The sequence below is a fragment of the Mya arenaria genome, chromosome 14 (assembly GCF_026914265.1).
Source record: "Mya arenaria isolate MELC-2E11 chromosome 14, ASM2691426v1".
Taxonomy (NCBI): Eukaryota; Metazoa; Mollusca; class Bivalvia; order Myida; family Myidae; genus Mya; species Mya arenaria.
The window spans coordinates 18,754,098-18,986,724 of NC_069135.1; the positions used below are offsets into that span (position 1 = coordinate 18,754,098).

The window sequence follows — 232,627 nt, forward strand, 5'->3', positions numbered from 1 at the left end:
ACGGAACTACCGGCGGCGAAGGCGGAACTGGAACAGGCGGTGGAAACGGAACCACCGGCGGCGGAACTGGAACAGGCGGTGGAAACGGAACTACCGGCGGCGGAGGCGGGACTGGAACAGGCGGTGGAAACGGAACTACCGGCGACGGAGGCGGAACTGGCACAGGCGGTGGAAACGGAACTACCGACGGCGGAGGCGGAACTGGAACAGGCGGTGGAAACGGAACAGGTACTGGCGGAGGAGGTGGAACTGGTTTCAGTGATCCAAGTGGAAAAGGAACAAATTATATAAGAACATGTACACTTTATGGTTCACTGAGTGTTATTTCTTTCGAGAGCATTGGATATGCTATCGGATTAGGCAATGAATTTTATATCCTGAAGCCATTGACTGAAGCTTTCCCTGACATCAGAATGCAGTCAGTCAAGTGCGGTGTAAGCATTTGCCTCAAATCAATTTATATCAAATTTAAAACAGAAACCATAGTGATTGATGGATCGTCCCTTGTAATCAAGAAACGTATTGAAGTCAATGGAGGCTATGATTTATCAGCATTGGAGTATTTCTCTTACACCCAAACATCAACGAACTCCTTTACACTATCAAGAGTGAAAGGAAGAGTAAATGATATGGTGACCATGCAGACATCGTTTTCGCCAAAAGGATATATTAGTAATTTTGTATTAAAAACTAATTGCACAGAGTGCTCTGACTACACAGTATGCAAAACCAAATCTGACTTTAAATCAACGTATAATGTAAAAGACTCGAACACTTTCTCCGATTTAATTGTTGAGACGGATCAACAAACCCTGGAAGATGACCCTATTGAACCGACAACTGAATCAAAGTATTCATTCTCATTTGGCACTTCAGAGCCAACGTTAGGCCCCGGTGGCAAGGTGACCTCGACGTTGACATCCCCATCTGGTACAGGAAATGGTACAGGTGGTGGCGATGTCACAGATGTACCTGCAATTGAACCCGTTGTTTGCTCAGGAGATCCCCATACACAAGTTGTGTCGTCTATAATAAATGATGTGTTTGATCCAGCAAAGGAAACTAAATTGGCTGTCAGCATCAAACCCGAAGGTAATAGCACAGGAGGAATTTTCCAATACGTTGGCCAAACAACCTTTACGACGTTCATGAAAGATAATGAAATAATGGTTCAAGCTGATAAAGATGTGATAAATACCGGTATTTCTTGTGTGTCTGATGAATGGTGTGATGTTTCATTCACTACTGATCCAGACACAGAAAAAATGACGATGACTGTCGTAAGCCCGTCTACTGGTCATACAGGTTCTAATCCGCCACCAGAATCAGTGAAAACCACTAGCTTTATTGTACCAAATGAATGCTTTGAAGACGGTGGAAGAATAGTCCTGGGCGGTCCAACAGGTGCGTTTGATCCAACAGTTGGTGTTGCAACCACTGGCTCATTTTCAGGCGTCATTGAAGACTTTTCTGTACATATTGATCGTAATTCAGAACCAACTGTGAAATATTCATTTGATGAGGGCGACGGTACATCAATTACAGATGTTTCTGGAAACGGCTTTAATCTTACTGTGTCGGATCCATATGGACTTGGTAAGTCAGGTTTTGCAACTTCATCTCTGCCAGCACCTGAACTTGAAACTGAATTGACAACCGAGTTCACAGATGAATCTTCACAACAGGAAGCGTTCATTCTATGTTCTGGATTATTCGACAATTCTCATATAGAATCAACTTGCAGTGATTTAGGATATTCTGTAAAGTACATTTTCATAAGTTCCTGCCAGGATCTTGTTGCAAAGTTTGGCAAAGAAAGTGCAATCAACTCTGTAGACTCTTTCACACAACTTTGCTATTTTCAACTGATCGAAAATGAAAATGACCAAACAACACAGACACCGGATCAGAATCCAACTAGATTCATATGCCATGATGACCCTAAAATGTCTGGTTTTGTAGGTGAAAATTGTGATATATTGTGCATCAATCCTGATCTCTCTGACACTAAGAAATGCGTATGTGCCAATGGTTATTATGGAACAAAATGTGACCAAACATGTCCAGGAGGAGTGGATCATCCTTGTAGCGGCCATGGTGTATGTGACGCGGTTTGGGGGAAATGCTACTGTAGTATAAGCTATGCAGGTCCAGAATGTTCAGTTTGTGCAGAAGGATATTTTGGAGCTGATTGTTCAGTTGCAGTGAAGGGGGGCACAAGCTCCAATAAACTCTTATCTACTGCTTACCTTAGCAGTAACAGTTACCTGAAGACACCTGATGGAGCCTATTTGCAAGTAAACAACAAAGATTATCCAACTGAACTGTACAACGATGGCACTATTAAGATTGAGGCACAAAAAGGGCCTACAGATAAATATCAAAGTGGTGTAAAAGCTGTGGGTATATCGGTTGGTGGGCAAAACCTAACAATTTATCCAACTAACTCTGGTACTGTGAAGGTAAATGGTCAAACCGAACCACTTGGAAGTATTGAAATGACGGACGGATATACAGTCTACAAAACTTCAAAAGAAACAATAACTGTGTCTGGACCTGATAATTTTGAAATGAAAATACCTATCAGTGAAGACAGTTTAAATGTTCAACTGGAGGTTTCAAAGAGTGCATGTAAAACTGCATCTGGGCTTTTTGGATGCAAAACTACAGGGGTTGTCTCAAGTTGTCCCCAGAACGACATCTCTTGTATAATTGAAGCCGTCGGTATAGCCAAAGCAGCAAAAAATCATAACATATCAGAAGACGATATAAATAAGTACTTCTTAAACTCAAGTAAATTATATGATGAATCCATATTTGCTGGCGCTGGTGAAACTCAAGTCACTGCAGGAACTGCACTGAAGATAGGAGGCGGTGGCTCAGTGACTCTCCCAACAATCGACGATGGCATGCTTGATTCAACTGATACTAAAGATTTTTCACTAGAGTCACGTATTAAATTTGAAACCAAATCAGATGGCACAGTTTTAAGCATAGCTAACGATAATGCAACTCTTGGTATTATTTTGAAAAATAATTATTATTCCGTGAAATACGGCGAACATGAATATCCAACAAATGTTCCGGTTGTCACAGATGAATGGACAAATGTTGGCCTTTCTTTTGACCAAGAAACAGGCGAAGCAATATTCCACGAAATACACGAAGGCGGTAATACAATCTACAAGCAAATTAATATGTCTGAAGCCATAACGGAATATGGTCCTCCAATTGAAGAAGGCAGTTCACCTGTTGTAGGAAAGTGGCAAACCTCAAACCTGACGCAGACAAATCCGACAGACCCGCCAGAGGGTGAAAATCCCCCTATATTTGCAGTTGACAGATTGTTGGTTTGGCCAAAATATAACAACATAACTGATTATGAAAATAACTTTAAATCCAATATTGACAACTCTACATTTACTAAACTTCCAGGCCCAAGAACATTGTCGTCTTCTTATGTCTTTAGTTCAAATACTACAGGGACGACGAACGACACCATCAATGGAGCAGGGTCCGATAGTACTAAAAATGAGTCTTCTTCGACTGGTTCTGATGAATTGGTGAAGCCAATTATTGGTTTCAACTTTGACGAAGGATTTGGTACGGCTATAACTGATTTCTGCGGTGGCCTTCCCGGCATGCTTGGTTTCGATGGTGAATATGAATACATTGACAGCGATCCACCCATTTCAACAAAAGGTGTCCCTGAGCAAAGATCAAATGATATTATTCCAGCTGCGGTTGATCTGACTGTAAACGAAACATGTAACATGATGACAGAAGCTTTGGAAGCAGTATGTGACAAAACTTTGGTTGAAACTATGTACAAAAGCTGTTTGAATGATGCGACAATGAGCGGATCACCAGACAACAGCATCGATTCAGTGATCACAGCTGCAAGTCTTTGTCAAGCCGAGGAGGGACTTTCCGATTTCTGTAATAGTTTTGGTGCAATATATGCGTATAATGGTGTCAATGAATGTGATATGGAGTGTCCTTTCGGCAACATCGAGTCAGGTATTTGTATTTGCCTTGATGGTTATTGGGGAATCACATGCCAAAATGAATGCCCAGGAGGTCATACCAACCCTTGTCATGGCCACGGAGATTGTAACGTCACAACTGGTCTATGTCAATGTGAGCAAGAATGGAATGGCGATCCTAAATGTAGTTCATGCTCCGAATACTTTTCCGGATCCGACTGTGATATGTTCGATTCAGATCCTACAGTTGGCGAGCTTACCACTACCCTCAAACCAGCCTTTACCACTGAAGCGGGAGGCAACAACAGTACTGGCGGTGAAGGCGGTACAGCTGGCGATGGCACAGGTGGTGATGGTAGTACAGGTGGCGGCGGCACAGGCGGTGACGGTGGCACGGGTGGTACTGGAGACAATCGTAATGTGACAACTGTTTCACCTGGTAATTCCACAGACGGAAACTCAGGAACAGGCGGAAACTCAGGAGCAGGCGGCAGTGGGGGCTCGGGGGGCAATAGTAATAATAATGGTGATGGCTCAACTACTTCGCTACCTGTTGGCGAAAGGGGCGTTTGTTCATTGAAAGGAAAGGGTGGCCAGATAAAGATGTTTAACACAAAGGGAAAAAAGATAACATCAACATATGACAAAGCGATCCTACTTGAAATGAACAATTTCAAAATATTGGTAAGTGCTATTTGCTAATGTATTAATGATATGCAACTTACTTTGTAAATTTACTTTAAATACACGTATCTGTTTATTGTATACACGACGTATGTGTTTTAAATGCCAATAACATACTAAAGGGTTAATATTAAACTAGGAGTATTTTAGGTCTCATGAAAACTATTCGCGTGAAACTTTGTAAGGGTTTGTTGAAAGGACATATACGTATTAGTACGAGTCTGTATTAGCAATAACATTAAAGTCTGTTATTTTTACTTTTTAAGATAAGGCAAAATAAACTGAAGAAGAAGAAAAAGACCCTTCTTGCAATAGATAAAATTTTCATCACTTACAAAGATAAAATAGTAAATTTTGAACTGGAGCAAGGGACATCGAAACGTGGCAAAAAGAGCAAAAAGCCGCAGTCAAAGATCAGCGTTGGAGAAAAGTCGTTGGGGGTTTGGAAGAAGAAAACGAAAGTGGACGAATCTTTGGGAGACATTGTTATGAAGACAATAAATGCAAAGACTATTAGCGTCGAGGTTGACATGCTTGGTTTTAAGTTGGAAGTAACACGTGGATCGATATTCTTTAAACTTAAGCTGATTATTGACAACAAACTTCGCGATCATAGTGGATTGTGTAAGTGGGTACCTTCCAGCATTACAGACATACCGTACGGAGAATATGAATCGTATTCACTACCAGAACCCTTGTCAGACGCACAATCAGGAACAGATGTAAGACTTCTTAAATTATATAGACCTGTGAATTTGACTTGTATTGTAGTTAAGTCGGATAAGGTTAGTAAAAGAAGTACACATCCCTTCAATGCTGAGTTTTATTATGTTTCAGACGGAAGTTGGAAAGGATTTCAGCAGTTCAGACTACTTCGATATTTCCAACGTGGCTGGAAAAGAGTCTGGTTATGCACTGTGCTGCAGTGATGCAAGTAAGAAAAATGGGGCTATCCTAGCGAATCAATTTTTATATGATAATTTTTCGAATCGATATTTCTGAGTAGTGACAATATCGATTTTTGTGTAATAATTGTACTGGAAAGTTAATGCATTTTTGCAGGTTGAACTTCCAGCTTAATGTGTGACGTTCATTTAATTAAAGTTCATAATCTTAGGCGACACCAAATTGATGTTCCGTTCCGTGGATTCGCCGCTCCTAATTTTTTGGGAATGTAAAAAAAATAGAATTTGTTTTGTGCGCCCGCACCTATATTTTGTTCGCCAACCAAACTTTTTGTGAAAATAGAATTTTCAAACTAAAAAAAAATCTATTATAATTTCCCTACGCTATCTTTAGTGTTTTTTTTAAAGGTGAGTTACCGATTCGTTGCATCTTTTACTGTATATTGATCGATTTAGCATTGATACCAATTAATTCAATCAAACTGGCTGCTTCCGGTATAAACGCTATGGCTCAAATTTTGAAAATTTTATTTTATTTTTGACAGTACATGTGTTTTGACCATACAAGTATTTGTTCATCGTCCTGTGCACTTTAGGATCATTAATTATATTAACATTTGTATCCGATACTGATAGCTATACTATTGCGTTATTAGTGATTTTTTTTTTTGGATTGAAATCAGAATCATGAATGAATGAGTGAATGACTCAATTAAGTAATATTTGTTTCAAGTCATGAAACACGTGACCAGAATTCGACCTCATGATGTTGATGCTGAAGATGACAGCTTAACTTAACCGAAACATGTTCCATTGTTTGGTCCAAATTGGTGTATCAAAGTCATTTTTGACCAAATTCTGACAAAACAACAGTTTCGAACAAATATCTTTTCACAAATAGCGATATTTACACTGGCTCCGACGTAAACCTACGTTAGCCTAATTTTATTTTATTTTTACCATAATTTATGTTTTCCTTTACAGCATAATCTGAAAACAATAATTTATGAAAACAACTCCCTGACCATAAAAGTACTCTGAACACACCCTTGTACTTTTCATTTCGAATAGCACATGCCATTGCATTTACTGTGATAATTAAAAAAAAAATCAAGAAATGTATATTGTGTCTGATGTTTGATACTGCCTGTGTAAAACATCATTTTTTAACATCCGAAATCAACCCTAATAAATGTCTAAATACAGTTGCAAATGATGTTAAATTGATTCAAGAAAATTTGATTTTTGGAAGTTGTTTCAAACTTTTTCCTAAATCTAGGGTTATTTTTATCATGAATGCACGCCATACTTAAAATATGTTTTAATTATTTTAGAAATTTGGTTTATCCATTTAATGCGTTTACTAAAAACAGATTAATAAATAGTATGCATTCGAACATTTTTCCATTGTCCAGTATAGGTTCAGTTCAAGATTGCATTCAAATGTGTTGAGGTCAACTATATTGAACAAACTTTCCTATTTATACTGATTAAAAAAATAATAATTTTCGCTCATCGCTTGCTTCGGCTTTTATGAAAACTGACAAAATTGTATTTTTTTCGCTTGCACCCTCCAATTTATTTTAGCAAAAATCCGAGGAACACGACATTAATTTGGTGCGGCCTTACAATATTCGGCTTTCGTGCGTTCATAAGATGAACCAAGATGAAAATAATATAACATCTTCCTATGGAACCACACATTAGTACCCATTATATATGACTAGTTTAAATACAATATCTCGAAAACAAATTAATCTATTAATGAATATTGTGGCTATGTTTGGCCAACCTTAACCACCGTCAACCATACTTACCAAATTATCTGCCTATTTGTATAGCTTACGTTCTCTTATGTATACTCTTATTTTCTGTAGGTGTCAATGCGAAACAGTTCCAACTTTTCAATGATGACGAACTGACAGTTTCATTTTACCTGAAGTCTTGCCCAGATTGTTATGGAGTCGTTTTTTCTTACAAAGCTAACAATGAAGTTCCTATAAGTCTGGATAACATGAAAAACGGTCTAGAAATATCTTACGGCAAGAAAAAGACATACAGATCAGACATCCAGTTGGAGAAGAACGTGTGGCATTTTATAGCATTAACTTGGTCCAAGCGGCTGAAAGAGATTAACCTCTATGTTATTGCTGAAAATAAACCATCAAACCCGAAAACATTCAAGATCGAAAAATTCGTTGGAAAACCATTTTTAAAGGGTGGAGCTCTGTCCCTTGGAAAATTCCAGATAAGTGGTCAGGAAAAGAAATGGAAAAAGCCAAATGAATTCGTCGGGTGTTATGACTCGCTTGGGTTCGCCTACATGTATGTATTTTAGTTTAACTCGACATTAGACAATGGTTTTGTTTGCTTCCTTGAAAACAATAAAGTATTTCATTTTCGTAGATATTTATATATTATATATTATCCTAATGTTTGTTTTTAGAGCTCTCACTTTAACGCAAGTCCAGAGTTTATATTCGAAGTCACCCAGCAGTGTGAAAAGCTATCTGGGATCATCAAACTTCTACTACTACGATTTTGATGAGGATCCTTATGAATGTAAGTGTTTTGAATTAATAGATATCACTATAGATTTTCCTTATTTCAATGACCTAAATATGCCAAAATGCATGTGTGTGCCTATTTCCATTAAGTTACTAAAAAGTTATTTACTCATTCTTTGTGGCGTTTTTCGTTACAGCAAATGGGTATCTTGAAAACGATTTGTCCGATGGAGAAATAGAAGGGCTTTTCAAAGGCATGGCTTCCCAGTTCAAAATTGAGAACAAAAAACCACTGAACAACTGTTATCAGAGGACTTCCGATGCCCCAATTACGGATTCTAGTATTGAGCAAACGTACAATGTAAAGAGCGCGAGACGACGTAGATCTTTACAACTGGATGACCGAGAGATTACTCACGTGCTTAGATTCGCAGCAAATAAAATGGATAGGGTCAGACGAGCAACAGTTACATACGATTACAACGCTTTGTGTGATAGAGTATTTACGTCCACCTCTTCTAGCTCATTAGCAAGGTATGTATTTTGAATTAATATAACTACTAAAATAATTCACTGGTAGGGTGCTATTTTAAACATCCTAGTAATAAACCTAAACAAAATGCAATTAATTACAATGTTAACAGATTGTTTTATTGCATTAATACATCGGTTAACCGAATTGGTAATGTTGGTCACGGGCGATATGATCTTTGTTTTCTATGAATAAACAAAAGAAACATATTTAGAACTATCTTTACCGTTTATTTACAGTACATGCAGTGAAACCGTAATGTTGCCGACCCGCAGCGTAGCTCTTTGGGAATGCTACGACGCCAATGGCGATGGAGACGACATAGCCGATGCCATTGGAGGATTTGCAAGCGATTGCGAAACAACTCTCGGCCTCAATTACTTTCCAGCTACTGAGACATGTCGCGAATTCGAGGACGATTTTAATTTATACCCATACATGGGCGAAGTATGCTCTCCAAATTGTTCCTTTGGTGGAATTGAGTCATCCTCGAGCCAGTGCAAATGTGATGATGGTTACTGGGACTCGTCCTGCAGCTCCGTCTGTCCTGGGGGTGCTACAAACCCATGTAACGGATTTGATACCTGTGACCAGGTTACTGGAGAATGCAGATGCCCAATTAACATGCAAGGAAGTGACAACTGCACTATCTGCAGTCCTGGATGGTATGGGGACGATTGTGAAATTACAGATAATGAGGCAGAGAGTGGTCTCAACACTTCATTAGCACTCCTTGGACAGCTTGGAAACGTGTACACCCTTGACGGTTTAACATACCCTATCAAGACACAAGGCGAGTTGTTGCTGCTTGCTATTTCAGACAATATTGTAATTCAAGGCAAATTCATTACTTGCTACACAAACTACTCATGCACTCCATTTATTTCTGCAAGAATTGGTGATAGTTCAAATGGGTTTGCAACTATTACGGTGCAGTCGTCAATTTATTACAATGAAAAACCTTATGTGTATATAAATGAAGTACAGACGGTTCTTGATACCGCGGCGTTCTTCCGTGGCTTTAAAATTTATCGATCGAATTTCTTTGAAGTAACAATTGATGTGAAAGATATTATTTTGTTTACCGTTAGAACTGTTGGTCAGTACCTGCACCTTAGCACCAAAATGGACAACTTAATTGTGTCAAAGACATCCGGACTCTTGAGCGGTGGCTTACATACCGACACAGTGGCCAAAATGGACCATTTATATAACAGCTCATACACAGAGTTTGCTATTTGTAATGATACCGCTTTATCTCAGTCTGTATTAGGAAGTGAGAGTTCAAATGTCCTGGCACTGACGTCTTACACACAAGCGTTTGGAAATGATCTTACATTTAGTACAACACGATTCGAAGTAACCGAATGTGATTGCGTCATCTATTATCCGGAAGCAGGCTTTAAAAACCAAACAGTTGGTGGATACAGCTTATCATTCAGCAAATCAAGCATTCATCACGAGAACTTTGAAATCGACACATCGCTTTATTCAGAACTTACCTTTGAAATACAAGTGAAAACCGATACAGGCAATGACAGTGGTGTGCTTTTTGCTTTTACCAGTGACATGGGATTTGCAATGATCAGTGGGTCAACGTCGTTAGAGATACATACATTTATTGATAACAATCATACAATACACGATACAGAGTTAAGCATGGATGCCAGTGATTGGAACAAAATTGTCTTTACATACGACACAGCAACTGGAGAGTCATACGTATATGTCATATATGGAAATGGCGCAACATCTTCTACCGGGTCATTTGAATTACCAAGTACAATATTCAATTCACCTGGAACTCTTTCCGTGGGGCAGTGGCAAGCTCCATCAAGCGCTTCTCAGTATCTATTTCAAAACGGATTTGAAGGAGATTTGGAGAATTTCATGATTTGGTCACTGATAATTGAGGAAAGTCAAATTTCACAGCTTCATCAGATGAATCCTGCATTGGCATCTGCAATGTTGATATATTCACTACAGTTTAATGAAGGCAATGGGGACACAACTATGGATAGTATCTCTAGTTCAAACTTAAAACTTCCTACCTACCCATGGAAAGCTCCAGAGTGGAAAGTTTCAGATTTGGTTTATACAAGTGATGATTTATCGTACCTTGCATTTTCTTTCTTCACGGACAAAACCTTGCAAAGTGAAGCCAACGACCTATGTGGAAATGCATTATTTGACACTAACTGCGTTGGAATGAGCAATGCCACACTTGAAGTATTTTACATAGAATGCATGCAGGCCATATCTGCAACGAAGGATTTAACATCAGGTTACAATGCTGTGTTAGATGCATACACGATATGCGAATCGCAAAATACATTCAGTTCTTCTGAAATTGTCACATTTTGTGCATCTTTAGATGATGAAGATAGAAATGGAACATCTTGTACCACATCATGTCCATTTGGTACTGTCTTCGCAAATGGAACGTGCTCTTGTTTTAATGGATATTATGGAACACAATGTGACAGTGTATGCCCAGGTAGTTCTGACTCCCCATGCAACGACCACGGTGAATGCCAGACGGATGGTGCGTGCGACTGTTGGTGGAATTGGAATGGGGATTCTTCATGTTCTAGTTGCTCTTCAGATTCTAACGGCGATATGACTGGACCAGACTGCATTATTCTAGAAACAACATCATTGTCCTCTTCTTCAAGCAAAATTGGAGCAGTATCTAGCAACGGATACTTCATGACATTCGACGGTCAACAGATATCATTCGTTGGAGAAACTGGAGCATTTATACTGTTCAGTTCATCAACTCTTGGTGTTGACATACATGTTTACCAGGTCGGATGTAGCTACGGTTCTTGTGTGGCCGCTCTTTCGCTTGAATCAGCAACAACAAGTGTCGTAATTGCACCTCCGGGTAGTGGATATGCGCCAATTGTATATAAAAATGGTGAACAAATCACTCTAGATGATACTACTGTAAGCATAGACAACTACATTACCGTTTCACAAGACTCTTTAACAGACATAAGTGTTTCTATTACAACTCTTGGAACAATCACCGTTAAAGTCGTTGTACAGGAGGAATTCTTGCAAGCATCAGTATACACAGCACCAACGGTATGTCAATCAGCCACCGGTATTCTCGGAGCTTGTGGCTCAGGCACCGACTATAAAACCATGACAGAAGCCGAAATCGTTGAATACATAGTAGATAATTTCCGCCTTTCAAGCAGTGTTATATTTGATGCATTGAACGCCCCTGTTGGGAACGGAACAACGATAACAGGATACGCAATTAAGTTCAACAAGAACTCCGTCATGACAAAACCACTGGCGTACCCATCCGGATTTTCACTGAATGAATTAGATTTTAGTTTATCTTTGTATTGGAAACCATCTTCGTATGGAGGGTTTATAGTGTCATATGGCAAGGATATTGCTTTTACTATCATAAACACTTCCCCGCTGAAACTTCAGTGTCAGGAAACGGTGCTTGAAACAGCTGTTATCCCTGAGTTGGACGTTTGGAATCAGCTAGTTTTGACCTTTAGACAACAAAATGGTACAATAGACTTGTTCCACTTTGGAGCAGATTCAAAGATAACAAATGAAGTATTGACCTTCGAATGCATGGGTCTTTTTGAAGAGGGGGGTACTGTTATGCTTGGAGAATACATGCCAGCGACGGAATCGGCCTACACATATAACACAGATTTTTTCGTTGGTGTCATTGATGAAGTGTCTGTTTGGAAGAATCCTATACCGAATACATTGATATATCAGGCACATTTGTTATCCACAAAGGTTTCGGGATTCACCTCCGAACTATCACAGCTGATTTCTTTTACAGAGGGTGTAGGAACTGTTGCATATGATGAAATAAATGGCAATAACCTCATTCTACCAAATTCACCATGGCAATCGCCCGAATGGTTTGTGTCTGACCTGGGTCTTCAGGATCTCAGAAGTATTGACAGCTCACGATATTCGACTAATAACATTGATTCCGAGGTAGAAGCGTTATGCTCAGTATTCTTCGACGATAGTGCAGTGACCTCAGATTGCAGTCGCGTATCTAGTTTCATTGTTTGGTGGTACAAACAGAATTGCATGATTACAGCTACCCTATCAGGTAATGTGACTGATGTCACAATGTCAATGGTTGATTATACGTCTGTATGCGAAGTAACAGGAGGCTCAACAGACAGTTTATATGACATTATTTGCAATCTGGGTATTATAACACAAGGTTGGCTCAATCAGAAATGTTCTGGCTGCTTATTTGGTTATAAAGAAGACGGTAATTGCATATGTTACCATGGATACTACGGTACAACATGTGAATCTGTATGTCCTGGGGGTGCAGCAACTCCTTGCAGTGGTAACGGTGTTTGTGACAATAGTGGCGCGTGCCAGTGCTCCGGACGTTTCGATGGTACTGAATGCAACACGTGTCTAACAGGATGGACTGGAGACGAATGTACGATTATGAAGCAAGCAGGGTTCGATCCAATGAACAGCGTCAATACAACTATTCTGGTTGCTCAGGTTAACCTACTGGGTCAGCTTGCAATGTTTGATGGTGCTGTTGTAGACATGCCGCTTAGTGGCTATTATGAGCTCATGGCATTGGCTAGCCTAGACATTTCTCTGCAGGGCCGATTCGCCGTGTGTGAGTCAGCAAGCATTCTACTTAGCTGCATGATCGGTGTTGTTATAGAACATAAAGGGATTGAGTATTACATCAGTCACGAAGCCTACGACCAAGTTTCGTCGGTAGAAATTATGACAGCTGTTTCAACATTGACTCTTTACGATAGCCTTGAGTTAGGTGACATTTTCATGAAGCTTGAATCAAAGGCAACGATTAAAATCACTATGGCAGGCACTGACTTAGCTATTAAGTTATCATCAATCTCGGATCGACTATTATCGACAATAGCTCTTCCAAAAACAGAATGGGAGACATTCAAGCATGATCTATCTGGTATAGTCACGGCATGCGATACCGAAATTGCGATAACAGCAGTCAACTGCAGTGACGTTGTGAGACAAGACCTTTGCAACAGTTCCTTCACAATTCCAACTGAATGTGAAATTCCACAGACAAAGGATTCCCTCTCAGAATTCATTTCACAGCAATCGTATAGCAACACTGGTTTCATGGACTTTGTGGAACAGAAATACCTTTCTCCGCTAGAGCCGAATTGTCTTAAGTACAGCGGTGGCAATGGAATGACAGCAAGCAACGTCAGCCTTCCATCATCTGATTTTGCTTTAGAAATGCATGTTAAGCCGAATCAAACAGGTGGTATTCTGATGACATTTGATACAAATGGTGACTACGTTGTACTGCTGAACCATGATTTGACAGACCAACTCGTTTTGCATACCGCAGCAAAGAACTATTTTACCGGATTACAGTTGACTGTGGATGATTGGAACCAGATCAGCTTAGCATGGCGAGATGCTTCCGGAGTTATGGAGATTTACCTGGCTGATGCAGAAGGTAAGATTGTTTGTATTGCTATAGAGATGTGAATCTATAAGTTGAGTTTATTGACAAAAAAGGAATAATTATTTGAAATATGTTTAACTTCTTTAGATTAGTTTTCTGCATTTGTTCTTTTGATTTAATATTGCTATTCTTTTAGGTGTATTCACCGTATACGCTGCTGAGATACCTGATGTCTTTGGTGGACCAGGTACTCTTACTCTAGGTCAGGTAACTCCTGGGTTGTCAGCCAGTATTTCTGCCGGCGACTTCAACGGCTTTATTGATGAAGTTCGAGTATGGTCGAGACGACATAACCCATCTGTTATCACAGAAAACTTCCGAATTACTGTGACCGATACAACGAGTGATGTCTCGCATAGCTGGAACTTTAATGAAGGTACAGGAATGAGTGCCTATGAACACTTTTCTGGCAGCGCCATGGTTCCGGTGTCAGTAGCTGAAGCCCCAAAATGGGTAAAATCAACACTCGATCTTTCACAGAAGCAAGAGTTTGATATCCCACAAATGACATCAAGTGACACACAAAACGCTGAAGCTTTGGCTGCTGCAGTAGATACATGCAGCAACCTTATCGGTGAATTTTCACTGAACGCTGTTTCTTCGGATATGGACACATTAATGAGTGTATACGAAGCACTCTGTGTACAAGAAATTGTTAACTCAAATGATACTGAACAAGCGGCTGCAATAATGGCGAGCATGGCTGACCTTTACACAAGCTTGACCAACAGTACCGATAGTCCTATACAGGGTCTATGTAATGTCATTGAATCGCTCTCAAGTTACATTGGAGCTGGCGGCGCAAATTGCACTAGCTGTAATTTTGGTAACTTTAATGAAGACGGAGTGTGTGTGTGTCTGGATTCTCACTGGGGAAATTCATGTGACACTATCTGCCCAGTGACTGACAACGGAGCATGCAACTCTCACGGCGTGTGTGATACGGTATCGGGAGAATGTAACTGCCATCCAAGACATTATTCAGGTGAAAGCACGGTTGAAGATTACTGGAAAAAGTTCATAAGCGGTGAAAGTTTAAGCGTAGATGCAGAGTACGCCTGTGGTATTTGCTCAGGCGACTGGGTAGGAAAGGAATGTGCATTTGCAAAGGCTACGTCTACTGCTACCGAATTGCTCACAGGCATGGCTTACGGCTCGTATTTGACTACCTTTGGCGGAATGTCTTTCGTCCATGTCAGTCCAGGTACATACACATTGCTAAAAACAGATACAGTAGAAGTTCAAGCATTATTCATACCATGTATAGGGGACAATGCATGCAGGACAATGACAGAGTTAGCAATGACTTCTGGCACGGATTCTGTGCATGTTCAGCACAGTGCTGACGGAGGTAATATTACCGTTATCGTTAAAGAAGATGGTGATATTGAATATTTGTCATACCCGACTGAGGAATCCTTTGGATCAATACAAGTGAAATGGACAGAGCATCTTTACATTGAATTGAAAAGTCAGGGATCGTCATTCGTGGCTTATGATTCACCTCTTGGACTTATAACAAACGCACAGGTGCCGTCAGGACAGGTCAGTTCAAATAATGGACTCCTTGGCAATTTAGGCGATGACTGGGTATCGGATATTAAATGTCCGAACGACAATGACGACCTCACTGAAGAGGATGTTACAGTTGCGTATGCTGGTGAGTGCATTAGGAAAAAATACATGCCGGGAAATAGCTTTATTGATCACGAGTATGGAAGTCAAAGGCTTACATCAGGGGGCTACAGTTTACGTCTATCGAATAATACTGGATTTGCAGTTGAAAACCTTACTGTCGACACAGGAATATCTGATATATCATTTGGATTCTGGGCTAAGGCTGAGTCTTCTTCGAATAAGCGATCGACAAGCTCATTTACGGTTTTGACTGTAGACGCTGGCATTGCTGACATTGTTTTCCGAGTAGATTCAGGATATCTAGTTTTGGATTGGGGATCAACCTATGAAACTGGCATCGTTTTCACTCCAAATACATGGCAATATTTGGCTTTAACTTGGGCTAACGACGGTCTTGCTGCTGTGTATGTTATCACAGAAGACACAGTACAATCCAAAGATCCGCTAGATGGCTTATTGCATGTCGGTTCAACCGTTGATGTACAGAGCCTATATATGACAGCACCTACAGCGGACATGGTTACAGTTGACTGTATCAGAAGCTGGAAAGAAAGAAAATCTCTAAGCGAAAGCGACACTGACAGTAAATCGTACTGTGGACCAACAAGCCAGACGGATAAGACTCTTATGCTTGCTGTACCATTTGATGAGGGTAACGGAACGGACATTAGCGTTCTAATCTACGATACTGACGCGAATGCAGCCACCGGCACCGTAAAAGCAACATTGAATGGACTTGTTGTTTTAGGTTCGTTGTAGCATTGTGTATCTGTAAATACATGTAATAAGGATTTAGGTTCATTGATTACCAAAATAATTTATCTACCTTCTATTTTATATTGGAATATGTCGTTCTTTTAAAAGACGTAATGTGTACATGGCCAATCAGTAATTCGACCTCGAAAACACAATTAAGAATGCCTAACTCAAACTGTTGTTAGTATTAAAGTATATTAACTATAATATTGCATTGTAAGTTATTCATTAAATACGGCTGATCTGGATTATGATGTTTGTTATTTCAGCTCCAAACGCATCGGACACTGACACTGTGGTCTGGATACCGTCCACGGTGCCCGTTGATAACATCAATTCACCCGATGTATTAACAGCCTACAGCCGATCACCAGCCACGAATTATACTGGTGCGGCTTCTGGTTGTTTGCAAATATTAGATGCTGAAAACATCACGGAGTATTGCGAAACACTGCCAAGCGGAATTCGAGATCATTTCCTCCAGATGTGTATACGGGAGTATGGCCATATTGGAGCTGATGCTTCGCAGGACGTTATGCTTAAGTCGCTTGTGTTCTATTGTGCTACTGCCATGAAAGTGGATGAATGCAACTTTGATGGGCATTTCTATTTCTGTGATGAGGTTGAGGAAGAAGACAGCGGTTTCCCGATATGGGTTGTAGGTGCAGCTGCCGGCGGTCTGCTTCTGCTGATACTCCTGGTGATTCTTATTATCATGAAGAAAAAGAAAAACCAAAAGGAAGACAAGGAATTTGAAGAACAAGATGAGCAAATCAGACAGCAATACAACTTGTTGCATAGCAAGAATACAAACACTCGCTTTAACAAATCGCGGCTCAGTTATTACGACAAAGAAACATCTTTCATCGATGGAAGACAAAGCACTAGCAGCCAGCGCCCGTCCGCATGGCTAGATGGACGCGATTCGGCAATGTCTGGACGCGCCTCACAGGCCACAATCAGTTCTCAATTCTTTGAATCACCGATGATGTTTATGGACGAAGACAGGCCGGCCAGTCGATCAAAGTCTCCGATGAGCTTGTTTGGAAAAAACAAGGTTGTGTCTTCAACTCCGAAAAGCATCACAGTCGGGCCACCATCAAAAGTTCCTGATAAGTTCAAGAACAAACAAGACTTCACTGGTGTCAAGTCAGAGGGGAAGAACACATTCTCTGCTGTTTCTAAGCTAATTAACAAGGCGCGTATGGAGCTTCCGCCAGAGTCTCCCCACCCTAACCCTTCTTCCGGTAGTGTTGGTGGTGCGGCTGCAGCGTACAATCAGGGCCCACTGTTCACAAAGAGGGATTCATTTTCGGGATCTAACACGACAAGTCCACCCATGAGCCCCACAACGCCTCTAAGCCCTTCCGGTACGTCTCCTGGTGCTTTAAGAGTTTACTATTTCGTTCCCTTGTTTACGACAAAATATGCTTTGAACTCAAATTTATTTCTATTTGATTAGCTTCATTATATAATTCGTTAAAGATAAAGTAATAAAAACTATTGTGGAATTAATACGTATCAATTTTCTTAGAATATTAGCCATTTGTTTCACTTTTCAGACGTCAACGGACAGTTCACCAATCCTTTTGGTAGCCGAGGAAGCTCAAGCAGCTTATTTGGAGGAACATCCGGTGTGACTCCAAAACCGTCCTTTGGTGCTGATTTTCCAACATCCCTCAGCGGCGCTACTCCACAGCCCAAGTTTGGTTCTTCCGATGAAGCCGCGGACGTGCCTATGCCGCTAAGGCGACCACCCCCTATACCGAGAGCCCCGCGGCCTTCAATGGGTGGAAGGCGGGAGTCAAAAGTTGACGACCTAGACACAATGTAAAACCAAACTGTGAACAATCGAACTTTCTTAAGAACATAAACGTCTAATGCATATTGTGAAATATGGTTAACCCAAACATTTTTGAACGGTATAAATATTTTTTTTCAATGATTTTTTTTGTAAATATCTCCGGCCAATGAACTTACCATAAATATTCTTCACAAAATATGTAAATGCTTTCAGTTATACGAAACTTATTATTCTTAACAAATTTAAATGTTCTGATATTGATGAAAATGTGTTGAATGCATTGCAAGGTACTGCTTTTTGAATACGGAATCCCAGTTTTTCTAAACATATTTTTTATTATATTTTATTTGCAATATTACATAAATTTTACACTAAAATAACACAAATAATGTGTTTGTAACGATTATTCAGAAAGCAATGTTTTGTGAAACTATTTTGTATTGTTTTTTTTTTCTTTTCTAAAATAAATCTAAATATTATTGTTGTTGTGTTAAATGTTTAAATCCAGTTGAAAATAATAAAAATAAATCGGTTAAAAGTGATACTGATGACGACAAACTATGCATGGTATATGCATCCTCTAAAAATCCGGATGTGCGTTAAAGGGATTCGTTCTTATAATTAATGTTCCAACAAAGTTCAGTAAATCTCAGCTTAAATTCGTTATATTTTCAATAGATTTTCTAACGCTTTCAGCCAAATAGGGCATTTTCTGTCATTTATTAAATGCAATGTTTACAATTAAGATTATTTAAACTGGTCAAGATATTTTAGTTTTGTTAAATCTCTTTTTGTTCACATTTTGCATTAAATTATTGTTCGTTTACTGACATAAAAAAACGTGAACTAGTCGATGTATTTATTCCTTAAAAAGTTGCATGAAAAAAATATCATATAAAAGCTTTGAAAACACAAATATCACCAATTGGAACACCTCGGATATTTTTTATCTCAAGCAAACTCATTTACTATGTCAGGATATCTATTAATACAAAGTACATGTTAAAACACAGCAATTAATTAATTTCAACATTTATAATTTTACGGAATTCTTCTACCAGTGCAGCGGCATGCAATAAACATCCGAGGCTGTTTTCGGTGAAAAATGACCAAGGTGCTCCGATTGAAATACAACGTCACTGAACATCTCACAGCACTGATATCTGCAGTCTGATACCTAGCGAAGCGTCATTTCCTAAAATCACTAAGGCATTTTTTGATAATCCCGATCGGAAGATCCGGAATAAGGACTACGTAAAATTATATGACAAACCGGTCCCTGTAAATGTGTCAAAGTTCTTGTGGGGCTTTCAGTTTTATTGATAAAACAGTCGGTTTTTTTTCGTTTCGACAACCAAGTGGTTTACAAAAAAATGGGAAAATGTGGTTGTTGCATCTAATTCATGTAATCTATAAGCTGCTGCATTGCCATATATTGTACAAGTCTGTCAATTTCACACGCGTCAGAAGATGGAGTCAACTCCGGCATGTGTTAATAGAGTGTTTACATAAAGTGTCGTCAAATAATGTGTATTAACGACATTAAACATTCACAAATCCTGTTCTGAGATTATTTGAAACGAAAAATAGTTCTTCGTAAGATTCATAATTTGAACATACTTTTTTCCCATTGCACATACCGTTGCTGTTCTTGGTGTTGTTTTTAATAAACTCAATAACAGATAGTCATAAAAAAATGACATAGGCTGAAAACCCGGTACAACGTATATGGAGATTTGGTGTGACAGAGTTAATTAGCTCATACTGTTCAAGAGAAACATTCAAATAGTATTAAAACATACCTCGACAATTATCATTGTCTGTCCGTATGACTTGCTTTAAATCGTGACAAGCTTCAAGTTTTATTTTCATCATACAACATGCATATGATATCAAAAAACAATGAAACATATATTAATTAACATTCCAAGAAATTTAGAATCAATTGTATGGCAAGAATATTTGGTCGTACTGAAAAATGGCATAAGAAATGACATGTATTGGCAATTGACATTCATGGTAATCTAAATAATAACTTGTCATTTTCGAGAATCTTCATGTCTATGTAACTTTTGAAACTTGAAAGAAAACGAAAAAATGAGAAAAGCCTTGCTATAGGTATCAGGATGATCTATATACATGACTTAGTCATTGTATTTACAGAATTAAAGTTCGATTTCGGCTATTTGTTAGTTTGTGATTATTTTTACAGAGCTACAACTTAAATGTAGTATTTCTACAAGTGCTGTCTGCAGCATACTGAGCATTCGGAACTCCTCGGCAATTTTTATCAAAAACCACCTCGGATGAATGCCGGAACATCAGCAAAAGTAGTTCGTAAAAAAAACTGAATTATATTAATGTACTGATTAAACGTAATTTTTTGGCTTGTATTTGTAGATTTAAGTTTAAATTGATTGCCAGTGTATTATTGCAAACATAATTAAGATTCCCAAGAGTTAATTCATTAAGTTGAAATTAAGTCGAAATTACTATGCGATCTACTTGCAGCGTAGTTAAAGTACCGATTTCTGACATTGTAAACCGTCCATATATATCCCAGGTTGTGGTCGATAAAAATGGCCCAGGATTTCCGAATGCATACTGAGAAATTAAGATTAAACATCACATTATTTTTTGTATTTGGATTATAAATAGTTATTTGTGGCAATATCTTCATTTGGAATGCAATTATCAATACATAGAGTAAATTACACATCAGAGGAATGTAATTTAGTTTTCAGGATTCGCCGGCTTCATATTTAACAAATTTTGAAGAGCTCTGACAACCAAATTATATCTCAATAATTTTCTGAATGTTGGATTTCTAATAATTTCGTTTTCTGAATGTATTTGATCATATTGTGCTACCCCCTACTTTACCAACTTTCGCCTTCCTTTTTTACAAATTCGATACGTCCGTGGTGAAAAGATTGGATGAAAAATTGACTGCGAAAACATGAAATATGGACACATTTGGTTATTACTGCACCATTAATGTATCATCCAGGAGAAAATCATGCTTAGCCCTGAAGGAGTCTGCTGGTCTTTATATATACAGTAAATTCTCAATCCACACACAACCCAGGATTTGCTAATTTGCATATTACCAACCAAGTTAACATACGTACTATGAAGGTACTTCCGTCTATAACGGAATGTTATACTATGAACGCACATCCGCCGCCTAAAGCGGACCGTTACAATATATTGGCCACAATAATCTTTGTGGCATAAAACGTCATTTAAATACCATCTAGTATGTTCTTAGATTATTGACAATGTTCCAAATGAATACGCTAATAATTTTTTGACTTGACTTGTGAGTCTAATGATAAAGATGTGACTTAACAGCTCTCGCGTATGCACAGCTACTGTATTGGTATTGTGAAAAAACTGCATTAAATGGTTATTACAGCTGTTTTAAAAGAATTGTAGTTACTCTCTGACGGTTTTGGTAGTTATACAACTATACCACCAGCAGAGCTATTGAAAAGTGTCTTCTTACGGTTGTAAGCGGACCGTGCACGACAATTTCGAGTAATCCCGCTAGCCGACACATTGTATTTAGAAAGATCGTGAAAAATATTTATATGTATATATGTATCTATTTATGAATCTTACTTTTTAATGCATATATCTGCTAACTAATATATGCAATACACTTATCATCGTATAATGCACCAGTCAATTTTAAACATGGCCCACCAGGTCCGGGGGTATACCGGGGATAGCCGGGGAAATGGGCTGTGTTCTTAACTTCCAGGTGGTCCCGCAATGTGAATGCGATGGTTTTGTCTTCACGCCAAAAATAGCGGGGAATTGGCCTTATGTAGGGTCCCTGGGGTGCGTGGGCATTTGACGTGGATTTTACCAGCAGTTCGCCCCACAGGACGGGAATTATCCGGGCTTGACTGGTTACTCGTTTTTTTCTTCCAAAGTTTCCTCTTACAGACGTCCCTCTGGTTACCGTATGATTTATGCAATAAACAGACAATAATATATATGTAAACATATTTAATAGTCAGAAACAAGGCTTCATAATGTGTTAGCTTATTATTCAGTGTTTGAATCCATTTTGATACGGAATTTTATGTCAAAGAAATATCAATTATTCAATCTTGAATGGAAAGGATTTATTCATAAGCGTGGGTATTTCCGTTAATATGCACACATTTAAACCAGGTGGTAACTCACGCGATATAAACGCGACATATGGTTTGCTATTTTGTTTCATCCCACCTGAGAGTGATATACAACATTGGATGTTAAGCACATATAAATTCAAACGTTGACATTAAACATACACGATATATACTTTATTTACATACAGTAAAATTGAACTAGAACAGGGTTAGGGTTAGGATTGTGCAGGGAAACACAGTAAAACTGACCAGTCAGTGTGTAAGACTCTTCTCGAATAATCAATGTGTAAGACTCTTCTCGACCAGTCAATGTGTAAGACTCACTTATTTTTTGATAATCCCGATCGAAAGATCCGGAATAAGGACTACGTAAAATTATATGACAAAACGGTCCCTGTAAATGTGTCAAAGTTCTTGTGGGGCTTTCAGTTTTATTGATAAAACAGTCGGGGTTTTTTTTCGTTTCGACAACCAAGTGGTTTACAAAAAAATGGGAAAATGTGGTTCATCTCGAATAATCAATGTATAACACTCATCTCGACCAGTCAATGTATAACACTCATCTCGACCAGTCAATGTATAACACTCATCTCGACCAGTCAATGTATAACACTCATCTCGACCAGTCAATGTATAACACTCATCTCGACCAGTCAATGTATAACACTCATCTCGACCAGTCAATGTGTAAGATTCATCTCGACCAGTCAATGTGTAAGACTCATCTCGACCAGTCAATGTGTAAGACTCTTCTCGAATAATCAATGTGTAAGACTCTTCTCGACCAGTCAATGTATAAGACTCATCTCGAATAATCAATGTATAACACTCATCTCGACCAGTCAATGTGTAAGACTCATCTCGAACAATCAATGTGTAACACTCATCTCGACCAGTCAATGTATAACACTCATCTCGACCAGTCAATGTATAACACTCATCTCGACCAGTCAATGTGTAAGATTCATCTCGACCAGTCAATGTGTAAGACTCATCTCGACCAGTCAGTGTGTAAGACTCTTCTCGAATAATCAATGTATAACACTCATCTCGACCAGTCAGTGTGTAAGACTCTTCTCGAACAATCAATGTGTAACACTAATCTCGACCAGTCAATGTATAACACTCATCTCGACCAGTCAATGTGTAACACTCATCTCGACCAGTCAATGTGTAACACTCATCTCGACCAGTCAATGTATAACACTCATCTCGACCAGTCAATGTATAACACTCATCTCGACCAGTCAATGTATAACACTCATCTCGACCAGTCAATGTGTAACACTCATCTCGACCAGTCAATGTGTAACTCTCATTTGGACCAGTCAATGTGTAACACTCATCTCGACCAGCCAATGTGTAACACTCATCTCGACCAGTCAATATATAACACTCATCTCGACCAGTCAATGTGTAACACTCATCTCGACCAGTCAATGTATAACACTCATCTCGACCAGTCAATGTGTAAGATTCATCTTGACCAGTGAATGTGTAAGATTCATCCCGACCAGTCAATGTGTAAGATTCATCTTGACCAGTCAATGTGTAAGACTCATCTCGACCAGTCAATGTGTAAGACTCATCTTGACCAGTCAATGTGTAAGACTCATCCCGACCAGTCAATGTGTAAGACTCATCTCGACCAGTCAATGTGTAAGACTCATCTCGACCAGTCAGTGTGTAAGACTCTTCTCGAATAATCAATGTGTAAGACTCTTCTCGACCAGTCAATGTGTAAGACTCATCTCGAATAATCAATGTATAACACTCATCTCGACCAGTCAGTGTGTAAGACTCTTCTCGAACAATCAATGTGTAACACTCATCTCGACCAGTCAATGTATAACACTCATCTCGACCAGTCAATGTATAACACTCATCTCGACCAGTCAATGTGTAAGATTAATCTCGACCAGTCAATGTGTAAGACTCATCTCGACCAGTCAGTGTGTAAGACTCTTCTCGAATAATCAATGTATAACACTCATCTCGACCAGTCAGTGTGTAAGACTCTTCTCGAACAATCAATGTGTAACACTAATCTCGACCAGTCAATGTATAACACTCATCTCGACCAGTCAATGTATAACACTCATCTCGATTAGACAATGTGTAAGACTCATCTCGACCAGTCAATGTATAACACTCATCTCGACCAGTCAATGTATAAGACTCATCTCGACCAGTCAATGTATAACACTCATCTCGACCAGTCAATGTGTAACACTCATCTCGACCAGTCAATGTGTAACTCTCATTTGGACCAGTCAATGTGTAAGACTCATCTCGACCAGTCAATGTGTAACACTCATCTCGACCAGTCAATGTATAACACTCATCTCGACCAGTCAATGTATAACACTCATCTCGACCAGTCAATGTATAACACTCATCTCGACCAGTCAATGTGTAAGATTCATCTTGACCAGTGAATGTGTAAGATTCATCCCGACCAGTCAATGTGTAAGATTCATCTTGACCAGTCAATGTGTAAGACTCATCTCGACCAGTCAATGTGTAAGATTCATCTTGACCAGTCAATGTGTAAGACTCATCCCGACCAGTCAATGTGTAAGATTCATCTTGACCAGTCAATGTGTAAGACTCATCTCGACCAGTCAATATATAAGACTCATCTTGACCAGTCAATGTGTACGACTCATCTCGACCAGTCAATGTGTAAGACTCATCCCGACCAGTCAATGTGTAAGATTCATCTTGACCAGTCAATGTGTAAGACTCATCCCGACCAGTCAATGTGTAAGACTCATCTTGACCAGTCAATGTGTAAGATTCATCCCGACCAGTCAATGTGTAAGACTCATCCCGACCAGTCAATGTGTAAGATTCATCTTGACCAGTCAATGTGTAAGACTCATCCCGACCAGTCAATGTGTAAGATTCATCTTGACCAGTCAATGTGTAAGACTCATCTTGACCAGTCAATGTGTAAGACTCATCTTGACCAGTCAATGTGTAAGACTCATCTTGACCAGTCAATGTATTAGACTCATCTCGACCAGTCAATGTATAAGACTCATCTTGACCAGTCAATGTGTACGACTCATCTCGGTCAGTCAATGTATAAGACTCATCTTGACCAGTCAATGTATTAGACTCATCTCGACCAGTCAATGTGTAAGACTCATCTCGACCAGTCAATGTATAAGACTCATCCCGACCAGTCAATGTGTAAGACTCATCTTGACCAGTCAATGTGTAAGACTCATCTTGACCAGTCAATGTATTAGACTCATCTTGACCAGTCAATGTATAAGACTCATCTTGACCAGTCAATGTATAAGACTCATCTCGACCACTCAATGTGTATGAATCATGTTGACCAGTAAGTCTTACATCGTTACAATCTTGTTATCAGTAATTACTTTATTCCATAAATGCATTTATTGTTTAAGGTTAATTACTCAAAATTTATGCTTTTATACATGTGTGATGTATTGATTTTGAATAAGAGTGACACTTAAATAGCTGAAAATATTAAATGATTGGTGATTGCTAGCAGATCTACTGTGATCTATTATTGTCTCATAATGAAGAAATACTTATTTAAACTCGATATCCTTCATAAGAACCATTGTTTTCGACATTTATTCATTCTTTTTTGTATATTAAAACAATTGTATTAATTGTGGTAAATCTTATTTGGGAGTAAGAGTGCATCTTTAGGAAAGAACAGCCATTGCTTATGAACACAACCATCATCATTTCGAGGGTTCAAAGGTAAAAGGTGCCAACATCAATTTTGGTCAAATATGACATTTTGTGTTTTTTCAAACATACAAGGTACCTTTTATATGTGGGTAAATTTTCTAATTCAAGTTCATTCCTTATATGGACAAAATTGATAGAATTATATTGAGCTAACTACTTTCAGGGAAAATTTGTTCAGGTAAAAGGTTCCAAGTACAGTTGGTACCTTCTTGCCAACAAAATGTAAACTTTTTACAGTGGAAAAAGGTGCTAACTTCACTTGTCACCGTTTACCAATAAAACTCGGCTGTATTTATTCAACAACAGAGATGCTAAAATCAGTTATCTCCTTTTTCCAGGAACTTTTCTGGCTAATTGTTTATGTTACCGGTCAAGCTGGGGTTAACTTCTAGAAAATGAATGATAATTATCATTAAAATTGTCTTGATGTTTATGAATGTTGGGATGCTTGATTTGAATACAAAGGTGAACAAATATTTTTGTGTTATGGTATTAACTTAGTTAATATTCAAACGTCTATTTTATTTAACTTTTCTATGTTACTAGAACGAATGTTGTAGTGGGCTCATATTTTATAATCATGATACTAATTAATATCGCAATAGCATTTAAAGTTATTAGATTTTGGGTATCGTTTATATATAATACAAATGCAAAAAAGGCTGCTAGATACATTAAAATAAAATAAAAAATGAAGTTTTACTACAGGGTTAAAATTGTTCTTTACTTGCATTGATCGTTAATTATCTCGATTGTTTTGTTATCGTTTTCCTCTAATATTCTAAGGCAATAATAATTTATATAAAGTTATACCAGTACTTATAAATGTGTTTATTGGCATTCTACTGATCTTTGATTATTTGATAAGAATTGTTTTATCATTCTTCGTTGACTAGTTATTATATACTTATTGGTCTCATCATAATATATTTTGTGTTGTCTTAAAACTATGTTCTTAACAGTGCATGTCTCTTAACAATTTTCAAAACAAATCAAATATCTTTAGGTGGTAGAGAATGAGTGGTCTGACTGGTCGGTCAGTACTGAAGAATAAGTTGACACGTATGTCATAACTCATCGTTACGTAACAGCAATGCTCTTTAATTCAATATGGCAATAAACATATTGAAATAATCGTTAAGTGTTTTATGCTATAAACATATCGTAATAATTTATGAACGGTCGTGAAAGAAAAAAACGTCCATTGATTCTGAAACGAGTACCAGAACTGGCGAATAATATAATAGTGCCTTCGAGCGGGTTTTTTATTTTATAACATTAAGAAATTAATCGATTAAGAGGTGTTCTATGCAAATTTGATTGAAGGTGTTACAAAATCAAAGACGAAACGCCGACAGGGGTTTAAAGCATCAAATTAACACAGATATGGACTAGGTTACAGGGTCAAAGTTTCGATGACCTTAACGATAAGCCATTAGTAGAATGAATCGATGAAATTGTGAGGGCAATGTATTAAATGTTTTTATTTTTATTGAGGAACAGAATAGTTCTGAAACAAGAGAGCTGTTACATTGGTCAATGGAATGTAGGTGTGCAAATGTAAGTTACATCAGGTACAAGGGATGGAAAGAACGAGGAAAACATATTAAGAGATCATGAGTAGTTGATATGAAACCGACAAAAAAGGAGAGGTGAACATTGCGAAATGCTGGAGAAAAAGCATATTCTATGCAATGGAAATTATTTATTGGGAAACAGCATATCTGTTGAATTGTGTACATCATTATTACTGTATGATATACACAAGTTCATTGTCTAACAAAAGATACGAGACATAGGTAATGTTTTGATTACCAATGCATATCCAGTTTTGCTTACTATCTGATATTAAGTCATGAATTTTTCAATATTTAAGTTTATCTGCGTACCATGTAGAACTTCAAGTTTAACAGACACTTCAAAGAAAAATGAAAAAGACTTAACTGTTAAAGTTTACCTCATTTCTTATTGTGTTGCAAAATGCATTAATCGTCTAAATAAAGGGACCGCATGAATATATTGGTTGTTATTTTATCTTAAGATACATGTATAATAAAAGAAATTATGAGCATTACAGTTATTTACCTGGTTTTCCTGAATTGTTTAAAGGGTTTAACTGCATTTTGCCCCTTTCGCTTCTAGAAATACTCAAACTTGATGAAATATTATAGCGGTAAAAGGTGCTATCTGCACTTGGCACCTTTTACTTCTTGAAGAAATGAACTTGAACAGTGCCAACTACATTTAGCACCTTTTACCCCTACACAATTATATCAAAAGGCATTTGTCTCTTTACAAAAATGCAAATATAATGTGTTTTACTGTATACATTGTTTTCTAACATTCACAACATGACAAGCAATAGTCATTCTAGTTAGACTAGGCAAAATAAGACCATAGACTTAACGGAAAACGGAGGAATTTCAATATTTTCGTTTTTTCCGTTTTTCTCCAAATGTTGAAATTGGAAGTTGGCACCTTTTACCTTTGAACCCTCGATTTAATAGACCTCGAACTGAAATTAGCAATGCGGCATTTTCAGCCTGCTGAAAAGTCCATGTAGTCATAACAAAAAGCGGCATTTGAGCATTATTTTATTTTACTTTCATGGTGGCAGCGAGAAAATGAAATGGCACTTAATTGTTCATGTTTAAAGGGAATGAAGAAACACTCAAATTGGTTTACATTACTATATGCGAGTGGGAACAAAATAGAGATCAATTATTTAGAACTGTATAGGTTACGGTAGGGTTTTCCCTGTCTTTGTTTATACTGTTATTCAAATATAAGCAACTCACAAACACATGCAAACCTATTTAATTTCCCTACATCAATACAAACCATACAATGCTGTAGCAACTTGTAAGCTACGTGTAACAAATATTTTACGTATCAACTTTCTTGTACACATACACGCCATTAGACCGGTTTTGTTTGTGCCCACAAATTGGCTCAAAAGTCCAACGTAAAATCGTTAAGTCCCAAACAATGTGTACATGAAGTGTTCCTATGCGTTAATCTGTACTGTACTTTAACTTCGCCACCTGCCATTTTGATGTTTTAACAGTAAAATTCTAGGACATTAGTGTCGAACAAATTTTTCCTGTTCATGATACATCTTTAAGACTACTCTGATATTCCATTTTTTCATGTACTTCGCTTTTAAAATGTATATGTACATGTATAAAGTGAATGTTCAGTTCGCTCTCTTAAACAAGGAAATGTACTCAATAGAATGTTTGCCATCTAAATATACTATTGAGAAAACGAGATAATTTTATGGCTGTATGTTTATGTAAAGTATCATGCTAGGACTCATATCTAGTTCCTAAACAGTGGAATTTAACTGTTAATACCTCAAAAAACTAAGGTTGTCATTTTCTCCAGAGGTAGACTAAACCACCATACGTTTTTTATGTCATGATACAATAGATGTTGTTACGGAATATAAATATTTAGGAGTTATTCTTACTAAAAGTGGCTCGTTTTGTAAAACAAAGGACTATATTGCAAAACAGGCAACAAAGGCAATGTTCTGTTTGCTTAAAAAGTCAAAATATTTATGTTTATCTATTGATTTACAAATAGATTTGTACAACAAAATTATTAAACCTACATTACTATACGGTTGTGAATGTTGGGGTTTTGGTAACAATTACATACTCGAAAAGGTTCAATTGAAATTTTTAAAATAAATATTAAATGTTAAAGTAGTACGCCAACATGCATGATATATGGTGAAACGGGTGTTAAGCCTTTACAAATAGATATAGATTCACGTATGGTCAATTACTGGTCCAACTTGATCGTTCCATCTTGTCATAAACTCTCCATCTCAGTATACAACGTCACATTGAGTAAATTCCTGTATTCTGCAAATGTTAGAGCTAATGACTTCAAATGGATTAAACATGTTAAGAATATCTTCATCAAATGTGGTCTTATTAATGTTTGGCAAAGCCACGAATTTCCAAATAAAAAATGGTTACAAAAGAGTGTTAAGCAGAAACTGTCTGATTTGTTTTTAAACGAATGGTACACAACTGTGAACTCTTCAAGTAAATGTGTAAATTATAGATTGTTTAAAGAACGTTTTGAATTTGAAAACTATCTTGTTAAAACACCGCCAAAATTATTGAACTATGTTATACGATTTAGAACAAGAAACAATCATTTTCCTATTGAAGTAGGTAGTTGGAGGAATATTAACATAAATGACAGAAATTGCCACCTTTGTGATTCAAATCGTATTGGTGATGAATTTCATTATTTGTTAGAGTGTAGTTTTTTCACTTACGAAAGGCGACGTTTCATTGATAACTGTAATTTTAGAACTCCGAATATATTGTCATTTAAACGTGTTATGAAATTAAACCCAGAATGTATTATGTTTTCAAAATTGTGTAAATTTATGAAATGTATCATTAAAAAGGTTAATTATAGAATATAATGTACTCCTCTTTATACCATGTTGTTTATTATTATATTATGATTGATGTGTAACTCTTTATGTGTAACTGTATAATATGTTCATTGCAATTCTCATTTTGTCATGCATGTATGACATGAGTTTACTGAATAAACTTAAAACTTGAAACTAAACAACATAATTAGCGAAACCCAAATGGTCTGATGAGTAACCTACTGCTTTAATACGCATAGTTCAACCAATTTAGATTGCTTCAGTTTTCAAAGCAAAGCAATGCGCATTGTTTAATGGACCACATAATTGCAAAAGCCATGTTTACTGCTCTTCATAATGTATCATAAATGTAAATGACCAGGAGGGTCACTGAAGCTGCTAATGACCAATGCAGTGACGTCACACTCTACCCCAAGCTGTGAATACACTACACATACATCGCTTTGATTTGACCATGTTGTTTCCTGACCACATGATTCGGCTAATTTTGTATTGTTTGGTATACGCGTTGAAATTTACATCATTCAATGCGGAGGCAGATTTGATTCGTGTTGTTATATGCGAGTTAAACATTTCAATGCAATCTTTGTCTGCAAATAGTGAATACGTAATCTTTAAATAAGCTTCTTATAAATGGTGCACATATGTGTTTAGATTAACTGGTTTAGATCTGCTGTTGAAATGGACGCAAGGGATGTCAAACTGCCTAAACAGCCGGAGGTTATCCGAGGCAACCAAACATTCATCATTTTGCACAGTCTTGTTAAGTATAACATTCGCTTGCCATTTTCTGGTGATGACGAAGTCCAACGTTTTTCCCGTTGGTTGGAAGGTTTTTTGCGCGACTTGGATGACTATTAAACCATTCTTGATTAGAAATTCGTTAAGCAGATTCGCTGTTCACACCCTCTATAGAAAATAAATCGTACAAGCCTTGCATATGTTCTAGACATTAGATGTAACTGTCATTTCCGTCGTTTACGGGTGGCTATTTGTATAAAGCGATTATTGGAATTGTCTTAGAATACATTTTGAGGCAACAGCTGCAAGAGCAAATTTGTATTTCGTCGTATCGGTTAAGCTGAAGCGATATACATATCTTTTTAAACACTTGCAGCATTCTGTGTTTGAATCTAGTTCTTTATTACAACTGTATTGAGATTATGCAAACGCGCTTTAGCGTTAGAGTGTAATTTCAATCACAAGGGTTGCGTATGATGTTTATGTTTTGTACCATGTGATCAAGGACAGCGTTCAATGAATAACGTGCAGTATGTGTAAACAACGTTGTAAGTTATCCGCACGTTATTTATAAAACAGTTACGCCAATTGTTCCGATATGTGAGTTGATGTGTAGACGAAACCAACTAAAACACCCTTAAACATGGTACAAACGGAGCTATTTACTTTACCCTCAAACACAGTACAATACAGCGCTATTTACTTTACCCTCAAACACGGTACAATACGGGGATATTTCCTTTACCCTCAACCATGGTACAATACGGGATATTTCCTTTACCCTCAAACATGGTACAATACAGCGCTATTTACTTTACCCTCAAACACGGTACAATACGGGGATATTTCCTTTACCCTCAACCATGGTACAATACGGGATATTTCCTTTACCCTCAACCATGGTACAATACAGCGCTATTTACTTTACCCTCAAACACGGTACAATACGGGGATATTTCCTTTACCCTCAACCATGGTACAATACAGCGCTATTTACTTTACCCTCAAACACAGTACAATACAGCGCTATTTACTTTACCCTCAAACACGGTACAATACGGGGATATTTCCTTTACCCTCAACCATGGTACAATACGGGATATTTCCTTTACCCTCAAACATGGTACAATACAGCGCTATTTACTTTACCCTCAAACACGGTACAATACGGGGATATTTCCTTTACCCTCAAACATGATACAATACAGGATATTTCCTTTACCCTCAAACATGGTACAATACAGCGCTATTTACTTTACCCTCAAACATGGTACAATACAGCGCTATTTACTTTACCCTCAAACATGGTACAATACAGGGTTATTTACTTTACCCTCAAACACGGTACAATACGGGATATTTCCTTTACCCTCAAACACGGTACAATACGGGGATATTTCCTTTACCCTCAACCATGGTACAAACAGGGCTGTCTACGTTATTACACTGAAATTTCCAAGTTATAGGGAAGCAAAATGGATACATTTACATTCACAAATACTTTATTCAAGCAGTACATAATGACAATGAACACAATTGAAATCAACAAGGTGTGTGACAATGCTGATACTTTATAAAATAATTACAATAAGAAGAAATCAAGTATAGGATAAAAGTCAAAATGAAAATAATAGCAGTGAGTAGTTGTCTATTGATGTAATATTCGTTCCAGGGCCTGTTTTATGCTTACGCGGTGAGTTACGTCCAGGTTATCTAGGAAAACATTGGCCTCCGACACCAATGATGGCTTTTTCAGCGACCAAAGCGATTTTCGACGGAACACCTTCAACTGTAGGGCCATAAGGTGCAAGTTATCGAACGTTACTTTCTTAAGTTTGACTGTTTTGTTGAACGAAACGAGATCTTTCCCACCAACGGTGCTTGTTCGCCAGCAATGTTTCCTCGTTGCAGGGATGGCGTAAGCTTTAACAAAGTATCTATGATTATTGTTAGGTGAGCCATCTCTGCCTAAAATCTCGAGTGATTTTACATGGATATAAAGGTTCTCATTCATAAAGTCATACTCAACTGAAAGGTTTAAATTGCCGAACAAGTTCTGTGCATCTAAAACTTTGTCATGTTTGCTGCATAGCGACTTTAGGTGGTCGTACTCTAGTGCTTGTGCACAAGCCACTTCTTGTGAAGTTTGAAATTTTCTCTTCAAATGGGGCGACCTTTTGAAATATTCCTCGCTCTCAATAAAAACATTGTATTCGTCTGATTTAAGCTTCCATCCTTTACCTGGGCAGTGTATAAACATAGGTTTACTAGACAAGACTGTCGGATTGCTTTCCGCGGTCTCTTTTGTATATGGTTCAGACTCTACTCCAAGTTCATCTTTTAAAACTTTGTTCTGGTCACAATTGTTAATTGGTGAGTTTTGTTTCAGTTGTATCTTCTTATCAGGGTCCGGTTGTGTCTCGCTTTGATCCAATATATTAGAACCATTTTCACCACTACATCTGATACCGCATTTGGATTCTGATGACAGATCGTCATCTACAGAAATTGATTTCTCGTCGCCGATTGCTGCACACTTATGTTGATTCATTGATGTCTCCTTGACCTTGCTTTTAGGCAGAAACTTTGCCGGGTCGGTGTCCAACTGAAGCGGAATGATACCTGGGATACTACTAAGATCGTAGCCAGCAAGCCTGTGGCTCACATCGGAATAATTACGTAGGAGCAACACAGGCATGGGCTTCGTTGTCGATTCAGATTTCGAACGTTGAAACCTCTCTTTTTTATTTCGATTTTGTTTCGGAGAATGCGGCTCAGTGTGTGGTTTGTTTTTCTCTTCGTTCGTTGATTCTGTGTTACAAAATGTAGCTGATTGGCTTCGAAGAAATGGCGGTTGGCTTGATTTTTTGGCCAAGGTCGGTGCTAAGTTTGATTTGGATCGCCTGTATACCGACTGATTTAGGTTTTCATGCTTCTGGTGGGCTAAATTGTGGTTAGCATTTGTATAGTCCGTATTTTCTTCAGAAACTGGAGCGATTCCTTGAGTGCTACTATTTCGTCTTTGAGGCGTAGAGTAATACTTTCGAAGGTTGTTTCGTCTTTCTGACACTTGCCTTTGTTTTTCTGTTTCTCCGTATATGAAGTTGGTTATTGTATCCCGAATGCTGTCAGTTGTTCCCGATATTGTCATTCTTCGTGCATGTGTAATTAACTCCTCTGTATTGCTACATATGGATTGCCTTGCACGACCGAGGTACGATTGCAGAGTATTATCCGTTTCTTCAACATTTTCTTTAGATTGAACCCACCGCTTTAACTCGCCAGTCAGGGAACGTTTCATGTTTAAAAGATTGTTTTCGGATCTTTTCAACCTCTCTGAAATATCTTCATACACACAAGTACTCTTTCGACGCATTGTTATGATGTGAGGAACCGTTTGTGTTCTGACGGAAGAATGAACGACTGCCTTCTTATATAAATCACTTAATGAAGGTGATAATGTTAGGAAGGTTTGTTTAACTATGCCATTAGCACGGTATAATCCCATATTTGATATTGTTCTGTAATAGTAAGACATGACAAGACATCAAATAGCACCAGTTTCTGACAGTAAATACCAGGGAATGTAGGGAAAATGCTGGACATTCAATCGTTTTAGTATGGCAGACCATTTACTAAGTAATGTGTAAACTGTCCATTTCCCTTATATAAATGCATTTGCAATTGACTCCGTCATATATAAAACAAGCTAAAAGGTTTGATTTTAACATCGTTGCTTCTTCGCCCATGGTCTTCGATAGCGTGGCGTGATGTTCACCATTACATCAGGTTACCGGGTGATTTATCCATTCTAAAGGTTTCACGATGCGAGTAAGTGTACATGTGTATCTTTGTTTTGGCTATCTGGAATTTGGTCCGGGTCTATAAACAACGCGATGTCCGTAGATATTTTTATATACTAGTAGAATATATAGTTTTACCTTTGACAACTAATTGCTATATATGACATATGGATTCTGTTGGAATATATATATATTGTAATTGTAACTGGCAGTTACTTGGGCGAGGCCAGTTGCGATAGCCACATTGTACAGGAACTTATGGGGTGGGGCCTGTTTGCAATGGGCAGACAGTAAAGGCAGTTATTGGGGTGAGCTCAGTTTGCAATGACCACACAGTACAAGCAGAACTTGGGAGTGAGGCTAGTTTGCTTTGATCAAACTGTACAGGCAGTTATGAGACCGATTGTGGAAGGCCACACTGTAAGTAAGAAATAGAAATGAGGACAGTTTGACAGGCAGAAGAAAATGGGATAAAGACAGTTTTCGATTGTCATACTGTACAGCCAGCTATCTAGGAGATGCCATTTTGTGATTGCCACACTGTAAAGCAGGTATTGGATTGGGACCAGTGTGTCACACTGTACAGTAAGTGATTGGCGTGAGGCCAGTTTGTGATGGTTACACTGTAGTGGCAGTTATTGAGTCGAGACAAGTATAAGATGGTCACCCTGTACAATCAGTTATTAGTGTAAGGCCAGTTTGCAATGGTCACACGGTATAGGTAGTTATTGGGTTGAGACAAGTTTGCGACGGCCACACTGTACAGGCAGTTATTGGGGTGATGCTAGCTTGCGATAACCACACTGTATATGTAGCTTTTGGGATAAAGTAGGTTTAAGGTTAGTCACATTGAATTAGCGGAAATTGTGCTTTGGCTAGTCTGCGATGGTCACACTGTACAAGTAATTACAGGGATGAGGCCAGTTTGCGAGTATATAATTAAAAGGGCGTTATAAGCTTGGTCAGTTTGCTATGGTCACACTGTACATTCAGTTTTGCGGGACAGTCCAGTTTGCGATAGCTACATTGTAAGGCAGTTATTGGGATGGGGCCTGTTTGCAAATGCCACACTGTACAGGCATTTGTTGGTGTAAGGCCATCTTGCGATGGTCAAACTCTTGGGTTGACCCCAGTCTACGGTGAACACACTGCACGGGCAGTTACTTGGGTAATGCCAGTTTGCGATAGTTATACTGTACATAATGTAATTGGTGTAGGTCCAGTTTGCAATGATCAAACTCTACAGGCAACTATTGAGCTGACCCCAGTTTGCGGTGTTCATACTGTACGGGCAGTTGTTGTGATGAGGCTAGTTGGCGATGGTCACACTAGAAAGGCAATTATTGGGATGAGGCTAGTTGGCGACGGTCATACTAGAAAGCCAATTATTTGGACGAGGCCAGTTCGCGAATGTCACAGTTTACAGACAGTCATTGGAAGGAGCCAGGTTCGATGGTCATACTGTACATGCAGAAATTGGAGGGTAAGGCCAGTTCAAGATGGTCACACTGTGCATACAGATATTTGTGCATGGCCAGTTTGCGATGGTCACACTTTACAGGCACTTATTTGATTGAGGCCAGTTTGTTAACTTTTAATACTGTATATTAAACTTGTACATGCATGTAAATGGGTGAGGCTAGTGTTTGTGATGGTTAGACAGTGCAAGCAGTTTTTTGGGTTTAGGCCAGTTTGCGATAGTCACACTTTACAGGTGTAAGGCTTGATGGTGACCCTGTACAGAAGGAATTGGGGAAAAGCCCCTTTGCGATTGTCACACTTAAAAGACTGTAGAGGCATTATTTGGCTAAGGCCAGTTTGTAATGGTCACACTGTACACGCTATTATAGTGGTAATGGTCACACTGTACTGGCAACTATAGGGGTTGGGCTAATTGCAATAGACACCTTATTAGGCAGTTAAAGGAGTGAGGCCAGTTCGCGATGTTCAGACTGTACAGACTAGGATGGGGTCGATTCGAGTTGGCGATGATCACACTGAAGACGCTATGAAAGGGTCGAATCGAGTTGGCGATGATCGCACTGAAGACGCTATGAAAGGGTCGATTCGAGTTGGCGATGACCACACTATACAGGCTATGATAGGGTCGATTCGAGTTGGCGATGATCACACTCTACAGGCTGTGATAGGGTCGATTCGAGTTGGCGATGATCACACTCTACAGGCTGTGATAGGGTCGATTCAAGTTGACAATGATCACACTGTACAGGCTGTGATAGGGTGATTCGAGTTGGCGATGATCACACTGTACAAGCTATGGTAGGGCGATTCGAGTTGGTGATGATCACACTGTACAGGCTGTGATAGGGCCGATTCGAGTTGGCGATGATCACACTGTACAGGCAGTGATATGGTCGGTTCGAGATGGCGATGATCACACTATACAGGCTAAGATAGGGTCGATTCGAGTTGGCGATGATCACACTGTTTAGGCTGTGATAGGGTCGGTTCGAGTCAGCGATGACCAAACTGTACGTAAAGGCTATGATAGAATCGATTCGAGTTGGCGATTATTACACTGTTCAGGCTGTGATATGGTCGATTCGAGTTGGCGTTGATCACACTATAAGGGCCGTGCTAGGGTCGGTTTAAGTTGGCGATGATCACACTGTACAGGCTGTGATAGGGTCGGTTCGAGTTGGCGATAATCACTCTATACAGGCTATGATAGGGTCGATTCTGGTTAACGATGATCACACTGTAAAGGCTGTGAAAGGGTGATTCGAGTTGGCGATGATCACACTATATGTAAAGGCTAAGATAGGTTCGATTCGAGTTGACGATGATCACACTATACAGGCTATGATAGGGTTGATTCTGGTTAACGATGATCACACTGTAAAGGCTGTGAAAGGGTGATTCGAGTTGGCGATGATCACACTATATGTAAAGGCTAAGATAGGGTCGATTCGAGTTGACGATGATCACACTATACGTAAAGGCTAAGATAGGGTTGGTTCGAGTTGGCGTTGATCACACTGCTCAGGCGTATATCGAGGCTTGTATTGATCCTGAACAACTGTGTGAAGTATTAAGTGAATCGAATGAATGGTATATAAGTTCTTAATAAAAATCCCAACTTGCCCTATAACTTCAACCTGCCCCCCCCCCCCCCCCCTCAAAAAAAAGAAGTTAAATGGAAGTTTGTCAATCAGGGACCATTATTTGCATATAAAAGGATAATATGGAGTTTTCTCCCACCTCAGATAAGTAGATCCAATAATTTAACCATGCTAGAAATTCTTATCTTGCCCACGGGCGAAGATAAAATGCCCGTATGGAACTCCTTTTTAATGGTCACCACATTTAAGTTACCTCCCTTGTTGTAGACAGTCGTCTATAGCATCATAGAAACCTTGTCTTGTGGCAATATTTAGAATGCTAATTAACTATTTCTCGCTTCAAATGTCACCATAAAAAAGTTTTCACGCACCTTTCAATAAATAATGCTCCACTCTCATCAGAACTATTTAAAGACCGATTTGACTATTAACATAATCTGAATCAATGCGCGCATTTCCATGACAACCAACGAATGATCAAATATCCATACGCATTATTTTTACTACGCACTAAAGAGTTCCAGCAAAAATACATTTTTACTTAATTTTGTTTAACTGCGGTTGGAGAAAAAGCATCTACCACAGCCGCTCGTGTAAATAAATATATAATATATATATTTTGTTTGGTTTTAATTCCAGAAAATCATACACAAATTTTATCAAGCTGCTCATAATTTGGATTGATGGCCATCAGGGTATTACAACCTTAATTTAGATAACTCTACATTTCCAGAGTTAGACCAACCTATTTCTATTATTGAAGTACGTAGCGCAATAAAGCATTTAAAACGTAATAAATCGGCTGGTAGCGACTGTATATTAAATGAGTACTTTATTGAATGCGTTGACATATTAACAAGCCAGTTTTGTGATGTTTTTAATAGCATTTTAGCGTCTAGTTTTTTTTCAGAAAAGTGGACAGAAGGTGTCATTATTCCTCTCCATAAAAAGGTTCTGTTAATGATGTTAATAATTACAGAGGAATTACACGTGTAAGTTGTTTTTCAAAAGTATTTACAACCATTTTAAGTGCATCGAGTCATTTTGTGAAGCTAATGCCACTATTTCGGATGCACAATTCGGATTTCGAAAAGGTTGCTCAACGGTTGACGCAATTTATATTTTTATATTTTAATGTCTATTGTGCAAAAATATATCAATGATAATAAAATATTATGTGTTATTTATGTCGACATGATGAAGTGTTTTAATAGTATTTATAGCAACGCTCTTATGGCTTACATTGTATAAATCTGGTATAAAAGGTTTATTACTTAAAATAGTGAAAGATATGTATGACAATGTTAAATCTTGTGTGAAATCATGTACATCTTACTCTGAATACTTTAGTTATGCCGTTGGCCTGCGCCAGGGGGAGGTTATGTCCCCGATTCCTTTTTCCCTGTTTGTAGAGGACTTAGAACTATATATGCAAGATAGCATCACTTCCGGTTTAAGTATTGATGACATTGTATTAATTATGTTGCTATTTGCTGACGATATGGCCATTTTAGGGAAATCGCGCGAGGAAGTCCAAAACCATTTAAACACTCTTTACTCGTATTGCAAAGCATGGGGATTAAATGTAAATATATCAAAGACAAAAATAATGGTTTTCCGTAAACGGGTTGGAATACGTCGTAATGAGCATTGGACATATAATGGCCATACTATCGATGTTGTTGATAACTTTAATTATTTAGGTACTGTGATAAATTACACTGGACGTTTTACATTGAATCAAGAGCATTTGGTTGGAAAAGCCATGAATACTTTATTATATATATGCAAAGAATACGACCTTAAACCTAAAATATTTTGTCAACTATTTGATTCTTTTGTTGGCTCAATATTGAATTATGCCTGTGAAATTTGGGGTTTTAGTTAGTGTTGGGAATCGGACAGAAAAAATACTATCGATAATCGGTTTATGAAACCGATCAATGGTCGATTATTAATCGATTTAATTATTATTTAATTATTTTTGGTCATTATATTTAAGGCATACAGATACAGTGCATGCACCAGTTTTAGGCACCAATGTTCCATTACATTATTGTTTGTAGATTTCTTTGTATAAATTACATTATTTATTCAGAAAGCGACTATCAGGTTAGTGTTTACAAGTTACTGTTACAGAACATGAGACCACAGGCTCTTAGTTTTGTCTTACATTTAGTATTGTATACATGTGTAAAATAAACACAAAGAAGGATATCAATTTTTTTTTATAATCAGTCTGTAACGAGTACAACAAGCAGTTCTATATGTTTTACAAGAACAGTTTTTCTTTTACAATAACAGTTTCTTTCAGAAAACTGAGAAAACTAAAGTCTTACATGGTTAGAAGTAAACGATAACATGTTTTAAAAATCACTTTTAAACCACAAACATGAGAAGTTAAGAACCAATCCTTTAGCAGATGAATCACAAAGCCAACTTGTTATAAGGTACTGTAGTGCGTTATTGACTATATAAGAATATGAGTACATACTATACTTAACATAGTAACACCTTAACAGTTCAACATTTACAAGCATAAACAAGAAAACAATAGTCGGTAGCGGATACGTCCCTTGGTTCTATAATCGATTGTTCAAATTTCATTATCGATTGTCGCCGACGTAGGCCTTTCCGATCAATTGTCGATTATAATCGATCATCGGCACAACACTAGTTTTAGTTAGTCAAAAGAAATAGAACGTTTACATTTAAAATTTTGTTAGCGATTATTACATGTTAAAATAAACACATGTAATGCTATTACAGTGTATGGAGAACGAGGTAGATATCCTTTATACATTAATAGATATGTTAGAATTATAAGATACTGGTTTAAGATTTGCAACAGTAATAACATTATAATAAAGTCCGTGTATAAACAGGCCATTAATGACTGTCTTAAGGGTTGTATAAACTGGGTTTCTAAGGTAAAACAACTGTTAAATGATTATGGTTTTGCATACGTATTTGATAACCCAAATATAGTGCATGTTAATGTATTTATAAACGAATTTAAATGTAGAATTATAGATACATTTAAACAAGAATTGTATGGTAATATTAGTAACAGTTTTGTTTTGTATAATGTATAGAATTTAAAAAACTTCTTTTCATTATGAAATATATTTAGATTTAGTTCCAAAGAATTTACGTTTATACTTTGTTAGATTGAGAGTTTCTGTACACCCGTTAAGAATACAAACAGGACGTTATGCACGTAATAATATACCTCGTAACGAAAAATATTGTTTATGTTGTAATAGTAGGGACATAGAGGATGAATATCACCTCATATGTATTTGTCCATGTTATCGTCAGATACGTGGAACTTATATAAAACGATGCTATAATGTTAATCAATCTGTATTCAAATTCCATCAATTATTGGTATCATGTGATAAAAAGGAAGTTATGAATGTTTGTAAATATATTAAAGTAGCATTTGTTATACGCAACTCACTTATAAATAATTAAACTTGATATAGTAGTTATGAAACATTCCCTCACTGCCAGAGTTAACATAATCATTATTTGGTATTCAATTTACATAATATTTTTGCTTATATTCTAATTTATAATATTATGTTTGTAAGTTTAGATACGTTACATGTTTATATGAATAACTATATGTATTACGACGATGTACACTTGTATAAGTCGAATAAACTGTCTGTTCTGTTCTCTGTTCTTAGTTAACTGTCACTTTCAAGTTAATATAACCTAAATTCAAGGTGTTATGAAGCCCATTAATCCCTTAGGAATTTATGACCATGTCACACATGTTGCCCATTAACGGATGTGCGACCTTCATTCCATTCTTTAATTTGCATTTATGAAAAGACAATACAATGTTAATAGCGTTTTTTTTTTCATATATACCACTTTATAATAGAGTGTCCTGATTTTTTTAATCTGAGAAATAAAAAACATTTATAAAATCTTATGTTACACTTATGTAACATTTTATCAACACATTTTAAAAGCATTAAGCACTAAGATAAAAAAAAAAAACAACGTTTATTCTCATTCCGAGATTTTTGATAATTGACATACTGTTGTTTATTTTCTGTGTTAAAATGTTTCATATTGGCTTGACATATTAAATTATAATTCTATGTTATTCTATTCGTAATTTGAAAGCATTTGAAACTCGATCAATCTATAATATATTTCTAACAACTTTGAACGGAATGTATACTTTTATAGTTCTTAAACTTCGTCTGCTAAATCACGATATTTTGAAATATTATGAAGAATTTTGAAGAAGTTCAACTCATTTTATTGTCATTTTTAATGATGACAAAATGTATAAAAAAAGTCACGGTTTAACAAAACTAAAAGAAAAACAAATGTTGTTTCAATTAATTTAGGGAGCAGTACCATGCACATGATATATTGTGTGAGGATTTCCTCAGGAAGATAGGGAAGATTTATGGCTAAGCGACTAAATAGCTAAATGGACAGTCGAGCATTTTTTTTTATTTATTTCAACGTAAACATTTAATGAATTATTGTACTATCAAGTGTTTCAAGTATGTATATTTTGCATGTATTAAATATTTTCTGTCTGTTATATTTATAGTATTAATATTTTCTTGATTTTTAAAAGAAATTATTTACTGTTGTAGTTATTTTCTTAAAAATGTGAGAAATTAAGGGGTTGAAATTAGTCTTCGTTTATTAGGGGTTGAAAAGTCTTTGTTTTAGGTGGGGTTGAAAAGTCTTAGCACTTTTATGGGTTGAAATGACAAAGGGGTTGAAAAGACTTGGATTTCACAAATGACAAAGGGGTTGAAAAGTCTGACAGCCATTCGCGGCATTTTCCTCTACACGTTAAACAAATGCATAAATAGTTTACACATACGTATAACACATTAAAACACAATGTTTGTATATTTTATATCCTTTTGTTACATATAGAGCAAATACGATTGCCAAATAGTTAAACAAACATAGGTAATACAATGCGTTGCCTCTGGGAATTATGAGACCGGATTTTACGAAGAGAGACCGGGAAATAGTATCGCCCAGAAAAGTGTTATCCTTCAGCGATTAAAGATACCTTCATTACCATTTATAAGATACGTATACGGAAAGTAATATTAAAAAGTGCTCGCCGAACGGGTATTATCCGATGGCGAGAGTAAATAAGCTCCCCCCCCATAATATAAAAATAAAACATTTATTAGGGCGTGCTGATAATCTTGGCGTATGTAGATTTCCTGTTAATTATTCGGTTACCGGCGACCGTAAAATAACTTCTGATAGAAACTCTCTAAATATTTTATCAACGGTGTTAAATAAATTTAATCACTTTATATCTAGTAACAATGAAATCATGTAAATAATTGCAAAAGCAAACGATTCGTACGTAATTAGAAAACATTAACAAATACTTGAATGACTCACTCCATGTGGTTTAGAGATTAAATCCGGAAAAATTTCAATATGGCTGGTGTACAGAAAAAACCCGACGAATGGTAAACATAATCTGTTTTATATTCATGCCTGTGCATTTTTATGAATCGAAACCATTACTTTATCTGCAAAAAGCAATAAAATTAAATACTCTTTAACATTTTTGTTTTAGTTCTAGATAATGTTGTTCCTCGTAATTGTTTTACTATGACAAGTAAGACTTAACTGTCTTAAGTGCCTGAATAGTGAACTTGGTTGGTCGAGTGGTTTTTACTAAAGTAACCATCGGAAAATGGTGTGACTGATTGGGGCTTGAACCCTCAACAGCCATAACACTAGCACGTTGTTTTAACAGACACACACTACATCAGTAGTCCAAATAATTGGTTGACGGATCTTTTTAACGAATTTTGATATGGCAAATCCTTCATGTACAAATTGTTTTGTACCAGTAGTGGGTAGTTATTCCGATCAGGATTCCAGGTTTATCTATCTATCTATCTTCCTGTACTGTCAAACCCTTTACAGGGACGTAGACGTTTAAGTTTATTGCGTCAATAAAATATCATAAAAACAAGAAATATTACCAGATAATCAGCGCTTCCATTAAGAATTAGAATCTGGAAGTATGAACTTCCACAGTTACTTGGTATTTGGACAGCATTTTTGGCCAGTCGAGCTACCTGATTCGAGCAATTTGGTCCCAAGGGTGATCTCTTGGACTGAGAATCCTAAAACATGTGTTTTATTACTCTATGATACACATAATAAACAAATAATCCACTTTTGGTAGTTTATTTTTACATATTAAATATTTTAAAATTTCATACAATCTTTATCATTCATAAGTTATGAAGGTTAGCAGATTTTGGATTGAGACATATATGTATGGAAACGAGCTCAGATCTACAAGATTTTTTCGATAAAAAAACTGTATATGTCGCATGCATGTTCAAAAGGAAGTTATCTCCAAGGTGCGATCGCTCAACAAGCACAAACTAGTAGCGTTTTCGCAATTTTTTTTAATAACTCTGCTGAGAATACTGTTTATTTACCGACTCACAGATCGTCGCCAGTAATTTTGACCATGCACACCGGCCGGACCCGGCATGCACTTTTCAACTTTACACGCGAACGGGAACCGAGGATATGTTTACCTCGTGACTGGTACCCGTCCGCGCATAGAGCCAAAAAACGCAAGCCACGTTCAGCATTTGTGCATACTCAAAAGTACTGGCGAAGAGCATGTATACTTTATAAAGGCCCTCTGAGCTGTACGGGATTTGCCAATCTGTTTTTTTTTTATCCACAACTCTGCGCTGTATGGTTGGCTGATATTGTGATAGTTCACTATATGATAATCTCTGAATGGAAATGCAAAAAAAGGCAATCATGAACAGAACAGACACTTTATTTGACTTTATATACAAGTGTACATCATAGAAATACATATATCATGACACAATCAGTATTAACTTGTACATCAGGCCTAAAAAAAAAATTGTTTGGTTAGGGTTACATTCTTTTCAAAAATAGGTAGGGTAGGTAGGCTTTTTATTATGCCCCCGAAGGTGGGCATATTAAAATCGCACCGTCTGTCCGTCCGGCTCTGTAACTTTCCCTTGTATGGACAGATTTTAAAATACAGTACACTCCACGCGGAACTACCACTTTCCTTTTTCCTCGGCGGATTTTGGTCATCGCGGACACGACATCCAATTGATCATAATCCTCTTTCCTCGGCGTTTTTACTCGTTCACCCACCAATGCTGATCAGTGGACCGTATAATTACAATCGCCGCGTTACTCGGAGGTAAAAACACCGCGAAACTCGGAGGAAAACCGATAAGAATCTCCCACTGTATCTAATTTTGGTTAATTTAGTTGATAATTTTTGCTACACCCGTAATTGTTTATAAAAATAATTTATTTCGCGTACCTAATTTTCGGACACCCACAGGACATCAATCGTAACTTTCACACTTACCAAGTTTCACAGACGAAGATTATTGATTTTCATCTTTTATCCTGGCTAGATTACCTAACCGTATAATACACCACTGTGACAAGTTAATTAGTAAATACCCATCTTAAACGATGTATTGCATGTAGAAAGAGAAAGTGTGAAATATTTATTGGAGGATTAAATAAACAACAAGGGCAATCAAGGGATTAAGAAAACAAAGACAGGACATTTTTGTAAAACAATCTGCCAATAAACTTTAAAACTTATACCACACATATAGACTGAATGAAGCAATTATGTAAAGTTATACTTATTGAATCATCAATAAAAGTCAACACATTCAATGATATACATGTAGGTAACTAATTAATGTGATGAATTAAAGTTGGAAATACAATACTCCAGTTACATTCGAAAACACCACTCAGACACATTAATCCTGCATAACAATATACATGCTCTCCATGAGATCCTCGTGGGTAAAACTGAGTTATGTGACGTCACACAGAGTGACTGTTTAATCTAAAGCCGATATAATGTGTTATTCATTTCAATGCATGTATAAAATGGGATTTTAATTAACTTGATGAAGGATTTACACTTATATGCGTTATAAATAAGTTTAGAACCATTGATAAGTACGGATAAATTAATAAGTCAGGTAAAATTAGGAAAAAAGACCGAAAAATATTCACACTTACAAAGTTCTCAACACCTTCATTACTCCAATCTGATTTAAGTTCTCAACACCTTAATATAGTAAGAGAAAGATGACAATAACAGAACACAAACGCACGCTATGGTATATCTTTCAATTGCATAATGTGAAAAACAACAGTTGTTAGACGATGCTGATGAAAATTGATATGGAAATTTTCGATAATTGTTTTTAAAAAGAAACTTACTGTACTTTGAAAAATTAATTATCTTATTATTCAATACTGTTTTAACAGAAGCAATGTACTGTAGTAGCTATGCACTAAACGCGGAGTTCCGCGATAAGGTCAATAAATCGATTCGATCACCGGCGCTACTGGCAATAAAACCCTCCATAGAAAACGATTAACTCGGTGCAACTCGGCGAAATTTAGCGAGGAAAAAGGTTGCGTACTCGGCGGAAATCCGCGATAAATTAAAAACTCCTCCGAGTCACCGAGGAAAGTGGTAGTTCCGCGTGGAGTGTACTGTAACTTGCCACATGTGTTCCACATACCAAGACAACGTGTCCAGGGTTCGAATTTAGACTCGCATACTCCCAAAATGCGAGCGACATTTGGAAATTGCGAGTGACTTTTATTCAAGCTCGCAAAATTCTGCGAGTGGCTTTTTCTAGACCACAAAATGTTAAAAGGAAAGTAGAATAAACATGAACTTAATTCCGCTATGTAGTCGAGTGTAAACAGCATATAAGTGGCATGTTTACACTACCGGTATAAAGAAGACAGTACGGAGTCACGCTCTAGTAGGTTTTCAAAAATAGAACAAATACGGAAAATGCCGAGTTTTATCTCGAATCTTTCCGGGATGCTCCGAGGCGTGCATAATACAAAGTAAATACGAATGACGTAATCACCTGGCTCAATCATTGGCTAAATTTAGCGCTTTTGCGCACTATATGTAAACCCCATCATCCTTTGAATATATTTCCGCCCAACTGTCAAAATGAATAGACTTCGTTGATCGATATATTCCATGGTCCAAAGTATCCACGCTACATTTACTGTTGCTTTTTTATTTTAAATTTATTATTTTATTGTTTTTAATACTTATAGACTTAATGAAATCTGTAGCGTGCTTGTCGAATGGGTATTAAATTACCCAATGGCGAGGGTAAATATACAAAGTGAACAATGTCAAATTATTGGACAGCTTTGTTATCAAAAAGCTGCCAGCATCAGACGAGTCTTTCCATACCCCCCAAATAGAATAAGCCATCAACAAGTTCTAGTAGTCGAGTCACTCAAGATTGATACTTTTCAATATTCATAATATGTCTTAGGTGTTAATTTCTACTTTAATTAGACAATATTATAAGGGAATAAAGCAAATAATAAAATTGCAAGTTGATTTGTCATTTTGCGAGTTGCCTCAAAATGCACTCGCAAAATTTTGCGAGTGCTCCTCAAAGTTAAATTCGAACTCTGGTGTCCCGTGCAAGACCCGTGTCCCTACCTCAAAGATCAAGGTCACACTTAGTGTTTATTCACAATGGAGTGCTGCATATAAGTGACATAGAGTATAGGTTGTCGTGTCAGGGCTGTTACTTTCCCTTGTATGGACAGATTTTAAAATCACTTGCTACATGTGTTCCACATACGAAGACGACGTGTCGTGTGCAAGACCCATGTCCCTACCTCTAAGGTGAAAGATACACTAAGTGTTTATTCACAAGGGAATTCTGAATATAAGGACATAACAGTGTAGGTTGTCAAGTATGGGTGGTATTTTTTTATGTTCAGAGGCAATTTAAAATAACTTGCCATATGTATTTGACATGTAAAGGCAAGATCAACTTTTCATGTACTGACCTTGTTCGTAGGTCAATGTCACATTCGGGGGCATTCGTCACATACTGTGATAGCTCTTGTGTTTTTTATTTGTTTTTTTATTAGGCTTTATATAAGAATATCATTTTCATCATTGGAGAATGGTGTTAAAGCTATCTTCTGTATAAGCATTTAAGGTTTAAACTACATATTGAAAAGCAATTAAAAAAAAATTATTTTTTTTTTTAGATTTTTTTATATTTTTTTTAGTTTTTCATTTTTTTTTTCAAACTGACTATAAAAATGGTAGGGTCGGCGCCTATTCCGTAGGTAGGGTCGGGTAACCCGAACCAAATGTATTTTTTTTTTAGGCCTCATAAGTTTATACATTGTTCTTATAACCAAATGCAAAAGCAGCTGGTATTAATAACAAAAATAAGCTGATAATTGTTCAGATGGTTGACTTCTAAGAAGACAATATAACATAAAACTTATTGCAGGTAGAAGAGGCAGACGCAGGCAGCAGTATGTCGGCATTGGCCATCCTGTCATGCCGTCAGAACTCGCATCCCTTTCAGGAGCGACATATGGCCCTAATCGAGCCAATCAAGATTGGTCGCTCCGTAGCCCGGGCAAGGCCTGCCCCAAACAATGGCATCTTCGATTGTAAGGTTCTGTCCAGGAACCATGCCATGTTCTGGTACGAGAATGGAACTGTAAGTATCAAAGAAGTTCATGCTCTATTCAGTTATGTTACATGTATAGCACTAGTTAGACATTTCCTTTCAAATTTATTTTAAAATGATGTATACTTCTGCTTTAACATTTTGAACATTTGTTACAGCCTTAAAGCAAGTATGTTTTCTTTGCCTAGTCTTACCATTGTGCATGATATGGTTTGTTTATAGTGCAAAAGCTTTGCAATTTAATCATAAAATGACATTTGTTGTTGTTTAGGTTGGCTGCTGGGTGGGCGGCGTCAAACTCACCTTTGAAACAGAATATCTTGAGTTAGGGTTGATTTATCTTGACTTAAACTTGGTATTTATGAAGAGTTTATGGAGACCTTTCATGGGATTGCTTATGGGGCCCCTGGGGTCAAGGTCACTGTTACTAAAAATAGAAAAATGGTGGATACTATATAACTTGATTGGTTAGGGTTGACATATCTGGAATCAACTTGGTATTTAGATAGAGTTTATGTAGACCTTTCATGGCATAATGTTTGGGGCCCCTAGGGTCAAGGTAACTGTTACTAAAAATAGGAAAACAGTTGATACTGAATAACTTATGTTAGGGATGCATCACAACTTGACATGACATATCTTGACTAAACTTGTTATGTAGGAAAAGTTATGTTGACCTTTTATTGGATTGCATTTTTGGCCGCTGGGGTAAGGTCAAGGTCACTGTCACTAAAAATAGAAAATCTGAATCACACTGCGAAGACTGGAGTTGAATTATTGAAGTCCATATCTATAGATGTCTATTGGAAATGATATGCAGCCAGCTTGGAACTTTAACAGAAGCCCCTGTGTGTACAGTGATAAAATGCCTTTTGCTACAGCAAGTATCATGGCTTGGCCTACAGAAAATACAATTACACTGCTATGGCCTTGATAAAATGCCTTGGGTACATTTTATACAATCTTGGTGATGCAAAATGCCTTATTCAATGTTTAATCATTGTTTTTGAATCACTGGAACTGACATAAAAAGCTAAGGTGAAAAACAGTACTGTTGTCACAATTATGTTGATTTTTATGTATGCAGTGTTTGCTTGTACTACAAAAGATATATTATATAAATATTGACTGACTTGAGAGTGACAGTGCATAGTGTCTACATGAAGTAAATACTGTCAACCAAGGCGAAAGTATTCGATTAAAATTCACATGTAAATTAAAAAAAAAAAATCTTGTAATTAAACCTACCCAAAAAAGAGACAAAGTTGTCGGTTAAACTCCCTTTTTAAGAAGTTTTTAAATTCTTTTTCCTCACCGAGATATTCCCGAAATAGGGCAACAATCCTATGTATATTCCTCCATGTATTATTTGAATTTTTTGATGTTTCTAATGTCAATAAATTATTTTCACTGACAGCTGCGAATATTGCTGACAATTGTCAGCTGGTAAACAAAGTACTCAGGAGATACAGACTCTAAGTAAATCCGGTATTCGAAGCATATTGCCAATTTCAAATGTTTTATAGAAGTGAGCTATAATAATTAGTGTCTTTTAAGGTTGCAATGCCAGTTTAATTAATCATAATTTTCACATAAAAGTCCAACATGGCGACGTATTTGTAGCGTATTGTCAATTACATGACAGCAGTTGGTAACAGTCCGGCAGAGGCTGATAATGCAAGGTGACAGACGAAAATATTGCCCTGGCATTTTAACTAAATGTTATATAGTTGTGAGGTATAATAAACATTATTAATGGTTGGTCAGTTTTAATGTCAGTTTAACTCTAGCAACCATGGTAGGGTCCTTCAGAAATATTCTATGATGTACTTGAAACAAGCGTAGCATTTGCCATCCTTCAGCTGTTTATGTTTTGATGTATTTCGGAATTTGTTTTGATTCGTTGATAAAAATATGGGTACTGATTTGTAGTTAGATTTAATAATGGTTTTCAATGCATTTCATAAATTTGATGTTCAGTAAATGTGTAAGAAAGGTTTGGCTCTGGAGGTTGTTTTGAAATTCACATAAGTATAAAACTACTCTTCATAATCTGGAATATTGAGCAGTACAGTCTTTCCTCAACATACACTGTAGAATTTCCAATCATTATTATCCCCATTAAGCTTGTTGTAATGTAGGCCACCTGGAGGTTTGTACAATGTATGTTGTGAGGCATTTTCCAGGTAAACTGTGCCATGTGGCAGTTCCAAACTTCCTGTACAGGTAGTAGATTATTCCCACCTGGGTGCCTGCTCAGGCCTCTGACTCTCGGTTGCCTCTTGATCTTCAGTGTCCATGTAATAGTCCATCTTTGAGCTAGAATTATGAAAATCATATTTTATAATATTCTCTTTGCCATTTCACAGTATTAAAAGTACAAAAAAATTAGTTGAACAGTTTTAGGCTTTTGAGACTATGGTCAAACATTCTCACCATTTTTGGCAACATGGCCTCCCAGGTCAACTTGAGGGATTGTATTTGAAAGGGAATTTCAATGGTAGCAATATATATGATTGGCTTGACAGTGTCAAGGGTTGTTAAGTTACCTTTTGGTAAAATGGCTTTTGATTTACATTTTGGTGTGTCTGTTGAGGGCCTATCTGTAGTTTTACTAAATTTCAATCGATAAGCCTTATAAAATTAATCATGTCAGTATCTCATTTTGTCTTGATGTCTGCTAAATAAGTGGAAGTTAGAATGTCTGAGACAAAACAAGTGTATGAGCCAGACGACTCTTCAATGTTTCTGTATCCGGCTGACTCTCTGATTCAAAGACAAACGGAAAAAAACGAAATGGTGAATTGACTTTCTATATTATGGGTTAATAACACTCAACGTTTTAGACTCACTTTTCTTGCTCACTCTGAGGGTTTAAAGCTGATGTCATGATCAGGGGTTTCCTCATAGGGTTAAACTGTTTCCCTCGTAGAATTTACCGTCTGAGTTCCTCTGCACAATGCCAACCTTGAATATTGAAGTTGAATATGAACGGAAGCGACAGAAATAGTCTGATATTATGACCCTGCGGCGGAACTATGCATCTGGTGAGATAAGCAAGAAAAAAACATTTTTTGTTGAGAAGTTAAACGTCTTTATCCCTATGTACATTGTTAGTTGCATTAAGTTCTTACCAGTTTGTATATGTGTGTGTAAAGGCCTAGTTAATGTTGTCTTGACTTGTTAATGGTAAACAATAGGGCTGTGTATCGTCACTCAACTCACGATACGATGCGTATCACGAGTACGCGATTCACGATATATCACGATACGCTTATATATATATATATATATATATATTTATGTAGGACTTTAATGTTTGCCTATTTTGTAAATTGTTGAGCATATCCTTACCAAAACTATATTTTTAATGTTTTTATCATTTTGTAAATTGTTTGCTTTTTTTATTAAATGAAAATTGTTCATTTAATTTTGCCTCTTTGTTAAATGTTAATTGTTGAGCTTATTATTGTTATTAAATGAGTATTATTTATTTGTCCCTTGTTTACCTTTTGCATTGGTGTTTTCCTTTGGTATCAAAGTACAAAATGTTTGTTTTGACACACTCAGTCACTGTTTGATCTATTTGATGGTGGCGGCGAAGATGAGTGGTCATGATTGTATTGTTTCCATTATATTTTTAATTCGGCCAGACACAATTTACAAAAAACTAGTTTATTGTCTGACTTTGCAAAACCAAATTTCTCCCAAGCTTTGGACTTATATTTTGCCGGTGCATTTCTCTAGGGTTTCTCTTTACTACTGGTGGTATTTTCTGCCGCCATTCTTGACTTTGCAGACGGCTGAAAACTGTTAAAACTGCGAAAGTCACTTCAGCCGCATTTTCGCATATAATACCGCGTTTTTTTATATGATATTTATTATTGGTTGCAAAAATAGCTAGTGACGTTTTGGGGCATTTTCCACAGAAAACCTGGCAAAATGGCATTAACCAGCACGGTGCCTTAGAATACGTGTTTGACGCCAGTCACTCTCAATAAAGATTATCAGAAAATCTCTAAATAGTAACATGGCTAGTTTCGGGTGTGAAGTATTAACCAATGTTTATGCTATATCAAAATAAAATGCCATTATTCAGTCATGATATAATCAAACATTGTCTACTAGAGCAACTGTAATGTTCTGAAATGCCTTGGCAAATATACGACTGCATTTCTTGTGGTAAGCTAATTTAATGCAAAACATAATGTTTAAAAGTTTATCATGTACTTTCTCGGAAGTGGATCTGAAAAAAGTAGATTAAAATGCTGAGGTAAATAACAGTTATTTACTGAAGCCATCAAAATCAATTGAAATTTTTATTCAAACATTTAATTTTAGCTTAGATTCTTATCAAATAGTCACAGTTTTTGCGGAATTAACCACATCGAGGAATGTTGCGTTCATAATTATTCAGTGGATTGATCACTCTCAGAAGGCCTAGAATCGAAACAATCCGGAGAACGCAGACATTTGATAAATTCATTGTGTTTGTCATGATAGTGAAAATCTTCGGAGGGAAACTGAAAGTTGGTCTAACTTGCTGAGTGTACTGTATGTAAGTGTTCAATTATAATGCTATGCAGTAAATGGAGGTGGAGACTAAGAAAATAGTCATTTGGGCTTGTGTTCTATAAAAATAAATGGCTGGTTTTCACAGGATTTGTTCTACTGAATGAATCCTTAACTGTCATAAATGGGAACACCAAATTAGAGAATACCAGATTTAATTATTCCTACTACAAAAAACAATTATATTCAATAAGAAACCTTCATGTGGCATATTTAAATGTTGTTGCCTTCTGATTACTTTTATTATTCCTAGAAAATGTAAGATGAGGGATAGGATGAGAATATTTTCCTCATTCCTGATTGAACTGGTACCCTAAATGTTATTCTTGACAGGATATTATTTATATAAGAAATCGGGTACTTAGGCTATAATAACCCTCCCAGACTGGCTAAAATTCATAAGGAAGGCAGTCATTGTAAATGCTCATATACAAGCCATTGCATATAGTGCTCCTGACAAACATATGCTAATGATATATAGTGCTTTTGGTGTTCATTACTGCTGATGTGCAGGTGTTTCTGACATGTACATGTGCTTTTGACATTTAACGGTGCTTCTGATGTACAGGTGATGTACAGTGCTTCTGATGTACAGGTGCTTCTGATGTACAGGTGATGTACAGGTGCTTCTGATGTACAGTTGATGTACAGGTGCTTCTGATGTACAGGTGATGTACAGGTGCTTCTGATGTACAGGTGCTTCTGATGTACAGGTGATGTACAGTGTTTCTGATGAACAGTGCTTCTGACATGTAAAGGTGCTTCTGATGTAAAGGTGCTTCTGATGTACAGGTGCTTCTGATGTACAGGTGATGTACAGGTGCTTCTGATGTACAGGTGATGTACAGGTGCTTCTGATGTACAGGTGATGTACAGTGTTTCTGATGAACAGTGCTTCTGACATGTAAAGGTGCTTCTGATGTAAAGGTGCTTCTGATGTACAGGTGATGAACAGTGCTTCTGATGTACAGGTGCTTCTGATGTACAGGTGCTTCTGATGTACAGGTGATGTACAGGTGCTTCTGATGTACAGGTGATGTACAATGTTTCTGATGAACAGTGCTTCTGACATGTAAAGGTGCTTCTGATGTACAGGTGATGTACAGTGCTTCCATTGAACACTGCTCTTCTGATTTACAGTGATTCGGATGTAATGTAAGGTTTAATATGAACATATCAGATGTTTTGTCAACTGTTTTAGTCTTTCTTAGTGATGTGTTAAAAGTTGTGCTTTTTACTTTTAAAAGTTACAACAAGTGTCTATTCTAGAAATCCAAAAATAGGTGAATTTGCAAAAATATGTGAGGATCAAATTCAAACATGTTTTGAATAAATGTACATGTTTTAATAGTATCAGACAATTTACACGTAATTGTTTATTTGTTTACATGGTGATACATAATCGAAATGCTTTAAACGAAAATAATCCTGTTTTTCTAACTGGTGTTCATGTAAACAAATATGCTGGCTTGAAATACAAGTGTTTTGAGTTTATGGATTTGTATGCAGGATTTTCACACAGCTGTTGCAAAAATATGCGCTATCTTAGAAAAAAATAGGGTGAATCCTGCGAAAATGCTCTGTCATTGATTGCTCAAAAACCAATTTCTGTAAAATTAACAGACAACAACAATAAACAAACTGAATTTTCATTTTACATCCTGTTAATTTAATGGAGAGATTTAGGATTGCAGATTTCCTGTAACACTTATCTGCTGATGTAACAGATCATTGTAATAGATACATGTTAGCTATTAAAGGAAAATCCTGTATGCTGACTGTGAAAACATTACTTTTACCCTTGATCAGATCTCATTCTTACTTTGTTCAAAACATTTCCTTACAACATCCAGCATGTTTACATGTGTGTTGATGATATCTCAAAAGAAAGACCTTCCTTGAACACATCATTAATGTTCATGAATTAAATTTGTCTTAAACAAGTTTAATGATTTTGAGCAGCAGCCTTTTTTTAATCAGTGTACATGTATACTTCATATATATGTGATTATAATATTAATGTTACATTTAGCATTATGCCATATTTGTACAATTAAGATGCCGTCTGATTTATCTCTTAACCCCAAACTCATTATTTGAGACAATTATCACTAAACATGTACAGTTGAATATACTATTATATTTAACATAGCACAATGATCCTATTTCTTTGCTAAATACAGACTACCTGTTAACTTGATGTCTTCACTAAATTACACTAGCAGGATCAAAATGGATTTAACATACAAACAAGATATACCAGAAGAAACTATTTTTTTCTGAGATATCTAAATACCTCATTATACAAGATGATGCAAATGTGAGCCAGAGTTTTGTGATAACCCCTTTGATATGAGAGCAAGATGGGGAATAACTAGTTTTGACATGATGCAGACCTCATAATAAAGTGATTAACACTGCTATGCCCGAAAGGATACTTGTTGACGATTGTAGTAACAGATTGGATACTGTCCTAGAGGTAATGATTAAATATATGTCTTCTTGTAAACATACTTTATTTGAAACTCTTGTATAATGGTTTAATGGAGGCTTTCTGGTATTTTTAACACATGCCATCGAGTTCATGAATGAGTATCTTCCCATTCCCCCATTCTTTCAGAGATGAGGGCATATAGATTTGCCCTTGTCTGTCAATTCACCACATAATCTTGTCAATTGTATCTCCAAAAGTATATTGAAATTTAAAAGGGATATTAAGCAGCATTTTTTGTTGTTCACTTGCAGAGGCCCATATTTTGAAAGGATTTTAGTTGTAAATGCAAATATCTTTAATTTGTATAAAACAAAACAAATGACAACAAATTGACCATATGGTTGGGTGGCTGGTCACTCACTCCGTCGGTTGGTCAGTGAGTTGGTCAGTATGACATTTTAAAGGAGCTGCACCAGCTTAAATATTGCAACTGTTTATGGTAAGCCTTCGTAGCACCATGGATACAACACTGGATTTTGGTGACACCAGTTCGAAGCCGATCTCTGAACATATTTTTTTTTTACATTTTTAAAAAAAAAATTACAATTATGATATCAAAGAGTAAAACATTTTATTAAATAATTGTCCTGAGATTCGTAACAGAAACAATTTTTTTTTGGTGTATAGTCACTTTAAGAGGTATTCACTCTGATACTTGATACACATCACCACTATTGTGGGTATTAGTGCCTGGTATGTTTCATGGCATTTTGGCCATTTTGTCTTAAGCACTTAAATATGATTTTCACACTTTGGACAATAGCAACTCAGTTTGAAGGGGGCAATAATTGGAGTCACCCTGTAGTTGGTAGGTTGGAGGGTCAGTCTATTTCAATTAGTTCTTGAATAACTTGAGAATTTCTATATAGAATTTTATTAAACACTTTTCTGCCCTGGAATTCAATTGAAAACAATGCCTGTGTTCTATATATAGTATAGGACTTTTCTGGCTAAATTAGCTTTAATAGAGAAAAAAACAAAAGAAAAGGTGTGTGTTTACATTTTTAAGGGACATTACTCTCATTGATAGATGAATGTAGTTATATCGGCAGTGCAAAATTGGGTTTGTTTAGTATCACTCAGATAAGTACAAGTAAATGCAGCTTATTGTTAAATATTTTTTGATATTGGATTTTGAAACTCCCTCTGTCTTTCTATATTAGCATTCCAACAGAACAAACTGTTGTAATGGCTGAGTTGTTCCACACATTATTCCACTTGTTTGTAAAACTTAGCTGAAGGTGTCCACATGTTGATAACATAATATATGGCTGTTGCTTTTATAATTGTGCTGATTGGGAGCGGTCTTTTGGGATTGTTGTTATTGTTATTTTATTATTATGCCCCCCTTTGAAGAAGAGGGGTATATTGCTTTGCACATGTCAGTCGGTAGGTTGGTCTGTCCGTCCGTCGGTAGACCAAAGCTTGTCCGAGTGATAACTCAACAATTTCAGGACGTATGGTCATTAAACTTGACATAAAGATTAGGCCTGACCAGTAGATGACCCCTATTGATTAAAGGGGTCATCAGGTCAAAGCTCAAGGTCACAGTGACCTTTAATTGTAAAAGGATTATAAAGCTTGTCTGAGTGATAACTCAACAATGTCTTGACATTTGGTCATCAAACTTGACATTGAGGCCGGTCCTGACCAGTAGATGCCCCTGTTTATTTAAGTCAATGGTCAAGGTCACAGTCACCTTGAATGATAAAAGGTTGTCCAAGTGATAACTGGACAATGCCTGCCCCCATGGCTCTCAAACTGGACTTGGAGGTTGGGCCTGACCAGTAGATGATCGCTATCGATTTTGGGGGTCATCAGGCCAAAGGTCAAGGTCACAGTGAACTTAAATGATAAAGGGTTGTGCAAGTGATAACTCGACAATGCCTGCACCCATGGCCCTCAAACTGGACTTGGAGGTTTGGCGTGGCTAGTAGATGATGGGTCAATGGGTAAAAGGTAAAGGTCACAGTGACCTTGAAGGCAATCTCCACAATGCCTAGACCTATGGTCATCAAACTTTACATAAAGGTTGGGCCTGACCAGTAGATGAGCCCTATTGATTTTGGGGATCATCGGGTCAAAGGTCAGGTGAACAAGACTTCTTATTATCTTAAGCAACATTTGTACCTAGTTGTATCTAAATATTTTGGATGAACAGTTTTTGTGTTATGGCAGGTATTAGGTTAACAAATATCCCCACTGAAAACAACAACGCCAAAAGTATCACAATAACAGAAAAAATAAACAAGCTATTTATGTTCTATAATTTAAAAATCTTGCACTTTCATTTCAGTTCTACCTCCAAGACACAAAGAGCAGCAATGGTACATTTGTCAATGACCAACGTCTGTGTAAGGGAGGAGAGGAGAGCCCCCCGCGGGAAATCTACTCTGGTGACCTTATACAGTTTGGTGTCAACGTCATGGAAAACAACAGACGAGGCGAGAAAAGTAGGCACTAAGGTTTTTACTTTTGGAACAACTTCTGTTAAAGAAGTTTCTGAGTATTTGTATATCAGAAAATATTTCTAGCTAATACAAGAGTCTGAATACACTTACAGTTAACCATGAGAACATTGGTTATTTAGCAGGCTGTACAGTTCCACTCACATTTCTGTATTTATAAACATTGAGGACTGATTGCTTGTAATGACAGAATTACTTTAAAAGTCACCCTAGCAACATAGACATTGTAATATATATTTGACATTGTTAACATCAAACATTTTTCGATGGTATTATAACCTTGCAATATTTTTGAATTATAATTTCGGGCAAAATATGTTTGATTGCATTTCTGCTTGAGGCACATTCATAACAAGTAATGATTGTATTCACTAGACAAGGAAGATGAATATCATTTGATACAATACCAGTCTTCATATAATCAACACAAGCAAATGGTGACATTCGAAAAAGTAAGTTTGAATAATACAAAATATTCTCTTCATTTTGGCTTAAATAGTTGAAGAATAATGCTCCTTGTTTAAACAAAGAAGATTCATGCCCCCATAATAAGGAGAAGCAAGGGACATATAGATTTGCTGTTGTTTTAAGAATCAATCCAGAAACCCTGTCTATTGTTTCAGTCACCCACGGGTGTATAATAGCCACAGTGACACTCTTTCATCCGGATGGCAGGGAGGCAAAACCAGTGTAAGTGATTCTTTACATACCTATCTGTTTAAGCTTGATTGTGACAAAAGCTGATAGCAGCAGTATATAAATAACGGCTATGTCCTTTTCTTTGGTAAAAACTGGTATTACATCCATAGTGAGAGCCTTCGGAAAGCTTCTTTCCAAGGGATCAAATATAGGACCTCTAGGGTGTGGAGGGTGCCTTGACCACTTGTTCAGCCCTTTTCAGTTATAAATGTGGCATTTGTTTATCACTGCTCCTCAGAAGTTAAATTATGTTTCTATTCTGTTCTCAGTTAATTCTTGTCTTCTCCATTTTATTTTCGAATCAAATAAAAAACAATAGACTCCTGAGTATGACTGTTATTAAGAAAAGTGACACGAATAAAAGTGACAGAAGCAAAGGTTGTTAGTGGGTTTATTAACCAGGTTTTCACAACAGACACAGGCTGAAGTTCTTCTGTCAATCATTAAAAACCTGGTTTCGTTGCATTGCGATGTTTCTTGTGTTTTCTTTGAATGCAATAGTGCTATAGTGCATGAGCTATTCCCTGTGCTATTAACTTTCGGTGCTTCTGTACTTCTGTAATGAACAATATTTCTTACATTTGAAATTTATGGTTGCAAGCTGTATTAATATTCTCGGTAATCTAAGAAGTTACAAGAAATTCTTAAGAGAAGTGTACAGAATAATTTTTACCATTTACCGTTTCGATTATTTTGCGAAAATGATTGTTCAAAGCACGAGTTCATAGCAGGAGTGTGGCAATTTGTGAACAAAATTTGTTACGAGAGAGGCACTGCAATTTTGTATAATTAGTAAAAATTACTGTGAACAAATAATTGACATTACTTTCATCTTGCTGTTTGTGTGTGATGGCGGGGTTGCAACTAAATGCTATTTCGAATGAGTTTCTCCTGTATATGGATGTTTTTGTATTATGGGTTGTTTGATTTCGGTCTTTAAAGACTGGTAAGTAGTAAACATTGATGCTATTTTTTGTCTTTATTTAAGTCCTTGCTTTATTTATTGTTAAGCTAAGTTTTTAATTGCATTAACAGTGATTGTTTTTGAAATATTTTCACCGCCTGTTCTTTCCAAATTGGGAATTTTTTTCAACTTTGGGAAAAATACAAAATCATGCTAAAATAGCAAATATACATGTTTTAACTTGTTTATCCATACATTATGCTGGAAAAGAGCTAGTCTTGTCAACATTGAGTGTATTTTTTAATAGATTCATTGCTTTTTTATTAATTTACTGGACCTGTATTCAATTAATTGGGAAAATATCAGGAATTTTTGGGAGAAATGAACACTTTCGCTAGGGGAAACAGCCTTTAGAAGGCAGTAAATTGCGACAACAAAAAATCACTGATTAATCATGTATTCACTATACTTATGAAATCCAGGTCTGAAAATTCCGTTTTGTCCATACCACCCTGTCATCTGTCTCCTTTCATCAGTTGGGGACTTTGTACATATTCCCCTGTCATCTTTTGGGGGAGTTTGTCCATATTTTTCAGTGGTTGAGATGTTTTTTCCATACTCCCCTGTCAGTGGTTGGGATAGATTGTCCATACTCCCCTGTCATTGGTTGGGATAGATTGTCCATACACCCCTGTCATTGGTTGGGATAGATTGTCCATACTCCCCTGTCATTGGTTGGGATAGTTTGTCCATACTCCCCTGTCATTGGTTGGTATAGTTTGTCCATACTCCCCTGTCATTGTTTGGGATAGTTTGTCCATACTCCCTTGTCATTGGTTGAGATAGTTTCTCCATACTTTCCTGTCATCGGTTGGGATAGTTTGTCCATACCCCCCTGTCATTGGTCGGGATAGTTTGTCCATACTCCCCTGTCATTGGTTGGGATAGATTGTCCATACTCCCCTGTCATTGGTTGGGATAGATTGTCTATACTCCCCTGTCATTGGTTGAAATTGTTTGTCCATACTCCCCTGTCATTGGTTGGTATAGTTTGTCCAAACTCCCCTGTCATTGGTTGAGATTGTTTGTCCATACTCCCCCGTCATTGGTGGGTATAGTTTGTCCAAACTCCCCTGTCATTGGTTGAGATTGTTTGTCCATACTCCCCTGTCATTGGTTGGGATAGTTTGTCCATACTTTCCTGTCATTGGTTAAGATAGTTTGTCCAAACTCCCCTGTCATTGGTTGGGATAGATTGTCCATACTCCCCCGTCATTGGTTGGGATAGTTTGTCCATACTCCCCTGTCATTGGTTGGGATAGTTTGTCCATACTCCCCCGTCATTGGTGGGTATAGTTTGTCCAAACTCCCCTGTCATTGGTTGGGATAGTTTGTCCATACTCCCCTGTCATTGGTTGGGATAGTTTGTCCATACTTTCCTGTCATTGGTGGGTATAGTTTGTCCAAACTCTCCTGTCATTGGTTGGGATAGATTGTCCATACTCCCCCGTCATGGGTGGGATAGTTTGTCCATACTTTCCTGTCATTGGTGGGTATGGTTTGTCCAAACTCCCCTGTCATTGGTTGGGATAGATTGTCCATACTCCCCTGTCATTGGTTGAGATAGTTTGTACATATTCCCCTGTCATTGGTTGAGATAGTTTGTCCATACTCCCCTGTCATTGGTTGGGATAGTTTGTACATCCTCTGTCATTGGTTGGGATTGTTTGTACATACTCCCCTGTCATTGGTTGGGATAGATTGTCCATACTCCCCTGTCATTGGTTGGGATAGTTTGTCCATACTCCCCTGTCATTGGTTGGGATAGTTTGTCCATACTCCCCTGTCATTGGTTGGGATAGATTGTCCATACTCCCCTGTCATTGGTTGGGATAGTTTGTCCATACTCCCCTGTCATTGGTTGGGATAGTTTGTCCATACTCCCCTGTCATTGGTTGGGATAGTTTGTCCATATTCCCCTGTCATTGGTTGGGATAGTTTCTCCATACTCCCCTGTCATTGGTTGAGATAGTTTCTCCATACTTTCCTGTCATTGATTGGGATGGTTGTCCAAATCCCCCTGTCATTGGTTGAGATCATTTGTCCATACCCCCCCCCCCCCCCCCCTTCATCAGTTGGGGAGTTTGCCCATACTTTCCTACTTTCCTGTCATCAGAATGGGAATTTTGTCCATACTCCCCTGTCATTGGTTGGGATAGACTGTCCATACTTTCCTGTCATTGGTTGGGATAGTTTGTCCATACTCCCCTGTCATTGGTTGGGATAGTTTGTCCATACTCCCCTGTCATTGGTTTGGGATAGTTTGTCCATACTCCCCTGTCATTGGTTGGGATAGATTGTCCATACTCCCCTGTCATTGGTTTGGATAGTTTGTCCATACTCCCCTGTCATTGGTTGGGATAGATTGTCCATACTCCCCTGTCATTGGTTGGGATAGACTGTCCATACTCCCCTGTCATTGGTTGGGATAGTTTGTCCATACTCCCCTGTCATTGGTTGGGATAGATTGTCCACACTCCCCTGTCATTGGTTGGGATAGTTTGTCCATACTCTCCTGTCATTGGTTTGGATAGTTTGTCCATACTCCCCTGTCATTGGTTGGGATAGTTTGTCCATACTACCCTGTCATCGGTTGGGATAGTTTGTCCATACCCCCCTGTCATTGGTTGGGATAGTTTGTCCATACTCCCCTGTCATCGGTTGGGATAGTTTGTCCATACCCCCCTGTCATTGGTTGGGATAGTTTGTCCATACTCCCCTGTCATTGGTTTGGGATAGTTTGCCCATACTCCCCTGTCATTGGTTGGGATAGATTGTCCATACTCCCCTGTCATTGGTTGGGATAGTTTGTCCATACTCCCCTGTCATTGGTTGGGAAAGTTTGTCCATACACCCCTGTCATTGGTTGGGATAGTTTGTCCATACTCTCCTGTCATTGGCTGGGATAGATAGTCCATACTCCCCTGTCATTGGTTGGGAAAGTTTGTCCATACCCCCCTGTCATTGGTTGGGATAGTTTGTCTATACCCCCCCCCCCCCCCTTTCATCAGTTGGGGAGTTTGTCCATACTTTCCTATCATCAGAAGGGGGATTTCGTCCATACTTCCCTGTCATTGGTTGGAGTTTTTTCCTTATCACGTGTTATTGGTTGGGGGGGGATTTCGTCCATACTCTTTTGGCATAGATTTTTGGAGTTTGTCCATGCCTTCTTGTCAGTGTTTGGGGATTTTGTCCGTACTCTCCTGTCATTGGTTGGAAAATTTTCTCCATACTCCCCTGACATTGGTTGGGAGAATTGTCCATACTCTCCTGTCATCAATTAGGGGTTTTGTCCATACTCATTGACATTGGTGGGAGTTTAGTTCAGGGTATTTCGTCCATCCCCCCTGACTTTGATGGGGGATATCGTCTTGGGATTTTGTCCATCACCAATGTTTTTTGTAGGGTAGATTTTGTCAGGAGGATTTTTTCCATTGATTTCTCACAAGGTCCAGATCTTCAGCTTCTCAAAATGTTGTCTTGTTCAAAGTCACCAAGATTATAAGACAAACTCAGCACAAACAAGAACACTAACAGATCACATTGGAGTAACTTATTTCACACATACAGTTAACAATGGAATTATTACTTTCACCCTTACAGTTAACATTGGAGATACTTGTTTCACCCTTACAGTTAACATTGGAGTTACTTGTTTCACCCTTACTGTTTACATTGGATTTGCTAGTTTCACACTTACAGTTAACATTGGAGTTACTACTTTTCATCTTACAGTTAACATCGGAGTTACTAGTCGCACCCTCACTGTTTACATTGGAGTTACTAGTTTAACCTTTACTGTTAACAGTGGTGTAACAAGTTTCACACAGTACTATCACTTGACTGTACTACTTGCAGCCTTTTCAATGCCCCCACGCCAGGGATCACCATACAGTCCCAGGAGCTGTACAAGCTGGCCCAGTATCTTCAGGAGGCTCTCCACAGGGAGAAGATGCTGGAACAGAAGCTGTCCACTCTCCAGGAGCTTGTACAAAATACTCAGGAATCCTCCGAGGGGGGCTGGCAGGTAGGAGGGTAGTGGACTAGATTTCATAGCTGTCCTAACTGCTGCTAGTTTATTGCAGTGTTGCATTTAATTCTTTTTGAGGCTTTATTAACCTGATTTACATGTAGTATGGGCAGATATGAGAATTTTTGGTAATCCCAACTGCAATGATATAAAAACATGCGGAAGGAAGCAGTGATAAGCATTACAATGCCATCAAATACAATGATCCTGTCTATAGCTTATAGCTTTGCTGTTATCTGGTTCAATGTTAACCAAAACTTAATTTCTAGATGAAAAGGAACAAAAAAACCTAGCGACCGACTTCCTGCTAAAATCTGGATTGTTCCACTGCAAACAACATTTTTTTAAGAATTGTTCAACTGATAATTTGAATATTAGAACAGAGTTAGATAAAACACTCATAACAGAATATTGTTGTTTGCATAATATTATTTTCACTATTATCAACTCAATGATATTGATGAAAACTGTGAGATTATAAATGCTTAAAAAACTTGATAATTCTGGAAACATTGATACAATGTGACTGCTATGTTTATTTCAGGCCTTGATAGATGAGGACCGGCTGTTGTCCAGGCTGGAAGTCCTAGAAAACCAGCTCCATGCTTACTCTAAAGTCAGTATTCCCCTACTTAAACTTTAGTTCATTCTAATGTATAAACAAGCTTGTAACCGAAGCTTTTGGCTTCCTGGGTAGACACCAAAATGTGTTCATATGAGAGGCCTTATGATAGAGTTGGGGACTGATACCTGTAGGTTAACAATATAAACTGATGTAGACTTTTCTTACAAGATGAGATATCTTTTTCATCTTTAAATTTAGGCATTCTGTTTTCAGACATCATCTTATTTTTCGAATGATGACAGTTTGTGACAACATAGTGTTTTTTTTTTAATTTTACTACTCAGACACCTTATGACAATGAACATGTGTAGATGGTCTGTTTATATACTTGCAATTTCAATAGTCTTAGTGAGGGTTACGAACATTTTTTTTCAAACAGACACAATATGTCAGTAAAAAGTTGAATGATATGGAAAAAACAACACTTAAACAATTATTGTGTTGACAATATATGAATTTTACTAACCTATACTAGCTGGGTTGTATAACATTATAATGTTGTGGACACATGCTTGTATGTCTAATAAAACATGTGGATTTGTTTGCATATTGTAACTCCTTGTATTTTTTTGCTTTATAATATTTTGAAAGGGTGCAGTAAAAGGCGTCTTTTTTTTTCTTTAAAATACATTCCAAAGTGAGAATAAAAGGGACAGTAATAATTATTTGGACCTTTCCAAACAGTCAACAGCAGAATAAAAAGGGGAGTAGTAGTTGTCATTTTTTGTTATGAAAATTTTATATTTCATCTCTTTGATCATCGATTGCAGAATCACACAGAAGACACATTGAGGCAAGAGCTGGTCACTCTACAGGAGGAAAAACTCAACTATGAAACTACAGCAAAAGTGAGTGTGTGTTCTACGTTTCAATATCTGAATAGTTGAATGATGAAATGGTTGGAATTGTTCCTCAGTGTATAATCAGTTGCTGCTGAACATGAAATCTTGCCTTACTCAACATTGTGATATACCCTTGTTAGAACAAGCTATTATTTGTGCTCAACTTGCTCAACTTATATGACTTTTGTCAACTTTCACAAGTCATTGAATAAAACCCAATATCATATGCATCATCTTCACCTGTTTGTGTATAGGAGTGATTAATCAATCATACAAGTCATCACTGTGTTTTAGAAATCATTAATTGCCCATTGATACTTACACCAAAGTTGAGGAGTGCTTGCTAATTGCTATACATGATATCATTTACCCCAATTTAGGAGTCGTTGATGAAGGTCCTACAGGAGAAGATTGAGGCTGTCACAAAGCTAGCAGACCTTGAGCGGTCCCTAACGAGGTCGGAGGATGAGTGTGGCCACATGAAGGACATGTGTGAACACTTGCAAATAGAGCTGCAACTCCTTGCGGAGAAATATCAGGACCAGCTCAAGGCTGTACAGGATATACAGATACAGCTCAGTGTAAGATATTATTAATGGGTTGGTTTCTTTTCTCGATTCAAGGTTGTGTTCTAAGGCTTTGATTCATAAATAGAACAGGGATGAGATCATCTTGGTACCTGGTTTGGTGTATATATAGGGATCCAACTTAGTTTTTGAATAAAGAATATGGAGTTAATTTTTTTTTAAAGATAAGTCTTTACACCAAGAAACTAGTAAAGAAACTGACCTCAAGGCTATTAAAAGCATCATTAGTAAGCAGGTTTAACCTGAATTTGATACATATAAGTTATATAAAATCAGTCATGAATTTAGAATGTTGAAAAAAGTAATAATGAGAACACTGATGATGGCCCACAGTCATAGCGAAATGAGTTATTGACCCTCCAATACTACAGTAATACAGGTAAATGTTTCTTTTATTGCCAGGACGCGGAAACAAAGCACCTTGAGGAAGTAGAGAAGGTGGAGAAGGAGAAACTAGACCTCAGTGATAAACTCAACAACATGATCAAGGAAGAGGACACTCTCAGGGCTAAGGTTAGATTATACCAATGTAGTGTGCTCTCCTTTGCTTTATATGCTAAATATATATGCAATAGAAACCACAGGTAATTACTGAACCCAGTTAATTTTAGGAGTGAGACAGACACTTGTTCTGTTAAAACACCTCAACGTCAGACGTAGGTTGACAGAGTATGGTCTTGGTTGTGGAGGAGACCAGATTACCCGGAGAAGACCCGTTTGTCCAGCTTGGTGACCACAAACCAAACTCACATGCGCCGGGGATCGAACCCGGGTCGCCTAGGTGCGAAGCGAGTACGCTGACCATTGCGCTAACGGGACAACCAAAATGTATGATTGATCTTAACTGAGTTGACCACTGTAATTGGTTTGAAACTAAGATGAAAATGAAGTCAATTTAGGCTTACATATTGTTACTGGGTTAAAGATGATCCTCTATATATTTCTGTTTAACTTTAATTACACATCATTTACCAAAAAAGAAAAGTTTTGTCAAGAAGACACAACAAAAGGAAGTTGCTTAAAAATTTTAAATAAAATGTATGCAAAGATGGGAAATTGATCATTTTGGAATGTTTTTAAAGTGCATGTAACCAAGGGCAACTTAGATATTGGTGAAAACATGTTGATCATTGAAGTATAACAGCTGTAGAAGGGAATGTAACTTCATATGCGATAAAAAAATGTCTTTATATTTATTCATGTTATAAAAACAAGGTCATATTATTTGTCCAGACTCTTCATTTTTTCATGAAGAAATGAATCAATATGTTTTGAAGCAACACACCTATTCTGACTAGAAAAGTGCATCAAGCTGTGACTTCTGCAAATTTCTTCTGAAATAATATAAAAACTAAATATTTTGTAAGTTTCATAACCAATTACATAATGTATCTACTATCATAAAAAGTTTTCACCATAGTAATATTATAAATTTTAAGGAAAGTACTGTCTTAAGTTCTAAGGATAGTACTGTAATAAGTATTAAGGATAGAAATGTGATAAATTTCGAGGACATTAATATGGGAAATTAGATTGCGCCTTGTCACACATGTACAATTGCTTGACAAGAAAATAACTGGGTGGCTTTTTAAGCCTCCTTTTTTATTTCCCGACCAATATGTATAAGGGCGACACAGGAATGCGCTCTGTTGTAGCGTGTTCATAACTCGTCTGTAACATTTTTAGCTCACCTGTCACTTTGTGACAAGGTGAGCTTTTGTGATCGCCTTTTGTCCGGCGTCCGGCGTGCGTCGTCCGTCAACAATTTACTTAAAAGACATCTCCTCCTTAACCGCTGGGCCAATATTAATAAAACTTCATAGGGGTGTTCCTTGGGTGGTCTTCTATCAAAGTTGTTCAAAGAATTCAATTCCATGCAGAACTCTGGTTTCCATGGCAACCAAAAGGAAAAGCTTTAAAAATCTTCTTCTCCCAAACCACAAGGCTTAGGCCGTTGATATATGGTAGGTAGGATCACCAAATGGTCCTCTACCAAGATTGTTCAAATTATGGCCCTTGGGTCAAAATTGGCCCCGCCCCGGGGGGTCATGGGTTTTCTCTATATGTTTATAGTGAAAACTTAAAAAATCTTCTCCTCTGAACTTACTTGGCCTAGAGCTTAGATATTTGTCATGATTCATCGTCTAGTGGACCTATACAAAGTTTGTTCAAATTAAGGCCTTGGGGTCTAAATTTGCCCCGCCATGGGGGGGTCATGGGTATACTTGATATGTTTATAGTTAAAACTTCAAAAATCTTCTCCTCTTAACTTACTTGGACTAGAGCATAGATATTTGGCATGATTCATCGTCTAGTGGACCTTTACAAAGATTGTTCAAATTATGGCCTTGGGGGTCAAAATTGGTCCCGCCCCGGGGGGTCATGGGTTTTCTCTATATGTTTATAGTGAAAACTTCAAAAATTTTCTCCTCTGAACTTACTTGGCCTAGAGCTTAGATATTTGGCATGATTGATCGTCTAGTGGACCTCTACAAAGTTTGTTCAAATTATGGCCCTGGGGTCAAAATTGGCCCCGCCCGGGGGGGGGGGGGGGGTCATGGGTATTCTCTATATGTTTATAGTTAAAACTTCAAAAATCTTCTCCTCTGAACTTACTTGGACTAGAGCTTAGATATTTGGCATGATTCATCGTCTAGTGGACCTTTACAAAGATTGTTCAAATTATGGCCTTGGGGTCAAAATTGGCCCCGCCCCGGGGGGGTCATGGGTTTTCTCTATATGTTTATAGTGAAAACTTCAAAAAATCTTCTCCTTTGAACTTACTTGGACTAGAGCTTAGATATTTGGCATGATTCATTGTCTAGTGGACCTCTATAAAGATTGTTCAAATTATGGCCTTGGGGTCAAAATTGGCCCCGCCCCCTTGGGGGGTCATGGGTTTTCTCTATATGTTTATAGTGAAAACTTCAAAAATCATCTCCTCTGAACTTACGTGGCTTAGAGCTTAGATATTTGGCAAGATTCATCGTCTAGTGGACCTCTACAAAATTTGTTCAAATTATGGCCCTGGGGTCAAAATTGGCCACACCCCTGGGCTGATGGGTTTTCTCTATATGTGTTATAGTGAAAACTTAAAAAATCTTCTCCGAACTCACAAAGACAAGTAACGTCTTAATTTAAACTGGATAACATATTTAGTACACATACCAATTTTCAATATGGGCCACATACAACAATTAATAACAAATATACATATATAGATACACACGTAAAATCAAGTAGTGACAAGAGCTTAGATATTTGGCATGATATATCATCTAGTTGACTTGTACCAATATTGTTCAATCTTTGGCCCTGGGGTCAAAAAATGGCCCCACCCGTGGGGTCATGGGTTTCCTTATATATGTATATGATGAAAACTTAAAAAATCTTCTTCTCCGAAACCAAAAGGCGAAGGCCTTAGATATTTGGTATGAAGCATCGTTTATTGGACCACTATTAAGATTGTTCAAACTTTAGCCCTGGGGTCAAAATTGGCCATGCCCCGTGTTCATAGGCTTAGGTTTTCAATATTTGTATATAATAGAAGCATAAAAAAAATTTTTTCTCCGAATTCACAAGGACTAGAGCTATTTGGCATAATACATCATTAAGTGGACCTCTACCTTTATTGTCCAAACTTTGGCATTGGGGTAAAAAGCCTTAACTACTTTGAACCATCCAGATTTCTTATCAAACCAATGTGCAATATATGACAGGTGAGCGATTCAGGGCCATTTGGCCCTCTTGTTTTGTCTGTTTTGCAATTTTGATTATGGCAGCCTTGGTGTTGTCATTGACATAAAAAAGCTTTAACCTTGGCCATAAGATTAAAAATTGGTCAAGTTATACAAATGCTACATGGTTCTACATTTTGCCAAAGGCAATACACACATGGGTTGTAAAGCTACGATTGTTCACTCCACTGTGCCCTGGTTGTGCCAGTTCCATATCATCTGTTTTCTTAAATGTTTTCTTTTAAGGATATTTATGAAACTAGGTTGTCCTGTTTCAGTCATGTTGATAAATTAAAAAAGTACTGACTTCATTTAATGGCAAAAATTAGTTATTGAATGATAAGATAATTGTAGTAATATTTTGCACTATGAAAAAAGGCCTCTTCTTTTGTCCAAAAATACCTGTTATGCCACCCAGTGTGTAAGTATACATCTTTTAAGAGATTATTACAGTACTTATTAATCATTCCTTCGTATGTAACTAGATTGAATCATTGGAGGCAGACAAGGACATCTCTAACAAACAGCTCTCGGTGATGAAGTCCAAGCTAAGTGTGGTCAGCGACGACCAGAATGAGGATGACATCAAAAACAACCTCAAATCTCTCGAATCTGGCTCTGAAATTGATGGTTAGTGAAATTTCCTTGTTATTTCTTAGTTATGATATTTTCATAGCCTAAGCTCCATAGGTTGTAACCTGAAAGACGTTCCTGTCAAATGTATTTCATTTTGGACAGTTTTTGCGATTGATGAAAATCAGAGGTGAAAATGTTTAAAGCGTAGGAAGGTTCGCTCATTGAAAGGTATAATGATAAAGACAATCAAATTGAACAGCAAAAAATTAGTCTGTTCAGTGTTGGTACCCCCTGCATATATCTCTTAAAAAGTAGGCTATTAGCAACCTCAGTGACCAATTAAGAAGTCTTAAGTGAAACTGTTACAACACTATTTAAGACACATTTTGAACGCATTCTAGAGCATGCAAAAGGCTCATCTGCAAGGAGCTTCAGTGTCTTCACCCTCAAGGATTCTACTCCCACCAGGGCTTTGCCCTAGAACCATGGAGGGGCCCCTTTGACTTTTAGCCTGACTTTCAGCTGATTTTGATACTTCTGATATACAGCCCTGGTTGAGAAACAAAAAAAACAATTCTTAGCGATAGCTTAATTGATGTATTTTGGCCATTGTTGGTGGTTGCTGGTTTGATGCCCTAGTAATATGTATACACTGTCTGATATCAGGGAACCTAGTTCAAAAGTTGACTACTATGAATAAGTAAATTTTTATTGAAATAAAATAATGTATGAGCATTAAATGACTGACCATATGATTTTTCCTACAGTGTTGTCGTCTGTGATAATCCCGACCACAGGGGAATCTGTGGACAAAGATGAGAAGGACGCAACTCCAGAGGACATTGAGGGGAAACTGCGTGACACTCAGCTGCAGATACAAGAGTACAAGTGTATGTATCACATTAGAGGAACCACATTGTGAGTGGATTGGATTTTAAGAACCAATGTATTGTTATAGCTTAGGTTTGACCACTGGCTGCAGAAGAATTGTAGTTAAAGACTTTAACTCTGAATTAATTAGAGATTTTTTTAAGCATTTCGTTCACATATAAACAAACCTGAGAATATCAATGTAGAACCACAGGCAATTAGTATTGGTGAACAATGACTTTTCTTTTACCTCGAATGTGTATTTTCTAGGGATGCAAACGAATATTCGAATATTCGAATATTCGATCAAACGTTTGGTATTCGAATGTCAAAATCGGTATTCGAATATTCGGAAAAAGAGTAATGATACTAATTCTCAATAAAGAAAGTTTGTTTGTTTTGTTTTTACAACGACTGGCCCCTAATGCCAGAGGTGTAAATGTGATGACAATACACTAAACACGTGTCATATGTCATTAAGGGACATATCGTCGGGTACTGTAAAAAGTCCCCTTACTTTTACAATAACTGACTACGAATTGGCTTTAACGTTTAAACACCAATGTTTTGTCCTGGCTGCAAATTAAGCTGGGCAACATAGCTCAAATCGCCGTGATGATATGAATGACATGTGCTACAGTATTAAATGTTGTTACATATATGTGCTTTAAATTGTATTCCATGTTTCGATACAACGTTCGCGCTTTAAAATGTAAATGTATAGTATAGCGTTTTATGATATATTTCCTCCATTGTTGAACACTGAATGAGTCAAATCCAGATATGTTTTCGTTTTATAATTTTACTAGTTCCCGAGTTGGTTTGGGTTTTCCATAGTTACAATTAGTCAATTTAAAGATCAATCTCAGAACGAGGCTGCTTGTCCTATGGAAAGACCCTCTGTTGGCGCAAAACGCTATTTGACTAGGACTCCAGCTAATTTCACATTGTTTACACATATAAAGGCAGCGGAATTGAAATTATTTGATTGTGTTGTTTGTCTGTTTATAAGGTATTCTTTTTTCTTCCTGAAAATTGCGAATTTCAAAGGCATATTTGGATAAAATCGGGGTCTGCCGCTACGACAAATACGGTCAAATTGCCCCGGCTATTACTTAAGCGAATAATAATAGTAGTTTACTACATCTTCCAAAATATTGATTTCGGTAAACGAATATTCGAATATTCGATCGAAAGAATTACCGAATATTCGAATATCAATTTTGCCATTCGTTTGCATCCCTAGTATTTTCAAAGAAGAAAGAAAGTCATTGTTGGCAGTGATATTGTCAAACCTTCAGTGCCTTTTTTGTTTTATGGAGGTCAACTGTGGACAATATCAATAACTCATCAGGACAAATAGTCAACTGCATTATTTTTTAACATTGTAGCATTAGTCCACCCTTGTGAACAGGTCCAGATATTATTTGTGTTTCAGTGAAATTGGAGGACTCTGAGAAACAGCTGCAGGGAAGTGCAGAGAAGGTCGCTGAGCTACAGAGTGAGTTGGGATTTGTTTTTGGAGAGAGAGAGATGTCAAAATGCTAAGTGATGTACCTGTCACCTTTATTTGATATGTTGTAAGGGGAAGGTTTGATTTTGGGTTAAAAGTTCAGAACATTTGCACACTCGTAAAACAGAAAGTTTAGGAGAAAAAATGCCTTCAAACCAATGCATACACATGTTTACATTACATTTTGTAAACTTTGGTTTTCATAAAGATGAGTAAACCTTTAAGTACACATGACTGTAAACATATTTGGCAAATTTGTCAATCAATTTGTTTACCAGTTTAATATAAATGGTGTTTGCAATACAACAGTTGTGGCTGTTTAGCGAAGTTTTTCACTTTATTCCTTTGGTAGTGCAACCATGTCACTTATTCATTTACAAAATTTGACTTAACAAAATATGACTTTGTAATTGTTGAAGTGATTGTTTATTTGACTACTGGTTGCTGGTCAGGTCATCTAATTGTTTGTTTGACAACTGGTTGCTGGTCAGGTCATCTGATTGTTTGTTTGACAACTGGTTGCTGGTCAGGTCATCTGATTGTTTATTTGACAACTGGTTGCTGGTCAGGTCATCTGATTGTTTGTTTGACTTCCAGGAGAGTTGGAGGAGTCCAAGCTGGATTCACTGCAGTACGCTGCCAAAATAGCTGCATTGGAAGGTAACTCAGCCCCTGCATGTTGATCTATAGCGGTGATGTTGTTTCAAATAGTAGTCATTAAGTCTGTTTTCATAGCCTCATAGAATCTTATAGATTAAAAGTAGCTTACTATTCAGATGAAATGAAAGCCCCAATTTTTGTAGCATAAACATAAATTCACAGTCAAAATTGATATACAAACATAAAGAATCATAAACGCTTATCTCCTTTGCATGATTTTATGTGTGTGTGAAACTGGCTTACCTTTGTATTTTAAAATGTAACCAGAGTTACTGTGCATTACACATATTGTAGAACCAAGATTTTTTGTGATAACAATTGTTATTTAACAGGTTTTGAACTAAAACCAGGTTATTAGAATGAAGATATCACTGGGCAGGCGATGGTCAGACGGGCGTGTGGGCATCAAACATTGGTTTCCGATCTATAACATCAGTTAAGAGTGATGCCTATTGATGAAACTTGGTTCGAAGGTAGCTTATGTGAAGAAGTAACTTTGGATTTCTTGGGGGGTCGTTAAGGTCAAGGTTACTAAAAATATGCAATAACATTAGTTAGAATGGATGGATAGATAGTGATGAAACTTGTTGTGTAGGTCACTTATGTGAAGAGCTATCATGGGATTTCTTTTTCGGGGCGGGGTCAAGGTCACTGTAACTTAAAATAGAAAAATGGTTTCCCTCTAATAAATTTAGTTAGAATTGATGGATAGTGATAAAACTTGGTAAGTAGGTAGCTTAGGTGAAGAGCTGGCTTGAGATTTGATTGAAAAGATATTTGCAATAAAGCAGAAATTCATTAAAACCTTGGTTCTGTAGTATATGCTTGGTTCTACAGTAATGGGAAATGCGCTGTATACTTCAGTTTCAAGGGCATTTCACCTTTTACAAGGTTTATTTGTTTAGACATACACACTAGCGGATCCAGGGGGAAGCGGGAGGGCCCCCCCCCCATAAAGTCGTCTAAATGTACTTAAAATACAAAGTAATTAAATACACCCAAAATAACACCATTTCTGACTAGAAATTGTTAAAAAAATTCTTTGGGGATTATCAAAGAACCCCCCTGACAACACTTTAAATCAAATTCACTTCTGTGGTAGGGATGCAAGGTTATGCCCCTAACCCTGAAGTTACACCCCCTCTAAATGCAAATCCTGGGTCCGCCCGTGGTACTTTGTATATTATTAGGGTGTTTTTAAAGTCTTAATTTTAAGCAACCTTATTTTTACAGACACTTTATAATTCTTTCATCATATATGCTGTTGTGTGTGTTGCTTGTTATTGTTGTTTCTGTTGACCAGATCATTGCTTATTTTATGCTATTATTATGTTGTTTTGTTTGCACAGATAAGTTAAAGCTGTCGGACTTACATATGAACCAAATGTTGGAAAACACAATGGATGACTTAAAATGTAAGTTTCATCAACCAGTTCCAACTATATTCAGGACACATTTATCAAACTGTAGGATTTTGTGATCTTGTGCAATAGGCTAATCCTTTTGTTTGATATTTTTTAAATTAATAAGAACAACGTTTTTTTTTCAAAAGGCTTTACAATGTAGAAAAAGTTTATTTGTTTGCATGACGTGAATGCTAAGACATGATTCATTTATTGTTGTGTTTCAAGTGTGGATTGCTATTTATATTAATCTGATATCAAACCTGACATGCATTTTCTTTTATGTTTAACTTTTTATGTAAGAAACATTTATATATCCAACTAACAATATTTATTTGGTACTATTTTATTTCAATGTCCAAGTTCTTTATTGAATTGCTCATGTAGGCTGGTGAGAAAGTGTAAGGCCCTGTATTTGTTATTCAGACAGGCTGCAGTATTTTAAATGTCTTGATGCTCATTTTGAAACCGATCCTTGGCAAGCAGGTCACTAAATTGCACATGTTCAAGTACCATACCCAGTTTTTATTAGTGAGAGGTTCCCTTCCTATCTCATCATAGTAGTCTGTCTTCCATGTAGGTCAACTTTTTATAAAATTACTAAATGTCACAGGAAGGGGGTTAGATATATACTTGTATAAAGGTCATTATTATCGATAATGATATTCTATTGACATTTTGTGTTAGACATTCCCTTAATGTTCGATAATGAAAAAGAAATTAGCAACTGGAATAGAAGATATTAACACATTTCTAGTTGTTAAGTAGAATGGTTTGTTAAAATGGTAGAAAAATGTTAGATCAAGCATGTCATTGTCAAATTCTGATCCATTAATACCTGATTGTGTTTGCGCTTTGGCCATATTATTGAAACAATCACCTTGTTTTTGAGTATGAATTGTTTTCACTTGCGTTTTATGAAATTTAAGCTTTAACAATCGGAGCACCTCGGCCATTTCCCTATCGAAAATAGAGGCAAATGTAAATGGACGGTTAACAATGTCAGAATTCTTACATTTAACTATGCTGGAAGTAGACCCCGTATGATTTTTCAATTTAGCAGTTAGATATTAGGACTTAACACTGAGGAATCTTAATTATTTATGCAATATAACACATCATTGGGAATCCATTTTGGCTTAGTAGTACAACTTACATGTTAAAATACTACAATTTATTAATATCATAATTATTAATTTTTGCCAACTTCTTTTACTAATGCACAATCATAGTTGGAGGTGTTCTGATTGAAGCTTTAAATGATGTAGTAGACTTATTATAAGTCATCACATTAAAGTCATACCATACATACATGTATTTGCAGCTCAAATAACAGAGAGTTCAAAACAGCATACCAACAGTAGTGATCTGATAGCCAATCTCAAAAGTAAGTCAATTATCTTCAGATCAGTGCTCATCTTAATGGACTTAAAATATGAATTAAGTGAAAACATTTTTACTTGCTGTACTAAGTGAGAAGTAAAAAAGACCATGAATGTAATAACACATCTCTCATCATGCAGACTTCAACTAGTTTGTGTTTTTTGCGCTATGAAGTCCTCACAACCCGCTGCATTGGCTTCTCCTTGTGTAGTATGTATTTGTGTCATTCCTTAGTTTAAACATTATATATTTTACAACCATTGTGAGGAAAGTGATGATACACTTATATTAAGTCATTCTCGTTGGCACGATGTTGCGCGAGAGTGTGGTCTTATGTGGTGGGCAACACCGGAGAAAACACGCTTGTCTTTTCTTGTAAGTCAAGAAAAATGTTACATAAAAATTACTTTGCCTCATATCAAATATAGCTTTAGAGAGCAATTTAGGAATATTTATGACTTACTGTATTATATGAGGAAGAATTCACTGTCCAGCTTGTTATGTTACATCACAAATTGCTTGGTGTCCACATAAAAAAAAAATATCAATAGTTTAGTGAGTTCTTTTACATGCTACTGCATTTGTTTTTGTCACTTCTAAAATACCTTAGAAGATTTAAATAAAGCACTTCACACAAAAAAAAGTAATGAGCCTTCAATTTATTTAAAAAATTGGTGATGTAACGATGACATTCCACTATAAATGGAACCCTTTCTTGTTGTAAACATTTGCTTTATTATAATTTGTAATGCTTTGTCACATAAATAGTTGTTTTTTATGCAGAAAAACAAAGCAAACCATGGCGAGTTTTGAAGCATACAATCGGTTTTAGGACTTTACATCCAGATGTAACTGGACACAAAGGCACACATCAAAGAGTAAAGTTATATACTTTTGTGGCAGTAATATGAGCTATTTGAGGCTTATTTCTCGTATATGTCTCTTGATTATTGCGTAACACAGGTACATAACATGTTTATACATTCTTTCTTACTAGCACTAGAGACTTAAAATGCTTTTCAAAATTATTTGGATGTAACTTGGGACTCTTTTACCCAAATGTCAAAATCGGTAATGAATGGTGTCGCTGTTACGTATTCGTGTAATAAGAGCTGTGTGACAACAGGCATTTTTTAAGAAATTCCCAATTATCTGGTTAAAATTTACTCAGTTTATATGCAAAATTGCGAATTATGACTGCTTAAAATACAGCGTGTACCGATTTAAACACAATGACTTCGTAGACGTAACATAAGACACCGTAGATGTAACATAAGACACCAAAATACCAGCTTTGGATCAATCTTTACAACACATTTGAACTGAACGCGCGTAAAATCGAATGTTTTAAACCTCAAGACAATTGAGACAAATCATTAGTTTGTGCACCCGTACAGGCGAAATATACAAGCTGCATCAATTAATGTCATGAAACTGAATGAAATAAGCCCACCTCGAATCTGTTAGGACGTAACTTCCACGACAACACTTACCCATGCTTTGCTTGTTCCGCCATCTTGGATATACTACACAGTATCAATGCGCGCGTTCGGTGCTACTTTTCTGTCGCGGTATTAGCTATGTGCCACACAGTTAAAGTTTGTCGAAATACACAAAGGGCTGTGTACATGAACAAAATCTGAATAATTTGTGACGTAACATTTGAGACACGACTTTAGACGAAATATTTCGGTCGATCAATACACGTTTTGTACGTATTTATGGGAACTATTGTTTTCATCAAATGAACACCTGACCTCGGTAAAATTAAAAACAGGTCACTAAAGTGAATTATACATGTCTGTTGTTGTCAAAAAACCAAGCGATTCGAAACGTAACATATTTGACACAAAATGTTACGTCATGTTTTCTTCAGATTAAATCGGGATTTATATGTTTTCAACTCTTCCAAATGCTTATTTGGCAAATGGAGGTTGGGTTATATACATTTCTATAAAGATAAATCGTCTTAAGCGACCAAAAGTCCAAAGTGCTGAAGGAGGCAATATCAGTTTTCTGAATCCACGGTAAAAATGTTCATCAAATGTCAAACAAAACTGACCAAATTTTATAAAAAAATAACTAGTTCCTGTATTTTTAAAAAATATTATTATACACATATAAAATTCCATCAATGTTTCTTTCTAATGATTACAACACTGGAAGCATAGAAAAAACGCGAACTACAACTAAATCCAATTATTTGAGATGTAACTGAAAATGCAGGACAGTGAATTCTTCCTCATATTTGAATTAAACAGTATTGTTTTCTGCGAGAAAGGGATATTCCTTGATTGTCAGTGTTATTTTTTTGATACTTAATTAACTTGTATGCGCGGAAATGTTGTAAATGTTAGGAATTCATTTGAATGGTAAACAAAAATGATCAAAAGTTAGATATTCACAGTTTAAATAGTTTAATTTACCTTAATTTCTTGAAAAGGAATTCTGAAATCACGGCAGTATAGAGAAGGAATGCACTGATGGTAGTGGTTTGCAGAACTGGTACATATTGATAATAGAGAAGTTCCCTGCCATGGGGTTCCCAGGTGCTGCAGGACTGGTACATACTGATAATAGAGAAGTTCCCAGCCATGGGGTACCCAGGTGCTGCAGGACTGGTACATACTGATAATAGAGAAGTTCCCAGCCATGGGGTACCCAGGTGCTGCAGGACTGGTACATACTGATAATAGAGAAGTTCCCAGCCATGGGGTTCCCAGGTGCTGCAGGACTGGTACATACTGATAATAGAGAAGTTCCCAGCCATGGGGTACACAGGTGCTGCAGGACTGGTACATACTGATAATAGAGAAGTTCCCTGCCATGGGGTACCCAGGTGCTGCAGGACTGGTACATACTGATAATAGAGAAGTTCCCTGCCATGGGGTTCCCAGGTGCTGCAGGACTGGTACATACTGATAATAGAGAAGTTCCCAGCCATGGGGTACCCAGGTGCTGCAGGACTGGTACATACTGATAATAGAGAAGTTCCCTGCCATGGGGTACCCAGGTGCTGCAGGACTGGTACATACTGATAATAGAGAAGTTCCCAGCCATGGGATCCCCAGGTGCTGCAGGACTGGTACATACTGATAATAGAGAAGTTCCCAGCCATGGGGTCCACAGGTGCTGCAGGACTGGTACATACTGATAATAGAGAAGTTCCCAGCCATGGGGTACCCAGGTGCTGCAGGACTGGTACATACTGATAATAGAGAAGTTCCCAGCCATGGGGTCCACAGGTGCTGCAGGACTGGTACATACTGATAATAGAGTTCCCAGCCATGGGGTTCCCAGGTGCTGCAGGACTGGTACATACTGATAATAGAGAAATTTCCAGCCATGGGGTACCCAGGTGCTGCAGGACTGGTACATACTGATAATAGAGAAGTTTCCAGCCATGGGGTACCAAGGTGTTGCAGGACTGGTACATACTGATAATAGAGAAGTTCCCAGCCATGGGGTCCACAGGTGCTGCAGGACTGGTACATACTGATAATAGAGAAGTTTCCAGCCATGGGGTACCCAGGTGCTGCAGGACTGGTACATACTGATAATAGAGAAGTTCCCAGCCATGGGGTACCCAGGTGCTGCAGGACTGGTACATACTGATAATAGAGAAGTTTCCAGCCATGGGGTACCCAGGTGCTGCAGGACTGGTACATACTGATAATAGAGAAGTTTCCAGCCATGGGGTACCCAGGTGCTGCAGGACTAGTACATATTGATAATAGATAAGTTCCCAGCCATGGGGTCCCCAGGTGCTGCAGGACTGGTACATATAGAGCATAGAGAAGTTTCCAGACATAGGTCCCCAGGTACTTGACATTTACTGACACAGTATGAGTGCCCATGTACTTGTATTCCTTTTTTATAATCTCCGAAGTATGAATGCACCAATGGTTATGCATGCAGCCATGTGACCATGTGACATTTTTACTTGTAGCATTTTACTCTTTTTTTTTGAGATGCCATGCAGGCTTGTATTGATTTTTTCTGACAGTGTCTATTGAAGAATAAGGAACAATACTCATAGGTTTAAATACAAATGAAACCATTCAGTATGAATATTGAATGGATTACAGGTCAGATTTTTGATCTGGAGGGCCAGATGGTGGTCAACAATATCTCTCAGCCCGAGAGACTAGACACCACCCTCGTATCTTCCTCCCTTGACACCATCGACTCCGGCACACTCCGCTACAAACCTAGCCTTGAGGACTCCGAACTCGAAAGTCAGTCAATATTTCGATCAAATACTTTTCAAGTCATTGATTTTTTTGCTCTAGGTTTCATGTTTTAAACTTGATATTGAAAGACTTGTAATATTATTCACTATTTTATACACTATTTTGTATTCTTTCACGTGTTTGTTAGCACAAACTAAGAACATATTCAAGTCATGATCTTGATATTTATAATGATGGGTATTGTTAAATTACTTGTATATGAAATAATACATTTGATTTGTTAAATGTTCATGTTTGCTCCCTGATTTACAGAGCTTCTTCAAGATGCCAGGGAGGTATTGTACAAAACAGAAATAGATCTGGCAAAGACCAAAGGTAAGAAAAAAAGTATTAGGTAATTGCTTCTTCTAGTAAACAATTTGGTTTTCTTTAAAACTCACTGTTAATTGTATTATCCAGCTGTTGCCATGTAGTTGTTCACTGGGCCTTAACAGCACTGCTAATCGTTTGCTCTAGAAATAGAGTGTTTGTTGGAACAACAATGCATCTTAAGACCATAGGCAACAACACCTGAATTAGGTAAACAACAATATCAAAATATGCTAGAGATGTCAACAGGTTATTTATGTCTTATTTTGTTCCTATTATAACCTTGCATGTGGACATAATGATATTTAACTTTTTTTTTTAAACCATGAAACATGTGGTTGTTTTGTAACCATGAGATATAAGGTTGTTTTGTAACCATGAAACACCTGGACTTGGTTGTTTTGTAACCATAAAACATGTGATTGTTTTGTAACCATAAACATGTGGTTATTTTGTAACCATGAAACACCTGGACTTGGTTGTTTTGTAACCATGAAACATGTGGTTGTTTTGTAACCATGAAACACCTGGACTTGGTTGTTTTGTAACCATAAACATGTGGTTGTTTTGTAACCATGAAACACCTGGACTTGGTTGTTTTGTAACCATAAACATGTGGTTGTTTTGTAACCATGAAACACCTGGACTTGGTTGTTTTGTAACCATAAACATGTGGTTGTTTTGTAACCATGAAACACCTGGACTTGGTTGTTTTGTAACCATGAAACATGTGGTTGTTTTGTAACCATGAAACACCTGGACTTGGTTGTTTTGTAACCATAAACATGTGGTTGTTTTGTAACCATGAAACACCTGGACTTGGTTGTTTTGTAACCATAAACATGTGGTTGTTTTGTAACCATGAAACACCTGGACTTTGTTGTTTTGTAACCATGAGACATGTGATTGTTTTGTAACCATGAAACACCTGGACTTGGTTGTTTTGTAACCATGAGACATGTGGTTGTTTTGTAACCATGAAACACCTGGACTTGGTTGTTTTGTAACCATGAGACATGTGATTGTTTTGTAACCACGAGACACATGTGATTGTTTTTTACCCACGAGACACATGTGATTGTTTTTTACCCACGAGACACATGTGATTGTTTTTTACCCACGAGACACGTGTGATTGTTTTTTACCCACGAGACACATGTGATTGTTTTTTACCCACGAGACACATGTGATTGTTTTGTAACCATGAAACACGTGGTTGTGATTGTAACAGCTCTACTTATTAATTGCATTAATCTTGGCCAATGTAAGTACACAGAAAGCATGTCTGTATATTAAGCGTGTATATTACAGTCATTGCTATTTTAACATCTTTCTCATCTTACACTAGAGGTTTTGTTTCATGATAACATTTTTTTCAAGTTAGCAATTATGTTTTCACCCCAATTAGCTGTCAAACATTGGCCAAAACGTTTAAGATACTCGCATGAAATATTGTACACTTATTACCAGTGACAATGTGCTCATGTGTAACATGGCACATAACTCTAGATAAAAATAATTTTCAAGTTAGGCCCCATTTCACTGAATAATCAACAACAAACTAGTATTAGCGTTACTATCACCCGTCAACCATGTGGTGTATGAAAGTATGGTTGATATGTCTTAGTTAGCCCAAAGATTGAGCTCCACTTTGACATGTGTTATCCCAAACATTCAATAGTATTTAATATACCGTAATGTTATTAAAAGTTGTTGCACAATCTTTTTTCAATAAATCAGATTGAAGAAAAACATTTGATAATTTTTCTCTACAGATGAGCTAGAGGCCAGCAAGGGGCAGGCGGGACAGTTAACGGAGGAAAACAGTGCCTTGAAGCTAGACCTGTCGTCTACCCAGGCCAGTCTGGCACAGCAGTCAGAGGCGGTTGTCAATCTACAGGGTAGGATGGTCATATATGTTGATAATTTTCTACATTACCACATGCTAACATTCTGGGATGAAATTGCTTTTTTTTTCAATGTTGATGTGAACTGACAAAGGAAGATCACATGTGGTTGAGTGTGTTTCATTAACATTGGCAAAACAAGCCTGATGCTTACAAACACTTTTTTTTAAATAAAAGATTGTTTTCCATATATTCTTTATTGCTGTGAATATCATAAAAGTGCAAACATTTGTTGAATAATAAAGTATAAATATAATGCAATAAGAACATGTACAAAACCATAAGCATATATACAATACAATACAATACAATAAGTATATGTACAATACAATAAGCATATATACAGTACAATACAATACAATAAGTATATGTACAATACAATAAGCATATATACAGTACAATACAATACAATAAGTATATGTACAATACAATAAGCATATATACAGTACAATACAATACAATAAGTATATGTACAATACAATAAGTATTGGTAACTGCTAGCAAAATGAAAACAATTTAAAAAAAAAAAGGTTTTCAGGGCAAGGGTCGTATTTTGCATTGACTATATTGAAACAATAAAAACCTTTTAATACACGGTCAGAAATGGGAACAGTTACACTACCACATGTGTCATTTGAACACTGTCTTATGTTATATTTAAGTTAGAAATGCCATGCTCTATTTAGTTTACATCTATTTATCTGTCCTTTGGTTTCAGAACAATTGCAACAGGCTGAAAACACAACGAAAGATGTAAAGGACCAAATAAGCCGGCTTCATGGTAAGCTGATCTTATTTGTTAACATTATACCTTCATATATTCCATAATATTCAACCATACTGTATTTACATGTGAAAGTTGATAGAAGCCATTGGCTTCCTCCTCAATCCTACACTTGTTAAAGCCCACTTCACAAAGTGAAGTTGGGGCCAATTCGGAATGACACGCGTCATACTGACTGTCAGTCTATCATCCCGTTTTTGTTCAGTCCGTATCTTTCTAATTCATGGATGGATATTAAAATAATTGGACAGAAGTGACCATCATAGTATGAGGATGTGTGGTACACAAGACCTATGTCCCTACCTTTAAGGTCAAGGTCTCATCACCCTTCTGAACTAATTACTTTAAGCTATATAGCCTTCCTGGTGATAGTTTGCATACGGTCCAAACTTTTGTCATTCATGGTTGGATTTGGAAATGATATGGCCTTAGCTACATTCATAGGATGAGGAAGTGTCGGTCTGTCTGTCAAATCTGGTTTTTTTTGCATTTTGATTTTGTGTTTAAATGCCGGTATACCCAAAGGTCTCTTGACATAATGTCCATCAGTATAGATTTTAATGCATTAGGTAAAACTTCATTTCATTCTGTGACACGTTTACATTCAGTGAAAAATGTTCCACATGTTTCGATATTGAAGAATGCCTTTTATGTCTTTAATAAAATACCATTAAACCTACAGTTTAAAGTTCATATTGATTGTGACAAAAATTGTGTCACTTGTTCTTGTCATGAACATGCAACAGCTAATTGCACTCGTTTCTTGCCATGAATGTGAACGATTCTGACAAGTTTGATGACTACTAAAAGAAATAGTACTGGTATAAGATATTGACAGTGTGATTGCTTTGGAGAATTTCTTGGATCTGTTTTTGCCACTATTTTCATAAGCTTTTTCCACTTCAGGAGAACTTGAAGGGGAAAAGAAACTTTCAGCCGGGAAACAGGAGGAAATCTCCAGTTTGAAAGGTAGAAATAATATTATGATGATTTTATAACCCCTTCCTTCAGTTATACAATTGTAGATAGGAGTGTTTAACTGTTCTGTCCAATTTCTTGTTTCATACTGAAGTGCTGTTCACGTGGTACACACTGTAAAGCAACTATCATGTGTCTAGAAGGGCTGTCAAATATTACTTCAGAATATCAACAGTATGTTGAATTTTAGGGATATCAGTAACAGTTGTTTCACACAAACTTTGAACAATTATGAGGTAAATAAAAGTTTAACTTTCTCTTTTTTTCTAGCCAATCTAGACCAAGAGCAGACAAAGCTTAAATCCACGTTGGAAAGCCTTGAAAAGGTTAAAAGTAAGTAAAATGTTTACATGGAATTTAAACAGAGTTTTCTGTAACCAGGTTATTAAATTGGGAATGTTGTAGTGCAGACGGGCAGGCAGTTGGGATGGCGTCAACTATTTGTGTCGGGACTTCAACTTCACCTTGCGTAGACAGATTTTGAAATAACAAAATAATTAAATGTTCTTTAACACTGCTGGCCTTAGATTGATATCAATGTGATTATTTGTCCTGTACATTCAGGTGACCTGGAAGAAGAGAGGAGCCAGCATAAAGCAACCAGGACCACACTCACTGAGGCCAAGAGTAAGAATATCGAGTCTCTTGGTTTTAGATTGTTGGGTTAAGCTTGTCAGGGCTTGTGTGACATATTTTAAAGATCATGGTAACATTCAAGATAATTATGTTTATGTTGTTTTTCATCGGCCTGCTGCCAATTTCTGCTTCAAGCTTGTTGGGGTTTGCAAGTTTTATGTACAAAGTTTCCTTTTTGAATACATTTCACAAGTCATGGTCAAGATTATCTCTAAAAATGTGACATTATCTTGTACAATGCTTTTGACATCCAGGCCATCATGAATGTGCAACCATTATATAAATTACATTTTGATTTGTGATTACCGGTAATTGTGTGTCCAATATTGAAGAAAACTGGTTTCCTTATGACTTTCATATCATTTTTGGAAAGACTGTGTTTACTTTCTACAAAACAATTACATGACTTTTGATTCTGTATGATAACAGTCTAAAGGATTGCCAAGGTTGATTAGCATGGACATTAGCAAGCTTAATAAAGACATACTAGAAAACCTGCGACTTTGTCACTGAACACCTGTATTACCGGTACAAAACAATCCCTGACTTTTAATGACAGTCTTAAGGATGGCAAAGGTTGTTTTTATATAGAATATTCAACAAGGATAAGCATGGTAATAAAACAGAAGTAGGTCATTGATGGATAATGCTTTGTCACTGAACACCTGTATTCCAAAACGAAACAATCCCTGACTTTTAATGACAGTCTTAAGGATGGCAAAGGTTGTTTTTATCTTAAAATATTCAACAAGGATAAGCATGGTAATAAAACAGAAATAGGTCATTGATGGATAGTGCTTTGTCACCGAACAACCTGTTCTAAAGTCTTAGCAACCAATAAACATCCAATGTAGACATACCAGAGATCTTTGTAAAATTATTTTGCAAGGATATTTGGGCTTGTGACTAGAGATAGTTTGAAACAAAATAAATAGCTTGAAATATTATACTATGTCTTCTTTTGAATTTGCAAGTTAAAATTTCAGTTTGATTTCTGACACTCAAAGTTTAATAATATATTACCATCAACTCAATAACCCAACCACACATGAGATATTTCTCTTGCAGTCTTGGAAGTTCTGTATTTAAATGTCTTTTTTTTTCAGAAACACTGTCAGCATCTCAGCATGATGCAAAAGAAGCAAAGAATGAAGCCAAAAAGCTGGAAAGTAAGATTTGGAAATGTTTTCATTTTTTTTGTTGTTTTTGTTTACAGGCTAATGTTTATTTTCTTTTGTGACAAATGAGTCTCAATTTTAATATTTTTCTTGGACAAGGACTTATGGCTATAGAACTTAAATTTCGTGGTAGATAGTATACAAGTCTAGAAGGCCATTTTGCAGCTATTTACAATTACAGGAACGCTCCATACATTATTCTGTTGAGTTAAAAATCTGTTTTCATTCAATACTATTTTGAGTGCATTTATGAAAACTGTGTTGAGCATAATGTCACTCTGTGGTGGTGTAGCATTGGCATTAAATTACATTTAACTTACTATTATGATAACTATCTGACTTAAAAAACCTCTGTCAATAAGAAAAGGATAAAGCATGTTAAATGATTGAGGTGTTTTTGAGTTCACTGCATTAAATATTGATAAAAGTCTGATTAGTTTTTAAGACTAAAATGACCATGTTTGTGTATGCAACAGTCATAACTGAGCCAATCAGCTACACCCCTTACTGCCGGTATCTGATATTTTGTCTTACATATTTCAATTGCACTTATCTATTTCACTTTATATATAGATAAATACCTCGTTTTGGTGCATGTGTTAACATTATTGGAAATGAAATGCAGCTGATTGCATGTTCTTGGTACTTCCCCTGCTGTTTGCCCTAATCTATGTCCCACTCATTTAGAGAAAGTCAAATGCAAGCTAATCCAGAATAATGCCTTTTGTTCTATTTCTTGTTTGGATCCATTGGCAGCTTTAATAAGCATTTCTGTATAAAATTTCATTTCTATCTTCAAAATTGCCCAATATGGTATCAATCAATTATGCATAGGGAAGCATCGTTCATGTACACATTTCTAGGTTCAATGGATGGGAACTGATATATTGTCCTCTGTTTTTCTTATTGTTTGTGCATGTTATTTCAGTTGAATTATTTTTCATTGTGTTTGTTTTGTTTTGTTTAATTTTTTCTGGCTTGTTACGTTTGATTTTCTTTAGAATGTTGGCATCGCAGTTTTGTTTCCATGAACTTGAGTTGCTTGCCTGAAGTCTCAAAGTTTGATAGAAGCTTTTTTGGCATGTGTATTGGCATGGACTAGTGTACTAGAGAGGATTTCTTTAGAGATTGGGTGTCTTTTACTGTTCGTTTCTCTGCCGCATGTGTTGTGCACGGTTGTATAGAGATAGCTAGAACCTCACCAGTGATTATCGTGCTCATGTTTCTGTTTCACATCGTTGTTCCGTTATCTTCACCTAGATAAACTTGACAAGCTAAGGCATCGAGGTTCACCCGACATAGATAAACTGAAACGTGGACTCTCACCAGACATAGATAAACTAAAGCACCGGGGATCGCCAGAAATAGTTGATGTCCGCAAGCGTGACTCCCCGGACCGGCGCTTGGTGGGCGCTCATAGTAGATACTCATTTCATGTAGGCGATACAACCCCTTCCAGGCTTCCTATCAGTAAACGGCAAGGTAACTCCCACATTACTTCATCAGTCTTATGCTTCTAGCCGGTACAGTAAAAGCCTTGTTTTGTCAGCTTTTGCTTTGCCATTCAATTCGAACAAGGATTGTTTTTATTTCTGAAAGTGTATTCACAATATGTTTTTTGCTTTTTTTTCCTATAAATATATGACAAGTGTTTTTCTTGCATAAAAGACATGCATTTCCAGGGGTTCTAGAGTCCAGGAATTATCCTGAAATCAGGATTGAGAACCGTTAACTGCAGACTATTCTATAGTACTTGCCTGGACATTTGCATAAAACAATAGGAAGTACCTTGAAGTGAATATAAATGACTTTGGAAACAATTTCACAAGAGGTCTAGCCTGCTTTGAGCATGATTCCCTCATTCTCAAACAGACTCCCAAATACTTTTCATTATTGACATTAATTAGCTGTTAGAACCCCTGATTCCATGTTTTTACAACACCTCGAAACCTCTGTCCACCCCACCCAAGGTAAAACAACCCCCCAGCAATGATGTGCCACATGAGAATTATATTTTGATGGATACTTTTATGCAACTAAAAGTGTGGTGTTTTAAAGCGCACAGCCAAGATAAGATTTTTTTAACAAGGTTATTTTAGAACCTTAAAAGGCACTGCTTCATGTGAACTATTTGACACTGACTTTTAATTACTGCTCATCATGATGGTAATTAAGTAAACAACTACCTATACTTATCCCTTTTTTGGTGAAATATATAAAAAAACACATTTATAACGTCAAATTTTATTAAGATAAAAAGTTAAAGGTATGCAAGAAAGAGTTTCATTCACCTGTATGTGGAACGGATTGAAATATCAGACCATCTTGCATATTGTGTGGACAGTAACTGCTCATGCCCTTGGATGGGACACTTCGATCTGCCCAACATACTTGTGTAAGAAATTTGTACCACTATATTTCAAAGTAAAGGATTGAGGCTTGAGGGCAGCAGAACTTCAGATGACATGTACTAGTGTGACATAGCGAAATGTCATTTGCAGGCTTGTTTCAGTTGCTATGTTGTTATGGCACCCATATTATCATACTTCTTATTTTGAAGTAAGTGTTCATTAGTTGCGGATTTCATATCAGTGATCGGTTGTTGTGGTCTCCATGGTTTCTTTCTCTATTTCATGCCTACATCATTTTTAGTTCAGTATGTGTTGTCTCTTAGTTTGTTCATACACATTTTAATATACATTGTACTGTAGATGATTTATATGTGTTTTTCATGTGTTACAATGTTGTTGTTATCTCCTACTGTATGGTGTACCGGTAGTTACGATCCTTATCACCATGCATTTGCAAGTATTCAATTTCATTTTAAGTATTTAGTTATCAACCAATTCACAATCACCATGGATGCATCTTATATAGAAATATGCACACATCACAAAGCATGGTATTTTTACCCATTATTAAGGTTGACAGTTTGTTTGAATTATTATTTACTAACTTGTTTAAGTCTATTTTATTGTTGGGTTCCAGTGTTTCCACTTTTGAGGAATGATTCCTTTTTAGTATATTATATATATTGTGATATATTTTATTTTTATTTATTTGTTCTTTATATTGAATGATGTTGAAACGGATTTTGATGACTCATATGAAATGAATATGAACCTTTGTTTGTAGCCAATGAGTTTCTTGCTTTGAAAGATGAGTGCTCCGGCCTCAAGAAACGTATTCAAGCCATTGAAGCTGAAATGAAAATGTAAGTAATGAGGAAAGATTTAAGAAGTGGTTTTATTATTTCTTACTTAAAGGTAAGTAGAGTCTTAATTTAAAGTTATAATGATTTTTGTCAGTAAAAAAGTATAAGTCTTTATAAGATTTTTCAGTATTCTAAGCTTATAGATTTTATAACAACTCTTGTGTGATGTAAAAAAGTTAGTTATTTGAACTTTTATTTGGCATAATAAAGTAAACACTCTTGTGTGATGTAAAAAAGTTAGTTATTTGAACTTTTATTTGGCATAATAAAGTAAAGAATCCAATGATGTTGTAGAAATATTGTAAAAGTAATGAAAGGGAAGTAATATATAAGAATTCTTTCAAAGAGGTTAGTAGAGTAATTGCCCTTGTCCACGTAGCAGAGTCTTTGGCTGTTAGTAGAGTTGCTATTATTTTATACTTACTATGTATACATAATCAGCTGTTACACCTTGCCATACAGGTCTTGTAAAGTGACTCTTCAGCTGTTTACGGAGAATAACTTGCCATGGCAGTTACTATGTATACATAATCAACTGTTACACTTTGCCTCCCATACAGGTCTTGTAAAGTGAGCCTTCAGCTGTTTACGGAGAATAACTTGCCATGGCAGTTACTATGTATACATAATCAGCTGTTACACTTTGCCTCCCATACAGGTCTGGTAAAGTGAGCCTTCAGCTGTTTACGGAGAAAACTTGCCATGGCAGTTACTATGTATACATAATTAGCTGTTACTTTTTGCCCCCCATACAGGTCTGGTAATGAGCACCTGCTTCGGTCTGTTGAATACAATCACTATATAGTCAGTGATACCTCTTGTCTGTTTTTGTTTTTCTTTTAAGGACAACCTGCAGATTTACACAGAGTTCAACAACTTTCATTCACTCACATTAGATTATTCCATATGATCAGTAATAACATAGTTGTAAATCTTTTCCTCGTTTACAGGTCTCGTAAGGAGAACTTGCAGCTGTCTGCAGAGTACAACAAGCTGCAGGAGTCGTATAACAAGCTGGAGGCCATGAAGGAACGACTGCAGGACAAGGAGGAAACCTGGATGTCCAACCTGACGGACTCACAGAAGGAGACGGAGACCAGCATGTCCGAGGTGAGGTTTCTCCCCTCCTCTTCCTCGGCCAACAACGCTACAGATGACTTTTACAGGCAGCAGGTATATATCGGGCTGTTTGATTTGTGTGTGGGAACCACCCCAACCCGATGCACGCTGCGTACATGTATACACACTGCTGAAATGTTTGTGGGATGTTGTTTGTACATTTTTATTTTATTATGGATTTATTTTACGGTTACAATTTATTTAAACATATATTTGTTTTAAATAACAAAATATACATTAATATATCAAAGCTGATTAACTGTTGAGTGGTATGATAGGCATCTTAATTATCACCCTTTTTTAAGTCAATACATATATGGTGTAGTTCGCCAATTTACTTTAATGGCATTATTATTATTTGCATTTTAAATATATATTTACTAAATATTGAATTAATTGCATACCTACATTTCCTTCTTAAATTTTGCATGATTTAAAACAAGATATTGGCGCCTGGAAAGAATTTCCATATTACATTCTAACTGCACATGTTCAATTCTATGTCCCAATATTACATAAATTACATAAAAGATATCAGTTGATTGTAAGTCAAATTTTAAATACTTAATAAGGCATAAAAATAAAAGAAATACATTTTGAGATGGTTGATCTGTACGGTTGTATCACTTCATGTTGTTTGCATAAAGATACATGGCTCTTGAACTGTGTTCTCGTACAATATCGACTTAACACAAGTAACTCAAAATGGTACATTTCCACTGATCACTTACATATTATTTGATATGTAAAACTATTCAGTTATATTTTGATTTGCATGATTATTTAGTGTATATTTTATATTGATTGCACTATTGTATATGGCTTATTTCCTTATTTCCATTTATCCCCTGGTTTAGAGTGTAAGTTAAAAACAACAACATTTTGATCAGTACGTTGCGTTAAAGTACTAGGATAAGGTAACATGTTGACATCTTCAATACAATATTATCATTATATTTGAATAAATATTTGGAATTTAAAAGAACTACAGAAAATTAATTGATTTCCAATGATCATATTAGTTTGTACAAATAATCAATGCAAGAAATATATTCCGTTGTTTTGTGGCTTTTGATAAAAGGATTTGAGTCTATTCAGTAGATTTATACAATAATTTAATCAAGTACATAACAAAATGAACACAATTAATCATCGTCTCACAGTCCAGTAATAAACAACAATTCCTTTTCCTTCCCAATGCAGCTTTCCCGGGCACAGGAAGAAATTTCCCGGCTGAAAAAGCGGTGCGAGGATTGTGACCGGGAAATTACTAATCTGAAGGGTGAACTTAAGCGGGTCACAGGGAACTATCAGCGTATAGCAACCCGGAGCAAACTGGTGAGTAACGCAGGTGTTTGTTTTCTAATAGGTCAGTTGCGGACCGGAAATCTGTAAACATATAGAGTATTCGATTGAATTTTTTTTTTGTTGACTATCATTGTCAGTATATATATATAAATTATTGTCAAGTGTGAGGTGTTGATTTTCCTTTCATCTTTGGTTACATTTAATTGTGTATTATACATCTATAGTTGTATTTGAGCCATTGTCATTTTTATGTATTAACCATGTTTAGCCAAGGAGAACATAGTATTAAATGGGTAAATAACAGTCTGAATGCATTCTACTGAGCATACAACACTCTGAATGCATTCTACTGATAATACAATGATTGTAATGCATTCTAGTGATCATCCTACATTCTGAATAAGTTCTATTAATCATACAATGGTTTGAATGCATTCTACTGGTCATAATGATTATGATGATTTGAATGCATTCTACTGATTTTAACACAAACTTAAATTCTACTATTCATCCAATGCATTGAATGCATTCTACTGATCATGATAATTATTATGATTTGAATGCATTCATAATGATTTGAATGCATTCTACTGGTTATTCAAAAATCTTAAACTCATTCTACTGGCTATGCAATGATTTGAATCAGTTTATGGATCATGTCAAACTTCTTGTACATGCTAATATATTCGTCCTTTAGTCTTCTTCATTTGAATAGCATGTAAACAGATAATTCCAGGTTGTAAAATAGATATATCCCTGCCATCTTTTTTTTGTAATTTTTCATCTCCATCTTTTCTCCTTTTCTCATCAAGTCAATAACATGCCCCTCTGACATATATTGTTATTTCGAGACGTAGATCTGGTTGATTTCTCACCTCATGCATATATAGCTTAAATTTATTGCGTTTAGCTTAACTCAGATTGCAAGCCAAGCCCTAAGCATGGAACGGTTTGAACCTGATTCATGCTAGTTTTACCTTGTAAATCAACTGTCGTGATTACAGTGTTTTTGCAAGCCTGTTATAAGTAAATGAACCACATATTTCAAAATTTATTATTTCTTAACATGTCATTCAAAATGGTCCAATAACAACAGTTATCATTGAAATAAATCATTATTATAAAACAATGTTAAGAAATATCATAAGTTAGTGAGGGTATGTATATTGAATACAAAACTTTATGTGTATGATTTCAGATATCCTTTGCGTCGAGTATACCTCTGTTGATGTTGCTGTTTGCTGTATTACTGGCCATCTACCCAAGCCTAGTGTCACTGACAGGGGCGGCCACCTAATGTTGACCCCGGGGATGGGGACTAGGTGTGACCCTGAGAGTGTCAGGAATATAACTGTATGTGCATACCATATACCGTATGGTCATGTGATTTGTGTCGGGTACTGATCGCGATGGGTGCTGTCTACATGCTGAGGTTATACGTATACAAGCGTTCACTCTCTTCTCACAGTGACTGTTTGAAAATGATGTTTTTGAAATCTTTTTGGAAGAAAAATGTATGTCAAGTCATTTTCAGAACAGTTATTTACAGGTGTTAAGTAATAAATGCCATAACTGGCAAGCATGTACTGGTTTATACATGTGTATATCTCTGTAAGTCTGGTAAGGACCAGTAGTGCAGCATTGTTAAGTTTCGTTTTGTTATATTGTACTGGCTGTTTTGTAAGTCATTGCTTTATGAATGGTTTGAAGCCACAATTTAAATTACCTTGACAAGTGTGAGTTATAATGTGGACCTTGTCCCCACAAGTTTTGTTTCTTTAACATTTTGTTCGTTTTACTTACCTGGAATCTGCATGAATGGTAGATATATTTAATTTGTATTACTGCAGTGTAATCATATTTTCTGAGTCCATTTGTGGAGTTGAATTTGCCAAACTTTGTCATAAAATTCCCATTGCCATTGGTAAACATTAAGGTTTTCGTTGTCGGGGCTGTCTTTTGCTGTTTGGGAATGAGCAAGGTGCCTTTCTAAAGGGGAATATTTTCAGTTGAAGAGAATATTGAATAAAAGCAATAATACTTACTCCATAATAAAATCACTTATCTCAGATGTATTTTTGTGTCATATAATAAAGAATCATACAATTGAATTCTATCTAGGGACAGCATATTGCAGAAGAAAATGCCCCTTTATATATCTTGGTTATTTTTTGCCAGGTTATGGTCATCTGTTTTTATACTCCTGTCCATAAAACGTGAGATAGTATAGTTTTACCTGTAGTATACGGGCAGTGTCCTTAATGTTGTCTGATCAATCACTGTGTCACCAAATTCGGTCAGAGTGTACATGGGCATAATACCTTGGGACAAGTTTATAACCAGCCATATTGTTCGAATAACTCAAAGAGTTATCTTCCTTTAATTACAATTTTTGACCAGACAGCATCTACAATTTTCTCTCTCTAAATTTGGTAAACATTCAACCAATTAGCACCAAACTTGGTGTTCTTAAAATAGGTCAGGGGTATTTTGCAACAGTTGGCATTCCTGTTCTTCATCATAAGGCAAATTATGGGGAAAATATATACTTTTAAGGTGGGATTCTTGTACCAAAAATCACTAGAAAGACAGCCCTCATTGTTAATGCTATTTATTTCCATTTGGTTTGGTCATGTATCACTGTGGGACATGAATTTTTCAAGCTATGTACAAAGTTCATTCAGTTCTTCACCATTGTTACAGTGCTTTCGTATTGTGTTATGTAGTTGCTTTATACCTTGTTTATGTTCTGAACAATTGCTGATGTTTGAAAGATATGGTATCGAATTCAAATTTATAAAGAAATGATGTTAATTGATATTATACAATACAGAATTGGAAACAATTAATTTTGAAGACTACATTATGTACACATACAAGGGTTTTATGGTGTTACCCTTTTGTTTTGTTAAGAAATGGAAAACGGAAAGATTATCTGAAATGCCTAGTAATAGTTACTGCTTTATAATGTTCATATTTTCAAGACACCTTAGTTTTATAAGGTATACTACACCATGTGTATTCCTGTGTTGTATTTAGAAAGAAGCAATTTAGTCCTGAAACTTTGCATGGCTATCTGAGGTCTTTTACATTAATCTATCATTTATTTCCCTACCCAGAGTTGGCTCAAGTGTCTTTTAGTTAATCTTCTGTAATAGGGAAGGCTATGCTTTGGTTGAGCTTCTCTGTAAGACTTTTAGTATGAAATCTTCAGACAGTTGTGTGTGTGTGTGTGTGTGTGTGTGTTTAACTAAGATGAACAAAAGTGTAAATGATTGCAGTAAAAACTAAGCCAAAAAGTCTAATCAACCTTTATCCTGCTTACCGAACTATTTTTTCCTGGTCATTTAACCAGTGACAGAGATGTGGATCCCCATGGAAGTCATGCACAATTATGTGCCAACTTGGTAACTTTTTGTGAAATGTAGAGAGTGCATTTTAACTTCACTTTTCTACAATTTGAATGTTACACAAGAAAGATGATCAATCATGTGCTTTTCTCACGGATCAGTAAGCCTTTGCTGGCTTTTGCAGGTGCCCTTGTGTTGGATTTTCCATTCCGCACTGGAAAGCACATGAAAGAAACTTAGTATATTGAATAAATGTATGTTATGAGATTGCAGGCAGTTTGCTTGAACTTAATTTCTGATTTTCGTTTTCGCTCAGTCTAAAGGTATATCAAGCAAGTTTTCTTTGTGAAGTTTCGTTCCTTTTAGTTCGGTTTATGCAGTTATTTAAAGTGAACTGTTTCTTTTCCTTGTATAGAAAAACCTTATTCTTGTGAAACCAGTAAAATGAAAAGTCGCAAACAAAAGCATTACCAAGTCACTGATACTTCTTTGCTTTGTAATTATTAGTTCTCGGTAAAACTATTGACTGAGACTTCTGATATAAGTGCAGTTGTGTAGTCTGTATGTGTTTTTGAATCTCCTAAATTGTTCACTGTTTATGCACTACATGTATAATGTTTTGAAGCTTGTTTGTTCATTCTCAAGAATTTATTTGGGGGTATTGATGTCATTCTTGGCATCAATGTGCACAAACTTGAACCTTGGTCATAACTCTAAAGTTTTTCAAGTGAAACTTGTACACATGTTGCCAGAGACAATATGCACATGATCACCAAGGCCCATAACTGTGGCTGTAGTAATTTATGAGTTGTTTCCCTTGTTTGACTGAAGGACAAAAAGCTCAGATAAAAGGGCCAGTTTCAATTTAGATCTTCCTATAAGTCTCATTTACATTTGTCTTAGAACATGTACATTTCTTGTTAGGTTGGTCTAACTAGTTAATGTTAGACTCTGAATATAAGTAGTAGAAAACATTGTGTTGAGTATTAAATAAATATTCTTACAGTATTGCTGTTTGAAATTTAACATGAACATGTGTATGTGTGTATTTCCTTTGTTGTTATTGCCATAGTATATTTGATTTGCTATATTCAGATAGTGGTTGACTTAAGCATAATACAGATGTTAGAGCTATTTTGCCTGTATTTTTGTACAAACAGATAAGTGTAACTGATTTGTAAATATGGCATTTGTCTCATTTCATGATATTTTTATTTACTAGTAACTAAAGCTATACCATGTATTGTTATTAGTATGCACTTACTATTCACCAGCATAAGCATCAAATGGAATCAAAATAAGACTTTATTCGAAAAAAACTTAAGAATGAAGTTATTTTAAGATTAGTACAAGAAATTAAAGTCATGAATAAGGAAGTCCAATTGTAATTTGATAAATGTCATCACTAACATGCATAAACATTGTAAGCATCTCATTAAAAGTGATACTCTAATAGATACTGTATTGACTTGTGGAAACAGGGTACTATCCACTGGAAAAATAGTGTATTACCATTATACGGCCAGCTACTGTTCATATAAACATACATGTGCACTTACATACAATCTTAGACATAGTTACTTCATGTTTCACACACCCTTGCTTGCATCATGATGACCAGCTTAATATATATTTCCATGTTTGTTTAGTTTAGTGGAACAATAACCCTTTCTTTTAAGATACCTCAAGACTGAGTCATATTGAACAAAGATACATTTCTCTGTTGTTAAAAATATAACTTGATTGTCTTCTTTTTTTCTCCCATTTTTTTCGTTATTCACTGGACAGTTTAATCAAAACAAATACATTTGAATTGAAATCATTGTTGTATATTTAATGTATTATATTGTATAGAGTTGTTGTTGTTTCAGCTGTATATTATTTTTGTGACATATATTGATATTTGTTGAAAGTATATTGTTAAATAAAACCAATTTTCATAGAAATACAGACCCCATTTTTGTAAGAGAGAAATGAGCAATTTCCAGATAAGTTTTTGTGGTACGTATTCTTTTCAGTTAATTGAGCAAGAATTTTAAAAATAGTAAAACAAGTTTAAGCTAGAAATGTATCTGGTTATTGTATTAGTTTGTCTGGGTTTTTTTAAAAAGAAGTAATAGGTATTGTTATAGCCTTGGGTCTAGCATGAAACTTATTACACATGTTTGCTATAATAAAATAAAAGGCCCATAACTTTGGCTTCAATACCTATCCTTTCTGATTGACTTCATAAGGCGCTTGCACCTGCTTCATTTGTTCTTCAATATTGAAATTATTTTGCATTCCACTTTTTTTCTGTTTTGACCATTATCAATTTAAAACTTCATTTGATGCAAGTGCTTAAAATGTTATTAAATACCTAGCTCATATATATGCTAACAAGTGCTATATTTTTGGTGTTATATTGTACCAGTCATACACTGTCTTAAAATATTCTTATTGCTATCACCTTTGGGTTATTTCAATGTTTCTTACATCTATAAAACTGTCAACTGTATGTAAAACTTCTTTGATTTTTTTGTAAGTATAATACTAATTTTTAAATAGCAGTATTTACTCTCAGCTGCAAATCTTAGAGGGTGGTGTGTAAGCTTATTGAAATTGGCACTCAGGCCTTGCCCATTTGGCGAGTGCTTCGATAAGATTGTTTGTCATTTTAGGTTTTTGGAGCAAAGTGCCCAGACAGAATGTAACCCTGGTTAGAGCTACCCTGGTTCTTTAACCAGTGAATAGCACTGTCACATGGGACCCCCATTAACTTCCCAACCAAAAGATAAGGTAAACAATTTTTTTAGTGGTTTTGCGGGGAATCGAACTTGCAACCCCTGGATTGACAGTCAAGTGTGTTACCACTAGACTAGGAATCGCTACAAGGTCTTCTATTTCTAGTCCAGTTCCTTTAAACAAATTATGTTTATACCACGCATATATCACTGGTATTGAATAATTCAGGCATTCTATAGTTATCTCTTTTTAAAAATCAGGCGCTCTATAGTTATCTCCTTAAAATTCAGGTGCTCTATATTTATCTCTCTTTAAAATTCAGGCGCTCTATAGTTATCTATCTTTAAATTCAGGCATTCTATAGTTATCTCCCATTAAAATGTTTTGTTTATTGGTTTTAAGGATCCAAGTCATAGATTTGTGAATTTGTGCATGACAGGTGACCCAATATTATCATATATATCACTTGAAATACAGTTATTAGGATGAGGTTAAGATAATAGTCTCAAATAATACCAAATGCTTATGAAGTCACTAGGCATGGAAATAACATTTAGAGTAATGTGGGCAATCCTAGAACTAGTTTTTTTGTGATTCAGATTCCTTGAGCATGGATGCAGGTTTTTGAAAAGACTGTTAAATACAGATTGCAAGAATAATTTCCTGAAATTAGAGTACTAGGGTTTATTTCTGTTCTCATTTTTTCAATGATATCAGGGACCTAAATAACACAGGTCCCTGATAAAATGTTATCAAGTTACTGACCACCAATAACTCAGTTTGTGTTAGAAACAATGAACAGGGTCCATTCTAGTTTCAAATGTTTTGTTAAATCAAATGGTCAGTGTATTTGTTTGGTTTGTAACAGCATAATTTGATTATACTGGTTTTTATGTTTTTCATGAACATGGCCATAACTTCAACCAAAAGTTTGGCAAAGTTATTTTTTTACCATCTTGCAGTCAAGGAAATCCTTTCAATTATATACAGAATTTCATATATAATTTGTAATCAGACCTTTTTTGGTAATTATTATCAACAGTTTAAGACTAAAAAAGTCTGCTGGTAACAGCAGTGTTTTTCCGCAAGATATATTCATTTTAACGGATGAATAATGTCACTTAAAACCTGTATCCCAATCTACTTTGTACATATATAAGCAGCCCGCCTGTATATTGGATATTTTGTAGTTCTTGAATATTTGTACACAATCACGAATAATAAAATATTTCTATGCAAAATGCGTTGCTTTATGTTATATATCCTAGCTGATTCTGAATACACTGTTCCCCAAATGGATGTAAAGGTGTTGATCGTCTGAATCTGACTATATTCTCATACAGTAAAACGTTAGTACCTTACATTCTTGTAACCATGGAGCATCCTTTTACTATGTTTGTGTAGCTAAGTGACAAATACTTCACATTTCTTACTCGAAGAGTTAACTTTTGATAGAAGTTCCTAACATAGAACTGGAATAAAATGCTTCTCTAACCATTGCACAAAGCAAGCTGTGACTTTGAGATCCGCTTTGTACGAACCTTCATAATGATAATCAGCCAATACAGGTACATACCAAAAGAAGTTATGGTTAATTCCAGCGGTTGATGAATTATCAGTAACGTTAGACATAAATTGTGCTATGCCGAAATAGTTGACACATAAGGGGCCGTATTCAATAAGCAACTTAAATTTAAGACTAGAAACTAAGTGTTTTGATTGGCCTGTATATTTAACTGACCATTATGCTGAATAGAATTACTGAGGCATGTCTAAGGATAAGGATAAGATCAATATTGAATACTGGCCAAGAGCGACCTTCGCCTTGATGTGACCAATTTTTGTTTCAAGAACATAAATCGTGAATCAGGTGTTGTTGTTTTTTCTCATAAATATAAACACTCGTAGACTTAATGAATAGTATATGTTACAAACAAACAAACAAAATGAAATAATCGAATTGAACAGCATTGATTGCAAAGGACATATTTCCTGCTTTCGTCTCCGGGTCACAAGATGTGTACTTGAGAAAAGATATTGTTGATTCGATCTGTTCTGCACGTTTGCTGTTGATTTGAAAATAAGTATTTTAAAAAACTTAATGAGTTTACAAATCTGTCTCATTGATTGCATTTAAATACAATATGAAGTCAGAGCAATGTTCGATAATTGTAACGTGCATATTGTGTTTTATGGAGATAGGTGTTCAGTTTTGTTTTGGAGCAAATGGTAATATCAATATACCTGCATGGACTATTTATCATTAAACACTATGTTTTCTTTCCATATTTTAAATAGTTGAAGATGGCTTACTGGGAAGAGAATCCAATGAATTTTAAATGGTATGTTTTGACACATAGGCGCACTTATTTCGCCATCGACGAATATATACCATAATGTAACACGAAGCTTGATTCGCGTGTTTACAATGACAATGGGTATATGCGGGACAAGATCTTTAACTCGGGCTAAACTTTTCTCAAGTTATGTTTTTTTGAAAAACTGAGGCTTGAGACAGGACGAGTGAGCATTCGCATTATCTGGAGGTGCTCTTAATACTGTTGTGGAAGCGTTGAAATGCGTAAAAACACACGTCCAGGGGTGACTGTGTCGTACATAAATTTCCTTTCAAGCCAGTTATATCTTAGATAATAACTTACATTTCCAGTCAATATCGCTAATCGGCCTTCAATAAATGCTACGCTTTAATTGGTTCAAATTGCATCTGTACATCTAGATAGACATGACGTTATAATGCAGTTCCCGGCTTTAATCTACCTTCGATAAGACGATATGTACCACGCTAAATCACTTAAAGAGACGTGACGTCATAATGAAAGAACTTCCTAAATACGACCGTAAAATCTTCACAAAAACCGTAACACCAACAGACCATGCCACCAAGCTGTAACGCTCAAATGACATAAATGACTCGAACAGAAAAAAAATGTTTAGTGCTTAGTATAGTGAATGGAGTTATACCAACCATTTTAAATAGTATCTTTCGTTACGTCCACACGTAAAAACAAACTCAGTATTAATAATATCTGTCATGTAAAAATAAAATAAAATCCGACCCGAGGGCACCTGCGTTGCCAGGTAACGAGGCTTGCCGAGTTACCGGCTACGCGGCGTGCCCGAGGTCGGATTTTTATTTTCGGAACGGACACACATTATAGCTATTTTTCTAGCATACTTTAAATCAAACCTTACCATACATGCAGCAAATATGCAATGTTTAATTTGTACTTATCCTGTAATCTCTGGTCATTGAATAAGTTAAAAAAAATAAACAATAATAGACCGTGCTGATTTTTTTAAAAAACCTAATTGGAAATTCTTAAATGTTCTTGTACGTAATTTTCAATGACTTCATTTACTGAACTATACGGTCAAATTATTAAATAATTACTTCTATTTAAAAAAATTACTTTGAGCGGGAATGTTACAATAAATTTGTTTCATGCATGCAACGTGCATTTTTTTATTTGAACTATGGAATATTTTTTTTTATTGTAAGTGAATGAACTGATACATTACACAGACCGATAAACGTTCTAAGCTATTAAACTACTATTGTATGGAACGGTTGACGGGAAAATACCCCAATTAAACGCTAGGGGACAATAAAAAGACAAAAAAAAAGATTATCTCTAAGAAATCTCGAATTTTGAAAATATAAAGTTAGGTGTTTTAATCGCTATTGACATCAGATTATCAAAAAGAAAAGCGTTTTTTTAATCAAAGAAAGTTCACCTACCTATAACATTATGTCAGATATTGTTTATAAGTATTCAGAGAGTTGAAAAACCGAATTAATCGTAAAAAATAATGATGTAAGCATTTCTAAGCTTTTTCCTCGGCGTTCAATGTGGTCGATTTTACTGGATACAAAAACTCTCCATTAAAATCTTCACTTGGTCGTAAACTTGATTTTTCCTGATGAAATATGTATCAATTGCCTGTATTGATGATTTTAAGCTTTCATCGGTGAATATTTATGTTACGCGTCATCTTCATTAATATGGAAAAACGTTAACTGAAATAACCGACTATGTAGTTACTATTTAATATACATCGATTAATATAGTATACCCATTGGAAGTAATGGACAAGAAAATACATGCTTGTCAAGAAAAGTATATCAACCATGCAACCATGTGTAATGGTTCGAGTTTCCCTCACAGGGACAGGGTGCGTTGTTTTGACTCACCGCTTTCACCACGCCCCCCCCCCCCTTCCCCCATTAAAAAAAACAATCCCAGACTTATTAAGAATGATAGGGGAACTGTTTCAAATGATAATATACCCAAATATTTTTTTTGGAATTTTCATTCTATTATCTCTATGGGACGACATTTGACTCCCATTTTACATGTATCGTGATAGATATATGGTTTCTCTTTAAAGGGCACACATGTTGAATTGATGATGCATAGCGAGATAATGCATTTTAGTCTGGAAAATTTCGGTGAAATTAGCGGGTAGTTGGTTCGTCGAGTAAATTGTTGTTTTTTGCATTTCTGGTTTGAACTTCCATTTATTTTCAGTAAGTGTACATTTTCCTAAAGATTGGTATTAACTTTACAAGTAAAGCCCAAAAGTGTAGAGTTTGCTTGCGATTTGATAAAGTTATGGCCTCTTGAGTAGGGTCATCTCAGCATATATGGGAAAATACAGCGGCAAGTTGTCACCCTTTACAAAGATAAAAGAATAAAAAATAAAAAAAAAAATGAAAAAAAATATCATTAGTAACAAGTTCCCCCATCTTTCTTTATAAGTCTGGGATATATTTTTTTTTTAATTGGGGGGGGGGGGCGTGGTCAATGGGTTGTGTCAATACAACGCACCCTGCCCCTGTGATTTCCTTCACCTTTTGACATTACTGTACAAAACTCGTGTTGAAATATCCATGATTATTGGATGCACGATTTTCAATAATCTTATTACATAAGGCCCTGTGTTTTTATTTGTATCTCATGCTGTTGTTGTTTACTACAAACAGTTCTTTCATAAGAACGAAGAAAAACTGACACTCGCTATAGAAATAGTTACATGCAGATGATACATCGGTGCGGCCGCAGAAGCAATTGCTATTCTGTTTTACACTTTCAGGATGCTACTATGTCAACAACACATTCTTCGAACGTAATAACGGATCGGTCAAGACTGGAAACCAGATGCAAACATGTGCCAAACAATGTCTGGCTCAAAGATATGGCTACTTTGCTTTACAAGTAAAACGAGGATAAATTATGACATTTCATTAATAATGATATTATTATCATTTACATACCTTAAGGCCACAACAAATTGATCATTTGTTCGTCGGATTTGCCGCACCTAAAATTCGAAAAACGAAAAAAAAATAAAAAAAAAATTTTTTTGCGCCCGCACTTACTATTTGCCGCGCATATTATTTTTTTTTTTTTACTTCTAAATTTCCTCTATTTTCTGAAGTTTTTTTACTTAAAATTTGAACCTGCAACGTCGACTTCGCCTTTTTTGAAGGTATTTCCATGTTTTACACTATCCGCGAGCAAACTTTCCTCGTGTCAGGACAAAATCAGGTCCGGGTAACCGCAAAACAGCCGATATTTGTTGACAGTCTTTTTTTGTCGGGAATATTTTGCAGGACGCACCGTTGTTATAAATTTCCGGTATTAATTTGCAGGATACTTTCAGTTTTCGTTAATGTAAAATACACATTTTTAATTGAAAATCAGTGTCATAGTCAATGGATTATAGTCTTCAGTAAACAACAACAGTTTCACAGCGACGAAGGCAATAATTATTTATGTGTGTTTTAAGTAATTCATTGTTTTGTACTCAAAATTTAGTGTTAAATAATAACTAAATCAGATTTTGAGCGGTCCCTAGACTTACCGAAATACGATTATTTACCGAAAGACGGATAAAATTACCGAAATACGCATGAAAGTTACCGAAAGACGCCTTCTAATGCATTTATTTTATTGTTTTTATATTAATATTATATAAATACATTACCAAACCAAATTTTAGAGAAAAATATTGAAATATAATGATGTAATAGGCAGCTGAAATTTCAGTGTTCGAGATCGAATTCCGCGTGCCGACTCGCCAACCGAAAGATAGATAAAAGCTTCTAAAATAATCAATTATTCCAATTAATGATGATCTCATAATATTCATATAACTAAAACACACTCATAAAAATGAAAAAGTTCATGAAAATATTTACTTATTGTTCAATTGAATAAAGACAATATGTCCGTGAAATAGTTGTCTCCCTTCGCCAACCGAAAGACGATTTAACGCAGGTAAAAATAACTTATGAGTTGTTGTATTATGAATTTGGATTCAAATAATAGCATTTATATTCTTATGGAAATGTTAGATCAATACACAGCATTTGAAAGTATTTTGGAATATACTTGAAACATTGCCTTTGAAATAGGTCGAAAAGGTCGCTAATATCATTTTCTTTTAAACTAACTTAGATCTACAGTATAGTTCAGGGCTTTCAAATTTTAATTTTTGTTTATATGAAAATTGAAAAAAGAAGTTTTTAAACAGCGAAGTTCTCATCTTCAGATAAATTAGCTTACTTACAATAATAACCAGACCACACCAAATACACAAAATCAGGCGATGTTTAAAACAACATAATTATCACCCGGTATATGACACCCCACAAAGTAGCGGCACGTTTTTTGGGGGACAGTTTGGTATTATTGAAAGTGTGTTAATTTGGGTTAACCCTTTTCGGCTCTGTGACACGTGTTGAGTAAATACCATAATAATTACGCATTAAAGGACCGCATTACGTGTACATTTATAATTGCGGGTGATTTAAAATCATCAAATATATGAATATTAAAAATAAATACAATAGCAAGCGTCTTTCGGTAAATTTCTATCATGTTTACTCCAGTTTAACCATATCCATAAATCGTATTTCGGTTGACGACGGGAGATAACTCTATTTGACTAAAAAAGGGAAAATCTTTTGTCAATAAAGTCATTATTTCTAAATATTTTTTTTATAATTTTTGGCTACAATGCGTATAATCATTATATATACAAGATTATTTAAAAATAAATGCATTAGAAGGCGTCTTTCGGTAACTTTCATGCGTATTTCGGTAATTTTATCCGTCTTTCGGTAAATAATCGTATTTCGGTAAGTCTAGGGACCCGATTTTGAGTGCAAAACTTATATTAAAATACACGGACACTCGACCTACAACAAATGAACATGTTTTCGTGAGTTATTTATTAAATTCTAAATGCATTTCTCAGTTTTATACTCGTAATTGATAAAAATAGAAGGGCTTGTAAATGTTTCAGAGACAGTCTGTATTTATGCACCATTAAATTGTAACCATCCCCCCCTCCCCCCCCCCCCCCGGGGTTGGCTGGACCGAAAGTCAAAGTCCCCGCTATTCCCCGGACCTTGGGGGGTCGTGATTACAATTGACTAGTGCATTACACATACATGTACAGTATAAAAATAACATCAGTAAAATCAGAAAATAAAACCTTTTATAAGTAAAATGACTGTTTTAATTTTCTCAATTCTTTGTTCTTATCCACTTGTTTTCTTTGATCGATTTGTAGTAAAGTGGCCTGTTATTAAAGTGGCCTGCTTGTTACGGGCATTGAAGCTATGGAGGGTGTCATGATTTTCTTTTTCAAGGCACGGACCTATAAACCATTGGTTCGTGGTAAAGGCGAGGTCTTGAAAGGGAAACATCTTTATTCCACCACCTGCTCTAATATAATGACCGGTGCCACATTTGCAGATTGGTTTAATACTGCTTCAGTTGTGTTGTCCCGCAGTTTAATCGGCAGTGTCTTAAGTAATAGTAAAGCACTGGATCTTATTGCCATTTGTTATATATTGAGACAGATTTTCATGTGATACAATCAAAACCTTTTCATTTATATTTAAACTAAGAACCTATGTTTAACTAAGAATCTATGTTTGCAATTAAAAAGCATTTCTTGACATATTGCATGATAAATTTAGTAAGAAATAAACTTTTTAATTTTTATTTTATTTTTCGCCTTGCGCTCGCCTCTGAATTGCCTTAAATTTAAAAAAAAGTATTTTAATTTTTTTTTCGCTCGCTCGCTCCTACTTTTTTTGGGCAAAATCCGTAGAACAAATGATCAATTTGTTGTGGCCTAAGTAAAAACTATACTTTTTTGAGTCTGTGCCTTATGGGAGTGTCCTGTTGTCGACAATTTATACTGTTTTATATGAATTATCCCCTAAATAGGAGAGGTGAAGTCTTAATTATAAAATAATATGTCCTTAATATGAAAGACTAGCTTCATATTAGGCGATACTAGCTAGGTATTATTTCCCGGAGGTATTTATTTGAAGACACTTCCTCGTAGTAATAAAATAAAATCTTAGTGTTATAAGTAGTTAATGAGTCCCTAATTACGAGACACTAAGTCATAAATAGGAAACAATCAGTACTTATTCTGAGATATTAACTCATTGTTAGGAGATAATAAGTCCAATTAGGAGATACTATCTCGAAATAAGACGATACTAAGTCTTAATGATACGATAATATCTCATAGTCAGAGATAACGAGCCCTGAACTAACTATCTCTTAATAAGGACTTATTATCTTCTAATGAGGACTTAACATCTCAAATAAGAACTCCATATTACGAAACAGAACGATACAATACGATATTTATTTTGCGTAAAACATTATAAAATGTTCATAGCATATAAACATACAATACTATGAATGGAGAAAACAGAAGTACATTCTTCTGGTCAGGAGCAATTTAACATATATTTGTTAGAGTGTGGTTATAAAATCAGAAATGTAACTAAATTTGTTAGTACCTTTACATGAAATAGCAGCAAATCAGGTATAAAAGGAAATACGTGCCTAGTTATTTAGAACTTCTCTTAGCTGATTAACAAAGTAGATATATTTTGCTAATCTTAATGTGGTATTCTTTGTGTTACAATTTAACATGGATTCAGATTTGTTTAACTTTGGCCAGTGGCAATAATAAGACTTGAAAAAATTGTTTTTCAATTTCCTATATTTTGGACACACAAGTAGAAAATGAAAATTCCGATTCTACATGATTCATATTGCATGATACACATATTCTTCCATTTACGGGTGTGTAAGTATATCTGCCCGTCTCGATTCCAAGTCTATGGGCAGAAGTTCTAAATTGTGCAAGAGCATATCGAAGTTTCTTTTCATGGTTAGTCCTTAAGTATTTTTCTCGGATAAAAGCATGTTTAAATAAGCCGTATGTTCTTACTCTAGGTGAATTATTGATATCAGCGTACCAGCTTTGGCAATATGTATCTACAATTCTCTTCTTTAATACCTCAAACGTGTACTTAGCAATACTTGCAGTTCGCCAAATATCAGGGAAAAAACATGTTCATTCAAACTATTTTTAACTTGAGAGGCCCAGTTTTTATTCTTATATGTTTTATTATTTCAATCGTCTGTTCGTAATACGTTATAAGTATGTTGGCTTAAACTATTATCTCCTAACAATACCATTTTCCAATATTTGATTAAATAGATTTATTTATATATCAGCATTGGTATTCTTCCAAGTTCCCGGTATAATGCAGTTGAGAATGTTGATATTTTTAATCCAAATACAATGTATATAGGGAAGAAATTTCACATTAAACATTTCTATGTCTGTGGCTGGATTCATACCCTAGATTTCCGAGCAGTCAAATTAAGAACTGTGCCCACTAACTCATCAAACAGTTTAATGTTCTGATGAACGGGAAGTTCAGTATTATTAAATATTTGATATAATTGATTCAGTGAAAAAGATGCATGTTCAGCAATCAATTTTTGAGACCTATTTAAGTTAACAGTAACCCTGATTAAGTACCTTCAAATTATAAAACAGTTTATCCTAATGACGCTTCCATAGAGTCTCGACGCAGTCTTGATACCGTGCATAAATAAGGGCCTTGGTGTACTCTATTTCAATTATACGTTTGCATGGCATATCATGTAACTTCAAATGTGTTTGTTTTAAGTGAACACAAACTTACCAGAATTTGTCAAAATGATGTGTTATTGAATGCCAAAAAAACAAGTTCACTATTCTTTTTTTGATTCAGGATATAAAATGCTACTGTTTGGATAACCTACCGGAGGTGCGTGTCTTAGGTGGAAAATGTACATATTCCTGTCCTGGAAACAACCTGGAAACGTGCGGAGGGCCGAACACCTTAACAGTCTATGATGGTATCTGTATGATTCATAGAAATCTCATGTTACAACTATGCGTAAACGTACGATGGCTGATAAAAAAAAAGATATATTGACTTTTCTTACAGCTTCTAAGGTACACATACACATTGTTCAAACTTTATGGAACATATTTACCAAGTGTTTCGTATATCTGATGTGTTAAACCTTTGTTGGAGTATGTTTTATCAAGTGACCTTTCCAATGCGCCCATCCCATCTGTAGTAGCATAGTGTTGAATAAACTCAAGTCAGTTCAGTCCAATGCATTTTCAAATACTTTAGGCATATTTAGGATGCTTTAATGTAAAACTGTTCTATGGAATGTAAATGTTTTAACAATTTTAATTAATGTGAAGATATCATATCATGGAACTTTACTATTTTGCAGCTTCAAACATTACCTGTCTGCTTCTACAAGGATCCAGTCCCATTATGTCCAACTGTTCAAAGAAACATGACTGTATTTGCCAAACAGGTGAGTCATTTATAGTTAAAAATGTGAACTTAAATATTGTGTACGTGTAATTTTGAATACCATTATTTATGTATTGTCCAACGTCAAGGCCACAGGTCGGGGCGAACTCTTATGGATGAAGAGAAAACGTAACAAGAGCTTTGAATGAAAATACGGCATTTATTAATGCCATAAAAGTGTTTTTACGAAATATTGTAAAATAAAAAACATAAGAGTCAATAGCATGTGTATAATTACCTTTCCCAAAATACATATCTGGGTGGACAAACCGCCCTACTAGAAACATTTTTTTTGTAAAAAGAGTGCCTGACAAAACTGGTGAAGGGAAGAGAAACAAAAAACTGTAACAAAACATATGGTAAGAAAATATAAAGAAAAACATTAATTGTGGTAAATATTATTTGGGAGTATGAGTGCATCTTTAAGAATGAAAATGATAGTGGTGTGCGTGTGTGCGTGCGTGCGTGTTTCTTTTTGTTCTCGGGTAAACATATTTATGTTCCAACGATCACAAACCCGGCCTTATTCAATGCATTTTAATTATTGCCCCTTAAATTAAAAGCGGAAGATTGCATAACAAGTGGGTCACCGATACTTATTGGTAAGACGGAGCAGCCGCACAAGGATGAGAAGGATGGAGAGTTCAGTAAATAATTAAAATTCACGACGTTTTGTATTGAACCAATAAAGATAAATATAATAACAAAGTAAGAACTGCTTTAAAACATTGCCATATCCCAGATGATATTAAGGTCATAGCTTGGTAAGGGATGTTGTGTTACTATGTTTTCCTGTTTTATCTTAGAAGAGGCAGAGCTGTTGCTATTTTTCAGTTCCACACTCATTTTGTATTCAATACGATCCAATGTAGCTTAATACATTTTTTACCATTACAAAGTTTACATAAGAATACATGTCACATGCATATGCATGAAAGTTCACGTAATTCCACTAATAGTAATGCGAAAGACACACGAATATTTAGATATGAATAAAAAAATCAGTCTACTACCACATGGCATCTTAGGGATACGAGACATATTTTACATTCTCTGATGAACATTCTGATAAAATCTCTTTTTTTCAGATGAAAACAGGTTAGCTGTTTATGTCCCGGTCAGTGTTACTTTGTGCGTCATTGTTGCCGTCGCCATCATTGTAGCGTTTTACCTAAGGTAACTTCGTCTTTGTTTGCTAATAAAACAAAAAAGATCAACATGAAATGTATACATCTTGTTTAAAAAATATATCAGCATTTGGCTAATATGAGGTTTTTTGGAATGATTACTAAAAGTATTAGTTATACATATTTATTTTCTATCTATCGGCAGGCGAAAACGTGGAAAGAAAAAAGCTGAGCTTCAAACCATTAACTTGTCCCCTATAGAACAAATCCATCCAGAATGCGAACTGGGTGAATATACTGAGATTCAACAGCTACCAGAATCTGCGGCTAACATGAAGGCAGCGGGCTCTGAGGTGAGCGGCCACGGGTACAACACTCTACACCAGCAGCTAGAGCCAGCCTACTCGGATTCAAGGGAAGACTTATACAACAAGACCGAGAAACCCTCAATAGATAACGGGCAGTACAACGTCTCCTCCGTGTCTACTTTCAGCACGAAGTGCGCAATTAAAACGCAAGCAATGACCGACAATGTTTACAATACTTTTCTATCGCCTGACGGGCGCTATGGCGATTACGACAGTCAGTATGATGTCTCGTCTGCATCCGCTCTCAGCAAGAGCTCCGGTAAATCTAACGGTCAAACGGACAATGTTTACAATACTTTCCAAACGCCCAACGACACAGAATACTCCGAGACGAATTTTCATATCAAAGGGAAAGAAACGTTGCCGACAGACAATGAATACGGTGTGGCCAAAAGACACATCTAATAATGTAAACTTTTAGTTTTGAGTGACAACACCATTCATTCAGCAGCTTTACATTTAAACTTAAAATCAACGAATTGGACGTTTTGCCTCTCAAAAGCGACCATAACTTGATATCATATTTTGTATAAAAGGAATTCGACATGACCTTCACCTTTAACTCTTTAGGCCCCATATACTAACCATGATCAATACTCCTATTAAGTCTAAGAACCGTAGGGTGAAAATTTTTAGAAAAACAAATTGAAATCAAGGTCTCAACAAATTTGACCTATTGGCCACATAATCAATAGGGTTTATCCACTGGACATGATCATTACTCCTTTTCAGTTTAAGGATAGCATGTGTCCTCAATATATTGAACAAAAACTGTTCCTTGGACCACGGCCGTGACCTCTGAGGAACTTGGCTTAACATTCAAAATGGCCATCTGCTGGTTAGACCTATACTCCTACTAAGTTTGACGACAGCAGGGTTAAACGTTTTGTAGAGTCTATTCACAAATGCATCGAGGCATCGAGTATATAGTGTTGTTTTTACAATGACTAACACAATAACATAGTGATCGAGTACTATACTAGATATACATACATACATACATAGTTATCTAACAATATAAATTGATTAAAGATTCCCTACGCCTTGTGCAATCAAAACATGGTTAAGCCCCAATGATTGAAGTGAATGTCTTACTACGTAAGCCCACGATCTAGAATTGGGGTAATTATCTTAATCACTTTTCATTTCATTATATTCATAGTATTCATTATATACTGTTGTAACATATTTAATATTCTCCATGTGAATAATCAATCTTCAGCCAGTATTGTATCGCATTTGTAGAACGTTTGGTCAATAATGTTGTTCTTCCTACTTCCCCATCTACAAAACTATTTTGTAATCCCCACACTTTTGAACCATATAAAGCAATGCAGTATTGTAGTAAAAATCATCACATATACATCATTATATACATGACAAAATTGTCATAATTGAAAGCATTTGCTCATGTGATAATTAAATGCAACATGGTATTCATAAGTGTGCAATTAACATTTCAAATTGGCTGAACTTTTTATGGTGATTTAAGTGTTTTCTAGATTGTGATTTAAGTGTTCATGGACTTTGGATGTTTCCTATTTTCCTATCACATCAATCGAGGGCATCTCATATGAACTTGTTTGTTTACATCGGTTGTAACCCGTGGTTACCCATATGAGAACCCCTTCGAAATCACGTGGTTCCTCACCCTGTTTGAATATAATGTTTCTCTCCACTATTATTTTGCTGTTTTTTGATAAGTATTGAACTACATTTACTGAATGCACTTATGATATTTTTCTATTAGATTGTATATTATTTCGGTGTTGAAATGATTCGTTTTAAGCTATGCATCGGAAAGATGGTTTATTACATATAAATAACAGAATTAACATAATGAATATTACAGAACAGTTCCGTTCAAATATATATATTAATGTTTAATGCACCTTTTCTGATTGCATATGTGTTGTCTACTGGTGTTATTGTTTCTTGCTCACTATGCATATATTATTTCAATGTATTTAATTTCCGTTTTGGATAAATATGAGAAACAAGGATTTTGTCCTCACGCGCCGTTAAAAGAGAATGCGACAGGGTCACTTGAACTGAAAAGGAATCATGACTATCAAGTTCTGACGCAAATGGCATGTACTGGACTTGAATGATGTAAATTTTCGCCTGGAAAGAACTTGACTATCACTTTAAACTAAATACTTCATTATGGACGTATGGGGTACATGTTAAAAAGTTGATTGATGTTCTTTAATTATCTAACTATCGGTACTGTTTAAGATGCCGATTATTAAACAGTTGACCCTTTTAAGCTGGTGAGAATGCAAGCTATTGTCCTTAACTGGTTGGCTGAACCAACCATAGTGAGTTCCACTGGCACATCAAACAATCGATATTTTTTTAGTATACTATTTGCTCTTTTAATGTGCATTCGCTATTTAGCAGTTTCTTATATTTCAGATCTATAAGTACTAAATTGCTTCTTAAATCTTAAAAAGGGAGGATTACTCAAGCTTTACTTATTTTATTTTTCATTCAATTTGGTGTTTAGGGAAAAATCCTTTGACTTCCATGATGTCATCTCCAGATATAACACATTTAAAGTCTTATTGTTGTATACATACCCAAAACTTACAACTTGTATAATCACATTAAATATAATAATCAAGCTAATGCGGGCACCTTTAAAGCGGTTGATGAGTAGTTGGTAGACAGGCCCGTACACTTTAGCGAGGTGTTGATTTGGTTGGTCCAAATATGTTTTATGTGGTGGAAGCGGAAAGAGGTGTATTTTTTAATGAATACAGTAATATGAAAGAACCATTTGAATGCTCTCTGAACGAAGCATTGAGTGAAATTTCGACAAGCTTTAGATAGTAAAACGATACATGTATATGCTACTCCTTAAACTTCAACCTCTAATGCTGATTTGGAGATTTAAGTACTTGCCATTTTGGGGGAGCCAATATTGAAATGTTGGCGCGGCCATACTGGAGTTTTCCTACTGGTACGCCCATTGAGACACAGAATGTTCCAGTATGATGCTCGTTGAATGATTTAAAGCATGTTATCATTTGAAAAACACAGAATATTAATTATCAATAATTTCCTGCATTTATATCCGAGATGCAACACGCACTTGAGAAAACAAGGAAGTTGCTTTTCTTCTGTACCATACGTTTGGTGTTGATTTGTAAACACATATTTATAGCTATACGAGTTGGCAAAGAAATATGAAATTAGAGGAATTTTCAGCAACTGTCATATGTTGCATGATAATATGTTTTCTGTGTTCGGAAGCAAAAGGTAAGATCAATATATCTTGTGTATTTCTCTATTTTTGACAGTTTTATAACTCAAGCAATCGAATAACACGTGATGCCCTTTAGCTAGTCTTGTTTTACAGATATGTGCGCTAATGTCGCTGTAGTCAAATTAAAACATAGTTAAATACTATTACACGAAACTTCTTTCACGTGTTTACAATGACAATGGGCATTTACGTGACAAGATCTATAACACTGGCCAAACATTTTCGAAGTACGATCATGAAAAAACTGGGATGAAAGCTGCTGGTGCTCTAATATGTTTTAAAACGTTCTGACTCTTATGAACAGAATAAGTCTGATATATCTATATCTTAAACCATTCAGATACAATATGCACAAGGGAATACACAATTACGGATCAGCTAACATTTACCGTTGAAAAGACATGCGAATGGACGATCAAGGCGTCTGATTCCTCGGTCATCCTTCTTTTGACTGCTACCCGTCTGGTAAACAATGTCCAGTTGTGTGATACAGGCGATATAATAAAGGTAATGTTTCACACGTGTTCAGAAGTAGATCTGATATATTTATAAAATAATCAAGGCATAATCAGTAGCAATTACACGACACGTTATTACGCACATTAGCATGTATAGTATTAATTAAAGATACATCTTTTCAGATCGGTACTTTACCAAATCTTTTTTTCCTAATGTGCATTGTCTGCAGGCCTGTCTTCTCTCAGGATTTCCAGCGCATTTGGCACTAGAATAAAACTTTGCTGAATAGATTATTTAAATAAATTACAACAAAATTGTCAAAAGTTAAGAAACAAATGTATGTTTTTCATAAATATGCCGCGAGCCGTTTTGTTTATTGTGAATATTTGGACAGTACCAAATGCAGGCATATTTATGGGCAATTAATGATTTGACATTTTTACTTAATATTTTAAAATTATCTTAAGATATGAAATAAAATGCAATTCATACCTCTGGTCCCCAGTGTCGCAGATGATTCTTACCAATGGCATGGTTCCAGGTTATGGAAGACATAGGCGGTGAAGTTGCCACGTTGTTACAGATCAACTGTTCTAGGTCATATTCGACCGAGCGTGTGTTTTCGTCGACCGCGAAAGTGAAGGTTACGGCAAGGGGAACTGCCGCTGTAGTGAATATGACTTGGACAGGTTAACGAATCAGTATTGTATAACATTTACATTGTTAACGTTGTTTAACTTTTAGCATACCTCACACTAGAGTAAGTAACTGTAAATGCTTTGAAACATTTTTGAGCGCTGACTTTGCAGACTAATTACTAAAAGCTGTAACTGGTACGATGGATATTGGGCCGATTGTTCAGAATTTTGTTAAAGTTGACAACGTTGTTTACGTAATCGCTATGGAGTTTCATATATTCTATATTCTCGATTGTTCACGGATACAGTTATGATCTGCAGTATAGAATTACTAACAATATTTGAGATAACTACTGTGGCTGTACTGGTATCATTTAAACATATGGTTATATCATTCTATACCGATCTTTGAAATTATCCACCGATGCTGTTAAACACGTTGTTAACGTAAACAATTTCTGTACAATTGGGCCATAAGCTCGTATTTAAATAGCAGTTAAAACTTGCAACACAATAAAATATAAGTTACCAAAATGTTGCCTCTTTTAAAACATTGCAAACCTACTTTAATATAACAGCTGTTGTAATGTTTGAAAATGACAGAATATAAAAAACAACAGTTCACCACTTCGCATGAGGACACCACGTGGCTGGATGCGCAGGTCGGATGCGCGGTAGAGGGTGGTACCATTGTAACGGATGAGAATTACTGGCTTGCTAGCCAGAGCCCATTGGTCGAGTTTATGTTGCTAAACGGAGTGAGAGAGATCTGGGTGGGAAAACTTTTCACTTTTACTGAAAAAGGTAAAGACATAATGTAACAGTATTTACCCGAATGTTGACAATATGTACTGTCACACTGGTAGACACGCAATTCTTATTTGTTTTGTATATCGAACACAATACCTTGTAGTCTTACACAACTTTCAAGTTCGTTTAATATTTGCTGTAAGCATTTCTGTGACAATTGATAGAAGTCTAAAACTATAACAAATACAGTATTGATACACAACAAATGAAAATGTACAGTGGAATACCAATCATTATTCCAAAATAATAATGTGTAATTTTACCTTTATCAATTAAATTATTTATAGGCGCACAATATAGAAAAAAATGCACTTTCATTTCGAATCATTTTACTTTAATGACATAAACAAAAACAAAAACGCATATGCTTTGTGTACTAACAGCAAAATATTATCGATATCGCTTTACTTACTGGAGAATTGTAGTGGCCACGTTAGTTTTATTAAACACACACACACGCACGCACTCACGCACGCACGCACGCACACACACACACACACACACACACACATTTATAAAGGCTTATATTTTTATTTGCTTTGTTTTTAACTGACGAGCTAGTCGCATACTTTCATTTTAATATTCAGTTCAGGGTGAATGAAAATGGTCTATGCTAACTGTATCATTCAAATCATTAATGAATACTCTTTTCGAATCCCGCAAAACAAATTGAAAGCAAATAAACAACGAACCTTTAAATGCTCTCAAATATACATACGAACAATTCAAAAGTACACCCATGACGTATGACAAAAACGCTCATCTTAATACCAACTGTAGTAAGTCAGACCCACATTAATCCCCCTCCCCCATTTTGCCTTTTTTTCAAATGCATCACACGCGTCTACGAATTTGAAATAATTTTCAACTCTGTATGGCAAAAGATTCCGGTCATAACCATTTTATACTAGTAGTTCAGTTGACTAGTATTGCATTACCTTGTTAATGTATGCACAGTTGCAAGCATTGTTTCATGGGATTTATTAGCGGCATTCGTTGATCATTTCCTCTATTGTTTCACTTTTTCAGAGTGCGTAAGGGTCAAACCCATTTTTTTCTTAAAGAACAAGGGAACCAATGTGAAGACGATGCAAACATGTGCTATACAATGCTCAGAATACAACTACTTCGCTTTCCAAGTAAGGTCATATTTTATTATACACCCATAATAAATATCGGTAAAACTGTATTTTTCGGCGTATTTTGCGTATTCCATGCACCTTTATTCCACTCTGCTGACGGTCACGCTATACACGTATGGTAGAAACAGTGCGCGTTATTTGAATGAAATATGATATGCTTTAACGTGAATTCTAATTGATTTTAACCAATAAGGTATATAATAAAAGTATCATAACTGAAATGTATTAGCATTTTGTATTCCGCAGGAATTCACCAGAGTCGCATATAACCTCCCGGATAAAACGGTAGTAATAATAACGTGTTAAAGCGGGTTGTTTTCAAGAACAACGAACCATTATTTGTAATAGTATGCACTTTTAAAGTGCTTCTATGAATTATGTTTAAGGCAAATTATGCGTCATATGAGAGAAAAAAGAGCAATAATTTATTGCAATTATCTTTATATTGCAGCGTACAAAATGCTACTGTTTGGATGACAGACATGGGTTCCTTACCTTAGAGGGATATTGTTCATACCCTTGTCCTGGCAGCCTTGGGCAAATGTGTGGAGGTCCGAACACCATTACAGTCTATAATTCAGGTAGGAACAGAGGACCTAATAATTAAACACACGCCTAAAATCGAAATTTGTCAACATATGTGCGCAAACTTTATAATTTCTGTCGTCATTTCCTGTAGATAATTTTCACGATGAACGATAGCAACCCGTTGATAAAAAAGTTAAAACTGATAAGTTTGTCATAAACAATAGTATAACGATATTACAACCGTGTATTTGACAGCTGAAAACGCAAAATATTAAATGATTGGAGAATAATAAAAGATTTACTGCTATCTTCTATCGTCTCATAAGGTAGAAATTTCTGCACATTTCTTTCAAATTAAACTCGGCATTCTTCACAAGCACCATTGTTTTCGACATGTGCTCATCCTTTTTGGTATATTAAAACATTTTTTTTTAAATGTGTTATGTGTGGGAGTAAGAGTGCGTCTTTAGGGTAATACGTATACTGCCCATGTATTACAGATGCAGGCACTACTTGTCCCCTTCTACGACATCATGACGATGGCTTTTTCACATCAAATAATGCCGACTGCTCAAAGAAACGAAGATACATTTGTCAAAAAGGTATTAATTGCTTGTTGATAAAGGTAAATTTAATGTAAAAATATTGCTTTGCAACTGTCAAGTCAATAAGATAAAATCCTCATCGGATGTAAAGCTACTATTTGGCATTTGATCAGCCGAAAAACGTTTTTCGTGGTATATCATTTCATTTCAGAATTATGTGGACAAAACTTTATAGACAACCAAGGCTCCTTTACTTTTACGGGACATGGCGAGACTGATTGTAACTGGACAATCAGTGTGGGGTCTCACGTGTCTGTGAACGTGGATGCTGACATGGGCACTTCTCGCTCGAGCTGTCAATATCACAATCTTAGTGTAAGTAGTTTTAGCCTATATATTTAATACCATAAGTATGTATTATTTACAAACATAACTCGAGATGCCGTCAACGATTGGAACACTGCTATGTATACTAGAATACATATTCTCTGTTGCATAAAAAATGGGCACTGTGGTTATCGTTCTTTTGTAATTGTTTTCTCTCACAAAAACATCATGTATTGAATTTAAGATATTAACATGTTTGATTAACTGATTTTGTTGTTTCAAGTAGGTAAAACGCCTCAAACTTTCCATAATGTCAGAGAGAAAATGCAGCCTCGGCACTTCGTGTCTTTGACTTCCTATCCCTAACGCATTAACAGTTTTCGGCAGTTCACCCTTACTTATATTCAAGATCTTTACTCCAACCACGTCGATCGCTGATTTAAGACAGTCGTTATGTAAGGATGGAAATATCTTATTCTCCGGACTGGGTCCAGTCTTCATCCACTTAACGGCAGATAGCTTACGGCCAACCACAATGAACGTCCGATGGGAGACAAATACCACAAGCGACAGTACCATAACCACTAGTAAGAAGTACACATTGTTTTTATAGAATGCTAAATTTGCAGTTGTTGGTACACAAAGTAAAATATGTGTTTTACAATACATATTACATACATTGTATTAAAGAATTAAAATGATATAATTTGATGTTAACATATGTTTATTCACTGGTAAACGCAATGCATGGGGAAACATAATCAATTAACCGAGTGCCATAAACCCAACCTTACATGTATGTATTCTAATTCTTGCACTCCAACTTTTTCATCTCTAAGAAAAGGGAGATGTTATAACAAGTATTTCAACGATACATAACGATGAGACGGAAGGCGTGAGCAAGTCAACGATACATATCGATAAGACGGAAGGCGTGAGCAAGTCAACGATACATATCGATAAGACGGAAGGCGTGAGCAAGTCAACGATACATAACGATGAGACGGAAGACGCGAGCAAGTCAACGATACATATCGATAAAACGGAAGGCGCGGGCGATGACCAACAGGGTGGGCATCCCGGTAAATAATTAAAACCGATGAAATCCTTCTTGAACGAACATATACATAAAGATGATGACATAATTGAAGGATGTGATGTAAATAAGTTTTTTAAAGTTTTCCATTACAAGCGGCAAAAGGGTTGCTTTTGATACTAAACTCATTTTGCTTTTAATACAATCATATTTAGCGACCGTAACTATTAAAGTTACATCATTTTACCCAAAGTATACATTATCACATACATGAAACTTCACGTAACTCGACTGAAAGAAGAACATGTAGTTCGAAATGCGTACGAATATTTTTCATCCATTCAGTGTTCATATATATAAAGTATTTATATATGATGAAATATATACAAATCAGGTTTAGGGAGTTAATTTTACTAAAGCCTTGTTGGAGGATATAAACAATAATTTATTCTCATCATTCATTGAATTAAATCTAGTATCTAATTCATTTGCTACGGAAAATAGTTCTTGTCTTAAGGCCTGGTAAACATGCAAATGGAGCAACACATGTTCTGTTTTCGAAGGAATCGACTTCTTTTCAGATGGAAACAAGGTTGCGTTGTATGTCCCGGTCACGGTTACTATGTGCGTTATTGTTGCCGTCGCCATCTTCATAGCGATATGCCTAAGGTAAAGTGGCTGGTCTTATTGAACATTAACTATATATATATATATATAAAATGTATAAGTCTAGTTCAACAAATAGATGAACATTTTGTTTATACACTATCTGATAGTTGTTTTGAGAATATAGTATTACTCGTAGTTGTATTTATCTTCAATCTAGGCGAAAACGTAAACAGAAGAAAGCCAAAGGAAAGGTTGACGAACACAGTTATTCAAACACAACAACTGAACATCAAGCCATTAACTCGTTACAAAGCCATACTGAACGTGAACTGGGGGAATATACAGCGCTTTATAAACCACAAGGATCTGTGGCTAACGCGAAAAGCCAAGACTATGCCGTTCTACACCAGCAGCTAGAGCCAGCCCACTCGCCCGACGACACAGAGTACACGGAGGTGAATCCTTATGTGAACGGTTAAAAGAAACGGTAGAGATAGGCACTGAATCCGGTGTGGGAAAAAGACAAACCAAGTCATGTTACCTTTTTGTTTTGGTGACAACAACATTCATCTTGTAGCTTTGTCTGTATAGAAACAGTATATATAAAACTATACTTCCAAAATTTGAATACTTCGCCTGTCGGTATAATTGAACTAGATATTATATACAAACTTAAATGTAAAAGAGGCTACTATGACCTTGTGTTTAAAATTATTAGGCGTCATACATTATTCATGTTCAATAGTCCTACTAAGTCTGATGACCTTAGTATCAAGAGGTTTAATAGAATGAGTGGAAATCTTTTTGAGGACTCTATAACAAGTTTTATTCACAAGTATATGATTGGAAACGAAAGTTTCAAGACGATGACAAGGACAGCGTCGGAAAAAGTGATCCCTGTGTGTGTGTGTTTAAGACAGAAAGAAATAATGGTTTTACATAATGTACATAAACCTCCTTAAAGAAATGCATTGATGCATTTATTTCCACCTTAACGTGTACCTTTTTTTATAGGACTTATTTGATATAACGCATCGTTTTGAGTTTCATTGTAAAACTGAGCACATTCGGGGTCTCTTGTTTTAGTTATTTTATTCACATACATGTATGCTGAATAAAAACACAATAATCACTCATTTATGAACCCCATACATGTATACAAATATCACGGAAGAAAGTCATAAATCCTGCATTAATATCACAGTATATACTCGTAATTATTATTAACCTACTATTGCTTGACAATTACATAATAATAACTGTTCAATATATTTACAAACACTTCCAACAACGGGCACGGGCGAGACTACGTCATCGCGGAAAATCGCGGCGATATATTCTGCGGTACGACTTCCGAAAACATGCACGCGGCATATCGCCGAGATGCGGCTTACCGCAATATGCTGATATTTTAACAGGTACAAATAGACGATTGTACATGTGAATTGAACCGTGCTCGTAGAATGGATTTCATCCGGTTGCGATCGTACACAATCTCATCCGCCAAATTTGGTATATATGTCGCTGGAATATTGACTGTTTGCTAAATGTCGGCATTTTTGAGTGCGCACTGATCATCAAGCGCTAGTTTGGCTGTTTCGCCTGAAGGAATCTCTGGGTAAAATCGTCCGAGTTTCTTTCTCTATATGAATTTTCTGTCAATTACAAGCTAGGGGCAAAGCAGGGTCCCTGCATACACTGGGATGAATTTACCATACAAGATGGTCTCTTCTTCAAGTGCTTTGAATGAAAATATGGTCTCGAGAAACATGCTCAGTTTATAACCCAAAAGAGTCTGAACACATCAGTATTGTATGAGTGTCATGACTCCATAGAATCTGGTCATTTTGGGTCTCAAGAAAACAGTTAAGATGATAATTCAGCGATACTACTGGTGCAACCTGAAAGGATATATGTATCTGCATTTGAAAAACTGTGATGTGTGCGCAGCAGTGAGCGTCCCACACGGACGCCTAGAGTTCCAATGGATAATATAAAAACAGATGCACCATTAGATTTAGTGTAAACAGATTACCTGGGACTACTGCCCCGTAGTCGCCAGGAAAACCGGTATATACTGGTATTAACTGACTGTTTCAGCAAGTATGTTGAAGTAATTCCTGTTCCTGATCAAACAGCTGAAACATGTGCAACAAAACCTTAATGAATTTATATCTCGTTGGGGTTGTCCTCCATCCTAAGTGACCAAGGAATGAACTACGAACGCAAAATTTTCAAAGAACTGTGCAGTTTACTTGACGTTCGTAAGCTAAGAACAATGCCAAGGAATTCTAGATGCAACGAAAGTTGAACGTTGAACTCTAGCTTGGATGGGCGAGGCATTTCTGTGTGGAGAGCAAGCAGATTGGGATGAAAACCTTGGTTGTTAAGCGGGAGCTTACAGATCAACACCAAATGAATGTACTGGTTAACACCAAGCTTGTTGACCATAGGGCGAGAATAATGTCTACCCTCAGATTTGGTATTTGGTAGTCCGACAATTATGGATGGAATCGAAGTGACCACGTACGCTGACTTTGTGGTGGCCCTGAAACAAAAGATGCAGAAAGCACGTTTAATAACACGAAAGCATCTGCATGAAGCAGCACCCAGAAACAAAGAATTGTACGACACTGAGGTTGCAATGTGCAACTACAAGGTCGGTGACTTGGTGTGGTTTCTAGCAGAAGCAATGGAACTTGAGAGGACATATGACGGTCCTTACTCGATCAAGCAGAAGATCGGGGAGGTCACTTTTGTTCTCCAACTAGATTTCGAAAGAAAGTTCCACTTGTGTAATAATCAAAACAACATTAGTGTACCAATCAACCTCATGCACACCAAGTTACCTCATGCACACCAAATAGCATCATGTACACCAAGTAACCTCAGTGTACCCAGTAACCCCAGGTGTATCAAGTAACCTCACGTACACCAAGTAACCTCATGAAAACCAAGGAATCTCAGTATACCACGTAACCCCATGTGTACCAAGTACCCGCATGTGATTCAAGTAACCTTATGTACACAAAGAAACCTCATGTGTATTAAGTAACCCATGTACACCACGCAACCTCTTGTGTACCAAGTTACCTCATGAACACCAAGTTACCTCATGTTCACCAAGTAACATCATGTACACCAAGTTTCCTCATGTACACCAAGTAACTTCATGTGCACCAAGTAACATCATGTGCACCAAGTTACCTCATGTAAGTCAGGTTACCTCATGTGTACCAACTAACCTTATGTGCACCAAGTTAAATCATGTGTACCAAGTAACCTCATCCACACTAATGTAATGTAACCTCATATATACCAAGTACATGTAACCACAAGTACACCAAAATACGTCATATTTACCAAGTAACATCATGTACACAAAGTAACCTCATGTGTACCAAGTAACCTCGTTAACACCAAGTTATCTCATGTGTACCAAGTTACCTCACATACATCAAATAACCTAATGTGTACCAAATAACCTCATGCAAATCAAGTATCCTTATGTGTACCACTTACCTCGTGTGTATCAAGTTACCTCATGTACACGAAGTTACCTCACGTTTAACAAGTAACATCATGTACACCAAGTTACCTCATGTGTACCAAGTAACCTATTTCACACACACACAGTAACATCAAGTGTACCAAGTAACCTCATGTGCACCAAGTAACCTCATGTTCACCAAGTAACATCATGCATATCAAGTAACCTCATGTACACACAGTAACCTCAAGTGTACCAAGTAACCTTATGTACACCAAGTTACCTCATGTTCCCCAAGTAACCAGGTTACCTCTTGTGTACCAAGTAACATTAGTATAAAATTAGTGTACCAGTCACCCGCATGTACACCAAGCTACCTAATGTACTCCAAATGTACTTAGTAACCTCATGTCAGCAAAGTTAGCTTACGTACACCAATTATCGTCATGTACACCAGGTAACATCATGTGTACCAAGTAACCTCATGTGTACCAAATAACCTCATGTGTACCAAGTAACCTCATGTGTACCAAATAATCGCATGTTCACAAAGTAACTTCATTTACACCAAGTGAACTTATGTGTACCAAGTTACCTCATGTGCACCAAGTAACTTCATGTGCATCATGTAGCCTTATGTGTACCAAGAAACCTCATTTAAGTCATGTTACCCCATGTGTACCAACTTACCTCATGTATACCAAGTTATCCCATTTGCCCAAAGTAACTTCATTAACACTAAGTGACCTTATATGAACCAAGATACCTCATGCGCACCAAGTAACCGTATGTGTACCAAGTTACCTTATGTAAGTCAAGTAACCCCATGTGTACCAACTTACCGCATGTCCACCAAGTAACATCATGTACACTAAGTAACCTCATGTGTTCAAAGTAACCTCATGTGAACCAAGTAACCCGATTCACACACTCAGTAACCTGATTTGTATCGAGTAACCCCATGTACTACAAGTTACCCCATGTTCACCAAGTAACATCATGTACACCAAGTAAACCCATGTTCACCAAGTAACCTCATGTACACACAGTTACATCATGGGAATCAAGTAACCTCGTGTGTACCAAATATACTAAGTAACCTCATATCTGTTTATTGGTCCCACTCAAAAATTAAGGTTGTTCATTTTTATATGATTAAAAATAAGCATTAAAAAATTGGCAATTTCTTATAGGTATTGTCCGATGTCATTTAATTTGATAACATTATAGTAATGCAATTAAATGAAATAATCCATATAGCATAAGCATGTGTATACATCATTTAATAAACAAATAAGATGTACAAATTGATTTGGCCAAAAAGGATGTGGCCCTTCCTGATGTCATTGAATTATCAAAAGATCAAATTGTTTGTTCATAACATAATCATGTAAAACAAAACCTCGAATTACCAAGACAGATTTATAACAATGCAGAAACCTCTCGTTTTATCAATTCTAAATAAAAAAGTGAAAATAGCAACACGTCCCTTTAACTGCTCAATGATACAATGTTTCACGATTAAATACCGCTTTCAGTCTGTTCCAGCGGAGGACCCTAGATTTAACCTAGGAAAGAGGCTGTGGTTATTCTCTTTGGTAGATGCTTGGATTGTGACGTCACCATGAGAACCCTGGGTAAATAACAAATGGACGTAGGGCAAACATATAAGCTATGACTTTAATGTTTAATATCTACCATCATTTATTATAATATCTACCATAATTTATTATTATTTTTGTCACACACTTCAGTGTGTGTATACTACGTGATAAATTACGTCATACATGCTACTTTGGAAGGCATCATTGCTTAAAATGAAGACTTAAATCAAAGATAACCCTTCTTTACCTACACTATTTGAAATGAAATAAAGCGCAGTCTGTTGTTTAAAGAGCCCTCACATCGTTTTATTATCAGAATTTGAAAAGGTGGTAGTCTCATCAAACACTTTGATAAACTTGTTTTCATAATAATGTTTTGACAGTGCTCCGTCAGACGGCCGTATTTTGAAAAGCTTTGTCGAAGGGTTTAAACTTAAAGAAACTAAACTCTTAATCAATCTCTGGTAAAAGAACAAAGGCAGGGCTCCGTAAGTGGCATAAATGCGCTATGTTTCATTTAAGATGGTGAAGAAAAAGTGAAGATATCTTTGTTTAAAGTCTTCATTCGAAGCAAAATGTTGCCTTTTGACGTAGCATTTGACGCAATTTGTCATGTGGTATACAGTACACTTCCACCATTACTTTGAACTTTCATAATTTCATTCAATCAATGGGTAAAAAATCTGACATCTGATATTTCCAGTATTAATAATGATCCATACATGCCATATTTCTGAGAGGCTTCCCAGGGGATTTTGGTCTGAATTCCAGGGGATTTTGATATAACACCAGGGGATTTTAACGCGGCGAAATTTTGCGCAACATCAACATTTATAATATAAGAATAAATATAGAAATACACTCTAATTACAATAATTTTTGGACTTAGTCATCATGGTCCTTCATGGAATTTCACACTCATACTATAGATGCTTTCCACGGTCAACCTAAAGCAAGTTTAAATTTTATATATATATATATATATATATATATATATATATATATATATATATATATATATATATTGTGTTTCCTTACTTGTAAACATTGTACCAATTTTCTTCTAAAATGGAAATATATATATTTAACTTCCTGTTGTTTTTAAAGCGGCAAAACGACAACCCCAAGTACAAGTTTATTAACAAGAACTTACGATATTATGCTTGACATTACTACTGTACCAGAGGCGGTTCAAGGAATTGACATTAGAGGGCGCGTAACTTAGGGGCGTAGCTTTTGGTCTTGCTGCCCTCCCTGAGCACTGAAATTTATATGGTTAAAAGTCTTGGTGGGGGGATGGGGTGGGGGGGGGGGTACTCCCACACGAAAATTGTAAAACATTCTTGTCTGAAATGGTGCAATTTGGGCGTTTATTTATTCCCTTTTCCTCCTAGGCCAAAATAATTTGGTTTGGTTAGGGTTACATCCTTTTCGAAAACAGGTTTGGTAAGTTGGCTTGTTTAATTATGCGGCTTTATATAAGAACGTTATTGCCATAAGAATGATTTTAAAATATTAAAACATAAAGGGGGATGCGCCACCACCATCCCCCATCCACCCCCGGATCAATGTGTACTGTGTATTTTTGCATTAGTTATATTGTTAAGACATATGTTACCCCAGTAGTCAAAATCTTATTGAAAAAGAAAGAGATTAACTGTATTAATTTTAAATCTGAATAATGATCTTTTTGCATATATGAATACAATGCCATTTGACGTCATTGGGCTGCGCCTTCCTGATCTTCCTTATTGGTTTTAAAATATAACTACATGAAGTAGATTTAACGCAACTAAATGAAATTTTGCACATTGTCATTTGATATTATAAAATCTGACAATTTCCTTCTTGTGTTTAAATTTAGATATTACCGCTAAAGTGTTTTATGTACAGTGTTTGCGCATTTATTGATTTGCACTCATATAATATTCAAAAAGATGCGGGACGCTTTAAATAAAACGTTTGATGAGTAAAACGAAAGCGCAAAAAGTTCCAATATAACGGAAAACATGACCTTGAACATTTTAACATGTTGGACGTGTCGATATGTTGGAATGATGAAGACTGCAGGTGCGTAGCTAGGCCTAAAAAATTGTAGGCCCGATTGTTCTATGTGAGTTTGGGGACTTTTATATGTGCATAAGGCTCACTTAATTATGTTTGCAATTGTTACAATAGAATCAGAGCAATACATTCTGCATGTTGTTTAAATAAACGCCAAACTTTGCTTAAAAATACAACACACTTTTGAGTTGCTCAAAGGGTTCGAGTAGCTTTTAGTTTTTATTGCATTTTTGGGTTATTTAAAATTTGTCATTTTTCAAAAAAGTTGTAGGGTCAGGCCTACAAGGCCTATATGTAGCTACGCCACTGGACGTCCATGAAATGATTTCGTAAATATATACGCTTGCTAAATGAATTAAAACAGTTTATTCTTTAAAAAGTGAACTAAACCAGACAATATATTAATTATCAACAAGGACACACTTCCTGCATTTATCTCCGTGACGCAGCACGCACTTAAGAAAACAAGGATGTTGATTTCATCTTGACAAAACAATAGGTGTTGAATTGAAATACATCATAACTATGCAAGTTGGCAAATAGATATGAAGTTAGAGGAAATTTCTGCAACTGTCATATGTTGCATAATAATATGTGTTTTGTGGTCGGAAGCAAATGGTAAGCTCAATATACCTGTTGTATTTCTCTGTATTTGAAATTTCTCAGTACTTTGTGATGTCTGATTAAGGAATGCCGTAAGGGCCATCGCCTATGAGTGTGTTGATCTGAAACGCTATACTCGATAATACGATGATGAAAGCACGAAATCACAAAAATGATGGTGAAAACGCGACAGTACGATAATTAAAACCTGACAGTACGGTAACGTAAACGCGATAACACGACAGTACAATGATGAAAATGCGAAAAACTATCATGTTTTCACCATCGTACTTTCGCGTTCATCATCGACCTATCGTAGTAGTAGTAGTAGTGGTAGTGGTAGTGGTAGTCGTGGTAGTGGGAGTGGTAGTGGAAGTCGTGGTAGTGTTAGTGGTTGTGGTAGTGGCAGTGGCAGTAGCAGAAGCAGTAGTAGTCGTAGTAAAATTATCATTCATAAAAAAGACAGATGCTCTTATCAGGTTTATATGACGTAGCGTCATTTCACTTCAGGATGTTTCATTCGCTTGAACGCTGCGCTATCGACAGTATCGTTAGTTCTTTATCTAAACGACTGGGGAGTTTACGAGACGTTTCTTAAACGCCTTTGTAATTGTCATTTAGTTTGTCGTTATTATGATCGCGTATTTACGATAACGGCAGCTCGTAAAATGCTCTGAAACGCAGCCCTGCATTCGACATTTTGTCACATGGAGGGCAAATTCTTCTCTGCGCATGCGCACCGGAAGGCGATAGTACGATGATGAAAACACGACAGTACGATGATGAAAACGCGATAGTACGATGATGAAAACACGACAGTACCATGATGAAAACACGATAGTACGATGATGAAAGAACGACAGTACCATGATGAAAACACAATAGTGCGATAATGAAAACGCGACAGTACGATGACGAAAACGCGACAGTAAGATGATGAAAACACGACAGTACGATGACGAAAACACGACAGTACGATGATGAAAACAAGACAGTACGAAACTACGATGCGATGTTGAAAACGCGAAATCAATAAACTACAATGGTGAAAACGCAATAGTACTTTGATGAAAACGCGATAGTACGATGATGAAAAAACGACAGTACGATGATGAAAACACGACAGTACGATGACGAAAACACGACAGTACGATGATGAAAACACGACAGTACGAAACTAAGATGTTGAAAACGCGAAATCACGAAACTACGATAGTGGAAACGCGACAGTGCGAATACTGTCGTATTATCGCGTTTTCGTTATCGTAATGTCGCGTTTTCATCATCGTTCTGTCGCCTTTTCACCATCGTAGATTCGTGATTCGCGTTTTCGTCATCGTACTTTAGAGTATCGCGTTTCAGATCAATACATCCCAAGGCGATGACCCTAACGGCATTTCGTACTTGATGGCTATGGAACCACTATTCTTTGATCAAAAGCTTGATGCATGTTAGTTTGTCTGTTTATAAAAATAATCGCCGGTGTCGCCATCGTCGAAAACAAACATCAGGTCCACACTGTAACACGAAACTTGATTCACGTGTTTACAATGACAATGGGAATATGCTTTACAAGATCTATTACACTGGCTAAACTTTTCTCGAAGTACGCTCATTAAAAAAACTGTGAGCTTAGCTGGTGGTTTCATAATATATTTTGAAACGTTCTGACATTTGTGGCTAGAATAAGTCTGATATATTGATATCTTAAACCATTCAGAAACAATATGCACAAGGGAATACACAATTATGGATCAGCTAACATTTACCGTTGAAAAGACATGCGAATGGACGGTCAAGGCGTCTGATTCCTCGGCCATCCTTCTTTTGACTGCTACCCGTCTGGTAAACAATGTCCAGTTGTGTGATACAGGCGATATAATAAAGGTAATGTTTCACATGTGTTCAGAAGTAGATATTTATAAAAGAATCAAGGCATAATCAATAGCAATTACACGACACGTTATTACGCATATTAGCATGTGTATTATTAATTAAAGATACATCTTTCAGATCGGTACGTTACCGACTCTTTTTTCCTAATGTGCATTATCCGCAGGCCTGTCTTCACTCAGGCTGTCCAGCGCATTTGGCACTAGAATAAAACTTTGCTGAATAGATAATTTTTAGAATGAATTACAGCAAAAGTTGCCAAACGTTAAGATACAAATGTATGTTTTCATTATTTATGTCACTGAGGCGTTCTGTTTATTGTGAATATTTAGACAGTACCAAAGGCAGGCATATTTATGGGCTATAAATGATTTGACATTTTTACTTGATATTTTAAAATTATCTTAAGATATGAAATAAAATGCAATTCATACCTCTGGTCCCCAGTGTCGCAGATGATTCTTACCAATGGCATGGTTCCAGGTTATGGAAGACATTGGCGGTGAAGTAGCCACGTTGTTACAGATCAATTGTTTTAGGTCATATTCGACCGAGCGTGTGTTTTCGTCGACCGCGAAGGTGAAGGTTACGGCAAGGGGAACTGCCGCTGTAGTGAATATGACTTGGACAGGTTAACGAATCAGTATTGTTTAACATTTACATTGTTAACGTTGTTTAACTTTTAGCATACCTCACACTAGAGTATGTAACTGTAAATGCTTTCTAACATTTTTGAGCACTGACTTTGTCGGACTAATTACTAAAAGCTGTAACTGGTACGATGTATATTCGGCCGATTGTTCAGAATTTTGTTAAAGTTGACAACGTTGTTAACGTCATCGTTATGGAGTTTCAAATATTCTATATTCTCGATTGTTCACGGATACACTTAAGATTTGCAGTATAGAATTACTAACAATATTTGAGACAACTACTGTGGCTGTACTGGTATCATTTAAACATATGGTCATATCATTCTATACCGATCTTTTCCACCGATGCTGTTAAACACGTTGTTAACGTAAACAATTTCTGTTCAACTGGGCCATTAACTCGTTTTTAAATAGCAGTTAAAACTTGCAACACAATAAAATATAAGTTACCAAAATGTTGCCTCTTTTAAAACATTGCAAATTTATTTTAACATAACAGCTGTTGTAATGTTTGAAAATGACAGAATATAAAAGACAGCAGTTCACCACTTCGCATGAGGGCACCACGCGGCTGGATGCGCAGATCGGTTGCGCGGTAGATGGTGGTACCATTGTAACGGATGAGAATTACTGGCAGGCTAAATACAGCCCATTGGTCAAGTTTATGTTTCTAAACGGAGTGAGGGAGACCTGGGTGGGAAAACTTTTCACTGTAACTGAGAAAGGTAAAGACATAATTTAACAGTATTTACCCGAATGTTGACAATATGTACTGTCACACTGGTAGACACGCAATTCTTATTTGTTTTCTATACCGAACACAATACCTTGTAGTCTTACACAACTTTCAAGTTTGATTAATATTTAAAGTAATTATTTCTGTGACAATTGATAGAAGTCTAAAAATGTAACAAATACAGTATTGATACACAACAAATGAAAATGTACAGTGGAATAACAATCATTATTCCAAAATAATAATGTGTAATTTCACCTTTATCAATTAAATTATTTATAGGCGCACAATATAGAAAAAAATGCACTTTCATTTCGAATCATTTTACTTTAATGACATAAACAAAAACAAAAACGCATATGCTTTGTGTACTAACAGCAAAATATTATCGATATCGCTTTACTTACTGGAGAATTGTAGTGGCCACGTTAGTTTTATTAAACACACACGCACGCACGCACGCACGCACGCACGCACGCACACACACACACACACACACACACACACACACACACACACATTTATAAAGGCTTATATTTTTATTTGCTTTGTTTTTAACTGACTTGAGTTAGTCGCATACTTTCATTTTAATATTCAGTTCAGGGTGAATGAAAATGGTCTATGCTAACTGTATCATTTAAATCATTAATGAATACTCTTTTCGAATCCCGCAAAACAAATTGAAAGCAAATAAACAACGAACCTTTAAATGCTCTCAAACATACATACGTACAATTCAAAAGTACACCCATGACGTATGACAAAAACGCTCATCTTAATACCAACTGTAGTAAGTCAGACCCACATTAATCCCCCTCCCCCATTTTGCCTTTTTTTCAAATGCATCACACGCGTCTACGAATTTGAATAATTTTCAACTCTGTATGGCAAAAGATTCCGGTCATAACCATTTTATACTAGTAGTTCAGTTTACTAGTATTGCATTACCTTGTTGATGTATGCACAGTTGCAAACATTGTTTCATGGGATTTATAAGCGGCATTCGTTGATCATTTCCTCTATTGTTTCACTTTTTCAGAGTGCGTAAAGGTCAATAGCACTTTTTTCTTAAGTAACAAGGAAACCAATGTGAAGACGATGCAAACATGTGCTATACAATGCTCAGAATACAACTACTTCGCTTTCCAAGTAAGTTCATATTTTATTATACACCCATAATTAATATCGGTAAAACACAGTTTTCGGCGTATTTTGCGTATCCCATTCACCTTTATTCCACTCTGCTGACGGTAACGCTATACACGAATGGTAGCGCGATGTTGAAATTACGTTAGAAAAAGATATGGTGCGCGTTATTTTAATGAAATATGATATGTTTTAACGTGACTTCTAAATGATTATAACCAATAAGGTATATAATAACAGGAGTAATACTGTACTGTATTAGGATTGTGTATTCTTCAGAAATCCACCGGAGTAACATACAACCTCCAAGATAAAAATGTAGTTATAATAATCGTATTAAAGCATGTGTTTCAAGAACAACGTAGTATTATTTAATAATATGCACTTTAAAAGAGTTACTGTGAATTAAAGTTGGGGCAAATTATATGTCATATGAGAGAGAGAAAAAAACACGATGAAAATATTTGTTGTGAAAAAGCAATATCTTCTTGTAATTGCCTTTGTATTGCAGCATTCAAAATGCTACTGTTTGGATGGCAGCCATGGGGTCCCTACCTTGCCGAGACATTGTACATACCTTTGTCCTGGCAGCCCTGGGAAAAAATGTGGAGGGCCGAGCACTCTTACGGTCTACAGTTCAGGTTCAAGTCACCTTTAAATAGCAAATATCGCTTACCACTCGATATATTGCTCAGCATACTGTGTGTGTGTTTCATGATGAACGATCGCAACTCATTAATAAAATGTTTTCATTTATCATAAACGACCGATTTGCTTAAGGACAATACGTACACTGCCGATGTATTACAGATGCAGCCACTACCTGTCCGCTCCTAGGATATGATTCCAATGGTTATTTGACCTCCACAAATGCCAACTGCTCAACGACACAAAGATACATTTGTCAAAAAGGTGTTGGTTAGACTTAATAATGTGAATTTAATGTTAAAACATTCCCTTGCAACGGTCATGCTAATACGATAACATTCTTATAGGATGTAAAGCTTTAATTCCACACTTAAACAACCAAATATAATTACTTTTATCATGGTATTTCATTTCGTTTCAGAATTATGTGGGCAAACGTATGTAGACTACTATGGTTCCTTTAGTTTTACGAAGTCAGGTAAGAACGAATGTAACTGGACAATCAGTGTGGCGTCTCACGTGTCTGTGAACGTGAGTGTTGTCATGGGCACTTCTCTCGAAAGCTGTCGCAATCACAATCTTAGTGTAAGTAGTTTAAGCCTATATGTGTTCAATATCTTAAGTATGGAATGTTTACAAACACCGATCGACCTGCCGGTAACGATTACAAAACTGTAATCTATAATATAATAATGGTCTCTGCATGAGGATGTGGGTGTTGTGGCAATCATTCTTTTGTTATTTATTCTTTTTCACAAAAAGCATCATGTTCTGCATTTAAGATGACACATGTTTGATAACATGCTTTTGATGTTTTAAATAGTAAAAATAAAACGCCTTAAATTGTCAATTATGTCAAAGAAGGCAGTATTCGGCATTACAACCTAATTTTTATTCAAGATCTTTACTCCAACCGCTTTGATCGCTGATTCAAGGCAGTCGCTATGTAAGACTGGAAATATCAAAATCTCCGGGCTGGGTCCAGTCTTCATCCACTTAACGACAGATAGCACAACATCAACCACAGTGGTATACGTCCGATGGTATACAAATACTACAAGCAACAGTACGCTAACAACTGGTAAGAAGTAACATTGTTTTTATAGAATATTTATTTTGTAATCGTTGGCACAAAAATAAATATGTTGGTGTAAAATATATAACAGTAATGAAAAAATATAATAATTTGATGTTATTTTTTATGTTTACTCACGGGTAAACGCACAATTTGGGGGAAACAATCAATGTACCGAGTGCCAAAAACGCAGCCATACATGAATGTATTCTAATTCTTGCATTCCAAATCGTGCACATTTAAGAAAATGGAGATGTTTATACAAGTAAGTCACCGAAACATATCGATACGACGGCAGACGTCAGTAAGTCACCGAAACATATCGATACGACGGCAGACGTTAGCAAATCAACGATATTTATCAATTCGACGGAAGACGCGGGCGAGGATGAGCAGGATGAGCAATCCGGTAAATACTAAAAACTGCCGACATCGTTCTTTAAAGGACATATGCATATAAAATAATGTCATAATTATAGGATGTGGTGTAATTACGTTTCCCTTGTTCTTATTAGAAGCGGCAGAAATGTTGCTTTTGGGGTTTAATTGTAAGTGTTACACCCACTTTTTAGTTTAACGCAATCATATTTAGCGACTATTATTGTTTACATCATTTGACCCAAAGTATGCATGTCAAATAAATGTAATTTCACCTTACGCCAGCAATAGAAGTAGTGCGAAAGGCATATAAATACTTAACTATTTTGTAAAACAACTGACATACCAACACATAACATCTTAGTGATCTGACAAAACAGCTGTTTGATCATATTTAATTCGAAAAAAGCTCTTATATCGAAATTTCCTTTTCAGATGAAAACAAGATTGCTTTGTATGTCCCGGTCACTATTACTTTGTGCGTTATTGTTGCCGTCGCCATCTTCATAGCGATATGCCTAAGGTAAAGTGGCTGGTCTTATTGAACATTAATAAAATGTATAAGTCTAGTTCAACAAATAGATGAACATTTTGTTTATACACTATCTGATAGTTGTTTTGAGAATATAGTATTACTCGTAGTTGTATTTATCTTCAATCTAGGCGAAAACGTAAACAGAAGAAAGCCAAAGGAAAGGTTGACGAACACAGTTATTCAAACACAACAACTGAACATCAAGCCATTAACTCGTTACAAAGCCATACTGAACGTGAACTGGGGGAATATACAGCGCTTTATAAACCACAAGGATCTGTGGCTAACGCGAAAAGCCTAGACTAAGCCGTCCTACACCAGCAGCTAGAGCCAGCCCACTCGCCCGACGACACAGAGTACTCGGAAGTGAATCCTTATGTGAACGGTTAAAAGAAACGGTAGAGATAGGCACTGAATCCGGTGTGGGAAAAAGACAAACCAAGTCATGTTAACTTTTTGTTTTGGTGACAACAACATTCATCTTGTAGCTTTGTCTGTATAGAAACAGTATATATAAAACTATACTTCCAAAATTTGAATACTTCGCCTGTCGGTATAATTGAACTAGATATTATATACAAACTTAAATGTAAAAGAGGCTACTATGACCTTGTGTTTAAAATTATTAGGCGTCATACATTATTCATGTTCAATAGTCCTACTAAGTCTGATGACCTTAGTATCAAGAGGTTTAATAGAATGAGTGGAAATCTTTTTGAGGACTCTATAACAAGTTTTATTCACAAGTATATGATTGGAAACGAAAGTTTCAAGACGATGACAAGGACAGCGTCGTAAAAAGTGATCCCTGTGTGTGTGTGTTTAAGAAAGAAAGAAATAATGGTTTTACATAATGTACATAAACCTCCTTAAAGAAATGCATTGATGCATTTATTTCCACCTTAACGTGTACCTTTTTATATTGGACTTATTTGATATAATGCATCGTTTTGAGTTTCATTGTAAAACTGAGCACATTCGGGGTTTCTTGTTTTAGTTAGTTTATTCACTTATATATATGCCGAATAAAACACAATAATCACTCATTTATGAACCCCAAACATGTATACAAATATCACGGAAGAAAGACATAAATCCTGCATTCATATCAACAGTATATTATTATTATTAACCTTTTATCGCTTGACAATTACATAATAATAACTGTTCTATATTTTTACAAACACTTCTAACAACGGGCACGGGCGAGACTACGTCATCGCGGAAGATCGCGGCGATATATTCTGCGGTACGACTTCCGAAACCATGCACGCGGCATATCGCCGAGATACGGCTTACCGCAATGTGCAGATATTTTAACAGGTACAAATTGACGATTGTACATGTGAATTGAACCGTGCTCGTAGAATGGATTTCATCCGGTTGCGAGGGTACACAATCTCATCCCCCATATTTGGTACTTATGTCGCTAGAATATTGACTGTTTAAGGTCGGCATTTTTCGTGCGCACTGATCATCAAGCGCTAGTTTGGCTGTTTCGCCTGAAGAAACCTCGGGGTAAAGTCGCCCGGTCGATAGAAGTTTCCTTCTTCTATATGACTTTTTGTCGAGTACAAGCAGGGTCACTGTGATGCATTGTCGAGACGTGAAAACACAAAAGAACGTGACTGCACTGAAACACTGTGTAAACACTGAAGAGCCACTCAAATGCAGGCCTTGCAAAAAGTGCCTGAAAAGAGCCGAAGGTATGGCCTTATGAGGAGCATATGACCAAGTTCAAATTTCCTGATACCGAGATACAATCGATACAAACCTTGAGCTGGGACGCAGATATTGAACGGACTGTTAATAATGATCAGCCTGAAGCTGATTCAACAAGAAGATCAAAGGGGATCTTAGCAGTCAAGTAAGGTTTTTACTAGATGCCAAAAAGAACTCATGGGACTACAAGAGGAAAATCGAGATATAGTCCCAGGCGTACAGGCAAAACAGTCGAATAGAAAGCCTGATGCTATTGATATGCAGACCTGCAGTCCAGCTGCAAGACACTGTTGCATACACTAGTATAAAATTACCATACAAGATGGTCTCTTCTTCAAGTGCTTTGAATGAAAATATGGTCTCGAGAAACATGTTCAGTTTATAACCCAAAATAGTCTGAAAACATCAGTCTTGTATGAGTGTCATGACTCCATAGAATCTTGTACTTTTTGGTCTCAAGAAAACAGTTGAGATGATAATTCAGCGATACTACTGGTGCAACCTGAAAGGAGATATGTACCTGCATTTGAAAAACTGTGATGTGTGCGCAGCAGTGAGCGTCCCACACGGACGCCTAGAGCTCCAATGGCTAATATGCAGATGCAGAAAGCACGTCTAATAACACGAAAACATCTGCATGAATCAACCTCATGCACACCAAGTTACCTCATACAAACCAAGTAGCATCATGTACACCAAGTAACCTCAGTGTACCCAGTAACCCCAGGTGTATCAAGTAACCTCACGTACACCAAGTAACCTCATGTAAACCAAGGAATCTCAGTATACCACGTTACCTCATGTGTACCAAGTACCCGCATGTGATTCAAGTAACCTTATGTACACAAAGAAACCTCATGTGTATCAAGTAACCCCAAGTACACCACGTAACCTCTTGTGTACCAAGTTACCGCATGAACACCAAGTTACCTCATGTTCACCAAGTAACATCATGTACACCAAGTAACCTCATGTGCACCACGTAACCTCTAGTGTACCAAGTTACCGCATGAACACCAAGTTACCTCATGTTCACCAAGTAATATCATGTACACCAAGTAACCTCATGTGCACCAAGTAACCTCTTGTGTACCAAGTTACCGCATGAACACCAAGTTACCTCATATTTACCAAGTAACATCATGTACACAAAGTAACCTCATGTGTACCAAGTAACCATATGAACACAAAGTTACCTTACCTCAAGTTACCTCGTGTGCACCAAATAACCTTATGTGTACCAAATAACCTCATGTAAATCAAGTATCCCCATGTGTACCACTTACCTCGTGTGTACCAAGTTACCTCATGTACACGAAGTTACCTCACGTTTGACAAGTAACATCATGTACACCAAGTTATCTCATGTGTACCAAGTTACCTCATGTGTACCAAGTAACCTATTTCACACACACACACAGTAACATCAAGTGTACCAAGTAACCTCATGTGCACCAAGTAACCTCATGTTCACCAAGTAAAATTATGCATATCAAGTAACCTCATGTAGACACAGTAACCCCAAGTGTACCAAGTAACATTATTTACAACAAGTAACCTTATGTTCCCCAAGTAACATCATTTACACCAAGAAACCTCACGTTGTCCAATTAAGCTCATGTACAACAAGTTAACTCATGTGTACCAGGTTACCTCTTGTCTACCAAGTAACCTTAGTAAAAAATTAGTGTACCAATCATCCGCATGTACACCAAGCTACCTCATGTACACCAAGTGTACTTAGTAACTTTATGTAAGCAAAGTTAGCTTACGTACACCATTTATCATCATGTACACCAGGTAACATCATGTGTACCAAGTAACCTCATGTGTACCAAATAATCGCATGTTCACAAAGTAACTTCATTTACACCAAGTGAACTTTTGTGTACCAAGTTACCTCATGTGCACCAAGTTTCCTCATGTGCACCAAGTAACTTCATGTGCATCATGTAGCCTTATGTGTACCAAGAAACCTCATGTAAGTCATGCAACCTCATGTGTACCAACTTACCTCATGTGTACCAAGTTATCCCATGTGCACAAAAAAAACTTCATTTACACCAAGTGACCTTATGTGTACCAAGTAACCTTATGTGTACCAAGTTGCCTCATGTAAGTCTAGTAACCCCATGTGTACCAACTTACCGCATGTTCACCAAGTAACATCATGTACACCAAGTAACCCGATTCACACACTCAGTAACCTCAATTGCACCAAGTAACCTCATGTATACCAAGTTACCCCATGTTCACCAAGTAACATCATGTACACCAAGTAACCTCATGTGTACCAAGTAACCTCGTGTATACACAGTTACATCATGGGAATCAAGTAACCTCGTGTTTACCATATTATCTAAAATATACTAAGTAACCTCATATCTATTTATTGGTCCCACTCGAAAATTAAGGTTGTTCATTTTTATATGCTTAAAAATAAACATTAAAAAAACCAGGCAATTTCTTATAGATATTGTCCGATGTCATTTAATCTAATAACATTTAATTGCATTACTGTAATATTATTATAATGATATAATCCAGATAGCATAAACAGGTTTATATATCATTTAATAAACAAATAATAAACAAATAAGCTATGCAAATAAATTTGGCCAAAAAGTATGTGGCCTTTCCTGATGTCATTGAATTATCAAAAGATCGAATTGTTTTTTCATAACATAATCATGTAAAACAAATCCTCGAATTACCAAGACAGATTTATAACAATGCAGAAACCTCTCGTTATATCAATTATAAATAAAAAAAGTGAAAATAGCAACACGTCCTTTTAACTGCTCAATGATACAATGTTAAGGGAGATCAATGCGCATGAGATTATAGAACATAAGAATTTTCGAAGGAATATAACCGCAGTATGGTAGGCTTTCACGATTAAATACCGCTTTCAGTCTGTTCCAGCAGCGGACCCTAGAATTACCCTAGGAAAGGGGCTGTGGTGGTTCTCGATTGTTAGATGCTTGGATTGTGACGTCACCATGAGGACCCTGGGTAAATAGCAAAATGGACGTAGGGCAAACATCTAAGCAATGACTTTACTGTTTAACATCTACCATCATCTATTATCATTTTTGTCACACACTTCAGTGTGTGTATACTACGTGATAAATTATGTCATACATGCTACTTCGGAAGGCATCATTTTGCTTAAAATGAAGACTTAAATCAAAGATAACCCTTCTTTTACTCCACTATTTGAAATAAAATAAAGGGCAGCGTATCGTTTAAAGAGCCCTGCCATCATTTTATTATCAGAATTTGAAAAGGTGGTAGTCTCATCAAACACTTTGATAAACTTGTTTTCATAATAATGTTTTGACAGTGCTCCGTCAGACGGCCGTATTGTGAAAAGCTTTGTCGAAGGGTTTGAACTTAAAGAAACTAAACTCTCAATCAATCTCTGGTAAAAGAACAAAGGCAGTGGCATAAATGCGCTATGTTTCATTTAAGATGGTGAAGAAAAGGTGAAGATATCTTTGTTTAAAGTCATTATTCGAAGCAAAATGTTGCCTTTTGGCGTAGCATTTGACGCAATTTGTCATGTGGTATACAGTATACTTCCACCATAACTTTGAACCCTCATAATTTCATTCAATCAATGGGTAAAAAATCCGACATCTGATATTTCCAGTATTAATAATGATCCATACATGCCATATTTCTGAGAGGCTTCCCAGGGGATTTTGGTCTGAATTCCAGGGGATTTTGATATAACACCAGGGAATTTTAACGCGGCGAAATTTTGCGCAACATCAACATTTATAATATAAGAATAAAATTAATATAGAAATACACTCTAATAACAATAATTTTTGGACTTAGTCATCATGGTCCTTCATGGAATTTCACACTCATACTATTATAGGCCGCTAGGCCGCTGAAGTGCTCGATCGACTTTTTTGAAGAAAAAAAATGAAAAACGCTTCAGAGTGATAATTTGTGCATAAAAACAGTTAATATATCATTGTTTTAGAAGAACAGGCATGTTTAATGCTTTGAAATAGCTGTTTTATCGACGCTTTTGAAAAAAACTGTTGATAATCGCTTATAGCTTCAAAGTGTTAATTTGTGCATAAAAACAGTTAATATGTCATTGTTTTAGAAGAAAATGCATGTATACATGCTTTAAAATCGGTAACCATTTTAGGCCGCTAGGCCACTAGGCCGCCAGGCCGCTAACTTCACGCCGCTAGGCCGCTAGGCCGCTAGGCCGCTAGGCCGCTGAAGTGCTCGATCGACTTTTTTGGTAAAAAAAATGAAAAACCCTTCACAGTGATAATTTGTGCATAAAAACAGTAAATACATCATTGTCTTAGAAGAACAGGCATGTTTAATGCTTTGAATTAGCTGACTGCTTTATCGACGTTTTTGGGAAAAAACTGTTGATAATCGCTTCAATGTGTTAATTTGTGCATAAAAACAGTTAAAATGTCATTGTTTTAGAAGAAAATGCATGTATACATGCTTTAAAATAGGATTCAATTTAGGCGGCTAGGCCGCTAATTTCACGCCGCTATGCCGCTAGGTCGCTGAAGTGCTTGATCGACTTTTTTGAAAAAAAGTTGAAAAACGCTTCAGAGTGATAATTTGTGCATAAAACAGGTAATTTAAAATTGTTTTAGAATAAAAGGTAAAGAAAATATTCTGAATATATAACAATTTAAGGCCGCTATGTAACTATATGAATAAAAAACCTTGATTTATCATTGTTTTAAATAAAACGCATTAACAATTGCTTGGAAATAGAAAAAAATAATTAGGCCGCCAGGCCGCTAGGCCGCCAACTTCACGCCGCTAGGCCGCCAGGCCGCTAACTTCACGCCGCTAGGCCGCTAGGCCGCTAGGCCGCTAACTTCACGCCGCTAGGCCGCTAACTTCACGCCGCTAGGCCGCTAACTTCACGCCGCTAGGCCGCTAACTTCACGCCGCTAGGCCGCTAACTTCACGTACAGGTTTGTGCCAATAATTTTGAGGAATGTATCATAAGAAGGATAAGATTTGTATCATTTCTTGTAAACAGGTTGGACTGGAGGCTCGTCACGGTGTGTCCTGTGAGTGGCGTCCAGCAACCAGTCGGTGAATCTGTAGGACTCGAGGGGAATGTCATGCTGTCTAGATAGCTTGGAAGACTTTGGACTAGGATAAGTAACATTTTGCCTAAATAATGTCAGAGTATTCAGTTATACCTGGTTCTTGACATGTAAGATATTATTTCGTGAGAGCAACCCCTTTTTTATCTCACCTTAGCCGTAGGCTGAGGGTGAGCAAATAGGATTGATGAATGTCCGTTGTCCGTCCACACATAGTTTGTTAACACTCTAGTGGTCACATTTTTGCCCCAATTGTCATGAAACTTGGTCAGAATGTTTGTCCTAGTAATTACTCGGAGAAGTTCGAATATGGGTCATCTGGGATGAAAAACTACGTCACATGACCAAATATTAGAAAAATCTTGTTAACACTCTAGCGGATTCTTTTTCTGTCCAAATATCGTTAACATTTGTCAGAGAGCTTCTTTCGTTGATTTCTAGCTCAAATTCGAATATGGGTCATCTGGGGTCAAAAACTTGGTCACATAGCCCAAATATGGAAAACTTTGTTAACACTCTAGAGGTAACATTCTCAGTCCAAATATCCTGGAAATTTGTCAGAAAAATTGTTTAGTCGATTTCTAGCTCATGCTCAGCTTAAGCCAGATAATTGTGAATTTCTCCAAACAGAGGCAGTTTCTTGGGTCATGTTTTTTTCAAAACAGGGTGTTCGATTTAACCCCTCCAACATTGCCAAGATCATGGAATGGCCTTTGCCAACAACAGCAAACATGTGAAGTAATTTGTTGCTCTTGGATCTTACTATAAATGTATATAATGCCAACATAGTCAGGCCAATGACAGAGCTAACAAGAAAGAGCTCTTGTGAATAAAAAACGAGGTAAACAAGACTATGTAACATTCTATAAGCAATCGCGCTTGGCTCTAAATTCCCGTGGCGTGAATACGGAGGCAATGAATTTCTACTGTATTGACAGGTGAAGCAGGCCTCTGTTAGTGCCGCTATCATCGGCTATTTGTTGAACAATGGCGGGCAAATTGTTTTGGATGTACATGTAATAATTAAATGCAGAAGTGCATGTATAAATGTGCAAATACATTTTAAGATGACTGTTATGATGACTGACTTGTTAATTGAAATATATATTTCACCTAAAATTAATTCCTTATAAATTTCTTTTGTGCTTGCACAAGTGGTATTGGATGTGTAAACTGTTGATAGTTGTCCCTAAAAGAGCGCGCTTTTTCATAATTATTTCTATTTTTGTATAGTTGTTTTTAAAAGTGCACTTGAATATTACTTTTGAATTTTTCGAAACGTCATTTAACCATATTTTGACATTTTATAACCCAGTGTAGAAATGGTATGACGGATCGATTTAAGAGACAAATTAAGTATCATTAATAAGCCCTCATAAATTTCAATCTTTCATACTTCCATTTGTCAGCATTTAATTCTATATCTTTACATTAACCAGTCGAGGTTTTCGTCATGTTCGGCTCTGTCTTTGCCAAAGCAAAAAATATCACCAACAATGCCATTGACCCCTGGAAGACCCTCTTAACATTAGTCCATCTTCAAATTCAAATTCAAACATTTATTGCATGAAGGCCTCCAGCCCATATACACATATGCATACAATCAATTATAAACAACGAGAGTGTTGACACATAAGGCAAATATGAGATGTATCAGACAAATTGACCAAATTTGCATTGGAGTAGTACCACGATATACATCAAATACTTGTTAGTTGCTATTCACAAATTTGTCTTACTTTATCAGCATAAAACAAGTACCTAGACAATTTCTTACTAATTGTTTCATTTTCAGATGCAATTAGCAAAAAGAATTTATGAAGACTAGGACTAGTATAATATTTCGGAGGTATATAAACTTCTCGTATGTCCTTATACAATGGGCATTTGGTTACAAAATGGTATTCATCCTCTACAAGGTTTTTACAAAATAAACAAAATCTTAAATCTCTAGCAATTCCAGAATGTCTGCCTGTTTCAATAGGTGGTGCGAAGAGCATCTAAAATTAGCCATACATCTTCGAAACTTGTTCACAATAATACAGTTCACATATTTATTTACACTTAAGCACGATTTTACATGCACATACAATTTATTAAGTTTCATGTTTTCTGCACACTTATGATACCATGTTTGAAGAACAATCTTCTGTACAATAGCATCATTTGCAAAATTGAGTTATGCGGGCGTGATCTAAAGCGTATATCTAAGATTACAATACATCTTCTGGGTGATACAAATGAGGTGATGTTGACATTACATTCATCTTCAACGCAACTCGCACATGATTTCAGTTACTGAATTCCCACTAGTATGCGGGTGTCAATTTTGAAGAATTTACTCAAACCTCCGAAGTCGAAGCGGAAAACAATACTTTAAAAGTCAGCAAACAAATCTTGTGAGCTAGATCCACATCGTTTTTAACAGGATGTCTCGAGGAACTTACACCTGTGATGACAAAATAATTAAATGCATCTCCAGACGCTGTTTATGTGACCAAATCATTCAACAGTTCTCGAATAACAAGTCTTCTAAAAAAAACTAAACCTGGATGCTAATGTTTTGAAAACTTAAGGCCAGTGTCCAATCTACCGTTTCTATCCAAGATATTCCACTCTACAGATATCGCTCACCTAAAAGTCCATAACGACATTCCCCAATCTTTGGATGATTACAATGTTACAATTCTTGTGATGCTTAATATATTTGAAGCATTTGAACCCATTGACCACGGGACGCTGATTCGGCGCATAAAACGTCTCTTTGGTATCAAAGGCAAACCACTCGCATTGATGACATCATATCTGAGCGACCGCTGTACAGTATGAATAGACGGCGACCTATCACAACCAATGCTCATGAATAACAGTGTACCCCAGAGATCTGTCCTGGAACCAATAACTATGTACACGAACTGTTTGAGCTATCTGCAGAAAGCAAGGATTGAACAATCATTTCTTTGCGGATGATCTACTGTTGTACCTAATATCTATTTTAAGCCTGCGGACATAATTTATACCGAATAGACCATCCATCGTGTTGAAAGCTGCCTATAAGGTATAGTTAACTGGATGAATAACAAAGGATCTCATGTTTACTCTCTCGTCACAACACGTTTGGATTATTGCAATGCTCTTCTGTATGAAATACCAAAACTTTCAATCAACAAACTACAGAATGTAAAAAATACGGCAGCTCGAAATAATTCCAGAATATCTAGATAACACCACATTACTCCCGTGTAATATGGACTCCATTAGCTTCCAGTGCATTTCAGTGTGGAGTACAAGCTTCTATCACATAGTAATAAAGCACGCAAATACTAAGCACCAAATTACGTAGTGAACATGATCAAAATTTACGCGCCATCCAGGAACTTAAGATCCCAATACAAATCTTTAACACGTGCGGTGCCAATAAGTCGAACAGTAAGATAATGTGACAGGAGCTTACAGTCAGCAGCTGCAAGGTTGTGGAACACGCTTGCCTCTTATATAAAGGACTGAAAAACATTAGCAAGTTTCAAAAAGGCACTAAAAACTCACTATTACACTGACGTATATGGGAACTCATTATATCTTCTTTAACATCAAATTGATATAAAAAAGACAATATAATTTTAAAACTTATCATGTATTTGTATTATTATATTTAAACTACAATAACTTTTACAACTTGTTATTATTTTGTGATGTTTTATGTTATACAATTCTATCTGTTTGAAATTACATTTAGGTATTGGGAATTAATTATGAGCAGTATACTTTATGAAAAATAATTTTGTTTTCATTTCATGTTGTATTGTTTGTCCATAATCTGTGATATGAAGTTTGTAAAGTTTGTTCTCATGTGAATGATATCAAAACTTGCACAGGCTGAGGGACAAATTGTACACTATTAAATTGAAACTCATATTCTATCTTTGCAAACAAATATTGGAAAACAGGTTTTAATTGAGCTAATTTCAAGAAGGGGAGAGGTTAGACATTGTTACTCCAGAAACCAAATACTACTACCTATTTTTCTTTTTAACAAAATACCAAACTTAAATATTTATATAGTGTTTGAGCCCCATTTGAGGCTATCTACATGCCCTGTTGATAGAATATGCATTCCGCAACTTCAGTCAAATATATGATTTGCAATTCAAATATTGCAGGACGGTGGTTCTAGCTCTAACTAATATGTTTGTCAGGTCCAATGTTATGTCACTAAATGCACAATATGTTATGATCAAATGTATTTCATTTCAGAACATATTTTGTTATTGTGTCGTTCGAACGATACAACTTCGCAGCTCCTTTGGCAAAAAAATAAGTTTATTGCTCACAGCAAAACAGTATGATGAATTTTGTCAAATGTATTATGCTAAAAACATCTATTAGAAATGATGTCGGGTTTCCGATATTTTCAAGACGGTACTACGATAACTACATTTTCTCAGCAGGCCACAGGTTCATTTGTTTACCTCATATGCAATTGCATATTGAAGAGCAGAATACAACCCAGATGAACACAAAGTTCCAGGGTTTCATTTGCAATTGAGTACTTTTGTAATTATTTGAGTATTCAACATTTTGAAAGAGTTCAAATGACTGATACCCCATGGCTATAATTTAAGTGAGATCAGCATAACATTGCATAACTATATGTGAAGAAATTTATGAGCATGCATTCACCATCTTTAGATGAATATGTAAATTTATTGACTATACTCACAAGATGTAGCAGGACCTGTCAAACGCTTTAAGCGCTTTGATTTGTAAATATATATATATATTTGTTTTACTGTGTTTCCTTACTTGTAAAAATTGTACCAATTTTCTTCTAAAATGGAAAAATAAATAATTAACTCCCTGTTGTTTTTAAATCGGCAAAACGACAACCCCAAGTACAAATTTATTAACAAGAAATAACGATATTATGTTTGACATAACTACTTCCCGAAAAAAACATTAAATGACACTGTACCAGAGGCGGGTCAAGGAATTGACATTAGAGGGTGCGTAACTTAGGGGCGTAACTTTTGGTCTTACAGCCCTCCCTGAGAACTGAAATTAATATGGTTTAAGGTCTTGGCGGGTGTGTGTGTGTGTGGGGGGGGGGGGTACTCCCACACGAAGATTGTAAAACATTCTTGTTGTCTGAAATGGTGCAATTTAGGCGTTTTTTTTATTCCTTTTTCCTCCTAAGCCAAACGAATTTGGTTTGGTTAGGGTTACATCCTTTTCAAAAACAGGTATGGTAAGTAGGCTTGTTTAATTAAGCGGCTTTATATAAGAACGTAATTGTCATAAGAATGGTTTTAAAGTAATATGCTGTATAAAGCTTACATATTAAAACATAAACATAAAATGGGGGATGCGCCACCACTATCCCCCACCTACCCCTCGGATCAGCTAATGTGTACTGTGTAATTTTGCATTAGTTATATTATTAAGACATATCTTACCCAGTAGTCAAAATCTTATTTAAAAGATATTAAGTTTATTAAATTTAAAGCTGAATAATGATATTGTTGCACATATGAATACAATGCCATTTGACGTCATTGGGCTTCGCCTTCCCGATCTTCCTCATTGGTTTTAAAATATAACTACATGAAGTAAATTTAACGCAACTAAATGAAATTTACCACATTGAGAATATAAAATCTGAAAATTTCCTTCTTGTGTAAAACGAAAGCTTAAAAAGTTCCAATATAACGGGAAACTTGACCTTGAACTTTATAAGTGCGTTACTCTCACTTAATTATATTTGCTATTATCACAATAAAATCAAGCAACACGTCATGCACGTTGTTTAAATAAACACCAAACTTTGGTTAAAAATACAACACACTTTTGAGTTGCTCAAAGTGTTCGAGTAGCTATTAGTTTTTATTGCATTTTTGGGTTATTTAAAAATTGTCATTTTTTAAAAAGTTGTAGGCCCTGTAAGGCCTACAAGGCTTATGTACCTACACCAATGGACGTCCATGAAATGATTTTGTAAATATATACGCTCGCTAAATAAATTGAAACAGTTTCGTTGAAAAAAAGTGAACTAAACAAAACAATATATTAATTATCACTAAGGACACACTTCCTGCGTTTATCTCCGTGACGCAGCACGCACTTGAGAAAACAAGGATGTTGATTTCATCTTGACAAAACAATAGGTGTTGAATTGAAATACATCATAACTATACACGTTGGCAAAAAGATATGAAGTTAGAGGAGTTTTCTGTAACTGGCATATATTGCATGATAATATGTGTCTTGTGGTCGGAAGCAAATGGTAAGCTCAATATACTTGTTGTATTTCTCTATATTTGAAATTATTCAGTACTTTCAGATGTCTGATTACGGAATGCCGTAAGGGCCATCGCCTATGAGTGTGTTGATCTGAAACGCTATACTCGATAGTACGATGATGAAAGCGCGAAATCACAAAACAACGATGGTGAAAACGCGACAGTACGGTAACGAAAACGCGATAATACGACAGTACGATGATGATAATGCGAAAAACTATCATGTTTTCACCATCATACTTTCGCGTTCATCATCGACCTATCGTAGTAGTAGTAGTAGTAGTAGTAGTGGAAGTGGTAGTGGTAGTGGCAGTGGCAGTGGCAGAAGCAGTAGTAGTCGTAGTAGAATTATCATTCATGACAAGAACGGTCACAGACAGCTATATCCCCCGCCTCATGGGGGCATTTTTTTGTAACGAAAGTCAATCAATGGTTGTTGGGTAGTTTCTCAGGAACATAAGAAATGCGTAAAATTAAGAAAGGGCAATAACTCTTTCAAACAGGGTAAAATTGCATAAGCCTGACAATATGCGCTGTGTCACTATATAGTCATATCCTGCTTCACTTTATGATCATCAATCTGTGAAAGTTTGGTAGAAATCGCATGAAAAACGTAAGAGGAGTTGCGAAGAAACCAATTTAAATGTAAAATAAGTATAGGGCAATAACTCTTTCAAAAATGGTCAAATCAGGAAAGCCCCACAGTATGCGCTGCTTCACTTTATGAGCATCAATCTGTGAAAGTCTGGTAGAAATTGCATGAAAAACGTAAGAGGAGTTGAGAAGAAACCATTTTTAAATGTAAAATAAGCAAAGGCCAATAACTCTTTCAAAAATGGTCGAATCGCAAAAGCCCGACAATATGCGCTGCTTCACTTTATAATCATCAATCTGTGAAAGTTTGGTAGAAATCGCATGAGAAATGTAAGAGGAGATGCAAAGAAATGAAAGTGGGACGGACGGACGCACACACGCACGCACACACGCACACAGGCACGCACACACGCACGCACACACGAACGGAATCGCGCCTACCATTACTATATCCCCTCGCCTTTTCAAGGCGGGCGATAAAAAAGACAGATGCTCTTATCAGGTATATGACGTGGCGTCATTTCACTTCAGGATGTGTCATTCGCTTGAACGCTGCGCTATTGTTAGTTCTTTATCTAAACGACTGGAGAGTTTACGAGACGTTTCATAAACGCCTTTGTAATTGTCATTAATTTGGTCGTTATTATGATCGTGTATTTACGATAAAGGCAGCTCGTCAAAATCCTCTGAAACGCAGCCCTGCATTCGACATTTTGTCACATGGAGGGCAAATTCTTCTCTGCGCATGCGCACCGAAAGGCGATAGTACAGTACCATGATGGAAACGCGATAGTGCGATGATAAAAACGCGACAGTACGATGACGAAAACGCGACAGTACGATGATGAAAACACGACAATACGAAACTACGATGCGATGTTGAAAACGCGAAATCACGAAACGACAATGGTGAAAACGTAATAGTACGTTGATGAAAACGCGATAGTACGATGATAAAAACATGACAGTACGATAATGAAAACGCGACAGTACGATGACAAAAACGCGACATTACGATGATGAAAACACGACAGTATGAAACTAAGATGTTGAAAACGCGAAATCACGAAACTACGATGGTGGAAACGCGACAGTGCGATGTTGAAAACATAGTTCTGTCGTATTATCGCGTTTTCGTTATCGTAATGTCGCGTTTTCATCATCGTTATGTCGCTTTTTCACCATTGTAGTTTCGTGATTTCGCGTTTTCATCATCGTAATTTAGAGTATCGCGTTTCAGATCAATACATCCCGAGGCGATGACCCTAAAGGCATTTCGTACTTGATGGCTATGGAACCAGTATTCTTTTATCTTTTAGCTTGATGCATGTTAGTTCGTGTGTTAATAAAAATAATCGCCGGTGTCGCCATCGTCGAAAACAAACATCAGGTCCACACTGTAACACAAAACTTGAGGCACGTGTTTACAATGACAATGGGAATATGCTTTACAACATCTATTACACTGGCTTATTTTTTTTTCGAAGTACGCTCATTAAAAAAAAAAACTGTGAGCTTAGCTGGTGGTTCTTTAATATATTTTAAAACGTTCTGATCTTGTGGCTAGAATAAGTCTGATATATTGATATCTTAAACTATTCAGATACAATATGCAAAAGGGAATACACAATTACGGATCAGATAACATTTACCGTTGATAAAGCATGCGAATGGACGGTCAATGCGTCTGATTCCTCGGCCATCCTCCTTTTCACGGCCCAGCGTCAGGGAAACAATGTCCAGTTGTGTGATACAGGCGATATAATAAAGGTAATGTTTCACATGTGTTCAGAAGTAGATCTGATATATTTATAAAACAAATCAAGGCATAATCAGTAGCAATTACACGACACGTTATTACGCACGTTAGCATGTATATCATTAATTAAAGATACATCTTTTCAGATCGGTACGTTACCCACTCTGTTTTCCTAATGTGAATTGTCTGCAGGCCTGTCCTCACTCAGGATGTCAAGCGCATTTGGCACTAGATACAACTTTGCTGAATATATAATTTTTAGAATGAATTACAGCAAAAGTTGCTTAAAGTTAAGAAACAAATGTATGTTTTCATTATTTATGCCACTGAGGCGTTCTGTTTATTGTGAATATTTGGACAGTACCAAAGGCAGGCATATTTATGGGCTATAAATGATTTGATATTTTTACTTGATATCTTAAAATATGAAATAAAATGCAATTCGTTACTCTGGTCCTCAATGTCGCAGATGATTCTTACCAATTGCATGGTTCCAGTTAACGGAAGATATTGGCGGTGACGAAGTAGCCACGTTGTTACAGATCGATTGTTCCATACCATATGCGACCGAGCGTGTGTTTTCGTCGACCGCGAAGGTGAAGGTTACGGCAAGGGGAACTGCCGCTGTAGTGAATATGACTTTTACAGGTTAACGAATCAGTATTGTTTAACATTTTAGTTGTTAACGTTGTTTAACTTTTAGTATACCTTACATTAGAGTATGTAACTGTAAATGCTTTAAAACAATTTTTGAGCACTGACTTTGTCGGACTAATTGCTAAAGGCTGTAACTGTTACGATGTGTGTTCGGCCGATCGTCCAGAATTTTGTTAAAATTGACAACGTTGTTAACGTAATCGTTGTAAAGTTTCAAATATTCTATTTTCTCGATTGTTCAGATACACTTATGATCTGCAGTATAGAATTACTAACAATATTTGAGACAACTACTGTGGCTGTACTGGAATTATTTAAATATATGGTCATATCATGCTATACCGATCTTTGAAAATATCCACCGATGCTGTTAAACACGTTGTTAACGTAAACAATTTCTGTACAATTCGGCCATAAGATCGTATTTAAATAGCAGTTTAAAATTTGCAATACAGTAAATATAAGTAACCAAGAACTTGCCTCTTTTAAAACGTTGCAAATCTATTTTAAAATAACAGCTGTTGTTATATTTGAAAATGACAGAATATAAAAAACAACAGTTCACCACTTCGCATGAGGACACCACGTGGCTGGATGCACAGGTCGGATGCGAGGTAGAGGGTGGTACCACGGTAACGGATGAGAATTACTGGCATGCTAAACAGAGCCCATTGCTCACGTTTATGTTGCGAAACAGAGTGAGAGAGATCTGGGTGGGAAAACTTTTCACTTTAACTAAAAAAGGTAAAGACATAATGTAACAGTTTTTACCCGAATGTTGACAACATGTTCTCTCACACTGGTAGACACGCAATATGTATTTGTTTTATATACTTATAATAAACACAATAATTTATAGTCCTTTAAACATTACACAACTTTCAAGTTTAATTAGTATGTTCTGTAAGTATTTCTGTGACAATTAATAGAAGTCTAAAATGCAGCAAATACAGCATTGATCCACAACAAATGAAGAAGTACAATAGAATAATAATTATTATTCCAAAATAATTATGAAATACTGTGTGTAAAATCACCTTTATCAATAAAAACTATTTTAAAGACGCACAATATAGGTCAATGCAAAAAATGCACTGTCATTTTGAATATTTTACTTGTTAAAATGACATAAAAAACGCAAATGATTTGTGTACTGACAACAAAATATTATCGATATTTTGGTATCTTAAAAAACACATTTAAAAAGGCATGTATTTTTTATCTGTTTGGTTTTTAACTGGCTAGAGTAAGTCATACTTTCATTTTTATATACACTTCAGTTTTACGTACGCGCAAACGCTCGCATACGAGTACACTATCCCAGAGTCAATTGCAGTATCAGATTCATTATATTAATAGCCTTGTTAAAATTACGATTTAGCTATTGATAAACTATTGCTGTATCCAAATCCTATCCAAACCATTGAAATGCACTATAGTGTCCTTGCATATAGCTTACCTTGAGTTATATGCGTTACAAAGCTGTATTCGGTATTACCCCCCCCCCCCCACCCCCACCCCTTTTTCAAATGCATCAAACGCGTCAACGAATTTGAAATGATTTTCACTTGTTTCAACTCTGTATAGCAACATATTTCCGGTCACAATCAATTTATACACGAATTTTACTAGCGGAACATAGTTTACTTGTCTTTCACTATCTTATGAATGAATGCACCGTTGCAAGCATTGTTTAAGCGGATTTATAAACTGCATTCGTTGATCATTTCCTCTATTGTTTCACTTTTTCAGAGTGCGTAAAGGTCAACAGCACTTTCTTCACAAGTAGCAAGGGAATCATGGTGAAGACGATGCAAACATGTGCTATACAGTGCTCAGAATACGACTTCTTCGCTTTCCATGTAATATCATATTTTATTATACACCCATAATAAATATCGGTAGAATATAAGTATCTTCCTTGGCCGAGAGTGTAAGATTCATTCCGACTCGAGCGTAGGGTGTTTTACGGAAACGAGATTTACACCAGCGGCTTTGGTAGATGCTTTTTCTCCCATCTCAGTTTAACAAAATTAAGTAAAGATGTATTTTTATGCTGAAACTCTTTTGAGCTTAGTGAAAATAATTGCGTATGGATATGCGATAGTTCATGGTTGTCGTGGATTTGCGCGCAGTGATTCAGATTATGTTTATTAAGTCAAATCGGTCTTTAAATAGTTCTATGGAGAGTGAATCATTATTTTTAAAAAAAGGTGCGTGAAAACTGTTTTATGGTGACATTTGAAGCGAGAAATAATTAATTAGCGTTCTAAATATTGCCACAAGACAAGGTTTCCATGATGCTACAGACGACAGTCTTCAACAAGGGAGGTAATTACAATTTGGCGACCGTTAAAAAGGAGTTCCATACGGGCATTTTAAAAACAACGTACTGCTAGTTTTAATAGTTAATACTTTAATCGTGCTACTACGAATTCTGTTTCAAATTATATGTAATATGAGAGAGAGAGAGAGAGAGAGAGAGAGAGAGAGAGAGAGAGAGAGGGGGGGGGGGGGGGAATATTTGTGAAAGAGCAATAACTTATTGCAATTATCTTTGTATTGCAGCGTACAAAATGCTACTGTTTGGATGACAGTCCTGGGGTCCTTAGCTTGGAGAGAGATTGTACATACCCTTGTCCTGGCAGCCTTGGGGAACTGTGCGGAGGGCCAAACACCATTACACTCTACAGTTTAGGTTTAAGGCACCTTTAAATAGCAAATATCGCTTACCACACGATATATCAGTCCTGTTGTCACATACTGTGTGTGTGTTTCATGATAGACGATCGCAACTCGTTAATAAAATGTTTTCATAAGTTTATCATAAAAGAACGAGTTGCTTAAGGACAATACGTACACTGCTGATGTATTACAGATGCAGCCACTACCTGTCCGCTCCTAGGATATGATTCCAATGGTTATTTGACATCCACAAATGCCAACTGCTCAACGACACAAAGATACATTTGTCAAAAAGGTGTTGGTTAGACTTAATAATGTGAATTTAATGTTAAAACATTCCCTTGCAACGGTCATGCTAATACGATAACATTCTTATAGGATGTAAAGCTTTAATTCCACACTTAAACAACCAAATATAATTACTTTTATCATGGTATTTCATTTCGTTTCAGAATTATGTGGGCAAACGTATGTAGACTACTATGGTTCCTTTAGTTTTACGAAGTCAGGTAAGAACGAATGTAACTGGACAATCAGTGTGGCGTCTCACGTGTCTGTGAACGTGAGTGTTGTCATGGGCACTTCTCTCGAAAGCTGTCGCAATCACAATCTTAGTGTAAGTAGTTTAAGCCTATATGTTTTCAATATCTTAAGTATGGAATGTTTACAAACACCGATCGACCTGCCGGTAACGATTACAAAACTGTAATCTATAATATAATAATGGTCTCTGCATGAGGATGTGGGTGTTGTGGTAATCATTCTTTTGTTATTTATTTTTTTCACAAAAAGCATCATGTTCTGCATTTAAGATGACACATGTTTGATAACATGCTTTTGATGTTTTAAATAGTAAAAATAAAACGCCTTAAATTGTCAATTATGTCAAAGAAGGCAGTATTCGGCATTACAACCTAATTTTTATTCAAGATCTTTACTCCAACCGCTTTGATCGCTGATTCAAGGCAGTCGCTATGTAAGAGTGGAAATATCAAAATCTCCGGGCTGGGTCCAGTCTTCATCCACTTAACGACAGATGGCACAAAACCAACCACAGTGGACGTCCGATGGTATACAAATACTACAAGCGACAGTACGCTAACAACTGGTAAGAAGTAACATTGTTTTTATAGAATATTTATTTTGTAATCGTTGGCACAAAAATAAATATGTTGGTGTAAAATATATAACATATACATATATATATATATATATATATATATATATATATATATATATATATATATATATATATATATATATATATATAGTAATGAAAAAATATAATAATTTGATGTTATTTTTTATGTTTACTCACGGGTAAACGCACAATTTGGGGGAAACAATCAATGTACCGAGTGCCCAAAACCCAGCCATACATAATGTATTCTAATGTTTACACTCCAAATCGTGCATATTTAAGAAAAGAGAGATGTTTATACAAGTAAGTCACTGATACATATCGATACGACGGCAGACGTCAGTAAGTCACCGAAACATATCGATACGACGGCAGACGTTAGGAAATCAACGATATTTATCAATTCGACGGAAGACGCGGGCGAGGATGAGCAGGATGAGCAATCCGGTAAATACTAAAAACTGCCGACATCGTTCTTTAAAGGACATATGCATATAAAATAATGTCATAATTATAGGATGTGGTGTAATTACGTTTCCCTTGTTCTTATTCGAAGCGGCAGAAATGTTGCTTTTGGGGTTTAATTGTAAGTGTTACACCCACTTTTTTTGTTTAACGCAATCATATTTAGCGACTATTATTGTTTACATCATTTGACCCAAAGTATCCATGTCAAATAACTGTAATTTCACGTTACGCCAGCAATAGAAATAGTGCGAACGGCGTAGGAGTACTTATCTATTTTGTAAAACAACTGACATACCAACACATAGCATCTTAGTGATCTGACAAAACAGCTGTTTGATCGGATTTAATTCGAAAAAAAGCTCTTATATCGAAATTTCCTTTTCAGATGAAAACAAGATTGCTTTGTATGTCCCGGTCACTATTACTTCGTGCGTTATTGTTGCCGCCGCCATCTTTGTAACGATTTGTCTAAGGTAACATGGTTTGTCTTACTCAAAATAAAAGTACTGTATATATCTAAATTATATAAGTTTAGTTTAACAAACAGATGCGCATTTCATAATTACCCGGACTGGTAGTTGTTTTTGAAATATAATATTACTTGTAGTTGAATTTATTTCCAATCTAGACAAAAACGTGCAAAGAAGAATCCCAAAAGAAAGGTTAACGAAAACATTTATTCATACACAACAACCGAAATTCAAGCCCAAAACTCGACCCCTTCGGATCCAAAATGCGAACTGGGCGAATATATTGAGGTTCACAATCAGTCACCACGATCTGCGGCTTACGTGATCCCAATGGACCAGGACGCCAGCAATCAGGAGTACAACACTCTACACCAGCGGCTAGAGCCAACCTACTCACACCCTCAAGAAAACGTCTATAACGAAACCAAGAAACCATCCAGTGTTTACGGGCAGTACGACATCTCGACCGTATCTACTTTCACCAAGAATAGCTCGAATAAGTCGCAAGCAATGACCGATAATGTTTACAATACTTGTATATCGCGTGACGGGCCCTGTGGCGATTACGACAGTCAGTATGATGTCTCGTCTGCATCCGCTTTCAACAAGAGCTCCGGTAAATCTAAAGGTCAAACGGACAATGTTTACAATACTTTCCAAACGCCGGACGACACAGAATACTCTGAGACGACTTTTCACACCAAAGAGAAAGAAACGTTGCCGACAGACAATGAATACGGTGTGGTCAAAAGACAAACCTAGCGGTGCAATGTTTGAGTGACAACACCATGCATTTAGCAGCTGTATCTATATAATTGAAACAGATTATAACAAACTTTAATTCAAAGGATTGCATGTTTCGCACATAGGTAAATTTGAACTTGGTATTAAAAGCTTTAATGTATAAATTAAATGATCACCATGACCTCAGCCTTAAAATCATTTGGGGGTGGTCTTGCCTTAGTTTTAGTTAAAGAAACGTCGTATCAAGCGTTTGGGACAGATTGAGTGGAAACCTATTTTAAAATAGAATGCCACTACACCTTTGACTAACTGACGGCACAATGACTAGTGTCCATATCCCGGACACGATCCATAATCATATCAAGTTTCCGAAAATAAGTTTAGTAAAAGAACCTTGATGTATCAAGGTCACCACGAACTTAGCCTTCAAAACAAGTAAGGGTTATCTGCTGGTTACAAAGTCTACCATGTCTACAAAGAAACAAAATTTGTACAGTAGGATTTAACGCTGTGGAGCGGAAATCTTGTGAGTTAGTTTAATACTACAGCCATGAGCTTTGACCTAGTGAGCTCCACATGGCATAGTTATTTAATTCAAAAATAGCGGACTCGACAAATTACTCGGAAACGGAAGCGTCACGACGATGACGCGGACAGTGCTGGAAATGGTACTTCAGTTGAAGGCTACACGAAACTGAACCTTTTTATTTAATATCATGCATTAGTTTATTGTGATACTGTGTCAGTGTGAGCATACACGGGGTCTCTGGTTTTCACTTTATTCACACGTATCAAATAAATAACAATATCCACTCAATCAAGAACTCTAATCATCTTTACAAATATCACAGAAAAAGACATAAATACTCAACAAAATATCCTACAGCCAAGTATTGCATCATAATCATAGAATACCGTTCGGAGACGAACTACTCAGTCACCAACAATTTATGTCAAGGTTTTACAAAAACAGTAACAGTCCTATTTAACAACACTGCTCCGCAGTTTTTCCTTAAATAAACATTCAGTGATTTTTTGCAGGAGTTAAAATAATCACTCATTGTAAAAAATATAAATTCAAATGAACAGGAAATAATGTACTATTTCTATACATGCAAACATTGTCATCTCAAGCACTTGAACATTTAACAATTAAAAGCAGTACTTTAGTCATAAGTGTACACTTTGCAATTTAAATAGGCTGTTATGATGATTGTATTGTTCAGGAACATGGGACTTATAGTACAGTCCTACCCAATGGCTCGAACTCACTTGGCTCGATTTCTTCATTGGCTCGAGCTGGATGTAAAGACCGATTTCTTTAAACTGAAGGTAAGAATTCCTGCTTGGCTCGAATTCACTGAGGCTCGAAGTATTTTCGCCGGTCCCTGCGAGCTCGAGCCAACTGAGACTGACTGAATGATATAAGTCTCCAAAATAGCATGCATTCACCGCACAATCACTTTTCTTATTTGTCCAAGACACTTACAGAAATTTGTTTCATTTATCGCAATTTTTAAAGCTTGATATTTTGGTGTATAGAATTTTTGAAAGGTAAAATGGATTAATCATAGTTCAATTTGCCAAATGGAGATTTCTGGGGACGCTAGAAAATCCTCAAAAAATGAATAAAAAAAAATTGTTATTCAAACTCCTGACTGATGACGTCCCATACCTCGCCCAATATTACTCTGTCCCAGATCTCGTGCAAATATATTCAAAATACTATATCTATAGCACTGTAGTACACATTTATTTCTAACAGTACACTTTTTACACTGAAGACCGATTAAAATACTACAGCTCAACCCTAAAAAAACTTCTTCAAATATTCTAGCTTGTAGAAATATAGTTATATCTGAGTGTAAATAAGAATATTAGCCTAGTCAAGTTCATAATATTTGCATGTCTTGGGGTCGTAGTAACACTGTATTTGAGGGTCATACAGAAGATCCAGCTCTTCCTCATCATCTGTTGTCTTAGGAGATTCACCTGAAACATGTCAAAACATTTCATAAACCACATGTTCAAAATCTTTTGTTATTACTACAAAATCGAAACTTCATTTTTTGTTTGTTATCTGTTTTCATGTATGATTTATATAAAGTTATTCCATCAATAAGTGTCATAGTTTGGTTTTTGCTTTTATCAAATTCACAAAAACAGAACAAAGTACTGTCAACCGTTTAGGAAACAATGTCCACATTATGCAGGAGTAAGATGACATTTGGTTGTCATAAAGTGGAGAATATTTGTACCAAATATCCATCAAATCCAACAAGGTTATATACTATCTCCTACGCAGTGATCTCCCTTGAAGAGCAGAGGATCTTACTCCTGCCACACAAAGTTTACAGTGAGCTTACCAAATAAGTGTTTTCTTGGAGATGAGTTACTGAGTGTGGAGATGTCATCAAGAGAGTTAGATCCTGGCAGATCCCTCATGGGCACCGGGGGGCTACACACCCCACTGAACTCCCTGGGGAAGAAGGTGGTTATAACAGTGAATATTGTGTCTTTATTTAAATTGGCAGATACTTAAATACAATTTACATGCACATTTGAAAATTACTTGAAAAGATATTCACATTCTGAAATTTACAATGTTCTTATTCTTATTATTTTAGGCAGATATACGTTCATTTTTCATTGTAAATCCGATAGTTAATCATGCTTAGTAGTAGTACATCATCTGTAATGTCTAACTGTAGTTAAAACGTTTTGTACCTTGAAGTATATGTATCTGAACTTCCCCGGAACATTTCAGATCTGTAGTTTACTGACTGAATTGGCTGAAAAGAAAGAAGTCTCATTCTATAATACTTAAAACAAACATTTTTGTAACTACACATTTATGTTAAAGTACAAAACTATTTCAGGATGCTCTGAATAAATAACCCTCTAACCAGTGAAACATATTAGTTCAAACCCAACATTCCACAGCAGCCATTTATTTCAAAGTTTATAAGCGGACTGTATGATGCAGGCAAAGACATCTTTGAAGATATCCTGATCAAAATGATAAGCTTAAATGTAATACTTGCAGCTGCTTAAAAATTTCTTTTGAGTTTTTTTTATATTTTATATTAAGATAGTGACTCCTTTAACATACAGGAGCCTTCCATGTGCTGTAACTTGTATCATCTTCATCACTAAGCACGGTGGGAGACTCCACTCCGCCCTCTCTGCTAGCACCGACACCATGACCTTCACCTCGCAAATGGTGACCTTGAACTCTCTCACATGACTGGGTTTTCACACCATCTGGGCTTGGCCGCTTTGGGGAGAATTTTGTCTCTGTTTTTATATGGTTACTGGGAATGGGTAATACTGGTGGTATGGATTGAGTGTGTTTTGGACTGCCAGAGGGAGACATGAAGTTTGAAGGCTCAAAGTCAGCACTGCGGGCACCCTGAATTGCTGTGAGCATTTCCATCTCCTGTGATGAGGTCAGGTCATCCGCATAGGCATACTTGTGGAAGTCATAGTCCTGAAAAGTTGACATTTTTTGAACAAGCTAAAACATACCAGTAATACAAAATTCACATAACCCATTGTTGAAGCTTAGCTCTATTAATATGAATTTAAGTTTAAAGCTGCACTCTCACAGTTATACCATTTTTATAACTTTTTTAATTTTTGTCTTTGAAAACGCAAATGTTTGTGTTAATATCTGCAAACCAATGATATAAGATTGCTGACAACAAATCAGATCCTAGATTTTTATATTTACGTTTGAAAATTAATGTTTTATGGCTCGAACCGTTACTAACAGTTTAAGAAAAATGCATAAAACATCAATTTTTGAACTTAAATATTAGAATCTGCGATACAATTTTTTATCAGCAGTCTAATATAACTCATTTCCATGGGTTTTCCCCAATATTGGCCTGTTCCAAGACAAAAAATTAAAAGCATTGTCAAAACGTTCAATCTGTGAGAGGGCAGCTTTAAGTATAAAACAGGGGAAAGTGGGATTGGTCTTATGGTACAGGTGTTTGCCTCTCCACCCAGCACTTTTGGTTTCCACATGCCTAACCAGGGTCACATTGATTCTCTTAGAATCCCCAAAAAAGGACACAGCACTGGTTTCTGAATTGGAAACAAACTTGAGACAGATTCATATCAGCTTTCAACTGCCTTCACAAAGGAGCTAAAATAATTAGTATAAACCAAAACAGAGTAACTAACCGGGTTCACGCGTTCTGAGAACCTGGCATCCGACAAGGGCACCTCCTTCAACATTGTTTTGCTCATCCTGGAGATGTAGCTCCTGTCTGTGTAACCCCTAGTAAATGTAGGGCTGCCGGCCCTTACTGGAGCCACGTCATCATCTGTCCCATTCGTCAGACCAGTCAACTTTGGGACTGGGATGGACGGGTTAAGAGATTCAGGTCTCTGCTTTGAAGAGCTTGCTTTAGAATAGTTGCTCATAGATGCATAGTCTGAGTCTGCCACTGAACCATTGTTCTGAGTAACCTTATTTCCTCCACTTGGATTTTTATGTGAACGACTAGCACCAGAGGGTCTTACACTATTGCTTGGTTTTGTGCCACTGTTAGGTCTATTGCCACTACTTGGACGTGTTCCACTATTTGGTCGCGTTCCACTATTAGGTCGAGTTCCACTATTAGGTCGAGTACCACTATTAGGCCTAGAGCCACTGTTTGGTCTGGACCCCTGCCTGTTAGGCCCTAACATTTTCTCCTCCTCACTACTTGATGTGTTGTCATTGACAAAGTCATCCTCTGGTCTTGGACCTCGGCCCTTGGAGGAGTCTTTGTGTTTGGACCTCTTCGATTTAAAGGATGCATCACCCCCATTGCTAGAAACCTGCATATTATAAAATAATAAAACCGAACTAGGTAAAAAGCAATATTGCATAAATCATATTGTTCGTTAATTGCACAATCAACTGAAACAAATGAATCTGTAAACATCCAAGAAAGTATCAAATGCTGATATTTTTACCTAAAGGTGCTTTAGACTGTCAAATTTTCTTACACAAAGAAAGCATTTTCATGATGAATGTAAGCTTGTTGTTGTTTTTATATCACTGTTTCTAGTTCTAACATAACAATGTTGAAGAAATACTGAAAATTGTGTTTTTATATATAAAGCAAACTTGATTTTGAAGTGTCAGTAGTAATAGCCTCAATGAATTATGTCTGATTTATAATGCAATGTCAATTGAATTTAGTTCAAGATTGGGCACATAAAATTATACCCACCCTGTGCAGCAGGCTATTTTCCATCAGCTGTTGTGAGGGAGAGGTAGCCTTCTGCCTTGGTGCAGGCTTCGGATGGGACACAAACAGGTACATGTCATCCTGGTCCTCACTGTAATACAGAGCAACATGGAGATTTGAAGGAAGGCAAGGAAATTATTAAAAAATAACAGAAACAATACAAGTAGATACCAAAATCTGTCTGATTTTCTAAATCTATCAAGCAGTATAACTCAATGATTATTAAAGCCAGAATTAAGGCGCTTGACTTTAGTTACACTAGGTTTTTAGCTTAAGAATTATGGAAGGGTGTTGCACCCTGTCCATTTTTAGTATCACCATTCTGCCCTCATTGAGACAAGTATGTGCACCCTCCTGCCTTCATATAATTAAATGGTTAAATATCTTTTATTTGATGAAGACTTAAATTGTGATTATAAATTCAAACAAGCCTGACACATTTGGCAGATGAAACCCAATTTGTTCTACAATTTAGCTAACATTTACTCCCAAATTCATATTAAAGGTCCAATTCTTCAAGACCTGGCACAATGTGTCCTTTTCTCCCCTAGTACCCTGTCCCTTTTTCTGCAGCACTGTTCCCTTAATTACCTGGCTAAAACCCTAGTAACACGTATGTGTATTAGATTGCCACAGGCAACATATTTTAAACATACCATGGGAATATATAATAAGACCACATTCACATCTGACATCGTGCCAAAAAGAGTGATTAATATAATGTTGTTATAACTTTTCTCACAATCCTTGTAAAACAAGTAAGTTTAAAAACTAAATATCTCAATTGGTGAAGGGAGTTGAGGTTAAAACATGACAACAAAACGTCACCAAGGTTACGACAATATCTTGTCAACATGTTTTACAGTTAAAATCTAAGATGAAAAGAAGAAAGTCGCACTATGTATACCAACAGATTATCTTTTTTATTTCAGTTTAACAAAGGGCATAATTCATTAATGATATATGCTCAACTTATGATTTACATTTGCATATTATTTCTGGCAACATGTGTACAAAGTTCCACTTTTGGGTATATTTCGAATCTTGAAGTTGGTTATTTTCCTAAATCATTTTCCATTAGTTTACATTATTCCCCCATATCCTAGTCTCACATACTGTTCATGACTGTCCTCCAGTTCAGCGTTATTCCTCAGCAGTTCTATCAGGTCAACTGTAGAGTCCTCCATTTCTCCTCCCACTCCATCACTGACATAGTTGGCCGGCTGGTACTCTGCATGATAACATGTATAAACAATATCACATCAAAATGATAAAATGTTATAGTACTGTCTGAGATCAACTAGACCCTTGGTAGAAACCCCTTCATTCCCAACAACCTAAATCACACCTGGCCCCAATTTCTCGAAACTTCTTAAGTCCCTTATAACAGGATTAAGCTAATCTCACTATTTTTGTTGTTCTATAAAATGTGTTATATTTACTTCTTCAAGATTTTTTAGAAATTATGTAGGAATAATCTGTATGATTATCAGAAAACCATTTTTCATTTATCAAAATCCATTTTCAGAATGTATTTTGGCTAATTGAAATAAGCGACTTAAGCCTGTTAAGCTTAAGAAGTTTCGGGCAATTGGGGCCTGGTGATCTGACAAACAATTCAATATACACAGTAGCAGGGTAATCATGTCAATGCCATAAGTTTAATATAGTAAAGTATTACTCTCAGATGAATGTGTACATTTTTCATCAAATGTGAAATGTACCTCAACACCTGAACAGGTTACACGGTCAAAACAAGGATAACTACTGCCATCATGACCTTATATTGTTGACTGTCTTGAATAGTTATACGAGTAATACAGTAATACAGACTGTATCCCATACACTTACCTCTTCTCTGAGGTTTAGCTAGCCTGGCTTCCACCGCGGGAGGTCTATGGGAATACTCTGCAGACCTCTGTCTTGGGACAGACTCTGTGCTGCTGTCACTCGTGTTGAGGATGTCGCCATCTGACACAACACGCATCCGGCCCCCATCCTGGACTGACGACACAGAGGATGCGCTGGTGCCAATACCCTCGTCTATTTAAAGATAATTCAAATTTTAGGTCATAATTATACTTAGTTGTGAGTCATTCAGCTCCTCCTCCACTTAAACTACTTCATTCAAGTCTGAAATGCATTATCATATGTTTAAATCATCTTGAAGTGTGAGGTGATCTAGTGCTATAGTTGTCTGCCACTCGTAACAGAGGTCCTGGATTCCATATTCACAGAGCAAAAAAATTAATTCAGGTTTATTCCTGAGGAAAGACTTAAGTGTGACTTATATCTGCTTACAACTGTCTTCACAATCAAGCAAAGATAAACTAATTTATCTTTGAGAAGTACTTAATTTGTTTAGTGTCTGATTCAATATCTAATTTGCCTGAAATGAATGCAGATAAAAGAAAAGCAAACCTTTTTGTGAACTTGAACCTGCAGACTTGTCTTTGCTACTTCCATTTTTGAAGCGTGCTGGTCGACGTCGTATACGCTCGTGTGATGGCTCTCGCGGTGGATGAGGCTGAACACGTGGAACCTCCACTTGGAATGTCTCTGTTTTAATTGATGTACATTAGTTATAAATTTAACATTTTTATATGTTGTAAACTTATCAAATATTTATATAAAGTAAAATTCAAAGGCTTCCTTTAATTTCAACAGTAAGTATTCTAAAAAAACAACATAAGTGATGCATGTGTATTCTTTTGTTAAAAAATAAATAAATATATAAATGGAATAGCAACAGCACCACTGAAATGACAAATGGAAGAGAGAACACAACAGTTCTCGTTTAATTGACAAATGCTCTTACTAGCAGAAGGGTCCTTTTCCACCAATGCTGCTGGGTCAGAGAAATGTCTCTGGTGGCCTAACCTCACCATGGCTGGCTTGTCAGGGGGGTTAGGCACACGTTGCGGGGGGTCTTTTCTTTGTAATGACTCACCCCCTGAGATATACAGTATTGTATCAATTGAAAAAAGTAAAGTAAATAAAGGAAAACCAAACCCTAGAATGATTAAAGATCTATTTCTCTAAAAGACCTGAATTTTTATTTCCCAATAGGTAAAACATTTTTACTGGTTATAATTTATCCACTTTAATATAGTTTTATTAAAGGAAATAAAGCCGTTCATTTGTGTTATAAGCAAACATACCGAATCATGTTGATAAACATTACCTTTCCCTCAAGAAAGAATATACAGCACACCCCCTAGTCTGCCATTTTATTTTTCATTCTAATACAAATGTGATTTGCAGCCATGTTTTAATCCCTACATATGCCTATGTTGACAAATTATGCCGGTATAATTTTTTTAAAAGCTATTTCAACTTATCACAGAAACACCTAAGCTATACATCTCTACCATGGCTAACCATCTATCATGTTAATGGTTACTGCTATTAATGAATTATCCACTGCTTTAACTTCAATAAAACAAACATGAATAACCCACCTGCTTGTCTACCAGTGCCTCCCCCTGGATCCCTGCCGGAGTACAGACTGTCCCTGCTCACTGACATGTTCTGAACACCATCTGTATGGGAGAGAAACACTGTCTTTACAACACATGTAACATGTGGATGGGAGGGTTTCATTACCTCAACATTGTGGGATATAGGAGGAATGATATAAATGTTGAAAAGCAAGAAGTATGATTTTCCTACAACAACGTTACTCTTTTATTACAAACACAATGTAACAGGTTTATATAGGAGAAGTATGCTTTCCTTTCAAAGTCATGATGTTAGTCAGGGACTCTGTATCGATTGCAGTTGTTATTTAACAATTAATCAGGCCTAATAGTCTTCCCATAACCATAGGCTGCATTATGACTTTACGCCACAGTGTGTTCCATCATGATATAATGTGTCTTATTCATCAAGTATTTTGACCCAGCTTCATGAACATTGGCTAGACAGTGTTAAATTTTTGAACCCAATTGTTTCCTTGATTTTACCCAATGATATCATTTTTGAGAAATATTCTGACTGAACTTCTGACTGAACTTCATTAAAGACTGAATGTACACAAATAAATTTGTGAAAGGAATAAGAAACTTTAACACAACATTGTCTAAATATAAGACCTAGCGTACAAGCTTTTGAACAGTGATGACTCATATTTACACTGGTCTTAAATATCGGGCATGGTCTCATGAAGATTGGATACAAACTGTTGTTTAAATGACATGGAAAAAACCCTTGAACATCAAATTGTTAACGACATCTGAACAAAGTACCTTCCGGTTTTTCCCCAATAATGAATATATAACCTGAAATCTGTCCATGAAAAATCTAGCTTATAAACATTACTGAAACTTGGTTCTCCTTGTACTTAGACAACTTACTGAGCTGAAAACATTCGTTGTATTTGAAAGACCGAAAAATGGGGCGCTTTTGTGATGGCTTTGTTTTACAGATTTTGGGGTTTTTGGAGAAAGGGTGGAAAAAAGTGTTGAACTGCATTTTTTTGTTGTTTAGGCCAGGAGAAGAATTTTGCATTTTTCTAACCCTCTGTCTTTCCTAGTAATGTTGCTCAATAATATATTTGTGCAGCAATATCACAGAGACCAGGGTGTGTGAACAAGTCAATATGGTGTATAGTTTTCAAACATTGTATTGTCCAGACAAAACTGTTCCCTGCCCACTCCATTGCCCTGTTGTCACTTTAATTCAATTAGTCACTTTTTAAGGATGCTACATCCATGACTCAGGAGTATGTTAACAAGAAATCTTCTTGAAAAGGCACATTTTTTTACATTTAATTTTGTAATGAAAACATAAATAAAACAGCCTTAAATAACATTATGATTGGATATTATTTACAAAGTTATATAATTAGTACAATATAAATAATCATCAAGACTGCATGATTATAAGCTATAATCTAACGTAATAATCAAGCATAGAAAAGTTACGTGGAACTAATTAGGACTTGCAAGATGACAGAATACTCTGTGTTTACCTTCTGCCCGGGAACTGCTTCTCATGCTCCTGTTTGTAGACCCACCGCCTCCCTGAAACACATCAACACAATACAATAACTCACTTGATCTTTGTATGTGTATATATAGTAATTATAATTATACAAAGCTGGAAAATTACAGTTTAATAGCTGAATTCAGGAAAAGAAATTTAACATATATTTTGGCATAATTAAACAAGAGGCCCAAAAGGGCCTATGCTCTACTGGCATGGCTTTTGTGGTCATATCAATCTAGAGCATGTATGTATGAGGCAACAGACATATAGTTTATGTTTTGTGTTTGAGTTACCTGAAAACGTAGCACGTTCAACATCTGAGCCCAGAAAGTATTGTAAGCAGATTAGTTGCATGAACTATTTTAATATGTGCCAAGTAAAAGTCATCTGACAAAAAAAAAAATGCTTTCAAAACTGTACTCCTAGTAAAATTTTCTGTAGTTTTAAAAGTTAAAAAAAGTTGGTCAAAAGGTCAAAGTCAAGGGCATCCTAGGACAACATTGATCAATTTGAACAAACATTCACAATCAATTGTGCTGAGATGGATGCACGAACACACAAAAAGATTTTCAAACCTTTCCAGATTTATGTTTACCAAACCTGTGAACCCTGGGTGTGGCCAGTAATGACACCAGGTGCATAACTTAAACATTCACAACCAATTTTGTTAAGATGAATGCGCAAACTACAGAACTTAAAGCTAAAAAATGGCCTTTGGGCTTTCAACAAGAACAAGGCAGAGTAATTCACAAAATCAACTGCAAAAGCAAAAAGCAAATTGTCTCTCAAAATCCTTGACTTGCAAATTGTCTCCCTTAACTCTAGACTTGAATTTACATGTACATGTAAACTTGGCTAAAAATAGAATTCGCTCATGCAGACCTGGCTAAAAATAGAGAGCATTTCTTTAAAACTTTCATGGGCCATAATCTAGGCATTCATGGGCGGATCTGGCTGGTTTTCGAAAGGAACCGAGCTCTTATGGATATCTAGATACTGTACAAGTTTCATCAAGATACAATCAAAACTGAACTCTGTATCGTGTTCACAACCAATTGTTTACACATTAGCATTTTTTTATACTATCAAGGGCCATGATCTAGGCATGCATAATCTAGGCATTCATGGGCACATCTAGCTGGTTTTCAAAAGGAACCGAGCTCTAATGGATATCTAGATACTGTACAAGTTTCATCGAGATACAATCAAAACTGAACACTGTATCGTGTTCACAACCAATTGTTTACACAATAGCATTTTTTTATACTATCAAGGGCCATAATCTAGGCATGCATGGGCGGATCTGGCTGGTTTTCGAAAGGAACCAAGCTCTAATGGATATCTAGATACTGTACAAGTTTCATCAAGATAAAATCAAAACTGAACACTGTATCGTGTTCACAAGCAATTGTTTACAGACGCACGAACGCACGACCGCACGGAAGCACGGATGCACATACTACGTACACATTACCATCGCATAAGCTCTTCTGGCCTTTGGCCAGTAGAGCTAAAAAAACTTGATTTCATTACAAAAAAATAGTTCTTGAGCAAAAAAAAAATAATGTAAACTAATTTTCATTGAAGATTCTGCTCAACTGATCAAGGGGCATAACTCTAGTCACTACATGCATTTTAGACAGAGTTGCGGTACCTGCTTCAAATAGATGCTTATTGTCATTGTCACTACTGTATCAAGTTTTGAGTTATAATCTTTAACCATTATCAAGTTATGATCAGCAGTTTTTCCACCAAAATGACAAGACCAAGATTATGACCACACATCAAACTTTTTTCCTCACTCAACCAACAGGAAGAACCGTGAAGCTTATGAAATAGCACAATTCATATACAAAATACTTGCTATGACATGTCACACAACCTATAACCACCATTTAAAGCAACCACACATAGAGTCAGACTTGTTCAAATACATAAACTAACTGAATCTTAACTGTAAGAAGGTTAATGTTAAAATAGCTATAACATTAAATTTAACAAGCAAATTCGTTGAATTGATATCCCCCGCCTGATTGGGCTTAGTCAAGGAATGGAAATCAATTGTTGATGAAATATATATATATGAGTTTGAGTTCGATTGCAACTGTTTGAAATAAAAAAATAAATATTGTATATAATGTAACATTTAGAATTGACTAAGAAACCTAGTTTATGACTCCATGTTACCCAGTTCCAAACTAATCTAAGATTTCATCAAGGCAAACATTCTGATCAATTTTCATGAAGATTGGTCCAGATATATGCAAATAATATAGCCTCTAGAGTGTCCACAAGGTTTTTAAAAGATTTCACTCAGTGCCCTCATTTTTGACCCCACATGACCTACTAGTTTCAAACTATTCCAAGATTTCATCGAGGCATTCTGATTAAGTTTCATGGAAATTAGAGCAGATGTATTGCCTCTAGAGTGTTCCCAAGATTTCTGTAAGATATGAGCTAGTGACCTAGTTTTTGACCCATATGACCCAATTTTAAAACGCAGTCGAAATTTAACCGAAGAAAACATTCTGGCCATTTTTGAACTTAATCAGACCAAACACCACCATAAAATAGCTTTCGGACTTTTTGAAAGATTTGACCTAGTGACCTAATTTCTTACCACATGTGATCCAGTTTAAAACAGCTCCAAGAGTTCATCAAGGAAAACATTCTGATCAAGTTTCATGAATATAAGACCATACATATTGCCTCTAATGTGTTTCAAAGATTTTTTTTTTTTAATTTGACCTAGTGACCTTATTTTTGACCGCATATGCCCCACTTTTAAAAGCGATCCATATTTCATCAAGGGGTACATCATGACCAAGTTTGAACATAATCCGACCAATCATTTCCATTCGGGACCAAAACTTTCTAAGATTTGACCTTGTGACCTAATTTTCGATCATATGTGACCCATTTTTAAATAAGTCCAAGATTTCATCAAGGAAAACATTCTAATAAGTTTTATGAATATTTGACCATGTATAACGCCTCTAGTATGTTCCAAAGATTTTTCTAAGATTTGACCTACTGACCTTGTTTTTGACCCCATGTGACCCACTTTTTTAAGTGGTCCATATTTCATCAAGGTTAACATCATGACCAATTTTGAACATAACTTGACCAATCATTACCATGATATGATTCCGGACATGATTTTTCTAAGATTTGACCTAGTGACCTATTTTTTACCATATGTGACCCAGTTTTATTTCCGACCAAAAGTTCATCCAGGAAAACATTCTGATTAAGTTTCATGAATATTTGACCTTGTATAATGCCTCTAGTATGTTCCAAAGATTTTTCTAAGATGTGACCTACTGACCTAGTTTTTGATCCCATGTGACCCATTTTTAAAAGTGGTCGAGATATGATCAAGGGGAACATTCTGACCAAGTTTGATCATTTTCTGATCAATGCCTACCAAGATATGGTACCGGACGGACGGAAGGACAACGCCAAAACAATATCCCTCTCCCGCGGCGGGGGATAATAACACCATCTTTGGTAAATGCCTTGTTACACTTTATTATTAATGAGCAGTTGATAGCTACAACAAACACAGCCACAAACACTGATAAACGTACTTACTGTTTTCTGTTTAAGCTTAAAATATACCGATGTTTAAATAACTGTCAGAATTAAAAAAAATAATTAATTTCTAGAAACTCTTAAAAAGAACATTTCCTAAAAAGAGAAACATTCACTTTAAAAAGAAACACTCTCCTAACATAAAGTATAACTCAGCCTCAAAAGAAAAGAATAAACGTATTGCAGACAAGAATGCCATGTTTGTTTATTAACAGACAAAGAAGGGGCATAACTCAATAGTTCATTGTAGATGGGGCCTTGACTATTTTCTTCAGAAAACAGAAGAGATAAAAATTGCAAACAGTCATATGTTCAGACAGTGCACTTGTTATTCTTACGGACTGGAAGTAGCTTTTTGATTTGAACGACTGGGAAAACTGGGTAGAGCCAGCTATTGTGCTTCTCCTTAGCAACTGACTGTTACCTCCCTAGTTGGAAACAACAATACCATTACAACAACATGATCATTATCATTAATATCCATGAGATTAATGACTTCAATGAGGTTATGCTGGAATTGTGATTCATTCTACTGCTATAATACTTTCATACATGAATATTCAACAATTGTCAAAATGTGATATGTTACTGATGTGTAGTAAAATGCTTTGAGCAAGTTGAAATTAGGTACTGCCTTCACAATGTTGTAAAACAAATCACTGGGCTACTTCCCTTATTTACAATAATATGAAGTCTATAAAAATACTCAACTACAGTTATCAAAACCAAAATAAACTAAAGCCCTTAGTTTCAAGAACTCTTTCCACTTACATCTCTGGAAGACTTCTTTCCAGCACCGCTCTGGGAGGACCTTAGTTTGGAGGAGGGAACCTTGGAACCAAATGCAATATGGTATGAATCATTGGTGGACGACCGCCGGCCACTCGTACTTAGATCTGTAGGATATGAAGTGAAACATGTTACATGTACAATTATACGTGTTTTATGATAGATACTATGTCTTGTAGAAAGAAAACAGTTTAATACACAAGAGCTGTCACAGAGACAGCGCGCTCGACTATTCCACTGCTTTTCGGTGTATGGATTGAAAAGTTTTGGCGAAACATGCATGGATCACTGTTTGATTAGATTTCAATGCAATGCATGATGTGCTGAGATATTTACATGAATTGAATTTGAAAATATTTGAGGTGGTACGCAAACTTTAATGTATATTCTTAGTCGAAAAAGGGGCATAATTTTGTCAAAATGCTTGATAGAGTTACCTCCTCCTGTCTATGAATTGGGGGCATGATGGTGAACAAGCATGCAAAGTTTCAAAGCCAGATGTCAATGGACTTTGAAAATATTTGAGGTGGTACGCAAACTTTAAGGTAAATTCTAAGTAGAAAAAGGGGCATAATTTTGTCAAAATTCTTGATAGAGTTACCTCCTCCTGAGAACAGGTTGGGGGCATGATGGTGAACAAATGTGCAAAGTTTCAAAGCCATATGTCAATGGACTTTGAAAATATTTGAGGTGATACGCGAACTTTAACCGAAGTGGTTATGCCGACGCTTGGGTGACTAGGATAACTTTCCTTATTCTTCGAATAGTCAAGCTAAAAAAACATCATTATTTTTAATTCTATACTTTAACAACAAGTTAATAACAATAGCATCTACTGGAGATGCCAATTCTCACTTTCATTTATTTCTATGATCTAGGGGTATACGTCAACAATTACTGAAGTCAGAGTAAAGGGTCCTGCTATGCATACATGTGTGTGTGTAGCTTTTTCTGGTGTATTAAATTTCTTGTCAAAAACTTGAACCATTTTATGAAGTCAATGAAAAATACGCCAAAAAATTATAACTAAAAGAACAACCAAGTTTAAACAAGAGATGTTTGTCAAACATTATGCCCCCCCTGAGCGCCATGTTGTCAGGATTATATGGACAATTGAATGAAATATGCATGGACCGAAATGACAGCTGATTTGTTGCTGTTTTAAGATTATGACCATTAAAGTGTGAGGATAAAGTGTGTTATGACCGTCATGACCTTTGACTCTATGAACTCAAAATCCAGAGTCATCAGCTGGTCACCAGAAACCTAAATGTCAAGTTTGAGGGCCATGGGTGAAGGCATTGTCAAGTTATCACAAGACAAGTTTTTTTTCGTTCAAGGTCACTGTGTCCTTGACCTTTGACCCGATGACCACTTAAATCATAAGGGGTCATCTACAAGTCAGATGCAACTTCAAGTTAAGTTTGAAGGCCATGGGTTCAGGCATTGTTGAGTTATCACTCGGACAACCTTTTACCATTCAAGATCACTGTGACCTTGACCTTTGGCTCTATGAATCCTAAATCAATAAGGGTGATCTACTGGTCAGGCTTAACATCCATGTCAAGTTTAATGATCTTAGGTTCAGGCATTGTTGAGATATCAGTGGGGGAAGATTTGTTAACTCTTTTGCATTAAAGGTTACTGTGACATTGACCTTGGCCTGATGACCCCCAAAGTCGATTGGGGTCATCTACTGGGCAGGCCTAACCTTCATGTCAAGTTTGATGACCATAGGTCCAAGAATTGTCGAGATTGCTTTCAAGGTCACTGTGACCTTGACCTTTGACCCCTAAAATCAATAGGGGTCATCTACTGGTCAGGCCCAACATCCATGTCAAGTTTGAGGGCCATGGGTGCAGGCATTGTTGAGTTATCACTTGGACAACCTTTTATCATTCAAGGTCACTGTGACCTTGACCTTTGGCCCAATGACCCCTAAAATTAATAGGGACAATCTTCTGGCCGGGCTCAACCTCCAAATCAAGTTTGAGGGCCATGGGTGCAGCCATTGTCAAGTTATCACTCGGATAACCTTTTACCATTCCAGGTCCTTGTGACCTTGACCTTTGGCCCAATGACCCCTTAAATCAATAGGGACCATCTTCTGGCCAGGCCCAATCTCCAAGTCAAGTTTGCGGGCCATGGGTGCAGGCATTGTCGAGTTATCACTCGGACAACCTTTTACCATTCCAGGTCACTGTGACCTTGACCTTTGGCCAGATGACCCCTAAAAACCATAGGGGTCATCTCCTGGTCAGGCCAATTCTCCAAGTCAAGTTTGAGGGCCATGGGTGCAGGCATTGTTGAGTTATCAATCGGACAACCTTTTACCATTCAAGGTCACTGTGACCTTGACCTTTGGCCCAATGACCCCCCAAAACAATAGGGGTCATCTACTGGTCAGGCCAAACCTCCAAGTCAAGTTTGAGGGCCATGGGTGCAGGCATTGTCACGTTATCACTCGGACAACCTTTTACCATTCAAGGTCACTGTGACCTTGACCTTTGGTCTGATGACCCCCAAAAACTATAGGGGTCATCTCCTGGTCAGGCCTAACCTCCATGTCAAGTTTGAGGGCCATGGGTGCAGGCATTGTTGAGTTATCACTCGGACAAGCTTTAAAATTATTTTACCATTAAAGGTCACTGTGACCTTGACCTTTGACCCAATGACCCCCAAAATCAATAGGGGTCATCTACTGGTCAGGCCCAACCTTCATGTGAAGTTTGATGACCATACGTCTAGGAATTGTTGAGTTAACACTCGGACAAGCTTTGGTCTACCGACGGACCGACCGACATACCGACATGCCTGTGCAAAGCAATATACCCCTCTTCTTCGAAGGGGGGCATAATAAAACTAACAGTGTTGCTAACTTGTTAAATACCACTTCCAAGCATGGCCTTATATAATGAACATCAAATTGTTCCAAAGCGATGTTCTAAATATATAATAAACAAGCATATGATATGACATAGTATCTTTTCGAAGTATTTACAAATCTTCTTAACAAACTACACATATGTTAGCTTTCCTACCCAGGTCAAGAGCACTGGTGACAGAGCCTCTGACATCGCCGGTCCTCAGTCGATCTGCATGCTTTATCTTGTCTATAGTCAACAACTGTAAACATATAGAAATAAAAGATTATTAATAATTAGTTTTTAGCAAGCTTTTCTTTATAGTAAATGTACATGACACAATTTTGTTAAATTAATTTGGTTAGCTTTTACTTGAAATCTGACGAAGGTTATAACCATAACCATACCCACTTAACACAATAGAACTTGAGTGCATCTAGAATAATCTGAACTATTTCACTATTCTTGTGTACAGACCTGTGTGAGGTGGTTGACTTCTGAAGCAAACTGAAACTGTTTGGGAATACTGTCCAGCTCTCCTGCATTGCTGGGGGCACAACCATAAAGCTCTGGAACACATATGTGTTGGGTATCAGTGGATGTTACTATGGTGGATGTAGATAAATACCAAAGTCAAGATATAGTTTCAACAAACACCATAATAGGCATGTGAAAAAATGCCTTTAATTTGGCCTTGTTGAAAGAATAGCCATTATAAGAGCACAAGACATGTTTGTATAACTTGTATGCCCCCTTTATTGCAGCCACTTATTAATTTCGCATTAAATGTCTATTAGGTAAATTAAGGTTTTGACATATATCCTATTGTTGTTTTTTTGCACTTTTTAAGCAAAACAGATAAAGTTCTCATTATACTGATCAGACAAGGTTTTTTTGTTTAAGTTCATGGTGACCTTAACCTGCAGGTGTCCTAGTAATTGAGGTTATCAGCAGGTAATGACCAACCTCCTTAGTCCCTACTAAGTCTGAGGATTTAAGGTCCAATTATACTGCAGTTATTGTACATGGGTATTGCGTTTAAGGACACCAAAACCGTAACCATTAACTTACTGATATCAAAATCAATAGGGGACATCTTCTGGTCATGACCAACCTCCCTACCAAGTTTGACGACCTAAGGCCAACGTGTTCTCTACTTCGACATGGTTTGGTTTACCAAATGGGTGGTATACTTAGTAAGTAAACATTTTATGGTAAAGTAAAGCACTAACATAAATGGCATTCAGAATTTTAACACATGCATGGCCCTGAAAGTGTTTTTTTGAGTCAACTAGTCCACCCAATTAGGTTTATTTCAAATAGGTTTAATTATCAAAATGGACAACAAAGGCAACATAAAAGAAACCACTTGTGTAATCTCATAAACCATTTATATCCTACCATCATCCCCAACCATGTCAGGAGGCTGTGTTTTCATTGTGAAGATTTTCCTCAGTTTACAGTTGGCAGAGATGGTGAGGCTATCCAGCAGTTTGTATGTCTCCCCACGCCATGTCTCCCCGACCATGGAGACCAGGTTCACACACAGGTTCAGCCACTGGGAGAACAAGGCAATAGTAGTTATGCAAAATATAAACAAATTATTTTCACTCACTAGATGATATACCATAAAATATGTAACAGTGAGATGAACAGTCAGTTTCCATTCAGATAGATTATGCCTTATACAAATTAGGAGGTGAAATTTGACACAGTTTTACATGTGGTCAAAACATAATGCATGTGGGCAATACAGTTGCCATGAACATAATACAAGTAGCCAAAACCAATAATATGTGCCTGTGTATTGATAATTCACTTTGAATATACAAAACAACTCAATAAAATAAATGCCAATATTACAATTAACTACAAAATGCTAACACTGCAAAATGTTAATGTGTGTATAAATGAATGTATGATATAATAACATAAAGATATAACATATAACTTACGATGCCAGTTTTGACAATTTTGAGTGGGAGCCTGGCATGAAGTGGGGTAATGTGTATGTCCTTCTGTGTGGTGGAGAGAAGCAGGCGCCGCTTGTTGTTCTTCATGTCACACAGTCTGTCAACAGTCATAGTGGTATACTTATTACAAGTTATGCCATAAAAATCAAAGGGAGATAACGAAGTTCCTAAGAAAGGGCTTCTATATATTGTACTCAAATATATACTACTATATATTTTAGACAAAAGTCTTATTGTCACAAAGTTCAGACTGCAACTATTTAAAGCCATTTTAGTACAAAACCAGGTACAGGTATATTATATATAATATAAGTCGCTGCTTATATATAGAACCATTGATTAAATACAGACTTTTTACAAAGATTTCTATGCATGGTTACACATGTAGCTTACCCGAGTTCCATGCTGAAGTCAGCGGCATTTTTTAAACAGGCCTGGACAATCAGGTATGGCTGAACAAGGTGCACTGGAAAACACACATAAACATTAAACAGGCTACACAAGACTGCCTGTACATATTAAACAAGGCATTTATTATCATAACAAACTCACCTAACCAACAAATTGAGCATTTGCAAACTAATGTACTTGTAAATATAAACTATGTCGTAAAAAAAAATTCCTGACTCTTTCCTTTTCAATATGTTTCCATTTTACAAGTCCTTGAGTACGAAGCATGATGCTGATTGTTAACAATTGCTATAGAGTGGGATACTTTAACAGAGTACATACATGAGTTCCGAGAATCTTTTGGACAGTGCATCTTTGTTGTAGCCGTGGCCCCATCAAGGGTGAAGCAGTAGCTCTTGATATCTTTCTCATAGTTCTGAAACACAATATAATTGTAGTGAAGTGATATACATGTAATATACATGTAGTGAAGTGATATATACACAATATACATGTAGTGAATGATATAATGTATCATTTATATCAAGTAAATATTGCCAGAGTAATGAGTATTGATACATTTATATAAAAAAAACAGATGATGCTTAACATGTAAATGTATTAATTTACGAAGAAAATAGATCATCAAAACTTGTTTGTAGTGTGAATTTTTTCTAGAAATAAAGTTGAAAAAACAACAACAACACTTAGTGAAAATCTGGTGCCATGATTACCAAAAATCTTAAGTCTGAATTTAGACCCAAGTGGCAAAATTGCTGATGATGAAATTGACTGAATTGTATTACTATTTGACGTTGTACAAGAATTTACATTATTTTTTAATCTTTGTCAAATGAATGGAATAAAGATGAACCTTTTTCGAGTCTGAGTTTTGACTCGGAGACCGGTCATAATCTAGGGCCAAGAACTGCTTACCTATCTAAATAGTTTTGTACATATATACAGGTCATACTATTGTATACATACTAAAAGAACAACTTATAAAATACAAAGAGAATGTTTTTAATTTGGCTTCGATGATAATAATGCCACTGTGTTACCTTTGCTACAGTACCAGAGACCTTCCACTGAGATAAGGCATCTTTCTGCTGTGGTGAGAAAACCTCAAAAAAGGCACCCCCCTACAACAGTGAAACAGAAATAAAATAATACATTAATTAGACATTTCGTGCTCAAGCTCATGTCAGGAAAAAAGCTTATTGAAACCCGTGAGAAATGAAAAAACATGAGGAAAATCAACAGAGTTGAGAAATATGTCACAATTAAATTGCTCTACAATGCACATAGAAAACAAACAGGTATAACAACCTATATCAAACCATTGTAAATGAATATTGTATATCATTCTATACATGTACATGTTATGATGTACTGTTATGCTTGATGTATTTTTATGAATGTGCAATCCTCTTTGAATGTGCTACATTGTAGTTTATTATATAATGTATGTGCTTGTAAGTGTTTCAAATTGAATTTATAATAATTGACGCAAACATTGAATTTCCATTTTTAATAGGAAGTTTGCTGTTTTCATGACGGAATCATATAACAGGACCGACTCAATGGCAGATGTAAATATCAGCAAGAACAAAATTCAGTCTCCAATGTGTTTGGTTTGGTGTTTCATATTATTTATCATATGTTGAATTTGTTATCTTAAAGTATTTTCCGAGGTCCTGACACCTTTTATATCTCAGAGTATTTCCCGTGGTCCTGACACCTTTGATATGGTGAGTTTCGACTATATGTAGTATTCTGTTTAGTTTTAAAAACTAAATGAATACAAAGTCACAAAATTATTCAATTCTGTTGTGTGTGTTTTTTATGAATGATGATTTTTTTTTTACTTATTGCTGCTAAATAATATTAAGTTGAATATTTAAAGGCTATTTAATCATTGCAATGGTGAAAAACTAGGACAGTGTTTCACGAAGAACAAATTTTAATTAACAAAACTATCTGTTACAAAGTTAAATAACAAAAAAACAGCACACACTTATAACAGAAACAATCTGTTAATAAAATCTTTATGAAAAACGAAGCATGACAATAATTTGTTATTCATTTAAGTTTAATTAACAGATAGTTTCGGTTATAAATGTGAGGTGTTTTTCTGTGCATGTCAAATTTGACGATCTGATGATTTGACAAAATTTCAGATCGATAGGGTGATTTCTTTTCAAATGCTGCATGAGATTAGTCTAGCTGCTGGACTTTTTATACTTTAAATGCTGCCTTTTGTATAAATCCCTCGCTGGACCTGAAATGTGCCCACTCTCTTCATTTTTGTATTTAAGGGCATCTTTCAATGAGGGAGACGGCATGTTACTTGGCTAGTAAGAATTAAACTCTATTATTGCTTGGGTGCCAGATTAACTATTAACCAATCGCACACTGTGAAAAAAATCGACATGTTCAGAATGCGGATACAATGGGTCATTTTGTACAAGCATGTTGAATGTGCGGAACGAATCAAAATTTTGAGCCTATTCAATTCGATACGGAAACCCAAAATTTTGATTCGTTCCGCACATTCAACATGCTTGTAGGTGCTATTATAGGTGAGTTTAAAATCAGATTTTCATGCATCAGAGCGATTCGTTGCACCTCTAATTCTGCGTGCGCCAAAACAAGGAATAAATTGTTTCTTCTTTTGTTTTAACTTTAGCTTGATTGGGCAATAAATGCCAGATTAAATATATTGCCGACTGGACAAGTTTACCAGTCTGATAATTAAAGTTCCATTAGCTCTTGAGTAAACTTTCAAAACAAGGTTTTGAAAATATCGAATCCTGGCTTCCATTATTAAGACAGAATGGACAGAATCCTTAATATGTATGTAATGAACGGACTTTTCACCTTTGTTTTAGTAGGTTAGTAACCTCACCTGTACCGTCCGAAATAAGAATCTCACCTGATAGTCATTTTTGAACATTGCTTTCCTTCTTAAAGCCTATAATAGTACAGAGTGTAAGCAAATATAAACTGCCAGCAATTATTATTATTTTAAATGCGGACAACGAATGCACGTTGTCGAAAACGGATAAAACTTAGCAAAACATTATTAAAGTTTCCAAAGGCGGCCATCTTTGTTTATTCGCTTAGTGTGTCCATCACTGACCAATGAAATCGATGATTTTTGTCAGGTAGACCAAGACAAACAAAACACAAAAGTCACCAAAGTAATTGGACGAGAAGTGTACATATCTCAGTTTATTCGTTCGTTTTTTTTCGGCGATAGCTTTATATGGTAAATTTTTACCTAGACTTGAGATGAATCAAATGCTGTATATAAAGAGGTATGTTTAAATACAACTAGAATTAAACACTTTTATTGATTGATGGAGAGGCACCAAATGTGTGTTTTGAAAACATAAATAATTGTTTGCCAAGACGTTTGACCCTGAATGCAACGCACTCAAACATATAATAGATGATGTTTTTGGATCAAAAATCAGTTTTCCCGAAAAATGCAAATGGAAACACTTGTTGTATAATAATAACACTCTTTACTATGATACCAAAATGCAGAAAAAAATATATTCTGGTTTTAGTAGGGATCGCAGCTTAATAACTAAGTCACAGCAACTGATTCAACATGAGATGCATATTTAAACCTTTATCAAAGATATTGGTGACGTCACGTGGTAATGTGATCAAAAAATTACGCAACAAACATGTGGCGAATAGCGTTGCTTACGCTTTTCAAATATGTGTTCTTCAAAGACAATAGTTGAGTAAATATGGACATTTGCTGAAGGGTTTCAGCTGTCAGCATCTTAGTTTTAATACTCCTAATGATTTGCCACGCTTTATATTTTGGTAAAAAGTGCATTTAACAAACCATGTACGAGTCCCTTTTTGGAATGTGGAACACATCTCGTCTAAATATAGCTTAACAGTTAGGACACCAACAGAAATCAATAACAACAACTTCCTCTACATTTCATTGTCTGTTGTTTAGACATAACTATACCTAATCATTTGCAGAAGATTGAAAATGCTCATGGCAATCTGTTTATACATTAACGATGCACGATTAAACGAGGTCATCACTAATCATAATGCGTTTCATTGGCTTTATATACATTTGTATGTTTTAATTCATTAACACACATATAACTTGTGCTGAAATTAGCTTCTTGTCATAGTCAACGCATGCAAAACAAATCAATGCACATGGACATTTTATTATAATTTTTATATGAAGTAGAGTCATGTGGCAAATAATCAATTTAACTATTGTTTTCAAATGTGGCCACATTGATTTAAAGATAAATGTTTTAACATGTATGTCCATAAACACTATAAACATACATTTACCCCCCCCCCCCCCAAAAAAAAAAAACAACAAACAACAACAACAACAACAAAAAACCAAAAAACAAACAAACAACAACAACACACACAAATGCACAGGTCACCTGATTGCTATTATAATTAATTCCATTAAAGCAGCAATTGATAGCAAAATTAAACTAGCTAAGTCTTAGAACAATTGCATGTGCTCAGTAGATTTCTTTTTGACACATGTCAATATTACTTCTTAAAATTACCAATTAAAATAATATTCTTTTGCGTTGTCGGAGCTTCATTCATTGGGAATTCTCGACCGTGATCTTTACCTTGTTTGAAAACCTCTCCTGGTATTTGTATGAAATGCACCCAGACTGTTCATTGTGCTGCACCATTCCTAAGACTTATTCTACAGGTTTTGAAACAGGGCTAATCCCACATCCTTGACAGAGTCACGAAATAATTTTATCCCATCTTAGAAGTCTTACCGACGGCAGCAACTCATTTGTGTTTAGGAAGACTGGGCGCACACTCACATATGAAGAGTTGTAGATGGTCACACCATCCGTGTTCATAGTTAGCGATATGTGGCTGTTGACTTTACTCCGCAACATGCTGTCTCACTAAAGTACTTATGAAAAACCGGTACTGAGATATGCATGCTGGACCGATACACATGCAGTAACAGAGAAAGTGAAGTTTGCTACTTTGAAACTGTGGTACAGGTAAATGTCTCCGACTGTATAGTGAGCACCGCATATAAAACAATGTCTAATGATTGTTTGTACACCACTGAATGTATTTCTGAGATTTGTACTTGTTAATGTATCAATATCATGATCACATTCAATAAATTCTAATGCCGTGACTGGAACAACTATTCAGAAGTTCATTTTCTTAATATATATCAAAGCATATATTCAATTCTCGCGGATAGAAGGAGCACCAAAGTCAGCATTTTCAAATTCAATGCCAAGGTTTTCAGATGGGCAATTTGATCATTCTTTGTCAGCATTACTACCCTGTTGTTGGATGCGGGGTATTGGTTGTGTCCGATGCTTTGTACTCTGTGTGGACTGGAACTGATTCATCGACATTATTCAGCTTATTATATAATAATAAAAACTCCTTTTATAATTTATATTGTATTAATATTAAGGTTTTCCTTTTTTCAAATAGCAAATATTTATCAGTCAATATACATATTCGAAGGTGATGTGCAAAGTTGTTAGAATGTCTTAGTTGATATTTTTATGTACATCTGAATCATACAATGTTAAGCTTGTCATTGTTGGTTTCAACATGAATTGAGCAAATAATTTAAAGCAAAACATTTGGTTCTTGCCTATCAGTAAGCAAATTTATATTCACTGTTTAATTAAATAGCAAATAAAACCATTTTTACAAAATGAGCTTCCATTAGGTAACCCATCTATCATTTTGCTGCAAAGCCATGACGTGTTAGTGCATTTTAAATATTAACATGGAGATGATTTCCATGTTTAATTCATATTGATTTACCATTATGTTATTTTTGCATGGATAACATATTGAACACCACCATAATGACGCTTCTTTGCTCATTATATAGCAATTCTATTAATTTGTTTATTCAATAACACAATGTCTATATAAAATCGCGTTCGGTGAATTATTGCAAACGTTTTGTATTTTCAAAAAGAAACTACCACAGCAAGCCATCAGTATTTACTAAGTTATAAGAATTAACTTAATAACTAGGCCTTTCAGTGTAAAGTTTTCCCGGCACAACACATTGATAACATCACTTTTTTACTTTATTTGCAAACAAGTTTTGCCTAAAATGAAGACCTAATGTTAAGCATAAATGATTGTTATTTTCATTTTAATCAAGAGCATTATTGGGCGAACGCAAAACATCATCTGATATTTTAAAGTTTAACAAAAGCTTACAACAAACGATCTCCTGCTCTTTTGTCGAAAACAGGGCCTAACTGGACAAGTATGAATGTCGAGAGTTATTAAACTTACCACATCAGTGTCCAAACTATTGTCGCTGGCAACATTTGTAACACGTGTCAACTGGACCGATGTTTAAGTTATGGTCAAAGAAAGGTTTTGCATTTTTGGTAGAAAAAGTGAATAATATAACCAATATACCAAGTTCAAATGTTACACCAGGCAAAGAGGTTCCATAACAACAGAGGGTAAAGGCAAGCATATGTGTAATGCAGGAGCTCAAGTCTAAAAGACAAGTGATTTGGATTTGAACAAATATAAAATGCTAGCAAAGAAACTGTCGGCGACAAGCATGCTGGACACATATCCTAAACTTTTAAGGGCGGATGCTTTGTCCTTACATCCGATGCTGTGTCACTCGAACTTACATATGCTCTCTGAAACGTGTATGGAATATATCCAAAATCCACGGAAATGTTAGTAGCACAATGAGAAAAGACAAGTCTGGCATAGTATCCCACATGAAATATACAGGCTCTGTTTTGCGCATTAGAACAGTCAGCAGTCGCTTCATGGTAAGGGCAAAGATATTAAGAAGTTCGTTGCATGCGCCATTCAAGAAGACCGCATTTTGGTGAACATTTGGCATTCATGGAAGGGGAATCTAAACATCAAGAACACAAAATCCCTCAAAAAAAAAAAAAAAACATATAGAAAAAATAACAAAACTACATTTATATACCAACCTTTAGAAGCCCGGAACAAGGAATGTTTGAGGAATATGCATTCATAATTTCATATACCTTGATAAACGACATTTGAACATTTTAAAACTGTAAAATTTGAATGCAGCAACCTGTACTAGTCAGTTTACGTCGACAGCGCCCGCAGATTGAGTTCAAACAGTAAAATATTCGCCAATCATAATGCTATTTTCCAGAACTGAGAAAGATCTTATGAAAGCAGAATGCATTATAATACAAGAGAAAAAGCAACGTTAGGGACGTTCATCTTGGTTATAATGCAATATTAACATAATAATTGAAGACCTCAACTTTATGTATCAGATTCTCATCTAACTTGGTATTGTACTGAGCTGCGAATAACAAAACCAAAAGTAAAAGAGTGAACTTTGAAAATTGGAGACATAACTTATACTAAGCTGAAGTGAATGAAAAATCTAAAACCATAAAAATGACATTGTGAATGTATGTAAGTCGCCAACGTTCACAACGATAGAAATCGCAGTTTACATGCCGTGTGGATCACTTAAAAGGCTTGAACCCCAAATTGTTTTATCGACGCCGGAAATTGGACAAAGTCTTAAAGTTATAAAACAGAATTGGGAAACATGCGGGACAACAGAGGGATTATTTTTCAAAAAATCAAATAAAAGTGAGAAAAACTAGAAAATATACTGAAAATCCCTTGCAAGTAACAACACCTATTTAACGGGAAAAACATACACACTAAGATAAGTGACTCTAATTCACTTCAGTTATTTAACTCTCGTGGACGAAACGGGTAACTGCATTATCATTGATATCAATATTGGCGAGAAACAGTTCTTTGAATAAAATACTATGATTTTAAACATTTAAAACTGACCAAAAGTGACCATGACTATTTTGAACGAAAAGTATCACGTACAGGTAACGTATCATTGCGCATCAGCATATCATTGTCATAAAAGCAACACAGATATTGAAACAGTATTTCAAGCTGCGCTTATAAGTTAATAAATAATGAAAAAGTTTGAGAATACTGCATCATGACTATTGAACAATACGTATAAAGAATTCGTCTGGTGACAAAGCGAAAGCTTATATGAACAATATGCTCACTAAAATGGGGTATTCTGGAAAGTGCCCAGATATCGGCATTGTAACATCTATCTACAAAAAAATAAAGGCAACCACACGACTTTCTGGTAACTACCAATCAATAACTGTGCTACCGGTAATCAATTTTTTTAAGTTTCTTCACCAATTGGGTGATCTCTTATCTCGGCAATTTTCATTGAAGAAATATTGAAGAACTGCATTCTAGGGAAGGTCATGGCATTAAACCAAGGTCAGCGCTGAGTTTATTTGATGCCTTTGTTTCATCTATTAATACATACGGGTGTTAAAACATGTGCGGGGATTTACAAAATCTGAGCAGTTGGAGAAAATACATTTAAGATTTTGCAAAGCCATACAATCGACTTCAAACGCTGCTGTATATGGTGATTTTGGTAGATACCCGTTAAATATAAATAGATACGAATGTATTTAAAAACACTGGTTTAAACTTAAGAAAAGTGATAATATAGTTATAAAATCGGTCATTAAATATGCAGTGTTAGTTATTAATCGTGGTAAATATAAGTGGTTTTTATTATGTTAAGAACCTACTCGCTCGTTAAGGTTTTTATCATGTGATGAATCGCAGATAAACGAGAACCATTTTATTTATTTTTTTATCTCTAAACAACGTCTTATAGACGAATACTTACAGCAATGAAAACAATGTCAACGAAAATTAAATTTAAACTGTGTATTGTGGACTTAAAAGTAACTTTGAGAAATTACAAAAGTACTATTTTAAGTTCATCCATATATTTATATGTAACACAAAATACTGTAAAATTTACGTGTGATAAAATATGTTCTGTTCGGTTCTGTTCTATTTACCCTGAATATCATTCTGCTATACAAATCAACATTCGACCCTGTCGACCAAAATAATATATTTGAAACAACTCAATCCTATATGAAAAAAACGACATCAATTGTTCGATTGTTTTCAAAAAAAGGTATTTCAAATGCTTGAATAAAGGATAAGAACAAGCTGTCGAACATGACCAGACCATTTGAGGGTACATTGTTTTTAGAAGACAATATTTTGAACAACGAAACATTGTGATTATAATCTTATCATAATTTAGCAGAACGTAGATAAACTGTATGGGGGGAAATATATTGACGATATATACAAACAAAAAGGCGATGATGTAGAAAGAGATTGAATATTAGATAGGCAAAATAGGCGCCCAAAATGGGTCAAAATATTTGAAGTTTCGAATGTAATTCCCATTAACATTTCTTGTGATATAACCAATTTGTGCAAAATGTAATGTTGTAACAAAACACGTACAAACAATGGAATACTCTTACCGCATCACTCCTGTCATTGTAGTTTTCTTCAACGTTCTTCTGTGGACACCCGTTGAAACAATTGGTAAGTAGACCATATGCGTGTTTCTAGCTCACCGGATAGGCATTTCCGGTAAATTCAGCCGTGCGGGCATCCCCCCATGCCAGATGAGTCACGCGATGTGACGTAATACTTTCAATTTCTTTTATTAAACACTTAATGTAAGCATAGTTATGAGATTTCAATAGATGAGTTCCATTAACATTAACTTTACAAAAATATTCCTTAAAAACAAAACAAAATAACCCTTAAAAGACGTGATAGCGAATGAACTTATTGACGTATGCTATGAATACAAATTACTGCGCGTCATGACGCCAGTAAACACCATCGCACGCGCTTTTTGGTGAAATGTACAAAACGCGCTTTCTCATGTTTTTTCCTCACATAAAAACGTAATTTAAGGTATGCTAGAAAAAATATATATCATGTGTGTCCGTTCCGGATAGAAAAATCCGACCCTCGGGCACGCTGCGTAGCCTGTAACTAGCCGTTACCTGGCAACGCAGGTGCCCTCGGGTCGGATTTTTCTATCCGGAACGGGAACACATGACAGATATTATTAATACGTTATTAGACATATTTTAAACAATAATTTTCAGTATAAAAAATCTTATCCTTCTAAATAATTGTATATGACTTATTGTTTCTTAAAAATAGAAAAGCACTCTATAGCCGGTGCTAGGGAGCGATGACCGTTCCATCTACACGTACCATTGCCGGCTGTTGATATACAGTCTCAATCAAAGCAAGATAACTGTCATCATATGTTGGATATATTTTAATTTCACCGCTCCAGTCAAATACATATTCTTTATCACCATGTGGGCAGAAAATGGCAGTAATCTGTATTTCATTTCAGTAATGCTCCCGAGCACTGTCGACTGCAACAAAAAACCGATAGGAGTTGCTCCTTTGGGACCAGTAATCGTGCGGTCTCAGATCAACCAACGTTTTGATGCGTTGACGTGCCGAGTCACCTTTTCCACATACTATGGATACAAGCTCTGTTTGTTTTTCTCAACGTTTTACATTGAAAACTGCGATGTAGCTTTCCTAGTGGAACGGGGAAATACAACCGTACGTTTGACATACTACCTGCATATGAAACAATACAACGATAATATATCCAAGTAAATGTAAATTACTACTTTACTTTCCATACGTCATTTACTGCTTTAATATCATTACAATACTTTGAAATGATCGCATTTTGAAATGACCTTGGTGTTCGCACCTACTTGTTTGCCACTGACAATTAAGGATTTACTCTAATTAATGCAACTCTTTATCATGTAGAACAGATCTGACGGTGAATACAAACATTTGTTTTCGTAGAGAGTATTTTGTCGATCTATAAGATAAGATTATAAGTCTCTTCCATGGCCAATAGTTAAAGATAGGTTCATCCCGACCCGAGCGTAGGGTGTTTTGCGGAAACGAGGTTTACCGAGTTTCCGCAAAACACCCTGCGCGAGAGTTGGGATGAACCTATCTTTCACGAGCGACTATGGCAGATGCTTTTTCTCCCACCTCAGTTAAACAAAATTAAGTTAAAATGTTTTTTTCTGGAACTCTTTTGTGTGTAGTGAAAATAAATGCGTATGGATATGTGATCATTCGTGGTTGTCATGGATATGCGCACAGTGATTAAGATTGTGTTAATAGTCAAATCGCTCTTTAAATAGTTCTTGGGGGAATGAAGCATTATTTCTTGAAAGGTGCGTGAAAACTTTTGTATGGTGACATTTGAAGCGAGAAATAATTAATAAGCATTCTAAATATTGCAAGGTTTCTATGATGCTACAGACGACAGTCTTTAACAAGGGAGGTAATTACAATGTGATGACCATAAAAGTTCCATACGGGCGTTTTATCTTTGCCCGTTGGCAAGACAAGAATTTCTAGCATGGTTAAATTTTTGGATCTACTTATCCAAAAAAATTTTTTCTCCCACCTCAGATAAGTAGATCCAATAATTTAACCATGCTAGAAATTGCCCACGGGCGAAGATAAAATGCCCGTATGGAACTTTTATGGTCATCACATTGTAATTACCTCCCTTGTTAAAGACTGTCGTCTGTAGCATCATGGAAACCTTGTCTTGTGGCAATATTTAGAAAGCTAAATATTTATTTCTCGCTTCAAATGTCACCATAAAACAGATTTCACGCACCTTTCAAGAAATAATGCTTCACTCTCCTTAGAACTATTTGAAGACCGGGTCGGAATGAACATATCTTACACTCTCGGCCATGGAAGATACTTATAGTCTATTTTACATAGATCGCTCTGCCCTCTGCACATGCGCGAAGTAACTATAATTGACAGTTATGGATGCCGTTTTCTGGAAACATCTGAAGCTAATGTCATGAACCCGAATTCGAAATAGATGTGTATTCATCTATCAAATCGTAATGACATCTATTCAGTGCACAGTAAAAATAGCATTCTGTGTCAATATTCGAAAACAAATATCTCATTAACATTTTTTTCTGATAATTATGCTCTTTATGATATACAACCAATCAAGCAGTCAGTACCAAAATGTGCGATATTTTGTTGATCATCAGGAATAAAAAAACGAGGTCCTCCAAGTAAAGTTCTATACGATGCAAACATACCTAGGTTATTCTAATAACCTAAATATCATAATTTTGTTGATTTTTGTAAACGAAAATTTTTATAAGTTACATTCATGTTTCGGTGCTTTTCCATTTTTTTTTGTAAAAACATCAATCTATTTTATTTGCTTTTATAAAATATTTACAAGGGCTGCGACAATTTACCATCGCCCGACACTCATTTAATGAAACTAACGCCTGCTTGAGCGGTTTAACTTTCGCGCCAAAATAACAAGTGACTACACAAAGGGCGGAGCTAGAGGGTCAACTTAGTTCGAACACCAGCTACCTGCGGCTTCGCTGCGCTCGCTCCATTTTCTGTAGATCGCCAAAATGAACTATAACATATACATTTTATGCATGGTATTTTCTTGTCAATATTTCAATACATGTATACTGGAGTTACATATGTTTGCCAATTGCAACACTTACACAGGAGAAGTATGACTGTTACCGACAGGACATCCCAGAAACTATCTGCACTGGCAGCCTGTATTTGACTTTGGTGTTAAAGAAGACAAAATTCTTCGAAAAGGGATATAAATTCGAGCTGACAGTTAATAGCTCTGCAGAGGGTTCGTATTTTGGTAATATTCCTGAGAAAATCATCGAATTGTCTAAAACACAAAAAATTGTGTTTATGAAAAGAAATGCTGTGACTAAAATAAATCGATGTCAACTCATTTTCTTAGCGAAACATTGCTGTTTAACATTGATTCATATTTATTTTCAGTAACATCAGCGGACTTTGTCAAGGGCATGGGTGCCTTCAACAAGAGTGCCAGACCAGTAGTTGTTGCAATGGTGCTTATCCCTACTTTGTTTGTCGTCCTCTGGAATGTCTACACTCACTGGAGAAAATGCCAACATAAACGACACAACCAGCCCGGGGAAGAGAGGGATGTTCAGCGTCATATTGTTTATGTTGGAGGAAAATTCAAGAAAAAGCCCTTGACAATTATCTAATGACGAATGCAACTGCTCCCCGTATTGTGCTAGGCTTTAATTTAGAAGTGGATAAAGTTTAGGTTGACGCGCATGTAAAGTTTGTTAAGGAGGCTTTATTTTGTCTTTTGCGTTTGATCGAAGAGTCGTTATTTTAAATGTCCATACATCATTGTTTATTATAACAACGCAATAAACGTGAATCATTTGTGCATAAAGACACAAAAGGACCAGATTGTTTAAACTATTTGCATGATAGACAATCCCATCCAATATATCACTTATTACCAAATCAATGTGTTAATAGAAAATACTTTGTAAGAGGGCCAAATAACAATAAATAGGTTTTGTCTCTGTCACTAAAACAATTTGGATAAATAAAGTTTTTGTTCATCCTTAATTGTTTCAGAAGAATAGATCAAATGTATGTTTCGAAAAAATGTTATAAATATGAACCCGGATTAGAAGCGCGCTTTAAAATGTAAAGTCGTGTTGTGATTTTGTGACTTAAACAGTGTGTCTATAATGGGGAAAATATTCCGTCTAGTAATAGTATTGTTTATTATACAACATGCGGATGCGAAGAAAGGTAAGAACAAACTTTAAGTAGGTTCATTTTTACTATGTACCTTTGTGTAGATCATTGGTTACAGAGACGATCCATATATAGTCTCTCTATTGTCTCAATATCCTGTCCACCATCCAGTTAAAATCGAACATTTGCGTAACGTTTGTAAATTACTCCAATTATTCCACAGCATTTCTATGTTCGCCAGCATTTCTTATACTTACATTGACTATTTATCGTTTGCGTTTTCAGTATACATGAACAGCCTGTCTGACTGTTTCCTGAAAACCCCAATTGAGGTTGAAGAACCGGTCATGATATCACATCAGGACAACAATCCTTATGACATGCTAGTTTGCAACATTACACTGAAAACAGTACCAGGAGAAAAACTGTGTCTGTCATTCCAACATTGGGTAGTTACAAACTGCGCTGTGTATTTACATTTGCAGTCTGGAACCGAAACGGTAATAATAATTATTATTATTATTATTATTATTATTATTATTATTATTATTATTATTATTATTATTATTATTATTATATGTATTATTATTATTATTATTATTATTATTATTATTATGATGATGATGATGATGATGATGATGATGATGATGATGATGATGATGATTATTATTATTATTATTATTATTATTATTATTATTATTATTATTAATATAACAGATGCACTCTTACTCCCAAATATAATTTACCACAATTAATAATATTGTTTTAATATTCCTAAAAGGATGAATTAATGTCGAAAACAATAGTTCTTATGAAGGATACCGAGTTCTATTTGAAAGAAATGAGCATAAAACATGGTATTTCTACCTTATGAGACTATAGTACACCACTTCTTTAAGCATTCATCAATCATTTAATATTATTGCAATTTCTGCTATTAAATACACGGTTACAATCTTGTTATCAGTAATTAACATTTTCGATTAAATGCATTATTTAGTAAGTAGTTAAAGGTTTATCAGTGAAAATTGATGTTTGTTATATACATGTGTATGTAATGATTTTTAATAAGAGTGTCACTTTAAACATTAATTTGTTTGTAACTCACTATTTTATATATCATAATTTTCGCATGATCTAACCTCGGCATAACACTTTCAATAAAAAGCCAACTTTGTTCCCATATGTCCACAATTAAGAACTTTTCAAAATTGAAATGAAATATAAGATGTTTTTTTTTTTTTATTCCAGAGAAGTTACGACTGCTTTGTCCGTGGCAAACCAGAAACATTTTGTAGCGGAAATGAGTTGCTGACGGTTATCTTGGAAAAGAAATTGCTTTCCCAAATTGGATATGAATTTTCTTTATTGGTCGAGTCCTCAAAAGGTGACACGTACATCCATTTTAAGAATGGTAATTTTTATTTTAAGATTTTGATATCTAATTATTATTTGTTTTATTGTTATTGCTTCTGCAGTATAAATGTATATGAATGGCATGGACTAATTGCTTGTATATTCTTTTTCATCATGGTAGATTGTCTTACTTATTTGGTTAATGGATTGTTAAAGGGCACAATGACGCTGAGATGGGTAGAGAGATTGGGGATACACTCAGCATCGTCAGCTTAACTATCAGCAGCGCAACCATGTTGTTCGTACTGGTCGTTCTGCTACTACTATGCTGCCGTCGACAAACCGTTTACAAGAGAACTTCCAGGCAACAGCAAACCTTTTTGAAGTTTGAAGACATACCTAAGTTTGAAAACTGTTATAGCGGACGATAATTTATTACACGCTTGATACCAATATATGTGATGTTGAACTTTAAGCACTGTACGTACCATTGTTAAGATATCGAATAGTATTTAGCATATTTAACAATACTAACCGTCAACTACATGCACTTGCTATATGCCATAATATTGAATACATGTGTAATGATATGAAAACTTTAATTTCTTAGATTTTACATCCTTATTACTTGTGTAGTTGAACATTATTACACTGTCATTTTACTTTCTCTGTAAAAAACATATTGTAAATAATTAAAATGAAACATTTTGATAATTTTCAAAGAAGCGCAAGCATGCTTTATGGTTTTGCAAAAATCAGACTTTGAATTCCAACGTTACCTCCCGCACACGAACGAACGCTTTAGCATCGGAAGGAGACTTTTTACCACTAACGAGCAGTTTTCCCATTCGATCACATTAAATTTTATTTATACATGTAAACAAATACAATCCTTCGCACACATCCGTTGTACTTATACTGGAGGTCGCCATTTTTTTTTTGGTCACACAAGACGTACTATTGTTGTGCAGAATACGCTGCCGCTGGGTACCAGACAACATCCGAAAATGATGTACATTTTATTTGTTAGGGGAGGTAACAGTGTAGGAGATTATCTTTATTTTTGAGAAGGTTATGCATCTTCGTGGGATTATGTTAGTAATGATTATGCCCCTTTGTTGTAATATTGCCATAATTCTTATGCTTGAAAATGGTTTTCTTTAGGTGATGACTAAGGAGGACCATCTGCGTGTTTAATTTCTAGTTCATCATTAGTATTCGTCATAGAATTCTTATATTAAAACGAATATTACAATTTATGATGTTGTTACATGTAAACTATGATAACTGTCTAAATTCAGTGACGTCACGATGTTTATTGTTGATAGACATGTTAATGTTTCATTTCAAATTCATACTATGCCAATATGGTATCCAATGTAGTGTTGCCACAAACAAATTTTGTTCAGGAAATAAAGTCATAATATGCTTGATTGTATTTGATTCTTCGCCCCCTTTTAATGGAGCTTGCATCGAACAAGTTTTCTCATAAATCGGAATCATTTCCATCTCTCTCCACATTTGGATAACAAATGCTATCAGGCAAATTGCTTGTCATACAATTTTAACACTGACATCTTCCAATGTGGAGACATCACTATCATTTGAATGACTGAATACACTTGCTGTAAATGAGCAGCTTCATACATTTCCGGCCTACAGACATACTTTGTTTGCTTTTAATTTTATTGGGTATTTCAATTGAATAACATTTCAGGAAGTAATACTGAAGAATTCATGATGATATCTCAAAAATTGTGCAAGACTAAGACACATGTTTACAAGTAAGATCTAGCTACATTTGTGTACAAGTAAGATCATGCACTGCAACCCATGGTTTCGATGCAAACATGAGTAATCGCCATAAAATCATCTAGAAAATGATGTGCAAATGACAATCCCTTTAAAGAAAGAAGTTTGGAAACACATTGAAAAATTCATGGGGGGGGGGGGCATTTGATAGATATATATATATACATATATATACATATATATTATATAGGCAGTGCCTGGTTTGTCTTCATTTCAGCCAGGACATGAATGTTGAATAATTAAATGAGGCGTTTTGAGCTTACATTAACTGAGACGGCATTTCGTCTTTCAGATGACAAACCATCAAAAGAACTTCCAAATTGTACTTGTTTTTGTTTCAAAAGACATGGCCTTTAGTAATTGTTTTTTTAGTCTGTGGCATTAAATGTTAAAAAAGGCAGGTACGATAAAGTACTTTGGTTCATAGTTTATACCTGTCCATGCCTTAGTTGTAGCATTTCTTACATTGTTTTGTTTCACGTTTTGGACATGGTCAACAATGTCTCATCAATTAACATTAGGCTTTGGCAGGCAGGATAATTCTGGATATGACAATATTTCCAGTTTTGGAATTAATTCACAGACTCTTGGAATGGTATAAAATGATTTCTTATGGGTGAATTAGTGATACCCATTGCTGGCATAATTAGGCAAAATAATTAATGCGTTCATCTAAAGCATTGGCAAACATTCTTCTAGACAGTCTAGAATATCTGGATATGTTTTTTAGATCTTAATCCCGTTCTCATCTTAAGGGAAGTATGATTCTTGAACTCCTTGTCATCTACAGAAAAACCAAAGCTTCAAAATCCTGTCCTTTTTGTTGTTCATTAAACAGGAACCAGCTTCAGACTTCCAATCACATGATTGCACAGTTTTTACCAATTCAATGAAAATGTATGCTTTAAAGAAGGGAACAATTTGTGCATAAAACAGGAATGTTAAAACCTGTACCCATATTGATATGTAAAGGTTTACACATATGATACCAAACACAATGATGGTATTAAACATAAATGATATAAGGAATCATATTATTGGTCATAAAATATATCGTTTTGCAATTAATGGCATTATTAATACATTGATTTTATGTTATTTATGATGGCAACTTATAGCAACTTATAACTTATAACTTGTAGCAACTTATAGCATCCGAATCCAGTTGGCTTCAAAAGTAGAATCCGGCATATCAAACCCTAGTGTGCAGGATACTGCTTAAATGGGTCGGAATTCTGGAAACTAGAGTACCCGGATTGCACCCACTTGTCAAAGCCGGGATCATAATGAGAAGCTTATTCATGAAACACTGCACCAAACAAACACAAACAACTGTAAGTATTCAAAAATAACCAAATATCTGGGGATTGGGAAAAATGCAAATAGAATTTTGTATATTTTGCTAAAAATATATGATATTTCAACACTTACAAAGTAACACAGTATCATATTATGATTTATATTCCTATTTAGTGAAATTGCCCATGTCTGCTATGCAGATAACACTTACATATATATAATAATTTTGGCCAAAATGTTCATTTTGCAATTTTCAATATTCTTGCAAATTACCACTGGGAGCCTCGTGGCGATCCCTTAAAGGCTTCTGTACTCTTAAAGCTGGAGATTGGTAGGAATCTTTCTTTCTAAAAATTGCTTAAAATTCATTTCTATTTCTATTAAGGCACGAAAGTTCACTCCCAAACAGTTCCCCCCACTCCCCCCCCCCCCCCCCAAAAAAAAGGTACCGTGTGCCGAGGGTTTTGTGTAACTTTTTTTTCTGAATTAACTGACCTGTACAATCTCAGGTATGATCTCTCAAACTGATTATCTGGAACATAACCTTATTAACAAAGGTACTCATGGGTATTCATCTTCACTTAATTTGCTGATATCGGTCATATTGCTAAATGTACAGGAAAGTCAAAGAAGTAAGTTTTTACATTCATCAATCATGATTACATATCTATATCTATATATATATATATATATATATATATATATATATATATATATATATATATATATATATATATATAATAGAAGCACGCCCCCTCTAAAATTGTCCATATTACTATTTATTTCAATATGTAAAAATGTAATAATTATATGCTCAAAATTCAAAATTTCCAATTACAAATTGTTAAAATTTTCTTCAGAGAAAAACCCCAAACCCCCATGCAAACAGTTTATGCAATATACTTTCGATTCTGAAGAAGGGGCGCATGTCAAAAGGTTGCGCCCCTAAGTTACGCACCCTCTATCATCAATTCCTGGTCCCGCCCCTGATACTTTTATCTATCGTAGAACCCTCCTATGTGACATAGATTAGGTTTTTCTAATTAAACAAATCCATAAAACAATTTCAATATTTTTTCTTTTCAGATTGGAGTTTCAGAATCTATGTTCGTGCTTGCCAGTACATGGCTGAGGCAAACCTTCCTGAGAATTGACTCCAAATTCATTATCAGTCACTATGGTGTATTGGATATTACTGCTGTAGTAGGATTCCCTCTGGAAAGCAGTTCTTAGCATTGCAGAAAATCAGAGTAATGTATTAACATTGGAGCTGCAAGCTGGTGTGTGCAAATGAGTATTGATCATAAATGCATGTATGGTAACATGTGAGGGAACTGTTTTATACTTTCTACATGCAAACAATGAGGTAAGTTGCGACATAATTCTATTGTATTTATTTAATTTTGTATTCAGAAATGTTTAGTTTTGTGTTATAAGGTATGTTCAATAAAAACTAATTATATATGAAACAGAACTGCAGATTAAAATGTTGAGTATTTGGCAATTGATTGATGGTTTGTTTATCTGAATGATTTAATTTAAAAAAAAAAAGTAATTGTAATAATTATTGTCATAAATCAGACCTCACCAACCTAAATCTACTTGGTCTAACATGTAGGCCTATGTATTTGTTTTCTACAGGTGAGCTAATATATACACAAAGATGTAATTCTTCTTAATGAATAAACTTGGAACTTGCCTAGATGTATTTTGAAGCAGAATCTCTTAAATACCTGTAAATTTTCACTATCTTTGCAATCACATGAATATCAAGTGTGAATCTGACATAAATCATGAGGAAAAGCTATTAGGGAAGCACCCAGTTTGCTCAGAATGTTCCCTGTTTTTCAGAATATTGATAAATATAATAGAGATATTGTATGGCAAGGCAAGGCAATGTATTGTAATATTCAGCTGTGAATGCCCAGTATTGATCATAGATAGTGGTTCATGTGAGTCAGGGAGGGTTTTCTAGGTTATGTATACAACTCATATTGGAATTTTCTTGGACATGTCTTTTTTCTCTTTTGATAACAAATACATTCACTGGCAATTGTGAAACTGAGGCTAATTAAGTGTATAATTAAAATACAGTTTTTTTTTCTATCGAAGATTCACTTTCAGGTAAGTAAAAAATTTTTAGATTTGTGAATTGTCTGTAACAATTATACATCAAACTGAAATAATGATAATTATACATTGTAAATAAATATATGCAAATGTGTGTACATTTCCAGATACCAGGTATGATACAAAGCTGAATGCCTGAACATGAGGGACATGTTAGCTGGATTCTCCGTCCTTATTCTGGTGTCCGTATGGCCTCACTGTGATGCAGAAACAGGTTCAAGCTTCTCTCAGCTTTTTGTTATACTCTTTAAATTATATACTCCCTGTAGTGTAGTGTTGTGTTGTGTTATGTTGCGTTGCGTTATGTTGTGTTGTGTTGCGTTGCGTTGTGTTGTGTGTAGGAAATCTTCATTTAGTTTTAATGGTCTAGACTTCTTAGTTCATATAATGTGTTAAAAAATGTTTTATTGATTGAAGTGTATATACTGTGAATGACTCAAAATTAATATTTGTAATTTGTACTGTTCTTGTCCAACAGAAAGGTTTATTGTTCATCCATTTCATTAAGTTAATCAATCAAGGATAAAAACCCTCTTATCGAAAATTGTATCACACAATCACATTTTCTTGATCTTTAAGTCTCATTTATAAGATGGTAACAATATCCTTGTATTACTATTGACATACATAGAAACATTATTATTGTAATAATTTATAAGTTGGTCTGCAATCCTCAGTCGATGAATTGTTTCACATTTCAGTTAAAGAATTTGGTCAGTTTTCAGGGAAGGGATTTGGTCAATTTTCAGTGAATGGATTTGGACAATTTTCAGTGATTGATTATGGTCAATTTTCACTGGATGGATTTGATCAATTTTCAGTGAGTAAATTTGGTCAATTTTCAATGGAATGATTTTGGTCAATTTTCAGTGAACGGATTTAGTCAATTTTCAATGAATAAATTTGGTCATTTTTCAGTGAATGATTTTGGTCAATTTTCAGTGAATGAATTGGGTCAATTTTCAGTGCATGAATTGGGTCAATTTTCAGCGAATGAATTTGGTCAATTTTCAGTGAATGATTTTGGTCAATTTTCACTGATTGAATTTGGTCAATTTTCAGTAATTTGGTCAATTTTCAGCGAATGAATTCGGTCAATTTAGCAAAGGCATTTAGTCAATTTTCAGTGAATGGATAAATTGGTCAATTTTCAGTGAAGGGATTTAGTCAATTTTCAATTAAGGAATTGAGTCCATTTTTCAGTGAAGTAATTTGGTCAAACAGGATTTGGTCAATTTTTAATTAAGGAAATTAGTAAATTTACAGTTAAGGTAGTCAGTCAGTTTTCAGTAAAGGAATTTGGTCAATTTTCAGGATTTGATCAATATTAGTTAAGGGATTTTGTTAATTTTTGATCAATGAATTTGGTCATTTTTTGTGAGGAAGGACATAAGAATCTTACTCTTGACCAGTCTTGTGGCCATTATCATACAGAGGATAATTAGTTTATCTGCCAATCCCTGATGTAATCTGACTCAGTGCATATTGCTGGTATTGATCTCAGTGAACCCAGTATGAACCCAGGGATATAATTGTCCACACCAGGTCATTAATCAAATATACATTGGTTATTGAGTTAGGTAATCATAACTGGGTTGTGTATTGGGCATGATGCTCATTGATAAATTAACAAATACCATATTGTACAATATAATCAGCATGGTGTTCTATTGTATATAGATTCCTATATGTATACATGATAATTTTCTCTACATTTTCATATGTTGTTTTGATATTAATATCCTGTGGTTTTTCTTCTAAGATTCTCAAACAGAATCATAAAGCAATGATTGATTGGCTTCTTAGGAGTTTCGTTTGATTTGTAAAGATCTAATAAGCCTCCCATATCCCAAATCTTAGGTTAAGTGCATTTTAAAACATTTTGAGGAGAAAATCCATATTTTTTACATGATATGTTTACTAAAATTAAATCTTGGGGCCATTCCAATAAAGATTTTAGTGGATTTTAGTCATAAATTGAAATTATCTTAGTGTCATGTTTCAATTGTTTTGCTAGATATTTGAGTTAAATGACTCTTAGCAAGTATTAAAATTGAACACTAAGTTGAGGAAATAAAGAAAATCAATGTTTTGCCGTCTGTGATGTTTATACAGAATTAAGATCGTTAACTAAAATTGTGACTAAAATCCTTTACTGAAATGGCCCCCTGGTTTGTTAATTGTTGCCCCTCTATAGTTAGATGTTGTGTTTGTGTTTCAGTTTGATTTCTTCATCAATTAGTTTGGGTGGTGAGTTTTCAATTAGTTTTTAGTGTTTAAGTTCATCTTCAAGAATCAATTTTGTAGCATTTTTATTTCACTGGCCCTTATTTCTCTTAAATTCTTAAGCTTGACAAGCATTATAAATATCTTAAGCTAAATACTCATATCAAAAACTTGTTTGTACAAAAAAATAGTATTTTTAGCTTGATCCTGTTAGAAGGCCAAGGGACTTTTGATTGGTAGAGAAATAGGGGTCAGAAGTTAATGTGTCTTTAGTCAGGTTTTTACCCCCCAAAAATAAAACAAGAGTCATTCTGTATTGTACAACTAAAAAAAAATGATTACCGGTACAAACCATGACTTAATAAATAAAAACAATTAAGTGCATGTACATGAATATTGCTTAAAAAAGTGTTTTTCAAAAGCAAATATTTACAATGATCATATGATAGCTTTAATCATAGAACATTCACATTATCATTGATCAATACTTAATTTAAATAATGATGTGTTGTTGTTTATTATATGAGCATTATCAGTGTTTTATTAGCTGGAATTGAAAATTTAACAACATTGATAAAGAAAATAATCGGAGAGGACACTTCAATTGAGCAAGATTTTACCCTTTCTTCAGTGTACATGGATCGGTATGGTGACTGCTTTCACGACGGTCCTATCGAGGTAGAAGAGTCGTACACGATTCTCTCACAGGGAGGAGAAGCTTACGACACGCTGACATGTCAGATGACCTTCAAGGCAGACAAGGGCAGTAGACTGTGTCTCACTTTCCGATCCATAAGAATAGACAATTGTGGGGTGAATCTTCATGTGTTCTCCAAGGAGTCATCTAATGACAAGGTTCTGGTAAGAAGTATATTGCAGAATTTACTGCATTTAAGAGTCTTACACGGTAGTTAAGGGAGCTATAAGGTTCTAAACATAATAATAAGTTCTGTACATGTATGCATATATAGAAGGATATATGATTGTGATCATTATAAATAGAAAATACATGACTATTTTGTAATCAAAATTTAAATGGTTGTTCCTAAATTTTCAGGAACTGTGTTATAGTAATGGTTCAAAAATTGTACTGAAACATTTTTATGATGAGATGAAAAGATAGATTCAAACATCAAGAGCAAAATAAATCTTGCAAAACAAGGTAAAATAATTTGTCAATTGTAATACAACTACATGAAACACAATGGAGCAGTTGTGCTGAACATTTTTTAAGTTAACAACATGTTTAAATCGTTAATGGGCTGGAAGAAAATCGTTAATGGGCTGGAAGATTTATTGATACACTTGTGATCTGCAGTATTTTTAACAAGACATTTGTTTCTGCTGTACTTTTTTATGCAAACAATATGAGTACATCATCAAATATTTTACCTTGTAAAGTTTACAAATTAGATGCCGTTAACAACATTGTTAACTTAAATAGATCTTAACAATCAGCCCTATGTCGTCTTTTACCCATTTCATTTATGATTCGGTTTCATTAAAAAAATAGACTTCACAGAACACAATTTCTTATTAACATGTCTTGTGATATTATTTAGAAATATTTACAGAATCGTTGTTTTTACAGCCAAGATTTATATAATGTTTCCACGTTTTCCTTGCCAATAGCTTGGCCTGTCATGTTCAGATGGTTGCTGTATAAATTATTAGGAGAAGATAGGGAAGAATTTATGAGCTTTTATCTGAAAAATATTCATGGCCGTTTCAGCTGTCATTTTCCATGTTTTCCAAGTGATTACCATACTGATTCATTACAAATATGGGATCGTTTTTGTAGGACTGAATCTGTTAGAGTAAGGCAGCAAGTGGAAGAATATGTGTAGATTTTGCCGGCTAAGCATGGTAGAGTAGTGATGCATAAAGTAGTTGTTTAAAAAAAATATCTATGTACACTGAATGCAACTATGAGTTCGAAAAAGTTCAATAAACACTAAAGCGTTTGAGTTGATGGCTTGATATTACATATGATAGTAACATGTATTTTTGTCCGCAACTTTTGCTGTCAGTGTATTGCCTATTAACACTGAAGTATGTTTTTCATAAATAACTCATCTATTTTTATTAGTGCAAAAAGTCCATGTTTTATAACAGCCTGGGTATTTTCATTGTTTTTGTTATCAAAGCAATTTAATCTTGGCCATATCCCAGAAGATGTTCATGATTGTGAAATCGAACTTGTTGCACATGTTACCAGGGACAATACCCTCATTATTGTGTAAAACAATTTCTTTTGTTGAAATACTAATGCTGATATAGAAAGCTGAGATAAATATAGAGTGGCGCTCTTACAGGGGAGCTATGGGTGCAAAATGGCTGACACTCCCAACAGCGTATGCAGTGATGACCGATATATGACTATTCTAATGAAGAAACGTGAGCTCTCCCATGAAGGATACAACTTCAAGCTGGAACTCAGGATTTATTCCGAAGGTAGAATCATGCGTGTTGCATAGATTTTGTGTACATTTCTGTTATTTCCCTATACATTGGTATAATGTTACAGCAATCACAATGGAATGTCAGGCAGATGGTTATTTCTTCAAAAAAATATGGTCTAATTGATATGTTTAAAAAACTTTAATTCTTTTATTTAATAAATAAAATAACTATTATATTCAGTTTTGGTTCCTAATACTCTTATGTCAGACTGTCAACAAATAAAATACAATTATGTTTCTGTACTTAGAATATAATGTGTATTTTCCAAACTGAAAACAAAAAAGTGGACAAATAAAAATTATTAAAACTAGTGCAATATTTTCCCTTTCTGCAGGTGATGCCTTTACAGATGGTGTTGATGCATTCATAGTCAGTATTGGTATCATAGTTGGAATTGTTGTCAGTGTGATAGTACTGGTGGTGCTGGCAGCGGTCATCATCGTTTGCTGCTGCTGTAAGAACCGACAGTCAGGGTTCTACAGGCAGAAGTCAGCAGCGTCTGGGCGCACTGGAACCACAGATGTTATATTGGAGCCAACTGGTATGTCATCAAGTCTGTCCATCAGTGGGTCGGTCATTCAGTTGCTCTAGCTGTCCTATTTTTGTCCAGTCCATATCTTTCTCATTCATGGTCAGATTTTAAAATGATTTTGCAGGAGTGAGCACTATAGCATGAAGATGTATCATGCACAAGACCCATGTCCATATTTTGTCAAACAAGATTGAATTTTAAAATTATTTGAAAGAAATGACCATCATAGTATGTTGACATGTCGCACACAAGATCTGTGTTAATATCCTAGAGGTCAAGGTCACAGAAACCTTCTGAACTCATGGTAGTATGTTTGTCTACATTACCGGGGGTATTGCCAGTTCTGTGGCATGTTTTTTGGTGAAACATTCCACTTTATTTCTTTATTTTTTCTATCCAAGTAGTATTTTCGACGCTTGGGCATGCGGGGGTATTAATCGCATTCTATGATAGCTCTAGTTATTAACCGTACTAAATTTATAAGTGTTAATTTCACAAGCTGTACAGTTCTGTTTTTTTATAAGTTGTTGCTTATTTTTGGTCTTCTTATATTTAGCATTGAGTTATTAGACATGATAGATAAGAAGACCAAAATGAGAAATTATAGTGTTTGGCGCAACATGTCTCTATACTAGATAACCTATATGAACAACCAACATATGCAACCGCTGAACAACCCACTTAATAAAACCAATTAATGACTAATTGGAACTTTTACGGTCATTTTCATTGGAAGCTTTTTTAACACTTATACTGCATTGGTTGAGACAGGCAAATAAACTCTAAATGTACCGGGGTAGTTCGAAATAAAGCATTCAAGGCGAGACTGATGAATTGGCCATTGGATAAAGTAATTTTTCATAGTATACAACATGTTTGTTTAATTCCCTCTAACCAATAAATGGATATGAAATGACTGGAACCTAGAATTATTTGTAAGATGAGAGATAAAACATGACATAGCTCTTTTGCTTCAGGTATTTTAAATGTAACATTTTAATAAATGGATTACCTTATAAACCTACATTCGTAAGCAAATATTGCAAGCCTTTTTTAAAAGTTACCCAGAAAGATTTGTAGGAAATTGGAAAATCAATTTTCCCCACAATCAAATTATGTTTAATTGGTTTTTCTGTTGTAAATATATTGTTAATAGGTTTCCCATCAATACAATTACCTGGAATGACCTGTGTTAACAACAGGTTGGATTTCTTGTTGAAAATCAATGCCATGTGTTCCATCAAGCAATGGTAATATATCTAAACAAAATTTCTGACTGAGAATGAGGCTTTAAGCAGTTCACTCAAATTTTTGTTCAATAAATGAGCTTAGTTACTACTAAAAAAAGTTGGCAGAACATATGGGCTTAGTTTACGGTAATAAATATTATATCTGCTTTACTCTTCTGCCAAACTTTTATTGGCATCTCTGTCGAAAAAAATAATATTTTCTTATAAAAGATTTACTGAGGAGATGTTTATATGATCATAAAATAAATAATGTAGGAAAACTAGTTGGAAGAAATCTGTTTTGCTCTTATCTGATATGGAAATTAGATAATTTGGATTCTACACTAGATTGGTGAAAATGGTAATGATATACTGAAAGTAAAGCTGGTACTCTGTATTCATACTGAATTTTGTGATTTTATTTTTGCTGATATTTATGATTCTATTATGACAGGTTGTCTTTTTAAAACATAACTAAATGATATATGAAGCATCTACCAGGTTTATTACAGATATTTGGTTTGAAGACCTACTGTCAAAACACAAATATCACGTATAATACTCCTCAGCATAGGGTACAGAAGGCAGCAAAATCAGCCCTCTATATGCTTAGCAAATATTGCTCGGAGGCAATTTCTGAACAATGTGCGCAAGATGATAAAAACATTTCTTGTGAATACTGTTGTCACTAAAACATTTAGTAGGGTTATTTATATAGCCCTTTACCCAGACAAAATGTGTGTTACTATTTCACTATTAATATTCCAGCCCCACCATTGCCAGAGGATCCCCCAGCGTATGCAGACATCCCACCTCCCTACACAAGCTTGCCCCAGGGTGGAGACGATGATCCCCAGTCTTCACAGCCTTCACCAGAGACACAACACATGCTTCCACATACAGAGGGCAAGGTATGCGGTTGTTAGTTGTGATATTTTTGCAGATAATGTGACATTAATTTTTCAAATATTCCTTGGATAAGTCACATAACTCCTGCTCACAATATGAATGCCAAAATTTCTGTACATAATAGACAAGGGAATTGTATATATTATTGAAAATCAGTATTGCAATAGTTAATGGATAACCAATCATTATTTGGCAGCTGAATGCTTGCTATTTATTGTAGGCAAATTGTTAAAATTTTATTTCTTCATCTTTTTTTGCATAATCCATTACATGAATTATTATCTTGTTATATAGGTATTGTCTTAAATCTAAATCGGGGGAATTTTGAGTTATTGAGAGAAGCACCCCTCTCCTTCTCCATGATGAATTTTAAAATGAGTCATGCAACATGTTTTATAAATGTAATGCAATTGTTTTGTCTCCCTCTTCAGGACGTTGTATGACAGTGTCCATCCAAAGAGACCCTCTACTTCTGTATTATCACATGATATTTGGACAGAATACTAGCAGTACGACTACAGTCAAGGGCAGAGTTGGGTTGATATTACTGTACAAAGTAGAGAGAACTTATATTTATTTGATTCAGAGATAGCCAAAACACTTTGTTCCATATTTGGGCTTAGATGAAAGAACTGCAACTAAGAGAACTGTCAACATGAACTATTCCTAGGATACATAATTTTATAATGTATTGAGGCCAAATTTATATTTTGACTGATAATGTATACACAACTGACCTTTTCTGAAGGTTTAGACTCTTAAGGAATCATACCGTCTGATTTCAGGACCAATTTACACGTATGTGTTTTGCGTCCAGTTTTTTGTGCCTAATATGATGTGTTCATTAAATCCATTATTTAAAATATCATTAGAAAATCCATTTATTTTTTCATTAACTATATGGGGCATTAAGCACATACATTAGTGTACACTGATCTCATGATCCATATGATTGTTTGATGAATTAAATTTTAAAGAGTTTGCATGTTTGGCAAGCTTTAAATTAATTGAAAAAAGCCTTTGTTTAAGGAAGTAGTAAATTGATTTTGATGAAAATATCTTGTTTTGCAAGCTTTATATTGATTTTGCGGAAACACTTTGCTTGAAGATAAACATGAGCAGATGTCACCACAAGACCCAGGCTAACCTCATAAGGCCGAGATAAACGTTATCTGTTGCTCACTCACTTACCATGTCCTTACTCAAACTGTACAGCCTTTCACGTAATGTTAATAAAATGAATCATATAGCTCACTCACTAGCCTCGCAATTAACTGTTGACGAACCATTATACCTTGTATTGTGATTTTTTTCTTTGTTATGTCTCATCTGTAATTCCATATCAATTTATTTTTGTATGGCTTGGCTCCCACAGTTAGTTTTGAGAGGGAAAACTTCATACTTCTATCATGCGTTGAAAGGGTACAGATCTAGGGCAGATGATACTTAGGTTGTACAGAACTTGTGTCTAACCCATTTGCTTCTTGTAAACTAGATGTTATTGTTTTGTGTTTTATGAAATAAGTGATAAAATATGTTTAAATCAAACGTTGTATTTAATATTTTTTCTACATTCATAATTTATGTGTCAGGTAATTCAGTAATTTTATAATCGGCTGTAATACAATTATATTTGTCTTTGAATGTATGTAATATTTTTTTAAAGTAGATTGTTTACATAGGATAATGTTACATCATATCTTACATTTTTAGATATTTAAGTGAATGTATAAATTATTGATATCATTTATTATTTATCTACTTTGCATGCTGGTGCATTGTTTATGATATGCATATTGTCCTGATATATGCCTACAATTGATGGGAAAAAAATAGATTGATTATTTATTTGCTGTTTTAACATTAGAATATTTATTGTGTTTACGTTTTGTTAAGTTCTGGGACCAATTGTATAAAATTGGGTTACTTATCTGCAGATTATCGTTTCGTTAGTTTGTACATTAACCACACCAAATAATAAACCAGTTTTATACAGTTGGCTTCTGGCTTTATTGTAAAAGTGCAATAGTTGTTTTGGGGATAAATATGATATTTTTTGTGATATATTGTGTTTACTGAATTATAATTATGTTTATATATTCTAGTTCTGTAGGGCATATGTTTTCTGTTATCTGATTTTCATATAGTTTGGGAAACTTTGCTCTACTGCTCTTTACTGCAGGATACATTCAAGACTGAATAAAATACGATCATTCTAAGCTTATCTCTTGTTTGTGTTGTAAATGTTGAAGTATTGCCAATTTGTCATAGCCTTGGTGTCGTTAGGGGAAGTCAAGCATCAGCATACACAGCATGAACTTCAGTCATAACTAAAAATTCATTCGAGATATTCCTATGAAAATTGTGTACATCTTGCCAGAGACAATGTGCAAGGCTAATAATGCTGACTTGAATAATTGTCAAATTGCATTTGCAAATGCCTCTTTTTCGGAGCTCAGCGGCGCTCTTGTTAATCTTACTTCTTCTAATGTTTTAGAAGTATTATAATTAAAATTGTACATTAAATTAGTTAAATTTGAAAACATATCTACTTTCATTGCTTTACGATGGTTACTATGTCTAAGCAAGTCGTATATTTTACAACTTTGAAATGTTTAATTTATAGAACTAAATAAATTGATACATAAGTGTTTTTGTTTTTTTTTTAATTTATTGAGCTAAAATCTTAATTCAGTTTGCAAACAGATCTTTGTTATACCATGTAAAGGGCCTATACAAAAACAGGTATACATGGGCTGCATTTGAATGCTTGTCAAATTGATTTAAAACGATAAGCATATAATTTAAATAGAGATATAATGAAGATGTGTTGGCAAGTGTGGCTGAAGTTAAGAGCCAGATTATTAAAATCACTTGGCAAGTGTGTCTTCGGTACAGAGACAGGGTGTTGAAATCACTTGGCAAGTGTGTCTTCGCTACAGAGACAGGGTGTTGAAATCACTTGGCAAGTGTGTCTTCGGTACAGAGACAGGGTGTTGAAATCACTTGGCAAGTGTGTCTTCGGTACAGAGACAGGGTGTTGAAATCACTTGGCAAGTGTGTCTTCGGTACAGAGACAGGGTGTTGAAATCACTTGGCAAGTGTGTCTTCGCAGGTATGTCAGCGGTACAGAGATGGAGTGGTTAAATCACTTGACAAGTATGTCTGCGGTACAGAGACTGGATGTTTGAATCACTTGGCAAGTATGTCTGGGGTACAGAGACTGGATGTTTAAATTACTTGGCAAATATATCTGCGGTAAAGAAACGGAGTGTTTAAATCACTTGACAAATATGTCTGCGGTACATAGACTGGATGTTTGAATCACTTGGCAAGTATGTCTGCGGTACAGAGACTGGATGTTTAAATTACTTGGCAAATATATCTGCGGTAAAGAAACGGAGTGTTTAAATATTTTGGCAAGTATGTCTGCGGTACAGAGACTGGATGTTTAAATTACTTGGCAAATATATCTGCGGTAAAGAAACGGAGTGTTTAAATATTTTGGCAAGTATGTCTGCGGTACAGAGACGGAGTGTTTAACTCACTTGGCAAGTATGTATTCAGTACCAAGATAGATTGTTTAAATCATTTGACAAGTATGTCTTCGGTACGGAGACGGGTGGTTCAAATCACTTGGCAAGTATGTCTGGGATACAGATCATTTGGCAAGTATGTCTGCGGTACAGAGACGGAGTGTTTTAATCACTTGGCAAGTATGTCTGCGGTACAGAGACGGAGTGTTTAAATCACTTGGCTAGTATGTCTGTGGTACAGAGACGGAGTGTTTAAATCACTTGGCAAGTATGTCTGCGGTACAGAGATGGGTTGTTTTAAATCACTTGGCAAGTATGTCTGCGGTACAGAGATGGAGTGTTTAAATCACTTGGCAAGTATGTCCGCGGTTCAGAGACGGAGCGTTTAAATCACTTGGCAAGTATGTTTTCGGTTTAGAGATGGAGTGTTAAAATCACTTGACAAGTACGTCAGCGTTACAGACACGGAGTGTTTAAATCACTTGCCAAGTACATGTATGTCTGTGGTACAGAGATGGAGTGTTTAAATCACTTGGCAAGTATGTCTTCGGTACAGAGACTGGATGTTTAAATCAATTGGCAAGTACGTCTGTGGTACAGAGACTGGGCTTTTTATTTGGCAAGTATGTCCGCGGTACAGAGACGGGGTGGGGAGGGTGAAATCACTTGGCAAGTGTGCCTGCGGTTTATAGACGCAGTGTTGAAATCACTTGGCAAGTGTGCCTGCGGTATATAGACGGAGTGTTGAAATCACTTGGCAAATGTGTAAAATTAAATGTTTAAAAATAACATAAAAAAAAACACAAAAAAATGGGGGCGTTTTTGGAGGGCTATTTTACCAATTTTAAATTGTGAGTGGGGGCTATTTGACCAAAATGGGGGCTATTTGACTTGGGGGCTATTTGACTAGGAAGCGTCTGCGGTAAAGAGACGGGATGTTCAAATCACTTGGCAAATGTGTCTGAGGCTCGGAGTTGAAATCGCTTGACAAATCTTGAAAAAGTAGAATTGAACTCCCTCATTCCTCTAAAATGCGTTTGATGTTGACTCCATATTTTGTCCAATCATAATTATACATCTAAAACTTATTAAAATATGCTTCTTCAATACAGCCATTGTGCCTGTAACACCCAAAACGGGTTAAGTCATACATTTTTTTGCCCCATGATATTTATACATATTGCAATTACATCTTAACTTGGTATGTTATTTCTGCAACATGTCTAGGCACCGTTTACAACAAAATTGGTAAAAGAAAAACAAGTTTTCATAATCATATCATTTCTCGAAACTACCTACTGATTTTGTATCGTAATTTACGTTTCGTTTAGGGTCTAATCAATTGTAATTTAGGTTTTATAAATAATTGTATCATCAAAACACACATATTTATAACATTGAGTTTTATTAAACAACAAACATTAAGAAAACAGTGAACATTATAGAACATTTCTGGACAGACATAATGAATCACAGATAGAAAATAGGTCGTTTTTTACTTCTCAAGCCAAAATGTAAAGAAATAAAAACTGCATTGTTTCATATTTAAGCAATCTTGTAATACCAAAATAAAAGAGACTATCTAATAGATCAGTGAGTCATAACTTTACATAAAATACATGAATGTTGACAAACAAATCATTAAAGCTTTGCTAAATTTACTCACACGCCTTTTGCCGGTAACGTAATTCACAAATGAATTGAATTTCATAATATCAGTACATCTAAGGCATATACTTCAAATAGCGTCATAATAAATATGTTTTGTACTTTAAACCATCATGTAGTGTAAACGTGTTTTAGAAAAACGTGATATGACTGCAATTTTCTGTACATGTTGGTATAGTCGTGATCACATTTGTTATTATAAAGGTAACACTAAGTTATGTATTAAACAACTTATCCCAATTTATAACATTTTAATTTTTTTAAGATAATCATTGTAGTATAGTGATTCAAACACACGTTCAAAATTCAAACAGTCAATTGCAACTAATGTTTACAAAAGAGTTGTTCAAAACGCATACATGTATGTTTCAATGCATTTTTTTCACACACTACGATATTTTGTGCAATTCAGATTTTGAAATTTAGATTTTTAAACATTTAAGTTGTTTTAGTCAACTACCGTGAAAACCAGAATACAATTCGCTATTTAAGGACATTTTTTTTAATTTAATGGACAAACTTATTGTTTTTATATAAACCTATGCTGTCTGTATCATTGTCGCAAGTGGCTGGCTCTCGACCTCCATGACAACATGTACATGTAGTTAAATCAGATTCGCCTGACAGAGACACCGTGATATATATGCTTTATTCATAAAGATTACTAAATGAAATACAATTATCACACATTCTTCTCGCTATAAAAATACAAATGTCTCCATTAACATTTGAAAGTGTTGCAAAGCCAATCAAATCACTGCAATTGTTATGTATTAGCGGTGACTCGTGTAGGTGGATGGTGTCTAGTGTTCTAGTAGACTCGGTTGCAGTATTTAGTCTCAGTACTTTTAAGCGTACTAACTCGTATCATATGGCGAGATTTCCCTCCCTTACATGAAAATTAATCCTCATATTGGAAATGAGCCAGAGAAAATAGATTAAAGCGCCTTTCAGTATGGTATCGGATTGCTTTATTGTATTCGATCACAAAATATCGATCTCCGAAGAAAAATGGCGGAATTATGACTACAGACTGAATGTCGGGCATATCGTATAGGAGAGTAAATATGATGTTTACAGATCAAAAAGTGACATTGAACGCGAACATACTTAGCGTTCACAAACATTATGTGACATTAACATATATCAAGGACATTTGATAGACTCAGACAAAGTTAAGTGCATAGTTCCAAACATTTATTTGGTTTTATGTATAGAACAGTTCTCTAAAAATATCGTTCGAATTAAGAAAAGGAGATTCGCAAATTGCCGTGGTTGAATATCTGAACAGGTTCATCAATTAGTGAAGTGCCGATACGGGTGGTGATGTATATACTGTGAATGGAATATTGATGCCCGCTCCTCGGAGACTATTCACGCGGTTAAAGCTAGTCGTCACACTATCACAGGGTACTTCACAACATGACAGTTTGAGCATAGACTTGGGAGGTTACCTGGTCACGAAAAATCGTTGTACGAGCTTGCTCTATTGTAAAACATGTGAACGAATAACTATGAGATTATAGATTTTTCTTTTGTTGTTTAGAAACAGTTATTATAGTACATGTAGCTAGAATCAACGCCGGGTCATGTTATAGATGATCAGATGATAGTGAAACATGTTTTCATTCGGGCGAATAACTAGCAAGGACTACAAAACATAATCCAGGACCGTTCCGGTTAGCTGGAAACACACCAAACCGGAAGTCGTAAAAATGGCGGAGAACGACCAGCTGTTCGCGCTTCTGGAGATCATGCTCCGGACGTTCGCGGGCGTCTCTGTTCCTCGCATGAAGCCCGGGGGTCACTCAGATGAAATATTCGTGGATCTCACGGATGATAAAAGAGAAAATTTGGAGTGCAGTATCTGGTTAGTAGTTTACCAATTTATTTTAGCTCGTTTGGGAAAACCGAGAACTAGCTTCGTACCTGAAACGAATCAGAGCGTAAGTACTAGTGCCATTATGACAGAAAAAGAGAGCATGGCCATCGGGTACATACCATCTTGGCGGACATCTATAACACAATAGCACACTCATCTAGAAAATTACTGTTACCTTCGACAAGAGCTGTGCAGTTCCTGGTGAGTGCCCTGCCTTGGGATGGATGGAGGACGTCCAATGTTTAGTGAGTTGGGTGTAAACGTCAGTAATAATATAAACCTAGCAAGACAGGGCCATATTCACTAACCCTTAGAGCTCGTGACTCAATATGCAAAAATGCATTATGAGCTTATAACCAATGCGAACATACCTTTCTGGACCCAAAATGGTCGATTTGTACTTGATGATACTTTGTGATGTATACTATGAGTTCACTTCAAATGTAATAGCAATAACTTACTAAAAGCACCATACCAAAACATATTTACATATTGAGCCCTTATTGAAATCTGACACTTCTGTGTGTTTTTCAGCTACCAGATCCTGAAGGATGTCCGGCAGTGCGAGAATAAGCACAAATTCTGTTACTCGTGCATCTTCGTCTGGTCCACTTCCGGTAACCCTACCAACCACAGTAGGTGCCCGGTGTGTCGCGTGGAGGGCCTTTACGTCAAGAACGAGCGGCTCAATAATGAGATATTGGACCTGCCGGTTAAATGCCACATGCTCACTTGCCGATGGAAGGGCCAGCTCAGAGAATACGAGGATCATGTCCACACCACGTACGGCGAGACAGCGAACAAAGGGAAATTAAATTCTCATAGGGAACTACCCGTCGTCAACAGCGGACCAGAAATAGCTGCGAATCCGCCTTCAACGAGCAGGCTACGAGCTCGATCAAGCAGCAATGCGTCAAGCTCGACCATCGCAAGCAACAATGACACCGCTGACACGTCGGTGGGTCCACGGCGCTCGACGCGCCCGCCACTTACTGCTGTGACAAACAATGGACATCACAACCGCTCAAACACGGTTAGCCAGCGGTCCCCAGCGACTGCACAAGGCGTTATCAAAACGTCGAGATCGCGATCGCGCAGCCGTGTTGGAAATACTTCTCCACAACGACGAACGAGTACCACAAGCACTGGCCTACCGAGCAACGGGCGGCTTACGTCTCGTGCCCGTATTCGTAACGGTGGCTTACAAAATGCAAATTCGCAGAACACAATCAGACACAATCATTATACCTCTACTCAGGAAACGTCAAACGAGCATAACAATTCTACTGTCCAGACAACTACAGAGGAAATCCACACACCACGTCCACCGACTACCCCTAGACCGGCACCCGCTTCTCAGACATCAGGACGAAGATTGCCGACGTTGCCCAGTATTGTAAGTGCTGATATGGCGCGACAAAACGTTTTGGAATCACCTCGTGATAGAAACTTAGACAATAATAATAACAATAACGTTAGCCAATCCATGTACAGTTCAGATTATGCAACACGGGAAGCAGAACGGCGACATGTAGCTGAACGCCGCCACTACGTCCCCGACCCTGTCGGCCGCAACCTTCAGACGCGCTCGTTCGGAACAATTCGCGAGCGGCTGAACGAAAGTCGGCAACGACTTGACATGCTGATGAGCACTTTCTCTTCGGAAATCGACAGGGGTCGTCAGAACTTGTCCGCTTTCCAACAGGAGCGGGAGGTCCGAAGGCAGGAGCAGATGTCGGAAGTCAGGGACCTCGGACGCCGCCTCACACATGTCGCCAGCGAGCTTCGCGGGCTGCTCAACCAGCGGCGCCAAATCCGCCAACAAATAGACACCATGACGGACGCCGCGTCCGAGGACACAGACTAGGCTTCTCGATCCGACACTAGATAGACCCAACGACGGACGCTGCGTCTAGATAGGGATTTGTCAATCTTTAGGATAAAAAACTTGGTACTTAAAACTTCTGATCAATGCATTTTAATTACAAGTATTGAATATGCCTTTACGAGTTCAAATAGATGTATAATACCACAGCAAAGCATGATTAATTTAAATAGTGCTGAAGTGCCAAAACTGTGATAGAAGCAACCTGTGATTTCAACAGTGTAGTCGCAACTGTCGTAGGTAGAGAACTTCATGAAAGTAAAGGACATATGTTTAACACTTTCGGTAGTTTTAATATCAGTGGTGTACGATGGCATCCTACGACTTAATGAGTTGTGGCCACTCTTACAATTTCGTTCCAACGACTATGAATGTGGTTGCAACGACTTACTTTATCGTTTTCAATACATTCGAAACCCGTTGGCTCGAACTCGCTTGGCTCGATTTTCTCGATGGCTCGAAGTTAAAGTTAAGGACAGGTTCCTTTATGCTGAACGTAAGCATTCCTGCTTGGCTCGAATTTTCCGAGACTCGATGTATTTTCGCCGGTCCATTGGAGTTCGAGCCAACGGGGTTTGACTGTACTAAATTATCTTAAAGCAACGACTTTCTCTGTTGTAGCCACGACTTAGATATAAGTCGTGGCCACGCGCAAAAAGAAAATCGCGCATGCCATCTCTATACCATCGTAGTTATTTGCCAGTTTGGTTTTATTTATTTGTTCGTGCTATTCACGTATTTTATATGATCCATGGATGACCACCATATTTTGTTGAATTATTCAAAATACTTCAACCAGGATATCTTTTGTTATTTGATTGAGTTATCATTTCTATTTATCAGATTGAAAATAACTTACGATTGTTATAGAGTTATACATATTCTGTGAGTTTGCATTTAGCAATTAAAACTGTTTTTTTTTTACTTTATGCCAGTCACCATGTTTATTTTCAATACATTATCTAACATAGTACTAAAGTTGCGAAACCATTACGTATGTATTGCACCTGTATGGTTGTGTTTGCTGTTACATGGTAGTTGTATTGCCTAGATACTGTTTACACATTGCTTTTGCAGTTGAAAATAAATTTGTGAACATAAGACAACTGGAAGATTATTTTGAAACCATTGCTTGACGTCTTAGCCCTCCCCCACCCCGAAAAAAAATAGAAAAATAGTAAAGTAATACGACAAAATGCACCATTTGGCCTAAAAATTGTGAAGAGTGTATTGGGGAAATAACCCCACACCCCCCTGTCAGCACTTTATATCAAATAATTTTGGTTTTGATGGAGGGATGCAAGTCAAAAGGCTACGCCACTTAGTTACGCCCCAACTAACATCACATCCTGGATCCGACCCTGCTGTATTTTACCACGATTGTGAACAAGTTATTACACCATTATATTGATCACTCTCGTTTGTACGGTAAGAAAAATTGTTGATGGCGGAAGACGGACAGAGACCAATTAGAATAGCTCACTCTGTCTGTCAAAAATGATAAGTTGCTTGTTATACACTAACAGCTCAATGTCCTGCACAATTCCCATCACTCTTGGCCACAATGTTGGTCATTATACAATCAAGGTCAAATTTGGTTATCGGGATCATGCCCTGTTAGAAAAAGTAGGTTATAAGTTTAGACATCGCAAAATAGTGTTGTGAGCTCCCTAGTCGCCTTAAATGCACAAAGTATTTGAACAGCGTAGAGAGCTCTTTAAAATCTGTGTCAAGTTCAATTTTTGGTAAGTCCAATCAAGCCGACGGTTACTGGGTCAACTATTAGGGGGAAAAAGAAATCCCTGGTGGCCTTTTCGTTCCTTTTTGTTAGAAAAATGTATTTGTCGAACTATGACTGTGTCTCTACAATAGTATGGTGTAATTAAACTTAAAACGTCAGTCATATCGATTTTGGAAGTAGGCAATAACACCAAATATGATAAAACCATATTCCAAATAATTGTACTTTGAGGGATTTTTTCAAAATATTTTTTATATGGCAACTCTTTCACGTATAACACGTCTATTTTTTAGGCTAGATAAAACCATTGCTTGCCCACATTTCCTATCTACTTTTCATAAAGTATTGACCAAATGTGCCACCACGAAGATAAAGAGTAGGTAACTAGGTCAAATCTTCCAAAAACGTTGGAAACACTAGTCCAAAGGGTCATATATTTAGCCGCCAGCATATAGGCAAGTCATAGACCAACAGTAGGTCATTTGGTCAAATGTTCGGGAGTACACGTGAACCATATTTTCTACCAAATCTTCGTGAAAGATGGTCAGAACATTTGTTGGCACCCCCTAGGGAATGTACGTAAAACGATCATGGGTCTTTACTGTTTAAGCATCGATAGACTCGTAAAAAAAACTTTCCTGTGAAACCCGTTGGCTCGATATCGTTTGGCTCGATTTCCTCGTTGGCTCAAATTTAATGTAAATGACCAATTTGTTTACTCTTTGTAAGTATTCCCGCTTGGCTCGATACTCGCGATGCTCGACATATAATGACCAGTCCCTGGGACATCGACCCAACGGGTTTCGACTTTATACAAATTTATTTTACATTCATGCTACTTTACTAGAAACATTTTGTAAAGTCGCTATTTCGAGCTTTCCCCATCTGCTTTTTGTTTTACCTAAAACTAAGTATGGGAGATTCCTGGACACTGGCTCATTGTTATTTTATTTATTTATGAAATTGGTTGACATACCAGCTAGCACATTGATGCTAAAAAATATATTCCCACAAGCAGAAACTAACTTTGTTTGTACCAATCAGTTAAGGACCATAAACTAATTTTTATGGTGGCCATATTTTGTTATTCACAGGCGATCGTAAATGCCTCTGTAAAAGTATTGCATGTTAGGGCACCTCCGTCGCTTGTGTTTACTCTGACGTTGCCATGAGGCAATGGCCATATCAATGTGAGTAATGTGGATGTAAGATCATTCTTAACAAATATACTATTGCACTATAAAACTGCTTGTTCTTATCACTAAGTTACAATATAGCTATTTTTCTTTTTGCCCGCCACCCTGTGACAGCCCTGTTTAACCGAACCCCTAGCCCTTCACATAACTCTACTTCGCCTTTACAACAACACACCATAACCTAACCCCTAGCCCTTAACATACCTCTACCTCGCCTTTACAACAACACACCATAACCTAACCCCTAGCCCTTAACATAACTCTACCTCGCCTTTACAACAACACACCATAACCTAACCCCCAGCCCTTAACATAACTCTACCTCGCCTTTACAACAACACACCATAACCTAACCCCTAGCCCTTAACATACCTCTACCTCGCCTTTACAACAACACACCATAACCTAACCCCTAGCCCTTAACATACCTCTACCTCGCCTTTACAACAACACACCATAACCTAACCCCTAGCCCTTAACATACCTCTACCTCGCCTTTACAACAACACACCATAACCTAACCCCCAGCCCTTAACATAACTCTACCTCGCCTTTACAACAACACACCATAACCTAACCCCCAGCCCTTAACATAACTCTACTTCGCCTTTACAACAACACACCATAACCTAACCCTTAGCCCTTAACATAACTCTACTTCGCCTTTACAACAACACACCATAACCTAACCCCCAGCCCTTAACATAACTCTACCTCGCCTTTACAACAACACACCATAACCTAACCCCCAGCCCTTAACATAACTCTACCTCGCCTTTACAACAACACACCATAACCTAACCCCCAGCCCTTAACATAACTCTACTTCGCCTTTACAACAACACACCATAACCTAACCCTTAGCCCTTAACATAACTCTACTTCGCCTTTACAACAACACACCATAACCTAACCCCTAGCCCTTAACATAACTCTACCTCGCCTTTACAACAACACACCATAACCTAACCCTTAGCCCTTAACATAACTCTACCTCGCCTTTACAACAACACACCATAACCTAACCCTTAGCCCTTAACATAACTCTACCTCACCTTTACAACAACACACCATATTAAAACCCCCAGCCCTTAACATAACTCTACTTCGCCTTTACAACAACACACCATAACCTAACCCCTAGCCCTTAACATACCTCTACCTCGCCTTTACAACAACACACCATAACCCAACCCCAGCCCTTAACATAACTCTACTTCGCCTTTACAACAACACACCATAACCTAACCCTTAGCCCTTAACATAACTCTACCTCGCCTTTACAACAACACACCATAACCTAACCCCCAGCCCTTAACATAACTCTACCTCGCCTTTACAACAACACACCATATTAAAACCCCCAGCCCTTAACATAACTCTACTTCGCCTTTACAACAACACACCATAACCTAACCCTTAGCCCTTAACATAACTCTACCTCGCCTTTACAACAACACACCATAACCTAACCCTTAGCCCTTAACATAACTCTACCTCGCCTTTACAACAACACACCATAACCTAACCCCCAGCCCTTAACATAACTCTACCTCGCCTTTACAACAACACACCATAACCTAACCCCCAGCCCTTAACATAACTCTACTTCGCCTTTACAACAACACACCATAACCTAACCCCCAGCCCTTAACATAACTCTACCTCGCCTTTACAACAACACACCATAACCTAACCCTTAGCCCTTAACATAACTCTACCTCGCCTTTACAACAACACACCATAACCTAACCCTTAGCCCTTAACATAACTCTACCTCGCCTTTACAACAACACACCATAACCTAACCCCCAGCCCTTAACATAACTCTACTTCGCCTTTACAACAACACACCATAACCTAACCCCCAGCCCTTAACATAACTCTACCTCGCCTTTACAACAACACACCATAACCTAACCCTTAGCCCTTAACATAACTCTACCTCGCCTTTACAACAACACACCATAACCTAACCCCTAGCCCTTAACATACCTCTACCTCGCCTTTACAACAACACACCATAACCTAACCCCTAGCCCTTAACATACCTCTACCTCGCCTTTACAACAACACACCATAACCTAACCCCTAGCCCTTAACATACCTCTACCTCGCCTTTACAACAACACACCATAACCTAACCCCTAGCCCTTAACATAACTCTACTTCGCCTTTACAACAACACACCATAACCTAACCCTTAGCCCTTAACATAACTCTACCTCGCCTTTACAACAACACACCATAACCTAACCCCCAGCCCTTAACATAACTCTACTTCGCCTTTACAACAACACACCATAACCTAACCCCTAGCCCTTAACATACCTCTACCTCGCCTTTACAACAACACACCATAACCTAACCCCCAGCCCTTAACATACCTCTACCTCGCCTTTACAACAACACACCATAACCTAACCCCTAGCCCTTAACATACCTCTACCTCGCCTTTACAACAACACACCATAACCTAACCCCTAGCCCTTAACATACCTCTACCTCGCCTTTACAACAACCCACCATAACCTAACCCCTTTGTTTAAAATGTTTTCAGCTCTCAGACGCTTCTGAATAAATACCTACGAAATGATTTACTGATGGAATAAAACCTGTAATATGCTGGCTTAAGCTTGGACCTGAACAGGAAAAAAATAAATATTATTTTTAATATGTGTCATTTAATCCCGCGTTTGGTTATAAGGCAATACCGACAATAGCGCCTGAATACTTTCACAGTTGCAAAACATAATTTTCAGGGATCAAACTACGTTTTGAGTACGATTCAAGATTTGCAGATTACGGGTAGAGTTTGTATGAGTTTCATTAACCTAACTAGATTTATATGAAAAGGACAAAAACAAAGACAAGGCCTTTAGAGAATCGTCAGCTACCTTAATTACCGCTAATTAAAACTTCACAGCGCCGCGTATAGTGAAACTTAGATTAAAAAGATAACGTCCGCGGTGAGGAAAATTCGTGGCGATGTGCGAAATGTGCAAAACACGCGAGGGTGGTAGTTGGGGGGAGGCTTCGTAAATCTACGAGAAAGGGGGCGTTTGCTTCGTGTACATACCAGAATACAGGGGCGTTTGCTTCGTGTACATACCAGAAAACGGGATGTTGCTTCTACTATCCAAAAAAAACGGGTAATTGATTCGTGTACATAACAGAAAACGAGGGATTGCTTGGTACAACTTATATCTCAGAAACGGGTGTTGCTTCGTATACATACCAGAAACGGAGGGTTGCTTCGTGTATACCCAAGACGTCGGGGGCTGCTTAGTGTATACTCCAGAAAACGGGGGCTGCTTCCTGTATACCCCAGAAAACGGGGGCTGCTTCGTATTTATCCCAGAAAACGGAAGGCTGTTCGTGTATATACCAGAAAACGGACAGACATAAAGCCTGAATCGCAGGTTTGAACGCGGGGATTATTCATTTATTCAAGCACTCACGCAGTCAAACACACACGCATATTGATGTCGAATACACATCCGCGTTTGTGACAAAAAAGACAAAAGTCACATCAACTAGTATGTGTATTATTCTTATTTAAAAACTGCCGTTCTATGTAACGCATTTTTTTTCAAAAGTAGCAAACATGTTTACCCATACCACGCTTATTTTCGGATTGTTTCTCACATAAACTTCAACCAACAAAATCATAAGCCAACTGTTTTGTGATTGTGTTCAGCCTTTAACGCTGGTTGCCATAACAGCTCGACATTGACCGCGTACTAAATGACACCCTTGAGACTATTTAACTACAGCTTGAATGCAAATGAAATATTTAGAATCGTTGAAAATAGTAATTTGTTCATATCAACTGTTAATAAATTGAGACAATTTAGACCGGTTCCATTAATATACTTATTCAGTTACCGGAACCATTCAGAGAGATCATAAAAGGTTATGCATTCACTCTGTCCAATCAACGATTTTAATTACGCATGTTGATTGTTTATTGGGAAATTCATGTTGCATTCAATATTTTCCATGGTCAATTTTCAAATTCTCCTATTTACTGAGCTGTTTATGCTTCATTATTTTCAATCGAACAAGCAGACTTACCATGCTTCATCGCAACGAATGACAGAAACATGCCAGTGAGAGCCAAGCTGGTCGGGAAATAAATTAATGCTTCCAACGAAACTGGAAATGATGACGAAATCTCACATTGCGCCTGTTTTATCAACATTCAGCGTATTAATGATGTTGATAACTGGAGGTAATTGTGCCAATGTTACCCATGTTGGAAATTTATATGAGCACATATTTAATAACTACAACCGGAAACTCCTACCTCTCGTGGACTATTCGGACACCGTAAACATTCAGATGTCCGTCTCAATAATAAGCCTCAACAACTTTGACGAAATGTCAGGCGAGCTAGATCTGACTATGATGTTTTTCGCAACTTGGGAAGAGACTCGTATCTCCTGGACTTCTGCAGATTACGGCGGGGCAACATCCCTTCTAGTCGCACCGGAAGATCTGTGGCGTCCACAGTTGTTTCTTGTCCAATCGTTCGGCTCTCTGCAGGATGTTGGTAATAACTCCATCATGCCGAGGGTGTACGCAAATGGAACGGTGTTTTGGAAGCCGGGCATGGTGATAAAAGTTTCATGCACTGTTGATGTGACGTATTTTCCGTTTGACACTCAGACATGTGCCCTAACGCTTTCAGGATGGTCCTACGACGCCGAAGAAGTGCTGTTGCAGGCAAATCGGAATGAACTAGACAGGACTCACTATAGCGATAACACTCAATGGGATTTGTATCAAACTAATGTCACTAGTTTAATATACGGGAACGAGATCCCATCTGCTCTTTTAATCATGCTTAAACTAAAAAGACGGGACCAGTTCTATGTTATATACATTATCATTCCACTTGTCGTTTTGGGTCTTATAAACCACATTGTGTTTGCTATGCCGGTAGCGTCAGGTGAACGCATGTCGGTGGCCATAACGACGTTTCTGTCATTTATCGTTTACCTGGGGATGATTAATGAAAACGTACCACCGAGTTCGTCACCAATGGCCTATCTGTACTTCTACGTCATGTTTCTGCTTGTGTACAGCTCAATGACGATGTTCCTGTGCCTCCTCTCAATGATAATTCACGACAAACAAGGCCCAGTACCGGAAACGCTAAAAACGATCGTCATTTACTTACGCTTCTGGTGTTGCCGAAAATCACGTCGGACGGATATAAGGCTGAGGAAAGTCTCCCCTGATGAGCACAATGCAAATGTTAAAAGCATTCCTGTATTTTCCGAGACCGAGAGTCTACCGGATGTTATGTCTACTGCCACAGATAACGTCCCAGCCGTAACGTGGACGGTAGTTGGGGACACGTATGATCGCTGGGTGTCCATTGCACTATCCATGATATTCATAATCATCACAGTCGTCATTTTTGTGAGACTATTTTTAAATACCGGACTTTGAGAGGAATATTTAAAAGGATGATAAACGGTTAACATTAATCAAAGTAAAAGATGGAGGGTACTTGCTTAAAAAAATCACCATGGTTAAGTTTCTAGGATGAGCCGCGAGTGTTTGTAGTTAAGAAACATATTAAAATTTTATACAATTATTGCACTTCAGTGAAGTCGATATGGTGATTTATCGACCTGATAGCCTGAGGTTGTTATCCCTTCATCAGGATGATATATCACCATATCGACCGAAACTGTAGTGCAATAATCGTTTTATTATTAAATCTATAGTCTAAGATTAATAACATAAATTCATAGTAATTTTCCTGTAAATATCATAAATTTACAGTATTAACGTGCAACTAAAACTGATATATCAAGATCAATCAAAATCAATGGCTGACATATCCTGAGTCTCTCGAGTTCTTTAGCCACAGATCTTAACACATTGCTTGCGGTTTTAAGATCCTCTTTTTTCAAAATGCCCACCTTATCGACCGTTCTATGTAAATCTAGATGACGCGGTAATGCGTTTCATTTTGCTATGAGCATTTACTTTTTGTTCAGTTCACCATACTTGTTTCTTGCTTCTAAATAAAGGTCACTGATCATTAGGTTTAACTCATCGTAGGGGAGCTCTTCAAATACGTCTGGCAGATTTTTACTACGCAACTTGTCTTTAAAGCATGCTACTGCAATTTTGGTATCACGTTTGATATTCGCAGCATCCTTGTTTATTATTATTTGCTGTTTTTTCTCCACTGTCGGGCAAGTCCGCTCGCCAGACGCCATTTTTGATTACACCGGAAGTTGAATTGAAGACGTTACAGTTTCGAACCCAGGCGTTTCGCACGTGTGACGATAAGGTCAGGTCGATACGTGTTTAAGGCTCCCCCTTTGAGTCAACACCGCAGTTTATCGTCCGTTATGTGTCGGGCACGTTTAATCCAATAAAAATCGCTAAAAGCAATACGATTAAAAAACAACAACAACGTTATGATCGTTTATGTCGGAGATTTTGTAAGCCCATATGTATGGCTACATGTTTGTGAATACAAAATGCTGTCTGTTTGGAAATTAATTAATAAAGGCATCTTTATGATTAAAACTTGTTTCTGTCTTGATTGTTGTGTTCACGGAACTAGAAATAAATAAACATGAGAGAATGTCGACAGAAAACGTGTGATTGCTTCGTGTACAAACCAGAAAATGAGGGAAGTAATGACATGTACATACCAGACAACGAGGATGGATTTATTCGTGAACATACCAGAAAACGGGCTAATGTTTCCTGTACATAACATAAAACGGGGGAATGGCTTCGTGTATATCCCAGAAAAGGAATGCGTATTCGACATATGTGCGTGTATTCTCCACTGAGTGAGTGCTTCGTTTAATGAATAATCGCCACACTCAAACCTGCGGTGCAGACCATTTGTCTGTCCATTGGTTTGTAGTGCTTGCTTCGGTTACAAACCAGAAAATGGACAGACAAATGGTCTGCACCGCAGGTTTGAGTGTGGCGATTATTCATTAAACGAAGCACTCACGCAGTGGAGAATACACGCACATATGTCGAATACGCATTCCACATGACAAAACTCGCATTATCGTAGTTTCGTTTATAATCCTTATTTAAACCACCGCCGATCAAGAAGACGCATTCTTTTCAAAAGCAGCAAAATCAAACATGTTTACCCATACAATGTTTATCTTCGGTCTTTTTCTGACATAGAGATGTACTACAACCAGGAAAATCATGAGTCAATTGTGTTGTGGTTGTGTTCAGTCATTGAACACGAACGCTGGTTGTCATAACTACTCGCCATTGACCGCACACAGTATGGCACCCTTGAGATTATATAAATACAGCTTGAATGAAATATTTAGAATCGCTGATAATAGTTTGTTTTGTTCATATCAATTGATAAATTCAGACAATTTTAGACCGGTTCAATTAATGTACTAATTAGGATATCGGAATCATTCTGACAGACCATTAAAAGGTTACACGTCCATTGTCCCCAATCAATCATTTTAATTACGCGAGTTGATGGTTTAATGGGTTCCTTTTGCATTCAATAATTTGCAGGGTAAATTCTGAAATTGTACTATTTACTGAGCTGTCAATGCTTCATTACCGCAGACTTCAATCGAACGAGCAGATTGACTATGCTTCATCTAAACGCATGCTAGGAAACATTTAGAGAAGGCTAGGAAAAGGTGCTGAATTGATGCTAGAGAGAGCAATGTTGGTCGGGAAATAAATTAAATTCTCCCAACCAAACAAACTGGACATGATGACGAAAGTTAACATTGCGCCTGTTTTATCTACACTCGGCTTATTAATGATGTTGATATCTGGAGGTAATTGTGCCAATGTTATCCATGTTGGAAATTTATATGAGCACATATTCAATAACTACAACCGGAAACTCCTACCTCTCGTGGACTATGCAGGCACAGTAAACATTCAGATGTACGTCTCAATAGTAAGCATCAACAACTTTGACGAAATGTCAGGCGAGCTAGATCTGACTATGATGTTTTTCGCAACTTGGGAAGAGACTCGTATCTCCTGGACTCCGGCGGATTACGGTGGGACAACATCCCTTCTAGTCGCACCGGAAGATCTGTGGCGTCCACAGTTGTTTCTCGTTCAATCGTTCGGCTCTCTGCAGGATGTTGGTAATAACTCCATCATGCCGAGGGTGTACGCAAATGGAACGGTGTTTTGGAAGCCGGGCATGGTAATCAAAGTTTCATGCACTGTGGATGTTACGTATTTTCCGTTTGACACTCAGACATGTACCCTTACGCTTTCAGGATGGTCTTACGACTCAGACGAATTGCTGTTGCAGGCAAATCGGAATGAACTAGACAGGACATACTATAGCGATAACACTCAATGGGATTTGTATCAAACTAATGTCACTAGTTTAATATACGGGAACGAGATCCCATCTGCTCTTTTAATCATGCTTAAACTTAAAAGACGGGACCAGTTCTATGTTATATACATTATCATTCCACTTGTCTTTTTGGGTCTTATAAACCACATTGTGTTTGCTATGCCGGTGGCATCAGGTGAACGCATGTCGGTGGCCATAACGACGTTTCTGTCGTTTATCGTTTACCTGGAGATGATTAATGAAAACGTACCGCCGAGTTCGTCACCAATGGCCTATCTGTACTTCTACGTCCTGTTTCTGCTAGTGTACAGCTCAATGACGATGTTCCTTTGCATCGTCTCAATGATTATTCACGACAAACAAGGCCCAGTCCCGGAAACGCTAAAAACGATCGTCATTTACTTACGCTTCTGGTGTTGCCGAAAATCACATCGGACGGATTTAAGGCTGAGGAAAGTCTCCCCTGATGAGCACAATGCAAATGTTAAAAACTTTCCTGAATTTTCCGAGACCGAGAATCTACCGGATGTTATGTCTACTGACACAGATAACGTCCCAGCCGTAACATGGACGGTAGTTGGGGAAACGTATGATCGCTGGGTGTCCATTGCACTATCCGTGATATTCATAATCACCACCCTAGTAATTTTTGTGAAACTTTATTTGAATACCGGACTTTGAGAGGAAAATTTATATGCATGATAAACGGATGACATTGATAAAAGTAAAAGGAGGAAAGCGCTTTGCTTGAAAAAGCACCATGATCAAGTTCTAATGAGCAAACATGGGGGTTTGGATGTTAGAAACATACTAAATTTTACGATATTATCGTTTATTACGTGGCTACATTCTTATGAAAAACTGACACAAAAACTGTCGGTTAGGTTGTTAGTTAGTAAATGTATCTTTATGATTGAAATTGTGTGTTTGGATAATATTTGGAAAATGCATCTTTATGATTGAAACTAATTTCTATCTTCATGGATAACTGACTAAAAATGTTGTCTGTTGTTAATTGATAAGGGCATCTTTACAATTTAAATTTATTTCTGTCGTGATTGATAACTGACACAAAATATTGTATGTTTTGATGTTAGTTGGTAAATGCATCTTTATGATTTAACTTATTTCTGCCTTGATGAATAACTGACACAAAATGCTGTCTGTTTTGATGTTAGTTGGTAACGGCATCTATATGATTAAAACTTGTTTCTGTCTTGATGGATAACTGACACAAAATGCTGTCTGTTTTGATGTTAGTTGGTAAAGGCATCTTTATGATTAAAACTTGTTTCTATCTTGATGGATAACTGACATAAAATGCTGTATGTTTGGCTGTTAGTTGGTAAAGACATCTTTATGATTAAATTTTGTTTTGTCTTGTTGCATAACTGACACAAAATACTGTATGTTTAGTTGTTAGATGGTAAAGGCATATTTATGATTAAAATTTGTTTCTGTCGTGATGGAGTAGTGACACAATCTACTGTTTGCATGGTTGATAGTTGGCAAAGGCATCTTTATGATTTAAACTTATTTCTGTCTGATTGTTGTGTTCACGGAACTAGAAATAAATAAACATTAAAGAATGTCGACTCTCTGAAATCTTCATTCTCTTTTTTGCATGGCAATTCGCTACTACATTGTATTTGCAAACGTTAGTAAATAAAAACAACAACTTATGAACAAGATCTTCTAAAGACTCTCGACTTGTTGGTAGTTTGCGAACAACCAACTGGCAATTTTGAATAACAAACAGACAAATGTAGAAAAAATACAAATCATTGATTGCAACGAAGATCCTTTTATACTGAAAAACATTTACCGAGTGATTTATTCACAAGTGTATCTTTTAAGCATGCAACAGGACAAAACCCTAATACCCAGTTGTTGGTTGATGGATATTCGCGAATAACCAACAAGCAATGAAGATAGGGGTTTGCCTCGTATGCATACCAGAAAACGGGGGATTGTTTCATGTACAAACCAGAAAATGGAGGGTTGTTTCGTGTACATACCAGAATACTAGGGATTGTTTCGTGTAAGTCCGCGACAAACGGGGAAGGGGTCGTATTCATACAAGAAAACGATTACTACGTGTATATTTCAGACATCTGCGGATCGTGTTCATACAAGAATACGAGGGATGTCTTTGTGTATATGCCAGACAATGGAGAAAGGTAAGATTCATGTACATACCAGACAAAGAGAAGTTGATTCATGAAAGTCATACCAGGAAACGGGGAGATCATTCTAGTACATACCAGAAAACGGGGTATGGCTTCGTGTATGTCCCAGAAAACGGGGGCTTACTTCGGGTACATACCAGAAAACAGACAGATGTATGGTCTGCAATGCAGGTTTGAGCATCTCACGCAGTGGCACAAATTCGCATATTTATGTCGAATACGCATTGTGCGTACATGACAAAAATGTCATCACTGTCGTATCGTATATAATCCTTATTAAAATCACTGCCGATGTATTACAACCAGCAAATCATGTGCCAATTAGGTTCCGGTTGTGTAGTCATAAAACACTAACGCTGGTTGTCGTAGCTTCTCTATGGATCACCGTGTACTGTATGGTAACCTTGAGATTATTTAACAACAGCTTGAATGCAAATGAAATATTTAGAATCGCTGATTATAGTTTTTTGTTCATATCAAATGATAAATTGAGACAATTTAAGACTGGTTCAATTAATATACTTATTCACTTTTTTTCAGTTATCGGAACTATTAAGAGAGACCATTGAAATGGTTACACATCCATTGTCCCCAATTAATAATTTTAATTACGCGAGTTAATGGTTAAATGGGTTCTTTTTTTAAATAACTTGCAGGGTACAGTTTGAAATTGTACTGTTTACTGAGCTGTTTATACTTCATTATTACAGACTTCATTCGAACGAGCAGACACTATATGTTCCATCGCAACGAATGCCAGGAAACATTTAGAGAAGGCGCGGAAAAGCTGCTGTATTGATGCAAGTGAGAGCCAAGTTGGTCTGGAAATAACTTAAAGTCTTCCAACCAAACAAACTGGACATGATGACGAAAGTTAACATAGCGCCGTTTTCACCTACACTACTCGTTTTACTTATGTTGATATCTGGAGGTAATTGTGCCAATGTTATCCAGGTTGGAAATTTATATGAGCACATATTCGTTCAATAACTACAACCGGAAACTCCTACCTCTCGTGGACTATTCGGACACCGTAAACATTCAGATGTCTGTCTCAATAATAAGCATCAACAACTTTGACGAAATGTCAGGCGAGCTAGATCTGACTATGATGTTTTACGTAACTTGGGAAGAGACTCGTATCTCCTTGACTCATGCAGATTACGGCGGGACAACATCTCTTCTAGTCGCACCGAAAGATTTTTGGTGTCCATAGTTGTTTCTTGTTCAATCGTTCGGCTCTCTGTAGGATGTTGGTAATAACTCAATCATGCCGAGGGTGTACGCAAATGGAACGGTGTTTTGCAAGACCGGCATGGTAATCAAAGTTTCATGCACTGTTGACGTTACGTATTATCCGTTTGACGCTCAGACATGTGCCCTTACGCTTTCAGGATGGTCTTACAACTCAGTCGAATTGATATTGCAGGCAAATCGGAATGAACTAGACAGGATATACTACAGCGATAACACTCAATGGGATTTGTATCAAACTAACGTCACAAGTTTAATATACTGGAACGAGATCCCATCTGCACTTATGATCGTGCTTAAACTAAAAAGACGGGACCAGTTCTATGTTATATACATTATCATTCCACTTGTCGTTTTGGGTCTTATAAACCACATTGTGTTTGCTATGCCGGTAGCGTCAGGTGAACGCATGTCGGTGGCCATAACGACGTTTCTGTCATTTATCGTTTACCTGGGGATGATTAATGAAAACGTACCGCCGAGTTCGTCACCAATGGCCTATCTGTACTTCTACGTCCTGTTTCTTCTTGTGTACAGCTCAATGACGATGTTCCTGTGCCTCCTCTCAATGATAATTCACGACAAACAAGGCCCAGTACCGGAAACGCTCAAAACGATCGTCATTTACTTACAATTCTGGTGTTGCTGTAAATCACGTCGGACGGATATTAGGCTGAGTAAAGTCTCCCCTGATGGGCATAATGCGAATGTTCAAAGCATTCCTGTATTTTCCGAGACCGAGAGCCTACCGGATGTTATGTCTACTGACACAGATAACGTCCCAGCCGTAACATGGACGGTAGTTGGGGACACGTATGACCGCTGGGTTTCCATTGTTCTATCCATGATATTCATAATCAGTACCCTAGTCATTTTTGTGAAACTTTATTTAAATACCGGACTTTGAGAGGAAAATTTATATGCATGATCAACAGTTGGCATTGATAAAAAAAAGTGTGCAAAAAAGAAGGACACGTGAAGTTAGCGGCTTAGCGGCCTCGCGGCCTAGCGGCGTGAAGTTAGCGGCCTAGCGGCCTTGCGGCGTGAAGTAAGCGGCCTATTGACCTGGCGACCTAGCGGCGTGAAGTTGGCGGCCTAACGGCCTATTTGTTTTCTCTATTTCACTTCTGGTGTTGCCGAAAATGCCGATGTTTTCTATACGTTTTATTCTAAAACAATTATAAATTAACTGTTTTATGCACAAATTATCACTCTGAAGCGTTTTTCAACTATTTTTCAAAAAAGTCGATCAAGCACTTCAGCGGCCTAGCGGCGTGAAATTAGCGGCCTGGCGGCCTAAAATTGAATCCTATTTCAAAGCATGTATTTTCTCCTAATTCAATGACATTTTAACTGTTTTTATGCACAAATTAACACATCGAAGCGATTATCAACATTTTTTTTTCAAAAACGTCGATAAAGCAGTAAGCTAATTCAAAGCATTAAACATGCCTGTTCTTCTGAAACAATGATATGTTTACTCTTTTAATACACACATTACCACTCTGAAGCGTCTGAAGCACTTCAGCGGCCTAGCGGCCTAGCGGCCTAGCGGCGTGAAATTAGCGGCCTGGCATATTATAAATAACTGTTTTATGCACAAATTAACACATCGAAGCGATTATCAACAATTTTGTATTGTATTCCGTAGCAACCTTTGACTTCGTTTGACAACTGTTGTACACCGTAGCAACCTTTGACTTCGTTTGACCTCTGCTGTACACCGTAGCAATCTTTCATTTCGTTTGACCACTATTGTATACCGTAGCAACCTTTGACTTCGTTTGACCTCTGTTGTACGCCGTAGTAACCTTTCACTTCGTTTGACCACTGCTGTACACCGTAGCAACCTTGAAATAAAATTTCATTTACAGAATAAAAATTCCCCTCATTTTTTAGGTTTATGCGAAACGTTTTTAACAGAAAATATACAGAATGAATTGCTTCATATAACACATTACACTTTCGAGAGGAGAGACCGATCCCATAAAATGGGCGGCGGACTTTTAGTCTATATACAAGAACATATAAAATATAAAAGACGACATGATATAGAGTCTGCTGATATTGAATCGATTTGGTTAGAAATAATTGGAAAACAATGTAAATCGTTTTTTAGTAAATTTTGTTTATCGTCCCCCAAACTCGAGTCAAATGTGGATTGACATGTATTGACAAGTGGACATTGCCGATACTAGTAATGTAGAGTATTATATTCTTGGTGATTTTAACATTAATCACTTAAGTGATAAAAAATACGACAATACTAAATGTTCTGACTTTACACTGAAATACGGATTGAAAAATATCGTTACAACACCGACAAGGGTAACGAAAAAATCATCAACAATAATTGACCATATTTATACAAATTGTATTAAAAACGTGCTTAACGTTCATGTAACACCATTGTCATTAAGTGATCACTTTCCAATATGGTTCACTAGACATAAGAAAAATAATTTCAAATGTTTTTGAACGAATTGATCACAAATCGAAATATTACCGATGTTTTAAGAATTTCAATGAACAATCATTTCAAATTGATCTTATCTCATCAGGAGTTCATATGATTGAAACAATAGTCAATCCGAACGATGCTTTAAATTTATTTTATTCTATTGTAAATCAAGTTTTATCTAAACATGCTCATATTAAGCAAAAAAGAGTAAAACATGATTTTCAACCTAACTGGTTTACTGCTGAAATAAAAACAATGATATTTGAAAGAGACGAGTACCATAGAAATGGTGAACACGACAAATATAAGATATTAAGAAATAATCAAGCGGTGAAGGATAAAAAGGATCCAAACTTTATCTGGAAGAATTTAAAGGATATTTCTCATTTGAAAAAAATAGCAAGATAATTTTACCGGAGCAACTACAAATTGGTGATAGAGAAGTTTCTGGAGGACTCAATATTGTTAATGAACTTCACATTTACTTTACCAATATATCAAATATAATAGAAAAAAAACGCCCTTTAAACCCGAACGTTTTAGTAAACTGAAATATGACCTAAACGTTAAATTAGGGCACAAAACGTTCGAATTGAATTATATATCACCACTTGAGGTAAAACAGATCATTGATAAACTTGATATAAGTAAATCAACTGGGATAGATGATATTGGCCCAAGAGTAATTAAACATTGTGGTGACTTCATCACACCATGCATTGCGTCTATTATAAATAATAGTATCATGATCGGAATATTTCCAGACTCCTTGAAAACTGCACGTGTATTACCGTTGTTTAAATTAGGAAGTAAAGATGATCCAAGTAATTATCGTCCATTTTCGATATTGCCAACAATATCAAAAATATTTGAAAGGCACATGGCAAACCAAGTTCAAGATTACTTCCATTCTACAAACATTATACACACTAAACAGTCTGGATTTAGGAAAAACCATTCCTAATGTACAGCGTTAACAAGTTTAATAGATGCATGGGTAAAAGATATTGACAGTGGCAAAATTGTTGGTGCTGTCTTTCTAGACCTACGAAAAGCATTTGATTTAGTGGATCATGAAATTCTACTACATAAATTAAACTTGTATCACTTTTCTGAAAATTCGATAAAGTTTTTTAAATCCTACTTATTTAATAGAAAACGATTAGTTAAAGTCGGAAACATACAGTCTGGCTTGCTTCCAATATCATCAGGAGTACCTCAGGGATCCATTCTTGGTCCACTGCTGTTTCTTATATACATCAATGACATTGCGCTTTGTAAAACGAATATGAACATCGATTTATTTGCAGATGACTCAACATTGCATGAAACCGGTAGTAATGTAAACATCATTGAAAGTAAACTACGATAACATCTTAATCTCGTTGTCGATTGGTGCCAAATAAATAACATGTCATTGCATCCAACTAAATCCAAGTGTATGGTTATCGAAACTATATATAAAACAAAACAAGTTAGAAAATTAAATCTTACAATCGATGGAACAGCATTAGAAAATGTGACTGTGCAAAAACTACTTGGAATCTATATTGATAATAACCTAAAATGGCGTCCGCAAATAGAAATTGTTTGCAAAAAAAAATCAACTGTAAACTCTTTTGAAACGTCTATTGTTCTACCTCAATGATGAGATGAAACGTTTGTTTTACAATGCATATATCCTTCCAATTTTATATTATTGTTGTCATATTTGGGGCAAAGGAAACTCAAGCTACTTACATAAAGTTAAATCCTTGCAAAATAGGGCTGCAAAAATCATTCTTAAAATTCCTAAACGATCATCTTCAAACGGATTGTTACAAGAACTTCAGTGGCTAACGTTTACAGACAGGTGCAAATATCACTGTGCATCCCTTGTCTATAATACCCTTAATTGAAAGGCTCCGAGGTATATGTCTGAATTGTTAATCTTTGCAAATAATGAACACTATTCTCTAAGATCAACTTCAAAACAAGATTTAGTTTTGATACAAACACCGCGAACTAACTATTTCAAGGATTCCTTTTCGTACTACAGTATGAAGGTTTGGAATACTATTCCGGATGAAATACGAAATGCAAAAAAGTTAAACATATTTAAGCATAATTATAAAGTGCTCCTCTTGAAATGTGCATATCATTAGTTTCAAAAAGGTATATCATCTTTTCATTATCTTAAAGATTGAAATAACTGTTGTTTTATAAATTGTTGTGTTTTATTGAGTGTCTGTCGGCGTGCACATGATGTATATTGAAATAAATGTTATGTTAACTAAACATGATTTGTATAGAATAATTAATTTTCAAAACATCAAAAGTTCTTGTATAGGAATGTATAAGTGCGATGCAGATGTTTTATGATTTACCAAATACATTTTGTTTTTGTTTGTTTGTTTTTCTTCATAGAAGGCCACATTGTAAATATGATGTTGTTATGGTTGAACCTGTAATTATGTCATAATGTGTTTATACCTTATCTAAATAAATATTATTATTATTATTATTATTATTATTATTATTATTATTATTATTATTATTATTATTGACTTCGTTTGACAACTGCTGTACACCGTAGCAACCTTTGACTTCGTTTGACCACTATTGAACACCATAGCAACCTTTGACTTCGTTTGACCACTATTGTAAACCATAGCAACCTTTGACTTCGTGTGACAACTGTTGTACACCATAGCAACCTTTGACTTCGTTTGACCACTATTGTACACCATAGCAACCTTTGACTTCGTTTGACCACTATTGTAAACCATAGCAACCTTTGGCTTCGTTTGACAACTGTTGTACACCATAGCAACCTTTGACTTCGTTTGACCACTGTTGTACACCGTAGCAACCTTTGTCTTCGTTTGACCACTATTGTACACCATAGCAACCTTTGACATCGTTTGACAACTGTTGTACACCGTAGCAACCTTTGACTTCGTTTGACCACTGTTGTACACCGTAGCAACCTTTGTCTTCGTTTGACCACTGTTGTAACCTTTGACTTCGTTTGACAACTGTTGTACACCGTAGCAACCTTTGAC

The 232,627-nt window shown here is 36.3% G+C and overlaps 10 protein-coding genes across 26 annotated transcripts; 9 read left to right on the forward strand and 1 right to left on the reverse strand.

Moving 5' to 3' along the window:
* The first annotated feature begins 43,639 nt into the window (after window positions 1–43,639).
* LOC128216949 (sarcolemmal membrane-associated protein-like) lies at window positions 43,640–94,749 on the forward strand. Of its 5 annotated transcripts, XM_052923706.1 has the most exons (29): window positions 43,640–43,719; window positions 48,610–48,825; window positions 58,158–58,314; window positions 58,953–59,019; window positions 63,851–64,019; window positions 64,567–64,638; window positions 65,418–65,495; window positions 65,870–66,070; window positions 66,479–66,589; window positions 70,299–70,443; window positions 71,157–71,279; window positions 72,698–72,760; window positions 73,370–73,432; window positions 74,782–74,847; window positions 76,160–76,222; window positions 80,307–80,456; window positions 80,724–80,786; window positions 82,556–82,681; window positions 83,406–83,468; window positions 84,378–84,440; window positions 84,720–84,782; window positions 85,014–85,076; window positions 86,192–86,254; window positions 87,524–87,745; window positions 89,399–89,477; window positions 90,428–90,650; window positions 91,800–91,934; window positions 92,173–92,197; window positions 93,103–94,749. In XM_052923706.1, the coding sequence occupies exons 1-28, from the start codon at window positions 43,717–43,719 to the stop codon at window positions 92,185–92,187; spliced, it is 2,925 nt and encodes a 974-aa protein (XP_052779666.1). In that variant the 5' UTR covers window positions 43,640–43,716; the 3' UTR covers window positions 92,188–92,197; window positions 93,103–94,749. The 5 variants fall into 5 exon arrangements, with proteins under 5 accessions (XP_052779666.1, XP_052779663.1, XP_052779664.1 ...); XM_052923703.1 differs by lacking the exon at window positions 92,173–92,197; XM_052923704.1 differs by lacking the exon at window positions 92,173–92,197 and having other exon boundaries at window positions 90,428–90,587.
* A 5,285-nt stretch (window positions 94,750–100,034) lies between these two features.
* LOC128216572 (uncharacterized) lies at window positions 100,035–112,209 on the forward strand. Of its 3 annotated transcripts, none has more exons than XM_052923174.1 (6): window positions 100,035–100,207; window positions 103,094–103,215; window positions 108,108–108,234; window positions 108,628–108,714; window positions 109,802–109,889; window positions 110,046–112,209. In XM_052923174.1, the coding sequence occupies exons 1-6, from the start codon at window positions 100,123–100,125 to the stop codon at window positions 110,611–110,613; spliced, it is 1,077 nt and encodes a 358-aa protein (XP_052779134.1). In that variant the 5' UTR covers window positions 100,035–100,122; the 3' UTR covers window positions 110,614–112,209. The 3 variants fall into 3 exon arrangements, with proteins under 3 accessions (XP_052779134.1, XP_052779136.1, XP_052779135.1); XM_052923175.1 differs by lacking the exons at window positions 100,035–100,207; window positions 103,094–103,215 and adding exons at window positions 103,630–103,777; window positions 105,154–105,226; XM_052923176.1 differs by lacking the exon at window positions 103,094–103,215 and having other exon boundaries at window positions 100,038–100,207.
* A 2,238-nt stretch (window positions 112,210–114,447) lies between these two features.
* LOC128216574 (uncharacterized) lies at window positions 114,448–135,444 on the forward strand. 3 transcript variants are annotated; one of them, XM_052923178.1, is made up of 10 exons: window positions 114,448–114,627; window positions 130,405–130,605; window positions 131,656–131,765; window positions 132,274–132,403; window positions 132,573–132,674; window positions 132,832–132,995; window positions 133,311–133,491; window positions 133,730–133,894; window positions 134,299–134,386; window positions 134,527–135,444. In XM_052923178.1, exons 1-10 carry the CDS (start codon window positions 114,465–114,467, stop codon window positions 134,702–134,704), a joined length of 1,482 nt encoding a protein of 493 aa, XP_052779138.1. In that variant the 5' UTR covers window positions 114,448–114,464; the 3' UTR covers window positions 134,705–135,444. The 3 variants fall into 3 exon arrangements, with proteins under 3 accessions (XP_052779138.1, XP_052779139.1, XP_052779137.1); XM_052923177.1 differs by lacking the exon at window positions 114,448–114,627 and adding an exon at window positions 129,673–129,858; XM_052923179.1 differs by lacking the exons at window positions 114,448–114,627; window positions 132,573–132,674 and adding an exon at window positions 129,669–129,858.
* Window positions 116,433–120,719, forward strand: LOC128216575 (uncharacterized). 3 transcript variants are annotated; one of them, XM_052923182.1, is made up of 9 exons: window positions 116,460–116,525; window positions 116,775–116,813; window positions 116,980–117,109; window positions 117,557–117,658; window positions 117,813–117,976; window positions 118,338–118,515; window positions 118,768–119,010; window positions 119,546–119,633; window positions 119,791–120,719. In XM_052923182.1, exons 1-9 carry the CDS (start codon window positions 116,475–116,477, stop codon window positions 120,050–120,052), a joined length of 1,257 nt encoding a protein of 418 aa, XP_052779142.1. In that variant the 5' UTR covers window positions 116,460–116,474; the 3' UTR covers window positions 120,053–120,719. The 3 variants fall into 3 exon arrangements, with proteins under 3 accessions (XP_052779144.1, XP_052779142.1, XP_052779143.1); XM_052923183.1 differs by having other exon boundaries at window positions 118,768–118,998; XM_052923184.1 differs by lacking the exon at window positions 116,775–116,813 and having other exon boundaries at window positions 116,433–116,525.
* A 14,940-nt stretch (window positions 135,445–150,384) lies between the features above and the next one.
* On the forward strand, window positions 150,385–156,229 carry LOC128216578 (uncharacterized). Its single transcript, XM_052923188.1, has 10 exons — window positions 150,385–150,531; window positions 151,084–151,284; window positions 152,293–152,402; window positions 153,109–153,238; window positions 153,419–153,520; window positions 153,678–153,841; window positions 154,156–154,333; window positions 154,649–154,813; window positions 155,220–155,307; window positions 155,463–156,229. Exons 1-10 carry the CDS (start codon window positions 150,519–150,521, stop codon window positions 156,064–156,066), a joined length of 1,755 nt encoding a protein of 584 aa, XP_052779148.1. The 5' UTR covers window positions 150,385–150,518; the 3' UTR covers window positions 156,067–156,229.
* A 584-nt stretch (window positions 156,230–156,813) lies between these two features.
* On the reverse strand, window positions 156,814–179,010 carry LOC128216577 (protein CFAP20DC-like). 3 transcript variants are annotated; one of them, XM_052923186.1, is made up of 22 exons: window positions 178,832–179,010; window positions 176,958–177,038; window positions 176,239–176,332; window positions 175,900–175,972; window positions 175,489–175,603; window positions 174,935–175,091; window positions 174,011–174,102; window positions 173,711–173,795; window positions 170,652–170,776; window positions 169,881–169,895; window positions 166,270–166,321; window positions 164,759–164,839; window positions 164,116–164,250; window positions 163,719–163,856; window positions 163,149–163,340; window positions 162,414–162,528; window positions 161,280–161,388; window positions 160,240–160,881; window positions 159,161–159,538; window positions 158,776–158,840; window positions 158,415–158,527; window positions 156,814–158,040 (listed from the first exon to the last, which is right to left on the reverse strand). In XM_052923186.1, the coding sequence occupies exons 1-22, from the start codon at window positions 178,850–178,852 to the stop codon at window positions 157,931–157,933; spliced, it is 2,988 nt and encodes a 995-aa protein (XP_052779146.1). In that variant the 5' UTR covers window positions 178,853–179,010; the 3' UTR covers window positions 156,814–157,930. The 3 variants fall into 3 exon arrangements, with proteins under 3 accessions (XP_052779146.1, XP_052779145.1, XP_052779147.1); XM_052923185.1 differs by lacking the exon at window positions 169,881–169,895 and adding an exon at window positions 170,219–170,308; XM_052923187.1 differs by lacking the exon at window positions 169,881–169,895.
* A 6,174-nt stretch (window positions 179,011–185,184) lies between these two features.
* On the forward strand, window positions 185,185–192,240 carry LOC128216975 (uncharacterized). Of its 2 annotated transcripts, none has more exons than XR_008258165.1 (7): window positions 185,185–185,373; window positions 186,212–186,429; window positions 188,410–188,548; window positions 188,707–189,507; window positions 189,739–189,953; window positions 190,705–190,840; window positions 191,026–192,240. XR_008258165.1 is itself a non-coding variant. In XM_052923740.1 (7 exons), exons 4-7 carry the CDS (start codon window positions 189,444–189,446, stop codon window positions 191,238–191,240), a joined length of 657 nt encoding a protein of 218 aa, XP_052779700.1. In that variant the 5' UTR covers window positions 185,185–185,373; window positions 186,212–186,429; window positions 188,410–188,548; window positions 188,707–189,443; the 3' UTR covers window positions 191,241–192,240. The 2 variants fall into 2 exon arrangements, 1 of the variants encoding a protein (XP_052779700.1); XM_052923740.1 differs by having other exon boundaries at window positions 190,705–190,867.
* Window positions 192,241–195,151: 2,911 nt separating this feature from the next.
* Window positions 195,152–206,058, forward strand: LOC128216716 (uncharacterized). 4 transcript variants are annotated; one of them, XM_052923364.1, is made up of 7 exons: window positions 195,152–195,170; window positions 196,158–196,264; window positions 198,908–199,137; window positions 200,592–200,730; window positions 201,074–201,280; window positions 203,269–203,411; window positions 203,841–206,058. In XM_052923364.1, exons 2-7 carry the CDS (start codon window positions 196,192–196,194, stop codon window positions 203,850–203,852), a joined length of 804 nt encoding a protein of 267 aa, XP_052779324.1. In that variant the 5' UTR covers window positions 195,152–195,170; window positions 196,158–196,191; the 3' UTR covers window positions 203,853–206,058. The 4 variants fall into 4 exon arrangements, with proteins under 4 accessions (XP_052779324.1, XP_052779321.1, XP_052779323.1 ...); XM_052923361.1 differs by having other exon boundaries at window positions 195,161–195,286; XM_052923363.1 differs by lacking the exon at window positions 195,152–195,170 and adding an exon at window positions 195,794–195,872.
* Window positions 206,059–209,595: 3,537 nt separating this feature from the next.
* Window positions 209,596–213,486, forward strand: LOC128216724 (transcriptional repressor NF-X1 homolog). The gene is made up of 2 exons (XM_052923375.1): window positions 209,596–210,483; window positions 211,030–213,486. Exons 1-2 carry the CDS (start codon window positions 210,329–210,331, stop codon window positions 212,360–212,362), a joined length of 1,488 nt encoding a protein of 495 aa, XP_052779335.1. The 5' UTR covers window positions 209,596–210,328; the 3' UTR covers window positions 212,363–213,486.
* A 6,049-nt stretch (window positions 213,487–219,535) lies between these two features.
* LOC128215891 (neuronal acetylcholine receptor subunit beta-3-like) lies at window positions 219,536–220,777 on the forward strand. Its single transcript, XM_052922497.1, has one exon. It carries the CDS (start codon window positions 219,536–219,538, stop codon window positions 220,775–220,777), a length of 1,242 nt encoding a protein of 413 aa, XP_052778457.1.
* Window positions 220,778–232,627: the final 11,850 nt, after the last annotated feature.

Excerpts from the sequence above, each read along its gene's own strand:
- LOC128216949 (XM_052923703.1), top strand. Across the intron at positions 64,020-64,566 it reads CCTCCGAGGGGGGCTGGCAG|GCCTTGATAGATGAGGACCG; the intron begins GTAGGAGGGTAG and ends TGTTTATTTCAG. Across the intron at positions 90,651-91,799 it reads ATGACTTTTACAGGCAGCAG|CTTTCCCGGGCACAGGAAGA; the intron begins GTATATATCGGG and ends TTCCCAATGCAG.
- LOC128216572 (XM_052923174.1), top strand. The coding sequence starts at position 100,123 with ATGAAGTCAGAGCAATGTTCGATAATTGTAACGTGCATATTGTGTTTT. Across the intron at positions 100,208-103,093 it reads GTTTTGTTTTGGAGCAAATG|GATGCTACTATGTCAACAAC; the intron begins GTAATATCAATA and ends TTACACTTTCAG. Across the intron at positions 108,235-108,627 it reads CACCTTAACAGTCTATGATG|CTTCAAACATTACCTGTCTG; the intron begins GTATCTGTATGA and ends ACTATTTTGCAG.
- LOC128216574 (XM_052923178.1), top strand. The coding sequence starts at position 114,465 with ATGGCATGGTTCCAGGTTATGGAAGACATAGGCGGTGAAGTTGCCACG. Across the intron at positions 132,404-132,572 it reads TCTTACGGTCTACAGTTCAG|ATGCAGCCACTACCTGTCCG; the intron begins GTTCAAGTCACC and ends GATGTATTACAG. Across the intron at positions 134,387-134,526 it reads TTCATAGCGATATGCCTAAG|GCGAAAACGTAAACAGAAGA; the intron begins GTAAAGTGGCTG and ends TCTTCAATCTAG.
- LOC128216575 (XM_052923182.1), top strand. The coding sequence starts at position 116,475 with ATGCAAACATGTGCTATACAATGCTCAGAATACAACTACTTCGCTTTC. Across the intron at positions 116,526-116,774 it reads ACAACTACTTCGCTTTCCAA|GAATTCACCAGAGTCGCATA; the intron begins GTAAGGTCATAT and ends TGTATTCCGCAG. Across the intron at positions 117,110-117,556 it reads CATTACAGTCTATAATTCAG|ATGCAGGCACTACTTGTCCC; the intron begins GTAGGAACAGAG and ends CATGTATTACAG.
- LOC128216578 (XM_052923188.1), top strand. Across the intron at positions 153,842-154,155 it reads GTCGCAATCACAATCTTAGT|ATCTTTACTCCAACCGCTTT; the intron begins GTAAGTAGTTTA and ends TTTTTATTCAAG. Across the intron at positions 154,814-155,219 it reads TGAGCAGGATGAGCAATCCG|ATGAAAACAAGATTGCTTTG; the intron begins GTAAATACTAAA and ends TTTCCTTTTCAG.
- LOC128216577 (XM_052923185.1), bottom strand. The coding sequence starts at position 178,852 with ATGTTCAAAAATGACTATCAG. Across the intron at positions 175,092-175,488 it reads AAATTGTCAAAACTGGCATC|TGGCTGAACCTGTGTGTGAA; the intron begins GTAAGTTATATG and ends TTGTTCTCCCAG. Across the intron at positions 174,103-174,934 it reads TGACATGGTTGGGGATGATG|AGCTTTATGGTTGTGCCCCC; the intron begins GTAGGATATAAA and ends TATGTGTTCCAG.
- LOC128216975 (XM_052923740.1), top strand. The coding sequence starts at position 189,444 with ATGGGGAAAATATTCCGTCTAGTAATAGTATTGTTTATTATACAACAT. Across the intron at positions 189,954-190,704 it reads TGCAGTCTGGAACCGAAACG|AGAAGTTACGACTGCTTTGT; the intron begins GTAATAATAATT and ends TTTTTATTCCAG. Across the intron at positions 190,868-191,025 it reads GTACATCCATTTTAAGAATG|GGCACAATGACGCTGAGATG; the intron begins GTAATTTTTATT and ends GGATTGTTAAAG.
- LOC128216716 (XM_052923364.1), top strand. The coding sequence starts at position 196,192 with ATGAGGGACATGTTAGCTGGATTCTCCGTCCTTATTCTGGTGTCCGTA. Across the intron at positions 199,138-200,591 it reads CATCTAATGACAAGGTTCTG|GGGAGCTATGGGTGCAAAAT; the intron begins GTAAGAAGTATA and ends GCGCTCTTACAG. Across the intron at positions 200,731-201,073 it reads ACTCAGGATTTATTCCGAAG|GTGATGCCTTTACAGATGGT; the intron begins GTAGAATCATGC and ends CCCTTTCTGCAG.
- LOC128216724 (XM_052923375.1), top strand. The coding sequence starts at position 210,329 with ATGGCGGAGAACGACCAGCTGTTCGCGCTTCTGGAGATCATGCTCCGG. Across the intron at positions 210,484-211,029 it reads AATTTGGAGTGCAGTATCTG|CTACCAGATCCTGAAGGATG; the intron begins GTTAGTAGTTTA and ends TGTGTTTTTCAG.
- LOC128215891 (XM_052922497.1), top strand. The coding sequence starts at position 219,536 with ATGTTGATAACTGGAGGTAATTGTGCCAATGTTACCCATGTTGGAAAT.